General features: G+C 56.7%; 8 protein-coding genes and 1 long non-coding RNA gene across 10 annotated transcripts; 3 read left to right on the forward strand and 6 right to left on the reverse strand.

The window, feature by feature from the left end:
* Positions 1–5,518: 5,518 nt before the first annotated feature.
* LOC131566244 (uncharacterized) lies at positions 5,519–36,020 on the reverse strand. The gene is made up of 3 exons (XR_009275535.1): positions 35,928–36,020; positions 29,283–29,758; positions 5,519–6,192 (listed from the first exon to the last, which is right to left on the reverse strand). It is a non-coding gene; the product is annotated as an uncharacterized LOC131566244 (long non-coding RNA).
* A 13,077-nt stretch (positions 36,021–49,097) lies between these two features.
* Positions 49,098–112,825, reverse strand: SLC39A11 (solute carrier family 39 member 11). The gene is made up of 10 exons (XM_058817534.1): positions 112,600–112,825; positions 111,173–111,300; positions 109,992–110,030; positions 105,562–105,720; positions 92,629–92,779; positions 74,570–74,740; positions 65,694–65,763; positions 52,085–52,183; positions 50,869–51,027; positions 49,098–50,093 (listed from the first exon to the last, which is right to left on the reverse strand). Exons 1-10 carry the CDS (start codon positions 112,823–112,825, stop codon positions 50,015–50,017), a joined length of 1,281 nt encoding a protein of 426 aa, XP_058673517.1. The 3' UTR covers positions 49,098–50,014.
* A 6,208-nt stretch (positions 112,826–119,033) lies between these two features.
* SSTR2 (somatostatin receptor 2) lies at positions 119,034–120,789 on the forward strand. The gene is made up of 2 exons (XM_058817396.1): positions 119,034–119,130; positions 119,562–120,789. Exon 2 carries the CDS (start codon positions 119,619–119,621, stop codon positions 120,726–120,728), a length of 1,110 nt encoding a protein of 369 aa, XP_058673379.1. The 5' UTR covers positions 119,034–119,130; positions 119,562–119,618; the 3' UTR covers positions 120,729–120,789.
* A 5,995-nt stretch (positions 120,790–126,784) lies between these two features.
* Positions 126,785–135,236, forward strand: COG1 (component of oligomeric golgi complex 1). Its single transcript, XM_058817049.1, has 14 exons — positions 126,785–127,156; positions 127,611–127,855; positions 128,468–128,649; positions 129,240–129,410; positions 129,489–129,642; positions 129,799–130,009; positions 130,135–130,890; positions 131,105–131,251; positions 132,061–132,222; positions 132,467–132,594; positions 132,983–133,091; positions 133,618–133,727; positions 133,807–133,882; positions 135,096–135,236. The coding sequence occupies exons 1-14, from the start codon at positions 126,785–126,787 to the stop codon at positions 135,234–135,236; spliced, it is 2,964 nt and encodes a 987-aa protein (XP_058673032.1).
* VCF1 (VCP nuclear cofactor family member 1) lies at positions 133,998–143,695 on the reverse strand. Of its 2 annotated transcripts, XM_058817051.1 has the most exons (4): positions 143,511–143,695; positions 141,660–141,756; positions 137,995–138,057; positions 133,998–136,422 (listed from the first exon to the last, which is right to left on the reverse strand). In XM_058817051.1, the coding sequence occupies exons 1-4, from the start codon at positions 143,555–143,557 to the stop codon at positions 136,180–136,182; spliced, it is 450 nt and encodes a 149-aa protein (XP_058673034.1). In that variant the 5' UTR covers positions 143,558–143,695; the 3' UTR covers positions 133,998–136,179. The 2 variants fall into 2 exon arrangements, with proteins under 2 accessions (XP_058673034.1, XP_058673035.1); XM_058817052.1 differs by lacking the exon at positions 137,995–138,057.
* Positions 143,696–143,818: 123 nt separating this feature from the next.
* Positions 143,819–147,225, forward strand: C19H17orf80 (chromosome 19 C17orf80 homolog). The gene is made up of 4 exons (XM_058817535.1): positions 143,819–145,079; positions 145,324–145,503; positions 145,922–146,038; positions 146,555–147,225. The coding sequence occupies exons 1-4, from the start codon at positions 143,819–143,821 to the stop codon at positions 146,581–146,583; spliced, it is 1,587 nt and encodes a 528-aa protein (XP_058673518.1). The 3' UTR covers positions 146,584–147,225.
* A 224-nt stretch (positions 147,226–147,449) lies between these two features.
* Positions 147,450–150,319, reverse strand: CPSF4L (cleavage and polyadenylation specific factor 4 like). Its single transcript, XM_058817050.1, has 7 exons — positions 150,118–150,319; positions 149,612–149,761; positions 149,249–149,344; positions 148,605–148,698; positions 148,325–148,367; positions 148,058–148,222; positions 147,450–147,726 (listed from the first exon to the last, which is right to left on the reverse strand). The coding sequence occupies exons 1-7, from the start codon at positions 150,218–150,220 to the stop codon at positions 147,658–147,660; spliced, it is 720 nt and encodes a 239-aa protein (XP_058673033.1). The 5' UTR covers positions 150,221–150,319; the 3' UTR covers positions 147,450–147,657.
* Positions 150,320–153,719: 3,400 nt separating this feature from the next.
* Positions 153,720–160,325, reverse strand: CDC42EP4 (CDC42 effector protein 4). The gene is made up of 2 exons (XM_058817391.1): positions 160,282–160,325; positions 153,720–155,489 (listed from the first exon to the last, which is right to left on the reverse strand). Exon 2 carries the CDS (start codon positions 155,385–155,387, stop codon positions 154,467–154,469), a length of 921 nt encoding a protein of 306 aa, XP_058673374.1. The 5' UTR covers positions 155,388–155,489; positions 160,282–160,325; the 3' UTR covers positions 153,720–154,466.
* A 6,088-nt stretch (positions 160,326–166,413) lies between these two features.
* SDK2 (sidekick cell adhesion molecule 2) lies at positions 166,414–215,651 on the reverse strand. Its single transcript, XM_058817309.1, has 46 exons — positions 215,437–215,651; positions 196,038–196,197; positions 187,386–187,492; positions 185,941–186,088; positions 185,174–185,307; positions 183,800–183,911; positions 183,396–183,586; positions 182,897–182,980; positions 182,633–182,827; positions 182,374–182,490; positions 182,125–182,292; positions 181,856–181,958; positions 181,467–181,643; positions 181,253–181,389; positions 180,956–181,103; positions 180,742–180,882; positions 180,478–180,659; positions 180,170–180,285; positions 179,365–179,560; positions 179,143–179,241; positions 178,599–178,790; positions 178,388–178,509; positions 178,201–178,310; positions 177,928–178,078; positions 177,615–177,852; positions 177,381–177,496; positions 177,011–177,200; positions 176,639–176,737; positions 175,821–176,015; positions 175,540–175,741; positions 175,119–175,222; positions 174,944–175,014; positions 174,709–174,835; positions 174,586–174,594; positions 174,074–174,130; positions 173,691–173,792; positions 173,483–173,598; positions 172,215–172,401; positions 171,767–171,904; positions 171,539–171,700; positions 171,319–171,444; positions 170,441–170,605; positions 170,059–170,199; positions 169,368–169,506; positions 168,996–169,122; positions 166,414–166,770 (listed from the first exon to the last, which is right to left on the reverse strand). The coding sequence occupies exons 1-46, from the start codon at positions 215,513–215,515 to the stop codon at positions 166,414–166,416; spliced, it is 6,537 nt and encodes a 2,178-aa protein (XP_058673292.1). The 5' UTR covers positions 215,516–215,651.
* Positions 215,652–258,242: the final 42,591 nt, after the last annotated feature.

The raw sequence follows: 258,242 nt of genomic DNA on the forward strand, positions 1-258,242 counted from the left end.
CCAAACCAGCCTGTCCCAAAAACCCCAAAAAACCCCCAAAAACCCTAATCCAGCCAGTCCCAAAAACCCCCAAAAAAACCCAATCCAGCCTGTCCCAAAAACCCCAAACCAGCCTGTCCCCAAACCCCCAAAAAAACCCCAAAAACCCCAATCCAGCCAGTCCCAAAAACCCCAAACCAGCCTGTCCCCAAACCCCAAAAAAAACCCCAAAAACCCCAATCCAGCCAGTCCCAAAAACCCCAAACCAGCCTGTCCCCAAACCCCCAAAAAAACCCCAAAAACCCCAAGCCAGCCTGTCCCAAAAACCCCCAAAAAAACCCCAAACCAGCCTGTCCCCAAAACCCCAAACCAGCCTGTCCCCAAAACCCCAAAAAAACCCCAAAAACCCCAATCCAGCCTGTCCCAAAAACCCCAAAAAAACCCCAAAAACCCCAATCCAGCCAGTCCCAAAAACCCCAAACCAGCCTGTCCCCAAACCCCCAAAAAACCCCAAAAACCCCAATCCAGCCTGTCCCAAAAACCCCCAAAAAACCCAAACCAGCCTGTCCCAAAAAAAAACCAAAAACCCCAATCCAGCCAGTCCCAAAAACCCCAAACCAGCCTGTCCTCAAACCTCCCCAAAAACCCCAAAAACCCCAATCCAGCCTGTCCCAAAAACCCCCAAAAAAACCCAAATCAGCCTGTCCCAAAAACCCCAAATCAGCCTGTCCCAAAACCCCCCCCCAAAACCCCAATCCAGCCTGTCCCCAACTCCCCCCAAAAAACCCCAAAAACCCCAAACCAGCCTGTCCCCAAAACCCAAAAAAACCCCAAAACCCCAAACCAGCCTGTCCCCAAACCCCCCCACAAAAAAACCCCAAAACCCCAAACCAGCCTGTCCCCAAACCCCCCCACAAAAAAACCCAAAAACTCCAAACCAGCCTGTCCCCAAAACCCAAAAAAAAAACCCAAAACCCCAATCCGGCCTGTCCCCAAACCCCCAAAAAAACCCCCAAACCCCAAACCAGCCTGTCCCAAAAGCCCAAATCTCTCCTCTCCTCTCCTCTCCCACCGTGAGTCACCTCCTGCCGTGGATCAGGAATCTCCAAAAATAACCCAGATAAGGATCTCGGGCACAGCCAGGGCCGAGCCCCACCTGCCACTCAGGGCTCGGGTGTGGGACACAGCCACACAGCCCTGGAGCTCCTGCACGGGAGCTGGGGACAACAAAATAATCCCAAATGGAAGAAAAAATAACCCCCAAAACAAAGTAACCCCAAAAAGAAGAACAAAATAATCCCAAATAGAAGAACAAAATAATCTAAAAAACAAAATAATCCAAAGAAAAATAACAAAATAATCCTAAAAAGAAGAATGAAATAATCCCAAATAGAAGAACAAAATAACCTAAAAAACAAAATAATCCAAAGAAAAATAACAAAATAATCCTAAAAAGAAGAATGAAATAATCCAAAGAACAAAATAACCCCAAGAAGAGGAACAAAATAATCCCAAGAAGAAGAACAAAATAATCCCAAAGAACAAAATAATCCCAAGTAGAAGAACAAAATAACCCCAAACAGAAGAACAAAAACTAAGAGGAAGAACAAAATAATCCAAAGAAAAATAACAAAATAATCCTAAAAAGAAGAATGAAATAATCCAAAGAACAAAATAACCCCAAGAAGAGGAACAAAATAATCCCAAGAAGAAGAACAAAATAATCCCAAAGAACAAAATAACCCCAAACAGAAGAACAAAAACTAAGAGGAAGAACAAAATAATCCCAAGAAAAAGAACAAAATAATTAAAAAAAAATTAAAAAATAATCCAAATAATAAAATCAAAATCATCCCAAGAACAAAATAATCCAAAAAACAATATAATCCCTAGAACAAAATAACCCCAAGAACAATAAAATGATGCCAAGAAAATAATCCCATGAAGAACAACAAAATAGTCCCAAGAACAAAATAATCCCAGGAACAAAATTTGCTGCCCCTCTGCCCTGTCCCGACAGGAATTCTGCGATTAAATCAGATTTTCTGCCCCTGCCCTTTCCCGACAGGAATGGGCAAAGGGAAGGGCTACTCTGGTCACTGGGAGGAGGGAAATCAGGGAATATTCCATTCTCCATTTGGAATAATCCTCCCCGTGAGGGTTTTGGGTACCCCTGGGCATCCCTGGGGCTCCTCTGGGCGATCTCTGATCCGAACCCCTGGAATCACCACCCTTGCCCGGAGCTCTGCTTTAATTAGCAGACACTAATTACCATTTAAATCCCCGCTGGGATGGATTTTTAGCCCAAACCCAGGAGATCCATTTGGGTTTCTTTCAGCACCCGAGCCCCAAAGCCACAACCCCATGAGCACCACAGTAACCACGGGAGAACATTCCAGCACTTCCCACACCCACACCATCCCCGGCAGGGCCAGCCAGAGCCTCCCAATTACAGCAATTAACGTTATTAATAAACCAGCCCGGCTTTCCTAACAGGGAAACCTGCAGGGGCTTGTCGGAGGAATGAGAATTTCGGGAATAATTGGAATTACAGGATGACACCGTGGGGTCTCCAGATGTTTTGGAAACACATCCTGGCGTGGGGAGACCACAAATGTCCCTAAAGTTCCTTCAGAGCTTGGAACCAGGAAGGTGAAGCTCCATTCCCATCCAGGAAGGTGATAACTGCACCTTTATAAATTATAAATATATTACATAAATATATGATATATGTTTATATTTTATATTTTATATATTTGTATAAATATATAAAAGATAAATATATTATATAAATAATATATTTATTATAATTGTATTGATTATAATTATATTTATTATGATTATAATATTATTATTAATAATAATAATAATAATAATAATAATAATAATAATAATAATAATAATTTATTATATTTATTATTATAATCCCCCCTTGTAATTCCTCCATGGAATTATCCAGGGGGATTTCTGTGGGATTTATGGGCCCCCCATTCCCAACATTCCCTGCAGGAATGCACTCCAGGAGGAGAGCAAGGAGACAGAAAATTGAATATTTCCTCCTGGGGGGCCAGCAGCAGCTCCTCACCCTCTCCTTCCAGCCTGGGAAGGTTTATCCCATTTTATGGGATTTATTTTTTAAGGTTCCAAGCCCTGCCCTCCGTCCCCTCTTTCCCAACACCTCAGTGCCTGTTTTCCTTTTCCAAGCACCAGAGAAAACGCTGGGGAGCAAGACCAGACGCAGCGAGAGGAAGCAGCAGCTTCCTTCCCCATCCAAAGCAATTATCCCAGCGTTACTCAGGCTCCATCCCCACCCCAAACCCTGGCCTTGGGATCCTCCACCTCCCCTGGAAATGCCCATCCCAAAGGAGTTTTCACCGGAAAATTCCCTGTAAATCCAGGGATCCCCAGAGTTCCCCTGAGCCCAGGCATTTACATCCCATTTTATATGGAACACACTAAAAAGGGGATCACACCTTTTAAAACAGATATTTCCACCTCGCTGCAGCCCAGGCCCTGCCTCTGGCATCCCCCCCCCCTTCCCACCAGGCCTCGGATTTTAATTGAAAAAACGTGATTTAGGTTAATTGGCTGCAGATGAGTTACGGGGGAACATTTGATGCAGATTTGCAGATTTATGGGACTCGACCATCCCAGGTTTCGCATCCCCCTCACAGCCCCACTGCCAGAACAGCTCAGCTGGCCAGAAAAAAAAAAAAAGAAAAAAAGAAAAAAAAAGTAATTAGTGTTTAATTTCTTAACAATTTTTTTTTACCTTCCTTTTAATTGCTCCACATAAAACTGTCCTAGAATTTTACAGCCTGGCCCAGTCCTCATTGCTGGTTTTAATTAGGCTGAGGCAAGGCTGGCACTTCACTTGGAGAGGGGGAGGACGTTCAGAGCAGGCTTGGGGAAGGTTTGGCCATTCCAAGCACCCAGAAAACATCAGCAGGGAGCAGGGTTCCCAGAGCTGGGGTGTCCCTCTGTCTCATCCTGCTCATGGATCCATGGAATTTCTGATGGAAAGGAGCAGAGCTCTCTGCCAGCAGAATTTCCCCTCCTTGAGGGTGACCAAAGCACATTTTAGAGGGAAAATGAGCTTAGCTTGGGGCAGCTTTGGGATAATTCCCATTCCCAGCCCTTCCTCAGAGAGGGGCTCTGGCACCTCCAGAGATCCCAAACCTCTCCCAGCCTGGAGGAGCAGCCAAGGAATTCCCTGCAGGACACCAGAATTCCTGCCCAGCGAGGGTTAATGTTTGCATTTGGGAAAGCAAACCCATAAACCCATGGATTCCCCCTGCAGGACACCAGAATTGCTGCCCAGCGAGGGTTAATGTTTGCATTTGGGAAAGCAAACCCATAAACCCATGGATTCCCCCTGCAGCCAGGCTGGGTTTCCTTCCAGCTGCTCACCCAGGAAGGTCCCACCTTTCCCTGGCTCTCTTTGCTGGGGGATCCAAAGGGGAACATTTCTTAGGAACCCCAAAAATCCCAAATCCCACACCCCTGGGTCTGCCCTGTGCCCATCTATGCATCCATGCAGGATTTTGTGCTGGAATTGTGTTGGGAAAGGATGGCACAAGGGAGCAGAGCCTCAGTGCTCTGTTTAAAAGAAAAGGTGGGGATCGACCTTGGGAACCTTTCCCAACCTAAATAATCCTGGCAGAAACTTCCAGCCACCCTGGCTGCTCCCAAATCATCACTCTGAACTCATGCTCATCAGGCCAGGAACCCCGAAAATCCCAAATCCCACACGCCTGGGTCTGCCCCGTGCCCATCCACGGATCCATGCAGGATTTTGTGTTGGGAAGAGATGGCACAGGGGGAGCAAGACCTTGGTGTTGTTCTGGTTTAAAGGACAAGGTGGGGATCAGCCACAGCCTGGACTCAACCTTGGGAACCTTTCCCAACCTAAATAATCCTGGCAGAAACTTCCAGCCACCCTGGCTGCTCCCAAATCATCATTCTGAATCCATGCTCATCACTCTGTGCTTTTTATATGACAGGACCCCTTTTTTTGGTTAAATAATGCTCAAAATCCTAGAAAAATAATGATCATAAACTGATATTTCCACTACCTAAATATCCCTTTCATGTTCTGTCCCCACAGGGCACCTGCTGGTGCTCCCAGGGTAGGAGGGAACAGGATCCAGGCACGATTAACAACGGGATTTTAGGGGAAATTTGCATTTCAGTGGCTTTTGGGGCAGGAGGGATGGCAGTGGTGGGCAAAGGCTGGAAAGGGAGGAGGGAAAGGACAGGGGAGAACTTTCCTGCACAATGAAGGTGCTCAACTCCTGGGCTGGCTTTGTTAGCTTGAGTTTCTCATTCTCAAGGTTTCCTGGAGAACCCAAAGCATCCCAAAACCCCCTGGAAATGTGGGAAATCAACATCCAGCACTCACAGAGCCAATGGGGTTTATTAAATTAATTAAATGCGGTTTAATTGTCTCTGAGGGTGACACTCCCCATGCTGGGTTTGGCTTCCCCCCATTCCCGCCCTGGGATCCACTGGGGTGCTCCAGCTGTGGCACCAGGACCCTCCTGAGGCCCCCCAGGCCAGGATGAGCCAGCCTGGAGCCCCAGCTCCAGCTCAGCTCCTGCTCCTCCAAAGGCTCCAGTCCCACCATGGATCCACTGCAGCTCCAGCAGCCTCAGGAAACACCCAAACCCCCAAAAACAGCAAAAATAAAAACCAAAAATATCCACTGGAAAGCAGGCAAGGGCTTGGTCCTTGCCAGAGAAAAGCACTGAGCTCCTGCTCGAGCCAGGAGCTCTTCAGCATCCATCCATGGCCAGGATCCACAAGGAAAATTCCCAAATTCCCAAAGAAATTGCCCCTGAGCGCTGTCAGTGCCACGGGGAGGAGCTCAGCTCCTGCAGGGATGTGCAGCCCAGCACCATCTGTCCTGGCCTTGGGAGATGGTCCTGGCTGTCCTTCTGTCCCTCTGCTCCAGATGCAGTGTCCATCCTGTCCTCAGGAGCTGTCCTGGCTGTCCTGGCTGTCCTTCTGTCCCAGCTGCAGTGTCCATGCTGTCCTCAGGAGCTGTCCTGGCTGTCCTGGCTGTCCTTCTGTCCCTCTGCTCCAGCTGCAGTGTCCATGCTGTCCTCAGGAGCTGTTCTGGCTGTCTGTGTGTCCCAGCTGCAGTGTCCATCCTGTCCTCCTGGCTGTCCTGGCTGTCCCTCTGTCCCTCACCCCGAGCCTCCAGCAGGGACTCTGCAAAGCAAAAGCAGCGTTAATGGAAGGGCCAGGCCGGGCTGATCCTCCCCCAGCACCAACTCCAGGGTTCGCAGGGATGTGGGGAGGAGGAGCCCCAAACCCTTCTCCTCCTTTCCCCCAACCTCTCCTGGGCACTCCCAGAGCTGCTGGGGAGCTGAGAGTGCAAATCCTCCTGCCCCAAGCACCACCATGGAGCCCTGCAGGGCCCTGACCCCAAATCCCCAGGGCTGGGGGACACAGCACAGTGGGATCTGGGATGAGCAGGGAGCTCAAACATCAGTGGTGGCATCCCACAGGCACCCAGTGCCCATTAAGAAGGTCCAGAGGACCCTCATGAGCATCACTGGGATTTTCAGGGCGCCAACCCAAATTTTCCAGGCTCTGGGGACCTGAGCACAGCAAGATGTGCGACAGACAGGGATGGTGGTGACACCCCAGAGGCACCCAGAGCCCCCTAAGAAGGTCCACAGGCACCTCATGAGCATCACCAGGTTTGCAAAGCACCGACCCCCATTCCCAGGCTCTGTGCACAGCGGCATGTGGGACAGGCAGGGACACTGGTGACGCCCCAGGAGCACCCAGAGCCGCAGGAGAACATGCAGAGGGTCCAACCCCTGGGCTGGCAGCTCACAGGGACTCAGGGGCTGCAGGGTGGGTACAGGATGGGTGCCCCCAGCCCGGGGGTGCAGGGTTTGTGCCCCCATCCCAGCCCAGGGTGCAGGATGGGTGCAGGTTTGTGCCCCCAGCCCGGGGATGCAGGGTGGGTTTGGGTGCAGGGTGGGTGCAGGTTTGTGCCCCCAGCCCGGGGATGCAGGGTGGGTGTGGGTGCAGGGTGGGTGCAGGTTTGTGCCCCCAGCCCAGCCCAGCCCAGGGAGTGCCGGGCACAGCCCCGTTTGAAGGCGCCGCGGCCGGGAGCGATCAGAGGCCACGGGCCGATAGCGCAGCCCCGGGGCTGCTCTGATCTTGTGATCTCTTATCTCGGGCTCCGGCGGGGGAACAGCCGCACTTCAAAGCGCTTCCTGCCCTGCCCTGCCCAGCCCAGCCCAGCCCCGAGGGGCCGCGGGCAGCTCGGGATGCGGCCGGGGCTCGGGAGAGCCGGCGCTGCGGGGAGAGAGGCGCTGGAGAGACGTCCCCCGTCCGTCCTGGGGACATCTCGGCACTGGACACACCAGGACCAATGTCCCCTGCCCATCCTGGGCACACCACAGCACTGGGCACACTGGCAGCGATGTCCCCTGCCTGTCCTGGGGACATTAGAGCACTGCGGGGAGAGAGGTACAGGAGAGATGTTCCCTGTCCATCCTGGGGACATCACACACTGGACACACTGGGAGCAATGTCCCCTGCCCATCCTGGGCACATCACAGCACTGGGCACACCAGGAGAGATGTCCCCTGCCCGTCCTGGGCACATCACAGCACTGGGCACACCAGCATTGATGTCCCCTGCCCATCCTGGGCACACCGGCACATCCTGACTGTGTGGATCCAGTCCAGTGCCCAGTTTAACCCACAGGACAGAGCCCTTTCCTCCATCCCAAGGAAAACCCACCCAGCTCCCCCTGCCATACCAATCCCCGCTCCTCCCCAGTGCAGCCCCCAAACCAGGCAGATTCCAGGTGCAATTTTCTCCATTTTCCTGCCCCATTCCCCAGGAGGGCCCATCTGCTTCCCTGGGCCCCAGAGCACAGCCGGGCCACACACTGAGGGCCACCAGCAGCTCCTGGCCACCAGCCCCGGGGTTTTGTCCTCTCCAGGATCCCCCACAACATCCCAGGAGAGCAGGGATGGAACAGCAGCATCCCACAGGGATCCACCCCGAGCCAACAGAGCAGGTGCTGGCTCTGCAGCAGATGGGATTTGCCTCCTGCCCATTTTGGGATGGGATTTGGGGTGGGATTCGCCTCCTGCCCTCCCCTGTTCTCCGGAAGCAGGAATAAAACGGGAGTTTTGGCTGTGGAGGGTGGGAGCATCCACAGACAGAACATGAACTGTGTGGGCAGCAAAGGCAAACAGGAAAGGGATCCAAGAGCAGGAACAGGATTCTGGCAGCTCCCAGCTCCCTGCTGCTCCCTCAGACCCCTGGCCCTGCTCAGACATGTCCCAGTTCCGCTTTCACTGCTGCAGTTCCTCCATCCAAAGGGCTGGATTGACAAAAATGCAGCTGCAGAGCCACGGCCCCACTGCAGGAGCTGCTCCCAGCAGAGCTGCCTCAGCACCCTGGGCCTGCATCCACACCCAGGCTGGGCCCAAAAAACTGGAAAAGGGAAAGTCCTGGCATGGCTGTGTCCATCCCTCCCACCCTGTTTCTATCCTTCTTTCCCTGTGTCCATCCCACTCTCCCTACTTCCATTCCTTTCTCCTTGTTTCCATCTCTCTCTCCCTGTTTCTTTCTCTCCATTTCCATCTTTCCTTGTTTCCATCCCTCTCTCCCGATTTCCATTCCTCTCTCCCTATGTCCATCTCTCTTCCCCTTGTTTCCACCCCTCTCACCCTGTGTTCCTCTCTCTCTCCCTATTTCCATCTTTCTCTCCCCATTTCCACCCCTCTCTCCCTCTGTCCATCCCTCCCTCAGTGTCCCACCTGTCCCATCTCACAGGGGACCCTCCCAGCTCCCTCCTCCCCGCTCCCCACGGGCAGAGCCCCCCAGGCTGGGCCACCTCACATCCCCAGCCCACCCAGGATCCCACCTGGGCTGGGAATTTGGGATCCCGGGGAAGAAATCCTCTCCACGCTGCCTTCTCCACCAGCACTGCAGGTTGTGGAATCATGGAATGGTTTGGGGGGAAAAAGGACCTTAAAATTCACCCAGTGCCACCCCCTGCCATGTCCCACTGTCCCAGGCTGCTCCAAGCTCCATTGAACACCTCAGGGATGGATGGAGCAGCTTCTCTGTGGGTTCCCAGGGCTGGAGCAGTGCAGGAGGATCTGAAGCTGCCCAGAAGGACCAGCCAGGCTCGGGGAGCTCCTCACCACAGCCAGAGCTGCCCCAGCCCCATTCCCAGAGCCCGTCCTAAGGGATTATCCCCAAAGCCAGCCCTGCAGAGGAACCCACAGAGAAGCTGTGTTGCTTTTTGATGTAAGGTGAGGCGACTTGGTTCTGAGGAAACGGCACGGTGACTCAAACTCTCCAGGGTCACTCGGGCTAAGAACACACACAGACACCAGTATGGTGGACGGTTCAAGACTTTTATTGTCCCGTCTCGTCGGGTTTTATACTGGGAAAGCTTTTTTCTCCGTCAGGGGGTCTTACCTTACTGTAATTGATTAGTAAGGAGTCGAAAGTTACTAATGTTAGGGGGGACTACATTCTTGGGAGATCTTTTATCGCTAGGCGTTAGGGGGAGAGGAATTCTACTGCTTTCCGTGACATCCCAAGATTTTCCGAGCACCTGCCCCTATCTACTACAAGCTGCTCCATCCATCCATCCATCCATCCATCCATCCATCCATCCATCCATCCATCCATCCATCCATCCATCCCTGTCCCCAGGCCAGGCTCAGGGATCTCCTCACCACAGCAGCCCCAGCCCCATTCCCAGAGCCTGTCCCGAGGGATTATCACCAAGTTACCCCCAAAGCCGCCCTGCAGGGGTGTGCTCACAGCTCGGTTCCCAGGCCAGCCCTGCTGGGAAGGTGTCAATGAGTAACCGTGACCCAGACAGGCCGTGAGTCACACGGAGCCGCCTCTGACTCACCGGAGCCTGCGGGGGATGCTGAGTGCTGGGCTCAGGCTGGATGAGAGCGCCCAAACTCTGCTTCTTTAACCCCAGAATGTCCCAGGGGGGTGGAGAGCTGCCCTCGGATGTCACCACAGAAACCTCAGAGGTGCAGGAGGACCTGCAGGAAGGAGGGGATGGCCCAGGGGAGATCCAGGGATGCCCCGGCTGTGTCAAATTCACATTTTCTGAAAAATCCCTTCACCAGGATTTCCCTCCCGGGAAGCTGAGAAGCCTCAGAGAAAAAGGAAAACAATAATTATCTGATTGCTTCTCCTGTGTTTTCCTGATTTGGAATGTGGTTGGAGATTGTTTATCAAACATGTGAATTGTTTTAACTTAATGACCAATCAGGGCCAAGCTGTGTCGGGACTCTGGAGAGAGTCACGAATTTTTCATTATTATCTTTTTAGCCTTCTGTAAGTATCCTTTCTGTATTCTTTAGTATAGTTTAGTATAGCATTCTTTAATACAATATAGTATCATAAAATAATAAATTATTATTTATAATTTTATATATAATATAAATATTATGTATCACTTTACAGAATATATAAATATATCATATATTATATTTATTATATTTTAATGAAATATATAATATGTAATTTATAATATATAACTTATAATTTATAATATATAATATAGTATCATAAATAATAAATATTATTTATATATTACATAAATATATAATATGTATTATATTATAATATATAAATATATACTATATATTATATTGTAATATAATACAGTATGTAATATAGTATCATAAAATAATAAATTATTAATTATTATTTAGTACGTCCTTCTCAGAACATGGAGTCAGATTCATCATCTCCTCCCTGCCACGGGGGACCCCGAAAACACCACCCAGAAAATACCCCATGGGTGAGTCCTGGCTCATTCCCAGAGGATGCACTCACAGCATGGCAGCTCCCAGCTCCATCCACAGCTCCCTCCTCAAATTCCAGCCCTGACCAAGCCCCCACACCTGAGCACAGGTGGAAGCCTAAAAATGGAACCCTCACCTTCCCCCCAGGCGCAGCCTGAGGGCTCTCTCACCACACACTCCAACCTGTTCTGCCTCCTGCTCTTTCCAGCAATTTCCCCTCCCTCCCCTCAGCAGGGGCCACCCTGGCCCCGCAGAGCCCCAGAGCTGTCACAGGGCCAGGAATGAGGAAAGTCCCATTCCCCTTCATTCCTGAGAAGGGTGACAAGCACAGGTGACATCAGCCTGGGCCAGCCCACGCTGCCCCAGGTCTCAGGAAGGTTCTGGCACCTGCTGACGGTTCTGGGGCATTTATTCCAGTGACAAACCCCTGGCGGGCTGAGGGATGGCCCTGACCTTGCAGGGACATTTCCTGAGCAGGAGCTCTGCTGATTTCCCAGCATTTCTGCTTTTCCTGCTGGAGCCCCTGGGCAGCTCCCCAAGGTTTCTGCCAGCAGCTCCTGGGGATCCCTGGATGCTCCAAAGGAGCTGGAGGGCTCTGCCCCCTCCTCACCAACAGGAGATTTCCATGTCCTACAGGGGAGGTGATGCCTCAGGTTTAACTTTTCTATGTTCCAGGTTCTGTGCTGCTTCAGTGTGTGGGGCTGGGCTCACATCAGGGCATGCTGAGCTCTGTGCACAGAGCAGGGAGACAAAACAATTCCTGCTCCAGCTGGGCACCAAGGACAAATGATCCAAATCTCAGCCCAGGAGCACAAACACCGTGGGCTGGAGAGAGAAAAACAAGCAGGGTGGGACTGGATGGGCTAAAGCTGGGATGGGACAATGAACTGCAAGGTGCAAATGGAGCAGAGCTGATCCCAGGGAGAGACCCCGTGCCCGGCCGTGCATTTTGGGGCCATTTTGGTTCATTTTGGGACCATTTTGGTTCACCTTGGGTGCAGCCCTGGCTGGGCTCTTGTGCTGCCCAAGGTGGATCCATGGAGGAGATGCTTTGAATAAATCCCTGCTTCATTCTGGAACTCTGCCCCAGCTCCTTCCCAAGGCACCCCAGGGATGCTCTGAGGTACCTCCTGCACCCCCAGAGCTGAGCAGGGATTGGATGCCCAGGATAAAAGGGATTACAGAGGGTCCCCTCCTCATTCCCACATCTCCCATGCCAGTGCACAATAACTGCTCCCATGGTGGGCAGAGCTGCAAATTCCCTGTGTTTGTCCCCAGGGAGGGACAAACAAATGGCTTTGGCTGTGGATCCCAGCCCAGGGACCAGCCCTGCTCCCCACGACCTGGGGGTGCCCCAAACCCAAATCTGTGTACCCCAAATACACACCTGGGGCAAGGTGCTCCCTGGAAAGCTTTGGGTCAGGGAGTGACACCAAGCAAGGGTGCAAAAGCCACACTGGAGTCCTGGCCTGTCCCCGCCCCTGTCCTTGGAGCTGGGAGGGAAGGAAGGAGGAAAACCCATCCGGTGATTTCGCAGCTCTGAGCTGATTTCCAGCCCGGGGATTACCCATTTAAGCAGTGTTTTTTCCTGTGCTGACCCTAAGCTGATTAATTCTCTGTGCCCCCCTCTCTCCCTTCCCTGGAAAGCAAAGTGCAGGAATTGTTTTCCTGCTGCCCCCCAGGTGCAGAGCCCAGAGCTGGGCAATCCCAGGCAGGATTGGGGCTCTCCCTGCTCTTCCCATCAAACAGGACCCGGGGCTGTCCCTGCCACCCCTCTGGGTGTGCCAGGCAGGGAGATCCACCCGGCTGTGCCTGGGATGGCTCCCTGTGCTGATTTCCTGGGATTTCTGGGATTTTTGGGATGCCAGGAGCTCAGCCAGGCTCTCCAGCAGCTGCAGCATCCCTCAGACCCCCCCATGCTCCAGCCCTGGGGCTTTTGGCCAGAAGGGGCTCCTGGGGGTTGCAGAGCAGATGTTCCAGCACCACGAACGTCCCCTCTGTCCTCTCCAGCTTCCTGCCTGGACTGGGGGCTCCAGCTGGAAAAAGCAGCTTGGCTTGGGGGCTGTTCTTATCCTGGAATGCAGAATTCCCTGCTCCAGGGAATTTGGTCCTGGCCCACACAAACAGGGATGAGCCAGAGCATCACCTGCAGGGATGAAATAAGATTATTATCCACACCTCAGCAGTGTGGATAATCCAAGGAAAAAACCCTTGGAAAGGGGCACAGGCATGGACACCACAGCAGGGCAGCCACGAGGATTTAGGAACCACGGGGATGATAAGAAGGAGAAGGGTGCTGAGACAGTGCTGACCTGCTTGCATGAGCACAGGTGGGTTTCCACTTGTGGGAAAACAGGCTGGAAACCACGGGAGAAGCTGTGCAGGGATAAGAGAGCAGAGGATGAGCTCTGGGGGATGCTGAGCTGGGGTCTGCTGCTGCCCTGGATAAACAGCCTGGAAACAACAGGAGAAGCTGTGCAGAGATAGAAGAGCTGTGGTTTGGAGGGAGAAGATGTGCAGGGATGAAAGAAGGGAGGTTAGGAGACATGGTGGGGCTGGGGATGGGTCCTGGGGGATTCTGAGCTGGGATCTGCTCCTGCCCTGAAAAAACAGCCTGGAGAAGCTGTGTAGGGATAAGAGAGCAGAGGTTTGGTGAGGTTTGGGAATGGCCCCAGGGATGCTGAGCTGGGATCTGCTGCTGTACTGGGACAACAGCCTGGAGAAACTGCGTAGGGATAAGAGAAGGGCGGTTTGCAGAGATAGTGGGGCTGGGGATGGACTCTTGGGGATGCTGAGCTGGGATCTGCCCCGGGCCCATCCCGCAGCCATTCCAGCTGTGCTCTCCCATCCTGAGGTTCCCAGAGCCCTCGGGGAGGCACAGAACGATCCTGCCCTGGTGTCAGGCCCTTGGCAAGCGCCTGACAGACACACAGACACATCCTGCCGGGATCCCGCCTGGGAATTCCAGGAACATCTGCAGCCTCCCTCGCCCCAGCCGCGTGTGTGTGTACCTGCAGAGCCCTCACACACCCCGCAGATCCCACAGATTCCATCTTCCACCCCCACAGATCCCATCTGCCAGCCCACATCCTACAGATCCCACATCCTACACACCCCACAGATCCCATCTGCCACCCCACAGATCCCACAGATTCCATCTCCCACCCCCACAGATCCCATCTGCCAGCCCACATCCTACAGATCCCACATCCTGCACACCCCACAGATCCCATCTCCCGCCCCACAAACCCCATCTCCCACATCGCACAGGTTCCATCTCACACCCCACATCTTACAGATCCCACACCCCACAAACCCCATCGCCCACAGATCACACAGATCCCGGGCTCCAGGATCCCCCAGATCCAAGGAAAAGAAAGGAAAGGTTAAACAAGCACAGAGAGCAACGGCAGCTCCATCCAACAGCAACAGCCTCTGGAAAAATTCATAATTCTGCAAAATTTCACCAGCAGGGAAGAGCATGGGGAGAGGGGGAAAAGCAGCCTGGAAATTCAGGAATCCCTTCAAGTTCTCTCCCCAAGCCCAAGCAAGGCTGGGAAAAAGGAGCAACACAACACATTGCTGATGACTTTTCCATTAAAGCCCCACTCTAAACCCCCTCTTTGTGTCCCAACCTTTGCTCACAGCTCAGCAGGCCCCGCTTCTTTATTTATTATCCCTCCCCTCCTCTCCCTCCTTTTTAATAATAATAACAATAATAATAAAAAAAGTTATATGACTTTAATTAAATGCCCTTATTGAAGGCTGGGCTGTGTGCAGGGGCTGGGGTTGTGCTGCAGGCACATTTTGCAGGGAGTGTTTGCATCCGCCCGCCCCGGGCCCTTTTTAATGCCTAAATAAATCCCAAGCCGAGGTGCTGACAGCTCCTCATGCACCCAGGCAGCCAAAAAGCAAACACAGGGCAGGGATTTAACCCTTGTAGGCACAGAAACTGCCCCCAGGTAGGCCGGGCTCAGGGGGGAAGGCCCAGCAGGAAAAGTGTCCCCTCAGTGTCCCCCCAGTCTCATCACAGTGTCCTCTCAGGGTCCCCTCAATGTCCCCCAGTGTCCTCTCAGTGTCCTCTCCCAGTGTCGTCCCAATGTCCCCAGAGTGTCCTCTCAGGGTCCTCCCAGTCACCCACCAGTATCCCCTCTATGTCCCCCCAGTGTCCTCTCAATGTCCTCCCAGTGTCCCTCCCCAGTGTCCTCTGAGTGTCCCCTAAATGTCCCCCCAGTGTCCTCTCAATGTCCTCCCACTGTCTCCCCAGTGTCCTCCCAGTGTCCCTCCTCAGTGTCCTCTCAGTGTGCCCTAAGTGTCCCTCCCAGTGTCCCCATAATGTCCTCCCAGTGTCCTCTCAGTGTGCCCTAAGTGTCCCTCCCAGTGTCCCTGCCAGTGTCCCGCTGGAATGCAGGGCTGGGGAGGTGTCAGGGGATGGAAATCCTCCTCTCCCCCCCGAGGGTTGGGGTTCTGGGGTGCCAGGCTGGGCCTGGCTCCACAACACCCCCCACATCCCCAGGATTTGCATCCCTGTTCCAAACCCAGCCTGGGGTTTGCAAATGTCCCTGGGGGAGCAAAGATGGAGCAGATAATGAGCTCCAAACTCAAACAAACCCAGCAGGGAAGGAGAGGAACCAAAGCTATGAAATGCTGCTTTTTCCCTGGGCAAAAATTGGTGTTCCCGCTCTCCAGTGCTGGACAGGAGTTCCACCAGAGCTGCCACGCTTGGAAACAGCAACTCTGAATTCCAAACGTGTCCAATTCCCAACTCCCAGCGCAATTAACAGCCACTAATTAACTCCGTGTGCTCAGGGCCTGCCAGACCAGGCTGGGCTCCCCTCAGAGCTGCCAAGAGCAGCAGATCCCAAAGCCTGGATGGAGAAACTCCTCCTGAGGATCCCGGGGTGCTGCAGCCCCTCCTGGGCCAAAAACCAGGAGAGGCCAACAGCTCCTGGGGCGGGAATTCTGTGGGAAAAGAAAGGAGGGATGGGATGGGAATGGGATGATGGGAATGGGATGAGATTGGGAGGGGATGAAATGGGGATGGGATTGGGATGGTTGGGATGATGGGATGGGATGATTGGATGAGATTGGGATGGGATGAGAGTGGGACGATTGGGATAGGATACGGATGGGATGATGGCATGGGATGATTGGGATAGGGATAGGATAGGGATGGGATGAAGGGCATAAAATAATTGGGATGGGATAGGATTGGGATGATGGGGATAGGATTGGGATGGCTGGGATGATGGGATGGGATGGGATTGGGATGGCTGAGATGATGGGATGGGATGGGATTGGGATGGCTAGGATGATGGGATGGGATTGGGATGGCTGGGATGATGGGATGGGATGCCATGGGATGTCACTGCTTCCCCTCCTGCAGCACACACAGATCCCTGGGAGCCAGGGAGCCTCACCCCTGCTCCGAAGGGAAAACCTGGGATCCTTTGGGATGTCCTGCAGAGCACCAAGAGCTGGATGCACCTTGTGAACCCCATCCTGCCTGGGATATTCTGGGATGCTCTGGCACCTCCCGTCCCAGCCTCAAGTGGAAACCAGCGGGATCCTCCATCCTGCCAGCAACAACACTCTGCACTGCCATTTTAAAGAACTTCTTATGGAATCTGCAGCAGCCCAGTCCTCAGTGGGTCACTGGGGCAGCGTGTGGCAGGGCTGGGCTCCAGCAGGAGCCTCCCCCTTGTCTGGAAGAATTACAGCCCCAGCAATGCTCCCACATCTGACAAGACGCCGCACGCTCGGCTAATCCTGCTGCAGATTAACTCTGCCCTTGGAATTCCTGCCTCTGCAGCAGGCAACCAGCAGAGCTGCTGCTGGGGGCTCCTCCCTGCCCGAGCTCTTGGCAAGGCCACAACTGTCCCCAGGGCTGGCTCAGGGTGGATCTGGGGTCACTTCCCCTCCCGGAGCCCCCAGGATGTCCCTTGTCCCTGCTGTCACCCCAATGGGGAGAGGAAACGAGAAGATTTGGGATGGATTTGCTGCCAACAGATCCTCACCAAAATCTGCTCCTCCTCCTCTGGTTCAGGAGCCCCCAAAGTGCCACATTTCACCCCAAAATGGCTGAGATCCAACAGGGGTTCCAATAGGGGCACAAAAGGGATCAGCTGCTCCAAGGAATCCCAAAAGGCCTTCAGTCACAAAACAGCAACAATTCAACCTAAACCAAGATTTAAGAGAGGAAATCATTCCAAAAACACGAGGACATGATTTTTTATGGAAGCCCCAGCCTGGTCCCATGCAGATCTCAATCCCACACCCCACAGGCACTCCAGTGACTCCAGCAGCTTGTGGGAAAACCAGGAAAGCATTCCCTGAACAGAGCAAACACAACTCCTACTGTACACTGAGGAAACGGCAAAAAAAAGAGGGAAAAAAGGAGAAAAAAAATGTATCGAGTGCCTGGAGCTGTCAGAAAGATTTCTGCAGCTCTGGCAAGACAGACACAACTAATTTAGCACGGCCTGGCTGAGGAATATTAAGGAATATTAAGCTGTCAGTCTGGATGATAGGAATTTAATCACGGGGAGCAGATCAAAGCTCGGCAGCACCATTGGTGTGGGCTGGACACGCAGGATCAGAGTGGGATGGGCAGGAAAAGCCTGTCCTGCAGGGACAGCCCCCTCCGGGATGTCATTGTCACTTTGGGGTGCTGGGTCCCCCAGCGAATGCCATGGAGAGGGAGGATGAGGCTCAGGATCCCAACAGAAATCCCTCCCCAGAGGGTGGCAAGGCTGGCACAGCTGGGACTGGAAGTGTCCCAGGCCAGGTGGGACTGGGCTGATCCCAAATTCCATCCCCCTGTGCAGGAGGAGCTGCTCAGACAATCCCTGGGATCCCCCAGATCCAACAATGGCACCGCAGAGCCAACGATGGGATCCTGCTATAGGGTTTGTAAATGCTGTAGGATTTGGAAATGCTACAGGATTTTAAATGCTACAGGATTTAAATGCTACAGGATTTGTATCTTGGACTAGACTGCTTAGAGAGAATTGGAATATTCAACAGAGAAGATTTATGGTATTGTAACAGGAAACCTCGCTCTCTTACCCTCTTACACTCATATCCTCTCATCCTCTCTTTCTCATCCTCTTTCCCACTCTCTTCACTGCTCTGAGCTGTGCTGGCAGCTCCCTGCACCTGGCCCTTTGCAATAAATCCCAGATTTCACAGCCTGGCTTCAGAGATCTCTCATCTCCATCCATCCTACCCCCATCAATCCCACGCCAGCTCAGAGCCCCCATCCTGCTCCCCAATTAAGCCCTGCCCGGTTACATAACCCTAATTAGCAGGGCTGCACTTGCAGCAGGGCCACGGGCTCTGCTAATCCAGGATTTGTCCCCCAGGAGGTGACGGGAGCTGGCAGTGCCAGCCAGGCTGCTCACGTGGGCCAGCACAGCACAGGGAGCGGGGCAAAAAACCTCCCAAAGGCTGGGGAGGAAGGTGAGGATGAGGGGAGGAAGGTCAGCCCCAGACAGGTTGGACTGCTCAAAAAAAACCTCCCAAAATCTGGGGAGGAAGGTGAGGATTCGGGGAGGAAGGTCAGCCCCAGACAGGTTGGACTGATGCAAAAATCTTCCCAAAATGTGGGGAGGAAGGTGATGATGAGGGGAGGAAGGTCAGGGTTAGGGGAGGAAGGTCAGCCCCAGACAGGTTGGACTGCTGCAAAAAAAAAAAACAAACCCAAAATCTGGAGAGGAAGGTCAAGATTAGGGGAGGAAGATGAGGATTAGGGGAGGAAGGTCAGCCCCAGACAGGTTGGACTGATGCAAAAAAACCTCACAAAAACTGGGGAGGAAGGTGAGGTTTAGGGGAGGAAGATCAGCCCCAAACAGGAAAGATTGCTCCAAAAAAACCTTCCAAAAAATGGGGAGGAAAATCAGGATAAGGGGAGGAAAATCAGGATTAGGGTGGAGCAAAGCTGGATCCTTCCAAGCTGACCCAGCTCCAACTTTTTGGAGTTTTTTGGGATGGGGGAGAAGCTGCAGCCACCCTGCTGGACCCCAAAATGTGCATCCCCAAAATGTGCATCCCCCAAAACGTGCATCCCCCAAAATGTGCATCCCCCAAAATGTGCATCCCCCAAAACGTGCATCCCCCAAAACGTGCACCCCAGGGAAATCTGGAGTCAGGGAAGTTCCTGTGCTGCCAAGCTGAGCAGAAGCAGCTCTGAATTAAGCTAATCTTAATTAGGGATCTCCAAACCAACCCCACATCAATTGCAGGATTCCCCAGGCACTGCAGGATGGCACCAGCTCGTGGTAATTGGATCACTCAGGATTATTCCCAGTGAAATAAATCCCCAGATCTGGCCACAGAGAAAATTCACATTCTGTTCCTTTTTTTTTTTTTTCTTTCCTTCCTGCCTTTTCAGACTTTGCTATCAAACTCAATTTACAAACAGAAAAGCTGCAAAGTTGCTCAATAAAACAGAAAAACGAGGTTGCAGAGCCCTCAGCTGACGGCAAATCTCAAATTTTAAGCAAAACCATCACCCCACAGCCAGAGGCGATGGTTTTGCTTAAAATTTGAGATCTTTGCTTAAAATTTGAGCCCAGGAGCAGGAGAGGTGCCAGCTCTGGCTGCTCTCACCCAGCCCATCCAGAGGGAGCAAGCAGGGCCCAGCTGGGATGGATTTCATGGATTTTCCTGCTCACACTCCTGCCCTTAGCCGAGTTTATTCCCTGCACTGTGGGGAGGTGAGGCCAGGACAGCACCCAGAGCTCTGGCGGCAGCATTTCCCTACAGCAATCTGAATTTATAACCTGCTCATGGCAGCTTGGAGAAAGGCAGCCACTGGGCTCCTCATCCCTGAAATTAAAGGGGATCCAGAAATCCCAAAATTTGGGAGTTTTCTCCCTCCTGAGCTTCCCACAGGCAACCAAAGGCAACTTTCACACACAGCCTTAAATAAAGATTAAATCCCACACTGACACAGGCTCCGTCATCCCAGAGGATCCCAAAATTCCCTCTGGCAAAGGAAACTCAGAACTCCAGGAATTCCAGGGCAGTTCCAGCCCTCCCTTGGTCCTTAGGGCTGCTCCTGCCTCCAGGTGATGCTTCCAGCTCCCAGCAGATCCTGGAGCAGCCCCGGGGACAGGGAAGGGACCAACCCCAACCTCCACCTTCCCTCAGGTGAGCCCTTATCAAACAGCCCCACCCCCCGCCAGGTGAGCCCTTATCAGCCCGCGGCACCACAAAGGGCCATAAAGGATGGGGAGGTGACAGCTGTGCTCCAGGTGTGCCCCAGGTGGGGCAGGGCCCTTTCATCTCGCCCCAACCAGGAAAAACCCAGAATGATGAGACTGGGGCTCGGGGAGAGTTTGGGAATTTGTTATTGCCAGGAAAAACCCAGCAGGATGGGCTTGGGGAGAGCTTGGGAATTTGTGATTCCCAATAAAACCCAGCAGGATGGGCTTGGGAATTTGTGATTCCCAATAAAACCCAGCAGGATGGGCTTGGGAATTTGTGATTCCCAATAAAACCCAGCAGGATGGGCTCGGGGCTTGGGGAAAGTTTGGGAATTTGTGATTCCCAGGCATCCATCCATTGGGAGCAGCAGGAGCAGGGTTGTGCTGGCACTGCCCCATCCTGAGGGATTTAGGGGGGACATTTCAGCAAGGAGAGCCCCAGTAGCATCCCCAAGGAAAGGATAGGGCTGCGGGGACAGCAAAATCCGGGACAAACAGCAAGTGGGAGCTCATTTGGGATCAGAGCTTTGCTGTGGCCAAACTCCCTGAGGGCACAGCACAGTGGGACTTCGACCACAGTGGGATTTTAACAACAGTGGGGTTTCAATTTTAACCACAGAGGCATTTAAACCACAGTGAGATTTTAACCCCAATGGGAATTTAACCACACTGGGATTTTAACCATAGTGGGATTTCAATTCCAACCCCAGTGGGATTTCAACACCAGTGGGATTTTAATTTTAACAACAGTGGGATTTTAACCCCAGTGAGATTTTAACCACACTGGGATTTTAACTTTAACCCTAGTGGGATTGTAACAACAGTGGTATTTTAATTTTAACCACACTGGGATTCTAACCACAGCAGGATTTCAACCACACTGGGAATTTAACCCCAGTGGGATTTCAACACCAGTGGGATTTTAATTTTAACCCCAGTGAGATTTTAACCATACTGGGATTTTAACTTTAACCTCAGTGGGACTCTAACAGTGGGATTTTAACCACACTGGGAATTTAACCCCAGTGGGATTTTAACCCCAGTGGGATTTTAACCCCAGCGGGATTTCAACCGCAGCCAGGCACATCCCTGGGGCAGAGGCGCCTCCTCCCTTTTCCCTTTCCAGCCCCAGGTGCCAGCCGTGCCCATGGGCAGAGCAGTGCCAGCCCCGCCAGATGTCACCACAGGTGTCACCCCAGGGCTGGGGACCTGTCCTGCCCGGGCAGGGCTGGCCCTGTCCTTGGGCTGGCAGCAAACACGCCTTATCTCCCATCCCTTATCTCCTGGGCAAACAGCGGGGTCGCTCCGTGCCCGGCCCGGACAATGTTCCATTACCCCGGTGTTTAATTACCCTGATCCTCCTCGTGGGAAGGGGCAGCAGAGGGGAGGTGGGAACTGCAGGGGAATTCCACAACGGGAGATGAAACGGAGCTGGGAAAGCAACGGGTAAACAGCCAGGGAACGTCCCAGGAGCTGCTCACCAGCGGGGCAGGCTCACAGCATTCCCAAATTCCTGCCAGGGAATGTCCCAGGAGCTGCTCACCAGCGGGGCAGGCTCACAGCATTCCCAAATTCCTGCCAGGGAACGTCCCAGGAGCTGCTCACCAGCGGGGCAGGCTCACAGCATTCCCAAATTCCTGCCAGGGAACGTCCCAGGAGCTGCTCACCAGCGGGACAGGCTCACAGCATTCCCAAATTCCTGCCAGGGAACGTCCCAGGAGCTGCTCACCAGCGGGACAGGCTCACAGCATTCCCAAATTCCTGCCAGGGAACGTCCCAGGAGCTGCTCACCAGCGGGACAGGCTCACAGCATTCCCAAATTCCTGCCAGGGAACGTCCCAGGAGCTGCTCACCAGCGGGGCAGGCTCACAGCATTCCCAAATTCCTGCCAGGGAACGTCCCAGGAGCTGCTCACCAGCGGGACAGGCTCACAGCATTCCCAAATTCCTGCCAGGGAACGTCCCAGGAGCTGCTCACCAGCGGGGCAGGCTCACAGCATTCCCAAATTCCTGCCAGGGAATGTCTCTGCTCAGCATGAGGGAAGGGCTCATACCAGATCCCAAATTCCAGGCAGGGAAACGTCCCAGGATCTGCTCAGCCTACAGGAAGGGTTCACACCATTCCCAAATTCCATCCAGGAATGTCACGGGATCTGCTCAGCCTACAGGAATGGCTTACACCATTCCCAAATTCCAGCCAGGGAATGTCCCACTGGGATCTGTTTAAACAGCAGGAAAGGGCTCACAATCAGATCCCAAATTCCAGACAGGAAATGTCCTCAGCTCCCAGCAGGACAGGCTCACACCATTCCCAAATTCCCACTGGGATGTGCTCAGCCTGAGGGAAGGGCTCACACCAGATCCCAAATTGCAGCCAGGAAATGTCCCAGTGGGATCTGTTCAGCTACCCGCAGGAAGGGAGCATTCCCGAATTCCAGCCACACCATTCCCATATTCCAGGCAGGGAACGTCCCAGGATCTGCTCAGCCTTAGAGAAGGGCTCACACCACATCCCAAATTCCAGACATGGAATGTCCCACTGGGATCTCCTCATTCCCAAACCCCAGCCAGGCAATGTCCCACTTTCAGGAAGGGCTCACACCACATCCCAAACACCACAAGCCCCAATCCCAGGATGTTTTCCCCCCTGTTGTGTGAGGAGTTCCCTTCTCCTGGAGCTGGGAATTCCCACCTGGAGCAGGGGCTGTTCTAAACCACCTGGATGGATGCAGGAACACCCAGTGCTGGCTCCCCAAATCCCTCCTCACCCCTTTGAGGGGGTTCCTGATCCCACAGCCCCATCCCAGAGCATTCCCAGGGCTCATCCAGAGCCAGGAATCGGGGGCAGGGCAGGGAGCACATCGGGGAAGGTGTTAAAGAGCCGCGAGTTGTTTACAGCCCCGATTACCCCTTAATCCTCTCTGAGCGCCGCTTTACGAGCCCGGCCTCCCGCGGAGCTGCGAAACACCTGGGCCAGGAACCCTGAGCACCAAATCCCCTGTTCTCACCTGCCCAAGAACCCTGGAGCAAAGAAAACCTCATCCTCGCCTGGGCTAAGAACCCTGGAGCACAAAAAACTCCCATCTTCACCTGCCCAAGGAACCCTGGAGCACCAAATTCCCCATCCTCACCTGCCCAAGGAACCCTGGAGAACAAAAAAATCTCATCCTCACCTGAGCAAAAAACCCTGGAGCACAAAAAAACATATCTTCACCTGCCCAAGGAACCCTGGAGAACAAAAATCCCCCATTCACACCTGGGCAAAAAACCCTGGAGCACAAACTCCCATCCTCACCTGCCCAAAAAACCCTGGAGCACAAACTCCCCATCAACATCTGGGCAAGGAACCCTGAAGCACAAAATCCCCCCCGGTCCTCACCTGCCCAAGGAACTCTAGAGCATAAAATCCTCACCAGCCCAAGGAACCCGGGGCAGTTTGAACACAGAGCAGATGTGGAAAGCATCATCCAACACTCCTGCCATGGAAAAGGGGCATTTTCCCAAGGAAAAGAGGCATTTTTCCCCAAGGAAAAGGGGCATTTGTTTTCCCAGGGAATGCAAAAGCAGCACCCACAAAATCCCAGCCTGCAGAGAAGAGCTGAGCAGCAGCTCCAAGAGGACATAAAGTGCCTCCCCTGCGCAGGTGCCCCCCAAAATCCCCCCAAATCTAGAGCTGCTCCTTCCCCTCCCAGATGTGTCCCCACCCAGAGGAAGCTGCTCTCCACCTGCCCACGGATTTGCCTGAACTTTGTTTTCCAAGATTTGCTTATCACCCCCATCCATCCCAGATCTCTCCCACGCACAGGAGGAAAAATATAAAAAAAAAAAAAAAAAAAAAAGAAAAATAAAATAAGAAAAAAAAAGAAAAAAATAATAAGAAAAAAATAAGAAAAAAAAAGAAAAAAAAGAAAAAAAAAGGAAAAAAAAAAGAAAAAATAATAAGAAAAATAATAAGAAAAAAAAAGAAAAATAATAAGAAATAATAATAAGAAATAATAATAAGAAATAATAATAAGAAATAATAATAAGAAATAATAAGAAAAATAATAAGAAAAAATAATAAGAAAAAATAAAAAAGGGAATGACTCAAGGGAAAACTCAGAAGGAGATCTCCATGTGAGGGACAAATTCCATCTCAGACCCATCCCCTGCATTTGGAGCGTTCCCAAATCTGATCCTGCTCTTTTCCCAGAAGGAGGAGATGCTGTGTGGGACAAATTCCATCCCAGACCTATCCCCTGCACCCTTTTACTGCTTTAGAACATTCCCAAATCCGATCCTGCCCTTTCCTCACGAGAAACAGAATCCCTGCACAGCCAGGCCAGGCCAGGCTCCTTACCAAGGGCAGGGAAAAGCCTGGAGAGCTTTTTAATTTTCAAGTTGCTTAAATGTATTTCATTTTAAAGCTCCTGCAAGGACAGCGAAGCCTCCAAGGGAAAAAACAGGAATTTCACAGGATCAGGGAATGGTTTGGCTTGGAAAGGACCTTAAAGATCACCCAGTTCCAAGCCCCTGCCCGGGAAGGAGAACTGGAAACAAAGCAAAAGGGAGAGAGAGGAAGGGAGAAGGTGAAGGGGGTGGACAGAGGGGATGGAAGCAGAGGGAAGCATTTGCTGGGAGCCTGAATCTCGCAGCCTGAATTTGCTGCTCCCGAATCCTGCAGCCCCCGTGCCAGGCACTCCCGAATACTAATCAGAGCTGAAAAAACACCAAACAATTAGGAAGGAAAGTCTGCTGGCAGGGTTTCTCCTGGAGACGTCGGGCTGGTTTTGTTTATGAGCGGGAGGAAGTGGGAACCGCTCCTGTTTGTTCTGCGGGAGAAAAGAGAGAGCTCCAGTGTTTTAATTTCTCCGCTGAAAACCCTGGAGATTTGGCCTGAAACGGAGCAGAGAGGCTGATCCAGATTCACCCGCAGCCTTTTGTTACAAGAAAATATTTGAGTCGGGTTTTTTTCCCCTCCCTCCCCTTCTGCGTGGGCAAAGAAAAGGGGCAGTGGATACAAAGCCGGCATTTTTTGTTCCCAGAAAATATCAATGAAAAGAGCATTCCAGAGGCCAAGGGCACAGCACAGCTCCCAGGGCACTGGAGGTGTCCTGGCTGAGCCCAGGAAAGGCAAAAATATCACCTCAAAAACTCCTTGTTTTGTTAGAAAGGCAGGTGAGCAACGCTTGGGAAGGCTAAATTAAGTTTTTAACCGGGTTTTTGAGGCTGGGAGGGATGAGGTCACACAAACTTCATTTACTCAGAGGTGCAACTTGCAGCTCCTCAGATGCAAAATCAACATTTTCCTTTGGTTTTGACACGGATGGGCCTGAAGTAGCACCTCAAAAAATGAAATCAATCGGGTTTAGTGAGGGCTGTAAGAGCAGGAGGAGCTGGGGAAGGAGCTGAGACAGTTCCTTAAGTTTTCAACCAGGTTTTTGCCTCCCAGGGACACACACACAAGGCTGAGAGAGGATGAGGTCACTTCATTTGCTCAGAGGTGCAACTTGCAGCTCCTCAGATGCAAAATCCCTGGATCGATGTTTGGTTTTCACACAAGAGAGCCTGAAGCAGCGCCTCAAAAAATGAAATAAATCGAGTTTAGTGAGAGCTGTAAGAGCAGGAGGAGCTGGGGAAGGAGCTGGGACAGTTCCTGGGTGAGGAAAAGCAGATCCCAGGACAAATCCCAGCATCCCAGGGCCAGAGGGGACTCCTGGAGCGCAGAGCAGTGTGAGAACTGAGCTCAGGCTGTCCCCAAGGCTCTCAGGGCCCTTTCAAAGCTCTTTTTCCCCCCACAGGGAGCAGCCTGGGGATGGACAAAATGTGCCATTCCCGGCTGAAACCTTCCCAAAAACCCGGCTTTTCACAGCAAACCCCAAATGCCTTCACCATGGAAACCCAGCCCCGGGCTGGTATCGCCGCTGGAATTCGCCCTTGGCTGCAGCTCGGGAGGAGCCCGGACAGGGGAACCTTTGAGCTCGGGACGTGCCAGCCCAGGAGCCTGGGACTGCTCGGGAAGAGCTTCCAGAGCAGCCCCAGACAGGGGGTTATCCCACAATAATTCCCCCCCTCCCAAATATGGGGTTATCCTTCAGTAATTCACCCCCTCCCAAACACGGGGTTATCCCACAATAATTCACCCCCTCACAAATATGAGGTTATCCTTCAGTAATTCACCCCCTCCCAAACACGGGGTTATCCCGCAAGAATTCACCCCCTCCAGACTTGGGGTTGTCTCGCAGTAATTCAGTAATTCACACCTCTCAGACACGGAATTATCCCACAGTAATTCACCTCTCCCAAACACGGGATTATCCCGAAATAATTCACCCCCTTCCAGACTCAGGATTATCCCACAGTAATTCACCCCTTCCCAAACTCGGAGTTACCCCACAGTAATTCACCCCCTCCTAAATACGGGTTATCCCTCAGTAATTCACCTCCTCCACACTCGGGGTTATCCTGCATTAATTCAGCGATTCACCCCTTCCCAAACACGGGGTTATCCCGAAATAATTCACCCCTCCAAGACTCGGGGTTACCCCACAGTAATTCAGTAATTCACCCTCTCCCAAACATGGGATTATTCCACAGTAATTCAGTAATTCACCCCCTCCCAGACTTGGGGTTACCCCACAATAATTCAGTAATTCATCCCCTCCAGACTCGGGGTTATCCCACAGTAATTCACCCTCTCAAACACGGGATTATCCCTCAGTAATTCACCCCCTCCCAAACTTGGGGTTATCCCTCAGTAAGTCACCCCTTCTAGACTCGGGGTCATCCCTCAGTAATTCACCCCTCTCAGAATTATATGGGATTATCCCATATAATTCACCCCTTCCCATGTGCAAGCAGAGCCAGCCCCAGCTCCCAGTCCCGATCCCTCTTCTCCCCGGGGAGCTGGGGAAGGGAGAGGCAGAGCAGGAGCTTTCCAAGCTTTTCTTTGGTAGAAGGGAGCACGTTGAGCCATCCCACGAGGAGCTGGGAATGCTGGAGCCATCCCAAGCAAACCCCCCCAGTGTCCTTCTCCACGCTCCCCAAACCCCACATTCCTGGATCAGCAGCACTCCAGATCAAGTTTAAAAGGTTTCCCAAGTGCCACAGGCAGATCCACAAAAGTCACATTTATCTCCTCAGATCTGCTCCCTCCTCATCCTCATCCCTCTGCTCTGGGGAGCCAAGAACCAAACTGGGCTTCTCCAGAATCCTGGAATACCCAGAGCTGGAAGCCACCCACAGGGAGCAAGTCCAGATCTGGAATAACCGCTGGGGTTGGGGCATCCATGGGCATCCCAGGAGTTGGGAATTGCCCTTCCCGGGGAGCAGCAGCCTCGGAACCCGCAGTGCAGGAGCAAGAGCGGGGGATGGATGCGGGGCATGGAGGCAGCCCCGGGGGAGGGGGACGGAGGCAGTGCCGGGAGCAGGAATGCCGCAGATGATGGGGAATGCCGCGGAGCTCCGCTGCCATCCAGCGGCCGCGGGATGCGGCTCCAGCAGCGCCCGTGGCTTCATTGGAAGCCGCTCTCACTTCTCCTGCGATTTCTGACACAGCCAACACTCCCTGGATGGGTTTTTCCCAATATCCCACCTCTTCTGGAGCGGCCCTGCGGTGTTTAATTGCTGCTCCCAAAGATATTGGTCGCTCCATGAGGTTTTTACACCTTTTTCCAACTTTTTCAGCTCAGAGAGCAAAGGGCTGGAACACCTCAGCTCCAGAGTCAGGATGGGAAAGCTGGGAATGTTCAGCCTCCAGGGAGAATTTACAACCTCTTCCAGAGCCTGAAGAAGCTCCAGAGGAGCTGATGAGGGGATTTGAACAAAGGATGGAGTGACAGGACACAGGGAATGGCTTCCCACTACCAGAGAGCAGGGAGAGATGGGACACTGTGAAGGAATTCTTGGCTGCCCCATCCCTGGAAGTGTCCTAAGCCAGGCTGGATGGGGCTCGGAGCAGCCTGGGATGGTGGAAGGTGTCCCTCTCACGGCAGGGGTGGCACTGGATGGGATTTAGGGTCTGTCCCATCCCATCAATCCCATCCCATCAATCCCATCCCATCAATCCCATCAATCCCATCCCATCAATCCCATCCCATCCCATCAATCCCATCCCATCCCAGCGAACCCCGCGCGCCCCCTGCGGGCCCCGCCGGGCACTGCAGGCGCTGCCGCTGCTGCCGCCAGGGGTCAGCGCGAGCCCGGGAGAGAGACCCCGATCCCACCGGAGCCCCGCTCGGACCCTGCTTGGACCCCCTTGGAACCAACCCCGCATTTCCCACCCGGAATGTGCCCCCAGGCCCCCCTCAGCATCCAGCATCCCATACCTGGGATGTGCCCCCACTTTGGTGGTGCCCAACCCATGGGAAATCCCTCCCAAAGGGAACCTGTGGCACTGGGGACATGGGTCAGCTCCACGGGAAATCCCTTCCAAAGGTTACAGCCTGCGGCAATGGGGACATGGATCGAATGTTGATCCTTGGATCAAGAGCTGCTGCAGCCACTCAGAGCTCCAGGTTTGCATTTCCCCCCCTCTGGGAAGAGCAAACAGCAGACCCTCCTGGGTTTGTGGCCAACAGCAGCTCATTCCCCACCAAGAAATCCCATCCCATCAACAGCAGCTCATTCCCCACCCAAGAAATCCCATCCCATCCTCCCTCTCCCAGGCCAAACCCCCTCAGTCCCCCAGCTGTCCCCAGCAGCCCCTCAGGCATCTGTCCCATGTCACACCCAGGTCACAACACCAGCACAAGTCCCCTCAAAATCCAAAGTCTGGCATCATTTTGTGGCAGGAAAATGGATTTTCCATCCCCAGGAGGTTCACAGCAGCCTCCTCCCAAAGGGAGCCTTCCATCTCCCCTGGAGCCACCAGGAGCCCCTGAGGACATTGTCACACATTGTCCCCAGTGACCCTGACAAGGATCCCCCTGCAGCCACCACTGGCTTGGAGAGTGGAAAACCACCAGGATTCCCCTCCTGAGGGAAAGAAAGCAAAACCTCCTGGGAAGCTGCAGCCTTTAACCTTTTATCCATTTCTCAGCAATAAACTCCAGGAAGAGAATTCCTGTTGGGGATTTCAAGCTGGAACGGCACTAAAAAATTCATGTATTGATTAAAGCAGCCAGTCCAGCTGTCAGAACAAACCTGGCTGCTCTCTCATTCCCTCCCAGCAGCTCCCAGGTTTGGGCAGTTTTTTTCCTCCAGACAGTGAAAATGTAATTTCCAACAAGTCCAACAGGAAGGTGCTTGAAACAGAAACAAAAAAGGAAAAATCCATGTTCTTGACTCACATCAGAGCAGCAGGAATTGTCCTCCAGCAGTGCATGGAATCCTTCCTCCTGCAGAGCCAGCATGCTCAGAGCAGCCCAGAAAAGGAGGGAATTGCAGCCTGCAGGTGCTGCTCGTCCCCATCTGTCCCTCGGAGATTCCCTGTGCCAGAGCCAGTCCCAGCAGGACGATGGAAAAGCAGCCAGAGGCAGTAAATCCACGGGATTTGGGAGGAGCAGGAGGAACAGCCCTGCCGTTCCAGCTGCGGACAGAAGGGAGCATCCAAAGCCCAGGCGAGGCTCAGAGGAACCATCCAGGGACAATCCAGCCTCGGGAGGGGACAGGTGCCACTCCTGCTGTGTGTCCCCATCGAGGGCCACTCCTGCTGCCCCGTGTCCTCACTGAGTGCCACTCCTGCCCCGTGTCCTCACTGCTGGCACAAGGGGGTTCCAGCAGCTCCTGGGGCCCACGGGAGTTGTCCCTGCAGGGATCCCAAAACCTGTGGAGAAACAAAGGTCAGGGTGAGGGACAGAAGTGACCTTGGACACTGCAGCACAACCTCATGTCCAGCCCTTGCTCTGCTCGGGGCACCTGAGCACATCCCACAGAGCAGGGCTGCAAGAGATGCCCAAATTCAGCACCCAGGTGGTGCCAAACTCCAGGAGCCAGATGGATTTCCCTGCTAATGGACTGGTCCCACTGGCTCCTGCAGATGGGATTCCTGCCTGGATCCACCATAGCCCAGGATTGATCAGGATTGATTCCTGTTTGCATCCACAAGAGCCCAGGATTGATCAGGATTGATTCCTGTTTAGATCTACCATAGCTTAGGATTGATTCCTGTTTGCATCCACAAGAGCCCGGGATAGATTCCTCACAGCAAACACCCAGAGGTGACAATTCCCAAGCTGAACTCCCGTGGGGAACAGGAGCTGAGCCCCCCGAGGATCAGGGCAGGGCTGTCCCTTCTCTCTGGTCACAACCCCAGCACGGCAGCAGCTCCTCCCCAAACCGGGAGCAGGGACAGGGGACAGGTAGCAGATTTTTGGGGATGTTTGGAGTCCTTGCCATGTGCCAGGTCCCCCCAGGAACAGGGGACAGCCAGGAGGGACAGCCAGCAGATTTTTGGGGGGGGGTTTGGAGTCCTTGCCATGTGCCAAGTCCGCTGGGGACAGCCAGGAGGGACGGGGGACAGCCAGCAGATATTTTGGGGGGGGGGGGGGGGTTGGAATCTTTGCCATGTGCCAGGGACAGGGGACAGCCAGGAGATATTTTGGGGGGGGGGGGGTTGGAATCTTTGCCATGTGCCAGGGACAGGGGACAGCCAGGAGGGACAGGGGACAGCCAGCAGATATTTTGGGGGGGGGGTTGGAATCTTTGCCATGTGCCAGGGACAGGGGACAGCCAGGAGGGACAGGGGACAGCCAGCAGATATTTTGGGGGGGTCTGGAGTCCCCCCTCACCCCTCACGTGGCCACCCGGGCTCGCAGCAGCCCCGCTCGGGCTCGTTAGGGCGCCGCTGCCGCCGGCACAAAGTCCGTATTTGTTTCCCCGCAGGGGTGGAAAGAAAGGGGGTTTTGTGTTTTCTTCCTCTGCTCTTTGCAGGCTGCGGGGAGTTTATTTGACACTCCAGCACTCTTTGTGAGCTGAGTGGCCCGGGATAAATGCTACCCTTAAGAGTTACTTGGCGTTAGACAGAGGGACCCTCTTCAGAGGAGAATGGGGGCTTGTTGGGATGGGGCACGGGGAGGGGGGCCCGAGGAGAGCCCTCATAGAAGGGTCTCTGTCCTGGCCTCACAATGGAGCGAATTCTTCAAGATACCGGGAGCTGAAAGGAAGGAAGGAACTTTCCTGCTTTTAAAAAGGATTTTCGGGAACAATTGAAGAAGCCATAAAAAGGGGAGCATTATTCCCCATCCAGGCCGCTGGGCCGGGAAGCTTCTCCCTCCCCCTCCGAGCCCTGGGCTGGGCACATCCCACAGATTCCACAGGGCTGGCATGAGGGTCACGGGCACTTTATGGAGGGGACTGTCCAGCAGGAGATGTCCTGGTCCCTTGTCCTCCCTCCCACAGCCAGGTGTCACTTCCACGAGCCACCTTGTCCTGCCTCCACAGGAAAAGGGATTGTCCCAGGAACAGGGATTAAACACCCACAATTAAATACCCATCAACCTGCCAGGGCTGCAGGAATCGCTGTCCCCAGGATCCCTGCAGCCAGAGGGTGGCATTTCCATGGAAAACAGCTGGACAGGGCCCTGCCAGGCACTTCCAGGTGTGCAGCTCCTCCTTCCCTTCTCACAGGGAGTTTTCTGCACACCTTCAGCCTCACACAGCCCAGGAGAGGAGCTCAGCTCCAGCTGGGGAGCTTTACCTCCAGCCTGGCTCCACCACAAATCCCAACCCCCTTTGGGGTGATGGATTCACCTCCCACTCCCTCCCAGTGGCCACTGGTGGCTGTGTGCCCCCAAGCTGGACCCTCCTGTCCCCATCCCACCCCATCCCAGTGCATCATCCCAGAACCCCAGACGGAGCCCCAGAGGATCCCTCCTCTCTTCCCTTCCAGTTGCTCAGGAAATGCTGGAACAAGAACCAAACCAAGCCCAAGGAAGAGCTGGCTGTGAGGAAACCTCCTGGAGCTCATCCCAGCAGGGAAGGGAGCTGCTCTCCAGGCTCTGGAATTCCTGCAGTGCCAGCCTCTTGGTGTCACTGGCAGCCCAGGTGCCAGCAGCTCCTGTCCCTCCAGGGCCACCTTCCCTGGCTCTGGGGCAGTGCCAGCCCTGGGTTTGTGTGCAGGGAACGAGGATGGGCAGGGGCAGCACCACAGGAACCCCCTGAGCTGCCACCCTACACCTCCCAAAGCACCCCTGGCTGCACCTCAGAATTCACAGAATCACAAAATCACCAAGCTGGAAGAGACTTAAAGATCATCCAGTCCAACCCAGCCCCAACACCTCACCCAAACCCTGGCACCCAGTGCCACATCCAGGCTTTGTTAAACGCACCCAGGGATGGGGACTCCACCACCTCCCCAGACCACTCCAGAACTTTATCACCCTTTCTGTAAAAAACTTTTTCCTAATATCCAAACCTCCTGTCTGCCAGCAGGACCCCGCACCCCAAAACCACCTTTTCTCCTACAAACTTAGGAAAAACTTCCTAAACCCCTCGTGCTTTGGCCTGAGAGCGCAGTGTAAAGGAGCAGGAGCTGAAGCAGCTCCAGTGACACCACAGCCACCCTAGACTGGGGACAAGGTGACACTGGGGTCCCAGAGCAGCTTCTACACCCAACCCTGAGCAGGACCAGTTCCAGGAGATCCAAGAGACTCGGGAGACCAGCAGGGTCCAGGAGAACCAAGAGATCCAGGAGCCCAGGTCCAGGGGACCCAGGGAGATCCAGGAGCCCAAGCCCAGATCCAGGAGGATCCAGGGAGATCCAGGAGCCCAGGGCAGACCCTCCGAGCCAGCCTGAAGTTCCTGCAGGGCACAAAACCCCTCTGGCCCTGCTAATCCAGGCTGCCTTAGGCTGAGCTTTACCCAGCAGAGCCCTCGAGAGCTTTTCCTGCAGCTCTGATCCCCTGCCAGGGAATAAAAGCAGGAATAAAACCTGAGGAATCAGTTTAGGAACAGCCCAAGCAAACGATGTTTGCTCCCCATACAAAACCCATTCCGAGATTGACTTTTTTATTTCTTTTAACTCAGGAAAGCTGCACAACCACCCAGGGATCAAACACATTTATTTAAAGGCTTAAGTTTTAGCCCTCAAAAAAAAAAAAAACAAAAAAAAACAAAAAAAAAAAAAAAAAAAAAAAAAACAAAAAAACAAAAACAAAAAAAAAAAAAACAAAAACAAAAAAAAAAAAATCTGCGGCTTGGCAGGAGGAGCAGCCAATTGAATGGGAAAATGTTCTTTTCTGAGGGCACGGCAGCGGCACGGCCCGGGCGAGGCCTTCGCACCTCATCAGCCCGGCCGGAGATCGCACCCAGGAGGGGCCCGAGGTGACAGCGAGCCCCTGCCAGGCCAGCAAAGCTCTGACTGCAATTCCTGCGCTGCCAAAGAGGGGGAAAACACAAAAAAAAAGGGACACAAGGAAGCCTTGGAGCGCTAAAATCAAACTGGGAGCAGGACAGAGGCGCAGAGTCCCCAGGGAGTCATGAGGGGGCAAACCCCAATCCTGCACTGAGAGATTCCCTCAGAAAGGAGCAGCATTTATTAAATAATAAAAGCCTTTCCAGCCGTGTTTACACCAACACAGGGCACTTTTTGGCCTCCTCATTTCAGCTTTAAACCCATCTTTGGTGGGGGAAGCAGCCTGGCTGAACAAGGCCAGGCTTTGTAAAGCGGCTCCAGCTCTGGGCACTGGCAGAGCCCTGTGCTCTCCTCGGCCTCTCTTTTGTTGCTTTTATTTTCTGTTCAAAGTTCAAACAACCCCCAAACCCCCCAGGAAGCTGCATTGTGTTCCTGGCGTGATCCCCCTGCTGTCTGCGGGGCGGGTGTGGCCCTAAACTTTTGATCTCTGAAAATTTAAGGATCATTTCCTTATCCAGGAGAATTCCCAGATGGAGGAGCTTGAGTCCAAAACTGTCCAGATCCGAGCCAGCTGCTGCTACAAATCACCAGGGAGAAGGGATGCTGCTGGATCAAACAGATTTAAAACCAGACAGGAGGGGAATGGAAAAAGCTCAGCCTTGGAAGTGCCAGGTCAGAGCTGGAGGCTTCCAGATGTCACAGGCAGAGCGATCCTAAAAAAGCCAGGTCCAAACATTCCCCAAGCCCTCCTAAAAAAAGCCAGGTTCAAACATTCCCCAAGCCCTCTCTGCACCTGTAACCCTGAGCCCAGCTCAGCCAGGCACAGGTGAGGTGACACCTGAGCTTAGACCCCAAACCCTCCCAAAATCCCAAAATTTAACTCTGTCCCCCAAACGCTGCAGGTGACACCACTCTGCTCATGTGGCCATTCAATGTCCCAGGCTGCTGGGACATTCCTCATTTTCCAGCCCTTCAGGGCTGAACACACCTTCCTAAGGACACTCCTCATTTTCCAGCCCTTCAGGTCCCAGCCATTCCAGAGGGATCTGGAGAATCCTTCAGCCAAGGGGAGCAGCCCCAGATCAGCATCTCCAAACCAGGTCCTGCCAACACCCCAGAGAGTGGGATGAGCCCATCTGGGATCTTTTCCCTGTCTCAGCAGGCAGGAGGATCCTGCTGGACTCCACAGCCCTGAATTCCTGGCTCAGCAGAGTGAGCAGGGACACTCCTGCTCCCAAATCACTTGGGCAGGAGAAACACCTGCAGCTCCTGAGACCAGCACCTGAGCCTGCTTACCCTGCCCAGATCAGCCTTCCCAAAACCCCTTTTCCCTCAGGAGACACCTCAGCCTTCCCAAAACCCCTTTTCCCTCAGGAGACACCACACAGGTGTCACCACTCCTGCCCACGGGGGGATTTTGCCTCCTCGTGACCCCACAAGAAATGGGATTTGGGGTTCATTTCACACAGCTGAGAGCCTTTTCCTAAAGGATTGAGAGCACACAGTGATTGTCTCCATATCAGAGCTCCAACTCCCCTCACACGGCACATCCCACACCTGGGGGCGATGCCTCCAATTTCAGCGTTCATATTTAAAGGGTTGAGGCGAACCAGGAAGATTTCTGCCCCTCAGCTCTACAGGGAAATGAGAAATTCGCCATCCCGACAGCATCACCTGCCAGCAGAGAGGGCCGCTGTCCTTGGGAGCCCCGCTCGTTTCCCAGCCGGGATCTCCCCCCACAACCCCAAACGCAGCCTCTTCCCAAGGCCTGAGCCACCAACGCTGTGCCCCCACCTCCCTCCCGCGGCTGCTGCGCCCGTGATTATTAAAAGATGTCTCAATTAACAAGAGATGAGCAACTCTCGCAGCCTCCAAAGCCTTCGGAGGAAACTCCCAGCAACACCAACAACGTCCGGGCGATAAAACCTCCTCTTGCTCCTACCGGGGTAATCTCAAACATCCTTTCCCCTTCCAAAGCAGCAGCCCCGGCTCTCCGGAGGGATCCCGGGCTGGAGCTGCCCAGGACACTCCATGGAGCGGAGCAGCCAGCGCTAATTTCTGTCTGTGCCGTCGGCTGCAGGTCTAGACTGGTGCGGTCTTTTTGTTGCAGCCAGCAAAAGAAGGGAGTCATTCACATTTTTTTTTTTTTTTTTTCCTCCGGGATTCACACAAAAGTGCTCTTGTGCATCCCCGACCCCGCGATGGGGCTGGGACGGGCTCCGAGGGGCTGCGGGCACTGCCCAAAGCCCCGCCCGAGCACCTGCCCCGGGGCGAGACTTTGGGGGAAGGAATTCCCACGGCAGGGAAGGGAAAATCGCGTGCCAGCCCCTAAAAATAAACCAAAAAAAAAAAAAAAAAAAAAAAAAAAAAAAAAAAAAAAACCTAAAAAAAAAAACGCAGACGGCGAAGGAAAACAGCGGCCACACGCTTTTCCTTGGGGAGAGAGAAGGGGAAAACTCCACCAGGAGCATCCCGAGCCCCGGGCAGGGGAAGGGACACAAAGGGGATGGCACGGGGGAGAAGCGACAGCGGGTGCGGGCACCGAGGGGACCCGCAGTGCCCGGCACAGCCCCCGGTACCGGGCAGCGAGTGCAGGGTACAGGAGCCCCGTGCCGAGCCCCGAACCGAGATCGGCACCCACCTCCATATCCGCATCCTCCTCATCCTCCTTCCGCAGAGCCTCAGCCCGCTCCGAGGGTCCGGGAATATCCCCGGGATCGGGAGCGGCTCCACCGCAGCCAGGGATGGATGCTCCGACTGCGGCTGCCGGGCCATTCCCCCTTTTATAGCCCCGCGGGGCGGCGCGGCTTCACGGGACTTGTAGTTCCTCCCCCCGGCCCGGAGCCGCCTCCTTCTGCCCTTCTGTCCCTCCCTCTCTCCCTGCGTCCTTCTGTCCGTCCGACCGCGGGCGGTTCGGGAGGAACCGAGGGCCGGGGCGGTCCCGCTCCTCACCGGGACCCCGCCGCTCTGCAGGGTGCGGGGCAGGGCAGAGCCGATGGTTTCTCCTGGAAATCTCCGGTTTTCCACGGGACTCCCGGAGCCGCATCCCTGGCACCGCCAGCCCGACGCCCTAAAGTGAATGAGTAACCCCAAAAGCCCGGCACGACCAACGAGCGCTTCAATCGCGCCGGGGATGGGTTGTTGTTTTGTTTAATTATTCTCCCAATTATTAATTTAACTTAATTATTAACCCATCGGAGGAATGAATGAGCAATTAACCTCGCTGTTGGCTTCGGGGCTCATTTAAAGCCCGTTCTCCCCAGCCCTGGGTGCTGGCAGGGTCACCCGTGGGATGGAGCCGTGTCCCACAGGTGCCCTCTGAACCCCACGTGCTGTGGGCGCAGCAGGCACGAGGAGGGGGTGGCACCGTGCCCTGTGTCCCCTCCAGGAGCTGTGACACTGGGGAGGGTGCGGAAGGTGCTGCCCAAGGGGATGATCCTGCACAAACCCGCTCCAGATGGGAAATGTTCCACCCAAACAGGGACAGGGACACGGATCCATCCCCTTCCCGCCTGCACCAGGATGGGATTTACCGTCCCAGAATTGCTGCTGAAGCAAAACCACAGAAGTTTTTCAGGACAAGGGGGGCTGAGGGAGCAAGAGGGAGAGAGGAGGGGAAGGGAAGGGAAAAAATCCCTCCTGGCAGCTTTTCAGGGCCCGGAGCCGGAGTGGAAATGCTTCCCTGCCCGTAATTGCTTCGAGAGCAGATGAATTTCGTCAAGAAACCGCAGCTGAAACGCTGCACAAATCACATTGTTGTGCTTGTGTTGGCTGCCTGCTGAAGGAGGGAAAAGGTCATCGTTTAGGGGATATTAAAAAGGGGGAAAAGCCATATTTTAGTGCTGTGCAGGAGGGGCTGAGCTGCGTTTTCATAGCCACGGTCTGGAAATTCAAACCTGTTTGGCAAGAGGCAGAACGGGGCTCAGAGAGAGGAAAGAGCTGGGAAAAGGCACCAAGGATGGAGCTTATCCTGCCCCTGGATCCCTGGAAATGTCCGAGGCTGGGCTGGATGAGGCTTGGAGCAGCCTGGGACAGTGTCACTGATCCAGCACCACCTGAGCTGGGCGTCCAGAGGGCTCCCGTGGGCTCACAGAGCCGTGGGATTGGATATCTGGGATTTCCAAAGGCAAATTTCCCTTTTTTTTAAATGAATTCCGAACTTTTACTCCCTTTTTCAGTGCCATTTCCTTCAGAGCCATGAGCCCACAGGACACAGAGCTGCGAGATATCATCTCCCAGAAAAAAACCAAGCTGGAGCTCTCCAAGGCTCTGCCACAGCTTTTGTGTCGCCCTGTGATGGTCCAAGGGACCACGACAGCTCCTGGGTGCTGCTCAGAGACCCCAAAGGAGCAGCAATTTCCATGGAAAGCTGCAGGACTCGTTCCCAGAGGAGCCTGACGCTGATTTCTGGGATGCTCCCAGCCCTGGCTGTGCCACCCCGATGCTGGGACGTGTCGGGAAAGGGACCCAGCTGCAGGCGGGGCGGCATTCCCGGCCCTGCAAACACGCTGGCATTGTGGGCAGTGCCAGCCGTGCCCCTTGCCGGCTCCTTGGAGAGCTCAGCATTCCTGCCCCGCATTCCTGAGCCGCGGGGAAAAGCCCTGGAATGCTGCGGCAGGGGAGGAGCAGCATCGCCCTTGTGGGGGTGGGAGGATGGCAGCCAGATGTTCCCAAGGCCTGAAAAATCCTCTGGGAACAGCTGGAATCATCCTTCATCCCTCCCCCAGGGATCTGCAGCTCCGTGGTGGTGCGGGGAGCACAGAACCCCAGGATTATCCAGGCTGGGAAAAACCTCCGAGATCATCGAGTGCACCCTGGAAACATCAAATCCAACGTGGGAATGTGGCCCTGGAGCTGCTGGATCGGAGCTCTGGGGGAGCTCTGAAGGGAGGAAATCCTCAGTGCAAAGGCCAGGGAAAGGGGAAAGGGAAGGGAAGAGGGTTTGGATGGAAAGGCTTTTCCTGGAAAAAGGGTTTTCCTGGGAAGGGATGAAGGTTGCGATGGAAAAGGAGGAGGATTTTCCAGGAAAAAGGGTTTTGTGGGGAAGGGAAGAGGGTTTTGATGGAAAGTTAAGAAGGTTTTCCTAGAAAAAGGGTTTATCTAGGAAGGGAAGAGGGTTTTGATGGAAAAGGAGGAGGCTTTCCCTTGGAAAAAGGTTTTCCTGGGAAGGGAAGAGGGTTTGGATGGAAAGTTAAGAGGGTTTTCCTGGAAAAAGGGTTTTCCTAGGAAGGGAACAGGGTTTTGATGGAAAACAAGGAGGATTTTCCTGGAAAAAGAGGTTTCCTGGGAAGGGAAGAGGGTTTTGATGGAAAAGGAAGAGGGTTTTCCTGGAAAAAGGGTTTTCCTGGTTTCCCTGAGAAGGGAAGTTCTTGTTCCTCACTCCAGGCATGGTTTTGGGCCTCCCAAGGAGAGACCACCAGGAGGATGGGCTGGCTCCTCTCCAGCAGAATATTCCCAAGATATGGAACTCCCCACAGCCAGGAATTGCCAAGGAGGAAGCACTGAGGTGTTGACTCCTCCAGGAAAACAGGGAAAGCTCTGGGGAGCAACAGGAGCTCTGCCCTGGGAGGGGGAGCCAGGAAAACTCTTAATTCTGTCACAGTTATGTTGGTCCCAACGCTCTGTGGAGCAGTTTGGGGTCGCAGCCCGGCTCGTGTTGCTTTTCCCACCCCAGATTGGGAATGGCACATCCATAAATCCACACTGTGGAATTTGTTGCTGGTTTTTCCCAGAGAAACAAGGAAATAAAGTGTTTGGTGATGGGCAGCACTGGGAAAATGCAGAGGCAAGGAAGGGTGAGCTGGGAATGAGTTCCCACAGGATGGCTGCTCCCTGTTCCCAGCACAGTGACCTCTGCAATCCTCTGACCTTCAAATACCCTCCCCGGCCCAGTTAAATCCATATAAATATATGGAAATATGGGAACAAAAAGCTTTTTCTTTCCAGTGCTGAGAGTGCCAAGTGCTGCGGGAGCCAATAAAGAGCTGCTGCTCCAGGGAGCTGTGGCAGGTAAAACACAAACAGCCCCAATCTTCCCCCAAAACTGCAGCCAACCCCCAAATTAAAAAAGAAAAAAAAGAAAAATAAAGCTAGACCCCAGCCCCAAAGCTGAGGTTTGTAAAAGAGGAGGAAAATGTGGTTTTAGCTCTTGCCTGGTGCTGGATCCCAGCCTGGGAAGGAGCACTGGGAATCTTCAGAGGGAGCTGGAGCAGGGATGGGGAACCTTGGGGACGTTCTGGGGACAAAGGGACACAGAGCAATCCCAGCTTGGGACTGTCCCAGGAACATGGGGAGGATCTGCTGCCACCAGCAGCCCCTCAGAGCCTGAGCAGAGCAGGCGAGGCGGGATCAGCTCCCAGGAACAGGGACAGGAACAGCCCCAAGCTGTGCCAGGGAGGCTCCCGGTGGATGTTCCAAAATTCCTGCCCTGCAGGAGCCTCCAGGCACTGCCAGGCGCTGCCCAGGGCACTGGGGGTGTCCCCATCCCTCAGAAAGGAGCACAGGTGGCTCTTCTCCACCAGGTCTGGTTTGGTCCGAGGTTGGACTTGATGCTCCTGGAGTTCTTTCCCAACGTTCTTATGGAGCCACAGGGAGAGGGAGAGCCGCTCCAAGCAGGAGCAGTTTGGTACCTGGGACTCTCTGCCTGCTCCCAAGATCCCAGCCAGGCTCCAGGAGCTTCCCAGCAGCCTGGGGAGGAGCACAAAGGCAGGGCTGAGCTGTGTTTGTGTCACTGTTTGCTCAGTGACACGGGCACTGCAGGGCACAGAGGTTAAAATGCCATGGCCAAGGTCGCACGGGACACCTGGGAGCTTCCAGACCCTGCCCCATCAGCCAGGGAAGGGACACAGCCTCAAACCCCACGGCAAATGTCAGATAAACCCCCCAAAATCACCACAAAGGGGACAGGTAAAATGATGAACGCCAAGAGCCAAACCTCATTGGGACAGAGACAGAAAATCCCAATTCCTGCCCAGCCCATTGGGATGGGCTCAGTTTTTAATACTTGAACCACTTAAAAGGAGCCTTAAAGCTAAAAAGTGCCTAAAAGTGAGCTCCCAACACCACCACAAACCGCCACAAGTAAAATGATGAACCTCAAGGAGCTAAACCTGCTCCTCAATGGGACAAGGAAAATCCCAATTCCTGCCATGCCAGCCTCCGGATGGGCTCAGTGTTTGATCCTTAAAACACTTAAAAGCTAAAAAGTCCCTAAAAATGGGTTCGACTGGGGAGATAAATCCATTTTGTGAACCCACCAAGGTGCCTCAGCCCCCGCCTCTGAGGAAAAGGCAGCAGCAGCCCCGGGCTGAGCTCTGCACTGTGCTCGGAGGAGGAGGAGGGCCGTGATTTAGTGTCTGTCCCTTTCTCTCCCCACACTCCTCGCCTCCCGCACAAGGATCCATTGAGAGGCTGCAGAACAAACGTTCCCTTATGCAGCTCCAAAAACCTCGCGGCTCGGTTTGTGTGAGGCAGCTGCCCCGGAGCTCGCTGTGGTTACTCATTAACCGCGGCTCCCAGGGCACGGGAAGGAGGAATCAACTTAATAGGCACTAAAAAAAAAGCAGGAGGAAAAAAAAAAAAAGAAAACAAACCAGCAATGAAAATAAATACATCAGGTGTCCTGGAAAAGGACGTGGAAAAAACAGGTGGCTCTGGGAGCAGCTCCTGGGCTGGGGTGGGCGGAGGGAGCAGGGGGACAACGGCACCGAGGGAAATGTGTGGGGACAAAAGGGGACGGCTTTAAAGGGAAGGGAAGGGAGGACAGAGGGGACAGAGAGGCGCTTGTGCTCCACAGAGAGGGGTTTCTGTGTCCGGGATCCGCTGCCCACCCCAGCCATTCCCTGCTCCGGAGCATTCCCTGCTCCTGCCCCGGCGTTTCCCCGGAGAATGAGGCGCTGCGGGGGCTGGGGGCGGTTTCCAGGTGTCACTCCCTGTCCCCGGCCAGGAGAGTGACCTAGCCCTGCAGGACAGGGTGGAGCTGCTCGCTGGATCCCCACCCTGCATCCCAAAGGTCAGGAGAGGAGCCTCCTCCAGCCCCAGCGGATTCAGGTGCTGCCCTGGCCATCGCCACGTCCTTCACCTGCTCCTCCACCATCCCTTCCATGGCAAACACATCCCCTGGGTCCTTCATCCCCCACCTTCCCCAGATGTGGATTTGGGGAGAAAGGTGTCCCTGGAATTACGGAAGAGGTTGGAAAAGCCCCCTAAGATCACCCAGTGCAACCTCCCTGAGCACTGCCCATGCCACCACTGCCCCTGTCCCCAAGTGCCACATCCACACGGTTTCCAATCCCCACCACCTGTGCCAGGGCAGGACAGCCCTTCCCATGGAGTCTTTCCCAATATCCAACCTCAAACACCACTGGTGCAACCTGAGGCTGTTTCCCATTGTCCCAGCATTTGTAACCTGGGACAAGAGCCCAACCCCAGCTGGATTTGTGCAGCCCCTGGGCTCACCTGCTCCATGGACAGGGTGGGGTCACAGACACATTTTATGAAAAATCCTTTCCTTAGGATCTTTTCTCCTGAGAAACTGAGAAGCTCCAGCTTCCTCATGTTCTGCTGCCTTGGAATGTGATTTGGAGAACTGTTTACCCAGCACGTGAAGTTGTTTTTACTTGATGACCAACAACAGCCACCTGTGTCGAGGCTGTGAGCAGTCACAAGATTTTATTATCATTCCTTTCCTTTGCAAGCTTTCTGATGAAATCCTTTCTCTTTTCTTTTAGTATAAAAAGAAAGACTCTTCTAAGACTACCAGTCTTAGTATATAATTTTCTTTTAATATAATTTATATCATAAAATAATAAATCATTTATGAAACATGGAGTCAAGATTCTCATCTCTCCCCTCATCCTGGGACCCCTGTGAACACCACCACAAGGTGGGGTCCAGCCTGTCCCCAACCTGTGTCCCCAAGGTGGGATGCACCTCCCTGCCAGCCCAGGGCCCACAGGAGAGGGAATTCCAGACACCTCCATGAGATCCTGGGGGAGAACCACAATTAGAGCTGGAATAAAAAGCTCAGTATTGCTGGGACCAGGATACTGAGCTCCCTGCCAGGCCAGGGAACAGGTACCTGGCGCTGGAGCTTTTGTGGGATGAGGAACATCTGGAGCTCAGAGGCACAAGGCAGCCTTTGTGCAGCTGGGAAAGGCCGTGCCAGAAGGCAGCACTTGTTTGGGACAGCGTCAGGGAGAGGGGGAGGGAAAGGAGAAAAGAGCAGAGGGAAGGAATCTCAGCCTCCCCTGGACAATTCCCACCTCCCTCTGCATCCCCTTCCCCGTGGGAATCCCTGTAAGCAGCACTGGGTGTATTAAATACACCTGTCCTGGCTGTATTAAATAATCAAATCAAATCGTTTGGATTCCTTTTGACTCTGGAAGGGCCACCATCCCCTCCTGGCTGGCGGCATTCCAGATGTTTCCCTGCCGGGATTATCAGATGTCCTGAGCTGAGAAGGGTTGATCAGCTGTAATTCCAAGGCTTGGGATCCATCCCTAAGGAACATCCCAGGCACAGGGAGCTTGGGAAAACCAGAGCTGAGGATTCCCGTGGAGGCTCCCGATGCTTCTCCTCATGGGCTCACATCCTGCTGAGCACAGACAGCCCTGGAAACCGGAATTTGGGAATTTCACACCTCTCTGGAGCCACGGGAGCTCAGGATACCCCACGCAGGTTTTTTTGGGGAAGGTGGCTCTGGTCACCTTCTCAGAAGGAAAAACGTCTCCAATGGAATCGGAATGTTCCGATGGTGGCAGAGGCTGTGGGCTGGGAGCTGGGGTCCATGAGAGAACCGGAGCTCACTGGGAGGACTGGGAGCTCTCCCCATACCTGCCCCAGGGACAGGGACCTCATCCCGGCTCATCCCAGGCTCTGCTCCAGCACAGCCAAATCCCCGAGAGCTCCATGGATCCAAAAAGAGCTGGAGCTGCTGCTGGCTGCACCAGGGGAGGAAAAATCCCCAAAATCTCCCCAAAATCTCCCCAAATCCCTTTGTCTCTTCCACCCACCAGAGCTGCAGAGCAATTACGGAGCCCCCGGGGGTTTCACAGCAATCACAGGGGCCTCTCCTGCTAACACTTAATTTGTTTAATGACTCGGAGGCCCCGGGGGGCTCCTCGGTGTCAGCACTCATCTCCCTGCTCTCCAAAGGATTTTATCTCCACCCAGAACTGCGGGGATTTGGTGAAATCCTCGGCAAGACAAGATTTAAGAGATGTCCCCCAAATTCCCGGGGCTCTCTGACCTCCAGGGACACACCGGCAATGCTGGATTCGGGGAAAGGACCTGCAGATCCTCCTGGATTTGTGTCCATCCTCCAGCAGAGATGAGCTGGGATAAATTATGGCCTGGAATAGGAAAGGAAAAAGCCAAATAAATTGTGAGAGGTGATTTGTGTTTGAAATCCAACCTCACTCCTGCCCCTGCTGCCAGCCTGGCCCGACACATCGGGGTGGGAGGAACTGGGATACCCCAGCCTTCACTGGAGTCTTGGGAAAAAAAGGGGAACAAAAAATTTGGGAATGCTGATGGTGTGTCCTGCACAGAGTGGGGGAGCAGCACTGGAATGGCAGAATGGGGGGGTTCAGTGGGATTGGGATCCTGGAGGAGATGGGGAGTTCAATGGGATTGGGGTCATGGAGGACATGGGGGCTCCAATGGGATTGGGGTCATGGAGGAGATGGGGAGTTCAATGGGATTGGGGTCCAGTAGAAGATTGGGGGCCCAATGGAGGCAGATATCCCAGAGGAGTTGGGATCCTAGAAGAGATGGGATCCTGGAGAAGTTGGAGGTCCTGACAGAGGTGGGATCCTGGAGGAGATGGGAGTTCCAGTGGAATTGGGATCCTGGTGGAAATGAAGGTCCTGGGGGAACTGGGGGTCCCAATGAAGTTGGAATCCTGGAAGAGAAGGGGTTCCTGATGGAAATTGGGGTTCCTGATGGAGGCTGAGGGTCCTGGAGGAGCTGGGGGTCCCCAGGACACCTCAGGCTTTGGGACATCCCCACCCCAGCCGTTACCAGCACCTCCCTCCATTGTTTCCCAACCCGTGTTTTTCCCTATGACCTCATCTTGCCTTGGCTCCTGCAGGTGATTTTATGGCAGGGAAATGATTCTGCAGCCAAAGGAGAGCAGAGCCAGGGCTCTCTGCCCCCCCAGCCCGGGTTTGTTCCTGCTCCAGGCACAGCTCAGGGATCGTGTGAGCCGAGCTGGGAGCTCCGGTCAGGAACGTTTTCCTCGTTCCTGCAGGAACACGAGAGGCACCAGCCAGAGGTTGAAACAATTCCCCCCCAGGAACCAGCCTTGGACACAAAAGCTTTTCAGTTAGCATCAGCATTTTGTAAGATTATGTTAAAATAAACCTTCAGGCTCCATTTCCTGCTCTGGAGATCCCCCTGGTAGGATTATGAGGCACAAGAAACACTTCCCAGAAATCTCCACCAAGGCTGTAGCAGGAATGTGTTCCCCCTGCTCTCACACAAACCCTGCACGCTGTAAAAGCCTCAGAACAAGAAATGAGGCACTAAAATGGGAGCTGGGCCAGCTGCAGATCCTACAGGGGAGGATTTTCCCTCTTTTCCCATTAGGAACAACCCTGTGGGTTGAAGAAGTGGAGTTGAAACAATGGGATTTCATCGTTCCTTCTGGGACTGATGGGATTTCACCTTTCCCACCTCACACAACTCCTAAGGAAGCACATGGAGAACATCCCCCTGAGGTGGCACAGTGAAAATGAAGGATTTTAGGTAAAAGAACCAGGAGAAAGGGAAACAGGAGCTCATCCATGAGCTGCAATCCCAGGAATCCAGCAGGGACACCAGCACGGAGCTGTTCAAGGGCTGGTTGACCAAGCAAGACTAAACAAACCTGCTGAGAGAGAGGCAATAAATACCTGAAAAATAACTGGAATTCAATTGAAAATTTGGATTGTTCAGCCTGGAAAAGAGAAGAGTCTGGAGAGACCTCAGAGCCCCTTGCAGGGCCTGAAGGGGCTCCAGGAGAGCTGGAGAGGGACTGGGGACAAGGGATGGAGGGGCAGGACACAGGGAATGGCCTTAAACTGACAGAGGGCAGGGAGGGATGGGATATTGGGAATTTGGAATTCCTGGCCGTGATGGAATTCTGGAAGTGCCTGGATCCCTGGCAGTGCCCAAGGCCAGGCTGGACAGAGCTTGGAGCACCCTGGGACAGGGGAAGATGTCCCTGCCCATGGCATGGTGGCACCAGATGGGATTTAAAGTCCCTCCCAACCCAAACCATCCCAGGATTCTCCAAAATCTCCTCTCCAAACTCAATAACCCCACACACAACATCTGCCCTGGCAAAGGCTCATCCTGAGCCCAAATCCCCTGCGTTCCCTGCAGTGCCCAGGGCCAGGCTGGGGCTGGAAGGAGGAACCTCCAGGGGGATTTGGGGCACGGGAGGGCTGCGAGGGGCCAGGGGAGCATCGGGAGGCTTCAATTGCGGCACGGCTGCCAAGCCCAACAAAGCTGCACGCGAAGAATGGAAATCATTGATTCCGTGTTCAGCTCGGGATTGCTGCCGTGCTGAGGGAAGGGTGAAGGGTGGGAGGTGAAATCCATCCCTGTGTGCAGGTCGGGGTCGCTGCCTTGCCGAGGGAGGGGTGGTGTCGCAGACATCTTTTATGGAAAATCCGTTCCTTAGGATTTTTCCTCCTGAGGAGCTGGGAGGCCTCAGGAACAAAATGTAAACATTGATTATCTGCTGCTGTGGGATGCAACAGGTGCATCTGGGATTGGTCTCGTGTGGTTGTTTGTAATTAATGGCCAATCACAGTCAGCTGGCTTGGACAGACAGCCAAGCCACAAACCTTTGTTATCATTCTTTCTTTTCTATTCTTCGCCAGCCTTCTGATGAAACATTTTCTGCTATTCTTTTAGTATAGTTTTAATATAATATATATATCATAAAATAATAAATCAAGCCTTCTGAAACACGGAGTCAGATCCTCGTCTCTTCCCCAGCCCAAGAACCCCTGTGAACAACACGGTCACAGGGCGGGAGGTGAAACCCATCCCTGCGTGCGGGTCGGGATCGCTGCCGTGAGGTGAAATCCATCCCTGCGTGCGGGTCGGGATCGCTGCCGTGCCAGGAAAGGGCGGGAGGTGCAATCCAAATCCAATCCACCCCATCCCATCCCGTCCCAGCGGTGACTCAGGTGCCGCGATCCGCCCCGGGCGCGCATCTCGCCCCGTGAGCGGCTCCAGCCGCGCTCGCTCGCCGCGGGGCTCATAATGGGATTATTGTTCCCTTTGCGTGCAAAGCCTCGCTCGGGGTTGCTGTCCCCGCCCTGCCCTGCAAACCGCAGCCGCCTGCGCCTTCCCAGCCCCCGGCACGGCTCGGGCAGCCCGGCCCCGCTCGTTCCTGGCATCCCCGGAGCCGTTCCTGCGCCCTGAGTCACCGCCCGGTGAGGGGAGCACCCGGATAGCTGGGGGGGACACAGGGGACATCCAGACCCACAGGGGTCATCAAAGGGGACATCCAGACCCACAGGGGTCACCAGACCCACAGGGATCATCAGAGGGGCCATCCAACCCTACAGGAATCATCCAGCTCGACAGGGACCATTACAGGGATCATCCAGTCCAACCCCTGCCCAGACACCCCAATAAAGGAAAAAGGAAAGGAGAAAAAGGGGGGAAGGGGGAAAAAAGAAAGGAAAGGAAAGGAAAGGAAAGGAAAGGAAAGGAAAGGAAAGGAAAGGAAAGGAAAGGAAAGGAAAGGAAAGGAAAGGAAAGGAAAGGAAAGGAAAGGAAAGGAAAGGAAAGGAAAGGAAAGGAAAGGAAAGGAAAGGAAAGGAAAGGAAAGGAAAGGAAAGGAAAGGAAAGGAAAGGAAAGGAAAGGAAAAGAAAGGAAAGGAAAGGAAAGCTGGGCATTGCACACCCATGAATCCCTGGATGAACACAGCCCCTGCTCCCAGCTATCAGCACCCTCTCCATCCTTCACTTGGGATCAATTTAAACCAAGCCCAGCTCATCCCTCCTGGCTCCAGAGGAGTTTCCCTGGGGATTTCTCCACCACCTCCTCAGCAGCCACCAATGGTGCCGGTCCCAGGCACAGATCACAAATCACAAATCCTCTGTGATTTGGCCTCTGAAACACCAAAACAAAAACACAAAAAAAAAAAAAAACCAGAATAAAAGCAGGAAAATGCACCCAGCCCTGCATTCCTGGGCTTTTCCACAGCCACGGAGCCTGGCCCAGCCCTGGGAGCAGCAGAGCAGCTCCAGTGCCAAGCACAGCCACCCCCGGGGCTGGGAGGAACTGGGGGATTTCCCATCGTTTCCCCATTATTTTCCCTTTCTCTGGTCACCCTGTTCATCAGCAGGGCTTGGAAAAACCCCAAAACATCCAAAAAACAGCAGCAAAGAGGCTACAGATACAGGCTGGGGGTTGGGGTGGGAAAAGAGAAAAAGGAAAAAGAAAAAAGGGAAAAGAGAAAAGGAAAAAGAAAGGAAAAGTAAAAGAGAGAAAGAGGGAGAGGGAAGGGGAAAGAGAAGGGAAAGAGAAGGGAGAAGAGAAGAGAAGAGAAGAGAAGAGAAGAGAAGAGAAGAGAAGAGAAGAGAAGAGAAGAGAAGAGAAGAGAAGAGAAGAGAAGAGAAGAGAAGAGAAGAGAAGAGAAGAGAAGAGAAGAGAAGAGGAGCCTTTATTTGGGGGGGTTGAAGTTTTAGCTGCAGAGGGATCACAATTTAAGTTTCCCTCCAACTGTTAAAATTTATTTTGGTTTTAAGACCAAACTCAGGAATCTAAAGGTTTTACTGCAAAATTAGGGGGACCTTCCCCTCACACCAAGGAATGGGGAGATCATTTCATTTCCCTCCAAGGGACAAACAGAAAAAAGGGATTTTCCTCTGGGATTTCTGCTTCCCTCCCTTCCCAGGGCTCCATCCCCATCTGGCCTGGCTGCATCCAGGCAGGATTAAATGCTTTTTGTGGCATTATCTCCCAGAAATCTGATTACAAGGCTGCCTCCAACTCTCTAATGTTGGGGTTTTTTTTTGTACCAGTTGGCACCACACACCGGGAATTAAAGCAGGAAACACCCAAAGTCACCTTTCCAAAGAAGGGCCTGACACCCCTGTTTGTCCTGCTAAAGGCTGAAATCCCAAATTTCCCCTGTGCCTGCAGGGACCCAGCTCAGCCCCACAGTGCCAGGGATGCACACCCAGGATGGAACTGCCTTTCCTTGGCTTTTCCCTTCTTTTCCAAATCCCAAGGAAGCTTTTCCAGCCCCAAGGAAGCCTCCCCAGCCAAGAGAGGACCTTGGAAAGCCAGGAACAGTGAGGATGGAGGAGGAAGGAAACCCAGCAGAGTGGAGGGAGGAGGATCCAATCCGTGGATTTATGGCATGGAAACAACCCTGTGCAAACTCCATTTCCCATTTATTGGAAGCAATCACAGTTAAAAGGTCAAATCCATCAGCAAACAGGAGCTTTGGATCATCCAGAGGGACACACAAAGGAAATCCATCCCAAAAACAAGGACTGAACAAAATGGAGAGCTCAGATTACTCCAGCCTGTTCCCTTTGGGGGGACTCAAGGGGGATCCAGGACATCCCAGCCCCAATTCCAGAGGGACTGAGCAGCCAGGTGATCCAAATAATCCCACAGGAGGGTTTAGGGAAGCTCTTTGTGCTGGAGATTGGAGCGAGGGGTTGCCGGGATTTGCAGCATCCCCCAAGGCTGGCACGGGGATGGGCAGGATTCACCCCCCAGCCTGCCCAATCCAGGATTGGGGATCAATCCTCACCTCTCAGGAAGAGCCATTCCACAAGAAATGCTTGGGAAGCAGCAGGAGAAGAGGCAGGAATGTCCATGCATGCTTCTGTCCATGAATGGTTCTGAATTATCTCCAGTGGGATAATTAATCCGTCCTGAGGGATTTATTAATCCATTCATCCCGGAATGCCCCGGTGCTGGCTCTGCTCCTGCCCTTCCTGCAGGTGAGCAGGAGAACCCTGGCTTGGCCCTTCAGGGAGTTCTGATTGCTGGAAGCAGCAGCTGAAATCCAGAATCCCTTGGGCAGCCCAGACAGCTCCACATGGAATGCATGGAAAACACTCAAATCCTCCTTTTTTGGGGTTTTTCCTATAGAAAACCCCAGAACATTGGACACGTTGGAGCAGTGCCCCTCTGAGACACATTCAGGAAAAAATGACATTTCCCTCTTGCAGAGATCCCAAGAAAATTCATCTTTATTTGCCTGGACTATCTCCATGCATCCAAAGCAATCCCTGCAGCGTTCCTGAGGAGCAGCAGGGTGTGGAAGACCTGTGATCCCATGGCTCATCACAGCCCCAATGCCTTCAGCCTTCCCAAAAAAGGGTGCAATTCCACACTCCATAAGGAGATTACTCCATTTCAAGACCCCAGACCAGCCTCCACACAGGGCAGGGAATTCCCAACCTCTGCCAGAACAGAGAGGATCAAAATCCCAAATTCCCTGGAGAAACCAGCCCAGCGTTCATCCAACGCCCCTCCCAAGAGGAAACCCCAACCAGGATCTGGGAGGACCCACCCGTATTTGTGCTTGGAAACCATCGCCAGGAACTCAGAGGGGAGGGGGAGATACAAAATCAGAGGAAATCAACACCAAACCAGATCCCAAAATTCTATGTACAGATCCAGTCCCGGGCCGAGGCGTGCGCGGCTCCGATCCCGCGGCGCGGGGCTCTGCTGTGTCCTCCGGGCAATGCAGCTCTGCCCTAGCCCAGCCCCACGTCCAGGGACATCATCACCACAAAGCCCAGGATGGAGGTCCAGGATGCCAACTTGCCGTTGCCACTGCAGGGAGAGGGGACAGGGGAACGTTGGAGCGGGGAATGTTGGAGCAGGGAATGCTGCTCATGTCCCATGCCAGCCCCGATGATCCCAAACCCTCCTGCCCATGGGGGCCATTCCCTGGCATGGGGAGGGACCTCAGCAATCCCTCGGCTGCATCCTGACCCCCTGGGATCCCAAACCCCATCTCCACGGGATAATTTTCCCCTTTTCTCTCAGCTTGCTGCCTGGAGGATTCCCAGACTCTCCATCCAGCCAAGGAGCAGAACCCATCTCTGTCGCAGACACATTTTATGAAAAATCCTTTCTTTAGGATTTTTCCTCCTGAGAAGCTGAGAGGCCTCAGGAACAAAATGCAAACAATGGTTATCTGCTGCTGTGGAATGCAACAGGTGCATCTGGGATTGGTCTCATGCGCTTGTTTCTAATTAATGGCCAATCACAGTCTGGCTGTGTCAGACTCTCTGGTCAGTCACAAGATTTTATTACCATTCCATTCCTTTCCTTTCAAGCCTTCTGATGAAATCTTTTCTTCTATTATTTTAGTATAGTTTAATATAATATATATAATAAAATAATAAATCAGCTTTCAGAAACATGGAGTCAGATTCTCATCTCTTCCCTCGTCCTGTGGCCCCTGTGAACACCACCACACATCTCCACTTCCCTGCCTTGGCTGGGTGTTTCTATGCCCTCTGCTCCCAAACTCCCCCTTCCCACGGACCCTCCTTGTTCCCAGGGGTAAGTGGGACCTCCCCAGAGGAGAGGGGGGTCTCACCTGGTCTGTGCCTCGGGGATGATGTCGTCCATCACCACGTACACCATGGCTCCAGCAGCAAACCCCAGCGCATAGGGCAGGAGCGGCTCCGCCAGCACCACGGCAAAGGCGCCCAGGAGCCCGGCCAGGGGCTCCACCATCCCGCTCAGCTGCCCATACCTGCCGGACAAACAGCCAGAACAGCCCTGGAGAGCTGGGGCAGGGCTGGCACAGCCATCCCAAAGGGATCAGGGGGCTCAAACCACCCCATTCCCACTGTGTCCCTGTTCCCCGCGCCTCGGAGGAGTCGGACACTGCCACACCTGGATTATGGCGACAGGAAAGGGTTTGACAGAACAATTTTGACATTTTCCCAGCTGAGTTTTTCAGGCAGGATCTAATTCCTGCCCTCAGCAGCTCTGTGTGATTTGGGGATCCAGCTCCCAGGCAGAGGGAACATTTCCAATCAGCACAACTCAGTCCCAGCCTGGCCCCAGCCTCAAGCAGGATAAAGCCACATCCTGCCCAGTCCTTTTCTTTCCCAGCCCTCTGGACCATGGGAATTCCCTTCCCAGCAGCAGCAATCCTGCTGCAAGTCCCAGCACTGAAAGAGGTGGGTGGGAGGAAAGGAAAACAAAACTTTGGAGCAGTTTGGGATCCTTCCCTCCCTCCGTCCATCACCCGGAGCAGGGCAGGGGCAGGAACGCAGCTCCTGCTCCCAGGGTTTGTGCCCTTGGATTTTGCACCTCTGGGAAAAGGGGAAAAAATAGAAGTGGGGTTGAAATGCAGCCTGAAGGGAAATAAAAATGAAGGGACATAAAAAAACATAAATAAATAAAGGCAGTGCAGGATCTGGAGCCCAGCACAGCCCTGAAGAATTGCTGGGATCAGGGATGCATCCCTTGGACCTGGTGATTGCTGGGATCAGGGATTCAGCCCCAGGATGAGGCAATGGTTGGGATCAGGGATTCATCCCTGGGATTGGTGATTGTTGGGATCAGGGATTCATCCCTGGGATGTGATGGTTGATCAGGGATGCATCCCTGGGATCCAGGGTCTGGGATCTGAGCCCGGAGGGTGTGGAAGGAGCAGAACAGTGCTGGAGAGCTGCAGCACCAGAGGGAACACAGCAGACCCAGAGCAATCCCATCCCAAGGGCTCCATCCCATGGATGTGGGGAGGATCAGAGGCAGGAGGGGCTGCTGGAGGAGGCTCCTTTCCCGGGAGCAGAGCTCACCAGAACGCTTTCCAGGTGGAAAATCCCGCGCCACGCAGGGGCAGGCTGACAGCCAGGCCCTCTGGGAAGTTCTGGATGCCAATCCCAATGGCTAAATTCCTAAAAAAAGCACAAATAGATCAATTTATTTATGTTAGGTGCAAAGCTCAGCCTGGGATAAGCTACTGGGAAAAAGGGACACAATTAAAGATTCAGTGGAAATGCTCCCAGCCCCAGTGCCCAGATTTAACAGGATCCCAGCAAATTCCATCCCCCAGAGCTTGTCCTGGGAGGCTCTGGAGGGATTTCAGCCCGAGGATTCCCGGGAGCTGCAACATTCCCTCTCTTTCTGCTTTCCCTCTCTTTCTGCTTTCCCTTTTTTTTGCTCTCCCTCTTTTCCCCCCTCTCACATCCCATGGAAAGGGAACACTTTGGAAATTCCAGCATCAAACTCAGCAGAGGGGAGAGCGGGGCTGTGCATCAGTCAGGGAATCCCAGACTCCTGGAATGCTTTGGGTGAGAAGGGATTTTAAATCCCATCCCATCCCATCCCACCCCTGGCACGGCAGGGACACCTCCAGCTTTGCCAGGCTGCTCCAGCCTGGCCTTGGGCACTGCCAGGGATCCAGGGGCAGCCACAGCTGCTCTGGGAATTCCATCCCAGGGCATCCCCACCCTCTCAGGGAGGGATTTTGTCCTCACAGGGAAAAATTTGGTTTTTGCTGGAGCTGTGCATGGCTGGCACATCCACCTCCCTCCCTTCCACATCTGCAGGAGTTTGGGATTTTGGAGGAACGTTTCAGGCACCAAAAAGGGCTCGCGTTTGTGCCATGGGCTCCCCACACATCTCTGTCCCACCCTGGGAGCCTTTCTCCAATTTCTCCACCTTTGCTGGGCTCCGTTGGTGGCACTGGGGGACACCAAGAGTGGGACCACCCTTGGGGGCTCCAGCAGGGAGGGTTTGGGCTCTGAGTGACCCCCAGAGCCTCTCCCAGCTCAGTCCTGCTCTGCCAACAGCCGCCAGCTCCCTCTTTACACCCCCTCGTTTCCTACGAGTAAAATAAGCCCGGTGAGAAAAAACCTCTCGGGGTTGTTTAAACTTCTCCCAGGGTTTCCAGAGCAGGGGAGGGGAGGGGGAGAGGCTCTGGGCTTTCCCTGGGCAGGACAGGCCATCACAATCACAAACATTATTCCAGCAAAGAGAGGGAGGACGGAGGGGGAAAACCATCCCTGCAGGAAAACACTGCAGCCGCTGTCTGCGCTCTGGGGCTGGGTTTTTCCCCTCCTTCCCTGGCTCAGCACAAAGCAGCTATTGCTGCTCCTGGCCACGAAAAATGAGCAGGGAGGGAGTTGTGAATGGAGGGGTCTGTGTGAGGAGCTCCCCCCATCCCGATCCCAGCGGGAATTGGGACCCCCAGGCTGACCCCCGAGGGGCAGGAGGGAGGGATGGGATGGGGCAGAGCCAGGAGGGACCCATCAGGGGTTGGGTCTGTCCTCTTGTGCTCTTCTTCCCACACATCCCCCAGGACAAGCCATGTGGGCTCCCCAAAACCAGGAATAACCCCAGGACAAGCCATGTGGGCTCCCCAAAACTAGAAACAACCCCAGGACAATCCATGTGGAATCCCAAAACCAGGAACAACCCCAGGACAATCCACTCAGGCTCCTCAAAACCAGAAACAGCCCCAGGACAATCCATGGGGGCTCCCCAAAACCAAGAACTCCCCAAAACCAGGAATAATCCCAGGACAATCTGCCCAGGCTTCCCCAAACCAGGAATAACCCCAAACCAGGGACAACCTCAGAATAATCCATGTGGGCTCCCCAAAACCAGGAATAAGCCCAGGACAATCCATCTGGGCTTCTCAAAACCAAGAACTCCCCAAAACCAGAAAATCCTGGGTTAATAACCCCCAGAAAATCCATATGGGTTTCCCAAAAACCAGGACAACCCCAGGACAATCCATCTGGGCTTTCCAAGACCAAGAATCAGCCCCAGGACAATCCACGTGGGCTCCCCAAAAGCAGTCCCAGCCCTACAGCTGGGGCTGCCATGAATGCCCAGCCCAGGGCAGGATTTTATCCCCATTCCCAGGAAATGTGAGCCCCGCCAAGGACACTGATCCCCTGGGCACGAGGAGAGCTCCGTGCCAAGGGAACACCTGAACATTCCCAATGCTTTCCTAGGGTCACTGCCCCAAGGGAGCCACCCCTGCTCTGGGCAGGAGGCAGAAATGGCATTCACCTCCATGCTGCAAATAAACCCATCCTAAGGGATATCCTGTCCCAAGTCCTGTCCTGAGGGATACTCAGTCCCAAGGGACATCCCATCCTGAGGGATTTCCCATCCCAAGGGACACTCCATCCCGAGGGACATCCCATCCCAAGGGACACTCCATTCTGAGGGATATCCCATCCCAAGGGATATCCCATCCCAAGGGACACTCCATCCCAAGGGATATCCCATCCCAAGGGATATTCCATCCCAAGGGATATTCCATCCCAAGGGACACTCCCATTCTGAGGGATATCCCATCCCAAGGGACATCCCATCCCAAGGGACATCCTATCCTGAGGGATATCCCATCCCAAGGGACACTCCATCCTGAGGGATATCCCATCCCAAGGGACACTCCATGCCAAGGGACACTCCATGCCAAGGGACACTCCATCCCAAGGGACATCCCATCCCAAGGGACACTCCATCCTGAGGGACACTCCATCCAAAGGGATATTCCTATCCCAAAGGACACTCCCGTCCCAAGGGACACTCCCGTCCGAGAATACTCCTGTCCCAAGGGATACTCCATCCCAAGGGATATTTCCATCCCAAAGGACAGCACATCCAAAGGGACAGTCCTGTCCCAAGGGATGTCCTGTCCCAAAGGATACTCCATCCCAAGGGATTCTCCATCTCAAGGGACATCCTATCCCAAGGGATACGTCCACCCCAAGGGATATCCTGTCCCAAAGGACACTCCATCCCAGAGATACTCCATCCCAAGGGATATTTCCATCCCAAAGGACACTCCATCCCAAGGGATATTTCCATCCCAAAGGACACTCCATCCCAAAGGATATCCCCATCTCAAGCAACACTCCATCCCCAGGGCCATCCCCTCCCTCCTTCGTTCCCCCGCGGCAGCCCCGGGGCAGCAGGAGCGATCAAAGCCGCATTGTGTCACTGTGTCATTGTGTCCGGGGAACAAAGGCGCCTTTTGACGGGAATAGGTGCGGACTCTTGGAAGGCTTCCCCCGGCTGCTGCTGCTGCAGCGAGGGAACACATTGATAAAAACAGCACAGGGACACCCGGGTGGCACAGGGACACGGGGACACGGGGGACAGCCATGAGCCACCACGAAAACCCATGGGGTGAAGGGTTTGGGGTCCCAAAGAGAGGAGAAGAAAGGTGGGGAAAGGGGTACAGAGGTGGGGGACTCAGATCCCACCTGGTCGGATTTTTGCCACCCCAAGGATGTGGCACTGGGTGCTCTGGGCTGGTGACAAGGTGGGGACAAGGCACAGGTTGGACCTTGGAGAGCTTTTCCAACCTCGGTGATGCTGGGATTCTGTGCATGGGGCAGGACAACCTGCAGCTCATCCCCAACCTGCAAACCTCAGCTGGTCCCACAGAAACACATCCAGGGAAAATCCCACCAGACTCTGCCTGGGGATGTGCCACAGTGTCCCCAGGCTCTGTCACAGCACAGAAACGTCCCCGGGGTGACTCCTCCACGTGGCTACAACAGCCTCGGTGTCCTTGGAAGCACCAAGGGCCCGACACACACTGGATGTGTTGCCTTTCCCAGCTCTGCCTCAACTTCCCCGTCTGTAAAACCAGGTCAATGACAGCCATGGGACAACCAAATCCCCTAAAACTGCTCCAAACTGGACACAGAACCCCCAGAGCTCTGCCCTGCCCTTGGCCCGTCCTGCCACGCAGCAGAGCCCAGTTTTTGGGGAAGGAAAGGTGAATCCACGCCCTGCTGTTGGGGTTCCCCATGGAACATCCCAGGCTGGAGCTCCTGCCCCCCTCTGCTGCCAACTGCTCCGGCTCCACGCTGAGAAACTCCAAGTTCACTTGCAAAAAAAAAAAAAAAAAAAAAAAAAAAAAAAAAAAAAGTTGGCATCTCTGCATATTTGCAAGGTCAAGGCACAGAAAGCCTTCTATAAGCCTAAAGCCTTGTTTTCAAGGGCCCATTCTTTGAGGGAGTGATTATGAAAGCAGGCTACATATTCTTAACAAGCCCCTTTTCACTCGGGCTTTCAGTTCCCCGCAGTGGAGAATGTGCATGTGTATTCTTGCATGGCAGCCCTTCCATACTGTTGGGATTGTTATCGGTGCCTGAAAGAAGCGATTGTTTGGGGCTGCTGCGATTGCATCACGGCTGCCCCCGGGCCGGCCGCCCGCAGAGGTGTTTGATCAGGGCTGCAGGTGGGAAGGAGCTCACGGGGCCCTTTCCCCGGACCTGCCCTACCTGTTGGACCCTGTTCCAAACAGCTGCTCCTCTGTTAGACCCTGTTCCAAACAGCTGCTTCCCTGTTAGGCCCTGTTCTACACAGCTGGTCCTCTGTTAGACCCTGTTCCTAACAGCTGCTTCCCTGTTAGACCCTGTTCCAAACAGCTGCTCCTCTGTTAGACCCTGTTCCTAACAGCTGCTTCCCTGTTAGACCCTGTTCCAAACAGCTGCTCCTCTGTTAGACCCTGTTCCTAACAGCTGCTTCCCTGTTAGACCCTGTTCCAAACAGCTGCTCCTCTGTTAGACCCTGTTCCTAACAGCTGCTTCCCTGTTAGACCCTGTTCCTAACAGCTGGTCCTCTTAGACCCTGTTCTACACAGCTGTTCCTTCCCTGTTCTCCCCTCTTAAACCCTGTTCCACAGAGCTGCTTCTTCCTTCTGCTCCTCTGTCAGACCCTGTTCCACACAAGTTTAACACCCAGCTTCTCCTTACCTGTTCCCTCTGTTAGACCCTGTTCCAAGCAGCTGCTCCCCAGTTAAACCATGTTCTACACAGCTTCTCCTTCCCTGTTCTCCCCTATTAAACCCTGTTCCACACAGCTGCTCCTTCCCTCTGCTCCCGTGTTAGACCCTGCTCCACACAGGGTTTAACACCCAGCTTCTCCTTCCCTGTTCCCTCTGTTAGACCCTGTTCCAAACAGCTGCTTCCCTGTCAGACCCTGTTAGACCCTGTTCTACACAGCTGCTCCTCTGTTAGACCCTGTTCTACACAGCTTCTCCTTCCCTGTTCCCCCTGTTAGACCCTGTTCCACACAGCTGCTCCTTCCTTCTGCTCCCCTGTTAAACCCTGTTCCAAGCAGCTGCTTCCCTGTTAGACCCTGTTCTACACAGAGTTTACCACACAGCTGCTCCTTCCCTGTTCTCCCCTGTTAGACCCTATTCCACACAGAGTTTAACACCCAGCTTACACCCTGTTCTACACAGAGTTTACCACACAGCTGCTCCTTCCCTGTTCTCCCCTGTTCCACAGAGCTGCTCCCCAGTAAAACCCTGTTCTACACAGCTTCTCCCCTCTTAAACCCTGTCCCACAGAGCTTCTCCTTCCCTGCCTTATCCTTGCCCAGCCCCACAACCAAGGACACCGCTGCAGCTTCAGCCCCAAAAATGCAAACAACAAAAAGGCTCAAAATGGCCCAAAAAGTGCAAACGACAGGGAATTGAGGGGAGCAATCTGTGAGGGTGGGACTGCATCACCTGGAGCTGCAATGGGACAATGAACCCCAATATGGAAATGGAGCAAAACTTATAAAAGTGTGAAAATTCCTGACTCTGAGTCCATTTTGGTTCATCTTGGGTGCAGCCCTGGCCGGGCTCTTGTGCTGCCCAAAGTGGATCCATTGAGGAGATCCTTTTAATAAACCCTTTTAATAAATAAATTTATTCTGTAACTCTGTCCAGCCTCTGCTCCAGCTCAGCCTTTTCAAGGTGAGCCCCGGGTGCTTCACCTGCTCCTCCACCATCCCCTCCATGGAAAACACACCCCCTGGGTGATTCACCCCTCACCTCCCCCAGGGCTGGATTTGGGGTGAAAGCCACCCCAGGAACACAGAATTGCTTTAATTTAAGGAAAAGACCCTGCAGATCACCAGATCCAGCTGTTTTCCCAGCACTGCCAAGGCCACCACGGATGTCCCCAAGTGCCACTTATCTGTTAACCCCTCCAGGGATGGGGACTCCAGCACTGCCCTGGGCTGGACACCCTTTCCAGGCTGGAATTGTCCCAGTGTCCATCCTAAACTTCTCCTGGTGTGACTTGAGGTGATTTCCTGCTGTCCCTTGTCCCTGGGGAGAAGAGCACAACCCAGACCTGCAAAGGTCCCAGCCCGGTCCCAAACCTCCCTGGGTGGGCACAGGGGACCCAAATGGAGCTCAGCCAGGGCAGGGAACCCCGCCAGACCCCACGGATGGACGGGCCCCACTGCTCAGGCCCTGCTGATCCCCTGCCCTCTTCCATCCCTGCCCCTTATCTGCCCATTCCGGGCTCTGTTTGGTTTCTGAGCCAGCCTCAGGGGAAGGTTCAGCTCTGCCCCCGGCTCAGGAGCTCTTCCCTGTGCCCCGAGCAGCCCCAGGATCCTCCAGGAGCAGCCCCAGCGCTGCACATGAGGTTTGCTCACCCACTCATCCTCCTCCCCTGGATTTTATATTGTGAGACATCCAAAACATTCCCTCTGCAAGAGGAAAAATGAAAGGGATCAACAGGAGACATCCCAAATATTCCCAAATATTCCCTTTCTCAGAGGAAAAAGGGATCAACATGAGACATCCCAAATATTCCCAAATATTCCAAAATATTCCCTTTTCCAGAGGAAAAAGGAAAGGGAGCAACGTGAGACATCCCAAATGTTCCCAAGTATTCCAGATGAAAAAGGAAAAGGATCAACGTAAGACATCCTAAATATTCCCAAATATTCCCTTTTCCAGAAGAAAAAGGGATCAACATCAGACATCCCAAATATTCCCAAATATTCCAAAATATTCCCTTTTCCAGAGGAAAAAGGAAAGGGATCAACGTGAGACATCCCAAATGTTCCCAAATATTCCAGATGAAAAAGGAAAAGGATCAATGTAAGACATCCCAAATATTCCCACATATTCCTAAATTTTCCCAAATATTCCCTTTTCCAGAGGAAAAAGGAAAGGGATCAACGTGAGACATCCCAAATATTCCCAAATATTACAGAGGAAAAAGGAAAAGGATCAACATGAGACATCCCAAATATTCCAAAATATTCCAGATGAAAAAGGAAAAGGATCAACGTAAGACATCCTAAATATTCCCAAACATTCCAAAATATTTCAAAATATTCCCAAATATTCCCTTTTCCAGAGGAAAAAGGAAAAGGATCATGAGACATCCCAAATATTCCCAAATATTCCCTTTTCCAGAGGAAAAAGGAAAGGGATCAACATGAGACATCCCAAATATTCCCAAATATTCCCAAATATTCCTAAATATTCCCAAATATTCCCTTTCCCAGCTGGTTGAAGACCAAGGAATGCCCCCAAACTGCTACAAGAGATCTGCACCAACCCTGAAAATCCAAGTCTGTGGGGATGGAGGAGCTCCCCCCTGGCCAGGGCTGATTCCTGACAGGAATTCTCCATTTTCCAGCACAAACCCAAGGCCACCCTTCCCTGGCAGCCTCTCCCAACTCCAGCAGCACCAGGAGGCTCCAGTTAAACCCTCACCCCCCTGTTTTTTAATACTTTAAGATATTTTTAAATATCCAGATCCTTTTAAATACCCAAAATCCTCACGTGAGACCTCATTAATTCTATTTTAAACAGCATCACCCTGCAAATAATTTCAATTTTTTACATATTCATAGCGGGCCAGCCTTAAATAAAATGGGATTTAACGAGGTGGCTGCATTGATGTGGGGTAGGGACATACAGAACTTTATCAAGGTTATTGAAATTTTATATTTTTTTTTATTTAGACACCCACAGAAGCTGGGTGGTCTAAAAGCAAGGCTGGGACTGTGGGGCACCTATAAAAATTCCCAATTAACGTTTATGGCTCCATGCAGAAAACACCAATCCTCTGTTTTTTGTCTGGATATTCCAACTGGGAGCACATTTCAATTAAAAATGGTTTGGTGGGCCTGGAATCCCAGTGGAAGGGGAATGTTGGGGTGGGGTTTCAGGGGTGGATTTTAGGGATTTATTGCCTGGATCCCACATTCCTTACAGGAAATAAAAGGGGAGGAGAATGAGGAGGGTTAACAAATCTGATTTTCCTTCCTGGAAAGAACCCACAGGGAATCAAAGCCCAACTGAACATAGAGAGAAAAACAGGGATGGGGTAAAAATAGGGACGTGTGATAAACCTGGGATATGGGATAAAAAGAGGGGTGTGCAATAAAACCAGAGATTAATGCCAAAATCAGGGATTCAAAATGAGGATTTATCCCTGATAACCCAGAGATGTGTGATAAAATCTGGGATTAATGCCAAAATCAGGGATGTGTGATAAAAACAGGGATGTGTGATAAAAAGAGGGATGTGTGATAACCCAGGGATTAACGCCAAAATCAGGGATGTGCGATAAAACCAGGGATGTGTGATAAATCTGGGATGTGAGATAAATCTGGGATGTGTGGTAAAACCAGAGATCAATGGCAAAACCAGGGATTTAAAATGAGGATTTATCCCTGATAAGCCAGGGATGTGAGATAACACCAGGGATTAATGCCAAAATCAGGGATTTAAAATAAGGAATTATCCCTGATAAACCAGGAATGTGAGATAACACCAGGGATGAACGCCAAAATCAGGGATGTGCGATAAAACCAAGGATGTGTGATAAATCTGGGATGTGTGGTAAAACCAGAGATCAATGCCAAAACCAGGGATTTAAAATGAGGATTTATCCCTGATAAGCCAGGGATGTGAGATAACACCAGGGATTATTGCCAAAATCAGGCATTCAAAATGAGGATTTATGGATTTATCCCCACTCTGGGATGTGATAACCCAAGGACGTGAGGGAAGGTGGGGATTTCAGCTCTGGGGGTTCCCTGGAGCTGTTCCTGGCTCTGGCAGAGGAGGATCCAGCCCCAGCTGAGGATCTTTGGCTCTCTCTGGATCCATCCCCAGCAGAGCCAGACCGGTGAGGGTGAGAGGGAAACCCCACAGTGTCCTGTGCCACAGAGACTCCCACTCATCCCCAGAAAACACAGCAGAACACAGATTTTTGCCTGCTTTCAATCTCCCCATATTAATCAAACCTCTTTTTTTTTTTTCTTTTTTTTTTCCTTTTTTCCCTTTATTTTTTTCTTTTTTTCTTTTCCCCTTTTTTTCCTTTTTTTCTTTTTTTCCCTCTTTTCCTTTTTTCTCCTTTTTCCCCTTTTCCTTTTTTTTTCTTTTTTCCTTTTTTTCCTTTTTTTCCCTTTATTTTTTCTCTTTCTTTTTTTCCTTCTTTTCCCTTTTTTCCTTTATCTTTTTCCTTTTTTCCCCTTTTATCCTTTTTCTTCCTTTTTTCTTTCCCTTTATTTTTTTCCTTTTTTTATTTTTTCTTTTTCCTTTTTTCCTTTATTTTTTCTCTTTTTTCCTTGTTTTCCCTTTTTTCCATTTTTCCTTTATTTTTCCTCTTTATTTTTTTCCCTTTTTCTTCCTTTTTTCCTTTATTTTTTCCTTTTTTTATTTTTTCTTTTTTTTTCTTTTTTCCTTTATTTTTCCTTTTTTTCCCCCTTTATTTTTTCCTTTATTTTCCCCTTTTTTCCCTTTTTTTTTTCCTTTTTTACTTTTTTCCTTTTTATTTTTTTCCTTTTTTCCCTTTAACTTTTTCTTTTTTTTTTTCTTTTTTTTTTTCATTTTTCCCTTTTTTTTTTTTTTTTCTTTTCTCCTTTTTTTTCCCCAGCCTGACAGACCCAGCGCGGGAGGCACAGTCTGTCCCATGCAATAACATTTTCCAAGCCCAGCTCAAAGGCTGCCCTGCGAGGCCGGGGCTCCTCTGCTGGACAGGAAACAAACCCGTGGGCACAGCAGATCCCAGCACTCCCAGCACGAATGGAAACCATTGTGTGGGCTGGAGGAACATCCCCAGCGCATCCAGGGGGGAATAATTCTGTTTCCATCCCTCCCCTGCTCACTCTGCTCCTTTCCCCTCTGTCCCAACAGAGATTTCATGCAGGAAACTGAGCACGGGGGTGCATGGTCCATGGGAACTCCCAAGGTAAATCCGCTCCATCAAAAATCTGAATTTCCCCTGCACCCACAGAGAGCCTGGAGCAAACCTGTTCCCATTGGAAATGTGAAGGATTTTTAGGAAAAAATCCTCAGGAAGCAGCAAAGCTCTTCCTGAGCTTTGAATCTGATTTGGATTCAAATCTGAGTAGGAATCAGATTCGGGGTTCGTGCGCTCGCACAGGGATGGGCTCCTGCAGACAGAAACAGCTCCTGGGGGTGTGGGAGGGGCAGATTTGGGGTTTGGGAGGGGAAGATTTGGGAGATGCTGACTCAGGATTTGGGAGATGGAGATTTGGGGTTTGGGAGATGCTGACTCAGGATTTGGGAGATGGAGATTTGGGGTTTGGGAGATGCAGATTCGGATTTGGGAGGGGAAGATTTGGGGTTTGGGAGATGCAGATTCAGGATTTGGGAGATGCAGATTCAGGATTTGGGAGATGTTGATTTAGGATTTGGGAGATGCAGATTCAGGATTCGGGAGGTGCTGATTTGGGATTTTGGAGATGCCGATTTAGGATTCAGGAGGGGAAGATTTGGGATTTTGGAGATGCCGATTCAGGGGCAGAAATGCCAGGACTCAGGGATATCAGGATGCCAAGAGGACCAGGATCCTTCCCTGCCACCAGTTCCAGAATCCTGTGGATTTGGAAGGTGGAGATTCAGGATTTGGGAGATGCAGTTTCAGGATTTGGGAGATGCAGATTCAGGATTTGGGAGATGCTGATTTGGGGTTTGGGAGATGCAGATTCAGGATTTGGGAGATGCTGATTTGGGGTTTGGGAGATGCAGATTCAGGATCTGGGAGATGCTGATTCAGGATTTGGGAGATGCAGTTTCAGGATTTGGGAGGGGCAGATTCAGGATTTGCCTGTGCCCTGCTTGTCCCCTGTGTGTCCCTTTCCAATCCCGCCCGTGCTGCTCCCAGCAGCTCCAGCTCCATCTGGTTCCCGTTCCCACCCCCGTTCTCATTCCCATCCCCAGGCTCTCCGTGTGTTCTCCCCACGTGTGGAAATCCCTCCCGGGGGCTCTGATCCCGCCGCAGCTCCCGGAGCATCCCGGAGGGTCCCGGGCGCAGGAGCGGAGCCGAACACCCGGTGGCAGCAAAGAAACGCAGAGAATCCCGGCAAGGGCCGGGAGGGGAATCCCGAGATGGCTGGAGAATCCCGGGATGCTGGATGATGGACAGCAGGGGAACCCCGGGGTCCTGGATGAGCTGGGATGATGGGTGGGATGAGAAATCCCAGGATCCTGGGGAGGATGGGGAATCCCAGCACCCTCCCAGATCCCAGGCATTCCCGGGGTGCCTGAGCTGATCCAGCACATCCAAAATCTCCTTTTGCTGCAGCTCTGCTGCCTTTGTGAAGAGCCTTTTATTGCCAGAGCTGAGGGGAGCTGGGGGATCCTGCTCTTTACTCCCGGGGTGTAAAGCTGGAGGATCCTGCTCTCTACCCACAGGGAGTAAAGCTGGAGGATCCTGCTCTTTACTCACAGGGAGTAAAGCTGGAGGATCCTGCTCTCTACCCACAGGGAGTAAAGCTGGAGGATCCTGCTCTCTACCCACAGGGAGTAAAGCTGGAGGATCCTGCTCTCTACCCACAGGGAGTAAAGCTGGAGGATCCTGCTCTTTACTCACAGGGAGTAAAGCTGGAGGATCCTGCTCTCTACCCACAGGGAGTAAAGCTGGAGGATCCTGCTCTTTACTCCCGGGGTGTAAAGCTGGAGGATCCTGCTCTCTACCCACAGGGAGTAAAGCTGGAGGATCCTGCTCTTTACTCCCGGGGTGTAAAGCTGGAGGATCCTGCTCTTTACTCACAGGGAGTAAAGCTGGAGGATCCTGCTCTCTACCCACAGGGAGTAAAGCTGGAGGATCCTGCTCTCTACCCACAGGGAGTAAAGCTGGAGGATCCTGCTCTTTACTCACAGGGAGTAAAGCTGGAGGATCCTGCTCTTTACTCACAGGGAGTAAAGCTGGAGGATCCTGCTCTTTAATCCCAAGGAGTAAAGCTGGAGGACCCTCCTCTTCTCCCTGGGCTCTGGGATGGCACAGGGAATGGGAATGGAAGGTTTGGGATGTGCCTTTGTGGGGCACAGCTTGAGCCTGGACAGAGAAAGGGCTGGACAGCCTGGATGGAGCCAAAATGCACCTGGATAGACCAAAATCCTCCTGGACGGACCCAAAATCTGCCTGGATGGACTCAAAACCTGCCTGGATGGACTCAAAATCAGCTGTGGGACCCCACAGATCCCTCAGCAGGAATCATGGAACGGTTTGGGATGGAAAGGACCTCAAAGATCCACCCAGGGACCCCTCCCAGGTCTGCCCCAGCCTGGTCTGGGACCCTGCAGGGACCCGGCGCCCTCCCCACCCTCACCGGGAGGAATTTCTCCCCAAAGCCGATCCCGTTCTCCTCGGGAGCCAGAAGAGCCTCAAGCGCCAGGGAAAAGCAGAACGCGGGCAGGGCCAGCAGGAGCTGCCGTGAGCAGGGCGGCCACCGAGAGGAGCCAAAGCCTCGGCAGCCCCTGCAGCCCCGCTCCGGGTCGGTCACCCCTTCCTCCCGTTCCTCCCGTTCCATTTCCCCTTCCTCCCATTTCTCCGGGTTCATTATCCCTTCCTCCAGCTTTATTTCCCCTTCCTCCCGTTCCTCCAGGTCCATTTTCCCTTCCTCCCATTTCTCCAGGTTCATTATCCCTTCCTCCAGCTTTATTTCCCCTTCCTCCCGTTTCTCCAGGTCCATTTCCTTTCCTCCAGCTCTGCTTCAGGTTTATCATCCCTTCCTCCCATTTCTCCAGGTTTATTTTCCCTTCCTCCCATTTCTCCAGGTTTATTTTCCCTTCCTCCAGCTTCTCCAGCTCTGCTCCACATTTATTATACTTTCCTCCCATTTCTTCCAGTTCCACTTCAGGTTTATCATCCCTTCCTCTCATTTATCCAGGTTCATTATCCCTTTCTCCCCTTTCTCCAGGTTTATTTTCCCTTCCTCTTGTTTCTCCATCTCTGCTCCAGGATTTTTTTTCCTTTCTTCCCGTTTCTCCAGGTTCATTATCCTCTCCTCCCGTTCCTGCAGCCCAGCTCCGGGTCTGTCACCCCTTCCTCCCATTTCTCCAGGTCCATTTCCCCTTCCTCCCATTTCTCCAGGTTTATTTTCCCTTGCTCCTGTTTCTCCAGCTCTGCTCCAGTTTATCATCCCTTCCTCCCATTTTTTCCAGCTCCACTCCAGGTTTATTAATCCTTTCCTCCCATTTCCCCAGCTCCACTCCAGGTTTATTTTCCCTTCAACGGGAGAAGGGAGGTGATGGACACACCAAAATCCCTGCGTGCCCCTCCTGAGGGCCAGCAGCACCCACGGGGACACTCAGTGCCTCTCCCCAGCGATCCCAGAGAGGCAAAGGAACCCACCAAAAGCAGGATCAGCTCTTACCTGGCACTCTGGAATGTGGCAGACTGCGATTTCCCAACAGCTCCAAAGCCAACTCCCACTGCCAGGCCCTCTGAAACGGCAGGGAAACACCAGTGAGGACCAGTGAGGTGCAGCCCTGTGTGGTGGCGGTGTTTGCAGGGGTCCCAGGATGAGGGAAGAGATGAGAATCTTGAAGGCTCATTTATTATTTTATGATATATATTATATTAAAAGAAAATGATACATTAGAACTATACTAAAAGAATAGAAGAAAGGATTTCATCAGAAGGAGGAAAGGAAAGGAAAGGAAAGGAAAGGAAAGGAAAGGAAAGGAAAGGAAAGGAAAGGAAAGGAAAGGAAAGGAAAGGAAAGGAAAGGAAAGGAAAGGAAAGGAAAGGAAAGGAAAGGAAAGGAAAGGAAAGGAAAGGAAAGGAAAGGAAAGGAAAGGAAAGGAAAGGAAAGGAAAGGAAAGGAAAGGAAAGGAAAGGAAAGGAAAGGAAAGGAAAGGAAAGGGGATAATAAAATCTTGTGTCTCTCAGAGAGTCCGAGCCAGCTGACTGTGACTGGCCGTTAATTAAACACAACCCCACGAGACCAATCACAGATGCCCCTGTTGCATCCCACAGCAGCAGATAATCATTGTTTTTCTTTTCCTCTGAGGCTTCTCAGGAGAATTCCACCCAGCACTGCCCACCCTGGACCCAGCACGGGGAGAAGGTTCTGGATTGATGAGTGCCAAGAAAGGGAAAAGATCCCAATCCCCAATCTCCTGCAGCTGCAATGGGATTTCACCAAGGAGCCAAGCAGCTCCAAAGGGCTCAGGCTCAGCAGAACTTGGTGAATTCCAGCAGAACCAAAGCTCAGTTTGTCCCAGGAACCCCCCAGGAGCTGAAGTGAACCAGGGCCAGGCTCCCAGCTGTGCCCCAAATCCAGCACAGCACTGCAGGGACAGGCTGCACGCACAGGAAACCCAAATTCCATTTGAAAATCCCCGCCCCGCAGATTATTGTGTGTTACAGCTAACCCCATAATTTTAAATACAGTTAATCCCATAATTTTAAATACAGTTAATCCCATAAACCCCAAGGAAAACAGCTGAAAAGCCTTCCCAGAAAAAAAAAAAAAAAAAAAAAAAAAACCAAAAAAAAAAACCAAACTGTTTTTCAGAAAGCACCAAAGCCTTGGTATTTTTTTCACTTTGGTTTAAAATCCTCATTTTTGGGGTTTAAACTCCCCATTTATGGTGTTTAAAATCCCCATTTTTGGGGTTTAAAATCGCCAATTTTGGGGGGCTTTAAAACCCTCATTTGGGGGGTTTAAATCCCTATTTTTGGAGTTTGAAATCTCCATTTTTGGGGTTGAAATCCCTATTTTGGGTGGTTTAAAATCCCCATTTTGGGGTTTAAAATCCCCATTTTTGGGGTGGGGAATTCAGAGGTCAGAACCAAAGCTGGAGGGATTTTCCAGCCTGCAAGGAGGGCTCAGGTGAGCATTCCAGCAGGTGGGAAGGGCACCCTGGGTGTGTCTGTGGCCCTGAGAGTTCCCAGTTGCCTTGGAAACAGCAGGAAAAGCAGCAGAGCCTGGGATAACCACAACATTCCCATCCCTGAGCCACAGCTGAACACTGGCAGCTCCTCAGAGCCAGCCCTAAAACAGGGCAAGGAGATCCCAAAAATCCCAAAACATTGGCCCTAAAATCCCCCAGTGGCAGGGGCTCACAGAACTGGGGCACAGCTCTGGAAAAGATCCTGGATGGACCCAAAATCTGCCTGGATGGAACCAAAATCGGCCTAAATCCTGCTCAGTGATCCCAAATCCTGCAGGACCTGCACATCCCACAGCAAAAACACTTCCCAAATCCTGCCCAGTGATCCCAAATCCTGCAGGATCTGCACATCCCAGAGCACCAACCTCCCAAATCCTGCTCAGTGATCCCAAATCCTGCAGGACCTGCAATCCCACAGCAAAAACATTTCCCAAATCCTGCCCAGTGATCCCAAATCCTGCCCAGCGATCCCAAATCCTGCCCAGTGATCCCAAATCCTGCAGGATCTGCACATCCCAGAGCACCAACCTCCCAAATTCTGCTCAGTGATCCCAAATCCTGCAGGACCTGCATATCCCACAGCACAAAGAGTTCCCAAATCCTGCAGGACCTGCAATCCCATAGCAAAACCACTTCCCAAATCCTGCCCAGTGATCCCAAATCCTGCTCAGCGATCCCAAATTTTGCTCAGTGATCCCAAATCTTGCAGGACCTGCACATCCCAAGGCACCAAGAATTCCCAAATGCTGTTCAGTGATCCCAAATCCTGCAGGACCTGCAATCCCATAGCAAAACCACTTCCCAAATCCTGCCCAGTGATCCCAAATCCTGCAGGACCTGCACATCCCACAGCACCAAGAGTTCCCAAATCTTGCCCAGTGATTCCAAATCCTGCTCAGCGATCCCAAATCCTGCAGGACCTGCCCATCCCACAGCACAAAGAGTTCCCAAACCCTGCTCAGCGATCCCAAACCATGCTCAGCGATCCCAAATCCGGCAGGACCTGCAATCCCACAGCTCAAACACTTCCCAAACCCCTCAGGACCTGCCCATCCCGCATCCCTGTGGCCCCCCAGGCCCTGCCAGAGCTGGGGGTGCCCCCATCCCCTCCCATGGATGCTCTGGAGCTGCTCCCCCTGCCCCAGCCCAGGGAAATTCTCCTTTCTGCTGCCAAGCTCTCATCCATAATTCATCCTGCCCTGGGAAGAGCTGCTCAGCTCCTAGTGGGAAATTAATCCTGCCATAATGAGCTCTGGATTTCTCCAAGAGTTTAAGCTCTGCCACTCAGAGCTGTGTGAAGCCCCAGGGCTCTCCAGGAATCACCATTTTGTCATTATTGCTCCAGGATTAGCAGATCCCAGGGATTCTCCAGGTTTGCGGCAGCACCTGAGGGGTTTGGGGGCGTTCAGGTGGGGTTGGGGAGGCAGGAGGAGATTCCTGCTCATTGCTGATCCTGGTTTAACCCCCTCAGAGCCATCCTCACCCTCAGCCCACCCTCTCCTCTCTTCTCCTCCTCCCACAGAAGCAAATCCTCATTTCAATGCTCAGTTCAATTCCACGGAGCTGCAGCAGCTGAGCAGGAGCTGGCAGCTCAACCTCCACCTGATTTTTAAAGAATTTCACCTGAATTTATAGAACTCCACCTGAATTTCAAATAACTCCACCTGATTTTAAACAACTCCACCTTATTTTTAAAGAATTCCACCTGATTTTATAGAATTACACCTGATTTTTAAAGAACTCCACCTGATTTTAAACTCTACCTGATTTTTAAGGAACTCCACCTGATTTTTAAAGAATTCCACCTGATTTGAAAGAATTCCACCCAATTTTAAAGAATTCCACCTGATTACAGAGAACACCTGATTTTGAAAGAATTCCACTTGATTTTATAGAACTCCATCTGATTTTAAAGAACTTCACCTGATTTTTATAGAACTCCACCTGATTTTAAAGAATTACACCTGATTTTATAGAATTATACCTGGTTTTTAACCACTCCACCTGATTTTAAAGAATTACACTGATTTTATAGAACTCCATCTGATTTTTAAAGAACTCCACCTGATTTTAAGGAACTCCACCTGAATTTAAAGAATTCCACCCGATTTTAGAGAACACCTGATTTTGAAAGAATTCCACTTGATTTTAAAGAACTCCGCCTGATTTTTATAGAATTCCACCTGGATTTAAAGAACTCCACCTGAATTTTAAGGAACACCACCTGATTTGAAAGAAATCCACCTGATTTTACAGAATTCCTGATTTTGAAAGAACTCCACCTGATTTTAAAGAACTCCAGCAACTGCCCAACACCCCCAAGCTCCTCCATCCTGGGAATGCTTCTCTGCAAGCCCAGGACTCTTTCCCAAATTCCCAAATTCCCAGAGCAGACCTGAGCTAAAGCAGGGCCTGGCTCAGCTGGAGCTGAGCTCTCCTGACCCCACAGCACCTGAATCCATCAGAGATATTTAAACTTTCATTCCCAGCACACAAATGCTTTCTCAGGCCACTGCTCAGCGAGTTTAACGTGACAGACCTGAGCTCTGGTGGGGACAAGGCAGGGAAGCAGCTCCCACATGAATATTTCAGTGGAATTTTTCATCCCAGCTGCTGAAAATCCTGCGTTTAATTGTCTTTTGCTGCTGAAAATCCTGGGTTTAATTGCCTTTTGTCACCTTGCTGGCTGTGCTGCTGACAAAACATTGATGTGTTCTCAGTGGCTGCCTCCGGATGAGGTGGTGACAGATGAGCTGGGGACAGGGGGACATCAGAGACACCCCTGTCCCCTTCAACAGCCTGAGGGAAACTGCCCACCATGGAAAATGTGATTTTCCTTCAGCTGCAGAGGGAGCCCTGAGGGAGCTGAGCTGGGACCACAGAGCCAAAAGGAGCCAAAACCAGCCTGGGAGCAGCAGCTGAGAATGTCACCTGTGTCCCTCACCTGAGAATGTCACCTGAGCCCTGACAGTGTCACCTGTGTCCTTCACTGAGAGCATCACCCAAACCTGAGAATGTCACCTGAGCCCTGGGGATGTCACCTGAGAATGTCACCTGCGCCCTTTACTGAGAACATCACCCAAATCTGGGGATGGCACCTTCATTCCTCACCTGAGAATGTCACCTGTTTCCTGAGAATGTCACTTGTGTCCCTCTCTGAATTGCTGCTCCATTCCCTGGAATTCCTGCTCCATTCCCTCAAATCCCACAGAATTTTCCAGCTCCAGGGCTTCACCTTCTGCTTAATTTCCCATTGGAAATCATTTGGTGTGCCGTGAAATCTCCGTGCAAGGGAAACGTTGGGGCGGGGGAATGGTTGAAGGGATGAATTTTGAATTTCAGGGATTTATTGCCTGGATCACAAGTTCCTCACAGGAAATAAAAGTAAGGGGAGGAGGATGACAGCATCCCTTTCCTGCATCCTCCTGGGGATGCCAGGCTGCCTCTTCCTCCTCTTCCTCACCCTGCCAGCAGGGATGGGGTGCTCCAGGAGCAGCAGGGATGCTGGAATTCCAGCAGGGGCATCCCCCAGACGAGGCAGATGGATGGGAGCAGCCAAAGTGGCTCTGCTGAGCCCCAGCAGGCCCCCAAACCCTCATTAAAGGCAACAATTGGAAAACAGCCTCAGTTTCAGCAGCCCCACCAAAGATAATTCCAAATGAGCGTTCCCAGCGTTTTTAATGGGGCTGGGAGAATTTTCATATCAAGGATCAGAGCTGCTGGTAATTGAGATGCAATCTGGCACTCGTTGCCCTTCCCTGGGGAGCCCCAGCCCCGTCCCCATGAGGGGGAATCCAATCAATTTCTGCTAATGACAAAGCAGCAGCCTGGAAATCACCTCCCTTTCCTGCAGGAACTGCAATCTGCCAGCACAGCACGGAGCCTGGGCCTGCTCGGATCCCCCTGCAGCCCCAGAACCCCCTCATTTCATACCCAAACCCAAATCCAGCCCAAGTCTGCTCTACAGCCCCTCCCTGCAGCACAGATCTGCTCCAGAACCCCTCATTTCATCCCTAAACCCCAAATCCAGCCCAAATCTGCTCCACAGCCCCTCCCTGCAGCCCAAAGCTGCTCCAGAACCCCCTCAGTTCATACCCAGCCCCAAATCCAGCCCAAATCTGCTCCAGAACCCCTCAATTCATCCCTAAACCCCAAATCCAGCCCAAATCTGCTCCACAGCCCCAAATGGAGGGGGGCAGGAGCTGCTCCAGAACCCCCTCATTTCACCCCCAGCCCCAAATCCAGCCCAAATCTGCTCCAGAACCTTCTCATTTCATCCCCAACCCCAAATCCAGCCCAGGAGCTGTTCCTGAACCCCCTCATTCCATCCCTAACCCCAAATCCAGCCCAAATCTGCTCCACAGCCCCAAATCTGCTCCAGAATCCCCTCATTCCATCCCCAACCCCAAATGCAGCCCAGAATCTGCTCCACAGCCCCTTCCCTTCACCCCCAGCCCCAAATCCAGCCCAGGATCAGGGGGGCTCCTGCAGCAGCCTGAAACCAGGCAGCAGAGCTGGGAGCAGGGCAGAGCCCCCCAGGAGCACCCCAGGATCCAGCCCTGGTGGCAGGGAGGGTCCTGAGGGGTCCTGGGGGGTCCTGGGTGTTCCCTCCCCTCCCCACACAAAGGCAGAGCTGCTCAGCTCACACCTCACTAATTGTTATTTGTGGTACAGCAGTAACATTTTAATTAATCTGAAGTCTTCGGCTTAACAGCCACCCAAGGTACAAAGCAAAACCAGAATAAACAGGGCTTGATTAAATACATAATTAATGTTCTGCTAAAGCTGGCATCTATGAATATTAATTAGCAGCGAGAGTCTGCAGTTTGGCACCTCCTGTCATTATCAATTTATCCTTTCCATTGGCATTCCCAGCTCTGGAGCAAATGATCCAACCTTTCCCCACAAACACCCAGGGGCTGGGGGTTCCATCCCCTCCCCTCCTCCAGAAGCTGCTCCCAGCCTGAAAACAGAGGCCCAAAACCAGGCTGCAAGTCCCCAAAATAATTCCAATAAAAGGGGAGCTCATCCCCTTTAGGGCTGCAGGTCCCTAAAACAATTCCAGCAAAAGGGGAGCTCATCCCCCTTAGGGAATCTCCAAGTTCCATTAATTCCATTCCAGTGGGATTTAAAGAACCCCACCTAATTTTAAAGAATTCCACCTGAATTGAAAGAACCCCACCTAATTTTAAAGAATTCCACCTGAATTGAAAGAATTCCACCTGGTTTTTAAAGAAATCCACCTGATTTTATAGAACAATTCCAATAGAACAGTTCAAATTGTATAGAAAAATTCCAATAAAAGGGGAGCTCATCCATCTTGGGACTCCAAGTCCCTAAAACAATTCCCTGGCAATAAAGGGGAGCCTCATTCATTTTAGGGAATCTCCAAATCCCCAGAACAATTCCAAAAAAAGGGGAGCTCATCCCCCTCAGGGAATCTCCAGGCCCATAAAACAATTCCAATAGAGGGGAGCTCATCCCCTTTAGGGCTGCAAGTCCCTAAAATAATTCCAATAAAAGGGGAGCTCATCCCCCTTAGGGAATCTCCAAGTTCCATTAATTCCATTCCCATGGAATTTAAAGAACACTACATAATTTTAAAGAATTCCACCTGAATTTAAAGAACTCTGCCTGATTTGAAAGAATTCCACCCAATTTTATAGAATTCCACCTCGTTTTTTAAAAACTCCACCTGATTTTATAGAACTATTCCAATAAAACAATTCCAATTGTATAAAACAATTCCAATTGTATAAAACAGTTCCAATAAAAGGGGAGCTCATCACCTTTCGGGCTCCAAGTCCCCAAAATAATTCCAATAAAAGGGAGTTCATCCCCCTTACGGAAATCTCCAAGTCCCTAAAATGATTCCCTGCTGGCAATAAAGGGGAGCTCATTCATCTTGGGGCTCCAAGTCCCTAAAACAATTCCAATAAAAGGGAACCCATCCCCTTTAGGGCTCCAAGTCCCCAAAACAATTCAAACAAAAGGTTGGTTGGTTTTTTGTTTGTTTGTTTGTTTGGGGTTTTTTTGGTGTGTGGCTCATTTAAAGCTCCTTCCTCACCTTTCCTTGCCAGGCCCCTTCCTCTCCCAGCACCACCTGGAGAGCTGAACTACAGCACCCCAATTATCCCCCTGGAATTAATTAACAAAAAAAAAGAGGCACGAGGAGCATGAGGAGGAGGAGGAGGCAGAAATGTTTTGCTGCTGCTGACAAACTGGAGCGGGTTGATGCCCAGGAACAGCTCGTGCTGGTGATGCAAGGAGAGCAGCAAATCATTAACTCCCAGCTCCTTATCAGGATCAGGCAGCCCCAGGCAGCTGCAGGCCCTGGAAGAGGCAATTCCCACCCAGGAGCAGCAGGAAGGGCTGGAGGAGGGAACAGCCAGGAGATCCCAGTGCGTTCCCTTGGATTCTGTCACTGCCAGGAGCTGGGATTGCTCACAGGACACCCCTGAGGGATGGAGGATGGATAAAGGCACTCAAATGTGGGATGTGTGAGGGTATAATGGAGCCCCGAGCCCAGCAGCTCCACGCTGCCAGTACCCAATGAAACATAGCTCTTCCCAAAATCTTCATGGTTTCTTCCCAAAATTGGGAAATAAACCCCAAAAGCAGATTCTCCTGCAGAGACTGATCACAGAGAGAGAGGAGCAGGGTTTGTCATTTTTCCCAATCCACCCTTGCCTCAGGAAATAAACCCCAAAAGCAGATTCTCCTGCAGAAACTAAGAGAGGCTAAAAGGGAGCAGGGTTTGTCACCTCTCCCAATCCACTTTTGCCTGGGGAAATAAACCCCAACTGCAGAGACTGATCACACAGACAGAGGCTAAAAGGGAGCAGGGTTTGCAGGGTTTGTCACCTTCCCAATCCACCCTTACCTCAGGAAATAAAGAAATCTCTGCAGATTCTCCTGCAGATTCTGATCACAGAGAGGCTAAAAGGGAGCAGGGTTTGTCACCTTCCCAATTCACCCTTTTCTGGGGAAATAAAGAATCTCTGCAGACTCTCCTGCAGAAATTGAGAGGCTAAAAGGGAGCAGGGTTTGTCACCCCTCCCCATCTCTGCAGATTCTGATCACAGAGAAGCTAAAGGGAGCAGGGTTTGCCACCCTCCCCACCCTCGCAGGGAGCTCCAGCTCCCACCCACGCTGGGCTGGCACCAGGCAGGCTGCAGCTGCTCCAGGCCCCCCCCAGCCCCCTCCCCACGAGTTCTGCTGCTGCCAAGGCCTCACGTGGCTCAGCCCCACCAAATGTGGCACAGAAATCCCGGCCAAAGGCGCCCACTCAGCCCGTGCCATCTGCCAGGGGTGCCAGGGAGGAGCGGGATGTGAGCAGGGATGGGCTCACCCGGGATGTTGTGGATGGTGATGGCCAGGATCATCAGCAAAATCCTCCTCCAGCTGCTGCTCCTGGCCAGGGGGGCTCCGTCCTGGGCTGCTGGGAATGCCGGGGGGCTCTCGGGCAAGGGGGACCCCGCTCCTCTCCTCCTCTGGTAGGGCTCCCCGTTCTCAGCCTTGTCTGGGGACAGAGAACAGCAGGGTCAGCCAGGGAGGGGACAGAAAATATCAGGGTCAGCCAGGGAGGGGATAGAGAACATCGGGGTCAGCCAAGGTGGGCATAGAAAACACTGGGGTTAGCCAGGGAGGAGGCAAAAGACACCGGGGTCAGCCAAGGTGGGGACAGAAAATATCAGGGTCAGCCAAGGTGGGGACAGGAAACACTGAGGTCAGCCAAGGTAGGCATAGAAAATATCAGGGTCAGCCAAGGTGGGGACAAAAAACACCAGGGTCAGCCAGGGAGGGGACAGAAAATATCAAGGTCAGCCAAGGAAGGGACAGGAAATTTCAGGGTCAGCCAAGGTGGGGATAGAGAACATCAGGGTCAGCCAAGGTGGGCACAGCTGGGCAGCTCTTGCTTCCCTTCCAGAAGGAAAAAGGAAAGAAAAGGAATAAAACCAATCAGAGCAGGGGGTTCCCCACACCCAGGGCAAGAAATGGGCTCAGCTCCCCCAGCCACAGCTCCCAATCCAGGATCTGACACTCAGACACTGCAATTCTCCATTCTTCCCCTCTGGAATTATCAAATTCTCCCTCCTGCTCCAAGGTTTTTTGTCTGGGAGGTGTCTGAAATTATTCTGGTGGGATGCCAGAGCTGCCCTGGCACATCACCCATCCCAGTGTGTGACCCCAGAGCCAATCAAGGACCTGAGCACCACGGGGATGCTGCAAATGCAGGGATGTCACCTTGGGAAGGCAGAGGTGTCACCAACACTGAGCTGTGACACAAAACCAGGCAGCTGCAGGCTGCCCAAAACAGCAATACAGGGAGCACAGCAAGAACAGAAGCAAGAACTGGAGGTGTTCTCATAAAACAAGAACTGAGGGTGTTTTCATAAATCAAGAACTGGAGGTGTTCTCATAAAACAAGAACTGAGGGTGTTTTCATAAATCAAGAACTGGAGGTGTTCTCACACAGCAACAACTGAAGGTGCTCTAAAAAGAAAGAGCTGAAGGTGTTCTCATAAAGAACTGAAGAACTGAAGGTGTGTTCATAAAGCAAGAACTGAAGGTGCTCTCACAAAACAAGAACTGGAGATGTTCTTATCTAGCAAGAACTGAAGATGTTCTCATAAATCAAGAACTGGAAGTGTTTTCATAAATCAAGAGCTGAAGGTGTTCTCACAGAGCAAGAACTGAAGGTGTTTTCACAAAGCAAAAACTGAAGGTGTTCTTATAAAGCAAGAACTGGAGGTGCTCTCACAAAGCAGGAACGAAAGGTGTTTTCATAAATCAAGAGCTGAAGGTGTTCTCACAAAGCAAGAACTGGAGGTGTTTCACAAAACAAGAACTGAAGGTGCTCTCACACAGCAAGAGGTGAAGATGTTCTCACAAAGCAAGAACTAAAGGCGCTCTCACAAAGCCAGACCTGGAGGTGTTCTCACAGAACCACCCTCCTTGGAAAAGCCCTCCAGGACCATCGAGTCCAACCCCTGACCGGTCCCCACCTCGTCCCCAGAGCTCTGGGAGGTTCCTTGGCCACCCCCAGGGGTGGTGACACCTCCGTGAGCAGCCCCTTCCATCACCTGCCCACCTTTCCCAGGAGGAAATTCCAGCCTGAGCCTCCCCTGGCACAGCTGGGGCCACAGCCCCTGGATTTTGGGGGGAATTCTGGGGGATTTTGGGGGCATTTGGGGGAAATTTTGGGGGGGGATTTTTGGGGAATTTTTAGGGAATTTTGGGGGGGAATTTTGGGGGGAAATTTTTGGGGGAATTTGGGGGGGTTTTTTGGGAAATTTTGGGGGATTTTGGGGGGAATGTTTTTTGAATTTTTAAAGGATTTTGGGGGGATTTGGGAGGGATTTTTGGGGGGATTTTTGGGGGAATTTTGGGGAATTGGGGGGGGGGTTTTGGTGCCACAAAGCAGGTGAGAGCCACACCTCCCCCGGGCAGCAGCAGGTGCATTCCCTGGTGTCACAGGTGACAGCAGCACACCCCTGGCTGGCCCCAGCACAGAGCCACTGCCACCACCCCTCTGCAAACACAGCAAGATGCTGCTGCCCAGGCAAATATTGTCCTTGTCACGGCCACGCTGTCCCCAAAGGCCACCCCCGGGCTGTGACGTTCGGTGGCAGAGCCTCAGCCCGTGGGGACAAGGATAAATATTGAGCTTGAAGCACGACAAGGACAAACAGATGCCAGGCTGGCCAAGGCTCTGTGGGAATGCTGGCAGCCCTGGCACAGGGGCAGCCAAGGCGGTGCCACCTCGGGATGCAATCCCTGCTCCTGGCACGGCGCCGGGGGCATGGAATTGCTTGGCACGTGTGAAAAATGCCTCTTTTGTGATTGGCTTTTTGCAAATATTCAAGTGAATGTTATACGTGTTGTGTTAGAAAGTGATGCTGCATTAATTCTCTCAAGTCCTGTGGTAAATATAGTTTTAGGTTATAAAAAATGTTAAAATAGAAACGATGCTATGTAGGATACTTTTTTTAAAGAAAGGACTGAGATAGCAGCCCCAAGACACCTGAATCTCTCAGAGAAAGAGAATTTATTGCTCTCTTATCAGAAGAAATTAACTTCTTCCTGTGTCCTCAGCCCTGAAGATTTAGAATTATGATTTAGGATTATGAGGAAGAAGCTGACACTGCCCAGACAGAATCCTGTGTTTGAATGGAATTTGTGCGTCATGTATGAGCTGTATGAATATGCAACAGGCTGTTGCTTTTAAGGGTTAATCCTCTGTTAACCTTTTTCGGACTTACTTTGCCCAGAAAAAGGTATCTGGACTGTCCATAACTCTTTGTCTTTATTGTCTCATATTGTCCTAATTCAATTTGTCCACATTATTATTACTCTAATTGTATTGCTATTTTTATAACCATTTTATTACTATAAAACTTTTAAAATTTGAAAAACAAGCAATTGGCGTTTTTCACAGCACACATCCCCTGTCCCCACAAACAGCTCATCCCTGTCCAGGCTGACCCCCAGAAAATGGTTATGGGGTCACCACAGCCCTGTGGGGCTGCAGCCTGGAATGGGGCTGCAGCCAGAGGAATGGCAGATTTGTCTTTACAAACATTGATAAAACCAGCACTGGGAGATAAAAGGAACAATGGGAAGGATTCCACGGATTGATAAATGGAAAATTATACTTGATTTTACAAATAAACTTTAGGTTTGCTGGTAAATGAAATTGGGCATTGAAAGAGCAGGAATCCCCCTCAGGCACCAAAGGGATTCCAGGGAGGGGATAAAGGGATTCGGGGCAGGCAAGGAGTTCCCTGCAAGTGACAAAACCCCAGAAAGCTCCAAGTGTTCCATAAAACACCAAATTTTCATGGAATTCTGGAATGGTTTGGGGGAAGGGACCTCAAAGCCCACCCAGTGTCGCCCCTGCCATGGGGACAGGATGAGCAGCTCAGTTCTGGCTCTCCACAATTCCTCTCATTCTCTCCTCCGGCCATTCCCACCACACAAAGTCACCTGCTGCTCCTTTCATTCCAAAGGTGCCTTCAGCTCAAAAACTCTCCTTGCACATTAATTAAATTAATTTTAAAATAAATTAATAAAAACATTAGAGCCCATAGGTTTAAGCAGAGATGGAAGTGCCCAGGGGAGCAGTGCCCATAATTATGGAATTATTTGGGTGGGAAGGGACCTCAAAGCCCATCCAGTGCCACAGGGACACCTCCTACTGTCCCAGGCTGCTCCAGCCTGGCCTTGGACAATTCCAGGGATGCAGGGGCAGCCACAGCTTCTCTGGGAATTCTTCTCCATCCTCCCCATCCTGCCAGGCAGGAATTCCTTCCCAATATCCCACCTAAACCTCCTCTCTTTCAGCTTTAAACCAACCAAAAAAAACAAAAGCCCAGCCCAGCTCTGTCACTTCACTGCCACCTCCTCAGTTCTATCAGATACCTCATTAATGATTATTTTATATATTATTTTTAATTCGTCTGCATGGTCCTATTAGGGGGAATAATAATATTACTACTAATAATAATAAATAATAATAATATAATAATAAATAATAATAAAGAATTGCCTTTTCCGAGGAGATCTGAACCCCACCATGCCAGTAGCAACAAAGGATGGGGGAGATGCCACAGGGGTGAGGAAAACAGGGAAAACCTGTGGGAATGGAAAAGAATTGGTGCAGCTTTTCCAGGGGAAGTGCTGAGGAGGGCTTGGTGGGCCAGTTTGAACACAAAATCTCCTCTCCTGTAAATGATCCCTGGATTAGCCAGGGATAAAGGCAGCAACACCAAAAGCAGGGAGACAATCCCGGCATCGTTTTCAGTGACACACAGAGCCGGCTCAAGGGATGGGCTCCAAGTGCTGCTGGCACAGAGGATAAAAAGGAAAGGATAATTACAGAGCAGCCACGGCACCGCTGCCAGCTCGGGACAGGCAGGAGCATTCCCAGCTGGAAACGGGGCTGGGGGAACAAAACACTCATTAGGGATAAGCACGGGCTTGGCTGGCAGTCAGCAAAGCCTCAATGGCAAATTGGAGGGGAGATAAGAGCAGAACAAGGGCCGGGCTGTGAGGAAGAGCTGACACCACAGACAGGCTGCTCCCGCAGCCGTGCCAAGACAATTAGGTGGCAAACAACTCCCCGTGCCACAGACATTATTTTAAATCTTGTTCACAAAAAGTCCTTTAGATATTCCACTCGATTTGTCATTATTGAATTTCTCAGTAAAGCTGCGGGGCAAAGATTCTGCCAAAAGTTTAATTACATACCAGCAGCCTGCTGCATTTTTCATATCCTCTGCAGCCAGCGCTGGAGAAAAGATAAATGGCTTTGAGCGTGGCTTAAACTGCTGCTGAAGTGAAAAAAAATCAACTGCCTCCTTATCAGCATGTGAAATGGCTTTTTATTTTTGATTATTCCTTAATGAAAACTGTTTGCATTAGCCCTGAGCTCAGCTTTGGTGCACAAACACACCGAGGCTCTGTTGACTCTGAGCTCCTGCACTGCCTCAGCTCCCAAACCCACATCCATGGAGCTCTCTGGTTCTCCACACCTGCTCCAGAGTCCTTCTCCTCACATTTAGGCCTGGCTTTAACCTCTCCTAGGCCCCAGAGCCCTTCTCCTCACATTTAGGCCTGGCTTTAACCTCTCCTAAGCCCCAGAGCCCTTCTCCTCACATTTAGGCCTGGCTTTAACCTCTCCTAAGCCCTGGAGTTCAGAGTCCTTTTTTTCAAGGATTCCAGCCATATCTCCCCTTAGTTTTTCCTGGTTTTTAAAGGCTTTTATTCAAGAATTACACCCCTGCTTCCCCTCAGCTTTCCCTGTTTTAAAGTTTTTTTTCCAGTGATTCCACCCTTGTCTTCCCTCTGCCTTTCCTGTTTTGTAAAGGCTTTTTCCAATGATTCCACCCTTGTCTTCCCTCTGCCTTTCCTGTTTTGTAAAGGCTTTTTCCAAAGATTCCACTCCTGCCTTCCCTCAGCTTTTCTTGTTTTAAAGGTTTTTTCCAAAGATTCCAGCCCTGTTATCCCTCAGCTTTTCCTGGTTTTTAAAGGCTTTTCCCAAAGACTCCATCATTCCTTCCCCTGGTTTTTAAGGGTTTTTTTTCCAAGGACTCCATCCTTGTCTTCCCTTAACTTTCCCTGCTTTAAATCCTTTTTTTCCAAGGATTCCAGCCATATCTTCCCTTAACTTTCTCTATTTTTAAAGCCTTTTTCCCAAGGAATTCTGGCATCTCCTGGGGCTGAACCCATCAGTGCCACTGCTCTCCAAGTGCCCCTGGGCAGCCAAATCCTTTCCCTGCTGCCATCTCCTCCTCCAAAGCTCCCCATCCTTGTTTTCCCCGTCCTTTCCCCACTGCAGGAGGAATTCCAGGGAGCACAGAAGGGGCTGGGAAGGCGAGGAGCAGATGGGTGTTAGGGAGCATCTGCTGCCACACAGGAAACTGCGCTGCTGCTGCTCTTATCTGCCACCTCCAGAAGAGGTTTTAATTAGTGCCAGTAATTAAGCACAGCATGTCTTGTAGGTACAGGGAGAGCTGCGTCCCACAGGCTCTTCCAAGCAGGTGAAATCCTGGGAACTCCACACCTCCGGCAGGTGGGATCCCACCAAAGCTACAAACCAGGGAAAAGCTGGGAATGAGCCCCCAAACCAAATCCTTGGGAAGGTTGCACTCAGACAACAAAAATGCTGCAAAAGAGGCTCCGTGGAGCTGCCCAACTATGGTCAAAATAAGGATTTCTTTTTAAAAATAGCTTTTATTTACTGCTAGGAAGGCTCAGGGTGCTTGAGCAGAAGAGCACAGGCTTCCCATGCTCCAGAGCCCTGGCATTCAGTGGGAATGGGACACCAGGACCCCCCTGTGCAGGGTGTGACTGCAGACCCAACACGGAAAAAAATCACTTTCCAACATTTTTGGCAGATCAAAGAGGTGCCTGCCTGTGCTGAGGCTTTTAGAGGAATATAAACAAAGAGTCAGGGTTTGTTTGGGGCAGCACAGGAGCTCCCAGAAAAGGATGTACCCTTCAGCAGAACTGACTGCCCTTGTTCCCATGGATTATTCTGGGGTCTGGCTGGAGCCTGCAGGGTGCTGGAGAACCAACACTGGCCCCAAAAGCTCCCTCCTGCCCCAAACTGGGGTCCCAGTCACCAAACACAGGGAGCTCAACACACAAATTCCTCATGAATAGCACCTGGAGCAAATCCCACCACAAAAAAATCACTGAGAGCTCAACACCCAAATCTCACCTCAAATATAAGAGTTTGACCCCCAAATGCCAGCCCAAACATCACCCAAAGCACAAGACTCAAATTCCTCCTAAATGTCACTTGGAGGACAACACCCAAATCCCACCACAGAAAAATCACTGAGAGTTTGACCCCTAAATCCCACTCCAAACATCACCCAGAGCTTGACCCCCAAATTCCTCCTCAAACCTCAGCCAGAGTTCAACACCCAAATTCCTCCTCAAAACATCACTCAGAGTTTGATCCCCAAATCCCACCTCAAACATCACTGAGAGCTCAACCCCCAAATTCCTCCTCAAACATCACCCAGAGCCCAACGCCCAAATTCCTCCTGAATGTCACTTGGAGGACAATTTCCAAATCCCAGCACAAAAAAAAATCACCCAGAGCTCAACCCCCAAACCCCTTCTCAAACATCAACCAGAGCTCAACACCCAAATTGCTCCTCAAAACATCACTCAGAGCTTGACCCCCAAATCCCACCCCAAACATCACCCAGGGAAAAAAAATAACAGGGAAAAAATAACAGGGAAAAAAATAACAGGGAAAATAAAAATAAAGGAAAATCAAAATAAAAAATTCCAAATAACACCAGGGGTGACACAGCACGTGGTGCCAACACGTGGCCCAGCCGAGGTGCTGCTGGCAGCACACAGAGCTAATTCCCAGAGCCTCCCTGACCTGCCAGCTCCCTGTTTGAGGATTAATTCAGGGCCAGGAGCAGCAGCAGCACGCTCGGTGTCATTACATGCACCAGGTCCTGCGAGCAAACGAGCTCCTGCTCCCCTCCCAGAGCTCCTCAAAGAGCTCCCAGCAGATGAAGGGCTCGGCTGAATCATCTGAGGCAGAAATTTTACACATCCCAGTTAATTTAATCAGCTCATTTCCTCGGCTCACATCTCCCAGCCTTGGCAGGGAGCAGCCTCTGATGGGAGAGGGATCAGACACGGAGAGGCTCTGAGGGAAGGCAGGAAAAACCACTCCAAAGCACTTGAAAAGGAGAGTGGGATTTATCAGGGGCTGCTAAGGAACCACGCAGCACCAGGCTGGGGTGATAAGGATGGGGATGGGATGGGATGGGTGCTGCTCCCCCTGAGCAGCCCCAGAGCCTTCTCCTGCCATTCCCAAACGTTCCTGCCACTCCCAAATGCTCCTGCCACTCCCAAATGCTCCTGCCATTCCTAAATGTTCCTGCCATTCCTAAATGTTCCTGCCACTCCCAAATGTTCCTGCCATTCCTAAATGTTCCTGCCATTCCTAAATGTTCCTGCCACTCCCAAATGTTCCTGCCATTCCTAAATGTTCCTGCCATTCCCAAATGTTCCTGCCATTCCCAAACGTTCCTGCCACCATCCCAGCACCCCCAGGAATGCCTGCATCCCCCCAGCTGTGCCCCCTGCCCACCATTTCTCCCCATTGATGGATTTAATCCATTTATTGCCACCTTATCTCACCTTCCCCATGCCCTTCCCTGGTGGTGTTGTTACTTATTATAAAAATAAAAGTAAAAAAAAAAAAGTAAAATAAAAATAAAAGGTGGTTCCCCTGAAGGAACCACACAGCACCAGGCTGGGGTGATAAGGATGGAGCTGGGGATGGGGCAGGTGCTGCTCCCCTTGAGCAGCCCCAGAGCCTTCTCCTGCCATTCCCAAACATTCCTGCCACTCCTAAATGTTCCTGCCACCATCTCAGCACCCCCAGGAACACCTGCAGCCCCCCCTCCAGCTGTGCCCCCTGCCCAGCATTTCTCCCCATTCATGGATTTAATCTCTGGGAATTCTTTTCCATCCTCCCTTCCCAATATCCCACCCAACCCTGCCCCCTGGCAGTTTAAAGCTCCTTCTCCCTGCACACGATTCCTAGAAGGAATTCCTCCAGTCTCAGGCTGCATTTGCTGCTCAGCAGCTCCCATTTATCTCTAGGATAAATCCACATCTGGAGAGGCACAGCTGGATTTGCCACCCTCATCCCAACTTCCCACTCTGGGGCTGGCACGCAGCTGGGACAAGGGGCCCCTCTCAGAGCTGGGGAAATAAAACAAGGAATCGATTTCTGAGGAAAATAAATACAGTGCTCCTTTGTTCTCAGCCCTTGGACTCACAAAATCAATGGCAGCTCCCTGTGGAGGGACAAACATTGGATTTTATTCCTGTTCTCCAGGAATAACCAGAGCACGAGGCCCCTGGAGGAACCACACAGCACCAGGCTGGGAAGATAAGGCTGGAGCTGGGGATGGGGTGGGTGCTGCTGCCCCTGAGCCTTCTCCTGCCATTCCCAAATGTTCCTGCCACCATCCCAGCACCCATTCCAGAATCCATTCCATATAAAGCATGGATCTGAGCCATGCCTGGGGTCTGTGGCAGAAGGAATTGGGTTTTTTCCCCTCCTCAGAATCCCAACGGATGTTCCTGAGCCTGAGGTGGGAATGCAGGCATGACTCAGCTGCTGGGAGCACACACGGAACAGAATCCTCCTCGTTCCATTTCCCTGTGTGTTCCCATAAAGGATCCCTCCAAAAGTGCCTTTCCGTGGAAAAAATCTCCCACTCTGCACCCCAGGCTGCTCCTGCTGCTCCTCTGCTCCCTGCTCAGGGCATGCGACAGCCCCACTGCAGGGAAACACTGACAGGGAGCAGGAAAGGATGGAGATCCTGCAGGGGTTGGGCACCCAGGGCACAGCCAACAGCCCTGAGCCGCCTCAGTGCCCAGGGAAGTGCTGAGATCCACCTGGGAAGGGATGGAATCATGGCATGGGCTGGAGGAGATCTTTAAGTTCATCCAGTTCCAACCCACAGCTGTGGGCAGGGGACTTTTCCCTTTTCCAGCCCCATTTCAAATAAAACTAAAATAACCCTCCAAATTGCCTCTTCCTGGGATGGGACTGCCCCCCTTCCCACCCCAGAGAGGGATTCTGGCTGGGAAAAGCCCCACAACCATTTCCAGGATGGATTTGAAATCCCAGCACCTCCTGTAATCTCCTCCATTCTGGCTGGGAAAAACCCCAAACCATTTCCAGGATGGATTTAAAACCCCAGCACCTCCTGTAATCCTTTCTATTCTGCTGGAAAGAAACCCAGAACCAGGATAAATCTGAAATCCCTGGCTGGGAAAAGCCCCAAACCATTTCCAGGATGGATTTAAAATCCCAGCACCTCCTGTAATCCCTTCCATCCTGGCTGGAAAAAGCCCCACAACATTTCCAGGATATATTTGAAATCCCAGCACCTCCTGTCATTCTAACTGGAAAATGCCCCAGAACCAGGATAAATTTGAAATCCCTGGCTGGGGAAAAGCCCCAGAACCATTTCCAGGATGGATTTAAAATCCCAGCATGCCCTGTAATCCTCTCCATTCTTTCTGAGAAAAGCCCCACAACATTTCCAGGGTAAATCTGAATTCCCAGCCCCTGGGAGCAGGGTAGCACCAGAGCCCAGCCCCTGGTTCAAAGGGAAGTAACGCCGCCCCCTTGGCAGCCAAACAAATAAATAAGCCCCGTTTTAATTACACTTAATTGGCAATTCAGGCCGACTTTCAGGCAGCTCACACCATCTGCTGCCACACATCCACGGCAGCCTTTGAAGGGGAGAAATCCCAGCTCTGCTGCCCCTCTGGGGTTGGGGTTTTATCGCTGAGCATCACCCAGGAGGGTGGAATTGGGGCTGGGGTGAGCCCGGAGCTGCTGCAGCAGCCCCAGATGGGCAGGGTCTGCTCGGCTCTGGGCCCTGCAGATAACGCGGGTTCAGAGATAAGGGGCTTGGCTTGGAGCTGGCAAACAGTTAGAGATGAGAAAAAGCAGCAGGGCGTGGAAAATCGAAATCGAAATAAATCAAAAGTAAAAATAAAAATAAAAGCAAAAAGTAAAAAACGAGTAAAATAAAAATGACAGGGAAAATAACAGGGGAAATAAAAAAAATGAAAGGAAAAGTAAAAGAAAAAATAAAATGAAAAATAACAGGAAAAATTATAGGAAAAGTAACAGGAAAATTAAAAGGAAAATAATAGGAAAAATAATAGGAAAATTAAAAGGAAAAATAAGAGGAAAAAAATAAGAGGAAAAAAATAAGAGGAAAAAATAAGAGGAAAAAAATAAGAGGAAAAAAATAAGAGGAAAAAAATAAGAGGAAAAAAATAAGAGGAAAAAAATAAGAGGAAAAAAATAAGAGAAAAAATAACAGGAAAAAAATAACAGGAAAAAATAACAGGAAAAAAATAACAGGAAAAAAATAACAGGAAAAATAACAATAATGGAAAAATCAAAACAAAAATCTAAATTAAAAAAAAATCAAAATAAAACCCCCCAACCCCATTAAATTAAAGCATAATTAAAGTGAACCCTCCAGCCCCACTGATTTAAAGAGCAGTTTAGCACAAATCCATGAGCCCCACTGAATTAAAGAACAATTAGACTCCAACCCCACCAGCCCCACTGAATTAAACAGCAATTATGGCGCAAACCCCCAGCCCCAGCGATTTAAAGGGCGATCATGATCCAAACACGGCTTTTAGCTCAGCAATCAATATCTGTATCTGGGAGAGCTTCCTGTGGAGGGGGAGGAACTGAACCATTGGCTTTAGGGCAGAGGCGTATTCCAGCATCCTGTGCCATATCCCACGGGCTGGGGCACACAGGGGACGCCTGGCCGTGCACAACGGGCTCAGGACACCCAGAGCTGCCAGGAGAATAAAGGGTGGGAATGGAAAGCACAGCACAGATGTCAGCAGAGCGGCCACTCAGGGAGGGGAAAGCTGCTCCTGCAGGGGGAAAAGGATCCCAGATCCTGCAGGGGGGGAAAGGATCCCAAACTTCTGCAGGGGGGGAAAGGATCCCAGATCCTGCAGATGGAAAAAATATCTCAGATCCTGCAGGGGGGAAAAGGATCCCAGATCCTGCAGATGGAAAAGGATCACAGATCCTGCAGGAGGGAAAGGGATCCCAGATCCTGCAGGAGGGAAAGGGATCCCAGATCCTGCAGGGGGGAAAGGGATCCCAAACTTCTGCAGGGGGGGAAAGGATCCCAGATCCTGCAGTGGGGGAAAGGGATCCCAAACTTCTGCAGGGGGGGAAAGGATCCCAGATCCTGCAGGAGGGAAAGGGATCCCAGATCCTGCAGGGGGGAAAAGGATTCCAGATCCTGCAGGGGGGAAAAGGATTCCAAAATCATGCAGGAGGGAAAAGGATCCCAAACTTCTGCAGGGGGGAAAAGGATCCCAGATCCTGCAGGAGGGAAAAGGGTCCCAGATCCTGCAGGAGGGAAAGGGATCCCAGATCTTGTAGGAGAGAGAAAAGGATCCCAGATCCTGCAGATGCAAAAGGGATCTCTGCTCCTGCAAATGGAAAAATGATCCCAATTCCTACAGATGGAAAAAGGATCCCAGATCCTGCAGGGGGGAAAAGGATCCCAAGATCCTGCAGATGGAAAAAGCCCAGGCTATAAAAGCGAAGCAGGAGCCCAGGCTGCCAGGGATGCTCAATAAACATTTGAAACACTTCAGGAAGGGGCTGGGATGGTTAAAAACTGGGCAACAGCCCCTTTTTAACTCATTTTTAACTCCTTTTTAAGCAGGAGTTTCATGTTATATAAGCTACAAGGGCTTAATGAACCTTTTGGATGCACTCATGAGGCTCTGGCTGAATGACCCCAATCAATCCCCAGGGTTTGGATCCATCATTTCTCCCTCACAGCCTCTGCTTCTGCTCAGGGAAGGAGGAGAAAATCCACAGGCTGAGAGAGCTGGGCAGGGTTTCCCTCAGGGTTTCCCTTCTTTTTTAAAAGAAACAGGGAAGAATGGAATTTTTTTGGCTCTAAGGAGAAGCCCCACTGATGTGCTGCCTCCAGCATCTGTGCCAAGCCCAAAATTCAGCTCCTGCCCTCTCTCTGTGCTGGTTCCCAAGGGTTTTTGGTCTCCTCTCTATCTCCCCAGCTCACTGAGAAAAGCAAATTTTGCATGAGCAGCTTCTGCCTCCCCTCCTGTGCAGCCCCTGGGGCAGCCCTGGTGCATGGAAACCTCCTTTGAAGGGGAAAAAAAAGGAAAAAAAAAGCAAAGAATGAGCCCTGGTGCATGAAACTTCCTTTGGAGGGGAAAAATAAGGAAAAAATAGCAAAGAATGAGCTTAGGAAGGGGTGATGCTGCTGCAAGGGGCCCAAATCCCCACCTGGGCCTCAGATGTGATGCAGCAGCTCCAATTTAAAGAGAAAAAAAAAAACATAATTTCTACGTGATGAGGTTTGTGTGCAGGTCCCCCAGAGCTCCCAGCTCGTTTGAGTAACGAGTTTAACCAAATTTCATTTCTCACAGAGGCTGCTGCCAGCACAGGGAGGTTTCTGCAGCACTGAAATCCATCTGGAGCCGCTCCTGAGCAGCCAGGCAGGGATGCCAGGGCAGCAGCTCCTAAATCACTGCCCAGCAAACACCAAGTGAGTCATTCCAGCAGGGCCTGGCTGTGCCAGCAGTGATTTCACACACTGCTGCAGCCAGAGGCACCACGGGCACCAGGGAAATTAGAAATGATCCAGGGCATCAACACCTCACACCAGCCCAGGGTGCTGCAAGCTGGGAATTCCATCCCAGCCCCTCCCCAGACTCACAGGGATGGATTTTGCCTTCCAAGGGAAGGATTTCACCCTTCTAGGGTTGGGGTTTGCCCTCACAGGAATGGATTTTGTCCTCCCATGGATGGATTTCGTCCTCACAGGGATGGATTTTGCCTTCCCACTGATGGATTTTGTCCTCCCATGGATGGATTTTGTGCTCCAAGTGAAGGATTTTGCCCTCACAGGGACAGATTTTGCCCTCCTAGGGATGGATTTTACCTTCCAAGAGAAGGATTTTGCCCTCTCAGGGAAGGGTTTTCACCTTCCAAGGGACAAATTTTGTCCCCACAGCAACAGATTTTGCCCTCACAGAGAAGGATTTCATCCTCCCAAGGAAGGATTTTGCCTTCCCAGGGATGGATTTTGTCCTCCCAGGGATGGATTTTGCTCTCTCAGGAAAGGATTTCAGCCTTCCAGGGACAGATTTTGGCCTCCCATGGGTGGATTTTGCCTTCAGAGGGAAGGATTTTGTCCTCCCAGGGAAGGATTTCACCCTGTCAGGGATGGATTTTGCCCTTCCAGGAATGGATTTCACCTTCCCAGAGAAGGATTTTGCCCTCCCAGTGATGGATTTCACCCTTCAAGGGATGGATTTTGCCTTTCCAGGGAAGAATTTTGCCCTTCCAGGGATGGATTTTGCCCTCACAGAGACAGATTTTGCCCTCACAGGGAAGGATTTCACCCTCCCAAGGAAGGATTTCTCCTGCACATCAATGCCATCCCACTCCCCATCAGTCTGGAGCTGTTCCTCCCTGTCCTGCCCCTCCAGGCTCCTGTATAATCCCTCTCCAGGATCCAAACTCCCATCCCTGGCCCTGGGCTGGTGCTGACCAGCACAGTTGATGCTTCTCCTGCTGTTCCTCATCCATTCCTTTGGAGCTGAGCAATCCCTGCTGCCCTTCCCTCCCCTCCCTGGGCCCTGAGGCTGCTCCTGCCTGGGCACCAAGGGGGGATTTGGGGTTTTACCCACCCTGCTGTGCCCTGCCAGCTGCAGGGGAGCAGAGCAGGGTTGGGAGCAGCATCTCCCCCTCAGCCCCGGGGCTGGGCCGTGAATCAGCAGCAGGAGCTGTTCCATAGGCAGCTGCCCTGAGGCACAGCTCGGGTTTCCTGGGGCTCTGCTGCCTGGAAATCCTTTCTGGGAACTGCCCCAGAACACAGCAGCGGGGTCAGGCCCGGCCTGCAGCCCTGCCTGACCCTGCCCTGGCATTTCCTCTGCATCCAGCACCTGGGAAGGGCAGCAGCATGGGATGCCCAGGGGGTCCAGGAGCAGCCAGGGCACTCCTGGCACCCCAGAGTGTCACAGACACATTTTACGAAAAATCCTTTTGCCACATTTTATGAAAAATCTCAGGATTTTTCTCCTGAGACGCTGGGAAGCCTCAGAGGAATAGAAAAACAATGATTATCTGCTGCTGTGGGATGCAACAGGTGCATCTGGGATTGGTCCATGTTGGTTGTTTTTAATTAATCACAGTCAGCTGGCTTGGACTCTGAGAGGCACAAGATTCTTTCCTTTCCTTTCCTTTCCTTTCCTTTCCTTTCCTTTCCTTTCCTTTCCTTTCCTTTCCTTTCCTTTCCTTTCCTTTCCTTTCCTTTCCTTTCCTTTCCTTTCCTTTCCTTTCCTTTCCTTTCCTTTCCTTTCCTTTCCTTTCCTCCTTCTGATAAAATCCTTTCTTCTATTTTTTTAGTATAGACTTAGTATATACTCTATTCGTTTCATATAATATATATCATAAAATAATAAATCAGCCTTCTGAAACATGGAGTCAAGATTCTCATCTCTTCCCTCGTCCCGGGACCCCTGTGAACACCAGCACACCAGAGGGTTCCATCCCCACCTGGGAGCAACCCCAGAGCTCCATCCCAGCACAGCCTTTGCCTACCCAGAGCTCTCAGAGACAAGGCTGGATTCTCTCTCCCTTGCAGTAATTAAAGCCTGGTGATTATCCCACTCATCAACCGGTCTAGACAGAGTTTTCAGTGCAATTCAGGGCAAATCCACTCATTCTGCATTTCCCGGGGATGCACACACCTTAATCCAGGCAGCCTCATGGCACGGGCAGCTTTTAGTAACTCTCAAAAAAATCTTTTTTCTATTCAGGACAGGCTGGAGAGGGGCTGGAGCAGAGCCCAGCAAACACAGGTGATGGAAAGCCAAAGGATTTGGGATGAAGGGCTGAAATTTTACTTCACTTTCAATTAAATTTATGATTCCATCCATAAATTTATGAATCCAAATGGATTTAGGAGCTGAACCTTACAGGAAAACTAAAAATTTACCTGAGATACCAGAGATCCATCAGGAAAGTTGGCAGCCCTGTAACCCATCTAGCTCCCACATTTCCCTTTCAGTTATCACATTTCCACCCTGGCTCCCAGATTTCCATCCCAGCTGCCACATTTCCCATCCCAGCTCCCCTATTTCCCTTCCTGGCTCCCACATTTCCAATCTCAACTCCCACATTTCCCTTCTTACCTCTCACATTTCCCATCCCAGCTCCCACATTTCCCTTCTTAACTCTCACATTTCCCATCCTGACTCCCTCATTTCCATCCCAGCTCCCACATTTCCCTTCTTAACTCTCACATTTCCATCCCAGCTCCACATCTCCCATTCCAGCTCTCAAATTTCAATCCCAGCTCCCACATTTCCCTTCTTAACTCTCACATTTCCCATCCCAGCTCCCACATTTCCCATCCTGACTCCCTCATTTCCATCCCAGCTCCCACATTTCCCATTCCAGCTCTCAAATTTTCATCCCAGCTCCCACATTTCCCTTCTTAACTCTCACATTTCCCATCCCAGCTCCCACATTTCCCATTTCCCATCCCTGCTCTCCACCCCATCCCTCCCCAGACAGCACAAGGCAGCTGCTGCTTTGGGGATTTTCCTTTGTTTTCACAGCTTTAGCGATTTAAAAAGATGTAAATATGAAGGAAGGGTCAATGATTCAACAGTGATTAAGCCTGAAATATTCCACTTAGTACCCATTAGACTTTGAAAACACCCATTATGTTCCCAGAGCCTCCCCAGAGCCAGGCCTGCAATAGCCAGCCCTGGGGAAAGCAGCTTTCCTGGAAAGCTGGGGGTGTTTTGTGAAAATACCCAGTTTATTTCACCAGAAAGAAAGGGGAAAAAAAGGAAAAGACAATAAAAGAATTAATGTATTGTCCTTAACACCATTTCTCCCGAGAGAGGGGGAAAAAAAGCAACAAAGCCTAATGGAAATTTTCTATTCCCAAAACCATTTGCACTGTTATTGTCTGCAATAACTAAAAGGAGATGAAAACATAAAAACCTCGAGCTTCTGAGAGCTGCAGGGCTGAGCACTTCTGCTTTGCCTTCCAAATAAAATTAAATTGTGCCTGAGATGGGAAGTTTCCACCTGCCAAAAACACCAAACCCCCTGCAGCTGCCTCCCAAGGACTCAGAGGATGCAAAGCTCAGGAAAAATCCTCCCATCCCTGCATGGAGCAGGAAAAACCCTCCCATCCCTCTGGAAAAAGCCAGGCTGCTGCTGAAACCCCGAGCATTTGCAGCATTTTTAGAAAATGTGTAATTAAGCAATGTGGGTAAATAAAGGAGGCTGATTTAAGAGGGGAGCAGAGCAACTCCTTGCAAAAGGAAAAAAAAAAAAAACAATTTCTGCAAATCAATCTGCTCCCAGTTGCACCCGTGATGCTTTAAAGCACAATCTTGAGCAAATAATTAAGGAGAAATAAAATTAATTGGCTCAATTGCATTTGTGTCTCCTGGAGAGCTGTTGAGGGGAGGAAGAGCCACTTGTGCTGTCTCAGGGGAGCTGTCCCCAGCACCCACCCCTGGGGAAGCCCAAAGAGGCACCCAAATTCATTTCATTCCTTCCTTAAATCTGATTAAGGAGCAAAGAGCTGCGTGTTCCACTCTCTGGAATGAGGGGGGACAGCTGGGCTGGGGGGGGGCCACAGGGACAGAAATGGAAACAACCCCAGGAGTGACAGAAATGGAAACAACCCCAGGGTTTCACTCCTGCAGCACAGCACAGAGAGATCCTGGGAAATAAATAATTCATGGGGCAGACAGTGCAAGAGGGGAAGGAGAGGAAAGGAGAAAGGAAAGGGAGAAAGGAAAGGGAAAGGAAAGAAAAGGAAAAGGAGACAGGAAAAGGAGAGGAAAGGAAAAGGAGAAAGGAAATGAGAAAGGGGAGGAAAAGAAAGAAGAAGGAGAAAGGAAGAAGGAGAAAGGAAGAAGGAGAAAGGAAGAAGGAGAAAGGAAGAAGGAGAAAGGAAGAAGGAGAAAGGAAGAAGGAGAAAGGAAGAAGGAGAAAGGAAGAAGGAGAAAGGAAGAAGGAGAAAGGAAGAAGGAAAGGAAGAAGGAAAGGAAGAAGGAAAGGAAGAAGGAAAGGAAGAAGGAAAGGAAAGGAAAGGAAAGGAAAGGAAAGGAAAGGAAAGGAAAGGAAAGGAAAGGAAAGGAAAGGAAAGGAAAGGAAAGGAAAGGAAAGGAAAGGAAAGGAAAGGAAAGGAAAGGAAAGGAAAGGAAAGGAAAGGAAAGGAAAGGAAAGGGCAGCAGGGGCTCTGTGCCCTCGGGGCTGGGATATGACAGGATGCTTGCCTGGCTGCAGCCCAGCTCTACCTATCCTGATGGCCAGCTCGCTGCTGCTGCTGCTCCCGAGATCCCAGCCAGGGCTCTGCTCCTGCTTCTCCTTCGGGGCTCTGTGCTCGCAGCTCAGGGCCAGGGCGGCGTGGGGAGCGCCAGGGAACCCCTGCAAGGCAACACAGACAGGTCAGCACAGCCCAGAGCTGCCCCAGCCCCGTGCCCAGGGCTTCGGGATGGGCTGGGACTGATGGGCATGGGCCACAGCAGCTCCCACCACTGCTCCAGGCTGGAGAGGGACCTGAAAGTCCACCCAGTGCCACCCCCTGCCACGGCAGGGACACGTTTCACTGCTCAGGGTGCTCCGGGCCCCGTCCAACCCGGCCTGGGACAGTTCCAGGGGTGGGGCAGCCACAGCTCCTGGGGAATCCCATCCCAGTCCCTCCACACACCACAAAACCACCCCAAAGTCAGCCCAAAACCTCAAAGCACACTCCAAAGCCTCAAAGCACACCCTAAAACCTCAAAGCACACCCCACAGCCAGGCTGAAAACACCCCCAGGGAGGGATGTCCACCTGGAATCACCCCTGGGAGCATCCACAGGGAGGGATGTGCGGGTGGGATCCCCTGGGATCACCCCCAGGGAGTGATATCCAGGTGGGATCACCCCCAGGAGCATCCACAGGGAGGAATGTCCAGTTGGAATCACTGCCAGGATCACGCCTATGGAGGGATGTGCAGGTGGGATCACCTGGGATCACCCCAGGAGCACCAGCAGGGAGGGATGTGCAGGTGGGATCACCCCAGGAGCACTGCCAGAGAGGGATGTGCAGGTGGGATCACCTGAAATCACCCCCAGGGAGGGATGTCCACCTGGAATCACCCCCAGGATCATCCACAGGGAGTCATATCCAGGTGGGATCACCTGAAATCACCCCCAGGGAGTGATGTCCACCTGGAATCACCCCCAAGGAGGAATGTCCAGGTGGGATCACCTGGGATCACCCCAGGAACACCCCCAGGTAGGGATGTCCACCTGGAATCCCCCCCAGGATCATCCACAGGGAGTCATAGCCAGGTGGGATCACCTGGAATCACCCCCAGGAGCACCCCCAGGGAGGAAAGTCCAGGTGGGATCACCTCAGGAGCACCCCCAGGTGTGGATATCCATGTGGGATCCCCCAGGTGTGGATATCCATGTGGGATCCCCCAGGTGTGGATATCCATGTGGGATCCCCCAGGCGCCCCCCAGGAGCAGTGAGGGTGCAGCCCTGGTGCCCAGGCCAGCAGCACAAACCATCACCCCGAGGCACAGCAGCAACAGGAGCTCCCTAGAGGGGTCACAGGGACCCAAACAAAGGTTAAAGATGAATAACCCAATCAGCTCCTCTCCCCTCATTTGCATAACGAGTCTGAGCAGGGCCATTAATACCAATGACAGATCTGCATTAGTTCAGCTGGGAGCTCTCACCTCCACCGACCCAGCCTGAGGGGCTGGGACCCAATCCCTCAGACTGGGAGAGGCAGGGGGGAAAAGGAGATTTCCAGCAAATCCTGGATGCTGAGAGACAGGAGAGATAGAGGAAATTTCCAGCAAAGCGTGGAGATGAGAGCCAGGAAAGGGAAAAAGGAGATTTCCCTTTCTGAAATTAGAATAAAACCTCACACAGCATAACTTTCTAACATAACACATATAATAATCATCTGAATATTTGCAAAAAGCCAATAATAAAAAACACATTTTTCACACCCCCCAAAACTGCACAGATCCAGCAATCCCAGCTGGATTGGGGAAGCTCAGCTGGATTTGGTGCCCTCCCTGGGGTTGGGGACAATTTGTGCCAATCTTGGTGACCTCCAGGAATCCCAGCTGGATTTGGGGAAGCTCAGGTGCCCTCCCTGGGGTTGGGGACAATTTGGGACAATTTGTGACAATCTTGGTGACTTTCAGGAATCCCAGCTGGATTTGGGAAGCTCAGCTGGATTTGGTGCCCTTTATTGGGCTGGGGACACTTTGTGCCAATCCTGGTGCCCTCCCTGGGGTTGGGGACAATCTGTGCCAGTCCTGGTGCCCTCCCTGGGGTTGGGGACACTTTGTGCCAATCCTGGTGCCCTCCCTGGGGTTGGGGACAATCTGTGCCCGTCCTGGTGCCCTCCCTGGGGTTGGGGACAATCTGTGCCCGTCCTGGTGCCCTCCCTGGGGTTGGGGACACTTTGTGCCAATCCTGGTGCCCTCCCTGGGGTTGGGGACACTTTGTGCCAATCCTGGTGCCCTCCCTGGGGTTGGGGACAATCTGTGCCAGTCCTGGTGCCCTTGAGGAGAGCTCAGGACGATGCCAGCCCAGGCTGCTCTGAGTCATGCCAGCCCCGAGCCTGCAGGAGCCTTTAATTGGTGTCAGTGCCTTCCCATCACTGCGGGGAGAGCAGGAAAGGCAATGGCATTAATTAGTCGGTGGCAGTAATTAGTGTCTGCTGGAATAACCACGGGGGTTGATTAGTGCAGAAAGGGAGAGGCTTGGACAGGAAGAACTTGGAGGAAAAACAATTTTGGGATGTGGGAGCTCCCAGTGCTGCTGGAGTGGAGTCTGGGGCTGGCCTGAGCCTGGTGGAGAAGAAAATGAGGGGGAAAAATATAATTTATGTAGGAAAAGAGGTGTCCTTTGTGTGGGAAAAAGGTGTCCTTCATGTGGGAAAAAATATGTCCTGTATATGGGAAAAAATATGTTCCTTACATAGGAAAAAAAGGGATCCTTTATATGGGAAAAAAATGTCATTTATATGGGAAAAAGGGATCCTTTATATGGGGAAAAGGGGATCCTTTTTGATATAAAATAGGCATTCTTTTAGATTTAAAAAAACATAATAATAATCCTTTTAGGGAAAGCAAGGGTTTGGGATCACATCCCGCTCCAAAAAGGGATTGCTTTTGGTATTAAATGGGTATTGTTTTAGTTTTTTAAAAAATGTATCCTTTTAGGGAAAGCAGGGATTTGGGATCACATCTCCCTGAAAAAGGGATCCTTTTTGATATAAATGGGTATTCTTTTAGATTTTAAAAAAAGTTATCTTTTTAGGGAAAGCAAGGATTTGGGATCACACCCCCCTCAAAAACTGGATTGTTTTTGATATAAAATGGCTATTCTATTTTTTTTTTTTATTAGTATCCTTTTAGGCAAAGCAAGGATTTGGGATCACATCCCCCTGAACAAAGGGATTCTTTTTGATACAAAATGGGTATTCTTTTAGATTTAAAAAATAATAATAATAATAATCCTTTTAGAGAAAGCAGGGATTTGGGATCACATCCCCCTGAAAAATTGGATCCTTTTTGATATAAAATGGGTATTCTTTTAGGTTTTAAAAACACATAATGATTTTAGGGAAAGCAGGGAATTGGGATCACATCTCCCTGGAAAAAAGGGAACCTTTTTTATAAAAATGGGTATTCTTTTATATTAAAAAAAAATAAAAGTATCCTTTTCGGGAAAGCAAGGATTTGGGATCACATCCCTGAAAACAGGGACCCTTTTTGATACAAAATAGGTAATTTTTTAGATTTTAAAAAATGTATCCTTTTAGGGAAAGCAGGGATTTGGGATCACATCCCCTGAAAAAAAGGGGCACAGGGAACATCAGGGACCATCACTGACACCCAAACCAGGCTTTTGTAACCTCAGCCACACCAAAACAAAAGCACAGCAATGTTTTCCCTTCTCTGGCCAGAAAAAAAAAACAAACAAGAAAACCAAACAAAAGCAAACCAACCCCATCCCTGCAGCACCAGGAGGTTCCTGTCACTGTCACCAACTCCTGCCCGCCAGGAATCCTGGAAAAACCCCAAGCACAACCAGCAAAATTCATTTTTGCAATGGAATAAAATGGGAATTATTGGGAATAATTGCCCCAAGCAGAGAATCTGAGCCCAGCAAAACCAGTCAGGGTGGAGATCACTCCCAGCTTGTGCTGGGAGGAAATTTGCCTGTTCCAGCCACAGCCAGACCTCGAGGGGGATTTTCTGAGTTTTATTTTATTTTCCTCACACCCCCTGCACTCTCAGAGGGGTTTGTGCCCCACAAAGTGAGATTTTAATTGAGATTTTAATAACCAATGTGTGCCGGGAGATTTGCCTGTTCCAGCCACAGCCAAAACTTGAGGGGGATTTTCTGGGGGGGCTTTATTTTATCCTGGGGGGATTTTTATTTTATCCTTGGGAGTTTTTATTTTCCTTACACCCCCTGCACTCTCAGAGGGGTTTGTGCCCCACAAAATGAGATTTTAATTGAGATTTTAATAACCAGTGTGGGCTGGGAGATTTTTTGCCTCTTCCAGCCATAGTCAGACTTGGGGGGGGATTTATTTTATCCTGGGGGATTTTTATTTTCCTTGCACCCCCAGAGAGATTTGTGCCCCACAGAGTGAGATTTTAATTGTGATTTTAATAACCAGTTTATGCTGGGAGGAGATTTGCCTCTTCCAGCCATAGCCAAACCTTGAGGGGGGGGGGGGGGGGGGGTTATTTTATCCTGGGGAATTTTTATTTTATCCTGGGGGAATTTTATTTCATCCTGGGGGAATTTTATTTCATCCTGGGGGAATTTTATTCCTCGCACCACTTGCACCCTCAGAGGGGTTTGTGCCCCACAAAATGAGATTTTAACAGAGATTTTAACAACCAGCTGGGATCACCAGGAGCTGTCCTGCACACATTTGCCAAACCCTGGCCAGCCCCACCCCTTTTCCCACGTGGATTTTCACGGGATTTTTGCCAGGGTGAGAGGGAAAAGCAAACAAACCTTCAATTCCCAGCTCGTCCCTGCCCAGTTTTCCCTCGTGCGGAGGGGAAGGCAGCTCTGGGAGCTCTGGCAGGATGCACAGGGCTCGGGCAGCATCCATCAGCCCCAAATGAAGAGGCAGCAGCGCTAAATTGCATTATTTTAACACACGGCTTCCTCTGGGTGCTCAGGCAGCCCTGCAGACGTGAGGAGAGCGCAGCACAGCCTGGGAGAAATGACCACCGACTCCTCATCAGCCCAGAAAGGTTGGTTAAAAATATACAATCAAAATACAATAAAGAAAAATACAATAAAAATACCAAAAAATACAATAAATATACAAAAAAAAAAAAAAAAAACCACAATAAAAATAATAAAAAAAAATTACAACAAAAATACAATTTAAAAAATACAATAAAAATACCTGGTTACTACTGAGAATTTTGGGTTTTCTGTGCTGCCAGGCACTGACCCCCAAGACAACACTGCATTGACGTGGAGAAGCTTCCAGAATTCAATTCTAAAACTGAAATTATGGAAAGGGGGGAGGGGGTTCATAGAAGTGTGTGACATCAGAGGGTGAAAAACCTCAAAGTTTCAGGGTTTAGAATATAGTACTAAATTATATAGATAGTAATAGAATATATAGTAATAAATTATATATATAGTAATAGAATATATAGTAATAGAATAATAAAGTCATAATATACAGTAGTAAAGCAAGCTGGAGGTTTTAGGGCCAAGGTTGCTCCTTCTTTTTCCCCTTCTCCATGGGTTTGGGTGGTTTTGTGTAATTGGATAACAATCCACATTGTGCGCCACAGGTACTTAGTTAAAGAGTTAAAAATAAAAATAGTTTAGGTGTAATTTCTTAATTAGACAATTTATCTTTAAAAAAAACTTGTAGAAAGAAAGACAGGGCTCCATTTTTAGTCTGTGCTGCAGAACTGAGGGTTTGTGAGATTGTGACAGGGATAAGAACCAATAAGCACCTGAGTCCCAACAAGAAATATCCTCTTGAAATAAAAATAAAAAGCATAAAATGAATAATATGAAAAGAAATAAATAATAAAAAGTATAAAATAAATAAAAATAAAAGTTAAAAATAAAAACATTAAATAAATAATATAAAAAAATAAAATAAAAAGCACAAAATAAAATCTAAAAAAGCATAAAATAAAAAATAAAAATAAGAAGCATAAAATACATAATATAAAAAGAAATAAATCATAAAATAAAAATAACTAAAAAACATACAATAAATAATAAAAGAAAAAATTTAAATAGAAAATTTAATAAATAATAAAAAATAAAATAAAATAATACTAATAAAAATCATAAAATAATTAATAATAATAGTAGCAAATTAAATAAAAATAAATACAAATGAATTTATTAACAAATGAATAAAAATAATTTAAAGAGCAGAAAAATCATGCTTAATAAAAAGCAGAAAAAGCAGCAAAAGCTCCCGGTGAGTCAGAGCTGGGATTCCCCCAGCAGCAGCTCCTGCAGTGACAGAGCCTCCCCTGCTCCTCCTGACACCCTAATGGCAGGTTTGCCTTTCCTGAGGGGGAATTAATTGGGGCTTGTGCTCTGAGCAGCCTCAGACAGGGCTGGGGAGCAGCAGAGCCGGATAAACAGGGGGTGGTGCGGGAGGGATCGTCCCCTGCTCCTCCTGCTCCTGGGAATGCTCCCGGGCCAGGCACAGATGGGGAAAACGCAGGGAGCAAAGGCTGGGCCTGGACGGGGGAAAAACAGGGAATGTCAGGGCCAGGAGGAGGAGGAAAAAGCCCGTGGAATATCAGAGCAGGAGGGAGAAGCCCAGGGAATGTCAGGGCCAGGAGGAGGAGGAAAAAGCCCGTGGAATACCAAAGCAGGAGGGAGAAGCCCAGGGAATGTCAGAGCCAGGAGGAGGCAAAAGCCCAGGGAATGCCAGAGCCAGTGGGGGAGAAAAGCCCATGGAATATATCAGAGCCAAGAGGAGGGAAAAGCTCATGGAATGTCAGACCAGGAGCGGAGAAAAGCCCATGGAATATCAGACAAGGAGGAGGGAAAAATCAGGAAGGGAAAGCCCAGGGAATGTCAGAGCCAGAGGGGGATAAACCCATGGAATAGCAGGGCCAGGAGGAAGGAAAAGCCCACGGAATATATCAGAGTCAGGAGGAGGGAAAAGCCCATGGAATACCAGAGCAGGAGGAGGGAAAAGCCAGGAGGGAAAAGCCCAGGGAATGTCAGACAAGAAGGAGGGAAAAGCCCATGGAATATATCAGAGTCAGGAGGAGGGAAAAGCCCATGGAATACCAGAAACAGGAGGGGAGAAAAGCCCAGGGAATGTCAGAACCAGGAGGAGGGACAAGCCCATGGAACACCAGCAGCCTTGCCAGCAATTCCTGCTCCTGGGAAGGAGGCTCAGGATGGAGAGGGGAAGGATGATGGAGAGGGGAAGGATGATGGAGAGGGGAAGGATGATGGAGAGGGGAAGGATGATGGAGAGGGGAAGGATGATGGAGAGGGGAAGGATGATGGAGAGGGGAAGGATGATGGAGAGGGGAAGGATGATGGAGAGGGGAAGGATGATGGAGAGGGGAAGGATGATGGAGAGGGGAAGGATGATGGAGAGGGGAAGGATGATGGAGAGGGGAAGGATGATGGAGAGGGGAAGGATGATGGAGAGGGGAAGGATGATGGACAGGGGAAGGATGATGGACGGGGGAAGGATGATGGAGAGGGAAGGATGATGGACGGGGGAAAGATGATGGACAGGGGAAGGATGATGGACGGGGGAAGGATGATGGAGAGGGGAAGGATGATGGACGGGGGAAGGATGATGGAGAGGGGAAGGATGATGGACGGGGGAAGGATGATGGACGGGGGAAGGATGATGGACGGGGGAAGGATGATGGACAGGGGAAGGGTGATGGACGGGGGAAGGATGATGGAGAGGGGAAGGATGATGGAGAGGGGAAGGATGATGGACGGGGGAAGGATGATGGAGAGGGGAAGGATGATGGAGAGGGGAAGGGTGATCGACGGGGGAAGGGTGATGGACGGGGGAAGGATGATGGAGAGGGGAAGGATGATGGAGAGGGGAAGGATGATGGACGGGGGAAGGATGATGGAGAGGGGAAGGATGATGGAGAGGGGAAGGGTGATCGACGGGGGAAGGGTGATGGACGGGGGAAGGATGATGGACGGGGGAAGGATGATGGACGGGGGAAGGATGATGGAGAGGGGAAGGATGATGGACGGGGGAAGGATGATGGAGAGGGGAAGGATGATGGAGAGGGGAAGGATGATGGAGAGGGGAAGGATGGAGAGGGGAAGGATGATGGAGAGGGGAAGGATGATGGACGGGGGAAGGGTGATGGACGGGGGAAGGGTGATGGAGAGGGCTCTGTGCAGAGCAGCAGCTCATGGAAGGAAGGATGAAGAATTAAACCAGGATTTCTGTCCCTGTTTCTCCCAGAGGGATTTCCCACCCCACCAAAGTGCCCCAGACCCCACACACCTGAGCAGGGCGGGAGGGACTGAACCCCAAATCCCAGCTCAGAACCAGGAGCTCTGCAGCTCCAGCCCCAAATAAAGCTTTTATCAAATGCCTGACACATAATGAGAGAGAATCCTAATTAAGAGCAGCTGACAAATTGCACTGCGGCAGTAAATAAGCCTTTACCTCCATTAATAAAACAAAATGCTCGGGTAGAAATTAGGATAATTAGCATTTTGTGGGGGTTTTGGCAAATAATTCCAGCCTACCCAGCCACACTGGATCCCGAGCACTAAAGTGCTGCCCAGGGGTGGGAAACAGCCAGGTTTTCATGGATAAAGATGGAAAAATAAAACCTTTTGAGGTTCTGAGTCTTTTACAGGATCCCATGAGTGGGTTTGGTGGTCAGGGATTTTCATGGCAGAAATCACCTGGGACAGGAGACAGGGATCAATCCCTCATGGATCTATAAACATATATATATGTATGTGTATATATATATAAATATAAAATTATAAATGTGTTTATATATAATTATATATTATATCTATATATTTTATATACATTATATATATTTTCTATATGTGTGCATATATATAAAATCGTATATGCGTATATATAATGATATATATTATAAAAATTTATATTATTTATATTTTATATAGATCATATTTATTATGTACACTATATATTATATATGTGTATATATATAATTATATATGTATATATATAATATATATAATTATATATATACACTATATTTTAATATACATTATATATATTTAATATTCATTATATATTTTTATGCATATATGTGTGTATATATATATGTATATATATGTGTATATATGTATATATATGTGTATATATGTGTGTGTGTATATATATATATGTATATGTATGTATATGTATATATAAAACCATATATTATAAATTAATTAAACCCCTGCCCAGGTAACTCTGGGTTATTCAGAGATAAAAGAGAAGGAGGTTTCCCAATGGGAGGCTTTGCTACATTCCCAAAAACCCCAAAGTTTTTCCCTCCCAGAGCCAGATCCCTCCTTGCTCCCCCAGCCTGTGGAAAAGGGCCAGGGCTGCACAAAACCAAACAAACACCGGGGCTGCTGTTTGTTTTGCCCTGAGCAAAGGAAATCTGAGCAAAGTGGGGAATTCCTGCCTGCCCTGGGGCCGAGATCCACCAAAATCCAAATTCCGGGAGCCCCAGGGGCTGCTCTGCACCCAAAGCCACCCTGAGAATGCCCCGGGACGGCTCCTGCGGGCTCACAGAGAGCGGTGACACCACCCGGGGCGGAGAAAAACCCTCTGAGAACCCCCAGGGCCACCCCAGCCACGTCCCCAAGTGCCACAGAGCCTGAAACCCCTCAGGGATGGCGTCTGCAAGCAAGCCAGCCTTATTTTCTGTGAATAAAATCCAACCAAAGCAGGAATTATCTGTGAATTTTCCATGATCACCAACCTCGATCCATAATCATGAAAGATAACTCTGCTGAAATCCTGACAGCAATCCTATTTCGTGTTTCTTTCAGCATGTTTTGATAACATTACTTTTGCCCTTTTATGGCTTCTTGTGGGGCATTTCCTACAATATTTCGTAGGAATATTTTGGATTTCCTACAATATTTTTGTAGGAAAACACTAAATATTTTGTATTTCCTTAATTTCCCCACAGCATTAAATTTAATTTAATCCAATTTAATATTCTGGGGACAAAAGAAGAGTACAAAAATGGACTTTTTTTGGTTGTGTCACTTTATTCTCCATATTTTGGGCCAGCTCCTGGTGCTGCAAATTTGCACCTGGAGATGAAAATCCAGCAGGGAATGCCTGAAACTCAGAGCCAGGGCTGGGGAATCCTCTGGAGCACATCCCAACCCCAATAAACCCCAAACTGTGAACAAGCAGCACATCCCAACCCCCAATAAAACCCCATAAAACCCAATAAAACCCCAAACTCTGAACCAAACCCACCCCAGGCAGCAGAGCTGCACGACAGCTCTGAAGGATGGGAATAATAACACTTAATTCCAGCATTCTTCTGCCTTTCAGCAGACCCAAAATAGCTGCTGAGCCATCAGGGACCTGCTGCAGTCAATTTTTAAAGTAAACTTTCCCTCAGAGAGGTTTTGGCTTTGGCAGGGAAGATGTGCTGAGCCCCAAACCCTTTTTAGGAAAGGCACCAGAGGCTCACCCAGCACCATCAGCACCCAAAAAAAACCCATTTAAAGGAAAAATCAGGTTAAAACTGAGGTTCCATGCCAGGAAATCTGGGGAAATGAATTTTTTCCAAAGCCCTGGGACATGTTTGTGCCCTCCAAGTGCCCCCAAATCCTCTGGGGAGCTTTGCCAACCCCACCAGCATCCCCTGCTCAGCTGGAGGATGAACAAACACCCGGGGGAAAGGCAAATATAAAGATGGGAGAGATGAAATCTGCTTTTTGTGAGGGATGGAACGGCTCCAGCTGCTGGGAGCTTAACCCTTCCCATGCCAGAGCAAACCCCAAACACTGGGGTGCTCCAGGAAAACCCTTCTGGGCTGACAAGGAGTCAGTAAAAGCTTTTAGAGGTGGTTTTTATCCAGCCTGGAGCTGTGCCCAAATTCCCATCCTGCAGTGCAACCTCTGTTCTCTGCCCAAAACATCGCCAAAATATCCCAAATTCCCATCCTGAATGAGAAACATCTGTTCTCTGCCCAAAACACCCCCAAATTCCCATCCTGAAGGTGCAATCTCTGTTCTCTGCCCCAAATATTCCTAAAACATCCCCAGATTCCCATTCTGCAGTGCAATCTCTGCTCTCTGCCCAAAACACCCCCAAAATATCCCAAATTCCCATCCTAAAGGAGAAACATCTGTTCTCTGCCCAAAATATTCCTAAAACATCCCCAAATTCCCACCCTGCAGTGCAGCCTCTGTTCTTTTCAAAATATCCCCAAATTCCCATCCTGAAGGTGCAACCTCTGTTCTCTGCCCCTAAATTCCCATCCTAATTTCAAAAATATAATAATTTGGAAGGAAGGCAGGAAGGAATTTAGGAAGGAAGAAATTTAGGAAGGAAGGAATTTAGGAATTTAGGATGGAATTTAGGAAGTTTCCATTTTCCATTTCAGGGCAGGCTCCTGCCTTCCTCAGCACACACCTGGCTTTCAAACCAGGACAGAGTGACCCCACAACACCCAGCAATTCTCCTCCCAGCTGACTGAGCTGTGACCCCTCTCCAAAACCCAGGGAAAGCAGAAGGTTGGTGCTACAGCCTCCTAAAACCTCCCCCTCCTTCCTCATAACCACAGAGCAGGAAAATCCCACTGAACTCAACATGAAAACTGAAAGGATCTCCTTGGAAATGTGGAAATTCTTCCCTGGCTGCACCATTGTGTCCCTGGCTGCACCATTGTGAAAACTGAAAGGATCTCCTCGGAAATGTGGAAATTCTTCCCTGGCTGCCCCATTCTGGTGCTGGCAGCTGCAGGAATCCAGCAGCTCCCCATTTATTTGTATTTTGAGCAGCAGTGCCGGGGCTGGCAGCTCTGCCAGTGTAGCCCCTGGGACACAGGGAGGTCACACCTGAGCTGTGAGAGAGGAGCTGCCAGCAGGAAGGACAAAGGCACGAGCGTGAAAGGGGAAAAACAGAGAGATTATAAAAATATAACAGAGCTCAGAGAGTCTGAACTGCATCCAGCACTGCCAGAGCCAGGCAGGGCTCAGGGAAATCACAAATTGATTAATCTGGGAGAGAATTCACCATGCCCAGCTACCAGCTGGTGTTCTCTGCAGCTGGAGGAAGGGCAGGAATGCCCAGACTGGGAATTCCCAGTGTCAGCACTGGGATGAACCCCCAAACTGGGAATTCCCAGTGACAGAACTGGGATGAGCCCCCAAACTGGGAATTACCAGTGACAGAACTGGGATGAGCTCCCAAACTGGGAATTACCAGTGACAGAACTGGGATGAGCCCCCAAACTGGGAATTCCCTCTGACAGCACTGGAATAATCCCCCAGCCCCACAATCCCACAAATGAACACTGGGATGATCCCCCAAACTGGGAATTCCCACTGATGAACCCTGGCATAAGCCCCCAGCCTGGAATTTTCACTGATGAACACTGGGATGAGCTCCCAAACTGGGAATTCCCAGTGACCAGGACTGGGATGATCCCCCATCCCACTCACCAGCTCTGGGATGACACCCCAGCCCCCCAATCCCATAAAAGAACACCGGGGTGACCCCCAGCCCCACAATCCTACTGATAAACACCGGGATGACCCCCAGCCCCACAACCTCACTGATGAACATTGGGATGAGCCCCCAGCCCCACTCACCGCTCTGGGATGATCCCCCAGCCCCACAGTCCCACTGATGAACACTGGGATGAGCCCCCAGCCCCACAGTCCCACTGATGAACACTGGGATGATCCCCCAGCCCCACAGTCCCACTGATGAACATTGGGATTAGCCCCCAGCCCCACAGTCCCACTGATGAACACTGGGATGATCCCCCAGCCCCACAGTCCCACTGATGAACATTGGGATTAGCCCCCAGCCCCACAGTCCCACTGATGAACACTGGGATGAGCCCCCAGCCCCACAATGGCACTGATGAACACTGGGATGAGCCCCCAGCCCCACAGTCCCACTGAGGAACACTGGGATGAGCCCCCAGCCCCACTCACCAGCTCTGGCAGCAGCAGGTCGGCCCCGTAGACGAACGCTGCCCCCAGGGCAAAGCCAGCGGCCACGGGGAAGAAGGAGAAGGCCCCAAAGGTGCCGGACTCCTGGGCCAGCTCGATGGCAGGGGCCAGCAGGGACCAGTAGGAGGCTGCCAGCATCACCTGGGGACAGGAGGGGAGCAGTGAGACCCACGGGGCGGGAGGGAAGGGAATCCCAGAGCAGGAACGGTGTGGGATGCAGGGATCAGCAGAGCCCAGAGGGGGCTGGGGAAAGGGACCCCAGCTGTGCCCTGCACCCCAGAACCCCAGGAAATCCCCTGGGCAGGGGGCTCAGAGCCCCACAATGGTGTGGGCTGGAAAAAACCTCAAAGCTCATCCAGTGCCACCACGACAGGGACACTGACACTGTCCCAGGTGCTGCCAGCCCGGTCCAGCCTGGCCTGGGCACTGCCAGGGGCAAGAACAGCTGCTGTGGGCACCTGGAACAGTGTCACAACACCCTCAGTGGGGATTCCTGCCAGTGTCCCAACATCCTCACTGGGAATTCCTTCCCAATTTCCATCCCAAACCTCCTGCCAGTGCCCCAACACCTTCCCACAGAATTCCTCCCCAACTCCCAACCCAAACTTCCTGCCAGTGTCCCAACACCATCCCACAGAATTCCTCCCCAATTTCCAATCCAAACCTCCCGCCAGTGTTCCAACACATTCCCAGTTTTCACCCCAAAGCTCCTGCCAGTGTCCCAACAGCATCCCAGAGAATTCTTTCCCAATTTCCACCCCAAAGCTCCTGCCAGTGTCCCATGAGCTTCCCACAGAATTCCTTCCCAACTCCCAACCCAAACTTCCTGCCAGTGTCCCAACACCATCCCACAGAATTCCTCCCCAATTTCCATCCTAAATGTCCTGCCAGTGTCCCAACACCATCCCAGAGAATTCCTTCCCAATTTCCAATCCAAACCTCCCGCCAGTGTTCCAACACATTCCCAGTTTCCACCCCAAACCTCCTGCCAGTGTCCCAACCTTCCCGATTTCCACCCCAAAGCTCCTGCCAGTGTCCCAACCTTCCCAATCTCCACCTCAAATCTCCTGTCGACATCCCAAGAGCTTCCCAGAGGATTCCTTCCCAACTCCCAAACCTCCTGCCAGTTTTCCAACACCTTCCCGGGGAACTCCTCCCCAGCTCCCACCCCAAACCTCCCCTCCTGCAGCGCCAGCCCAGCCCAGGGCTCAGGGCAGAGCAGGAGGCAGAGCTGCCTGTGTCAATCTCAGCGCTGAGGGTGAGCAAGAGCAGCGGGGCTGTCACGCCAGCCTGCAGCAGGGCTGTCACACCTCATCCTTCAAATGCCACCTCCTGTGACAAACAACCACGCAGCCCAGCGGGAGAGGCTGGGAGGGTGCTGCTGTCAGCTCGTGTGAGCATCTCATCTCGTTCCTGCACAGCAAACAGAGCTCAGCCCCCAGATCTGCCAGGATCCCACAGCTCAGGGCTCCAGGGCAGTGCTGACACAGCTCTGAGCCAGCCGCAGGAAAGGGAATTATTCCATTTATTCCGTTTATTGCGTTGATTCTGGCAGCCCCAGGGGCTGGGAGGGTTTGTCACAGATTTCCAGAGCACCCCGAGGTGCCAGGGAGCCCCTCAGCAGCTTCTCCTCAGCCCAGCCCTGAGCCCAGGGCGGGATTTGGGGATTTAGGAGCTCCCAGGGCTCAGCTGATTTAGGATCCCCTGGAGCTCCTGCCCACCTGCTCGGAATCCCTCCAAACCCAACAGGATTTAATCCCAAACCTCTCCCAGGGCTGGCACCTCCTTCCACAGGGATCCAGTGCAGGGATCCCCCAAATTCTGCCCCCCAAACCCAGGGATCCTGCAGGGCCCCCGTGGCTGGGGAGCCTCGTTTGGAGTGAAAATTCAGAAAGGAAAAAGGAAAAAGGAAAAAAAAGGGGGAAAATGTGGATAAATTGAAGTGGGATGTACATCTCAGTGCATCCCAGTACAATTTATCCACAGAGCCAGGGCTGGGCTGCAATTAAATCCCTGATTAAATCAGGAGGGCCTGGCCTCCCTCCTGTGGGATCCCTGGGATGGGGTGGGGACACCAAGGGACACTGGGGAGCAGGAAATGCTGGAAAAGGAGTGGGAAAGGCAGGTGGAGGATGAAGACATTGGCAGGGCACTTTCCTTGCCAAACTTTTCCACTTGGCTTCATGGAAGCTCCATTAAGCAGAGCTGAGTGAGCTCCTGGAGCTGTTTTAGGGAATGTTTGATCCCAGGGTGCCTGGGGAGGGTTCAGGATGATTTCCTGCTCCATTTGGGACAGGGGAAAAACCAAAGCGCAGCCCAGGCAGAGGGAAAGCTGCAGGTGTTTGTTCCTGGTGGCTGAGCCCAGCCCTGCAGCACCACAGAGAAAAAATAAATTAACAAAAAAATTTTAAAATCTCATTTAAGGATATCAAGATTTAAGAGAAAAAGCAGAATTTGCCATCAGATGCCCCAGCAAGCAAAGCTTTGTCTCTATGGAAACACAAAAGCTCAGAGCTCCTGCCTGCAGAACTGGGATCAGCTGGGACTGCAGAGGGAACTGGGGCAGGGAAAGGCACTCCCAGTACAGCCCAGTACAGCCCAGTTCCATTTATCCACGTGCCCAGGCTCACCCCAGCACACCCAGAGCAGCTGCAGGGAAAAAAGGGGGAAAATGAAAGGGGAAAATGAAAGGGAAAAAAGGGGGAAAATGAAAGGGGAAAATGAAAGGGGAAAAGGGGGGAAAAGGAAGGGGAGAAAAGGGGGGAAAGGAAAAGGAAAAAAGGAGGGAAAGGAAAGGGAAAAAAGGGGAGGGAAAGAAAGGGAAAAAAGAGGAAAAAAGGGGGGAAAGGGAAGGAAAAAAGGGGAAAAAAGGGGGGAAAGGGAAGGAAAAAAGGGGAAAAAAGGGGGGGGGGGGGAAGAAAGGAAGGGAAAAAAGGGGGAAAGGGAAAGGAAAGAAGGAAAAAAAGGGGGGAAAGAAGAAGGAAAAGGGAGGACAAGGAAAGGCTCCTTGTGTTGTTGAACCCTTTTGAGGCAGGGAAAAGGTGCAGACCCAGCTGTTGGCCAAGCAATGGCAACAGTGCCCAGCTGGGAAAACCCAAACTCAGGGGGATCCTGGTGTCCCCAATGTCCCCAATGCCCCCTGGCCCCTCCAGGCACAATCCCCCTCCTGCTCTGGGCGCTGCCAGCTGGCAGAGCTGGGGGCACAGCCAATGTTTGCAGGAGCTCAGCCACACCTGGGCCGGGCAGGGCTGGCTCTGAGCTGTGCCAGGGGCACCTGGTGGCCTCAGCAGCTCCTCATCCTGCTGGGATCCCTGCAGAAACGTCAGCCCAGGGATCCCCCACAGCCTCCAAAGGGGGACAATACCCACCCTGCAGGGAGCACACACAGCCCCTGGCACACAGGTGACACAGGGCACAGCCAGGTGACACAGCCCAGCACACTGGGAGCACTGGGATGGGCTGGGGGCTCTGTGCCTGCCTGGATTTGTGCTTGAAACCCTCAGGAGCAGAGAGAAGGCAGAGCTGCAGCTCTCCATGGAGGCTGCGTGTGCAGTGTGGGGCTCTCTCCTGGAGGATAAACCTGCAACTGTGGGGTTTGGGGAGCTGTGCAGGGCTTTGGGAACTGTGCAGGGGTTGGGGGAGCTGTGCAGGGGCTGGGGGAGCTGTGCAGGGGTTGGGGGGAACTGTGCAGGGGTTGGGGGAACTGTGCAGGGGTTGGGGGAGCTGTGCAGGGGTTTGGGGGAGCTGTGCAGGGGTTTGGGAGCTGTGCAGGGGTTGGGGAATGCGGGGCTGGCACTGCCCAGGTGCTGGGGCCCCACCCAGACTCATTAAATCCCTCGTTAATTATCGAGTCCAGCTGCTCAGCCCCACCCTGCAGGTGCTGGAGGGCGCCTGGATGTGCTCTGGGGGTGGTGCCCCAGCAGCTGGACTCGATAATTAATGAGGGAAACAAAGGGGATTTAATGAGTTGGGTGGGGCCAGTGCCAGCCCCGAATTCCCCAAACCCCTGCACAGCTCCCAAACCCCTGCACAGCTCCCCAAACCCCTGCACAGCTCCCCAAACCCCACAGTTGCAGGTTTATCCTCCAGGAGAGAGCCCCACACTGCACACGCAGCCTCCATGGAGAGCTGCAGCTCTGCCTTCCCTCTGCTCCTGAGGGTTTCAAGCACAAATCCAGGCAGGCACAGAGCCCCCAGCCCATCCCAGTGCTCCCAGTGCCCCCAGGAATTGGGGAACTGAACTGCAGAGAGCCAAGGGGGCCTCGTGCCCATCCTGGTGCCACCTCTACCCTCAGCCCTTCCCTGCCCTCAGGGAATCACCCAAGGGATTTTAGCTCGAGTGGAGAACCAAACCAAGCGTGAAGGGGCTGCAGAGAGCGCGGGGAGGAGGAGGAGGAGGAGGCTGCACTCACCCCTGCAGCAAAGCCCAGGCTCCCATCCAGGATCCGCCTCTGGAAATAAAAGCAAACAACAAAACCACAATGAAACCACCCTGAGCTGGTGTGAGGGCACTGCCCACAGGGCTGGGAGAGGGTGCCCAGGCTGGGGAGGGCTCAGGAGGGGATTTGAGCAGGAATTGTGCCCTGGCATGGCAGGATGGGGTACCCACAGCAGCTGTGGGTGCCCCTGGAGCCCTGGCAGTGCCCCAATCCAGGCTGGCACTGGGGTTTGGGCACACCTGGGGCTGTCCCTGCCCCTCCCAGGGCAGGTTTCACCCCCTCCCCAAGGAAGAAATGCCAAGTGCTGCTCCAAGGGAGCCTCCCTGAGCAGGCAGCTCCTGAATAAAGCATCACAAGACCAAGGCATAAATAATGAATCCATCTCGGGCAATCTGGAGCACCCTGGCCAAGGAGGGCTCTAATTTTGGATCCAGGATGACTTGGAGCTCCTCACTCTGCTCCTTGTGAGCAGGGCCTGACCCAAATCCTGCCCTGGAAACCAGAGCCAGGTTAGAGGCAGGGGAGCTGCAGCTGCCCACAGAGCCCCAGGGGCACATTCACATTCCAGGCTCAGAAATTTGATTGTTGATTTTCCTTCCCCTCCTGGTGATGGCAGAGGAGCTGGGGTTTTGTTCTTCTTGCCCCTCAGAGCTGGGAGCAGGCAGGGAAAGCCGGGCAGGAGCAGGGCACAGCTCAGGTCCTGAGGGGTGCCAGGCCTCAACCGGCCCTGCACCGGGGTCCTGCGGGATCTGTGGGATCCTGGGGCTGAGGGGACGATTCCAGGGGTTCAGAGGCTGATCCCAGGGTCAGGATCTTGTGGGATGTGTGGGATCCCAGGGGCTGATTCCAGGGACTCAGGGGATGATCCCAAGAGCTCACCTGACCTTGGATTGGGATCCTGTGGGATCTGTGGGATCCCAGGGCTCAGGGGCTGGTTCCAGGGGCTCAGGAGACACCCTAGGGTTGGAATCCTGTGGGACCTGTGAGATCCCAGGGCTCACCTGCCCTTGGACTGGGATCCTGTGGGATCTGTGGGATTCCAGGGCTCAGGAGTTGCCCCGTGGTTGGGATCCCGTGGGACCCAAGGCCCAGGGGCTGATTCCAGGGGTTCAGGGGCTGCCCTGGGGCTGGGATCTGTGGGAGCCCAGGCTCACCTGGCCTCTGGAGAACACGAACACCAGCGCTGACCCTGCTGCTGTCAGGGCCCAGGTGAGCAGAGTGCCCAGCAGTGCCTGCAGCCCTGGGCCCAGCCCCGGGATCATCCTGGCCTGGGAGAGAAAAACTGAATTGGGGGAACAGCCAGAGACCCCCAAACCCACCCAGACCCCACCCAGACCCCACAGCCAGCCCAACCATCCCCCCTAAGCTCCCTGTCCCCCTTAGGCCAGGCTTTGCAATCTAAGCTGAGCCCATCAGCAGCCAGCAGATCCCACCTGGAGCAGAACCCCAGCAGGTTTTGGGCTCACACCTCGCCCAGACCCCTTTTTGTGCCCCTGGTTTTCCTGGTGGGGAAGGTGAAACACCTCCCAGCACCTCGGGAAAGGGGAAAGGGGCAACAAATCCCCGGGAAACGGGCAACAAACGCCTGGAAAAGGGCAACAAATCCCCAGGAATGGGCAATAAAAGCCGGGAAACGGGCAGTGAGCACCGGGAATGGCCCAGGGAGCAGCAGTGCCACGGAAATCCAGCCAGGCTGGAAATCCAGATGAATGAATTTATAACATACACCTGCATGGATATGTTTGTGTGCAAATAAATGGAATATACAGGCATTGATAGGTTTATATGTGAATATATATGAAATACACAGGGGTTAATAGGCTCATATATTAAATATACAGGGATTGATAGGTTTATATGTGAATATACACGAAATACACAGGGATTGATAGGTTTATATGGGAATATACATGAAATATACAGGGATTGATAGGTTTCTATGTGAGTATATATGAAATAGACAGGGATTGGTAAATTTAAATGTGAATATTTATGAAATATACACACACCAGTGGCAGCTCCAAAGGCTCTCCCAGCCCCCAGCCCCCTCCCCAAGGCTTTTCCCAGCCCCTGCCCGGCTCAGACCCCGCGGATTTCCCATCTCAGCCCCCCCCCAGGACGATCCCCCCCATTCCTACAGGGGTCCTACAGCCCACCCAGGAGCACCCAAACACCCCCAAGCCCCCTCCCCAACCCAACACCGGCACCCCGGGGCCCTCCAGCCATGGGGCCGGTCCTGGCAGCAGCGAACCCCCAAACCCCGAGCTCCAGCCGGTGCCAGGACCCCCAAACCGGAGCCCCCGGAGCCCCGAGCCCCCAACCCCAAACGCCCCGGGCCAGCCCCAGGACCCCGCACCCCTCAATCCCGCACACCGCTGAGCCGCGGGCTCACCCCGGCACCCCCGAACCCCCCAGCCCCGCAGCCACCGCAAGCCCCGAGCCCCCCGAACGCGGCACCCCCGGTGCCCCGGCCGCTACCGAGACCCCCGCAACTCCCACAGCCGGGGCTGCGGGGCGGTGCCAGAACCGCCCGTCCCCACCCGGATCCGAACCCCGGTCCCTCCCGGTTCCCTCCCGGTACCTCCGCCCGGGCCGGGCCGGTCCCGCCGCCGCTTCCGGGTGCGCACACGTGTCAGCGGGCTGGCCCCGCCCCCCGCGGCTCTCAGCCAATAGCAGCGCGGCGGGGGCGGGGCCCGCCCTCGGCTCTGCGGTTGGCGCGGGCGCGGCGGCCTCAAAGCGAGGCGGGCGGGCGGCGCGGGCGGGCGCGACAAGGCGGCGCTGTCACTGTCGTGTCGCTGTGGTGTCATTGTCACCGCTCCCCCCGCTGCAAAGAGAGCCCCGGACACAGCTTCGCCTTGGCACTACAGTGCCCTGAGAGCCTTCTTCTGATTGCCACCCCCGCAATCAGCTAATTAGCAACCTTAATGAGCTCGCACAGGGGCAAGCAGAGCTGGCTCCGTGGCTGTCACTGTCACTGTCACTCGTGGATGTCACAGAATTACTGAATTACTGACATTTCTGGGGTCACCGAGTGCCACCCTGTCCCCTGGGCAGAGCCACAGTCACCTGTCACTCGTGGGTGTCACAGAATCCCAGAATTAATGACATTTCTGGGGTCACCAAGTGCCACCCTGTCCCCATGGTGCCACCCCCGGGGATGGGCACTGAGCCCTCCCTGGGCAGCTCCTCCCGATGCTTCTCAGCCCTGCCCATGCAGGAATTCCTCCTGACGCCCCCAAATCGCCATCACAGGAGGCAGAGGTGGCATTGTCACCGATTGTCCCCGGTCACAGTGCCCGGTGTCCCCTCCTGTGCCACGCCACACGGAGCAGGGGTGACAGAAGGACAGAAGGACACATCCTGTGCCACAGCCCCTGCCCAGCCCCAGCTGGGAAAGCTCAGGGCTGTTTGAAAGCTCCCTGATTTAGGATTTAATTAGGATTTAATCAATCCGGCCCCGTAATTGCTGCATCCCCCATTAGCTGCAGGGCCAGGCGCCAGCTGGGAGGGACACGGGGACACTTTGGGGATCTGGGGTGACGCTGTGACAGCGTGCTGGCAGGGCTGGGGACAGCTGGGACCTGGCTGGGGACACAGGGACCAAGCAGGGCTGATCCTGGGGACACAGTGACAACGCAAGGCCGGCCCTGGGGACACGGTGACACGACAGGGCCGGCCCTGGGGACACGGGGACACGACAGGGCCGGCCCTGGGGACACGGGGACATGGCAGGGGCCGGCCCTGGGGACACGGGGACACGACAGGGCCGGCCCTGGGGACACAGGGACATGGCAGGGCCGGCCCTGGGGACACGGGGACACACTGCAGCAGGCTGGGGGTGGCTGGCAGCGATGGCCCTGCCTGGGGACGTGTGGGTGGCAATGGGGACAGCTGTGGTGGCTCTGTGCAGGAGCATCAGCAAAATCAACTGCCACCCCCGGACCCCAGAAGTGTCACTTCTGTGTGCGGGGACACTTCAGTGTCACAGCCCTGCCTGTCCCAGCGTCACAGCCCTGGGCCAATGTCACATTCCTGTCTGTACCAGTGTCACATTCCTGCCTGTGTCAGTGTCACATTCCTGCCTGTCCCCTCAGTGTCACAGCCCTGCCCGTCCAGCAGGGAAGGAGCAGACCCAGAGCCCCTGAAATTCACTTTTACCACCCAAAGGGGACAAATCTGCTGCCATGTCCCATCAGGGTGACCGAGACCCCACACGGGGCAGCTCCAGGGAGCGCTGGGGCACCCAAATCCTTTGGGATTTTGTGCCACGAACTGTCTGGGGCAGAGAGGGACATCCTGCAGGGCTGGCACAGGCACTGCCAGCCGGGCATGTCCCTGGAAATGGCCAGAGTGTCCCCGCAGTGTCCCTACAGTGTCCCTGGAAATGGCCAATGTGTCCCTGCAGTGTCCCCAAGAAGGGCTAGCGTGTCCCTGCAGTGTCTGTGTCCCTGCCGTGTCCCTGCCATGTCCCTGCCGTGTCCCTGCCGTGTCCCTGTCCCTGCCATGTCCCTGCCGTGTCCCTGCCGTGTCCCTGTCGTGTCCCTGTCCCTGCCATGTCCCTGCCGTGTCCCTGCCGTGTCCCTGCCGTGTCCCTGCCATGTCCCTGCCGTGTCCCTGCCGTGTCCCTGCCGTGTCCCTGTCCCTGCCGTGTCCGTGTCCCTGTCCCTGCCGTGTCCCTGCCGTGTCCCTGTCCCTGCCGTGTCCCTGCCGTGTCCCTGCCGTGTCCCTGTCCCTGCCGTGTCCGTGTCCCTGCCGTGTCCCTGTCCCTGCCGTGTCTCTGCCGTGTCCCTGCCGTGTCCCCTCCGCACAGCCTGGGCTCACGGCCGGGCTCTTGCCCAACCCGAATCCATCAGTGTCAGCCCGGAGCCAGCCGGGATGGCCAGACAGGCCCTGGGGACACGGGGCTGTCCCCAAGGACGGCACAGGCGGGGTCACGGTCCCGTCCCAGGGCACAGGGGACGCTGCCATCCTCCTCCTCCTCCTCCTCCTCCTCATCCTCCCCCTCCTGCCGGGTCCCCATGCCGGGCCGGGGGCTGTCGGGCTGTCCCCAGCGGTGGCATTGCCAGCTGGAACAGAGCCCGGCTGCCAATGCCAGCCTGCCCAGCCCCGCCTCGGTGCCAGGACCGCCACAGAGCCGGGATCGGCGGCCAAAGGCGGCCAAAGGCGGCCAAAGGCTCCTCGGTGTCAGCGCTCCGAGCCCTGCCCGGCCCCCCCGAGATCCCCCCTACTGAACCAATTAGGGAGGCAATTAACGGCGGGCGAGGAGGGCAGGGAGGGAGGAACCGGCGGCGGGGAGGGCTGGAAGCGGCAGGAGCTGGGATGGGGTGGGGAGGGGAGAGCCCTGGGATGGGGTACAGAGGGGGTGGGGAGGGGAGACCCCCGGGCACAGAGGGGGCTGTGGACACTGCCCTGGATCCCAGGGTTGGACGCTGCTCTGGATCCCAAGAGGTTCCGGATGTTGCCCTGGATCCTCTGGGATCTGGACGCTGTCTTGGATCCTGCCGGGTGTGGATGCTGCCCTGGATCCTGTGTGATCTGGATGCTGTCCCCGATCCCGGCAGCTCTGGATGCTGTCCTGGATCCTGCTCTGGATGCCCCCTGGATGCCCCCTGGATCCTGCCCTGGATCCTGCCCTGGATCCTGCCCTAGATCCTGCCCTAGATCCTGCCCTGGATGCCCCCTGGATCCTGCCCTGGATGCTGCCCTGGATCCCTGCCCTGGATCCTTCCCTGGATCCCTGCCCTGGATCCTTCCCTGGATCCCTGCCCTGGATCCTGCCCTGGATCCTGCCCTGGATCCCTGCCCTGGATCCTGCCCTGGATCCTACCCTGGATCCTGCCCTGGATCCTGCCCTGGATGCCCCCTGGATGCCCCCTGGATCCCTGCCCTGGATCCCTGCCCTGGATCCTGCCCTGGATCCTGCCCTGGATCCCTGCCCTGGATCCCTGCCCTGGATCCTGCCCTGGATGCCCCCTGGATCCCTGCCCTGGATGCCCTGGATCCTGCCCTGGATGCCCCCTGGATGCCCCCTGGATGCCGTCCCCATCCCGGCAGCTCCGAACGCCGCCCCGGGCTCAGGTGGCGGCGCCAGCGCCTCTCCCCCGCCATCCATCAGCGCTGCAGACGCTCCCGATTAGATCTGGCAGGCACCAGCCGGGCCCTGCCGCGCCTCGGGGCGCGGGGACGCGGCCCAGACGGTTTGTCTGGGTAATGAGCAGAGAGAGAGAAAGCTCCCCCAGCCCGGGCATCCCTGAACCGCGGCCAGGCCGCCTCCAGGCACGGATCAGCTCAGCAGCAGAACCCTCCGGGGCTGCTGGAGCTGGGAAAAGGCGGGGAAAGGGCAGTGCCAGCCCTGGGACGGAGCAGCGCGGTCATCCCTGCTGTGCTGGCCTTGTCCCCACGGGGCAGGGACAGCGGGGTCCCTCTGAGGGGGCTCTGGGGTGGCACAGAGCTGTTCAGGGCTGGCTCTGCAAAGAGAGATCATCGAGAGATCCACAGGGCGATCATCGAGAGATCCACAGGGGGATCATCAAGAGATTCACAGGGATGCTCAGGCTGGCTGCATGTGGCAGCAAATCCTTCTATTCCTGGGGGACAGCAGCTGCACCCCATCCCATCCCATCCCATCTCATCCATCCCATCCCATCCCAGTTTAGCCCAGCCCAGCCTCCTTCATTCCATCCCACCCCGGATCCAGGAGAAAGGCCAGCTCACCCTGCCCCTCCGTTGGCATCCCAGCCCAGCTCCTTACAACACTCATTTCCAGGACAGGGGTCGAGGGCTCTGTTTTTCCACAGGGACTCTTGAGGAGCAGCTGGGAGGGGACGGCAGAAAGCTTGGAGAGGTTTTCAAAGCCTCTCTGCGGTCACGTAACCCCCGTGTCCCTCTGCCTGGGTTATTTTGGCCCTGTGGGAAGGGGCTGAGCGTTCCTGCTCTCCCCAGCCCTGCCAGTAAATCGCTGCTCAGCGCTGGGGATGCTTCCCAGGCAAAAGGACAAAGAGGAGTTTATCTGCCAGCACCAAACCAGCTGCTGGTGCAGCGTCCCCCCAAAGCAGGGAGCACCCAGGGCACTCTGCTCTGGGCTTTAACTCAGCCCCAAACCGGGCAGGATGAAAACAAATCCCTTCCAAAGGCTCAGGGATGGCTTCCTGACTGAGGCAGCTGCTGCTGCCCTCCTCCTGCATGGAGATCAGCTCTGATCCGCTCCTCAATACCCACCGGGCCGTCATTTCATTAATTTTATGGGGTTTTTAATGAAGATCGGAGCTGGGTTCAGCCAGGCTGAACTGGCTGAGTTCCCCCGGCTCCTTGGGCCCGGCTTCCAACGAGGTGGAAGAGAAAGAGAGGCAGGGAGGGGATGGAGCCCTGGAGCTCCCCAGGCACCAGGAGCACCCTGAGATCCCTGTGCTCACCCTGTTCCAGCCCTTTGGGCTCTCTGCAGCTGGGAGAAGCCCCTGTTAGCCAGGCTGGGCTGCTCTGGGCGCTTGGTGACCAGGGACATGGCAGTGTCACCTGCTCCGGGCAGAGATTCGGGGAGGCAGCGCTGGGAATACCCCCAGGCACCGGAGCTGGGCACGGGAACCAGCCAGGAGAGGATAAAACAGCTCCGGAAGGGTCACAGGGCACCAAACCCCGGGATCCGATCCCCTTCACCCCCTCCCTCCTCTCCCGCTAGCACCGGGACATTAATTCCCACATCCTCTTCAGCACAAGCAGCTTTTTCCTGCCTCCTAAAGATTAATGAGGCTGATAACGACTCTGCCGGTGCTGCAGGACCTGATGGCTTTAGATCCGCCTTGGGAAGGGGATGGCGAAGCGAAAGCGAGGAGCTCCCTGCCTCGGCGCGGGGCTCTTTGTTCACTCTTAATTTCCTGCTCTCTATTGTCTCCTGGACAAGGGATGGGAAGGGGGGCAGGAATAGAGATAATTTAATTGCTCTCAAGATCGCAAACAAACCGCTGTTAGAGGTTATCTGCTCCAAACCTCTCGTGTTCGGCCCTTCTCCTCCAGGGAGAGGCTGTGGCAGGAGCCAGCGGTGCTGCACATGTCCCCAGAGACCCCAAATGTTTCAGCATCACCTTCCAGCCTCGCCCAGGTGGGAGGACCAGCAAGGACCTGCCTTGGCTGGGCTGTGGAGGCCAGATGCAAACTGCTGGGGCCAAGGAATTCCCAGCGTTCCAGGGACAATTTGGGGCTCTCAGGAGCTTTTTGGGCCACCCTCCATTGGGTCACAGCACGCTGCCATCCCCCTGGGGGCGCTGGAGAAGCTGAGGCCGTGGCTGGAACCAAAATGTTCCAGAGGGACAGTGGGACAGGGCTGGAGGAAGGGTGGGCATGGGAGGGGTGGGCAGAGAAGGGTGGGAAGGACAGGGTGGGCAGCGCAGGGTGGGCACTGGAGGGTGGGCAGGACAGGGTTGGCAGCATAGGGTGGGCAGTGTGGGCAAGGTGGGCAGGGCAGGGTGGGTAGCACGGAGTGGGCAGCGCAGGGTGGGCAGCGCAGGGTAGACAGAGCAGGGTGGGTATGACACGCTGGGTATCACACACTGGGCAGCCCAGGGTGGGTATCACGCTGGGCAGCCCGGGGTGGGTATGACACGCTGGGTATCACACGCTGGGCAGCCCGGGGTGGGTATGACACGCTGGGTATCATGCTGGGCAGCCCGGGGTGGGTATGACACGCTGGGTATCACACGCTGGGCAGCCCGGGGTGGGTATCACACGCTGGGTATCACACTGGGCAGCCCGGGGTGGGTATGACACGCTGGGTATCACACGCTGGGCAGCCCGGGGTGGGTATCACACGCTGGGTATCACACGCTGGGCAGCCCGGGGTGGGTATGACACGCTGGGTATCACGCTGGGCAGCCCGGGGTGGGCAGCGCGGGGCTCTCCGGGCTGTCCCCGCCCCGGCCCCGCAGAGCCGCCCCGCGCGGGGCGGGGCGCAGCCGGTGCGCTGGTCCAGCGGCGGAGCCGCGCCGGGAGCGGGTGCGCGGAGCCGCGCGGAGCCGTGCGGGGCGGAACCGAGCGGAGCCCGGCGGGGCACCCGCGCTGCCGGCGCCTCCCCGGTGCCCGCCGGGCCGGGCCGGGCCGGGCCGAGCCGGGCCGGGAGCAGGTGAGCGGCGGGGCAGCTCCGCCCGGTGCCCTCCGCAGCGCAGACTCGGGGCCGGGGCTGGGGGCTCCCCGCGGCGGGTTCATCGCCCACCGGAGCCGCCCGGGCTGGGAGGGAAGGGGCTGCACCCGCCGGAGGGCCGCGAGAGGAGGAGGAGGCTTTCCCTCGGTGCTCCCGGCATCAGTCGCACCCACCGGGACGCACCGGCCGGATCTGCGGAGTCCTAAAGGCTCCGGGATCGCCAGAGGCAGGAGGAGCCGTGGCGGGCTCGGGAAGGCTGCGCCAGGAGGGGACACGGCCAGGTGGGCTGGGAACCCCCCCTGCAGGGAGCCTTTCTCCCGCTGGGCTCGGCAGCAGGACGGACAGATCCTCCCCAGGAATCCCTTCATTGCCATTGACTCCCTGATTTCTAGAACCTTCTCCTCCCTCCCCAGGGCCAGAGGGAGGATGACATCGGGGCTCCTCTGAGCCAGCAGCGCCCAGGCAGAGCCATGGAGTACGAGCTGCCCAACGCCACCGCCTTCTGGTTCTCCCCGGCCTCCCCCTTGGACAACTTCTCCCTGGAGGCGCCCGCCAACGCCTCCCAGAACGCCACGGGCCAGCACTTCGACCTGACCAGCAACGCCATCCTCACCTTCATCTACTTCGTGGTGTGCATCGTGGGGCTGTGCGGCAACACGCTGGTCATCTACGTCATCCTGCGCTACGCCAAGATGAAAACCATCACCAACATCTACATCCTCAACCTGGCCATCGCCGACGAGCTCTTCATGCTGGGCCTGCCCTTCCTGGCCATGCAGGTGGCCCTGGTGCACTGGCCCTTCGGCAAAGCCCTCTGCAGGATCGTCATGACCGTGGACGGCATCAACCAGTTCACCAGCATCTTCTGCCTGACGGTGATGAGCGTCGACCGCTACCTGGCCGTGGTGCATCCCATCAAATCCGCCAAGTGGAGGCGGCCCAGGACAGCCAAAATGATCAACGTGGCCGTCTGGGGCGTCTCCCTGCTGGTGATCATGCCCATCATGATTTACGCCGGCGTGCAGCACAACCACGGCAGGAGTAGCTGCACCATCATCTGGCCGGGAGAGTCGGGCGCCTGGTACACGGGCTTCATCATCTACGCCTTCATCCTGGGCTTCCTGGTGCCTCTCACCATCATCTGCCTTTGCTACCTGTTCATCATCATCAAAGTCAAGTCCTCGGGCATCAGGGTGGGCTCCTCCAAGAGGAAAAAGTCCGAGAAGAAAGTCACCAGGATGGTGTCCATCGTGGTGGCCGTCTTCATCTTCTGCTGGCTCCCCTTCTACATCTTCAACGTCTCCTCCGTGTCCGTCATGATCGTGCCCACGCCCGTCCTCAAGGGCATGTTCGACTTCGTGGTGGTGCTGAGCTACGCCAACAGCTGTGCCAACCCCATCCTCTACGCCTTCCTGTCCGACAACTTCAAGAAGAGCTTTCAGAACGTGCTGTGCCTGGTCAAGGTCAGCGGCATGGACGAGGCCGACCGCAGCGACAGCAAGCAGGACAAGTCCCGCCTCAACGAGACCACGGAGACGCAGAGGACCCTGCTCAACGGCGACCTGCAGACGAGCATCTGAGCGAGGGATGGCGGGGTTTGTCCTGCCTGCGCCCCTCCCCGGCTGCTGCAGGGGGTGGCACCAGGGCTCAGGGCAGCGATGCCACCTGAGGGGACGGCTGGCAGCGCCCCGTGGCATCGGGGCTCCTCTGCTGGGCTCCTCTCTGCTGGGCTGCATTCCGAGCGCTGGGAAGGATATACGGGTCAGGAGGAGCCGCCTCGCCAGGAAAACAAAGACAACTCGCGGCCACACCAAAGTGCCACCAAAGTGGGCACAGCGGGGTCCCCAGTGCCACCCTCGGGGCCGGCTGGCTTTGGGGCTCTGCCCCTGGACACAGCGTGGGACCTCAGGAGGAGCCGAGGCCACAGGTGTGTGACAGAGTGGGGACGCACCTGCTGGGATCTCCGGGCGAGTGTCCCTCCCGAGGCCACCGGGATGTTCGGGATTGCGTTTTCCCGGGTGAATCCTTGTTCTGCCGCAGCCCTCTGCCCGGAGGGGACACGCCGGCTCGGAGGCGACATCCCCACGGGAAGCAGCCGTGCCCCTCTGACGCCGCCCTGCTGTGCCCCGCTGCTGCCGAGCCCTTTCCCTGGCTGGTCCTGCCGCAGATTTTCTGCTCGGATGGAGAATTTCCCCCTTTGCCCTCCCCGGTGGCCGCTGCCCCTCCTTCCCTCGCTGCCTCCGCCCGCCCCGGCCGGTCCCGGGCGCTCCGGGCACCGAGAGCGCTCCGCTCCCTGCTGGGAAAGCCCTGCAAGTGTTTGGGCGGCGGCGACACCCCGGAGGAGCCTGGCACGGGCACCTGGCACTGCCAGCGGCTCCTGCACCCGGCTCACAGCGGGGTTTGCCCGGCCTCGGCTCCGAGGATCTCCGGGCTGACGCCTCCCTGCTCCTTCCAGGCAAGTCACGCCGGAGGCAGAGGGGATGGAGAGGATGGGGACGGGCACGGGGGGCTGGGGACGCGCTCCCCACCCGTGTCCGAGCCGAAGGGAGCGGGCGGAGCAGGCAACGGGGCTGGCAGCGGCCGGGGATGGTGAAAGGCAGCCGGGGATCCATCTCCTGGATCCTGCGCTGGGAAGGGCAGCATCGATCCATCCTCCGGATCCCGCACCGGGAAGGGCAGCGCGGATCCATCCCCTGGATCCTGCACCGTGTGAGGGGCGGCGGGGCCGGCCCCACATCTGCTCTATTTGCCTTCCCAAGACTGTCCCGAAGCTTTCAGCTCCGTCCCTGTCGTTGTTCCTGGCTGCCCTCCCAGCTCGGGATAAACCCGGGGCTCCGGAGCTCTGACCCCCGCCCAAGCCCCTCCTTGTCCAGGGAAAGCCCAGGGGAGAGGGGGAAGCGGCCGCTTCCTGCCGGAGCAGCACGGAGCTGTGCCAGAGGCCGGATCCGTTCACAGGCCCCTGGCGTGGAGCCGAGCCGTGGGAACGGGGGGTTTGGGCGGGGAGAACAGCCGGAGCTCGGTCACCCTGCCCGTGCCACCCACTGCCACCAGCAGAACGGAGCCCGCACCCCGCAGTACAGGCGTGGGAGGTGAGGCTGCAGCAGGTGCCACCTGCTTTGGGTGCCACCTGCTCGTGCTCCATCCCAAACTTCAGCTCGGGATGAAATTTGCCCATTTGGCCCATCCCAGCCTGGGCCACCCCATCCTGCTGTGCCACCCCTGCCAGCTCCCACAGAGGGCTCAGTGCCAGGCTACCTGCCCCTGGCTCTGCTGGGCGCTGCATTCACTGCAAGACAAAGCAGAGCCATGTGAGCAGTTGTTTGCTTTTAACCCTTTCCTGCTGCTCCGAGGAACGGCGTGCAGGTGCCCGTGTGTGGCACCTCCCTGTCCCTGGCTGAGCACGGGGTGGGAGCGCGGCTGCAGGAATTGCAGCAGCAGCTCCGGGGCACCGGGAGAGCTCCGGGAGGGCCGGGAGCGGGGCTGGGCTCGGTGTCAGCGCCGCAGCGATGCGTCAGTGCCGTGGGCACTCGGAGGGGGCGGCGTGTGCGGGGGGCGGGCGGGCCATGGGGAGGGGATGTGAGAGTGATGGGGAGGGGGCTGTGTGATCTGTGGGGAGGGGGCTGTGTGATGGGGAAGGGGCTGTGTGAGTGATGGGGAGGGGGGTATGCCATGGGGAGGGGATGTGAGATGGGGAGGGGGCTGTGTGAGTGATGGGGAGGGGATATGTGATGGGGAAGGGGCTGTGCAATGGGGAAGGGGCTGTGTGATGGAGAGGGGGCTGTGTGAGTGATGGGGAAGGGGCTGTGTGATGGGGAAGGGGGATATGTCATGGGGAAGGGGCTGTGTGAGTGATGGGGAAGGGGCTGTGTGATGGGGAAGGGGGATATGTCATGGGGAAGGGGCTGTGTGAGTGATGGGGAAGAGGATCTGATGGGGAAGGGGCTGTGTGATGGGCAGGGGGCTGTGTGAGTGATAGGGAAGAGGATCTGTGATGGGGAAGGGCTGTGTGATGGGCAGGGGGCTGTGAGATGGGTAAGGGGATATGTGAGTGATGGGCAGGGGGCTGCGTGAGCGATGGGGATGTGTGGAGCCCCCAGAACTCACCTGCAGCCAGGCCAAACCCCATTTGACCCCATCCCAGCCGTGTCCGTGCAAGCCCCGCCACCAAAATCCGGATGGATGAGGGGGAGACGCCTGTTCCCAGCAGCTGCACCTCCCTCAGCGCTGGTCTGATGTGGAAATGCAGAAATCCTGGGAATTCCCTGCCCAGGTCAGCTTTGTCAGTGACACTTTGGGTGCTCAGAGTGGGATCTGAAACGTGTCCCCGCTTTGCTGGGACGGCATCAGGGGCTGCAGGTGAGGGATGAGGGGTGTGGGGCGCTGCCACCACCATCCCAAAGGCCACCAAGGCAGGATGGAGCAGGGCAGAGGCACCTGGGGGCTGCCACGGCTCTCCTTGGCCACCTCTCCGCAGCTCACTGAGGAAAAAAGGGCAGGAAAGCAGAATGTGCTGGGAGGGAGCTGCAGCCAGGGCCCAGCAGTGCTGTAAAAGCAGCAAAATAAAACCTTCTGCTGTTCATTGCTGACTAATAAACATCAGCCCCGCCGCCGCTGCCGCCGCCGGTAACGAAGTTTTCCTTGCCAGCCACTTGATTTTAGTGGGAACTTGACCTCAGATTGGATCTGCTCTGCTCAGGCTGCTGCTGGCGGGATGAGGAATCTCTGCTGGTGACTGCAGAGCCAAGAGGCTGAGCCTGCAAGAGCTTCACGCCCAGGCTGGGATCAGTGACAGCTCCCGCCTGGAGAGGCAGGGAGGGCGTTTTCCCAAATCCCAGGGGCTGGGAAGCACGGATTGGGGTGTGCCACAAGCTCCCCAGGATGCCTGGAGCAGGGGCTGGATCACTCCTGAACCAATTCCCTTTTCCTCGGTGTGCCACAAGCTCCCCAGGATGCCTGGAGCTGGGTCACTCCTGAAGTTTTCCAGTCCCAGCGAGGCCTCCCCAAAGCCCATGAGAACCAATTCCCTTTCCCTCGTCACCACTGCCTCCCCAGAGAGGCTGGGTGAGGGGTGGCCCCTCAGCTGCCCAGTGCCACGGATCCACCTGCATGGGGACATCCCTGCTGTCCCCTCCGTACCCCCGCGTCCCTCGGAGCCAGCCTGGCTCTGGGCACTGTGCTTTGCTCCAGAGCCAAATCCTGCTCGGGTGGGCAGGAGGGGCTGGGGCTGCACCTGGAGCCTTCCCAGAGCAGCTCTGCAGCTCCTCGTGCTGGCTCCACGCTGCCTTGGAACGAAAGCATCTCCTGAGCCGCACTGCCGTGTGTCTGAGGGTTCCCCGCCCTGCCACGGTGGGAAGAGCTTTGTCTTTGTGGGACACCCCACTGAGGGCCCCAGAACTGCCCCATGCCAGGCAAGGAGAGCCCCCAGTCCAGGCTCAGAACTGCTCCCAGACTGCTCAGGGAGAGCCTCCATCCCCTCCCTGCTGCTGCTCCAAGGGGAATCACCAGCAAAGCACACAGCAGACCCCAGGGCTGCCTCCCTGCTGCTGAGTGTGGAACTGACTGCTGCTGCTGCTGCTGCCCAGGGCAGCCCTGCCATTCCCTTCCCAGCCTGGCACCGGCCCATCCTGAGGGGTTCCAGCTCCCCTCCCTGCCTGCTGCAGGGCCTGTGAAAAGCCAGGAGAGGAGAGCCAGCCTGGGAGGATCCTCCTCTTACACAAACATTTCACACTTCTAAAAATCGAAACTTAAAATTGCAACACTCCTCCAGCTGTGTCCCGAGCAGGAGATGCTGAGGGATGCAAAGCCTGGCCACTCCATCCATCCATCCATCCATCCATCCATCCATGGATTTTATCCCTCCATGGATTCCATCCCTCCATCCCACCCCACTCCGTGTCTGATTGTAAATACATGTAAATTGTATATTCTGGCTGTGCCCAGGGGGGCTTTCTCTTCACTCACACAGCCCCACAGGGCACCCTCCCCGTGTGCCAGGGCGTTGGTGGCACCAGGAGGGACCACAGGGGCTGCTGCCACTCTGCCAGGTGATTTCTGCAGCCCCCAGCAGCCCTGTCCATGCCCTGGCAGTGGCTCTGTGCCCACCAGGACGTGCCCAAGTCATGTCCCTGCTCCCAGCCCTGTTTTCCTCCCTAGTAATCATTCCTCAGTGTCCTGATGTGGGACTGAGCCTCCCTGCAGCAAAGGCTGCTGGCTGCCATGGGGAGGGAAATAAAAGATTTTCCTACAGTTTCTGGTTGTGTGTGTGTGTGTTGGAGCAGCGGGATACGAGCCAGGCTTGGGCACCTCCCTGTGAGAGCATCCCGGGATTGTTCAGGATGGAAAATCCCTCAAATATCACTGAGTCCAACCTTGGCACTGCCCAGGCCACTGTCCCCAAGTGCCACATCCACACACCTTTAAATCCTTTAATTCAGGGATGGGGACTGTCTCCCCCCCAAGTGCCACATCCACACACCTTTAAATCCCTTAATTCAGGGATGGGGACTGTCTCCCCCCCAAGTGCCACATCCACACGGCTTTAAATCCCTTAACCCAGGGATGGGGACTGCCCCACTGCCCTTTCCATGCAGAAATTCCTCCTGATGTCCATCCTGCCCCTGCCCTGGCACAGTTTGAGGCAGTTTCCCCCTGTCCTGTCCCTGGGAGCAGAGTTTATCAACTCCTATGAACAAAAAGTTCAGCTCTGAGCAGCTGTGCAGCCCAGCAGCACCAACACTGCCCACACAAATGAACCAAATCGCTCCAAAACACCTGGGATCCTTTTATTCCCATCTCAATTTCCAACACAAACTGGATTTTAATAAAACACCCGAGCCCACCAGCTCTGCTTGCAGAGCATTCCCGTGGAGCTGGATCCCGCCTGGCTCTGGATCTGCCTCTCCCTTCAGGGCTGGAAGGGACATTAAAGCTCAATCCCATTCCACCCCATCCTGGATGGATTCTGGGGCAATATCCCGCTGCTCAGAGCGGTACTTTTGGAAGGAAAGGATGGGCAAACACCCCCAGCCCTGCTGGAACCAAGCAGCCCAAAGCGCCCTGAGGGCGAAACCTGCCGGCGTGTGTGGAGTGACAGCGGCACCCGCAGGCCGCGGAGCCCGACCCGTTTCCCGGGAAACGGGGAAGAGAAAGAAGACGCAATTAAATAAACAAACAAACTATAACTAAAATAAACAAAGCGGCGTTTGCTCCCTTCTGGCCGCGTCGCTGCGGCAACGCGGCTGTGCCCGACACAAAGATGGCGGCGCTGCCATGGCAACGGCACAGGGGGTGTGGCTGTGCCCGACACAAAGATGGCGGCGCTGCCGTCGACAGCTGGGGCTGGATGTGCCCGACACAATGATGGCTATGCTGCCACCGTAACGGCACCGGGGTGCGGCTGTGCCCGGCACAAATATGGCGGTGCTGCCGTGGCCACATCCCGTGTGCCCGTTACAAAGAGGGCGGTGCTGTCGTGGTCACACTGCCATGTGCCCGTTACAAAGATGGCGGTGCTGCCATGGTCACACTGCCATGTGCCCGTTACAAAGATGGCGGTGCTGCCGTGGTCACACTGCCATGTGCCCGTTACAAAGATGGCGGTGCTGTCGTGGCCGCCCTCCCGGTGCCCGGCACAAAGATGGCGGCGCCGCCCCGCGGTGACGCCCGGAAGCGCCGTCCCCTTCCCGTGCCCAAGATGGCGGCGGCGGCCCCGCCGGTGCGGGCCGGGCCCGGTGCCGGTGTCGTGGCGGCGATGGCGGCGCGCGGTGCCGAGGCCGAGGCGCTGTTCGAGGCGCACACGGCGGCCGAGCTGCGGGCGGTGGAGCGGCGGCTGCGCGCCGGGATCGAGCAGAAGCGGGAGGAGCTGCGGCAGATGGTGGGCGAGCGCTACCGGGACCTCATCGAGGCGGCCGACACCATCGCCGAGATGCGGCGGAGCGCCGAGCGCCTGCTGGGCGCCGTCAGGGGGCTGCAGCGGGGCGGCACCGCCCGGCCCGGCCCCGCCGGCACGGTGAGCGACAGCGGGGCGGCCACGGAACCCCGCGGGGCCTCTTTCCCCCCTGGACCCGCTCTTTTTCCCGCACTCCGTCTCCCTGCCTGGCCCCTTCTCCCGCTCCTTTCCCACGTTCCCATGCCGTATTCTTGCCCCTCTTTTATCCCCCTGTCTATTCCTCCATCCCCTCTTTCCCCCTTGGATCCATTCTTTTCCCCCTACTCCTGCTTGGCCCCTTTCCCCACTCTCACCCCTTTCCCACCTTCTTCTCTCCACTTATCCCGTATTTTTGCCCCTCTTTTATCCCCCTGTCTATTCCTCCATTCCTTTTTTCCCTCTTGGACCCACTCTTTTCCCCCCACTCCATCTCCCTGCCTGCCCCCTTTCCCACCTTATTCTCTCCACCCATCCCATATTTCTGCCCCTCTTTATCCCCTGTCTACCCCCTCATCCCCCCGTGTTCCCCCTCCAGGTTCGCCCACCGGCTCACCAGAGTTTCTACGGGGCTGCAGCCCAGCTGAAGCTGCTGCTGGAGGTTCCCGAGCAGGTCTGGGGGGCGGTGGAGGGCGGCCGGTACCTGCCCGCGGCCCGGCTCCACCTGCTCGGGGCTCACCTGCGCCGCCAGCTGCAGCTCGACACCCCCCGAGCCCGCTCCAGCGCCGTGCTCGCCCGCTTCCCCATCCTGCTGCGGCAGGTGGCGGCGGCCAGCCACCTCCGGTGAGCCGGGAACGGGCACGGAACGGCCGGCTGGGCTGGGAAGGGCTGCGTGAGGAGGGGATGAAGCCCTGGCTCAGGTTACGCAGAGGAGTTTTGGCTGTCCCATCCCTGGGAGTGTCCCAGTGCCCCGTGCTGGGAGCTGGATGAGATTTGCCTGGTTTAGGGATTTGGAAGTGCTGGATGCTAAAGTTCCCTCCCAGCCCAAAGCACTCCCTGTCACTGGCTCAGACACAGCCCAGGGAAGGCAGGACAGAGATCAGCTGCAGCATGGTGGGAGAGTAATGCTTCACCTGTGCCAGGAGGCTCTGTCACCTGGATCCCACAGGAGAGCCCAGGGCAGGTGCCAGGCTGGTGGCACAGTGCCCCAGGGGTGCCCTGCAGAGCTGGCAGGCAGGGACAGAGGGATGTGAGGGAAAATCCCGTGGCCAGCAGCACATCCTGGGGGCTCCATCAGGTAACAGGACAGGACTGATTTAGGGAGATCCTTTCCAACCCAAAATATTCCACTTAAAACATCTCCCCAGCCCTGTATTACCCAGATACCAGTGGGAAGAGTCCCACACAAGCCACGGTGTGGCTCGGGCAGTGACTCGCAGCTGGTTCCCGTGGCAGATCCACCGTCCTGCAGGAGAGCAAGGCCCTGCTGCGCTGCCCCACGGGCTCGGAGCAGGCGGTGGCAGAAGCCCTGTGTGCCATCATGCTGCTGGAGGACAGCTCCCCTCGGCAGGCCCTGGCTGACTTCCTGCTGGCCAGGAAAATGGCCATCCAGCAGCTGCTGAACCAGCCCCACCACGGTCAGTGCCGCCGGGCTGCTCCCCGGGGGCTCGGGGGGAGCCTGCCCCCGCTGCAGGGAGGGGAGAGCCCCAGAAACTGGGGGGATGGTGAATGGGGAGATGGGAGAGTCACATAAATTGAGAAGATGAGAGATTCCCATAAATTGGGAAGATGGTGAATGGGAAGATGGGGGAATCCCCATAAATGGGAAGATGGGAGATTCCCGTAAATGAGAAAATGGTGAATGGGAAGATGAGAGATTCCCATAAATTGGGAAGATGGTGAATAGGAAGATTGGAGATTGCCATAAATTGGGAAGATGGTGAATAGGAAGATTGGAGATTGCCATAAATTGGGAAGATGGTGAATGGGAAGATGGGGGGATCCCCATAAATGGGAAGATGGGAGATTCCCATAAATCTCATGGTGACAGGGACACTGCAAAACAGCACCAAAATTGCCAGTTGTCAGGGGCTTTGGCCAAGCCCACCTGTACTGGGGAGGCAGGTGGGGCATTGAGTCCTTTGCCCTCCAGCCCTCCCTTGAAGGGACCCCCGTGCCTCTGAGCCGTGCTGAGGGGCTGCCCTGGCTCAGAGCCCCCTCTCTGCAGGCGCAGGTATCAAGGCCCAGGTGTGTTCCCTGATGGAGCTGCTCAGCACCACGCTGTTCCAGGCCCACGCTCTGTTCTACACCGTGCCCGAGGGGGTGCCCCCGGAGCCAGCCCTGCCCTGTGGGCTGCTCTTCTCCACCCTGGAGAGCAGCACGGGCCAGAACCCCGCAGGTGAGGCCTGCACCTGCCCAGGTGTGCGGGCAGGAGGGCAGGGTGCCTGTGCTGGGCTGAGCCTGGCTGTGCTTGCAGGGAGAGGAGGGGTGCTGCAGGAGGATCTGAAGCTGAGCAGTTGGTTCAAGTACCTGCCCGAGTCCGTGGTGGAATTCCAGCCGGCCCTGCGGACCCTGGCACACCCCATCAGCCAGGAGTACCTCAGGGAGACCCTGCAGCAGTGGATCAACATGTGAGTGGGACAGGGCGGTCCCAGCCTGGCTGCTTCCTCCTCATCCCCTCATCCTCCTCATCCTCACCCTGACTGAAGCAGCCAGAGGCAGCACGGCACACCCAGCACCCTGTGCCAGGGCCTCACCTGCTCACAGGGGTGAAACTTTGCCTGCAGGTGCAGTGAAGACATCAGGACGGGGGTGAGGACGCTGCTGGTGTACGTGAAGAGCATGAAGGGGCTGGCAGGGATCCGTGATGCCGTGTGGGAGCTGCTGTCCAGCGAGTCCAGCAGCCACAGCTGGGAGGCCGTGTGCCGGCGCCTGCTGGGCAGGCCTGTGTCCTTCTGGGAGGAGCTGCTGCAGGAGCTCTTCCTGGACAGGCTGCAGGTGGGTGCTGAGCCCTGGGGAGCCTTGCTGTGCTCCCCCAGGAGTTGTCTCACCCAGCTCACAGTGCACTCAGCGTGGGTTTTAGTGTCCCATTGAATTTGGTTTTTCTCCTGGTTCCGTTGCAGACTCTGACCAAGGAAGGCTTCGACTCCATTTCCAGCAGCTCCAAGCAGCTGCTGGCTGCAGCCTTGCAGGAGCTGGAAGTGAAAGGTGGCAGCGGTGCCCTGAGCAAGCAGATCCAGCTGGAGCACAACGTGTCCCTGTTCCTGTGGTCGGAGAGCCCCGGGGACCTGCCCGGGGACGCGGCGTGGGTCAGCGTGGGGCAGCGCGGGCCCTTCGCCCGCAGCGGGCTGGCCATGAAGGCACAGGCGCTCACCCCGTGCGTGCAGAGCTTCTGCTCCACGCTGGACTCCAAGCTGAAGGCCAGGCTGGAGGATGTCCTGTCCTACCTCCCCGGGGACGACTCTGTCCCCAAGGAGCCGCCGCACTCTGCCTTCGACCGCTTCGCCGACGCCGGCACCGTGCAGGAGCTGCTGCGTGACAGCTGTGTCGCCTGCATCCAGCACCTCCTGGGCTGCGTCCAGGAGCAGCTCCAGAGTGCCCAGGGCCAGCTGGACCCTCCTGGGGATGCCAGGCTCCACGCGGTGCTCTTCATGGCCAGGCTGTGCCAGGCCCTGCCCGAGCTGTGCCCGCACCTGCAGCGCTGCGTGCTGGGCCGGCCGGGCGGCGCCGAGCCCAAGGAGCCGCGCTCTGCCAAGAAACTGGGCAAGGGCAAGGCCCAGGAGGTGCCCCCCGAGCTGGCCAAGTGGCAGGGGGTGAAGGCAGAGCTCCTGCAGCAGAGCCTGGTGGCTTACCAGCTCTGGAGCTCGGCTGTCACCAAAGTAAGGAGCGGTTTCCCTCCTCAGAGGTGGTTTTGGGGAGGGCTTCATCACTGGGGCTGCCCAGAGCTCCCTGTGCTGCTGCCTGGTCACAGGGTGGCTCCAGGGGCTTGGTGTTCATGAGGGTCACTTTGAGGGGTGCAGCAGGTCACAGGCAGGGTGGCCTTGGCTTTGTTAGAAGTGTCCTGTGATTGGGACTTTCATTGTTGTGCTCCAGGCCCTGGTTCAGTGCTTCACCCACACGTTGCTGCTGGACACAGCTGGCTCTGTCCTGGCCACAGCCACCAACTGGGACGAGATTGAAATCCAGGAGGAGACCGAGTCTGGGAGCAGTGTGACATCCAAGATCCGGCTGCCAGTGCAGGTACGAGGGACAGCCTGAGGGAGGAGCCCAGCGCTGGCTCCAGAACCGCTTGCTGAGTGCTGGGGAGGGTGTTTGGTGTCACCAGCAGGGGACAAACACTCAGTGGTGCTCTCTGAGACACTCACCTCGTGAGGACAGAGGTCAGAGGAAGGAAATAGGTCATTATTGCTGTTTATCTCTACGAGGAAGGTTGGCCCAGATCCTGTAAAACTGAGCCAGAGGAGGACTTAGGCCTGGTTTAAACACAGAGGTTCCATGGAAGCTGGGTGCATTGAAGGACAGGGCTGCAGCAGTGGGACTGTGGAATCCTGAGGGAGCTGAGGCTTCCCAAAGGTGTGGTGGTGGCACAGGAAGGGCCTCACAGGGACAGAGCAGGTGACAGAGGGGAGGAGGGCCAGGCCTGGAGTGAGTTCTGTGTTTGCACAGCATGGGAGGGGCTGGACAGGGAAATGCAGTGAGCCTTCTGCAGTGAATTCTGTTATCTGAGGGGAAAAGCAGCTGGGTGAGAATGCAGGAGGCCCAGGAGGTGAGGGAAGAACACCCCCAGGGAGTGGGTGGGCAGAAGATTAACGGGCAATTCTCTTCTCACTGCACTCAGTGTCGGGTAAAATCTTTTGGGGGCTTTGGGAGCCGCTGTAACCCAAAATCTGGGGTGTCAGTAACCCAGACCCTGTGAGATACCTGAGCCAAGCTGCGGGGCAGAGCTTTGTGGCTGCTCTGAGTGGGACACTCCCACCAGGCAGCAGAAGGGCTGTGGAGGGGAATGGAGTTCACAGAGCAGCTGCAAATAAACTCTGTTCTCTGCCCAGCCCTCGTGGCACGTGCAGTGCCTGCTGTTCAGCCTGTGCCAGGAGGTGAACAGGGTTGGTGGGCACACCCTGCCCAAGGTGACCCTGCAGGAGCTGCTCAGGAGCTGCATGGCAGAGGTGCTGGCTGCCTATGGGAAGCTGGTGGAGCAGAAGCAGGAGAAGGTACCTGGCTGTGGGATGGGAGGGAGAAGGTGGCTGGGAATGCTGGGGCACATCCAGCTCCTGGAACAGAAAAATGACAGCGTTACAATGCCTGTCCTGCCAGCTGGAAAGGGAACACCCTGGAAAGGCAGACACCAGATTTCACACTCTGGTTGTGCCTTGGCCTTGGTGTTCTCAGATGTTGCTCCTTGGGCAGCGTGCCCTGTGCCAGGGAGGAGCCCATTCCTGCCTGTCCTGTTTGCAGAGGCCAGACAGCTTCCCCCTGACCCAGAGCAGAGCCCTGCAGCTACTCTACGACCTGAGGTACCTCAGCATCATCCTGACAGCCAAGAGTGAGGACACAAAACCCAGCAGGATCAAGCAGGACTCCGGGTATGGCACATTCTGGGGTTCACATCCTCCAGCAGGGCTTTGGGGGGCCCTGAACCAGTGCAAGCTCCAAGCTCTGACACTGCACAAACACTGAGCTCATCCTCAAACCAGAGGAGGGTTCTGTGGCCAGGGGCCAGGTGTCCATAGGATACCCTCAGAGGGTGCCCCTGGACAGAGCAGTTGAGCTTCCAGCCAAGAGTCAAAGCCCTGGGAGGTACCACGGGGAGCAGTTTGGGTTGTGTAAGAGCTGGGAACCCTTGGGGCAGCTGCCCTTGTGCTGAGTAATTCCTGCTGTGCTCAGTCACCCCAGACAGGAAATCCCTGGCTGCTCCAGAGCTGGCATCACCAGGATGTCACCCCTGACAGGAGCTCTCTGCTCTGCCTGCAGGATTGACAAGGTCATCGACTTCCTGGAGGGACACATCGATCCCTTTGACCTGGATGTCTTCACCCCACACCTGAACAGCAACCTGAACCGCCTGGTGCAGAGAACCTCGGTAGGGAGCAGGGCTGGACAGCAGGGAACTGCACAGTGCCTTCAGCAGGGCAGCTGGGCTGGCTTTGAGCTGCTCAGTGCCTCAAGATAAGCACTGGCACTTGCCTGCAAAGGGGAAGAGTGCTCAGTGCCAGCTGGAGATAAGAGGAGCTGGCTGAGCTGGCTGCACGGCCCCGCTGCTGTGGGGCTGCCTGAACTTTATCTAACAGGATTCACCGGAGCCTGTGCCACACTAATTGGGTTAAGTGGTGCTGAAACAGGTCTGGGACTCAGCTGTGGGAATGATTAAATACCAGGGTTAAGAGGGGGGAGAGAGGCACTTCCTGTTCACACTCAGTGCTGATGGTGTGCAGTGGATTTACCATGTACTGTGGGGTCAGCTCTGCAGGAACCCCAGATCCACACAGCTCCTGGTGCCTTCCAGCTTCTCTTCCCCAAATCCTGCTGCCTTCCAGCTTCTCCTCCCCAAATCCTGCTGCCTTCCAGCTTCTCCTCCCCAAATCCAAGCCTCTGCTGGTGCCTTGCAGGTTCTCTTTGGGCTGCTGACTGGGACAGAGAACCAGTACACGAGCAGGGGCGGCGCTCTGAGCTCGCAGGAGCTGCACAACATCCTGCCCTTAGCATCCAGCCAGATCAGGTGAGGCACCCAGCTCTTCCAGGCATCCTCCTGCCTCTGGGAAGCTGCTCTGGAACATTTCTTTCTTCCATCTCTTAAGGTTTGGACTCCTGCCACTGAGCATGTCGAGCTCAAGGAAGAGCAAGTCCACTGCCAGGAGCACAGAAAGAGTCCAGGTTGGTGTTTGAAGTGAGTTGTAAAAACAGGAATATTTTCCCAGTGTTCATTGTCCCCCTGACACTGGAGTTTATGGGCAAAGAAGAAAGTAGCCAAACATTATTTCACCTGATTTTTATTTTCAGTAAAAGGAATCATTACGGCAGCACAGCAGGGGATGGGGTGGATTTCTCCAGGACTGTCCAAACCCCACCCAGCCTTTGCCCCTGAGGTTTTGGGGCCACTGCTCTGTGGCAGGCAAAAACCACTGCAGGGGCAGTGAGGGTTGACAAGGATGAGGGCAATGCATCAAAGCTCATTAAAGAGGGCTGCAGGAAAGGCTGAGGGACAGCAGCTAATGCTTGAACTCCTTTGCAGTGGGATGCTGCCCTGTAACCTGAGGAGGCCTGGCCAGGTACCCCAGCCTAGTGAGGCTGTCCTGCTGCTCCCCTGGTGCTGAGCTGTAGAAGCCAATGTTTCTGTTGCTCCATTTCCCCCAGTTTAAAACATCTGCTTTGTTGGAGCTCTGTGTGCTGGGTGAGAGCCAAGGAACACCTCAGTGCTGTGGCAAGCAGCAATTCATGTTTCCTTTACTTATTACCAGCCCAATCTATCCCTGCTGGTCTTGGCAACTGGGACAAGTTGTTGAGTTGGTAAGAGCCAAGACAAAGAGGTCAAGGCCTGGTTTTACCAGTGTCATTTGAGATGATGTTCAATTTCTCAGAGCCCTTAAGGGCCAGACCCAGCAGAAGGGGTGTTTAAAAGCCCAGAACTTCCCAGCAAAGGTGTTCCTTACTTCTCACAGCTCAGCTGGACTAGAGCATAGCAGTGTGCAGTGGTGTCTGCCTCATTCTGTCAGTCCCCTGAGCTCTGTGCTGTGCTCAGCACACCTGTGTCCTGTGCTAGCCACACTTCCCAGCATCCCTGACAGATGCTTGCTCCTCCTTCAATGCTAAAACTCTTCTGGAGAGGTTAAAATCTGCAGTTCTCCAGGAACAGCTCCTGCAGGGGCACCAGCTGTGCTTCTACCACGCTGTGTGAGGGTTTTGCTGAGTGTTCCTTGGGGTTTTATGAGCATTGAGCGACATCTGCCAAGTGCCCGTTGCCAGCAGCAGCGAGGTGTGTGTGTGTGTGTGTCACTCCCCCAACAGTGCCACTGCCCTGTGCTGCTGAGGGGACAGAGGGAGCCCCAGGGCTGCTGTGACAGTCAGAGTCACTTTTGTGTCCCCCAAGGGCCAGGCTGCAGCTGCTGTGCTGCCCAGGGAGGACGAGGCCCGGCCGGGCTCGCTGTTCCGGCAGCTCCTCACCGACGACGAGGACACCGCGGCCCCGTCCCTCTTCAAGCTGGGCTGGCTCTCGGGCATGACCAAGTGAGGCAGCAGCAATAAAACTGCTCTGGCTGTTTGTCTCCACTGAGATGTGCCTGTCTGTCTGTCCCCTCGGTGACACCTGCGGGATTGTCAGGATTCCCCTCCTCAGAGCAGGGCGTGGCACGGGAAGCAGGCACAGCTTGGATTGTCCTTGTCCCCTGGCTGCTGCAGCAGAGGTGGAGCTGCTCTTTCACCTCCTATCCTCACATTGTTACAGTCAAATTAAAGGGGAAAAAAGCCAAAACAACCTACACACTAACAGAAAACAAAACATTTCACAGCTGGGGAAGGGGTGCTGAAGCAGGGTAAGATGCCTGTGTCCTCCAGGCACCACCTCCCTGCTCTGAGAGGCCCCTGCAGCACCTGCCCGACCTGTCCTGCTCTGATTTCACATTTCCCTGCCAGTCCTGCAGCACTGAGGCTCATGAGAGAAACCTCGTCACCCTGAGCTGGGTGGGAGCTCACAGGCCTAAGCACCTGCACTCGCTGGTCCTGTTCTCACTAACTCTAAATGCTCAAATAATTATGTTGCCAAATCATTTTTTAACTAGTTTATTGAAATTAAAAAAAGACTTATAAAACTGAAGAGGAACGCTTAAGAGAACTTTACAGAAAGCAACAACTTGCTAACAAACAGATTAGGCAGTCGATTGGAATTGGACAGTTTGCAATCCTATAACACACATGTGGACTCCTCAGTCTCCTCTTGCCACATACTTTAGAACCACCCCAAAAAGAATCCTATAAAAATTGCTTCAAAGCCCCTTTTGCATTGCAATAGTGCAGCAAACCACAAGTAAACAATCTCCTGTTAACCTGTTATTTCAAATATAGACTGAAAAGGCAACAGGCAATTTTGTGCAATTCCATTTTAACAAACTTTGAAGTTGAAATATCAAATCTACACAGTGCTGTCCCTTCACAGAAGGCAGGGAGCTGCTGGGTCATCATGTAGGGAGGCGTCCCCGGCTCTGTAGGCTGTGGAAGTGGGCTTCCTTCAGGATCTGGTTGATGTGGAAGTAAGGACCTTGGCTTAGTGCAGACTGCTCGTGGAAGGGCTGGGAGGAGACAGGGCTGGATCCTGCAATCCTGGGGTTGAGGCTGGCCTCTGCTCTGTCGGGGCTGTTGATGCTGCTGCTGCTACAGCTGCTGCTGCTGCTGCTGCTGCTGCCGCTGTCACTGCTGGAGGACTGGGACACACAGAGGGTGAACAGCAACATCAGACACTTCCTCCTCACCCCACAAACCTTTAGGATAAACCCCTCCCTTGCACGCTTCCAGCCCCACGGACTGATTAAATCCACCTTGGCACGGAGAGGTTGTTGTTGCCCACAGCAGTGTCACAGAGCTGAAGGGACAAGCCTTCAGCCAGGGTTCAGTGACCTCCAGGGTGTTGGATTTCAATCCTCCCCAGTTAAAGCCCTCAGCTCTGCCCCCAAGCCCACGTTTGCGCTAGTGAAGTTTGCGGGGGTGATCCGAGAATTGGAAAATAAAGAACATTCCCAGGGAGCTGCAGTGCCAGTGCAGGCAGGGCAGGGTTGGCACTAGAGGTTTGAAGGGAGCACCATGCAAAGCTCTTTCCTACAAGGCAACCCCAAAGTGAGATCTGAAGCATCCAAAGCAAGAGCTGTGAGAAACAAATGCACACAAGACCCACTTGAAGTCTTTGAACACCCTACCATCAATACTCTTCTCCCAGTTAAACACTCCATGGCAGAGTTAACTGGAAGTGTTCCACAGCAATTCCACACCAATTTACTGAACATGACAGTGAAAGAGCAACAGGCACTGAGGAATTGCTCATGCAGGAAAAAGAACTCAGCATTTGACTGGGATAAGAGGCCAGGGCTCATTTGCCAGCATTTAGGACAACCACATTTCATGGGCATGGCTGGGAGAGCATTTGCCATCATCATAAGGGATTCAAAGACATAAAACACCATTTAAGGGCTGCTAAGGAAAGGTTCCATTAGTTCCAGTTTTAGTTTGTGTGATCTGCTGGTCAGGACCTGCAAATATCTGGGTGAGTCAATCAGCAAGTGGCTACTCTGCCACCCCATAAATGATTCATCAAAGCAGACAAAGTGACAGCAGCTAAAAAAAAAATCGATATTTTTCTAAGGATGAAGCCACACAAGTCACAGCTTTGTGGCCACATCAGAAGAGGACAAATTTCACTAAATCCTCAGGGATTTACCAGTCAGCACCTCTTCCAGAAGGGCTTCACCAGGAGTAAATCAGGAATGGTGCAAACTGCACCCAGCAGTGTGTGTGTGTAAATCAGGAATGGTGCAAACTGCACCTAGCAGCATGTCTGGAGTAAATCACATACCCAGCAGTGTGTCAGGAGTAAATCACACAGCCAGCAGCGTGTGCAGTGCCCAGGGAGGCACTGTGGATGTTTGGGTAGAACACAACCCTCCCCCCGGCCCTGATCCACCATCGATCCTGACCATCCAACCCTGACAAATTCCTTTGTTGTGCTAAGCACCAAAAACGCTTCAGCTCTGTGGGAGCACAGCAAGCCAAGCCGAGGGCCCCGGGCTGCGAGAGGGGAGAGAAACACAGCGGGGTCATTGCCCAGGGAGCAGAGATGGAACCACGGGAGCCAGCAGCCCCTCTGCCCACACCAGAGAGGGAGAGAGCCCCGGCAGCACAGGGAGGAGCTGGGGTGTGCTGGGCAGCGCAGCTGCTGTTGCAGAGCAGCACAAAGAGTCACACGCGATGCTGAGGGGGCCCAGCAGCCTCGGAGAGAAACCCACCGCACAGGACACTTTGTTTCCTTTTAGTCTGCGCTCCTTAGTGGGCTTCGTTACAGCCACCTTCTGCAAATCAAGGTAAAAATCCAAATGAGAACCTGGCCTGGCGTGCTGCTCACGTTTCACATCGCAACAAACATTTTCCAGCTGTTAGCAGTGAGTGTTGTGTGCACCTCAGAGCTGGCAGCGTGTCCTGGGACGTGCTTCTGACACCTCAGGCTGGTGACAGGGGGGGTTGCTCAGGCCCTCTTTATTTCCAGTTCTCTAAGGCAAAGGTTCACTAGCACTGGCACCCCCCACCACTGCCCACGTCACATGGAGCACCTACCATGTCCCCAGGCTGTGGTGCACACTCTGAAACGCATTTGGACTACAATCAGACAAGAAAAGAATCCTTAAAGTCATCAAGTCAGCAAGACAGGCATCACCAAAGCTTTACAGGGGCAAAGGAAAGCAGCCCAGTGATATTAATGAATACTTTAGCTATCAAATGCAGCCCACTGATATTTATGAATACTTCAGTTATCAAAAGGGCATCTTCAAGGTTTACTGGGCTCATTAACCCTTAACATCACACTTCAAGTTTTAAAACAAACAAATGTCCTGTTAAACGTGCAGATCTGGGACAATCCCTCGGGACAGGAACTGCAGAAAGAGCCACTCGACCCCTGCTGCTCTCAATGCCTTCCAAGAGGAGTTTAACAGAGCCACGGCCTGGTTTTAGTCAGAACTGAAGAGCAGCCCTTCCCTGGATAGTGGAGGACAAGAACTTTGATTTGATCTGTGCCAAGAACCCAGCAGCGTTCACTCCTGCCCAGAACAAAGCGGAACTGTGAGAAATTGGGGTTTGCAGAAGTTGTTCAGGAAGGAAAGGGTCAGCCAGAACACTCAGACTCGCTTCCTTCCCTGGGAAAACCAGAGCAAAGGGTTTGCACTGGGGATTGCCCAGGCTGCAGAGCTCAGCTGGGAACCTCAGCACTGCCCTTGGAGGATCCACTGGAACCCCAGCATTGGAGGATCCACTGGAACCCCAGCTTTGGAGGATCCACTGGAACCCCAGCATTGCCCTATGAGGATCCACTGGAACCCCAGCATTGGAGGATCCACTGGAACCCCAGCTTTGGAGGATCCACTGCAACCCCAGCATTGGAGGATCCACTGCAACCCCAGCATTGCCCTTGGAGGATCCACTGCAACCTCTCCTGGCCTGATCTGGGGACAAGCAATGGATTTCTAACCAAACACAGGGCAAACAACACAGCTGAGCTCCTGGAAAAGGGAGGACAGGCTGAACAGGAAGGGAAATTGCATGGCAAAGGCTCTGCCTTGCTAATGTTTAACCCTGGCTGCAGCTGCAGCCCTGTGGCCATGGACTGAGCCCAGGACAGAGGTTTCTGTCACCTGTGAGAGGCTTCTCCAGGAGCACCAGGAATGGCACATCCTTACAGCAAGTGGCCAAAAAGCAGCACTGCTGGAGATTGAAGAGAATGTGTTTCCATCCTGGGGAAGCTGGAAATGCTGCCTGTCCTGGGTGAAAGGACAATGCAGAGGCAGAAAACAGCAAATCCTCTGGAACTGGATGTGATGAGGATGAGCAAAGTCAGGGACTGAGGGGTAACATCACAGAATTGCCCAACTTTGAACTGCCACTGAGGAAAAACCTCCCTTCACCTCATTCTCCAGAGCAAAATGCGCAAGACAAAAATAATGGGAAGAGATCCTGGCAAAAAACCCTGCCTGACTGCCATCAGGTTTAAAACCCTGCCTGACTGCCCATCCTGAGGCTGTGTTCTCAAAGAGGCCTCACTCTGCAAGAGGGAACAGTCAGTTTGAACCAAAACAGCCCACAGGAATCAGGACTTTGGGTAATGTTTCACAAAAAGCAGCTGTGCAATGCCCTGTGATGAAAAGCAACTCTCCTGTGCTCTTGGAAGTCACAAATTGCTCCCATTCCCCTTTTCCAGGCAATATCCCAAATCCAGGGGGATTTTTAGCCAGCTAGACGTGTCTTTGCACACAACAAGCTAAATGCAAGTGTTGCAAAGTGGCTGAGACTTTCCAAGCTGCACCAATGGGGAGCACTCGTGCACAATGAGCACAAGGATTTCTCCCCTTGGCACAGGAAGTCCTTAACCAAATGTTGGAATAACACAGATTTAATCTCGTGGCTTGAATTTCTGGGCATGCTCAGCTGAGGGATCTGACAAGAAAAACAAGCCAAAAAAACAAAAACAAAAAAAAAAAAAACAAAAAAAACCCACAAAAACAAAAACAAAAAGCAAAAAAAGCTCCATTCATCAGGAGAAAACATTGGGAATTCTGTTCAGTGCTGTTTGAGAAGCTGTGCCCACATTCCTCAGCAGGGAGAGCTCCTCCCTGCCTCACACCAGGGTTTAATGAGTGAAAACCAGGCTTTACCAGGCAAGTGCATGCAAGAAGCAGGGTCTGTGTTAGGCTGAGCTGTTCCAGGGCTGCTGTCACCCCTGGTGTGTGGCACTGCCAGCCCTGCCCCATCACCAGGTGCTCACACTGCAAGCAAAGGTGCTGCTTCTGGCACTCACCATTTCCTGATATCCTTAATTTCATTAGTGCCACACTAAATCCGTGCCAAAGCTGCTTTGGCTTTACCTACCCTACACACACCGAGGGCTCTGACCTGTGGGACAAGTGATCCAGGGTCAGCTGGCACAAAGCAGGCTGCTGCTCCCAAAAAACCCCAAAATGCAGAGTTTCCCCCCTGAACACACAGCAGCTTCCATCCCAGGGGATTCCTCTGTGATGGAGAGCAGCTCTTAGGGCATTTCCAGCATTCCTGTCACTTAATCTACTTGTCCGGGTTAACAAGAGAGTTTCCCTCACAACAGGAATGTAGAAATATCCATTTCCAGATTGTAAAAGAGCTCCAAGTTACACAGCAACTAAATGTTTTCTGTTTTTCAATTAACAGTTGAATAATTGAGATAATTCTGTAATAATTCAGACTGTAATTGCTCATTACAATCCACCTTCAAAGTGAGGAGGCTCTAAAAAACTGAGGATATGTCCAAAACCTTCAAAGAAATTAATTTCATTAACTTCAGAGTGCTCTGCACCCTTTTTCCATTAATGTTTTACAACACAAGGACGTGGCTCACAGTGAATTTTCAGGTGATTCACCCAGGTGACATCTGGCAGCAGTTGGGAAATCAGCAATTTATTTTTTTTAAGACAAGAAATCTCAAATTACACTGAGAAAACACATGTCTTGCTTAAACTGAGCAGCTCTACCAGAGCATTTTTTGCACATCAGATAAGGCCTGTCTGGAATGTGTTTTGTCTTTCTCCCACAAACAATCACCTCCCTGTGAGCAAAGGCAAAGCTGATGGTCAGGCACAGTGAGCACAGGGACACATCCCCCCAGCTCTGGGCACAGCTCAGCCCAAACCAAAACCAAAACCCTGGAAATTCTTTCCCTGGGTGCTGCAAGGCAGGATTTGAAATTTCCTCCCAGAAATATTCAGGCCAGGCATAACCAGGCTCACTGGAAATGCTGATTTCCAAACTGATTTCAATCTCTGATGTCACCAAGCCAAACCTCACGCCCTCAAACACAAAGCTATGAAATAAAAATGGAAATAAATGCACAGATATTGAAATGCAGCCTGGCTTTGGCTGGGAAGGCTCTCACCTCAGTGTCCCACGAGTCCTGCAGGACAGAGCTCCTGGTGCTACGTTTGCTCTGGGGAACGTGACCATCCTCTTCAGTGCCATTCCTCCTCCTCTTCCTGCAGGGAGAGGAAATGATCAGTGAAAGAAAGCTCACTGAAAGCTCAAGAAACAGCTCATTAATCCATGTCCTCTGAAGGCACCCAAAAATGCAGGGATAAATGAATGCAGGGTGTCCCCAGCCCCCTGAGGTGCTGTGGGCCCCCACATTTCCCAGAGAAAAGGATCCTGCTCCTCACAAGATGTTTCCTATCGGTGTAAGGGACCTGGATTAAAACCATCCTCATTTAACAACTGCCAGCCTTGCAGATGTAGAAATAATCCCTGGGCTCAGAGTGACACCTGACAGGCTGGGGACAGCCCTGGGACGAGTGGCACTGAGCACATCTCCAATGATTCACCTGCTCTCACCACCCCACAAGGACTCTTCGGCCTCTCCCCTCTGTCTGGAGTCACATTCCAAAGCAACCACATTTCCCAAATGAGGTTTTGTCAGGAAACATCTTGTGCAAAACAAACTCTTCCCTGTCTCTGATGCATTTCCCATCCTCTCATGGCACCTTGCACTGTCTGGCATGGTGGGTGCAGGTTTTAACCCCACTTTTATCCAGATCTTTGCAGGCATCGAGGCAAAGCAGAGTTGGGAGGAGCACAGTGCTGATGTTCCCAGATTGCAGGAGATAAAGGGAACACCTCAACCACCAGGCTGGACAGGAGCTGGGGACAAGCTGGGGCAGTGGGAGGTGGCACTGGATGGCACTGAAGGTCACTGCCAGCCCACGATTGGTGATTCTGTGCCACCAACACAGCAGCAGCTGCTCCCCAGCAGCCTCCCAGAATTCCCACACAAACATCAAACGATTCCTCCCCGCCCCACAAACACGACGAGTCAGCCAGGATCCAAAAAAACACGGGATGGAGCCGTTCTGGTGTGCCTAAAATTAACCCGTGCTCGGATGAGTCAAAACACACTCGAGGGAGGCATTCGTAGGTATTTATAACCGGCTCCTCTCTGTGCAGCAGGCTCTGGCCCACGCCTACAGCCCGGAGCTGCCTCGCTGCTCCGCATCCCTCAAAGGCAGGCACTGAACGCTGTCCGTCTGTCCGGGATCGCTCTCTGGGGAAGGGATTCTCCTCGGGAGCCTCTGGCTCCTTCCTTCCCCAACCCCTGCAGTGACCTCGGGGCTTGGGGCACCCTGGGTGTTTGTGCCCATGGCAGGGGGAGCACGGGATGGGGTTTGGGGTTCCTTGAACCCCATTCCCCAACTCCACAATCCCCCACGATCCCTCATCTTCTCCCCCACATCCCGTGGTAGGGGGAACACGGGACAGGCTTTAGGGTCCCTTCTACCCCATTCTCCGACCCCACGATCCCTCACAACAACTTCCCAGTGCCCACCTGCTCCGCAATCCCTCAGATTTCTCCCCCACATCCCATGGCAGGGGTGGCGCAGGATGGGCTTTGGAGTTCCTTTCACCCCATCCCTTGACTCATGATCCCCCCTCAGCCTCTCAGCTCCCACCTGCCCCACGATCCCTCAGCTTCTCCCCCACATCCCGTGGCAAGGGTGGCATAGGACGGGCTTTAGGGTTTTCCACCCCATTCTCCGACTCCACGATCCCCCTCAGCCCCTCAGTGCCCACGATCCCTCAGCTTCATCCCCCGCATCCCCTCACCCTCCGGAGCGCCCCCAGCCTGCCCGACCCCCGCAGCCCCACTGAACCCTCCGAGCGCTCGGTGTCCGCTCTCCCCTTCCCCTGAGCGCGGCCGCTCCTTCCCCCCGCTCCCTCAGGCCTCGCCGCCCTCACGCACCTCTGTCTCGCTCCCCGCTCGCTCGGCAGCGGCTGCCGGCAGCTCATGGCGGGCGGGAGCGCGGCGGGGCGGGCGGAGGGGCCGCGCTGAGCGGGACAGGCCGCGCCGAGGAGCGGAGGCCGCGCTGAGGGGCGGCAGCGCGGCCCTGCCCGGCCCCGAGCGCCGCTTCCGCCGCGTCCGCCGCTTCCGCCGCCTCGCCCCGCGACGTCACGGCGTGCGCCGGGGCGGGGGGCCGGGACATTGTGACGTCACAGCGCCGCCGCGCGGGCGGGCTTTGTGACGTCAGCGGGGCGGTTCCGGTACCGGTGATGGCGGCGGGGACGGAGCTGTGCCCGCACTGCGGGCGGCCCTTCAAGCGGCTCCGCGCGCACCTCCCGCACTGCAAGGCAGCACCGGCAGCACCGGCAGCGAGCCCCGGGCCGGGCACCGGCAGCGCCGCGCGGCCCGTCCCGAGCAGTGCCCGAGGTGCCCGCCCGAGCCCCGGCAGCGCACCGGGAGCGGCGCCGGGATCGAGCCCTCAGCCCTCCGCCGCCAGCGGCAGCGCCCCGGAGCCGAGCCCAGCGCCGCGTCCTCACCCGGCCCCCGGTACCGGCCCTGCCGCCCCCGGTTCCGGCCCCGGCGCGGTGCAGGACGTGGCCCGCAGCCTGGACCTGCACCCCGAGGAGGTGGAGGATGTGCCCCGGAGGCTGCGGGAAGGGGTGAAGGTGGTGATCGAGAAGCACCGAGCCAGGGTGGTGCGGGAGAAGGAGCCGCGGAGCCGCGGGGAACGGACGGAGCCCGGCCCCGCTCCCCGCAAATGTGCCCCGAAATGGCGGAGCAAGGAGGCGCCGAGCCAGGGAGCGGCGGGGAGCGGGAGCTCCAAGGGAGGGAAAAGCGGCTTAAAGGCGACAAAGACACCGCGAGAGCCCGCGGAGAGCAGCGACAGCCCCGGTGACCTCGTCCAGAAGAAGGGAAGAGACAAACCCCGGGCAGGAGGGGAGCGGGTGCAGATGGAAGCTGGGGAGCGATCTGAACCCCCCGTGTGTGCTCTGCACCCCCGGAGCCTCCGGCTGGCACCGGCGGAGCCCATCGGGGCTCACGGCCGGGGGACAGCCGGGAACGAGCTGGGGCTGCGGGGGGAGGCAGTGCTCGAGCCCACCGTGAGCACAGCCCCGGGGCTGGCATTGCAAACCCGGCCCCTTCCGAGCCCGGGCACTGCCCCGGGGCTGGCATTGCAAACCCGGCCCCTTCTGAGCCCGGGCACTGCCCCGGGGCTGGCATTGCAAACCCGGCCCCTTCCGAGCCCGGGCACTGCCTCGGGGCTGGCATTGCAAACCCGGCCCCTTCCGAGCCCGGGCACTGCCCCGGGGCTGGCTCTGCCCCACACACCCCAAACCCAGCCCAGCCTGAGCCCAGCTCTGCCCCACACACCCCAAACCCAGCCCCCCTGCTCAGCCCGGGGCTTGGAGTGGTTTCCAGAATTGTATCCCGAGTCAGGAGGGCTGAGGATGTTTCCAGGGAGTCGTTTCCACGAGGATGTGAGGATCACGGTGGAGACAGCCAGGGGTGGATTGGCACCGGGGCAGCAAGGTAATGAAAACCTCCCTGCTGGGATGTGCTGGAATGGCAGAGGGAATGGGAGAGGAGGGGTAGGGAACGGGAAAGGAAGGGCAGGGAATGCTGGGCTTGCCCAGGGAAGGATCCAGGAGAATCCAAGGAGCTTTACCTGGGCCTCCTCCAGCCTGCAACACCAATGGGTGATGTTTTTATGGAGTCTTGGACTGATATGGAGCCCAAACTGTGTGTGAGGGGTGACTCCCTCTCCTTTTCCCAGCCCAAAAGGCACATCCCATGCCATGCCAGCACAGAGCCCTCGTGGCTGTGACCAGGCTGTGTCACCCTGCAGGTCCCCTCGCCGACAGGCCCCTGATGGAGGTGAGGCTGGGCGAGCTGCACACCTGGATCGGCACCTGCAGCTTCTCTGCCCAGGGGCTGCTGGGAGCAGTGCAGAGAGGTGAGAACTCCTGGCTTTTGGGGCACATCCATCCCACTTCCCTGGTTTACTTTGTTCAAATAGCCAGCCTGGATCTTTGCAAAGCACAAATCATGGAGTGCTGGAAGGGACCAGAAGGATGATCCAGTGCCATCCCCTGCCTTCCACTGTCCCAGGTGGCTCCAAACCCCATCCAGCCTGGCCTGGGGCACTGCCAGGGATCCAGGGGCAGCCATTGCTCCTCTGGGCACCCTGTGCCAGGGCCTCACCCCTCACAAGGAACAATTCCTTCCCATCCATCATCCCAGCAATCCCTGCCCTCTGGCACTGGGAATAAACAAACAAACCTCCCCAACACTTTGGCTGTGTAAAGTCACAGGGAAGCAGTGAATTCCCAAGAGCAGCCCATGATTTACCCCTCTCCTTTCTCTCCCAACAGCCTGGGGCAGTTACTGTGCCAAGTACATCCACGTGAAGCAGGGGGGACCTGCTGGAATCTCCATGCTCCTGGCTGGCTACTGCCTGCTCAGCTATGGCTGGAACTATCAGCACTTCAGTAAGGCTTCCTGTTTCAGGAATTCTTCCTCTTGCAGCACTTGGAAAGTCTGTTTAGCACTCCTGTTAATTAAAGCTCTGGATCAGTAAAGGCTTCCTATTTCAGGAATTCTTCCTTTTGCAGCACTTGGAAAGTCTGTTTAGCATCCCTGTTAATTAAAGCTCTGAAATAATTGAAATAATTAAATTGTTTAAACACTCCCCATTTAATCCCAGAGCTCAGAGAGCAGGATTCTCTAGGTGGGCAGAGGAATTTGCTTAATAAAAGTGCTGATAGCAGCTGCTGACTCACAGCTTCTCCCTGGAGAGCACCAGGATTGTCAGGAGCACTTGGAAAAGCCCACACGGGGCAGAGGGAGGAGATGTTCCAACAAGAGCTGCATTTCCTGACAGATTACAAGGAATGTGGTGGTGTTTGGGTGGTTCCAAACACAAAAACAGAAGCTGCACTTGGGCTGGAGCCCCCAGACAAATCCCTGTGCTGACCCTGGAATTTTTTCCCTCCGTGTTCTTCCAGAGCGGCACCGCTGGAGAAAATACCACTGAAGGAGCTGGAGCAGCAGCCAGGGAACAGCCCCAGCTTTGGGGAGGCAGCAGAGCAGCCAGGAGCAGCATCCCAGCAGGAATTCCCAGCAGCAGGGGCCTGGCTGGGGCTGCAGCTGAGGAGGAGCTGCTTTGCAGGTCGGCTGGTGTGGCACAGAGGTGACAGGGACAGCCTGTGCTCACCCCTCCGTGGTCAGGCAGCTTTAATAGTGAAGTGAGAAAGCTTTAGAGGGATCTGTGGGGGCAGGAGAGCTCCTGGAGCCTGTAGAGTCCCAGATCCCCTGTTTGGGACAGGGGACAACACCTTGTCCTGAGCTGTCATTAGAGATTATGTGACAATTCTGCTGTAGCTGAGTGCACTTCAACCCCAGGAGCCATTCCCTTCAAATTCAGAGCTGTGCCTGGCCCAGCCCAGTTTGTACTGGTGGGACTGGCCAGGACCTGTGTGAAGGCACTGGAGCAGCAGCTCAGACCCAACACCCCAGTTCTGGGGAACAAAACTCCACGGGATGAGCTGCTGTGCCCAAAGGGCAAACCAGGACAGTCAGCAGTGCTAGTTGGAGCCTGCCATCCCCAGACATGTCTGGGAAAGGGTTGTTCGTGTTCCAGGCATGAAGGGCAAAAAAAAAAAAAAAAAAAAAAAAAGCCAAGAATTAAAAGTTTGAGCTCTTTATTCTGCAGAGTGCAGTAGTGCCGTGACAGAGGTGCTGCACCAAAAACTCTCTCACCAGCAATAAAATCTGTGTGGATTTTCCTTTCCTGCTTGGCTTGTGATCTCACACGTGGTGCTTTGTGCCCCTTTCCCAAGGGATGAGGGCATCCCCACCCTCCTTGTGCCCAAAATCCTGGCCCCAGCCAGTTCTGCACCCTTCACACCTTGGCAGTGCTGCTGCTGCCCTCAGCCAGCTGTGCCAGGGGAGCAGCCAGCTGTGCCAGGCCCTGATTTCCATTGCAAGCAGCGATTTCTGTGCTGTGAGCTGTGCTGGGCAGACCCTGCTGGCTGTCCCAGTGCTGTGTCCATGCTGTGTGTCCTCCTCATCCTCCTCCTCCTCTCCTGAACTGTGTGGAGCACTGCAGTCACTTTCCCAGCAGCATTTCCAGCTGAGTCCTCCTGCTCTGGCTGGCACAGGGTCTGGCTGATCCTCTCTGGGGGCACAGGGAAGGGGTTTGTGCTGGATCAGCCCTTGCCACATCCCCATGTGTTCATTTCCACAGGAATGGGATCATGGAACAGCACCCTGAGAGTTCCAACTACACCAAACCTCGGGGGATTTGTTGTTCCCAGGGTTCTCACCACTCAAATCCCTTCCCCTGCTGGTTCCCACCCCAGCTCCAAACACCACAAGGAAAACACACATTTCCAGTCCAAGAGGCTGTTTGGGAGCACCCTGAGCATCCCCACAGCACCTGCTGCCCCCCTCCTCCCCCCAAGGTGACACCACTGCTCCAAGCCCTCCCATTGCCCAAATTCTCTCACCTTGGAGCAGGTGCCTCCCTCCAGCAGGCTCTGGGGGCAGCCCCTGGTGTCCCACAGCTGCTGGGTGCCACGTGCAGGTGGCTCCTTGGCTGGCACATGCTCACCTCCCCTGTCCTGTGCAGCAGCCAGATCCCTCTGTACCAGCCCCCACGGGCATCCAGCTCCCTGGGGAAAGGGGGCAGAGGGGGCAGTTGGCATCTGCTGCCCCACAGGAGCTGGGGGGCACCTGGGGCATCACCCCCATGGGCACAAGGACAGCAGCTTCACCTTGGATGGGTCCGTGCTGCTCGGCATCAGCCCGGCCTTGAGGCTGGAGGGGACACAGAGGACAGGCAGTTACTGCTTGGGGTGTCCCCAAACCCCCCTGAGGCTCCCCCAGCCCCTCAGGGGTGTCCCCTGCCCCTGCTGTCAGCAGCACAGCTCGGGTGTGGGGTTTGGTTCATTCAGACCCTTTGTGTCCTTGTCCCTGGCCCTGCAAGGGCCACAGCCATCTCAGAGAGTGGATTTCACAGCCCCCAAACCACACACCAGCCCCCCCAGTACGTACTGCACGAATTTGCACTTGGGTCCCTCGGGGCAGAAGCCCACCAGGTAGTTGGCACACATCACCCTCCTCGTGTGCTTGTACTGGCACAGGGGACCTGCCGGGCACAGGGGACACTCACAGGGACACGGAATTGTGAGAGCTCTGCTTTCCCTGCAGTCCTGAGCCCAAATCCACCCCCTCGGGTCATCGGGCACCCCCTGCCCCATAGCCATGATATTTTCTGAAAAATACTTTTCTTGGGATGTTTCCTCCTGAGAAGCTGACAGGCCTCAGGAACAAAAGGTAAACATTGATTATCTGCTGCTGGGGAATGCAACAGGTGCATCTGGGATTGGTCTCATCTGGTTGTTTCTGATTAATGGCCAATCACAGTCAGCTGGCTCAGACAGAGCCCGAGCCACAAACCTTTGTTATCATTCTTTCTTTTTCTATTCTTAGCTAGCCTTCTGATGAAATCCTTTCTGCTATTCTTTTAGTATAGTTTTAATGTAATATATATCATAAAATAATAAATCAAGCTTTCTGAAACATGGAGTCAGATCCTCATCTCTTCCCTCATCCTGGGACCCCTGTGAACAGCATCACACTGCCCCATCCCCTCTGGGCACCCCCTGCCCACCCTGCCCTGCCCATCCCCAGCTCACCGTGCCAGCAGAAGCCTCGGTCGTACCAGGGACAGCGCCCGGTGCTGGCGGTGGCACCGGCGTGCAGGAAGGGACAGTCCTCGCTGCTGCACTCCCCTGTGGGGACAAGGCATGGAACACTCGGGACAACGCACAGGGAATGAATCGCGCCAGGATGGGCTGGATCAGAGGAATTGTGGTGCCCTGGGACAGCTCGGTTTGGCTGGGATGAGATGGGGATGGGGGGACAGCGACCCGGGCTGTGTGACAGTGGCACTTCTCCCCGCAGGCAGGAGGTGGCATGAGCCGCTCGCTCCAGGCCAGCCCCGAGGGATGGGACAGGGATGGGAAGGGTCTCCCCGGGATGCCCAGCCCCGCACCTACCGAACCTGGAGTAGAAATAGCACTCGGGCAACCGGCTGGCATCGTAGCCGTGCAGGAAATCGCAGCCATCGCCCCTCTTGCAGAGCCCTCGCAGCCAATGCTTGCACACGGTGGCCTTGGTCCTGCCGGGCCGGGGGTGGCCCTGGACAGCTGGGACAGCTCTGTCACTGCCAGCGGGTCCCCAGTGTCCAGCCCAGCCTGTCCCCATTGTCCCAGCATACCTGGGACAGCTCTGTCACTGCCAGCGGGTCCCCAATGTCCCTGCTCACCTGGGACAGCTCTGTCACTGCCAGCGGGTCCCCAGTGCCCAGCCCTGTCACTGCCAGCCTGTCCCCAGTGTCCCTGCTCAGCTGGGACATCCCTGTCACTACCAGCCTGTCCCCAGCAATGCCAGAGCCAGGACAAAAACCAGCCAGGTTTTGCAGGAAGGCAGCAAGAGGAGAACCCCAAAAGCTCCCACGGCCCCAGCACCCCCCAAAAACGCCACAGCCCTGTCCCCAACTTACTGTCCACCCCCGGGAAGGGCAGGGGCTGAGCTCTGAGCTGCTCCACATCAGCCTCCGAGTCAAGGCTGATCCTCTCCACACCAGCCACCAGCTCCTGCATCATCCCTGCTGCAGGGAGAGCCCAGCAGGGGAAGGGGAAGAGAAAAGGGAAGAGGAAAGGGCACTCCCCAGGGAAAACACAGCTCTCCAAAGGGAGCACCACGCTCTGCAGGTCCCTGCAGCCTCCCCAGGCCCCAGCAAAACCCTCCTCCTCCTCTTCCTCCTCCTCCTCCTCCCCAGGCAGAGAAGAACCAGCCGCAGCAGCCCTGCAGCGCTGCATTTACAGGGGGGAGCTGCCCACATCTGATCCCAATTTGCAGCCCTGATTGCCTGCTGCCCCAGCTGGGGAGCTCAGCCCCCTCCCCTCTCAGCCTCCCCACTCCCACATCTGCTTCTCCTCCAGGAAAGGGGCTGGGGCTGCCTGGGGGCTGGGTTAACCCCTCACTTCGAGGCCTTGCATGGAGACAAACACGGCTAGAGTGCTGGGATGGAGCGTTCCAGCAGCACGGAGTGGGTGCTGGGTGTGTTTGGGGTGCTCTGGGCACAGCAGCACCAGCCCCTGCCCTGCTCTCCAGTGCCTGGCATGACAGAGCCACAGCCCTGGGCTCCTGGAAGGGGCCACACCTTTGCATCCTAACAAATCATGGAGTGGTTTCTTGTGGAATGCTCCTCAGAGACCTCCTTGCTCCATCCACAGGCAGGGAACTTCCATCCCTGAGTGCACTTGAACACCAAGAACCATTCCCTTTAAATTCCCTTAAATCCCTGTGCTCACCCCTCCGTGGTCAGGCAGCTTTAATAGTGAAGTGAGAAAGCTTTAGAGGGATCTGTGGGGGCAGGAGAGCTCCTGCAGCCTGCAGAGTCCCAGATCCCCTGTTTGGGACAGGGGACAACACCTTGTCCTGAGCTGTCATTAGAGATTATGTGACAATTCTGCTGTAGCTGAGTGCACTTCAACCCCAGGAACCATTCCCTTCAAATTCAGAGCTGTGCCTGGCCCAGCCCAGTTTGTACTGGTGGGACTGGCCAGGACCTGTGTGAAGGCACTGGAGCAGCAGCTCAGACCACAACACCCCAGTTCTGGGGAACAAAACTCCACGGGATGAGCTGCTGTGCCCAAAGGGCAAAAACCCTTTGGCATGAAATCTATGGGGTTTTCACGGCTGCCAGGCTCCAGTGGCACATTCTGGGCACGACCAGGGCTCTGTGGGTTTGCTGGAGCCCACCTGGAGCAGGATTTATCCCTGGATTTATCCCAGAGCTCCATCCCAAAGCTCCATCCTTGCTCAGCCCTGGGGCTGCCACGGCCTGTGGAGCCCTGCTCCCATTCTGTCACTTGCCATCAGAGCACTGGACCAGCACTGCCACACTCTGCCCGTGGGTGCTGCAGGGTGCTGGGCACCCACTGCCCACCGTATGGGACACCCTGGTGCCACCCTAGAAGTGTGACCATGTTCACAGGGGTCCCAGGATGAGGGAAGAGATGTAGATCTGACTCCATGTTTCAGAAGGCTTGATTTATTATTTTATGCTATATATTATATTAAAACTATACTGAAAGAATAGAAGAAAGGATTTCATCAGAAGGCTGGCTTTAGAATAGAATAGAATAGAATAGAATAGAATAGAATAGAATAGAATAGAATAGAATAGAATAGAATAGAATAGAATAGAATAGAATGATAACAAAGGTTTGTGGCTCGGACAGAGAATCCAAGCCAGCTGACTGTGATTGGCCATTAATTAGAAACAGCCACATGAGACCAGTCACAGATGCACCTGTTGCATCCCACAGCAGCAGATAACCATTGTTTACATTTTGTTCCTGAGGCCTCTCAGCCTCTCAGGAGGAAAAATCCTAAGGAAAGGATTTTCCATAAAAGATGTCTGTGACAGGAGGGTGTAACAAACGGCACTGTGCCCATCCCGGGGGTGTGACAAACATCACTGTGCCCACCCAGGGCTTTGGGGATGCTGGGGGTGCCTGGCTGTCGGTGCTGGCCGGGCACTGGCGGTGCTGGTGTCACTGCCCCCAGCCCAGCACACGCGGCACTGTCGCTGTCCCCGCTGTCGCTGTCCCCATGTCCCGGCCGTGCTCACGCTCTGCAGCCCCGCTCGCACTTTCTGCCCCATCACCTCGCGGCACCGCGGCGCTGCCGAGCCCCAGCCCCGAGCCGACAGGCGTCACAAAGATCAGGGCGGCCGAGTGACAGTGACAGTGACAGGCGGCCCGTGAAGTGCCACCGCAGGGCTGCTGCCCGCCCCACAGCCCCGGGGAGCACAGCCCAGCCCAGGGACCAAACCGCGCTGCTTTGTGCCACAGCATCCCTAAGGGACAAGAGGAGTGACCCCCCAGGTGACAGTGACCAGGGGGCATTGGCTCAGGGGATGGGACAGGGGACCCTGGCACAGTGACCAGGGTCAGGGGATGGGACAGGGGACCCTGGCACAGTGACCAGAGTGATTGGCTCAGAGGATGGGACAGGGGACCCTGGCACAGTGACCAGGGGGCATTGGCTCAGAGGATGGGACAGGGGACCCTGGCACAGTGACCAGGAGCAGGGGATGGGACAGGGGACCCTGGCACAGTGACCAGGGGCATTGGCTCAGGGGATGGGACAGGGGACCCTGGCACAGTGACCAGGGGCAGAGGATGGGACAGGGGACCCTGGCACAGTGACCAGGGCAGAGCAGCTTGCTGAGCTCAGAGCCTCCAGCTGCAGCTGCTGTTGTTCTCCCTGTCCCGGACAATGGCCCAATGTCCCCTGGCCGGGGTGACAGGACAGGACCCCATTGTGTCCCCACAGCGTTTGCTCGCTCCCCTGGCTGCTCCAGGGAGAACCATTTGGGTGGGCAGGGGCATCCAGCGCCTCCCAAAGCTGTTTGGGGGCATAAATCATTCCCTCTCTGCAGTGAGGAGGATGGTGCTCAGGGAAAGGCTGTGGGGCCATTCCTGGCACTTTGCCCCCTCTCAGCCCAGCTCCATCCAAGGGGTGGAATGGAGAATCACTCCCAGCACTGGCAGAGCCCCATTTTCCCTGTGGGAAGCTGGCTGTGGGATCACAGTGACTCCTGCTCGCTCTGCTGGGATCATCCAGGGCCAGGGCAGCCCCACAGGGCCGGGAACCCCCAGGAGGGACCCCTTGGCCCCCAGCCCGTGGGAGCAGGGACGGCCAGTCCAGTCCTGTCCCCACAGCACTGTCCCCTCCTCCCCGGCCGCAGGGAGCGGGGCTGGGGAGGACAGGGCAGCGCTGGCAGAGCCAGCCCTTGGCAGGAGCTGCCTGGCCCCAGGGTCCCAGCCCCGAGCCAGATCCGGCCAGCGGGGGCTCTGCTGCTTCCTCAGGACACGGCAGAGAGAGCTCGGCCCGGCAGGTGCCCACACTGCGGCCAGGGATGGCAGGGATGGGGCAGCACGGGGACACTGGAACTGCTGGGGCAGCAGGTCCCCCCTCAGTGTCACCCCTCAGGAACTCAGGCCACTGCGGTCACTACCATTTCCTTTTATTCCTTGCATTTGTACATACACGGTATAAAAGCTCCTGTTCCAGCCGCCTGCTCCCGCCACTGCCCGGCCCCATCGGGATCCCGGTGCCTTCCAGGAGCTCCTCCCACAGGGGACAGACCCACACTTCCATCAGTGTCCCTGGAGCCGGCTGGGAGCACCCCTGTGACCCCTGGAGAGTCAAACATCTGGGATGGAACCATCCATCCATATATCCATCCATCCATCCATCCATCCATCCATCCGAGGGATGGGGAGCGAGCACCTGCCACGGCACTGGGAGAATCTTTGTCTGCAGAAAAAAAGTTTTTCTGTCCCCAAAAATCCCAGGAAGCTGGAGCTGCCCATAGTCCCAGGCCACCTCTGAGCTCCAGAGCCAAGTTCTTCCTCACAGGAAAATCTTCCCTCAGTTAAAACCAAAAGAGAGTAGAGAAAGGTAAGTACAAATCAGAAAACAGTAAAAACTGTACGGTGGAAAATATATATATATTACTAAAAGGGCCAAAACTCCAAAGGCTCGTCTTGTTGGATCCTAAATCGCTTTACACAGGCAGGGGGGCAGGAGAAAGGAGCTAATATCCAAAGTCCAACAGAAAGAACCGAAATCGAGTCTGCTTCCCCTCCCAGGAGTGCTGGAGCTGCCTGGGGCTGTCAGGAACAGCCTGGCCCCGGGAGCAGAGCTCTGTCCTGCCACAGCCCATGAGGGAACCAGGCTGGAGCCAAATCCTCCCCAGTGCCACCTCTTGGCGTGTCCAGCCCTGTGTCCAAGCAAGCTCAGTGAGAACCAGACCCTGGCCTCGGCCCTCCTCTATACCCGGATCTCATCCTCATCCTCATCGGCGAACGAGAACTCCTTGTCGGGGCGTTTCGGGGCCGCTCCCCGCTGGCTCGGCGGCCTGGGCACAGGGCTGCGCTCCGAGGGGCAGCTGGACACCGGGCTGCTGTCCCTGGGGCTGCGGCCACCGGCACCACGGGCCGGGCTCTGGCTCGGCGGGGCCGCCAGCGGGGAGCCAGGCGGGGCGGCCTCCCCTTCCTCCTCCTCCTCCTCCTCTTCCACCTCGGCGTCTTCGTCCTGCTCCCACTGATCCTTATCCATGATGCTCAGCACGTCGCCGAGCATGGAGGGCCCCAGGTCGATGTGGAAGGACATGATGGACTCGGCGTGCTTCAAGCCCGCGCCGCCCTTGGCCAGCCCCACGGGCAGGTCCGTGATGTCCCCGAAGTCGCGCTCGTCCAGGCCGGGGCTCCGCGGCCCCGCGGCCGCTCCGTTGGGGCGCTGCTGCTCCTCGGGGCTCCCCTCCTCGGGCAGCTTCTTCACGGGGCTGGACGAGAGGCTCTTGGGCAGCTGCCCCGCGCTCCTGTCCACGTCCTTCTCGTTGAGCTGCGGCAGGGACACGGCGTTCTTGACGAAGAGCGCCGAGTCGCGCAGCGAGCCCAGCATGTCCCGCCGGTCGCCGCGCGTCACCGACTGCGAGCGCTTGCTGCTGCGGAAGCGCCGCGACAGCAGGCCCGGCTTGGAGGCTCCGGGCTCCTCTCCCGCCTCCGGCGCCGGCTCCCCGGCCTTGCTGGTGAGGAAGGAGGTGTCCCCGAAGGCGTCCCCGGCGCGCCCCACGTGCATGGTGTGGCGGAAATCGCCCAGGGGAGCGCTGATCATCTCGGCCGTCAGGTCGGCGCGCGAGCGGCGCTTGGAGTGCGCCGAGTTGGACACGAGCTGCTTGAGGATGGGCATGGTGGCGCCCAGGGGAGGCTGTGCCACGCTGGGTCCCGTGTACGGTGCTCACAGATGGGGCTGCGCAGCTGGGATGTCACCGGTGTCACCGATGGGTCACTCCTAGGGGAGAGGAGGGAGGGACACGGTCAGGATTCAAGGATGTGGGTAGGGCACCAGATTTCATCCCACCAAGCTGCAAAATGTGATCCTGTGCCCATCAGCTGCTTGGTTCTCCCAAGTATTGGCTCCATGCAGGGCATCATTCCACATCCCCAGACCCTTCTGAGCTCCTCACACCCCCAGACCCACCCTGGAGCAGAGAGACCCTCAGGAGAAAGACCTGGGCACAGAAATCCCTCAGGATAACCCCTGACCCTGTGCCCCCCATGAATGGGCACCACGGGCACCCTCTGCCCCTCCCCGTGCAGCCCCAGCCCCCTCAAGCAGGGCACAGCAGCTCCAGGCTCTGCGAGCAGCACGCTGAGAAGATGCCTGGGATTTTTTTTTTTTTTTTCCTAATTGGAAGAAAGCGGGAGGAGCAGACGCCAGGAGGAATTGGAAACAGACGGCAGGAAGTGTGTGAGGAGGGCGTAGAGCCCCCGGGAGGCACCGCCAGCCGAGCAGGGGGACGGGGGGACCACGATGGGGACCCCTCCATGCTCGGCAGCACGGGGACATGGGGACACTGCTTTGCTGCCGCCCTGGAGCCCCCCAAAACCCTCGGAGTGTGACCGTCCCCACCCTCCCCAGCGGTCTCGTGGTCACCGCTGTGACTCAGAGGTGACACAAATGACGAGGGCTCTGCCCGACCACAATGGCAACGGGCACAAGCGGGCACGTTCCTCCTTCCCTCGCCCACCTCGGTGCCACCAGCCCAGGCAGGCAATGAGGGGACAAGGACAGCGAGCGTGTGGCCGCATCCCGCGGCGCCAGGCGGCCCCAGGTGGTCCGGGAGAAGCAGCCGGGGAGGAAGGGCCCGTGGCCGCCCTCTTCCTCCCTGCGGGCACCGCCGGCGACACCGCGCCCCGTGACACGCACGGGAAGGGACACGGACGTGTGGCTTTGGAAGGAACCGGGGAACGGGGCCACGTCCCCGGGGCACAGCCGGCATCGATGGTCCCAGCACAGCCCGGTCCTGCCCGGCTGGGCACCGCCACCAGCACCCACCCCAGGGGTGCCAGCAGGGCCAGGGGACACCTCCATTCCCTCCTGTCCCCAGAGTCAGCCTGTGACACCCCGCTGTCCCCTGGAGGAGCAGCAGGAGCGCAGGCAGGGCAGGATGGACTCTGGCCCCACGCTGGGGCAAAGTCCTTTGCCCAACCCTCCCGTGCCTGGCTCCCGGATGGGCCTGGCCAGGCCAGGAGTGCCCCGTGGCATGGCACTGGTGGCACAGGGCCACACTGCCTGACCAGCCCGGGGAGGCACAGCCTGAGCCCCCACGGGGATGATGGCACATGGGAAGCCCCCAATTCACCCCCAGCAGCAGGAGAAGCCACCCAGCAGCCACACCTCCTTCCCTGCACCTCAAACCAGGAGCCGGGGGAATTCCTTCCCCCCCAGCCCATCCCAGCAGAGAGGAGCAGCTCTCTGGGATCTCCGCTGCCTCTCTGGGATCTCCCTCACGCGCGTGCATGGCACCAACGCTTTCCCCTTCCAAGGTCTCCTTCCAGGCCAGCATTCCTGCAGCCTCTGCTTTCCCATAAAACAAACACTCCCGGCTGAGAGCTCCCCAGCTGGGCCAGGCAACCGTGCTGCTGATTTAGGCCATCTGGGGACTGTCCATCCCTTGTATTTAGATTTCGGGGCCGAGTTCAGCATTTGTGAGATACTTTGCAAAGGGGCCACCGGGAGGTTGGAGCGGTCCCAGCCGGGCCAGCAGCGCTCCATCACCCTCACAGCCTGCACAGGGACAGTGTGGCCCCCTCCCCTAAACTCTGCAGCCTTCACAGCAGCCAAAATCTGCCCCCATCCCTCGACGCCTCGCTCCCGGCTCGCCCCGAGAGGCGGCGGCAGCACAGATGGACAGTGCTGCCCACACAGCCCGGCCTGGGGAGCTGGACACAGAGCCCTTTTCTCCTCCTGTCGCTCGGGGAGAGCAGATCCTGTGACATTCCCGCTGCTGCTGGTGCCTTCACAAAGGAAACCAGGCCAGGGAGGCATCGCTGCCGTTCCAGCCACCTACCAGGGGAAGCTGCTGGTAACCCGAGAGACTTCACAGGCACCTGGCAGCGCTGCCCATAGCACAGCCAAGCCCCAGCAGGGCTTTGGGGCAAGGGGAGGGGACAGGACCTGCACACACGGCTCGAGGACAAGAGGGATAACTGGTGCTGACAGCCCTGTGCTGCCTCCCACCTGCCCTGTGAGCCCTGTGGCTCTGGGGACTGAGAACCTGAGGCGCCCGGGGACACAATTGTCCCTGTAAATGACTGTCTGCTTGTAGGACAGCACAGAACTGGGACAGCCCTGGCCAGGCCCACGTGCCCTGATGGTGCAGGCGTCCCACGAGACCCCCGCTCCATCCTCTCCATCTCATCCTGCCCTGCATCAGTCACCCGTGGGGACCAGAGTGAAAGTGGCTCAGGGAAGGAGGCCAGTGAGTGAGAGCACGCAGGAGAAACGCCAAGTCCAGCCACATTCCCGTGCATCCTGCCCCCAGCTCTTCCCGCTCACAGCCTGGGAAAGCCGAGCTGGGAGAGCCGAGCTGGGAAAGCCGAGCTGGAAAAGCCAAGCTGGAAAAGCCTCCTGGCCGGCCCAGCCGGCTCCAAACGAGCTCCCCAGCTTCCCCAAGCAGAGCCCCCCGGGCAGCACCCCGAGATCAGAGCGTGCTCTCCCCGCCCTGCCAGCAATGGGGCAGGGGCTGTGCCGGACCGGTCGGGTCCCCCACAGTGCCCAGGGCCAGGGAGAGCCCCACACATGGGCCAGGGCCACCCCGCCCGCTCAGCCCCGCTCTGGGGTGCGCTGCCCCTCGGGGATCCTTTGATCCTTTGATGCTGGAGCCGGGCAGGCGGCAGCCGGAGACAGGGCACGGCTCACAGCCCGCCACCGCCGGCCCAGGAGGGGACACAGCGCTGTCACACCCTCGCTTCGGCTCCGCAGCGACTCTTCCCAGGGCCCGGGGGCAGGCGGTGCTGGCGGTGACAGGTCTGGTCCTGTCCCTGGCACCGCTGCTGCAGCAACCCCGGGATGCTCCGAGCGGCCTCTGGAAGTGGAAAAGGCCCCGGCAGCGAGCTGCAGAGCCGGGGATGGAGAGGTGGCACCCGGGGAGGGAGGAGAAGCTTGGCTCCCACCGGCACACGGATCAGCACCAGGCTGGGAACTCAGCGCCGGTGCCAAAAGCAGAGAAGCGCTCCCGGAGGGGACTGCCAGGAGCCGGGAGGTAGCCAGAGTTCAGCGAGGAACCGCTGGCAGGACACGCCAGAACACGCACAGGGCCATAAATCCTCCAGCTCCGGGGCCACGAACCGGCCCGCGGCTCTGCAGGGCCAGGAGGGGACTTTTCCAGGGGTAAAGGTTATCTCATCTCCTCGCTGGCCTGGCTCCGGGTCTGTGCAACAGGGTCTGCCACAGGGTGCCGGGGCTGAACAGACCTCCCGACCCGCGCCGGGCTCCGGATTCCTGCGGTTTTCTGGGCTGGACGGGAAGTTCGCAGGCAGCCATCCCACGGCTCCCTACCTGCCGGGGGCCCGGAGCCGGCTCGGGGGGCCCTGCGCGGCTCTTCCTGCCCGGGACAAAACGCAGCGAACAAAGGCAGCGAGCGGCACGGTCAGCACAACGCCGGCAGCGGCGGGGCTGGAGCGGGGGCCGGGGATGGAGCCCCGCGGCCCTCACGGAGCCGGGATCGGCGATCGGGGTTCGGGCAGGCTCGCTCTGCACCCCCAAGCACGCTGAGCCTCCGGTGCTAAAGCTCAGCTGGAGTCGCTCCACGGTTTCCGAGGGAGCTGCGGCCAACACAGATTTGTTTACTGCGTGCCCGGGCTGGGAACGAGCCCTGTCCTGGCTGCAGAGATGGCACGCTGTGCCTCAGTTTCCCCTCAGAGCCCGTTAACGATCCCTTTGGAACAGCTCCCCTGCTCTATAGATCCCAGCTCCCTTTGGAACAGCCTCCCTGATCCATAGATTCGGCGCTTGGAAACATCCATACTCCACACCGCTGCTGCTGCTGCCAGAGCGGGGTCAAACCGGGCCGGCGTGGGACGAGTCCAGCGCTCGCTGCCCACGGATCCACGGTTCCGCGGGCACCGGAGCGGCTCCGGGAGCCAGCCCCGTGCCCGGCGCCGGTAGAACCGGGCACTGCCTCTCTCCGGGCACCCATGGCAGCGGTGTGGGACGGGCGGCAGGGCGGAGGGCAGGCTGCGGCCAGCCGGGACCCCTGTCCGCGAACACCGGGGGATGAACGGGACGGGGATTTCGGGCGGCTCTGACTCAGCACCCGCCGGCGCCCAGCCCCGGGTGCCGCTGGAGCCGCTCCAGCCGCCGAGGATCCGATTCCCGACCCGGGCCGCGGGCAGCCACCGCCCCGGTCCCACCGCCGCCACCCCCGCGCGGGGCTCGGCGGAGCGAACGGGCGCCCATGGCCGGTGGGGCGGGGTGCGCTGAGCCGGGCCGGTGCCCCGCGCTGGGCAAACAGCGCTCCGCATCCTGTTAACCCCTTCACCCACCCGCGCCGCGCTCCGGCCCCACGGCGCGGCGGGGAATGAGGCCGGGGGTCCCGGCCGCCCCTCCGCCCGGTACCGGAGCGCGGCAGCGCCGGGGACCCCGCCCGCCCGCCGGACAATAGCCGAGCTGAGCGCGCCGGGATCCCGCCACGCCGGGACGAGCCGGGCCGGGCCGGACCCGGCCAAGCGGGGCCGAGTCTGGCCGGGCCGCCGCGACCCGCGGAGCCCCCGGTGTGTCCCGTCCCTCCCTCCCGTACCTGCTCGCCCGGGCCCCGCCGCCGCCGCCGCCGGTCCATGGCCGCGCCGCGCCGGAACGGAGCGCCCCCCCCTCCCGGCGATGACATCATCGCCCCGCCCGGACCAATGGCACCGCGCCACGTCACGGGGCGGTCCCACGCTCTCCATTCAAACGCGAGTGGGGCGGGGGGGGCGGAACCCTGGGCCCCGCCCGGGGCGTCCCGGGGAGGGGGGACCGGGACCGGGACCGGAGAGGGGTCAGGGTCAGGGGTGGGGGCTCGGCACCCCCGGCGCATGGAGGGGCCGGCCGGGCCGGGGGCTCACCGGTCTCTCCCCACCGGGAGTCACGAGTGGGATCCCCGAGGCAGAGCTCAGAGCTGGCCGCACCCCTGGCAGAGCGGCGGGGCTGAGGCGCTGCTGGGTGACCGACTCTAATTAATTACGGGGAATTAAGAACCGCGCTGAGGTGCCAGGAGGAGGCGGCTTCACCCGCAGGGCAGCGGCGATGTCCCCGTTCCACTCGTGACCGTGACACCCACGAGGCTGCACCCACATCCCCGCACTGCCCCAGCCAGTCCCACTGCTCGATCCACTTGGGGGGGCCCTGGGGTCCCTCCAGTCCGTGGGTGGGGGGGGGGACGATGGCAGCGAGTCTGGGGTCACCCAAGGAGCCCAGCGTGGGTGCTGATGCGGGGCTCCACATCCCCCGGGACGGGCTCCACGAACCCCGGGATGGATTCTACATCCCCCGGGATGGGTTCCACGGTCCCCAGGATGGATTCCACGGTCCCCAGGATGGGCTCCACAGCCCCCGGGATGGATTCCACATCCCCCGGGATGGGTTCCACGGTCCCCAGGATGGATTCCACGGTCCCCAGGATGGATTCCACATCCCCCGGGATGGATTCCACATCCCCGGGGTGGATTCCACGGCCACCGCGGCCCCCCCGGCCCTGGCGGCGAATCCCGAGCTGATCCCAGCCCCACTGCCAGGGAGAGCGCTGCGCTCGCAGCCGCTGCTCGCTCGCTCGCTCGCTCGCTGGAGGGGATTAAGAGCAGACCTTTGTGGGAGAAAAGGGGCGGGAGAGCCCAGATTATCCCGAACCTGCCTAATGCAGCGTTTCTTGGCTATTCCGGAGGCGTCTCCGCGGAGGGAGAGAGGGGGCGGCGAGCGGGTGCTGGGATGCTCTGGCCACGCCACTCGTGGGGTCTCGGGCGCTGCGGGGTCCGGAGGTTTCTCGTGTCACCGGTGCCGTTGTGGCAGCGCCGGGTGGGCAGCGCCGGGCACTGGGACGGCTCGGGTGGGGCTGACACTTCCCTCAGTCGGAAGGAAGCGGTGTCGCCATGGAGCCGGGCAGCGAGGCACGGCGAGATGCCGGGACTGGCACAGCTCTGCCCCCAGCCCGGCTGTCCAGCTCACATCTGTGTCTCCATCCTGGGCCGTGCTGCTTCCTCCAGTGCCGTTTTCATGGCCCATTTTATTGAAAAATTTTATTTTCCTTGCCCTCCGAGCAGAAAAGCAAAGGAGGCACTTGAAGAGGGAGCCACCTCCGCATGCAGCAGCGAGGTTTTTGGCAGGCGAGGAAGAGGAGGAGGGCTTGCCCCAGCCCCCAGGGCATCCCGACCCTCTCCCGTGAGACAAAGCGGGTCCTGGCGCGGAGCTGGGAGCCCGTGCAGCGCTGCTCGCCTCACCTGCCGTGTCACGGGAGCGTGGAGATGGCTGAGACAGCGCAGTCGGCGGGGATTAGCATCACCCGGCTGGTGGGAGCCGCCGGGAGGGCTCCCGCGGGCTGCCCTGGGAAGAGCAGGCACTCACTCGACTTGAAAGACTGCCTGGGACGGACAGACAGACAAACAGACAGACAGAGACAGACAGACCCCCTCCGCGGGGGTGCCAGCCCCGGGGATCGCTCCCGCCCTTCCTCAGCCACCGCCGGCTCCTTTTGCTGCCTCTCAGCAGCTTTTGAAAGCAGAGAATAAAAAAGAAAAGGCTTGAAAAGCACTTTGGAAAGCAGGGCAGGGAGAAGCGCCCGGGCAGCCCCATCCCCTCCTCCCGTTCCCAGCTCCTGCCAGCTCTGTGTGCCAGCGGGGAGCTCCCCCCGAGCTGGGGATCACTGGCCGGACACCCCGGGGCGCCAGGACAAAGCACTGCCCCCACAGCCCCCCCTAAATCCATCCATCCCCGGGCTGCTGCCAGAAACACCCCCAGGAACCCCACAGACACCCCCCCAGTAACCCCACAGCCACCCTCCAATAACCCCACAGACACCCCCAATAACCCCACAGACACCCACCCAGTAACCCCACAAACACCCCCTCAGTAACCCCAAAAACATCCCCCAGTAACCCCACAGACACCCCCAGGAACCCCACAGACACCCACCCAGTAACCCCACAAACACCCCCTCAGTAACCCCACAGACACCCCCAGGAACCCCACAGCCACCCTCCAATAACCCCACAGACACCCCCAATAACCCCACAGACACCCACCCAGTAACCCCACAAACACCCCCTCAGTAACCCCACAGACACCCCCAGGAACCCCACAGACACCCACCCAGTAACCCCACAAACACCCCCTCAGTAACCCCACAGACACCCCCAGGAACCCCACAGCCACCCTCCAATAACCCCACAGACACCCCCAATAACCCCACAGACACCCACCCAGTAACCCCACAAACACCCCCTCAGTAACCCCACAGACACCCCCAGTAACCCCACAGCCACCCTCCAATAACCCCACAGACACCCCCCAGTAACCCCAAAAACATCCCCCAGTAACCCCACAGACACCCCCAGGAACCCCAAAAACATCCCCCAGTAACCCCAAAAACATCCCCCAGTAACCCCACAGACACCCCCTCAGTAACCCCACAGCCATCCTCCAATAACCCCACAGACACCCCCAGTAACCCCACAGACACCCCCAGAGCCAGGGGGGTCCCGCCCCTTCCCCACAGCGTTCATGCAGGGCTGAGCAGGCACCCGGAGGCTCCTGGCAGGATACTCTGCCCCTCCCTGCTGGCACCTGGGCCAGGTGGGCACCGTGGGCAGCAGGTTCTCCCTGCAGCCTCTCTCCTTTCCCAGCTGGAGCCCTCTCCTGGCTGGCAGTGCCAGGGAATGGGGATGGTTTCCCCCGGAATCCATTCCCTGGCAGGGCTGCAGCTGCTTTTCCAGCCTGGAACTCGATGATATTCACAGCCCCTTCCAACCCAAACCTTTCCCTGGTCCCACCTGGAGCGTGGCTCCTGCAGCGCCCATGGAAAGCCCTGCCCTGGCACAGGGACCCCTCCAGGGGGGTGCCCCGGGCACAGGACAGGGCAGGGGGCGCAGACCTGGCTCCGTGCTCTGCTCTCCTCTGCTGCCAGCCTGGCACGGAGCAGTGCCCAGGGCACCGGTGTGTCAGGAGGGGCCGTCCCTGTCCCCAAGGCAAGGGAAAGGTGGGGACGTGACACACTTGGCTCTGTCCCAGGAGCCGGCAGGGAACCGGAGCTATCAGGAGCGCAGGGAGAGCCCAGGCTGCAGGGCTGCTTTTAAAATGAATGAATTAAAACAAATCTCAGATTTCAGCCCGGCTTTATCGCTCACAACCTTGATTTTGGGAACATCAGCCTGGAGAAGGGAGCAGCTCCTGCTGCGGCGCTGCCCCGTCCATCTGGGGCACCTGGGGCTGCCTGGTGTCCCCTGTGCCCCCTTGGCCCTGCCCTGCTCTGCCTTCGGCAGAGCCACAAGGCAGGAGCGGCGCTCAGGGAGAAACGTCAGGGATGGTTTGGTCCGTGGGGAGGGATCGGGGCTGACAGCTCAGATCAGGGAACGGGAACACCGGGAATGGGAGTGGGAACAGGAACAGGAGTGGGAAAGGGAATGGGAATGGGAGTGAGAGTGGGAATGGGGATAGGAATAGGAATAGGAACGAGAGTGGGAATGGGAACGGGAGTGGGAATGGGAATGGGAACAGGAGTGGGAATGGGAACAGGAGTGGGAACAGGAGTGGGAATGGGAATGGGAATGGGAATGGGAATGGGAATGGGAATGGGAATGGGAACAGGAGTGGAAATGGGAGTGGGAACAGGAGTGGGAATGGCAACACTGGGAATGGGAATGGGAACAGGAGTGGGAATGGGAATGGGAACAGGAGTGGGAATGGCAACACTGGAAATGGGAATGAGAACAGGAGTGGGAATGGGAACAGGAGTGGGAATGGGAACAGGAGTGGGAATGGCAACACTGGGAATGGGAATGGGAACTGCTGCACTCCCCCAGCCCGTGCCTGTGGGAGGAAGGTCCCTCTTGCACAAGCCAGGACACCCAGGGCTGGAGCTGGGCTGCACACGAGGAGCAGGCACAGAACCCCCCCTGTGCCACGTCACTGTGCCCACAAGGGGGGTGCCAGGGCTCCCTGCACTGCCCAGGAGGGCACGGGCACCCCTGGGGGCTGTGTTCCCTGGGTACCAGCTCCGAGCAGGCCAGAGCAGCCACCCCCAGCAATGCCAGCTGCTCTGGGGACACCGTGAGCCAGTGTGGGGACAGACGGTGACCGTGGCTCAGCAGCCAGCCCAGTTCTCCCAGTGCAAGGAGGGGCTGCAGCTCCGGGTGCCCAATGCAGCTCTGGGTGCCCAGTGCAGCTCCGGGTGCCCAATGCAGCTCCGGGTGCCCAGTGCAGCTCTGGGTGCCCAATGCAGCTCCGGGTGCCCTGGCAGCCCCTGCCCACGCCAGGGTGAGGGTCCCAGGGGCTCCCAGGTGCTGTGGCAGGGACTGTGCATCCCTGGCAGCCCTGGCATGGATCTGGCACTTTGAGAGCCCTCCCCACCCCCAGCCCTGCTGGTGAAACCTGAACACCTCACCTGGATTTTCCTGCCGGGCCTGAAGGGCGGCTGTGAACAGCCCAGGAGCCGTGCCCAGTGCCAGGGCTGCCCTGGCAGTGCCCAGAGCACGCTGCACTGGGGTCTCCTGTCCCACCACCCCATTTCCCCACAGCTCCAGACCGCACTGCTATGGGGCCATGCAGGACACGGCCACCACAGCTCCCTGCACCCTTCTGGGCTGTGCCCAGCACCTCTGGCACCCCTTGCCCAGCTCCTCCCTGGTGCCACTGGGCTGCCTCGGGCCCAGAGGGACAGCAGGACACACGGACACGTGGCACTGTGCCTTTCATGGCAGAGCAAGGTGACAGAGAGGGGACACGCTTGTCCTCAGGCTGTTTATTGGCATCTCCCTCGGCTCAGGGTGCCCTGGCCCTGCCAGGCTGCTGCTGGCTCACCCATAGGCACTGCAGGGGCTGGGCTGGGCTGTGCAGACACCCCCAAAACAGCCACAGACCCCCCCCCCCGGGCATCAACACCCCCCAACGCCCTCAGATCCTGCACAAAACCCCGTTAAAAAGCCCCAAACCACCCGAAACGCCACGGGGAGGCTCCAGCTGCCCCATCCGAGTCCTCCCCAGGGCCCCGAGGTGCAGAATTGGGGGATGAGCACCACGTGCACCCCTCTGGGGCTGTCCTGGGGTTCCAGTCCTGGCTCCTCCTGCTCTGGGGGCTGCGCTGGGCTGGGCACCAGGGAGGGCACCAATGAAACGTCCCCTGGCACCAATGAATCATCCCCTGGCATCCTTCTGCAGGGGTCCACAGTGGGGGGCTCAAGTCCAGAGGTTTAAGAGCAGCAGAGCTCCTCTGTCTCTGTGTCCCTGCTTGTCCCCACGTCCTGGGGGAGCCCCGGGTGGAGGGGCTGGGGGGTTTGGCACGGCAGGAGCCCCTTCCCCAGCCCCAGCACCCACTGGGGCCCAGCAGCAGCTCCAGGGGTGCCAGGGGTGATGTGGGGGCACCAGGGGCGATGTGGGTGCACCAAGGACGATGTGGGTGCCCCCCGAGCCCCCTGCCCCACCTCCACAGAGGAGTCTGTGACCCACAAGCTTTGGCCAAGGAGGGGCCCTGGGTTCGCTCCCCAGCCCCAGGGACGGCGCTTGGCATCAGCAGAAACCCCTGGAGCTGCTCCCCTTCCTCCTCCTCCTCCTCCTCTTCTTCCTTTTCTCTTAATTCTTGGGGCTTTTCTTTAAAATTTTTTTTTCCTTTTTTCCTAATTTTTTTCCCCCGCCTCTCCCGTTTTGTTCCTCTTTTTTTTTTTTTTCTTCTTCTTTTTCTGTCGAAGCGTCAAACGAAGGAGGAGAAGCCCGCGATGGGGGCCCTGGAGCCGGGGGCCAGGCTGCTGGGCGGGCGGTACAGGGTGCCGGGCTGGCTGCTGGGGGCCGTGCCGGGGGTCTGGGGGGTGGGAGTCCTGCTGCCCTTGGGGCGGAACAGGCTGCCCTGCTGCGTGGAGGTGCTGTTGGACAGCGGCGTGTGCTCGGGCTCGCCCGAGTCGCTCTCGGTGTAGCTGTAAGCCTGGGCACGGGAGATGCCCTTCTGCTGCCGCCGCCAGGAGTTGCAGTAGGTGGGGTCGCTGATGTAGTGGTTGACGAAGGAATGCGCCTTCTGGTGCGCGGGGTCCACCTCGTACTCGCTGTCGCTGCCCTGGAAAACAGCACGGAAAAGGTGGTCAGGGGTCACAGACGTCTTTTCACCAAAATCCTTTCCTTGGGATTTTTCCTTCTCCTCGGGTCGGCGCTCTGTCCCTGCCCCGAGATGTGCAGGGTGTCTCTGCTTTGGCCCACGCTCTGAAGAATGAGTCTGGACTCTTTGCTTTTTCCATCTTCGGGTTGTTTATTATTTCTTATCTACAAAATTTTCTTTCTGCCCAGTGGAGATCCGCTCAGCAGGGCAGCCACAGGCACTCTGTGTCGTCCTTTTATGCTGCAAACTACTTATATTATATTTACTCTTAATTCCCAATACCCATCACCTGTGTTAGACAGTGCACCTCTACTCCAAACCAATCCCAACATCACTGCAGAAAATGGAGAACAAGAGGAAGAAAGAAGGACTAGACAAGCCCTGATTACTCCATCTTGTCCCCATACCAAAAATCCTAAAACCTACATTTTCACCCTGGGAACACCTTGTTTTTACACCATTCGAACCTGTGTGGTTTCCACATCCCCATGTGTCCTACAGTGACAGGGGACAGCTCCCAACAGCCCCAAAATTCAATGGGGTCGGGCTCTGCTCCCTGAAATGAGAGGGAATGGCCCCAATATAAAGAAAATGCATTCAAGCTGCAGGAAGAAGAGCAGGATCAGCCTGTGCCCTGTCATGGGGGCACAAAGTGCTGGCACTGCCCAGCTCTGAGCCCTCTCTGTCCCTCCCTGTCCCAGCCCTGCCCCTCTGCCAGCACTCTGAGTGTCACAGTGGCTGCAGGGGCACTCCTCAGCTCAGCCCAAGGGCCCCAATTCCTTACATCCTAATTTCTTAAACCTTAAAGAGAAGAAATCCTAACTTCTTAAACCTTAAAGAGAAGAAATCCTAAATTCTTAAACCTTGAAAAGAAGAAATCCTAATTTCCTAAACCTTAAATCCCTGGGAATCCTGATTTCCAAGATCTCTTAGAAAAGATGGCTTTACTTGGCCATCGCAACTGAATGAACCGAGCTGTGCCAGAGGATTTCAGGAGGAATTTCCACATGGAAAGGGTGGCCTGGCATTGGCAGGGGCTGCCCAGGGGGTTTGGAGTGCCCAAGGAAGGGCTGGAGGTGGCACTGAGAGCTCTGGGCTGGGGACAAGGTGGGGAATGGGGCACATCTGGGGCTCGGTGATCTCAGAGGTCTTTCCCAGCCTGAATAATTCTGTGATTTCCAGAGCTTTCCTGGTGCTTTCCCAGCGCTCTTTTGGGAATGCTGGCCAGCACATCCCGAAAGTATTTACATCCCGAAAGGTTTTAAAGGCTGGGACGGCTGCAGCATCGAGCACATCCCCAAAGTATTTGCATCCCCAAAGTATTTGCATCCCGAAAGTATTTACATCCCGAAAGTATTTACATCCCGAAAGTATTTAAGGGCTGGGACGGCTGCAGCATCGCTGAGGGCTTTCTGCCTCTTGCGAAAACAAAACAAAACCTCACACAAAAGGTTCCTGAGCGCTGCCGAGGCCGCGCTGCCCCCGGGGCTGGCGGGGACGCTGTTTTTGGCCTCTGCCGGTAATTGGATTCAGCTTCTCCGGCGGCGCACAAAGAGCCCATTGAGGGCGGTGGGAACTGCCCCGCGCCAGCGCCAGCTCCCGCAGCTCTTCACAGCTCCTCAAAAGCCACTCGAGCCCCGCTCGGGCCGCAGAGAGAGGAGCCGGCATCTGCCAAGGAACAGCCGGTGCGGGCAGGGACGGGGGGGCACGCTGGGCACGGTCCCTCCTGCTCGGGGACAGCCTGGGCACGGTCCCCTCCTGCTCGGGGACAGCCCTAGGGACACACAGGACCCTTCCCCGGGTGTCAGCCCCTCGGGGTCCATCCTGGGGGTGACGGTCCCTTGGCTCCACAGCTGCCCGTGGCCCCGGGGCGAGACAAAGGTGGCATTTTGTGGAGTTGGCAGAGCCGCGGGCGTTGCCACCGGCGACCGGGCAGCGGGACAGCCCCCGGTGACCTGCCGTGCCCTGTGGCCTGTCCCCAGCAGCGTCACATCCCCAGCAGAGGGGCCGGGGGCTGTGCCAGCTTCCCTCGGGCGCTGTGCCACCGGGATGCGGGGATGGGGCGGGAGCAGCAGGAACAGCTCCCAAACCGGGCACAGGAACAGGCTGGCGCTCAGGGAGGGCTCCCAGCACCCTCCCCATCATCCCCCCGAGTCCCTGTCCCCGTGTGCGGCCCCGGGGCTCACCTGGGAGTCGGAGACCTCGGAGGGTTTCTCGGTCAGGCTGCTGCTCTCGGCGGGGATCAGGTCGTTGTACTTGGTCACGTCCTCGTCCGAGTAGTGCAGGCTGCCGGGGCTGGGCCGGGGCGGGGACCTTGGGGACACACAGAGGGGTGTCAGTGTGTGTCACCTCCGCTCGGGGCTGGGCCGCTTGGGGACAACCCCGGGGATCCATAGGGATCACCCTCAGCTGTGCCAAGCTCTCCCAAAAACCCCAATGGACTTTCAGGGGGGACATAGAGCAGATCATGGGATCCAAGCCCTCCTCACCCCATGACAGAGCAGGGATGACCAAAGACGTTCCCCCTGCCCGGGGAGGGGGCTCTGGCGGGTCCCTACCGGGTGTAGATGCCGTTCTTCCTGCAGAAGGAGTTCTTGACCGAGAGGCGGCGGTTGTTGAGCTCCAGGGCGGGGAAGCTGCCCTCGTCCAGGCTCACCATCTCGCCGTGGCTCAGGGCGGCCGCCTTGGAGCTGTTCCCTGCGGGATGGGATGCTCAGCCTCCCCCAGGCCCCGGGCAGGCAGCACAGCACGGCCCCGGGGATGGGGATGGCCCCGGGGATGGGGATGGCACCAGGGATGGGGATGGCCCAAGGCTGGGGTTGTGCAGGCTCCAGAGTCACCCAGGGCTCTCCTGGGGACAGCCAGGAGGTGCCAGCCCTGCCCTGCCCCAGTGCCCCCAGCTCCCCACTCTGGGCTGTTTGCTTAACGAGGAGCTCTGGATTTTCCCCACAATTTGAGCCCTTGACAGAGCTAAGAAAACAGAGCTGTGTTTGGCTAATCCCAGTGACCTCGGCGAGCCCCCGGGCTGTTCTGCCTGCACAGCTGTCTGTGGGACAAACCCTTCATTTCATCCCGGGCTCTCAGTGCTCTCTGGGACACCACAGCCCCGCTATGGGGTGGCTCTGGGGCTCTGCAGGAGCTGCTCCCAAGGAGGGGTCTCCACACAGACCCCAAAGGCAGGGAGAGACCCCAAGAGGCTCCCACAGGAGCAGGAGGGTCCTGTCCCCCACAGCACACTCCCTCACCCACCTGAGTCTGACTTCTTGGAGTATTTCTTGCTCTGGCCGCGGATGATGAGCACGAAGACGAGGAGGAGGATGAAGATGAGTCCCACCAGGGCGATGACCACCAGGAACCACCACTCCTCATAGAACGGGTTGGTTTTCTGGGCTGGGGCACAGCAGGGAGGGTCAGAGGGGGACAGAGACGTGGGGACAGCCCTCTGCAGAGCACAGGGTCGCTTGGGGAACTTTGTGAGGCTTGGATCCCCAAAAAGGGACGGGGACTTGGAAAGGGGGTGCTGGTGGTGGGACTGGGGCTCTGTAGGAGCCAGGGGTGGGTTCAGCGATGGCCACAAGAGCAGAGCAACAGCAGGACCCTCCCTCTGGCCCAGGGGGGCCCTGGAACCCACCTGACACGGAGGGGGAAGGGGTGCTGGGGGTCCCGTAGCCGTAGTCATTGACAGCAATGACTCGGAAGTCGTAGCTGACCCCCTGCTTGAGGATGTCCATGCTGAAGGTGTAGGAGGTCACCTCCTTGGGGATGTCTTTGATGAGGATGTCCCAGAGCCCCTCATCTGGAAGAGAAAACGAGGCCGGGGTTTTAGGGCTGGGGTTTTAGGGCTGGGATTTTGGGGCTGGGATTTTGGGGCTGGCTCTGCAGGACACCCCAGGGCCAGGGGTGCTGTCCCTCCATCCACCAGCCCTGCAGGTGCTGCCCTTGCCATCAGCCTCACTCAGCAGCATTTTCTTCACAGACACTGCGTTCTAACGCCCAACCCAGGTCAGCACTCCCTGCCTCAGTTTCCCCTCTCCTGACTGTCGCCATCATATTTTATAGAAAAATCCCTTCACCAGGATTTTTCTCCTGGGAAGTTGAGAAGCCTCAGAGAAAAAGGAAAACAATAAATATCTCATTTGCCTCTTCTGTGTTTTGCTGCTTTGGAATGTGGTTTGGAGATTGTTTATCCAACAGGCGGCTGTTTGATTGGTTTCATGTGAATTGTTTTGAGTTAATGACCAATCACAGTCAGGCTGTGTCAAGACTCCTTCCAGAGTCACGAGTTTTCCTTATCATTCTTTGTAGCCTTCTGTCTGTATCCTTCATTCTTTAGTATAGATTTAATATAGCATTCTTTAATATCATACAGATCATAAAACAATAAATCAGCCTTCTAAGAAGGTGGAGTCAGATTCATCAATTCCTCCTTCGTCCTGGGGACCCAGCACACAGCACACCTGAGCCCACCTGAGCAAACACCACCCATCCCCACCTGAGACGCAGTGGTACCTGAGGGCCGGGCCTCGATGACGTATCTGGTGATGGGACCCTGGCCAGGGTCCCCACTGGACCAGTGGATGGTGATGGCCGAGCCATAGCGGGAGATGAAGGGTTCTCCAGGGGGGCCAGGGGCACCTGGGGACCAGAGCACAGCTGGAGGCAGGGCCACAAACTGGCCCAGACCCCGCTCCATCTCCTCGCCCTGCGTGTCCCCAGTTGTCCCCCGTACCTTCCCCGGGCCCCGTGGTGATGTTGGCCTCGACATCCGGCCCGTAGGCGAAGGTTTTGGCGCGGACTCGGAAGCGGTAGGTGACGCCCTCGGCCAGGTCCTTGACCTTCATCCACAGCGGGCTGCTCCCCTTCACATCCACGGTCACGATCTTGCTGACACCTGCAGGGACAGGGGCTGAGCCGGGTCCCCCCCAGCCCTGCCCGCTGCCCCCGGCCCTGCCCTCACCATCCACGGGCGTGCAGGGCTCATAGACCAGCCTGTAGCCCTCGAGGATGCCGTTGGGCAGCGCTGGTGGCTCCCAGGACACGTTCACTGAGGTGGTGGTCAGCTCGCTGAAGCGGATGGAGCCGGGAGCGCTGGGGGCTGCCAGGGGGACAGGGGGACAGGGCCAGCTCAGCGCTCCAGGGGACACCTCCAGCACCAGCCAGCCCCTGTCCCTGCCTCCACCCTGATGCTGAAGGGTTCCACGGGGCAATGAGTCTCCTTGCGTCCTCCCAAAACCCTCATCATCCTCAAGCTTAAACATTCACCTGCATGCAACCCCACCCCACAAAACCACTGGATGCTCTGCTCGGGATTGCAGCATGAATCCCTGGAGCAGGACCCATGGAGACACGTCCCCAGGGAGCCCAGGGGCAGGAGGGTGCCAGGGGAGCCGTGCCACGGGCCCCACCTGCCTGCTGTGTCCGTGCCCTCACGGGCACGCTGCGGGGCCCGTCGCCCGCGGCGTTGAAGGCGGCCACGCTGACCCAGTAGGAGGTGTAGCCCGTCAGGTTCTTCAGCTTCACGCCGGTCTCGGGCAGGAAAAGGGTCTTGACCTTCGCGCTCTGGTTCTGCCGCTGCTCCTCCCAGAAGTGGATCTGCAGGATAAGAGTGGGGAGCTGGATGAGGAACGGGTCTGACGCAGCTCGGCTTCCCTGAGCCCCCAAATGGCCCTGCCCAGGCTCCTGAGCCTCTGTCCCAGCCTGGTGGCTCCAAATGTGCCCAAAGGAATGGAACAGCCCCTCCTCCAGGCTGCGCTGGGCATCAGGCAGGGCTGGCATTGCCAGGGTGTGCTGAGATCACCTTCGAGCCATGCCTGATTCCCGCGGGATGGGGACAAGCAGGAGGAATCACAACGGATGGGGACCGGGAGGTGTCTGGAGCATGGGCTGGGTACAACGGCTGCATCCTAATGAACACCAACTGCACCTGGGCTGCATCTTGACACATCCCTGTGCATCCCAACTGCACCTGGGCTGCATCCCAACACATCCCTGTGCATCCCAACTGCACCTGGGCTGCATCCCGACACATCCCTGTGCATCCCAACACATCCCTGTGCATCCCGACACATCCTGGCTCTATCCCAGCACATCCCTGTGCATCCCAACACATCCCTGTGCATCCCGACACATCCTGGCTCTATCCCAGCACATCCCTGTGCATCCCAGCACATCCCTGTGCATCCCAACACATCCCTGTGCATCCCGACACATCCTGGCTCTATCCCAGCACATCCCTGTGCATCCCAGCACATCCCTGTGCATCCCAACTGCACCTGGGCTGCATCCCAACACATCCCTGTGCATCCCAACACATCCCTGTGCATCCCGACACATCCTGGCTCTATCCCAACACATCCCGACACATCCCTGCTCTATCCCGATGCATCCCTGTGCATCCCGACACATCAAGGCTCTATCCCGGTGCATCCCAATACAGGAGCAGGAGGGTCCTGTCCCGACAATTTCTGGCTGTATCCCGACACATCCCGGTCGCATTCCAGGGCCGACGGCGCCATCTGCTGCTCCTCCGCCGCTCGGCACCGGGATGGGCCCCCCGGCATCCTCCCAGAGCCCCTTCCCCAAAACCACCCACAGCATCCGCACCCTGCGCCCCCCAGGGGTTCAGCCCAGAGCCCCCCCGGGCGGGCGGCAGCCCCCAGGGCACCGGAGGTACCTTGTAGCCCTGGATGTCGCCGTTCTGGCTCTCCACGGGCGGCGGCTCCCAGGTGACATCCAGCTGCGTGGCCGTCACCGCCTGCACGGCCACGTTGCGGGGCGCTGCGGTGGGCACTGTGCCGAGGAGGGGACGCGGTCACTGCGCTGATTGGGGTCCCAGCACAGCCGAGCCCCTTCCTGCAGCCCCCAGCCGTGCCAGGACTCACCTGCTTCCCCCACAAACACCTCCTGGGGGGGGCTGGGGGGCCCCTCGCCCACGGCGTTGTAGACGCTCATCCGGATCTCGTAGCGCCGGTGCTTGCTCAGGTCTGGGGGACAAAGGGAGAGTGGGACCCTCCCCGGGATGGGGCAGCCCCCGGGGGACCTGGCAGAGCCCCCCTGGGTGGGCAGAAGGGGGTGTCCCCAAGGAGCAGCTGGATGGGGCACAGGGGTTCCAGCTGGCCCTGCAGTGCAGGGACACACAGGGGTGGCACTGGGGACACACAGGGGTGACAGTGAGGGACACACAAGGGTGGCACTGGGGACACACAGAGGGAGGTGGGGGACACACAGGGGTGGCACTGGGGGACACACAGGGGTGGCCACTTACTGTCCAGCTCGTACTGGGTGAGGGACACCTCGCTGAGGTTGTGCACGGCATAGACAGCTGGGCAGGAGAACAGGGGGGGTTAGTGCAGGGCAGGGGGGGCTCCTGCCTCTGAGCCCCCACCCCACCATGGGCCAGGGGTCCCCAGAAATGGCCTGGCACCCCCAGGCGCCAACAGGGCTGTGACAGCACTGAGGAGCATTTCCAACCTCCAGCCCCATCCCCTGAGTGCCACCAGCCGGGTTTGGGCATTGGGGTCCCCACAGAGGACAGGGCCAGGCCCTGCCTTGGGCTCTGCCCTTGTCACTCGTGTCCCTGCTGCCAGCAGAGGGGATGTGACCCTGTTGCCTGCAGGGGCTGGGGACACCCAGCAGGATGTCACACAGAGGATGTCACACAGCCAGTGTTAGGTGCAGACACCCCTGTGAGGTTCAGATTTGTGGACGCAGTGGGACAGAGCCAGTAACAACACCAAAGGACATTTAGGGACCACAGCCCTGGTGGCACAAGGGAACAGGTGACAGCTCCAGGGGCACAGCCTGACCCTGGTACCGGGGAGATGCTGTGGGTGCTGCACTGCTCAGATCCCAGCTGCCACCCCAGGCCAGCCCAGCCCCTGTCCCGGGGTCCCTGTGGGCACTCACGGGTGGCGCTGGGGTGGCCGAGGCCGCGCAGGGCGAAGCCCCTCAGGCTGTCGTGCAGCAGCTCCCGGTAGCGCAGCCGGAACCCCAGCAGGATCCCGTTGATCTTGTCCTCAGCCGGGGGCTGCAGGGCGGGCAGGGAGGGCAGTCAGGGGCCGCTCTGCTCCAGGGCTCCCTGGCACCCTGGTGCCACCTCGGTGCCACTCCCCGGGCAGGGCAGAGGGGACGGTACCTGCCAGCGGATGAGCACCGACGTGGTGGTGTGGGGGGTGATGGAGAGGATGGTGGGCGCCTCCTCGGGGGCTGTGGGGGAGAGGAGGGTGGTGAGGCTCCGGAGACGCCCAGGACAAAGGAGGATTTGTTCCCTCGGCCACGGAGCCGCTGTCCCTGCCCCGGGAGGTGCTGACCCGCCTGCAGGGTGGTCAGGGACTCCGACTCCTCGCTGTACTCGCTGTCCCCGATGTCGTTCGTCGCCTTCACACGGAACTTGTAGGAGGTGAAGGGTTTCAGCCTGCAGGGAGCAGAGCGGGATGGGGACGGGGCAGCCAGGGGGTCACCCCCGAGCCACCTCCCTCCCACCTCGCCATCGCTCCCCAGCGCTTCTCACGCCGTGGGGAAACTGAGGCACGGGGAACGCACCCGGAGCATCCCCAGCCACTCCCCAGCGCTTCTCACGCCGTGGGGAAACTGAGGCACGGGGAAACCACCCTGATCATCACCCCCCACGGCATCCCCAGCCCCTCACCAGCACTTCTCACGCCGTGGGGAAACTGAGGCACGGGGAAAGCACCCGTAGCATCATCCCCCACGGCATCCCCAGCCGCTCACCTGTCCACGACGAAGGCGGTGGCGTTGTGGCTGACGGGGGCGGAGTGCAGAGCCCACTGTCCGTCGGGCAGCTCGCGGCTCTGCACGGTGTAGTAGCGCACGGGGGACAGCCCGTCGCTGCCCGGCTCCCAGGACAGCAGCACGCTGCGCGCCCGCACCTCCTCCTGCTGCGCCAGCGGCTTCCCGGGGGGCTGCGGCCGGGCTGGGGGAGGCGAGGGGCTGCGAGCGCTGCGGGGGCACCGCCAGCCGCCCCCCGCCCCGGCCCGGAGCCCCGTCCTTACCTCGCTTCTCGGTGGTGACCACCAGCGCCTCGGCCGGCTCGCCCCAGCCCTTGCGGCTCTGCGCGGCGACACGGAACAGGTAGGTGGCCTCGGGCTGCAGGCCGGTGGCCGTGAACTGCCGGGCGCCGGCGTCCAGCACCTCCACGGCGGCCGCGGGCAGCGCCGAGGTGTTGAGGCGGTGGCTGACCCGGTAGGCTGCGGGGAGGGAGCGCAGTGGGGACGCCGGGGAGGGGACACCAGCCTGGAGCCACCCCGTCCATCCCAACCTGCTCGCACCCAGCCCGGGACCAGCATCCGAGCAGGGAATTTCACCCCTGAGGGTACCGAGATGCTCAGGAAGCTGGTCCCTGACAATCCCTGTCCCCACAGGACCTCTGTATCCCTCTGCAGAGCATCCCAGTGTGGCTCCCTGTCGCAGACATCTTTTTATGAAAAATCCTTTCCTTAAGATTTTTTCCTCCTGAGAAGCTGACGGGCCTCAGGAACAAATGTAAGCATTGGTTATCTGCTGCTGTGGAATACAACAGGTGCATCTGTGATTGGTCTCATGTGGATCTTTATAATTAATGGCCAATCACAGTCAGCTGGCTTGGACAGAGAGTGTGGGACAGCTGCCTTTGTTATCATTCTTTTCTATTCTTAGCCAGCCTTCTGATGAGAACTTTTTCTTCTATTCTTTTAGTATAGTTTTAATGTAATATATATCATAAAATAATAAATCCGGCCTCCTGAAATGTGGAGTCAGATCCTCATCTCTTCCCTCATCCTGGGACCCCTGTGAACACGGTCACAGCCCACCCCAGGCGCTCCCCACCTACCCAGGATGACGCCGTTGGGGGCTGCTGGAGGCTGCCAGATGAGCCTCACCAAGGTGGTCCTCACCTCAGGAAAGAGGAGCCCCACGGGGGGCCCGGGCACTGCAGGGGGACAGATTGGAGTCACTGGGGAGTGGGGAAAAGATCCCAACCCCTGGGAGCCCTGGGTGTGCTGGGCAGGGCGAGAGGGATCGCCCCAGAGAACAGGGATGGGATGGGATCAATCACCCAGGGATGGGATCAATCACAGAGGGATGGGAGGGGATCAATCACCCAGGGATGGGATGGGATCAATCACCCATGGACTGGATGGGATCAATCAGCCAGGGATAGGGTGGGATCAATCACCCAGCCCACCCAGGTGCTGCCACCCACCATCATCCAGCGTCCTCTCGAGGACAGGAGGCCGGCTGGGGACACCGTCGCCCATCCTGGTGAAGGCCAGCACCCGGATCTCGTACAGGGTGTACTTGGCCAGCCCGGTGAGCTGGGCACTGTGGGAGGCATTGCCCTCTGCCAGCCAGAACCGGGCACGGGCCTCCGAGCCTTTCTCCTTGTACAGGACCTGGAACACAGCCCGTGTGACACGGCCAGTGTGACATGGCCAGCGTGACACGGCCAGTGTGACATGGCCCGTGTGACACAGCTGGGCCACCAGCTCCTTGGGGGTGGCACATTTAGGAACCCCACACCTGCAGGGTGATTCCCCCAGGGAAAGCTGTGCTGCCCACGGGCAGGAGCTCACCTTGTAGCCCAGGATGAGCCCGTTGCAGTCAGCCTCAGGAATGTCACCCCATCGGACCAGCAGGCTGCTGGAGGAGGTGGCCACTGCTGACACATTGCTGGGGCCGGAGGAGGGCACTGGAGGGGGCAGCAGAGAGGGTCAGTGGCCAGATTGGCCCAGGTGGGTGCCCAGTGCCCAGTGGGCAGCGGTACCTGGCCACATTGGCCCAGGTGGGTGCCCAGGCGGGCTCAGTACCTGACTCCCGCGTGCGCCCCAGCACCGGGGGGCTCCAGGGCCCGGGCCCGATGGCATTGAAGGCCTGGACCTGCACCCGGTACTCGGTCCACTCCTGCAGGTCCTCGATGGTGAACTCCCTCTCGACGCGGTCACGGATCAGCTGCAGCGCCGGCTGCCCCCGCCCGTCCGCCCGGGCGTACCGGATCCTGTAGCCCACCGAGTCGGGGCTCCCGTTGTACTCCTGCTCCAGGAGGGGCTGCCAGGGACAGCCGCTGTCACTGCTGATGTCCCCTCCAGCTCCATCCCCCTTCAGACCCCCAGACCCCCTCACCATCCAGCGCAGCCACAGGCTGGTCTCGCTGGCCGTCCTCAGGGTGACATTGGCAGGGGCCATGTCCGGGGGGGCCTGCAGGGTCTGGATCCTCCTGGAGGGCAGGCTGGGTGGGCTGGTGCCCACGATGTTCACCTGCCGCATGCGGAAACTGAGGGACGAGAGGAGAGGGGGTCACGGTGTGGGCTGAGAGGGCTCCAGTCCCCTGGGGAGGACAATGGGGTCACAGTGAGGGAGCCAGGGATGGCAGCATGGCACCAGCCTGGCACTTGCCTGTAGTAGGTGTAGGGCTTCAGGTTGGGCACCTCCATGGAGCGCGTGTCGGGCTCATTGGCCAGCTGGTGCACGAGCCCCCACTCGCCAGCCTCGCCATTCTGGCCCACCTGTGGGGCGGCAGTGGGGTCAGTGGGGTGAGCTGCCCCCAAACACCTCCTGAGCCCCTTCCCGAGCCCCCCTGTACCTGTGCCTCCACCTGCCAGCGGGAGATGGAGGTTTTGCCATCGTAACCTGGGCGGAACTGGATGGTGACGGAGCGGGGGCCGATGTTGGAGATGCCCAGGTTGGTGGGGGCACCGGGGAGCTCTGTGGGGACAGGGCAGGGTGGGTGACACCGGCCGCTTGTCCCCAACACTGTGCACGGCCCTCCAGCACCCCAAGAGCACAGGGCTCACCTGGGGGGACCCCCGAGGAGATGGTGGAGGAGGAGAGCTGTCCCTGTCCCTTGGAGGTCATGGCGGCCACCTCGATGGTGTAGGTGGTGAGGGCGGTGAGGCCGGTGACGCGGTACTCCAGGGTGACGTTAGGCAGGTAGTGCGTCACCCGCGTGTTGGTGCGGTTGTACTCCTCCCAGGAGATCCGGTACCCTGGAATGCACCCCTGCATTGCCTACCCCTGCAGTGTCACCTTTGCATTGTCACCCTTGCATTGCCCACCCCTGCAGCGTCACATCTGCATTGTCACCCCTGCATTGCCCACCCCTGCAGCGCCCACCCCACAGGCTGTGTGGGGACAGGGGTGGGACAGGGCAGGTGGGACAGGGCAGGACAAAGGGGAGATGCTGTGGGAGAGAAAAAGGACACATGAATGTGACCACAGGGCGGCAATGGGACACAGGGGACACTGCTGCAGAGCAGGAATGGGACAAGAAAAAAGGGAAGTGTTGCGGGGTGGGAAAGACAGCAATGCCAGAGCCAGCACCTGCTGCCGCTCCCTTACCCGTCAGGATCCCGTTCTTCTCCAGCGGCTCCTGCCAGCTGACCTTCAGGGACGTATCCAGGATGTCACTGAAGCTCAGGTGCCCCACGGGGCCAGGCACTGCCCAAAAACACCCAAACACTCAACGCCCAAGCACAGAATCCCTCGGCACCCACGGGACCCCCTTGGATGGAGCCGGGGCGCGGGCAGGGTCCGTCCCGAGGGGTGGGAGCCTCCCCGTACCGTCCTCGTGGGTGCGCACCAGCTGCGGGGGGCTGCGCGGGCCGTCGCCGGGCGTGGTGAAGCACAGCACCGAGGTCAGGTACTCGGCGAACTTGCGCAGCCCCGGCACGTAGCCCACGTGCACGCTGTCCTGGAAGTTGGGCCGCACCGTCACCACCGTGGCCTCGTCCTCGTGCTCCGGCTCCCAGGCGATGAGCTGAAGGGGAAAGGAGATGCCATGAAGGTTCTCCGTGCCAAAAACACCACCTCCGGCCGCCTCTTATTAATTAGGCGTTGATTAACGATCAATTAAACAGCGCCGGCACCCAGCGCTCCCCGCACCGTTACGGAGCTGTGATTAACTCCATCGATAACGGGATCCCCCCCTTGCCCGCATCCTGGGCATTTAATTGGTGTTGTGCAAGATAGCCTCTAGCAACTTAATTAAACACTAATTAGGCCCTAAAAATACTAATCAAAAATACTAAGTGGCGTTTAATAGGAATGTTAAATATCCTGCTCACGCTGGTTATCTCATTGAGCGGCAATTAAATTCCCGAACTTCTTTCGAGTGGATTAAAACACAAGTTTAATGTTTTAATTCTATTTCATTAATGTAAATTTGAATTAATTGCAATTTGGAGTTAATTACAGAGCATGGGAGACTCCGAGCCCACGCAAGTGTTAAATAACAGTAAATATTATTTTAGCAGTCAGAAGAGAGCCAATTAAAATCGGGGATTTCAGCGAGGAGGAGCCAAGACAGTTTGTGAAGGCTGACCAAGTTTTCCCCACAGGCTGCTCTGGTTTTGGGAATCACCCTCACCTTGTAGCCCTGGTTGATGCCGTTGATGAACTGGGGACTGGGGGGGTTCCAGGTGAAGCGGATGGTGGTGGAGTTGGTGGCCTCAGCCTGCACATTCCCTGGAGGCACCGTGGGCACTGCCAGGATGAAGGGACAGCTCACAGGGACAGCTCCATGAGGTCCCCTCCATCAGCTGGGTGCCCACTCCAGGTCATCCTTGCCCAGCACCTCCACACCCATCCTCCTGCCTCCCATCCCATCCCATCCCATCCCACCAATGGCACCCCACTGATGCTGTCGGGGTGCCCACCCTGACTGCCCCTGCCTACCTCCCTGCAGCGTCCACTCTGTGACCTTCATGCTGTAGACCCCCAGACCAGCACTGTTGTAGGCGGCCACCTCAATCTCGTAGTTGGTCCAGATGATGAGGTCCTCCAGCAGGAGGTTGTTGACCTCGGCGTTGGTGATGTTCTTGAACTGGTACCCCACGGGCAGCCCGGCCAGGCAGTACCTGGGCACCAGGAGCCGTCAGAGCTGCCACTGTCCCCACCAACACAAGGTCTGGATCCCTGGGCACCCCAGCTGGCACCTACCGGATGATGTAGCCCTTGAGGACCCCGTTCTGGTGGCTCTCGGGGGGCGGCTGCCACTGGATCATGATGGACTGGTTGGTGCGGCCGCTGGCGATGACGTTCTGGGGGGGCGCCGAGGGCGGCTCCTCGGGCAGGGACACCCTGCAGGGACAGGGCAGGGTGAGCATCGGGGTCACCAGCCAGCCCCCCAGGACCCCCCCAGGCCGGGCCTCACCTCTCCGTGTCCTTGCTGAACTGTCCCCTGCCCACGTCGTTCACGGCACACAGGCGGAACTGGTAGGAGCGAGCGGGCACCAAGCCCCGCACTGTCACCGATGTCACCTCGGGGTCCACGCTGGCCAGCAGCACGGTCCAGGGCGCATCTGTGGGGAGAGGGGACAGCAGGGTGGGGACCTGGCCTGCAGGACACTGAGGTCACCCGCCTGGCTGACCCATCCCGGGGTCCCCGAGCAGCGTCCCCTGCAGCAGGGTGACACTGGGGACCTCTCAGGGGGTGGCAGCAGCCCCTTACTGTTCTCGGAGACCTCCACGACGTAGCGGAGCAGGGGGCTGTTGCCGTCGAAGGGCTTGGCCCAGGTGAGGTTGATGGCCCGTTTCTCCTGCGGGCTCAGGGCGGCCGCGGGGCTCTCGGGGGCGTGGGGGAGCTGCCTGGACAGGGGGGTTAGGAGGGAAGGAGGGACGGGGGGCACAGCCCCGGGGTGCTGGCAGGGTGAGGGGGGTCTCACCGGACTCGGAGGTGGGCGCTGCGCGAGTCGTTGCCCCCGGCCGAGATCACCTTGCAGGTGTAGGTGCCGATGTCACCCGACCAGGTCTGGGAGATGTGCAGGGTGCCCACCTCGTCCAGCCGCACCCGGGGGCCGCTCTCGGGGCCCAGCGGAGCCCCGTCCTTCTCCCACACGTACCTGTGCCAGGGGGAGCCAGGTGTGCTGGTGCCCCACAGCCCCCAGCGAGCACAGGGGACAGGGGCTCGCTGTCACAGGGCACCAGGGGGCACTGCAGGACCACCAGCGCGGGTTCTGAGGAAGGAGACCCCCATCTCCCTCCCCAGGACAGCACTGACAGCAGCCAGGTGAGCATCCTGGGGGTGCCTGGAATCCCCAAACCTCTCCCTCACCTGACGTCCACGCTGGGGTCATGGGTGACCCCGCAGCTCATGACAGCCTTGGTGCCTTTGATGACACTCTGGTCCTGTGGCGGGTCTGTGATACGTGTCCTTGCTGTGGGGGGACACAATGACCCACCAGCACTGCAGGGGTGGCACCAGCAGGGACAGCCCCAAAACCCAGCACCCATCCCCAGAGAGCTCCATCCCACAGCACCGGGGCGGTCCCACAGCCATTGGGGCGGGTCCCTCCCTTCCCTGGCCCACCGTGAGCCCCTTACCCCAGACCACCAGGTCTGCAGAGGCCTCGTCCACGCCGCGGGAGTTGGTGGCCAGGCAGGTGTAGGTGCCAGCGTCAGACAGGTGCGCGGGGCTCACCAGGAGGCTGCCCGACTCCAGCAGGGTGAAACGGGGCAGCTGCACCGAGCCGCTGGCCAGGACCCGCTCCCCTGGGGACACGGTGGGGACCGTCAGCGCCACGGCCACCGGGGCAGCGAGGACAGGCTCCAGGCCCCTCCCCAGCCCTGTACCTTTCTGCCAGGTGATGGCCGGGCGTGGCGCCCCCGAGGTCTCGCAGTTGAGGATGACGGCCATGCCGTCGATCACCGTGCTGTCCTGGGGACCCCGCGTGATGTTGGGGGCGATGCCTGCGGGGCACAGAGGTGCACAGCCCCCCTGAATCCCCTCTCTGTGCTGTGCCCAGCCTGGATCTCTGACCCAGAAGAGTTTCCTGGGCTCTCTGAGCTGTCTGTGGCCCACCACCCAGGGCAAAGGGGAGGTGGCACCTACTGGTCACGGCCAGGTACGTGGTGGTCTGCACCTCGCCGGCCGCGTTGCGGGCGAAGCACTGGAACATTCCGGTGTCGTCGGGGAGCAGCCCGCTGATCTGCAGGCTGCCGTCCTCCAGCAGCTGGAAACGGGGCAGCTTCTCCAGCTGCAGCAGGGCAGCGTCCTTGTACCAGGCCATCTCGGGAGGGGGGACACCTGCAGGGGGACGGGCACGTCAGGCACGGGCTGGTGGTGGCGCATGGAGGGTGCCGGGGAGCAGCTCACCCTTGGCCTGGCAGGGGATGGCCACCACCTTCTCCATCTCGGCCGTGATGTGCCTCTCCGGCTCCCTGATGAACTGAGGGGGCTCTGCAGAGGGAAGGAGGAAATGGGAACGGGGGCAGAGCCTCTCCCCAGGGTCCTTGGGATGACCCGTGTCACTCCTGTCACCTCCCAGCCCTGCCCTGGGGCTGAGCCCGCCCCAGATCATGGCCTGCGTGGTCTGATCGTGGGCAGGAGATCGTCCAGCACAGACACAGGGAGGTGCCAATGGACAGGAGCTGACCCAGCAGGGGCAGAAGCTCACCCAGCATGGACAGGGAGGTGCCCATGGGCAGGAGATGACCCAACATGGACAGGAGCTCACCCAGCACAGACAGGAAGGTGCCCAAGGGCGGGAGATAACCCGACATAGACAGGGAGGTGCCAATGGACAGGATCTCACCCAGCACGGACAGGGAGGTGCCCAGGGACAGGAGCTGACCCAGCAGGGGCAGGAGCTCACCCAGCACGGACAGGAAGGCCCCGGCAGTGACAGCAGGGACGCTGCTGCTGCGCAGCACAGCCTGGCACTCGTAGAAGCCGCTGTCGCTCAGGGTGGGGTGCAGGATGGTCAGCCGCCGGCTGTAGTCGCTGATCCCGCTGGACACGGGCTCCCCGTCCTTCTTCCAGACGATGTGCAGCTTCATCAGTGGCCTGGGGGCCAGGGAGTGTCAAGAACCAGCTCCAGCTTCCCTGGAGGATCCCACCCCGCTCCAGCTCACAGGACTCCGGTGGGAAGGGACCTCCCTGCATCCCACATGTCCCAGGAGTGTAGTGGGAAGGGGTTTAGGAGCACCCAGCCCCTAAATCCCCCTTGGGCAATGCCAACAGGGAGATTCCCCATCCTCATCCCCACCCCAGGCTCACCTGGCGTTGGCCACACACTCCATGGTCACCTCCGAGGTCCCGGCCACCACGCTGGTGTTCTTGGGAGGGACAATGATGGTGGGAGCGATGGGATCAGCTGGGCCACCCACATCTGGGGAGAGGGAGGACAGAGGGACAGCCATGAGCACCCTCTGCCACCCTGGGCTGTCCCCAGAGACGGCACCCAAATCCTCAGCTTGGAGGAGACAAAGGTGGCAGGGACCTGGTGGCTTTCCCAGCTGTCCCTAAGCTGTGTCCCCCCATGGGAGCCCTGGCACGCCACCGGGGCCACCAGGCTGGTGGCAGCGGGGAGGAGGGAGCAGGGAGTCCATAAAGCAAAATGATGGTGACAATAAAAAACCCTCATGTAGGCGCTGTAAAACTGCGATGGGCTCGAAAGCTGCTGATAGAGCTGAATCCATAAACAGGGCCTGGGATGTTTATGGAGCTCCAGGACGCCGAGGGGCGGGAGAACAGATTGATGGGGATGGGAGACAGACACACAGACAGGGATAACCTGTCCTAACCCTGTGGAGCAGCAGGAGGGGAGATGAGGAGAGCGTGACTGGACTGATGTCACCTCAGGGCATGTCCCATGGTGTCACAGGCATCTTTTATGGAAAACCCTTTCCTTAGGATTTTTCCTCCTGAGAAGCTGACAGGCCTCAGGAACAAAATGCAAACAATGATTATCTGCTGCTGTGGAATGCAACAGGTGCATCTGTGATTGGTCTCATGTGGCTGTTTCTAATTAATGGCCAATCACAGCCCAGCTGGCTTGGACAGAGAGTCTGAGCCACAAACCTTTGTTGTCATTCTTTCTTTTTTTATTCTTAGCCAGCCTTCTGATGAAATCCTATTATTTTAGTATAGTTTTAATGTAATATATATCATAAAATAATAAATCAAGCCTTCTGAAACATGGAGTCAGATGCCCGTCTCTTCCCTCATCCTCAGACCCCTGTGAACACTGTCACACCATGGGATGGACTGTCACCACCCAGAGGGGCTGGGGGACCCCTGGAATTCCTGGGGGGCCCAAAGGGACTGGGGGGACAAAACCACAGGGGTGTCCCCCAGGCAGGGGCTCCTCCAGAGCACCAGGAGCTGACAGGGGACACTGACAGGGGTGTGGGGTGTCCATGGGGTGACCCTGCAGCCCCCATTCCACAGCCCATCCCAGGGCATGGCAGGATGATGCTCTGCCTGTGACACAGCAGCGCCTGTAGCACAGCCATGAGCACCTAAATAATTTCCGAGCCAGCTGAAGTGCTAAGTCAGCAAAAACCGGAGCCTCCGAGGAGATTTACTGCAAATTAAACCTGGGGGCGAGGCAGGGGCTGGGGGGAGGGATCCAGTGCCCCCCGCACTCACTGGCCACCGTCAGGGTGATGGGCTGGCTCGTCTTGTTGTCCCCGTTCTTGTCATTGACTGCCTGCACGTAGTAACGCCCCGCGTCCGGCGCCACCGTGGACAGGATCACCAGCGTGTTCTCCAGCGTGATGGCCCTGGGAGGAGAGCAAGGTGAGGGTGAACCCATTGATCTGGGACCCTCACAGCCCACCCAGCACCCACACAGGACCCCCAGCCTCCCCCCAGGATGGGGGAACCAAGCCCTGCACCCCTCTGTCCAAGCAGAGCCCATGGGACAATGAAGATTCTGAGGACTTCTCCTTTTTTATTCCTTTTTTACTTATTGGAACAATCTAATCTGCTGGAAACATAAAATGCTGTGGGGAATATGGTTTTTTTTTTACCGTTAAATATGAGATAAAAAGGAGTTTTATCTCCTCAATCCCGCTTTGCAAATCGAAAGGAGACCAGTACAATTCCTGCATAATGGGGGTTACAAATTCAGTTCCTGCCCAGGGCTCTGGCAGCACCGGGATCTGCCACAGCTCTGTGGGGACACCTGTGTGCCGTGTTTGGCTCTACCCCACCCTCTCCCCCGCCTTCCTCCCTCCTGCTTTCATTTTTTGTGAAGAAATCCCTTCTCTGGTGACAAACAGAGCCATTAGTCACCGGGCCTGTCCCTGGGCTCTGGCACGATGTTGGTTAAACATCCTTAGTGTGGGAAATGCAGCCCCTGGGATGCTGGGGACGTTCCAGGGGGGTTCCAGGGGGGTTCTGGGGGTGCTCACACGCGGCTGCTGGGGGAGATCTTCCGTCCGTCGCGGAACCAGGTGACCTGGGGCTGGGGGAAGCTGGCGATGCGCGGCGCGGGGATGACGGCCGCCTCGCCGTGGGACACGCTCTGCTGCGTCTCGCCGTCCTCGAAGCTCCCCATGTCTGCAGAACGGGGCAGGGAATGTGCCAGGCATGGGGGGAGCCCAGGGGTGCAGAGCCAGGGCTGGGTGGGCAGCAGGGTGGGGTTTGTGGGATGGGCTCCCATGGGATGGTGCTGAGGGGTGGCCCCCAGTCCCCTCCGAGGGTGGCTCAGGGTGGGGGATGGCTCAGATGCCACGGGCTGCTCCTGGTGATCCATCCCTCATCCATCCATTCCTCCATCATCCATGGATTCCATCCATGCCTCATCCATCTATCCATCCATCCATCCATCCATCCATCCATCCATCCATCCCTCCATCCCCCCTGTGCTGGGTCAGGGACCCCATCCAAGTGTCCCCACCACAGCCAGGCTGCAGCCACAGCAGGGAGGGCCCAGTCCTGGGGCTCCCCAGCTTCTCCTGCTCCCTGTTGGTTGTTTCTAATTAATGGCCAATCACAGCCCAGCCGGCTCAGACAGAGAGTCTGAGCCACAAACCTTTGTTATCATTGCTTCTTTTTCTATTCTTAGCCAGCCTTCTGATGAAATCCATTCTTCTATTCTTTTAGTATAGTTTTAATTTAATATATATCATAAAATAATAAATCAGCCTTCTGAAACATAGAGTCAGATCCTCATCTCTTCCCTCATCCTCAGACCCCCGTGGACACCATCACCTGTCCCAGTGCCAGCAGCATCCCAGCATGGCCCTGGCTGCAGGGACAAGGTGTGGCACAGCTCCTCCATCCCCCTGCCATTCCCAGCCTGGAATCAAGCAGCAGTTGAGGGAGACTGAGGGAAGCAGGGGGCATGGAGGAGGGGGTGGGACAGGGGATTTTTATTGACTTCCTTAATTGCTGTAATTAAAAACATGTAAAGAATCCCTTTTTAACGACTTTGCCATTATCATTAGTTGTTAGCACAGCTGCCTTATTAATCTCTCATTATCCTCCTGATTTGTCACTGCTCCTCTGGAGGGGTTTGAGGGGATGGGAGTGGGGATATCCCAGAGGCAAGGGGTGACAGAGAGGGGCAGGTCCCATCGGGGGACAGAGCCACCATCCCAGGCCTCAGCACTGCCATCTCCTCCTTAAATCTCACCAGCATCACCCCAGGGGCACTCTGGATGTCACCCCAGGGTTCCTCCAATGTCCATGACCAGCACCACCCCAGGGACGCTCCGATGTCCCTGTCCCTGTCACCCCAGGGATGCTGCAGGCTCTCACGTGCTGGCCACCATTGGCACCCACCCCGGAGCTGCCCCCCGCCGCCGGGATCTGTGTCCCCGTGCGGTCCCCGCGGGGCAGGACTGTCACTTACAGGCCACCTGCACCTCGGTCTGGCGCTGCAGCAGCGCGCCCATGCGGTTGCGGACGATGCAGCGGTAGAAGCCGGCGTGGGTGCGGTCCAGCGAGGTGATCATGTACCTGCGGGAGGGGAACCAGCCGTGAGGGGACACCCGTGTCATTGTCACAGGCCCCCGGTGACAGCCCGGTGACTGTCACCCTCCCGGTCCGGGGGCTGGATGTGACCCATCGCCACAAGCTGGGTCCCACTGTCCTGAGCCCTGCCCCAGCCCCAGCAGTGACACTGCGCTCTGTTGGTGTCACCCAATCTGGATCTGAGAGCGTCCAAGTCCGGCACTGCTCCGATAAATCCTGGCTGACCCCCTTATCACCCCCCCCCCCCCGCTCTTATCAGCGGCCAGCGCCGGCGAGGAGATAAAGGAAATCACCACATCTCCTCTCCACCGGGTCCCAAGGCGGACCCCGCTGCCACCAGCGCGTCCCCAGCCCTGCAGCTCCGGTTTGATCCCCCTGGAGCACCGGGGGAGCCTCCGGGGGCCGGGCAGGAGCTGCAGCCCCGCTGCGCCCGGCGGGGAGCGCCGCGAGATAAAGCAGAGAGGGAATAAATAAATAAAGCCAGCTCAGCCCTCCTCCCTGCCCAAAAATCTAATCTCGCGTTAAAACCCGCCGCGGGCTCCTTCGGCACAGCTTTGTTTGCTCTTCTGAGAGCCGAGCGTAAATTAAACTTTCATCAGACCTGAGGAGCGCGTTCCCTGCGCACGGCAGAGGGTGGCAGGGACACAGGGCTGTGCCCTGGCCCGGCGGGACTGTCACCAAGCCGCGGTGACACCAGGCAGCCGCACACCCACACAGGGGTCACCCGTCCCCGCGGGACGAGGAGGAGGAGGAGGGACGGTGCCCTTTGGGAACGAGACCTTGAGTGTCACGGCTGATATTTAAAAACGCTCCCCAGAGGCTTTAAATAAGATATTTCAATTGCACGGAGCTGTCAGCAAGGGCTGCAGCCGCCAGGAGTAATGGGCCCGCTCTCCTTGCCGTGTCCTCGCTAATAAATCACACCGTGACTCCCCAGCGCACGCACGCCCACGGACGGACGGACGGACGGACGGATGGATGGATGGACACACAGCAGCACAGAGACACGTGTGTCCCCAAACAGATCCATGTCCTCGCTGGTGTGTCCCCCCATGGGGACAATCCAAAGCCACCAGTGCTGGCACAGCCCAAGGGACACAAACAGAGTCACAGGGAGCACCTTCAGCACAGGCCTGGCAGTGCGGTGTCCCCAAGGGCAGGACACTCCATGGGCACTCCATGGGCACTCCATGGGCACAGGGAGCCGTGTCCCCAGCCATGGACACTCCATGGGAGCTGTGTCCCCAGCCATGGGCACTCCATGGGCACTCCACGGGCACAAGGAGCCGTGTCCCCAGCCCAGGACACTCCATGGGCACAGGGAGCTGTGTCCCCAGCCCAGGACACTCCATGGGAGCTGTGTCCCCAGCCATGGACACTCCATGGGCACAGGGAGCCGTGTCCCCAGCCATGGACACTCCATGGGCACAAGGAACCGTGTCCCCAGCCCAGGACACTCCATGGGAGCTGTGTCCCCAGCCCAGGACACTCCATGGGCACAAGAAGCCGTGTCCCCAGCCATGGGCACTCCATGGGCACAAGAAGCCGTGTGCCCAGCCCAGGACACCCCAGCAGATCCAATTCCGGGGCCTGGTCCCCACACACGGGAGCTGGAGGAGTTATTGAAGCACAGCACTCGCACACACACCTCAGCAGCTGAAAATAGCCCGGAGAAAGGAAATCAATTCCCGGCTCAGCCCAGCCCGCAGTCATCAACCAAACCCGCACAGACTTTGTTCTCCCCGCTCGCCTTGCACCGAGGCTTTCATCCAAGAGCGCTCAGGTTCGGTTTCCTTCCCCCACCGCTCCTGGCTGGGAGGGGACGGGGATTGATTCCACCCCCAGTGTCACCCCCGTGTCACCCCTCCCAGGGGATGCGCTGCAGGCAGGAGCGGGGGATGCCATCCCATCCCCAGTCTGTGTCACAGCTTCGTGGCCTTTGTTCCACGCGAGGAAGGAGCTGCTCCAGCTGGGGCCGCTCCCGGTGCCTCTGTCCCCCCGGCCGGGTGGCTTTGGCTTTGTCCCCCGCCCCCGCTGCAGCCGGACCGAGGTGAAGCTGGCCCGGCTCCCGGCGCAGCCCTCGCTGCTGACTCCGCTGTTCCAGGGCTTTGTTTGGCTTCTCTGTGAACACGGAGCTTGACAGGGCACGGTCCGTGGGGAGAGGCGAGCGCTGACCGCCCTGGCCCGGCAGGAAGCGGCTCCGTCCCGCTCAGCTCCGGGGTCAGGAGGGAGCCCCGGGTGTGCAGCGGCAGCTTTGGCACCGGATCTGTCTGACAGACGGATGGCTGCACGCTGGGAATGACAACCTGTCCGTCTGTCCGTCCGTTCATCCCCGGTCCCTCAGCCGGGCAGGGCACAGCAGCGTGCCCAGCTCCTCACCATGCCCAGCTCCTGTGGCTCCCTTATTGTAGGGTTGTCCATCTGTCTGTCCGTCCATTCATCCCCAGTCCCTCTGACCCAGCCGTGTCCCAGCGGCTCTGTTATTGTAGGGTTGTCCGTCCGTCCGTCCATCCATCCATCCATCCATCCATCCATCCATCCATCCATCCATCCATCCATCCATCCATCCCAGCCGTGCTGTGGCTGCCGCCGTGCCTCTGTTATTGTAGGGTTGCCGAGGAGCGCGGGGCTGACGCTGCCGAATTATTCTTAGATTGAGGGGGTGGAGAAGGGCCGAGAAAAGCGGCAGCCAAAGGATTTGATCCATCAAATTGAAATCTGTGAGGTTCTTCCAACGCCGCCCGGGAACAGCAACAGCTGGATCGGATTTGGGGCGGGAGCAGCACCGGCACAGTCCCCTTTGATTAATATCCTGCATAACGACTAATTAATTCTGGAGGGGCCGCGTGTTTGAATGGTTACTGTGGGATAATGAAATGTCAAGCGAGCATTAAAACACACTTAGCCGAGGTTTAACGACTCGGAGCATCCGAGCAGTGTCCCGGCCCCTGCTCCGGGCCAGCGCTCGATGAGGCTGCGAGGCGCCCCTGGAGCTCCATCAGCCGCGCTTAACCGCGCTATTGGATCGCAATTAGCTCCCGATTGGAACGGGTTCTCTCTGGATCCACGTGGCCGCTGCCCCTGCCCCTGCCCGGGAGCGCTTTCCCTCCCTCGGCCGTGGGAATTGGCAGCGCCGTAAATCGCTGCCTCAATTGGCCCTGCCAGAACAATGAACCATTTAATAATTAATGCCCGTGTATTAATCAGCCTCCTTCCTGCAGAGCGGGGACGGGGCGAGCCTCGATCCGTGTTGCGGCATCCGGAGGGCTCTGGTGCATTGCTGGGCACGGGCTTGGCCAACTCCCAGCTCCGGGGGCATCTCCTGCTCCGGCAGTCCCTGTCCTCTCCCTTTAGGATCCCAGCAGGGAGATTCCCCCCTGTGCCATCCCCAGCAAGGAGATTCCCTCCTGTGCCATCCCCAGCGTGTGCCTCCTGCCAGCCCTGACACTGCTGTGGTTCACTGGCACCGCTGCCCTGTGCCCACAGCGCCTCATGCCAAAGTTTGTGTCCCCAAAGTCCCAAACAAGGCACAGAGACGGGCAGGAGCCTCCCCAGCCCAAACATTCCCAGGAAAATCCTCCCCCGTGCTGCCCACGCTCCTCACCAGCATTCCTGGGGCTCTGCCACCTGTAGTGACACCAAAAGTGGCACCAAAAGTGACGCAGGCCAGGCTGGAGCCACAAGAACCAGGAAAGCCCTGCAGGGCGCCCACCCAGCCTGGCTGCAACCCTTCCAATGTTCTTCAGTGCCGTTAATTAACTCATTGCATGGTAATTAGCCCCCCAAGGCAGAGGGATGGGCGTCACACCTGGGCTGGCAGAGAGCTGGGCCCACAGAGCAGGGATGAGCTCCCAGCAGGAATCTGGGGGTGATTCATCCTGTTTGCCCCAGGCCTGGGGTTTTCAGAGGCTCCTGGCTCTGTATTTCACATAATTTGGTGACAAACTCTGGGCATCAAACATTTGGGATCCTCATCAAACATTTGGGACCCTCACCAGGCCATAAAGGCACATCAGAGTCCTGTGTGCACAGCCAGTTGTGTCCCTGCACCCCCAGGGGACTCCCCAAAACAGCCCAAGGGAGGAGTAGGGCTTGGAAGAGCCCCAAATCTGCCCCAAATCCGGGTGAGCCCACACAGAAAGGAGATGGAGCTGGATCAGAGGCACCACGCGCTGGAAAACCCACCCCAGGGCTGGCATGGGATGGCACGGGGAGGCTCAGCTGTGCCAGCCCTGCTTGGCAGAGGGGAGCTGGGGCAAAGCCAGAGATGGAATGACACTGCTCCAAGCTCCACAAAGGGGAGCTGGGCTCCTGAGAGCAGGCAGGGAATCCTTCAGTGGCTGCTGGGCTCCTGCACCAGCTGTGCAGGCCATGAGCGGAGGCACGAGCGCTGATTTAGGAGCCAGAGGATGCATCTCCACGGATGGGAGTCTGTCCAGAGGTAATCTATGTGTAAGGTAATTTCCAAAGGCAGCAGGACTCGATGCAGCCCTTAATAGGACAATCTCATGTGATAAATTACCAGCCCCAACTAATCTGCATGTTAAATTTCTTGTGTGAGAAATAAATATCCTCAATTCACCAGAGAAGCGCTTTCCCTTCCGAGGATTTCATTAAAGACATCAAGCTGCCTGATTTGCATGTCGTGATTCCTCATCCCAGCAGCTCCGGAGAGCCCAGCACGGGAGGGATCCTGGAGGCACAGCCAGGGCTGGGCCGGGGCACCCAGCTGAGTGCGGGGGCACCCAGGCTGCTGGCACAGAGTGGGCACCAGAGGGGGGTCCCTGGGGGGCACCCAGAGCAGGGATCCCATGGGGAATGGCCTTGTGCACCCCATGGCAGCGGCAGGGAATGGAGGGAGGGGAGGGCAGGTGACCCCTGATCCCATCCCACACACCAGGAATGTTCTTGGGATCACAGATCCGTGGGCACGCAGAGCCAGGCTGATCCTGAGCCCCCCAAAGCCCCAGGGATGCTCCTAAGGGAGGATGGCCCCACACATACACACACAGGCAGAGCCAGGTGATTCCTGAGCCCCCCACAGCCCCAGGGATGCTTCTGGGGGGTGGCACACAGAACCAGGCTGATCCTGAGCCCCCCACAGCCCCAGGATGCTCCCAGGGGAGGATGGCTCCACACACACACACACACACAGAGCCAGGCTGCTGCTCAGTCCCTTGGGGTCCCTCCTGCTCCATCCCCCAGCATCCTCCTGAGGGAAGAAGCTCAGCATGCTCCTGGACCCAAGCTGGGATGCTCCATCCCCAGGGATGCTCCGGGGGATGAGCCCGTGGTCACACACAGAGCCAGGCTGGTGCCCAATCCCCCAGGGCTGGCTCCACAAGCACACGGCCCCGGGCTGCTCCCCAGGCCTTCTGGAGTCCCTCATGGCACCGGATCCCCCGGGATGCTCCTCGGGGAGGTTGGCTGGGGATGCTCAGAGAGCCGAGCGCTCCCCGGGGATGCTCCCGAGGGATCAGCTCCAGGCACGGGCACCGCTGCTGCCCTGCCCGGGGCACGGACAGACCCGGCCCGGTGCCCACCTGGCCCCGGTGAGCGCCGAGAGCCGCTCCGGTGGCGGCGGAACCGCTGCGGGAAGGAAAGGGCGGTCGCCATGGAAACGCTGCCAAACTGGGATGAGCGGCTCCTTCCCTGGAAACGCGGCCACCCTGAGCTCCTGCGACCACCGTGAGCTCCCCCGGCCACCCTGAGCTCCTCCAAACCACCCTGAGCTCCCCCAAACCACCCTGAGCTCCCCCAAACCACCCTGAGCTCCCCCGACCACCCTGAGCTCCCCCGACCACCCTGAGCTCCTCCAAACCACCCTGAGCACCCCGAGCAGGGCGGCTCCATGGGCACAGGGGGACAGCCAGCCCCTGCCCACAGCCCCCCAGTGGGAAATGCACGAATGGCACTGCAGCCAGAGGGATGCCCTGCTCGGGAGAGGGGCTGGGGAGCAGCAGTGAGGATGATGAGGGTGGAATGCTTGGAGACTCAGCCCTGGCTGGGAAACACGAGGTGAAGCCACCAAGCCTGGCTGGGAACCATCAGTGATGCCACCAAGCCCAGCCAGCCCCCACAGCACACTGTCCCCTCCAAACCCTTCCTCATGGGCACAGCCAGACTCCGGGAATGTCCTCCTGTCCTCATGGGCACAGCCAGACCCTTGGAATGTCCTCCTGTCCTCATGGGCACAGCCAGACCCTTGGAATGTCCTCCTGTCCTCATGGGCACAGCCAGACTCCGGGAATGTCCTCCTGTCCCTGGACTGACGGACACACACCAGCACCGAGCTGGGAGGGACTGGTGCACCCCAAACCCAGAGCCATCCCCAGCCCCACATGGCCAATGCCATCCCTGAGCCTCCCTGGCCATCAGCAGCAGTCCTCCCCTCTCCAAGGATTTCTCTGTTTCTAAACTCGTTAACTTTTAATTACAACCTTCCCACTGCCTGAGCGGGCTGGCTCCGTGCCACCGACAGCTCTATTAAAATTCAATTTCTGCCCATCATAACTAATTTTGGTCCTTCTCCTCCTCACCAGCAGCCTCCAGTGCCAGGCACGACAGCCAAGCCCTCGTCCCCACTCTCCAAATCCCCACGGAGCCGCGGGCAGAGCCAAGGGATGCTGGCAGGGTCCAGGGGAGCCCGGCAGGGATCTGGGATTTGCCCGGTGCCTTCTCTGCTCCGTTGGCTGAGCTGGGTTTGTTTGGGTTTTGGGTTTTCCCCACGTGTTTGTTTGCTTTGGTTCTCACTTCCTGCCTTAATCCTTTCTGCCTGAGTGCTGGAGCTGTGGGGTCCAGGGCAGGGGAGGCACCTTGGAGCAGGGATGGGCGGATTTGGGGATGGAGGGATGCAGGGATATGGGGATGCAGGGATATGGGGATGCAGGGATACAGGGATGCAGGGATATGGGGATGCAGGGATGCAGGGATACAGGGATTTAGAAATGCTGGGATGGTGGGAAACAGGAATGGAGGGATGCAGGGATAGAGGGATGTGGGAATGTAGGGATGCAGGAACTCAGGGATGCAGGGATTCAGAAATGCAGGGATGCAGGAATGGAGGGATGCAGGGTACAAGGATGCAGGGATGTGGGGGATGCAGGCATGCAGGAGTGCAGGAATGCATGGACTCAAGGATGTGGGCTGCAGGGATGCAGGAATGCAGGAATGCATGGATTCAGGTATGCAGGAATGTGGAGATGCAGGGTACAGGGATGCAGGGAAGTGGGGATTTGGGGATGCAGGAATGCATGGATTCAGAAATGCAGGGATGCAGGAATGGAGGGATGCAGGGTACAAGGATGCAGGCATGCAGGAATGCAGGGATTCAGAAATGCATGGATGGAGTGATGCAGGCATGCAGGAATGCAGGGATTCAGAAATGCACGGATGCAGGGATGTGGAGCTGCCTGGCACCCCGGAGCACAGACACCACTGCTGGGCCCTTTCCTACTGAAGGGCCAACTGAGGCACGGATCAAACCCAGGAGAAACTCAGCAAAAGGAGGCAGAACGTGAGGTGTTACATTTTAACACCACATACCTTTTAAATAAAATGTGACACCACAAGAACGCCCACTCTGGGTTGGGAGGTGACCCCCAGGCATCCCAACCCACTCGCAGGGCAGAGCAGGTCCTGACTCCTTTCTCCTGCCCGGGAAAGAGCTGCATCCCCAACGGGGAATTGAGGGGCTCACAGGTCCCTGCACCTCCACACCAGGACAAGGGCCAAGAGTGTCCCACAGGCAGGGACTCAGGGCGCTGCAGAGCTGCAGCAGCACGCTCAGGAGGGGACAGTCCCCAGGGAGGGCCCAGGCTGCAGGATCCCAGCAGGGCACAGCCGTCCCCAGCCACGCTCGGCGCCTTCCCGGCATCCCGGAGCAGCCCCAGCGTTGCTACAGCAACACGAAGCCTCTGGATTCGATGCTGGGAAGGGGGAACGGCTCGTCTCAGGCTGAATTATTGATTAAAACAGAGAGGATGACACACACACACTCGCAGGAGACGGCCAGAGGTGCCCGCCTTGATTTAAAGGCCATCTCCAAGGGGCTGGAGCCGCTCCGTGCCAGGAGCAGTTGGCACAGGGGGCTGGAGCCGGGCACTCTCCCACAGGGAGCCCCGGGGGCTGTGATGCACAGCCCGGTGTTGAGGTGTTAATCCGCTTGTGCAAACACCTCCTCCCCGCTGCTGACCTGCTTAAAGTCCCGTTTGCTCTGCAAACAGAGCCTCGGCTCCGGGGCTGCCAAGAGCAGCCTCTGTGGCACCTCCCAGGATGGCAGCCCTGGCACTGGCACCTGCCAGGAAGCAGCATGACGGGCAGGATTTGCCACGGATGCTCGGGAACGCTCAGAATCCAGAGTCACTGAGGCCGGAAAACACCTGCAAGGTCATCGTGTCGCAGCTGTGCCCCATCCCCACCTTGTCCCCAGCCCAGAGCTGGGTGCCAGCTCCAGTTCTCCCCTAGGGATGGGCACTCCAAACCTGCCTGGGCAGCCCTGCTGATGGCTGGCCGCCCCCTCCAGACTCACCTGTACTCCAGGGAGAACTTGGTGAGCTCCTGGCCGTTGTGCAGCCACTTGAACTCCAGGGGCCAGCTGCCCTCGGCCATGCAGGTGAGCACCAGCCTGTTCCCCTCCAGGTGCACCTGGCTCCGCACCGGCTCCGTCTTGAAGTACGGGGACACATCATCTGTGGGGAGAGAGGGACAGGGATCAGGGCCCCACACCCCCATGGAGCACTCGGCACTGCTGCCCCTGGCAGAACAAAATGATTTGGGGTCCTTTCCAGCCTAAAACATTCCGTGATTCCTTTGGCATCACCCCGCTGCCCCCTCCCCGCCCCAGCCCCCTTCCCTGTCCCTTGTCCCCCCCTGAGCCGTTCCAGCAGCCCATCCTCAAGGGCTCAGCCCGCTGCAGGTTTATCTGAGCTGTGCTTTGCTTTATTCCCAGCTCCCTTTGTAGCATCTCGGAGCTTTTAACTCGGGGGGCGAAGGGGCGGAGGGGCTGCGAGCCGAGCGAGGCGCAGCCACTTACTCCTCTCCTGTTTTATTTGCTAAGTAAAACTATAAATCGAACCACACAGCTCCATTTTCTGCTTAACAAATGGAAGCCCTTTTACTTCAAAGGCACATTCATATTCCCCAGCAGCTTTCAAGTGCACGTTCAATCACAGCTCTGGGTTTTTTCTTTGGGGTAGGGCTCTGCTTTCTTGTCTGCTCGAGCTGGATTGCTGCCGTGGATCCCTGGGAGCGGCACCAAGGCAGTGCCCAGCACCCTGGGGGTGTGACAGGAGTTTGTGGGAGCCAGAGCTGCACTGGGGGCGCCTCTCCTGCACACCCGCATGGAGATGCCCAGGGGATTTGCACCGCCCTGCCTGGCAAAGGGCAGGGCACAGCGGTGCTGGGTGCCAGGCGAGTCATTAGGAAGGGAAGGAGCAGCTCGTGGCTCCTTAATTCAATCTTCCTCTCTGACCTTCCAGCAGCAGCTGGAAGGGGCAGCCCTCACTACTCTTGATGTCCCTGCCTTGGATCCAGGATGGATTCAGACATTGGGGCATCAGGGAATGGCAGCCCAGCACATCCTGGGTGGCACAGGGGCAGAGGGGTTTGGCACCACTGCTGTGAGCCCAACCCGTGGCCATGCTGTTCCCTGGCCCGGTGGGCTCAGGGCAGCCCTGCCACCCTCAGCATGCCCAGGAGTGGGGACAGAGATGCCACGGAGGTCACAGGAATGCCCCAGAGCAGGACCTGTGCCACCTGTGCACGCCACATGTCCCCACACCACGGCAGGGCTTGACCTGCAAGGCCGGGGCATCGCCCACGCCACCCCTTGGGAGACTTTGGGATTATGGCAGTGCCCAGATGGGGACGTGGCACAGCCAGATGGCAGCTCTGGATCCAAACACCTCCTGCATGGAACCAGTCAATGAGCCATGCGCCAGGCTGGCATCCACTGGGCACCACGCAGCTGCAGGGAGCATCCAGGCATAGCACAAGGGGCTGGAACCCAGGGAATGCTGATCCTCAGGGAATCCTGATTCCCAGGGAACTCTGGTCCTCAGGAAATGCTGATTCCCTCAGGACCACCGGGCTGTGCTGGAATTCTGATCCCTCAGGACCACCAGGCTGTGCTGGCAGTGCCCAACTGAGCACTCCAAGGGCACAGTGGGACTGAGACTTGGCACGCCCAGTGCGCCCCCTGCACCCAGCACCTGGGAGGCACCTGGGAGGTGTCCTGGAGGCGCTTGGGAAGCGTTTGGGATCAGGGTGCCGCTGCTGCACCTTTCCCTGGGCCCGCCCGCCACTCGCATCCATCCTAATTTGATTTTAAGCAGCTAAGGCTCATCACGCTTTGAAGCGCCCGAGCCATCTGTTCTGCATTAAGGGGTGAAAAACGGCGCAGAGGAGGAGAGGCGGCTCCTAATTCCGCACGGGTGGGATGGGATGGGATGGGATGGGATGGGATGGGATGGGATGGGATGGGATGGGATGGGATGGGATGGGATGGGATGGGATGGGATGGGATGGGATGGGATCGTTCCGGGCTGACCCGCCCGCCAAGGGCACGGCCCGGCCCCCGCCGTGCCCCCAGGAACGCAAACCCAGCCTAAGAGTGAGGGTAGGGGTCCTGTGGGTCCCCTGTGAGGGGCGAACGTGGCACTGAACTCGATGGGATCCTCCTCATCCTCCTCATCCTCCTGGGAGCCCAACCCAGTGCCAGGGGTGGCTGGAGGAGAGGGGAGATCCAGGGAGAGAAGGTGGCTCCTTAATTCCAGGTGTCCAAAGAGGCCTCCAAGGACAAGACCAGGTGTTCCAGGTGTTCCTGGTGGTCCTGTTGCCCCCAAGGGGTGCTCACACCAATTCTTGGACAGGAGAAGAGTGAGGAGCCCCAATGCTGAGCAGGGCTGCCCCCTCATCACCAGCCCCTTCTGCAGCCCCCCAGCCTCAGTTTCCCTCTCCAGCTGCACCAGCCATCCCAGCTCTGCTCCCTGGGGACACCAGCACCCCTGGCAGGCCCTGGCACCACCAAATCCGGGCTCGTGGAGCTCTCACGGTGCCACCATGGACGGGAGATGCCATTCCCCCTGCCCTGGGGAAGGGTTGGCGGTGGATGACAGCCACGTCCCCCCCACAAACGAAGGGTCATTACTGCTCATTCCGCCTCTCCCCCATCTGTTGTGACTGTTTACACTCCGCTTGCTAATTAGAGGCTAATTAGTTGGTGCAGAAATTCATCACTTTCCAAACACAGGCGGCAGCGAGGGGCGGCTCCGGCAACATCTGCACATCTGCCGGCGGGCACGGGGACACTGAACAACTCCTGTGCCACCCCGTGCCACCCCTGCCATGCCAGCAGTGTCCCCTCCGCAGAGAAAGGTGCCACCAAACCCCCGTGTCCCCATCCTGCCCTCGGGGCTGGGCTGGCAGCAGGGAGGGGGACAGGGACAGGGAATGGGGACAAGAACAGGGACAGGGACATGGACAGAGACATTCCCGGCTCTCTCCCTCCCCTGCCGATGACAATTTAATGCCAGGCCCTGGCACGGCACTAATCCCGCCTAATGGGATCGCAGCCCTGGCCCCCGCGCTTTAGTTACATCAGGGCCGGGGGCTTTGGGGCCGGGATGTAGGGCAGGGCTCCCTAAGAGCCCTAATGGATCCTAATTCCCGGCCCTAATGGGCCAGCCGGGCACTAAGCTGCCCTCTGTCCGCCTCCAAATCCCTCCCGAAGGGAAGGACAGGGAGGGCTAAGCCGGGAGAGATGCCGAGGGGGGCTCTGGGGATGGGGGTGCAGCCCCCGCCTGTTCCTGTCCCTCTCAGGGGCAGGGTGGGGATGGGGGCAGCAGATCCGATCCCTCAGGCCACCCCCGAGGCTTGTGGGACAGCCGGGTCCCCTCCTGCCTGGCGCCACCACCCAGGGGACAGCACAGTCCCCATGTGTGTGTTCAGAGCCCCTGGGGTGACATCCAGTCCCAGCACTGCAAGGGGACCAGCCCGGTCCTGCTGATCACCACAATTCGGGAATCCCAATGGGGCTGGTGCCCACCAGGACCTGGGGGATGTCCTGGACCCATCCCACCCTCACCTGCGGGCTCCGGGTACCCATCCAACCCCAGGGACCAGCACCTGCCTCAGGGAAAACAGCTCCATCCTTCTCCTCCTTCCCAAGAACCCTCTTCTGGTGCCACCAGGATGCAGCCCTGGAAGTGCCACTGCAGTGCCCACACCCTGCCTGGAGCACAGAGAGGGGACACAGCCAGGTCCCTGCAGCTCCCACGGCTTCCCAGGGGCTCCCCATCCTTCCTGGGGCATCACCACCCAACAATGAGGATGCCGGCCTGGAAAGGAGGATGCCAGCACAGTAAAGAAGGTGCCAGGAGTGGTGGCACAGCCACCAAGGAGCTCCCACCACAGCTCCCCCAGCACGGGGAGATGGAGCTTTCCTGGGCATCACCACACAAAAAGGAGGATGCCAGCCTGGAAAGAAAGATGCCAGCCCAGTAAAGAACGTGCCAACCCCTCCAGGAGCTGTGGCACAGCCACCTGGCACTGCCACCAAGCAGCTCCCACCATGCCCCCCCCCCAGCACAGGGAGATAGAGCTTCCCAGGACACCACTACCCAAAAAGGAGGATGCCGGCCTGGAAATGAGGATGCCAACCCAGTAAAGAAGGTGCCATGAGTGGTGGCACCGTCACCAAGCAGCTCCCACCATGACCCCCCCCCCAGTATGGATAGATGGAGCTTCCTAGGACCCCCCATCCTTCCCAGGACATCACCACCCAAAAATGAGGATGCCAGCCTGGAAAGGAGGATGCCAGCCCAGTAAAGAAGGTGCCAGGAGTGGTGGCACTGCCACCAAGCAGCTCCCACCACAGCCCCCCCAGCACGGGGAGATGGAGCTAAATCTCCTCGGCATCAGGCTCTCGCTGGCTCCGCAGCACGAAGAGATTAAAAAACAATAAAGAGAAAGCGAAACCCTCCGCTATAATTACCAGCCTTTAGCCGCCAGCGGAGGCAGGAGGGAGGGAGGCAAGGAGAAAAGGGGGGGGAAAAGAAACAGAGGAGAAGAAGAAATCCACTAAAATTTTAATAGGAACCACTGCATTTAATTTAACGACACATTTTTTCAATTACCAGAATAATTGTTTTATTCATAAAACGAGTTTCAATAAGAGGGTAATTTTCCTTTGTTTTTATTATTCATTTGTGGAACATATTCTCCACACGGGTCCTCGGCGCCGACACAGCTGGGGGGGCTGGGGAAGGGGGGAGCATCACCCAGAGCCCCCAGAAACAGCAAAACAGCACCCATAGGGACCAGTGTCCCCAAGCACCCCAAGGGTGTCACAGGCTCAGGTGGCCCCAGGGGATCCTTCATGGCCATCCCAGGGGTGACAGGGACGTGGTGGCCCTGGGGACAGGTGGATCCCTGCCCACACAGCCACGGCTACATCCCATTCCTGGCTTGTCAGGTGCCAGGTGAGCTGGGGAAGCATCAATTTGTCAGGGGGTGCTGGCAAAGCCACCAGGGGGATTTGATGGCCCTGGTGTCCCCAAGGGCACAGAGCCACCACCCTGTGGTGCTCCTGGTGGCCCTGGTGACACCTCCCGGGGTCCCTGGTGGTGGTGGCAGTGCAGGGGGGGTTGGAGGCTCTCTCCAGCGCTGCCAGAGCCATTAGTATTCCTGAGACACAGCTCCAGCCCCTTCATAAAAAGCAAACACGGAATTGAAATGCCGAGCGCCGCCGGCACCTGGGGAGCCACGGAGCGCGACGGTGCTGCCAGAGGGGACCGAGGGGACCGAGGGGCTGGGGGAGCCGAGGATGGAGCCGGGAATGAGTCAGCGTGGTTTGGGAACCTTGGCTGGGCCCTGCTCGCCCTCCTCCCAACACCTGGGCCGGGGCAGAGCAGCCTGAGCCACACCCTGCAGGGCAGGAGGGCTCCATCCTCCTCCTCATCCCTGCTCCATCCTCCTCATCCCTGCTCCATCCTCCTCCTCATCCCAGCTCCATCCTCCTCATCCCAGCTCCATCCTCCTCCTCATCCCAGCTCCATCCTCCTCATCCCAGCTCCATCCTCCTCATCCCAGCTCCATCCTCCTCATCCCTGCTCCATCCTCCTCATCCCTGCTCCATCCTCCTCATCCCTGCTCCATCCTCCTCATCCCTGCTCCATCCTCCTCCTCATCCCAGCTCCATCCTCCTCCTCATCCCAGCTCCATCCTCCTCATCCCAGTACCACCACAGCCAAAACCACAGTCACCCAATGCCAGAGTGGTTTGGTTGGGGAAGTGCTCAGAATCCATCCATCCATCCATCCATCCATCCATCCATCCATCCATCCATCCATCCATCCTCTTCATCCCAGCACCACCACAGCCAAAACCACAGAGTCACCCCATGCCAGAGTGGTTTGTGTTGGGGAAGTGCTCAGAATCCATCCAGTGCCACCCCTGCCATGGCAGGGACACCTCCCACCATCCCCTGTCCAGCCAGGCCTTGGGCACTGCCAGGGATCCAGGGGCAGCCACAGCTGCTCTGGGCACCCTCACAAATAAATAATTTCTTCCAAGAGATCCCTCCCAGCGTTGGCTCTCGGTGCTGAGCCCAGCAGAGCTACAGGGACACCCAGCTGTCCCCTGCTGTCCCCCCAGGCTGGGATGGAGCAGTGCCAAAGGCACCTGGCACGGTCCCACCCATGCCACCCCATCCCATCCCATCCCATCCCATCCCATCCCATCCCATCCCATCCCCAGGGACCAGCCGGCTGCCCCACACACCCCCAACCCACAGCGTGTTTTTTGATGTGCCTTTTTTTGCCCTTTTCACTAAGAAAAAGACTTATAATTGCAGATGTGACCATTAATCCTCCCAACTTACTTTGTTCCCTTCCTTTCCCGCTCTCCCCTCCCTCCCTTTCTCCCCCCACTGAGACCAAGAGCTTTAAAACTCTCCTTCTGGCTATTAATTAAAAGCAACCTCTCCACTGCCGTGAGTGTACTTGCCATAAATTAATAGCAGCCTTCTTAATCAAATCTTATCTCCTCTCGGAGCGCGGGGCCGGGCGGGTATCCCAGCCTGCCCAGCCATGAAATGCAATTCCCGATGCTCCAGTGGCCTCGGCTCCTCAGCTCCATCCCCTCCTCCGTGGCTCGGGTACCTGGGCCGGCCCGGAGCCCCCACCTGGGCCGGGAGGAGGAGAGGGGGCCCGGCCACCGTGCGCGGAGGTGGCTCCCGGAGGACACGCTCCATTTCTCAGCCATTTACCGCGTTTATCCGCAGCCCCTGCGGACGCCGCTCGGCTTCCTGAATTATTTACGAGGGGGGTTCGGTGCTGCCGAGGCGGCGGCAGAGCCGGGCTGGGGGGTTCTGCTGCCGGAGATGGGGGTGGGAGGCGGTGGGGACACGGCGCGGATTTTGGGGGGTCGGTTCCTGGGCTGGTGAGCTCACGGTGCTCCGGTTCCCGCAGAATATCGGAGAGCATCATGCTTCCGTTCTCCCATCCCTGTCCCACCAGGTTTTCCTTCTCCCCACCCCATCCCCAGCCCTTCCTTGAGGTGCTGATTCCTCAACCCCACAGAATTCCCAGAGCAGGACCTGGACATGGTGTCCTGCAGCTTCTGGGGCTGCTGCTCCAGCCCTCTCCTTTGCAATGTGGAAAACACCATTGGAGATTATTTTCCTTCTGATCTCCCACTAAAAGGAGCTAAGGGGGTTTTCAGCCAAGGCTCACAATATTCTGGTTCCCATAGACTATTGGAGAGCACCATGCTCCCATTCTCCCATCCCTGTCCCAGGTTTTTTCCTTTCCCCACCCAATCCCCAGCCCTTCCTCTGAGGTGCTGATTCCTCAACCCCACAGAATTCCCAGAGAATTCCCAGAGAATCCCTAGAGGGACAGAGGGGACCTGGATGTGGTGTCCTGCACTTCTGGGGCTGCTTTCCAGCCCTCTCCTTTGCCGTGTGGAAAACAGAGCAGTTCCTGGCTCAGGTCACAGCTCCTGCCCAGCTGGAGATGGGGAGCTCCTCTCCATCCAGCCCCCTGTGCACTTGTGCAGCTGCTTGGGCACCTCCTGACACAAGAAAAAGGAATTTTGGGTCACAGGGAGCTCTGGGGATGTGGGGACACCCATAAGGTGCCCGTGACCCCAGAAGGGCTGGCCGAGGGAGCTGGAGCTGCCCTCACCAGCCCAGAGAGGAGCTGGGCTGAGCCCAGAGCTCCAGCCCTGCTGGGCCGCTCCCTGCGCTCCCTCGGAGGGGATTTGGGGTTCCCTACATGCCCTAAGCCGATTGCAGAGTGTGGTAACGGGATTAAGGGGAGGCTGAGCAAAGGCAGACCTGGAGGAGCTGCTCAGCAGAGCTCCCGCCCGTGTGACACCGCAGGATTTGCAGAGCTGCAGCTTAAATTGATTTCCTTCCCCTAAGCCCCTGGAAAGGTGAAGCTGCCAGAGGGACGTGGGCTCTGCCCCCTCCTCACCCCACAGAAACCCCAAAGGGCCCCAGGATGGGCTGGCAGAGGGGTCATGTCCCCATGGTGACATCCCACAGCCACCCACGTCCTCACTCAGGCACTGGGTGACATCCCCACGTCGGTCACCACAGCCACCCCAACCTGTGGCACTGGGTCACATCCCCACCTTGCTCCCTACAGCCACCCCTGCCCATGACACTCTGTGACATCCCATAGCCATCCCTGTTTGTGACACTGGGTCACATCCCACAGCCCATGGCACTGAGACCTCCAGGTGACCCCTCAGTGCCTGGGGGAGCAGCACAGTGACCACAGTGACCCCAAACCCCCAGAGGGCCTCTCAGCACCCAGCAGCCACCCCTGGTGACAATCCCTGCTGGCAGCAGCCACTGCCCGGGGCACTCGGTGACATCCCTGTGGGTGACAGCCCTGCGGGTGACATCCCTGGGGGTGACATCCCTGTGGCTAATCCAAACTGACCACTGCAGGGCACGGCCAGGGAGGCCACGGCCTCAGCACCCCCTCCCTGGCAGCAGCCAGTGCTCCCCAGATCCTGCACACATTCTTATCGTGGGGTACAGGTGACACTGGTGGGGACCACCGTCCCTGCACAGGGATGCAGAGCAGCCCACAGGCGATGCCCCCAGCGCTGTCCCCTCCTCCTGCTGTCCCCAGCGTGGCACTGGTGTCACCTGCGGGCTGCAGGTGTCACACCTCATCCATCTCTGCTGCAGATCTGTCCTGGCATTCCTGCTCCCAGTGTGGGGGTGATTCCTGGAGCTGGCAGCGCTCAGGGAAAGCCCAGGCAGAGACCACGAGCCCAGCCAAGGTGGCCCTGGCAAGTGGAACGTGGCCAGATCTGTCCTGGCACTGCCAGCAAGAGCCACCTGCACTCAGTGGCTCTGAATGCCCACCCGGAGCATGGCAGACCCCAGGATGGATGGATGGATGGATGGATGGATGGATGATGGATGGATGGATGGATGGATGGATGGATGGATGGATGGATGGATGATGGATGGATGGATGGATGGATGGATGGATGGATGGATGGATGATGGAAGGATGGATGGATGATGGATGGATGGATGGATGGATGGATGGATGGATGGATGGATGGATGATGGATGGATGATGGAAGGATGGATGGATGATGGATGGATGATGGATGGATGGATGGATGATGGATGGATGGATGGATGGATGGATGGATGGATGGATGGATGGATGATGGATGGATGATGGATGGATGATGGAAGGATGGATGGATGATGGATGGATGGATGATGGATGGATGGATGGATGGATGGATGGATGGATGGATGGATGATGGATGGATGGATGATGGATGGATGATGGATGGATGGATGATGGATGGATGGATGGATGGATGGATGGATGGATGGATGGATGGATGATGGATGGATGATGGATGGATGGATGGATGGATGGATGATGGATGGATGGATGGATGGATGGATGGATGGATGGATGGATGATGGATGGATGGATGGATGGATGGATGGATGGATGATGGATGGATGGATGGATGGATGGATGGATGATGGATGGATGGATGGATGGATGGACGGATGATGGATGGATGGATGGATGATGGATGGATGGATGGATGGATGGATGGACGGATGATGGATGGATGGATGGATGGATGATGGATGGATGGATGGATGATGGAAGGATGGATGGATGGATGGATGGATGGATGGATGGATGGATGATGGATGGATGGATGGATGGATGGATGGACGGATGATGGATGGATGGATGATGGAAGGATGGGTGCATGGATGGATGGATGGACAGACAGATGAACAGATGGATGTCCTCCTCCCTCCCTGCATCCCACCAGGCCACTGGGACACCCCGACCACGCTGCCATCTCCCCTTCCTCCTCCCACATCTGTCTCCAGGCCCATACTTATTTATTTATTTGTTAATTAACTGCTGTTTCCATAACAAACGCTCCGGCTTCTCCCAGCTTCCAACAGCCCTGGGGCTGGATTGTTAACTAGGATTTTAATTTGTTAATTAAAAGCAGGATGGCTCCATAACAAGCTCCTCTTCCACAGCCGGGGCTCTGGCAGGCTCAGGGGGCCACGGGCAGCCTCACCATGCCCAGGTGAGCCCCTCCAGGGATGGGGGACGTGGGAAGGGAGCAGCCAAGCTCCCCCAGGACCAGGGGGGCTGCAAAAAGGCTCAGGATCTCCTGGTGCTGGAGATTAATCCCCTTCCCCTGCAGTCTCATCCTGGCAATCCCCTCCCCACCACCTCAGCAGCTCCCAGCCCTTGTCCCAGGCCATCAGGGTCCCAAAGCTGGTGACATCAGGGTGCCAAAGCTGGTGACAAACCCTCCTCTGCCCCCTGCAGCAGAGCCAGGGCCGTTCCAGCACCATCCCCTAAGGATTCCCATGGACCACAGCCCGGGACAGCCCTCAGTGCCCACCCTGTGGCACTGGGGACACAGCCAGGTGACAACGTGCGTAAGGTAAGGCTCATACTGCTCCCAGAGCCAAGGGGGAAACATCAGCCCTGGCCGGGAAACAGGGATTGATTCACCCCCAGGGCTGGGAACAGAGCGGGGCTGTGTGCTGCCCATCCCTGCCGCTGGAAAAACCAACATTTCCCTCCCGGGAAACCCCAAACAGTCACAGACACACAGACACACACAGACACACAGACACACAGACACACACAGACACACACACACGGCTGCCTTGTGCCTGCCCAGCCCCGAGCCCGGGGGGCACAAGAGGAGCTTTGTGCTCCAATCCCAACCCTGGCCCCATGGCACGGAGCTGCAAACCAAACACGTGGGGCGGCCAGGAGCTGGAAGGGACAAGGGACAGGAGCCACCCGTAACCCAGGGGGACAAGGGACAGGAGCCCCCTCAGCCAGGGGACACAAGGGACAGGAGCCACATCCAGCCAAGAGGACACAAGGGACAGGAGCCACATCCAGCCAAGAGGACACAAGGGACAGGAGCCACATCCAGCCAAGAGGACACAAGGGACAGGAGCCACATCCAGCCAAGAGGACACAAGGGACAGGAGCCCCCTCAGCCAGGGGACGCAAGGGACAGGAGCCACATCCAGCCAAGAGGACACAAGGGACAGGAGCCCCCTCAGCCAGGGGACACAAGGGACAGGAGCCCCCTCAGCCAGGGGACACAAGGGACAGGAGCCACATCCAGCCAAGAGGACACAAGGGACAGGAGCCACATCCAGCCAAGAGGACACAAGGGATAGCATCTCATCGAGCTCAGGGGGGACAAGGGACAGGAGCCCCCCCAGACCTGGGGACACCCCCAGGGCTGCCCTGCTGCGGGTGGCACGGACAGACATTGTCCTGCCGAGCCTGTCCCCATGCAGGACACAGCCCGATCTCCAGCTGGGGATGTTGAACGAGCTCCAGGCTCCGGACTAAACTCCTTCCCCAGCAAACTCCTCGGGACGGCAGAAACGCTCCGTGATTACGCAGCTCCGCCGTATCTGGGTCACTGCTGTGAGTCACGGACACCCGGAGAGTGACTCAACGCTATTAGAGGGGCCGGATCCTGCGGCCGATCCTGCCGGGAGGGGCTCCAGAGCACGGAGGAAGGGAAGGATGGACGGACATCCCCTCCAAACCCCCCCCAGCAGGCAGCGGCCGGGGCAGGAAAGGGTTAAAGTGCATCCCCCGTCCTGCCCTTCAGCCCTTCCCAGCCGAGTTTGGAGCTTCCCCACATGGATTTGGCAGGAACAGCTCCACACCCAGCTGCCGAACGAGGCGGAGGTCCCAAAAGCCCGGATCCTGTCCCCCGTGTCACCCACCCCAGGGAGTGACACACAAGCCGGGTTTGGCCACATGGAACGCGCTGAGCGCATCCTCGAGGAATTCCTGGAAGGACAGACAGACACCACAGCCCTGAGGGCTGGGAAAGCAAAGCCACCACAGGCCAGCCCTGCCGGAGCCACAGCCGCACCTGAGATGTCCCTCCTGGCAGGGACACCCGTGTCCCACCCCCGACCAGGACAGGACGCTGAGCAGACACACAGACACACAGACACACAGACACACAGACACACAGACACACAGACACACAGACACACAGACACACAGCAGCCACTTCCCGGCCTGGCCCCGAGAATCCCAACGAGGCCCAACCCAAAGAACGGCGGGGGAAGAAAAGCAGAGGAGGGAAACCACAAGAAAAGCCCCGCTCAGCCCTTCCCGGGGCACTGACGCAATGGAGTCCCTTTTTTCCATCCCTTTTCGAGCCCCGCAGGATGGAGAAGGCTCTGCCAGCCCCTCCTGCCCGTGCCAGGCGGGATGAAGGCTCTGAGGCCGGAGTCCTCCTCCCTGTAGCACGGACAGTGTGCCCCGAACACTCGCCCATTTCCTGGGGAGCTGCCCAGCCATCCTTTTCCCTAAGTATTAATTAGTCCTTGCATTGCTCACTCGGAACAGAAATAGCTGCAGCATGACGGCGAGCGCGAGTTTTCCTTGGAAAAGCTCATTTTACTCCAAAGCTTTCCCTCCCCAGCCAGCCCTGTTGGCGGGGTGGGGGAAGGACAGACAGCCTGGCATCCCTCCCCACGGACAGCCCTGAATTTCCAGCGCAGCGCAGCAAACTCCGGTCGTGGCATTTATTCACACACTTGTGGCTCTCGCAGCCAGAGGGGCTTTTCCAGCCCGAGCCAGCGATTCCAGCCTGACGTGAAGCTTATGGGGAGAAGCCAAGCGAGCGAGACTCCCCCGGGGAAGGGCTCCGGCAGCTCCGTGCCCCGCACGCCTCTCGCTTCCATCCACCGCCAGGAAAACCGGGACAAGGAGGCGATGAAGGCGCCCATTCTCTACCTCGCCGGGTGCCGAGCGCTTCCAGGTGCCCCCGACGGCGGCAGAGCTCGGAGTGAACCCTCCCACCGTAATGAGTTGATTTTATTAGTTTGCGAGCGCATCGAGAACTCATTATCAGGGTAAACATCAGCTCACTCCAGCGAGCACGGCAGCGCCGCAGCTGCGGCCGCGCCCCGGGACAGCCCGCGGGGTCCCGGTACCGACCGGGGGGGCCGGGACGGAGGTGCCCACCCTGCCCAAGCCCTCCGTGCCCTCGGTTCGCATCTCCCTGGCACTGCGGGGCGCCGGGTGCTCGCTGGGGTGGGACAGCTCTGAGCTTCGGTCATCCCAACAGTTCCCCTGGGAGATGCTCGGTGCTGGAGCGGCTCTGGACCCCCCGGGACTCTGTGCTGGAGCTCAGGAGGGTCGGAAGGTGCCCCCGGGCACAGCCAGGGCAGGGCTGTGGTGGGACACAGCGGGGCACAGCGGGAGCATTGTCCGGCTCGGCAGGACGCGCTCGCTCGCTGTGGCAGCAGCAGCTAATCCCATTTCATCCGCCGGCACGGCCATCAGCTGTTTTTCAGGCATGCAGGGAGGCGGGGTGCTGAAAGCAGAGCTATTGTGTCCTCCGGTCCCAGCCCCCTCCATCCGTCCGTCCGTCCATCCATCCATCCATCCATCCATCCATCCATCCATCCATCCATCCACCCCAGCCCCATGTGGGCCCAGCTGGCATCGTGCCCCCGTCCTGCTCCGTGCCCAGCCAGCCCTTCACGCTCTGCCAGACCCGTGCAGGACCCAGCACCGAGCTCTGAGCCTGACCCTTGATAAACCCAGGCAGGGAGGAAGAGGAGGATGAGGAGGGGAAGCACCGAGTGTCCCACCCTGCAGAGACCCATGGGCTCACCCTCAGTTCCTCCCTACAGGAGGACACAGCTCCTGGAAGGAGCACAAATGTCCCCACAAACCCCCAGCACTGCCCAGGTTCCAATCCAAGAGCTGGGACGTGCTGGGGGTGGCCCTGCAGGATGGGGACATGGGGACAGGCGCCCCAGGCCATCCTGGAAAGAACTCTGTCCCCGCAGCCAGGAGCAGGGAGCACAGCGTCCCCAGCCTCACTCTTGCCCTGGGGAAATGGGAAAAGGGAAAAGGGGCTCCAAACCCAGCATTTCTCTTCACCAAGCTGAAGGAGTCTCATCCCTGGGCGTCCTCACCTCACGGCCACCCCTGACAGCAAAATCCTGTCACATTACATGTCCCTGTGCCACACAAGGCACAAGGGACACTGCTCCAAGCTACAGCAGGACCCGGCCAGGCCCCCAACCCCTCCCAGCTTTGTGCACCCCAATGCCCCAGAGAAACCCCTCCAGGGGCCACAGAAGGATCCCCATCCATCCCTCTCCCTGCCCTGGCAAGGGCACGGGGCTGGGAGGGCTCAAGGTTACAGCCGAGGGCTGGCAGGCTGTGGGCTCACCCAGCAGTGCAGAAAGCAATTAGCTACCAGGGCTAAAATTAGCTCAGCGGCTTCTTCTGCTAATGGCCAAAGTCATCGAGGCTTCCCTGCACCCGGGGCTTCCTCACGGACAGGCAGGGAGGGAGGGACGGGAGCCACAGGAGCAGCTCACGTGTGCCAGGGTGCCCTTCCTGCCGTCCCCAGCGCCACCAGGCAGCAGGACAGCAGCCAGCGCCATTGTCCCCACCACCACCCCTGCCCCGTGCCTCAGTTTCCCTGCGCCGCCCAGGCTGGAGGGAAGCTCCTGGAATGTCAGGGTGGGTAATGGGGACAATGAGGGCTGGCAGGGAGGGAGGGACAGGGGAGCCCAGCATTCCTGGGATGGCCCCCGAGCCATGCCCGCGGCCAGCCGGGATGCCCAGCTGCTGGCACGCAGCAGCAGCTGCTCCTGGGGCCTTCAGAGCGTCATGGGATGGCTCGGACAGGTCTGAAAGCTCCTCTTGTCCCACGCCTGCCATGGGCAGGGACACCTTGAGGTTCCTCCAAGCTGGCCCTGGTCCCCGTGCCCAGCCCGTGGTGGTGACACTGATCCACGCGGGGAGGTGACACCCCAGAGCATCCCCAGTGTTCTGCTCAAACCAGAGCCCCCAGCCCCAAATCTCCGTTCCTAGGGGCCCCATCGGAGCAGAGAGACAAAGGGGGCCGGGGAGGACCAGCTGCGGCCCGGGAATGTCCCCTGCCCTCGGCCCCCGCTCCCAGGGATCAGGTTTCCCAGTTCCCAGGCAACCCGAGCCCGGCATGGCTGTCCGGGCAGGCATTCCTGCACCCCCGGGGCTGGGGGCGACGCGAGGGTGGGGCGGGGGCCGCCAAGGGGGCACGGCCTGCCCGGGGCACAGGCAGGTGCTGGGAGTGGGGCTGGGGAGGGGGGCTGCAAGGTGAGGCAGGGCACAGCCCCAAAGCTGGGAAATGAACCCCCAAAACTGGGAAATGCAACCCCAAAACTGGGGAATGTACCCCCAAAATTGGGAAATGCATCCCCAAAATTGGGAAATGCACCCACAAGAGCTGGGAAATGCAACCCCAAAATTGGGAAATGCACCCACAAGAACTGGGAAATGCAACCCCAAAATTGGGAAATGCACCCCCAAAACTGGGACATGTAACCCCAAAGCTGGGAAATGCGCCCCCCAAAACTGGGACATGCGCCTCCAAAGCTGGGAAATGCATCTCCAAGAGCTGGTCCGCAAAGCCACGGAGGGTGCTGAGGGCAGTGCCCACTCCAGTGGCATCACCAGCATGCCCGGGGTGTGAGGGATGCCAAAGGGGCAGGAGGGATGCCAAGGGAGTGTGAGGGATGCCAAGGGGGATGTGTGAGGGATGCCAAGGGGGATGTGTGAGGGATGCCAAGCATGGCCAGCACAGCAGGGAGCTGCTCCAGCACATTCCTCCCTGCTGGCCAGGCAGTGATAGGAACACATCCTGAGGCTGGATCCACCCCCATGGAGGGGGGAACCCCAACTCAAAGCAGCAGCCGTGGGGATGAGGGTGGTCCCTGGCATCACCACCACACCTGAGTGGTCCTGGCACCATGGCCTTTCCAGCAGCTCCATGCCATGCTCCACTGCACTGGCACAGCAGCTCCCAGGGCACCCCAATGCCCCGGTGCCCCCCACCCTGAGCCATCCCTGCTCTCCAGGATCCCCTTGGCTGCTCTGGAAGCCCAAGGCCCAGTGCCAGGAGGAGCCACCAGCCCTGGCACAGCCGCGGGCACGGCGGGGGCTCAGCTCTCCCTTCGTTAGCACAATCACATCACCACTGACAGCAGCAGATTTCTGCCCGCCCGTTTCTCACCCAGCCACACGCCAGCCACTCGTTAATGAGCTTGGGGCAATAACGAGGGCCCAGAGGGGAGGGCACCCCCCACCACCCACCCAGCACCCAGCGGGTTCTGCTCCCACATGGCGCTGCCCCACGGGGCCGTTTCACCCCAAGCACCGCCTGTGCTGCTGCTGCTGCAACCAGCACGCCCCAAACCAGTTTGTGTAGGGCCTACAGGGATGAGAGCGTGGCTGGAGCTCATCCCCAGGCAGGAACCAGCCACAGGCACGGGCTGGGGACAAGGACACGGCCGGCGGAGTGGCAGAGGCAGGGTCACCCCTCTTGCAGCCTCCCTTCTCGCGGTTTAATTATCGGCGCTTTCCCAGGTGCTCCAGCAGCCAAGGATCCGCCTGCTCGCTCCTTGCCGCTCTCCTGGAGCTCCTGCTGAGCGGAAATGCCACCGCAGCGCTGTCCCCGTCACCGAGGGACGAGCAGCACTTGACGTTGTCACTCACCCGGGCCAGGAGCTGCTCAGCCACCGCCGGCTCTCCCTGCCCACCAGCGGAGGGGGGTACGAGCTCCTATTTCCATGCCAGCCCTCATCCTGCCTGTTCTGCCCCTCAGCTGGCACCCCAAAGCTTTGGGGACAGCGCGGTGACAGCACAGTGACACAGCCTGCCCGGGACAGGAGCGTATCCCCCTCCCTCACGGTGATCAGGTCATCAAAATTTCATCATCGCCGTGCCCAGGCACTAATGGCTTCCCAAGCAGCATCAAATTTTAATCTCCCTTTCCTCCTCTCCCCTAAAAGCCACTCTGCTTCCCGAGAGCCGGTGCCTTGCGCGAGGCCACCAGCGAACGTGGCAGCGCTGGCAGGGACAGCAGAGCCAGGGCTGCCCCTCCTGCCCTGATGGCACCAGCACAGAGGAACCGGCAGCAGTTCCTCTGTGAATATCAGTATTACATCCCCAGGAAGGGCAGGGGCTGGTCCTTGCCCCCCTCCTGCCCAGCCCGGTGTGTGCAGACGTGCCCAGGCTCCACGCACGGGGACAGAAGATGCTGGAACTCCCCTGCTGCCACCTCTAATAAGCCTCTTTGGTGGAAGCTGCCCATGGCAGGCCCCTGCCCCAAATCCCGTCTGGAACCTTAAGCTGCCCAAATCCCTCCTGGGACTGGCCACGGCCTCTTCAATCCCATTAGAGGCGCTGTGCCCACACGGGGGGTCCCGGGCCGTGCCCCCAGCACTCCCTGTGGGGAAACTGCATCTCACAAAGAGTGAGCAGCAAAGGCCTGGGGACCCCCAGGCTACCCCAGCTCTTGGGGATCCCTTCATTGCCCTGTTCATCAGCCCAAGGGGTGATGGCGGGGTGCCCCCAGGCCTGGCACAGCCCCCAGGCCCAGCACAGGTCGCACTGCGACAGCTCCAGCCCGGGCAGCGCTGCCGGCTGAGCCTTCCCCCAGCTCCGCATTGGGCTCCGGGTAATTAGCGCCAGGCCCCTAATCAATAAGTTATTTTTTGCCACGGGTAATTAATAATTACACAGCGCAGACGGGCTGTAATTAAACTTCCCTCCTGTCTCTCACGGGCACCAAGGGGCCTGTTTTAAGCAAGCACAGGTATGGAAGTGCCTCACCCCGTGGCCGGGCAGCCCCTGCGCCCCGGCCGGGGAGCTCTCGCTCCGTCGCCTCCTCCTTCCCTCCCCGATTGATCCCGTTTTCCTTGGCGGCCAGAATCGATAGCCCTGGCACAAAGCTCTGCCAGCCCTGCCTGCCCCACCGCAGAGGGACAAAGCAGAGCCTGGAGGATCCCTGTGCCAGGCTGTTCCCAGCTCCATGCCAGCGGAGAGTGCTTGCACCCCATGGGCACAGCGGGCAGGAGGTGACCCTGCTGGCGTGTCCCCAGTGCCACCCGCGGCAGGGCACGTGCCAGGCTTTGGGAATGATCCCTCCAGCACGCCCAGCTCGCTGGTGGCCGCTGCCACGCCGGGCACAATGTCACAGCGCCCGCGAGGACGTGACACGCGCCGCAGAGAGCCAGAGCCGCAAAGCTCGGCTCCTGCACCAGGAGAGCGGAGAGAAACCCCTTCCCCACCCCAGCAGAGCACATCTCCCACCCCACAGCCCCTCGGATAAACGGGAGGAGGTTGGGTGACCCCAGGAGCCCGTCCCGAGGGCACGGAACAAACGTGCAGGATGGCAGGGGACTCGGCAGCCGGAGCCGCCAGGCAGGAGAAGAGAAACTCGGCAAGGGAGTGAATCAATCAAAGAGACCTTCAGAGCTCCCCACACAGGGCCTGCCCGGATAATATACTACCGCTTTAGATGTTATGTTCTGAACTTAATTACTGAGAAATTATAGCAGCGCTGGGGGAGGCTCAGGGGGAGCGGGAGCACGGCAGCGCTCAGGGACTCCTGGCTCCACTTGCTGCCACAAACAAGGGCAAGAAATGTCGTGGGTGAGGACCCCCGGCGCTGCGCTCAGCCGTGCCCCCCCGTTTCCCGTCTGGATCTGCTCAGCCCAAGCGCAGGGACGGAGGCAGCCACGCCGCAGCCCTGCCAGCCGGGATCCTCCTCTCTGGGCCCGCAGGGAAGGGGAGCACAGGGTCCCCCCGGCCCCTCTGAACCCCAGCTGCACCCCGAAGGGCCACAAACTGATTTTATATCCCTGTGGGCTAGCGAAGCAGCTGAAAGCAGCCTGGGCTGTGCCCGAGCCCCAAAGGAGAGCAGCGGAGAGGGGCTCACCCTGCCCTGCAGCCCCCAGGGGTTGTTGGGGTGCAGTGGGAGCCCCAGGCACCCACAGGGGCTCGGGGGTGCAGATCCCCCCAGCCCCCCGGCATTTCGTACCAGCGGCTGGAAGTCAACAGGACCAACATCAGGATATGAGCTGCTCCCTGGGAACCCCCCAGACTCGCACCCCGGGGTTTGTGCTACAACGGGGGTACCCTTGGGGCAGGGTGGGGGTTATGGGCGATGCTCACCCCTCGGGTTGCCCACTCTACCGAAGGTGATCCGGCACAGGCTCTCCCTCATGCTCAGAGCAACACGTTCCCCCCATCCCCAGCCTGAGGGCAGTTGTGGGAAGGGGGAGCAGAGCAGAGCCATGCCGCTCGTCCCCCTGAGCCACCACGGTCACCGCGCTGCACCCGGCACCGGCGGGCCCCGAGTGCTGGCTCCGGGGAGGCTTCGCGAATATCACGGATGCCGCTCTTCCCCCGGTAGGAGCTCCGGAGCCGCCTCGCTCCCATCCCCCGGCTGGCGCACCGATCTCCCGGCCCGGGGCGGCAATAGGCTCGGTTGAGGGGTGCAGCGCGGGGTCCCCCAATCTCCCGCCGCCCCCCGCATCCCCTTACCTTGGGCGCCGGCTCCCGGGGGGCCGGGCAGGGCGAGCACGGCGAAGCAGAGCAGCCCCCAGCTCCGGAGCCGGGCCATGGCTCTGCCGAGACAAGCTGGGGGGGTTGCGGGGGGAGAACTTCCCCGACTTTATAATCCGGGCGGCTCCGGCGCAGGGATCCCCGCAGCAGCGCCGCTCAGGGGGAGGCGAAGGCGCCGGGGTGAAGGGCTGCTCGTGGGGCTGGGGGCGGTCCGCAGGCAGCTCCCCACCATCGGCGGCTTCCCCAGGGACGTGCGGAGCCGGGACCACCAAATCCGGAGCGGAGCCGGCAGCCGAGCCCCTCCCCGAGCGCTGCGCCCCGCGTCAGGGAAGGGGACGGGAAGCGCAGGGCGCCGCGCCCCCGGCCCCTCCTGCCCGCCCGGGCTCCATGGGGGCCGGCTCCCCAACGCTCCGGGGCCGAGCGAAAAGTTTGGGGGCGGGGGGCGGCCCCTCCCCGGCGCTCAGCTCTTGCCGAGGGACATCCCCTCCTAGGCGGCTCCGGGCGGCAGAGAGAGGATCCGTCCCCGGCGGGCAGCGGGGGAAAGTGCGGCGGCGGCGGGCGGCGGCGCGGGGTCCCGCTCGTAGCCGCCGGCGGCGGGCGGGCTGGCGGCGCCGCGCCGATCCCTCCCGGCGCTCCGGCCGCTGCTGCTGCTCCTCCTGCGCTGTGCGGCGGCGGAGTGAGCGGCGGAGCCGGGGGCAGCCCGAGCCGGGGAGGCGGGGAGACGGCGCGGCCCCGAGCGCTACCCAGCGGCCGCGGAGGGAGCGGGCGCGTCCCCACCGGCCGCCCCCCGTTCGTGAGGAGCGGGCGGGTCCCCCCCCCCCCGATCTCTCGGTGCCCCCGCTGTGGGAACAGCGGCTGCTGTCTGCAGCTCCCACCCTAACCCGCCCCTCGCTGCCCCAGTCCCTCCGACAGCGCTCAGAGAATCAGCACTCGAACCCTGAGGAGGGGACACAGCGCATCCCTCAGGTAGCTCTAAGGCAGAACTCAATGACACAGGATTACCAGAGCAAACGTTTTAAGGTTCTCAAAAACAAACCCCAAAAAAGCCAACAAAACCTTTAACCCCAGAGATGACCCAGCAGCACCTCCCTGCCAAGACGCCACCTCGTCAGGCCTGATCCCGCAATTCCTCAAGCCCAGAGCTCCCAACAGGATCACACTGCGCTTCGAAGATGTCTGTGCTTTCTGCTAGCACAGTGCCTTGCATTAGGTGGGGGAAAGCAGCTCAGTCACGGCTGCTACCGAGCATTAACACCCAAGGACCTGCACCATCTGCACAGGAGGAAATATCCATCCGGAATTCTAGATCAGCCTCCTGAGCGCACACACGGCCCCTCTGAGCCAAGGGACCTGCGAGGATCAGGGTGAAACGAAAGCATGAGCAGATTAGCCTGGAGACAGCCCCGGCAGCGCCGGGTCACACCAGGGCAGGACGGAGGGAACGCTCTCCCACAGGCACTGACAGAACTGCGTGTGCTGTCCCCGGTGTGCATCTCCCCTGCAATGGAACCCTCACGTGGAAATCCTGCTCAGCCCTTGGGGGGGACGACGCCTGCGAGCACGTTGCGTATTTGGAGAGCTACTGCCAAATTTCCCATCGACCTCTTGAAGAGAGACTGAACAATAACCCAGCTCTTGCCCACCCCGGCATTAATCAGCTCCGTGGCTGGCATTCTCAGCCGAGATGACGGGATCAATGTGCTGTGGGAGGCAGCAATCCTGGCTCACCCCTCAGGGAGGTGTTTCCCGATGCTGGAGGGAGCACAGGGAGAGGCTGCCCTGCCAGGGCTGAGCTCAGCCCCCATCGGGGTTCAGCCCCGTTCCCCAGGCACCCCCACACACGCTGCAGCCACAATAACACCCAGCACGCTCCCAGGCCCCTGCAGGATCGGGGCTTTGTTCCATGAAGAACAGGAATTCCTGTCTCCAGGGCCATAAATCCGGCTCTGACCCTGGTGCCAGCGCTGATTTATGGTTATTACCATTCATCTTGCTGAGCTGTGAGTGGTTTATTACCCGCTTGCACAGGTACCTGCTTCCCCACGGTCACCCAGCCTGATTGAGTCTGGATCTCACATCAGCGCCCCACCAGAGCCCATCCCTCCCTCCCTGTCCTGCTCTGTGCCAGCTCTCCTCTGCCCAAAGCCCTCCCAGCAGGAGCAAGTTCCAGCAGGCAGCGCCACACCTGTACCTGTCTCCGGGAGCGTGTGGAGGAGCCTGGAGCTGCTGGCACATCCCAGGGATCACAGAGGGCAGCGTGGCCCCGCATTGCCACCCACCCATGACCCCACACTGCCACCCACCCGTGTCCCTGAGGATGATGCCCAGGTGATATTTGGGTGTCCTCCCTGTGCTGCTGGGTCACCCCTGCCCCACACAGGGCGTTCCTCCATCTCCCACGAGTTTTGTCCCCCTCCTCCGCCAGCATTTCAGAGAATCCCAACTTAACCTACAATTTGGGGCAGCACCACTCGTAATTACACCAGCAATCGCGACAGCACATCCCCACAGACCACCGTGAGCCGCATCACAGGACTCCTGCCTCTCCAGGACTCCTCTGAAGGGGTTTTTGAGCCCCTCTCTCATCGCTGGGCCCTGCCCGGGGGTCTCCAGCCCGCACCGGCGGCTCTGCAGCCCCGAGCTGCGGTCGGAGCCCGGCCAAGGCGGGGCCGGTCCCGGGGCCGCGGGCAGCAGGAGCCCGCCCGGGGCTATTTGCGGATGCGAACGCTGTTATTTTGCCTCCTGCTCGAAGAGGGCGCATCAAAGTCAAAACCCAAAATACGGCGCTGGGCTTGAATTAAAAAACTCTTGTCTGAAACCGAGGCAAGTTCCAAAAAAAGATCAAGGCTTTGTTTGAAATGGGAAAAAGTCTTTGCCGGGCTGTCAGGAGCTTTGGGGACCGTCAGCACTATCCAGAGGCTGCAGGACAACAGCCAAGAGCTCCGGCTGTCCTCAGCATCCCTCGCCGACTCCCGCAGCATCCCCGGAGCGGAGCGGCAGCCGGGGAAGGGCGGGGAGAGGACGGGAGCGCTGCCTGTGAGTGAGCGAGAGGCTCCAGGAGCTCAGTCCTTCTCGGCTATCAAAGGGCACAGGAGATGGATGGAGGCACGGGCTGTCAGCACCGGCGCAGGGAAGAGAAATTGGATGCGGGAGGCTGGGCAGCCCCGCGGGCTGCGGGGTAACGAGCTCCCGCAGGCAGGAGGAGAAGCCAGAACCGTCCAGAGCAACAATAACGCGCAGGTTTCTAAGAGGGAGGATAACCCCAGCTGCAGCAAGGCTCCCTGACACCTTCTCGGGTTTGTAATTAAGATTGAAAGGGCCTTTTTTCTCCAGCTCTGCTGGAAGAGTCCACCCAGGGTAGCGCTGCAGGCCGGAGCAGCCTCTGCAATCATTTAATGCTCGCTTCAAACCTGGGCTTAGCACAAGTCCCTTCTCCCCAGAGCTGCAGCCTGGGGTGAGTCACAGCCACCTCATCACTTCCTGGGCCCTCAGGGCCCTGCCCAGCCCTGCAAGGCCACGCACAGCCAAACATCCCAATTCTGGCAGGGCTGAAGCTGCCTCTCCTTGAAGGGCATCAATCAGGGCTCCACTCTGCCCTCGGGTGCTGTGCAAGGAGCCTCCAAAGCGGCTCAGAACAGAAACACCTTAAATCTTTGATGAGTTAAAGAAGCACCGAGGATGGGAGCAGTGCCCTCTCCCTCCTGCCAGGGCTGCTCCCCATCCCAGCCCCGGGGCTGTCTCCCAGCATCAGCTGCTCGGGGCATCTCAGCCCAATTAAATCTTCCTCCGAGGTGCTGAGGGGGCTCAGAGCTGGCAGAGGGCAGAGCAGCATCTCCAGCCCTGGGGCAGGACTCCCACGGCTGGGCAGGAGCTGGCTCTGTCCTTGGGGAGATTTGGGAATGAACCACCAAGGGGGTCAGGGTGACCTGGCTGTGGCTGCCAGCCCTCTGTGCCCATCAGATGGGCCCGAGTAACCCACAAACCACTGCAATGGAGGGGTTAAGGGTCTCACCCCTCCAGGAGGGATGTGGAAAGTGTGGGACCCCCACCCAGCCCAACCAGCCCTGGGTCCCCTTCAGACACGAGGGTTTGGCACCACCAGGGCACCTAAACCCACCCTGGGGCTGGCACTGAGGTTCCTTCTGCTCTGAACCCTCTAATTGAGCACCCCAGGACACCATTGAGGTACTGAACCCCTCTAATTGAGCACCCCAGGACAGCACTGAGATTGTGAACCCCTTTAATTGAGCACCCCAGGTCAGCATTGAGGCTCCTTCTCCTTCTCCGAGCCCCCCTAACTGGGCACCCCAGGACAGCCCCTCAGCCCCAGCCACACAAACTGCTCCTCCACTGCCCTTCAAATCCAAGTTTTCCTTTTCCTACGGGCTGGAAAGGGTCGGGAGAAGCCCCAGGATGGGGAAAAGATGGCTCCACTCAGCAGCAGGAGGGCAGAGGTGCAGCCCCCACTGCAGAGCTGACCCCACACTCCAGGACCACCAGCACAGAGACACCCAGCGAGCAGCGGCAGCCCCCAGCAGCAGCCCAGACCTCGGGGCTGGGTTTTTAAATCAGGAGATTAAAAATTTAAACGAAGGCTCTGGCTCATTTTAACATAATTTCTTAACATTTAAAGGGCACCTCCGGAGCGCTCCTCGGGAGCAGCAGCTGGGGAGCAGCCAGGTTTGCTGGGGGCTGCGTCCAAGGCTCGCACTTCATCACACGCTCCAGAAGCTGAGGGGTCTGAGGCACTCACTGCTGACCCCCCTCAGCAGCCAGGGCCAGGCTGGGGGTGCCAGAGCCCCCCAAACCCTCTCCCCTCAGCCAAAGTGCCTGTAGTGACCCCATCGCTGATTCCCACACCCAAAGCTCAGAGAAGTGGGGGTTTTGGAAAATCCAGACCCAAAAAGACTTGGGGAGGACACCAGAGCAGTTTCTAGGAGATGTCATGTGTGCTCTCACTCTCCCAGCATCCCTGGCCTTGCCATCACCACCCCAAGCCCCCACACATCTGTGGGTGCCCACAGCAGCCCTGGGCTCTTTTCACAGCCCATAATTTGGGGTTCCTGCCAGCAGAACCCTACAAAAGCAACAGAACCCAAACCCGCCTTACCAGTCCCCAATGGGCATCACTCATGGCTCATCCCTCCTGGAAAGGAGCAGCTCCAGCACTGCACAGGGTGGGCACCCCAGGGCAGCTGCACTGAGCCCACAGCCCCACTCTGCTCTGCACTGGGGCACGAGATTTAACCCAGAGCAGGTGAAATCCTCCAGATGTGCTCAGGGAGGAAATTTAACTCAGAGCAGGTGAAATCCTCCAGGTGTGCTCAGGGAGGAGATTTAACCCAGAGCTCCTGAAAATCCTCCAGGTGTGCTCAGGGAGGAGATTTAACCCAGAGCTCCTGAAAATCCTCCAGGTGTGCTCAGGGAGATTTAACCCACCTGCAGCTCCTCCAGGTGGGCTCAGTGAGGAGATTTAACCCAGAAAAGCTGAAATTTCCCCAGGTGTGCTCAGGGAGGAGATTTAACCCACCTGCAGCTAAACCTCCTCCAGGTGTGTTCAGGGGTTCCTGGGCCCCCATCCTGCAGCTTCCCAGCTCCCTCCTCTTGCCAAGGGAAGGGGGGAGCCCTGTCCCTGACAGGATCCTGCCTGGGGGCTGGAGCCCTGCCTGCAGGTGATAAATAATGAGTGAAAATCGGGGAAATAGTAAATAATATATTTACAGGCCTGCATAATGGATGACACCGAGCTCAGGCTGCAGTGAGAGACCTCTGCTTGGCAGAGGGATGAGGACACGGTGAGGGGGACACGTGGCTCTGACAGGCTCCCCAAGCCTGTCCCCCCATAAAAATCAGCCTTTCCCTTCCCCACGTGTGCTCCCACAAAGCCCCAGGGGCCTTTTAGGGAGATGTAATTACCAGCTCCTCAATCAATCCCGTCAGCAGCAGCCAAACCTCAAAGTGAATTATCCCATAATTGGGTTGGGACGGGGCTGTGGGGGCACTGGGCAGGAGGGGAAGGGAGGGGAGGGTCCCAGCCCCTCCCCACACCCAGCCCACCCATCCTGCAGGATTTGCCATCCCACCCAGCTCAGCTCAGCTTGGCTCTGTTACCCCTGGGTCTCTGGGTGTTCCTGGGGTCACCCCATCCCAAACATGGCCCTGTGTTACCCCAGGGAGTGTGGAGACGCTCAGGAAATGGATTCTGGCCGGCTCCCACCGAGGAATTCTGTTTCCAAGGGGCCCTGGGTGGGATTTGCTGTCCCTGGTCACCCCTGAGAGCTGTTGGCTCATTAAGCATTGGCGGAGGACGAGGTTTGGGCTGGGGGTGAAGGGGCAGCTCCGAGACCTGGCCCTGCTCTCCCAGCACATTCCATCCCTGTGGGATGCAGCGGGGAAGGCCCAACAGCTGGAGCAAATCCCCAGCACAACCCCACAGACAGGACTTGGGAGAACCACACTGGTGTGCCTCAGTTTCCCTGGATGAGCTCCAGCCTGGCCATACCATGGGTGAGATGGGGACAGGGATGACACAGAGCCCTTCCCAACCGGTTGGTGCCACCACCTTGCTGGGAGGGAGGCTGGGAAAGATCCATCTCGCTGCCCTCTGGATGAAACAGCTACATTTCAGATAATTCCAGATAGTAAATTTTTTGAGTCCCTATAAGCTAAAATCAATATTGGCACAACTGTGCGTCATTAAAAACTAAATGAACATGACAAAGCCAAACTGCTGCCTATTAAACAAATGAGTTTCTATCCACACAGGCACAGCAGGTTCTGAAATCCTTTATTCCGGGAGCAGAGCTTTTATCCGAGGGGTGGGAAGGGGCGGGAGCAGGGCTGGTGTGTGCCTGCCCTTCCCGGGACACGCTGTACCGGAGCTCAGCTGTACCGGGACACCCAGACACGCTGTACTGGGAGCTCAGCTACACCAGGACACGCTGTACCGGAGCTCAGCTACACCAGGACATGCTGTACCGGAGCTCAGCTACACCGGGACACCAGGACACACTGTACTGGGAGCTCAGCTACACCGGGACATGCTGTACCGGAGCTCAGCTACACCGGGACACCGGGACATGCTTTACCGGGAGCTCAGCTACACCGGGATACGCTGTACCGGAGCTCAGCTACACCGGGACACCGGGACACACTGTACTGGGAGCTCAGCTACACCAGGACATGCTGTACCGGGAGCTCAGCTACACCGGGATACGCTGTACTGGAGCTCAGCTACACCGGGACACACTGTACCGGAGCTCAGGTACACCAGGACATGCTGTACCGGAGCTCAGCTACACCGGGACACACTGTACCGGAGCTCAGCTGCACCAGGACATGCTGTACCGGAGCTCAGCTGTACCGGGACACCGTAACAAACCAGACGGTTCTGGGGATGTGGAACAAGAGAGGGACAGGAGAGGGAGGGTCCTGTGTGCTCCAGGGATGGTGTAACAGTGCAGAGGTGACACAATGGTGACACAATGGCAACGAAATGGTGACACAACCTCAATGTCATGGCAATGACACGGTGACAGGATGGAGACACAGTGGGAATACAATGGTGACACAATGGTGACACAATGGCAATGAAATGGTAACACAACAGTGACACAACAATGGCAACACAAAAGTGCAACAGTGACAAAATGGGACTTCAAAGGTGGCACAACAGTGACACAATGGTGGTGCAGTGGTGACAATGTCAATGTCGCGGTAATGCCATGGTGACACAATGGCAATGCAACAGCGGCACAACAGTGACACAACAATGGCAACACAACAGTGCAACAGTGACAAAATGGGACTGCAATGGTGACACAATGGCAGTGCAGTGGTGACGCAATGGCACTGCAACGGTGGCACAATGGTGGCACAATGGCACTGGAATAGTGACACAACAACAATGTCACAGTAATGCTGTGGTGACACAATGACAACGCAACAGTGACACAACAGTGGCAACACAACAGTGCAACGGTGACAAAATGGCACTGCAACAGTGGCACAATGGCAACACAACCACAATGTCATGGCAATGACACGGTGACAAAATGGTCACACAATGGCACTGCAACGGTGGCACAATGGTGGCACAATGGCACTGGAATAGTGACACAACAACAATGTCACAGTAATGCTGTGGTGACACAATGACAACGCAACAGTGACACAACAGTGGCAACACAACAGTGCAACGGTGACAAAATGGCACTGCAACAGTGGCACAATGGCAACACAACCACAATGTCATGGCAATGACACGGTGACAAAATGGTCACACAATGGCACTGCAATGGTGACACAAGGGTGGCACAAAAGGCAGCAGTGTGACAATGGCAGTGCCATGGCAATGCAAGAGCTGCTCCCCACGCCCAGCACTGCCTGATCCTCCTGGAACTGTGGCAGGACCCTGCCCCAAACCCTCCCACCCCAAATCCTGGCAGTCCTGGCCGTGTCCCCTCCCCTCCAGGGACTGGGAGGGCTGACCCTGCCTGTCACCTGTCACATCACTGCTGGGGACACTGCCAGCCGCCCACGGCCTGTCCCCGCGCTGCCATCGCCGCGTCCTGATTGTGTCCTGGCTGTCTCCGCGCAGGTTCCCGTGCGAGGAGGGGCTGGCAGGGGGAAGGGGCCGGTTCTGCCGCCTCCCCCCGGCCCCAGCGCCCCCGGCAGCCGCAGCAGAGCCGGGCAGGCCGGGAAAGGTCAGACCGCTGAGCCGTGAGTGCCGGAGGGCGGCTGAGCCGCTCCCACCCGTGCCAAGGGCTCCGGGGGCGCCGGGAAGGGCTCTCTGTCACCTCCATCCGCATCCCCGCAGGCTGTGCCAGGCTCTGTGCCCGCCCATGGCTCCTGGTGGCACTGGTGACCTGCTCCATCCCCCTGCCCTGCCCTCCCTGGGGACATCTCCCCATCCTTCCCCCACCAGAACCTTCCTTTCATTGCTTCTCCTCTATTTAACATTTCCAATTTATTCTCCGTACTCCTCATCTTTTCCATTATGGTTCCCATTTCCTTTTTTTAAAGCTTTCCGACATGGAAATATTTTATTTTTGGGAGCTCGGGGAAGGCCTTGTTTGGCACAGGTTCCTGGACATCCTCTGCTCAGGCCAGTTTGGGGGAGGTGATCCATGGAGGTCCCTTCCAACTGGAAATATTCCGTTCCTTTCCATCCAGAAGTGCTCTATTTCTGGAGTCTGCTTGGGATTTGGGGGAATGAAGGGAAAAATGGGGAGTTGGGAGATTCTGATTGGGATTTGGGTGAGCAGAGCCCCCTGTCCCTTTGTCTGGAGGATTCCAGAGCCTTGCTGGACTTTGGGGGTAATGAATTGTGTCCACACATGGAATTTTGGCTTCCTGGAGCCACCAGCTGCCCATGGTGCAGGGTGATGGATTGTCCCTCTGGGGACAGTGTGGAGCATCCCAGCTCCTGCCTTGGTGGCACTGAGGGCTGTCACTTGTCAGCAGAGTGTGAAGTTCACCTCTGTGACAAGGAAAAGTGATGGGAATGGAAAACTGAGGCTTGGGGGGGATTTTCCCAAGGAAAATGTGCAGGACTCAGCCATGGCCTCCATGCCCATCCTGCCTGGTGCTCCAGCAGAGGGATGGATGGCAAGGCGGCTGCATCCCTGATCTGGAATTACTCCCAGAAGGAGCTGGGGAGAAGCTGCACCCCCAGGAATGCCAGACACAGGCAGAGGAGTTGATCCCATCCCTACAGAACCGGGGCCTGGGAGCTGCTGGGGGAAGTTTTATGGTGCTCGAATCAATCAGTGGGAATCCCATAAAAGTCAGTGGGTATAAATGGGTTCCTGGGATAGGTTTTGACATCCAATTGTCTTTTCCATTTCAGTTGTCATAAAGCTCTGCACACCCAGATATACAGCCCGAGCTGGGGCGCACACCAGGAAACGCTGATGTGCAGCCACGTGTGCCACAAGCCCTGGCACACGTGCACAGAGAGGCTCTGGACACACTCAGGGAGGAGCCCCAACCCCTCCCGAGGACCCAGGGATCCATTTCCCTGCCGCTACCCACGGCAGGAGCAGAGCATGGGTGACAGGGGATCGATCTGAGAGGCTGCTCCGAAAAAAAACCTCATTTAAAGGGAAACTTAGATGAGCAAGCAAGTCGTACATCATCTCCCTGTGAATGGTTTGTCGGGCTCGGGGAGCTGAGACAGGGCTGGCTTGGCAGAGAGGGGAGGGAGGAGGGCCCTGGTTGTGATCCCATTGCTGAGGCTGAGCACTGGATATGGGGGGCCTGAAAGTGGGCTCTCCTCCTTCCCCAGCCCCCCACCCTGGAGCTGGAATCACCAGGAGAAGGTGACTCTGCCCCGCTGTAGCACTTCCAGATAAAGAATTATGGATAATTTCTTTCTGCCCATCTGGCACGCAGGGAAGGGACGTGCAGGAACAAAACCCCTGGCTCCAGTCTCCTTTTCCTCCTCCTCCCTCATCTTGGCCTGTTTGGAAAGGAGAGTTAAAGAAGCTGGAAGGGAGGAAGAGGAGGGACGGTGTGGTGCAAAGATCTCACACAGGACCCTTGGAATCTCTGGGCTTCCACAGTGGAGAGCAGCATCCCTGGGTGTTGTGATGGAATCCTGTCATCCCTGGGGTCCCACACCAGAGTCCTGTTATTCCTGACAGCCCAGACTGGTGTACCATCATCCCTGATGTCCCAGATGGGAGTGCCACCATCCCTGATGTCCCAGACTGGAGTGCCACCATCCCAGACATCCCAGACTGGAGTGCCACCATCCCTGATGTCCTAGACTGAAATGCCACCATCTCTGACATCCCAGAGTGCAGTGCCATCACCCTTGGAGTCCCCTGCCAGCTGGCACCAGAGCTCCTCAGCCAATAACTCACACCAAGCCTCTGCCTCCGTTCCAAATCCATCTCTCCGGAGAGCAGGAACGTGCCGCCCGGGATTTATCCCCTCCCCGGGGCGGGTGGCTCGGTGCAGCAGATGCCACTTTGTGTCACAGCCTGATTTCTCTCCCCTCGATTCGCAGCTCATCATCAGCTCCTGCGGTGACCGCTCCCCTAAATCACCGCCTGCTCTTTCTGGCATTGATGCCGCGATTTTTCTCCTCTCCAAAGAGGCTCTCGCTGGCTGCGGCTCCGCGGGGACAGAGGGGCTCCGAGCTCGGCCCCAATCCATGGGGCACCGGGGGCTGGAGAAGGGGGTGCCCAGCACGCACACCCCGCACCAAGGCTGCTCCCCGCGTTCTGCTCGGCAGGGAGGGCTCCCCGGACCAGCCGGGGCTCGTTCCGGGCACAGCTCCCCGGCTTGGCAGCGGCTGCAGCCCCGCGGCCCTGCCAGCGCTGCCTGCCCGGCAAACAGCGGCTTCCTGCTGGCTGCCGGCACGGCTGGAACTCCAGAGAGGATCCAGGCAGGGCTGGGAGCTCCAGAGAGCATCCTGGCTGAGAATTCCAGAGAGCATCCCGGTTTCTGGCACGGCTGGGAGCTCCAGGGAGCATCCTGACTAAGAATTCCAGAGAATATCCCGGCTGCTGGCAGGGCTGGGAGCTCCAGAGAGCATCCTGGCTGGGAATTTCAGAGAGCATCCCTGCTGAGAGCTCCAGAGAGCATCCCAGCTGCCGGCAGCGCCGCCGGGAGCTCCTTTGTCAGAAGGGCCCCAGACGCTCCCCTGGGTGTCCCCTGGGGCCGGGAAGGGCGGTGGATGTCCCCGCGGGGTGGCCGGGTGTGGGTGCCCGGCCCCGGGCAGGTTTGGCGGTGGATGGTGCTCGGCACAGACCACGTTCCTGTGGGATTTTGCGGCTGAGTGATCAGGCAGAGGACAGCGCCGTCCCACGGGGCTCAGCCAGGTGTGCTCCAGCCCCGCGGAGCTGCAGGGAGGGAAAGGAGAGATGGAGGGATGCTGCGCCAGGATGCCTGGATCCCTGCTCCAGCCCGAGCCTGGGCTGCGGCCAGAGGAGGCTGGGGGTGGATAAAGCTCATCTCCTCCAGCATATGGAGCTCGGAGCGAGCTGTCCCCAGGCAGCGGCGGGGCGGGCACGGGGAGCGGCCCCTGAGCCCGCGGCCCCTGCCAGAGCCTGCCCACATCCACACGCTGCTGTCCCCCGTCCCCTGTCCCCTGCCAGGATCCGTCACCGCCGGCTGCCCGGGGAGGGACGCGGGCACTGATCCGTGCTGGCCTCGGCTCCTGGCACAGGGACGTGGCACAGCCCCACGGCCGGGGGAGGGAGCGCTGGCTGCCGTGCAGGATGCTGCCTGAGGGCTCCGTGACCTCAGAAGGGAGGAGCGGACCCTTCGAGCCCCCGGCTGGGGGCAGCAGGGACAGGCAGCTGGTGCCCCTTGTCCCCCGTGCCACACTCACGTGGCCAGGCCGTGGGGACACACGTCCCTGGGCACTGGGGACAGTGGGACTGATTTAAATCCATTTTAAGCGCCAGTCCCCCTCTGTGAGTCCCCATCTCCGTGACATTAGAGTGTGGCACCACCAGGGCTGGGTCCACAGGGTCCTAACTGAGCAGAATGAGACCCTGGGCCATGTCCAGCCTCGGGAATCAGGCTGAGCACTGGAAAGTTCGAGTCCATCTGCATCTCCTGAGGTGCCAATGAATCCCTCCCAGTGCCACCAGCCCCTGTGTGTCCCCAACCCAGGTAGCTGTGGCCCCCAACACCCCCACAGCACCCCAGGACCCTCAGCCACCCCCTGCCAGAGCCAGGGCCGTGCTGCACCGGGGTCCCCAGTGCAATGGCAGTAACAAGCTTCTGTTAAATAATTGAATTCCTCAAATTGTTCCCTTTTCCCTCCGGTTTTGGTACACATTTGTCACCGTGCCATTAGGCAGACGCTTTGCTCGCACTTCATTTATTCATAAGCGCAGCCGTGACAATGACAGCGGAGCTGAGCACAACTGCTGGCGCGGGGCACGGCTGCCCTGGCACTGCCAGGTCTCACAGTGGCACCAGAGCAGTGACAACACCGGGGTCACAGTGAGGATGGGGCTCTGTGCATCCTGCTTGTCACAGCTTCCCCGTTTTGGGGGACAGATGGGGACAATCAGCTCTGTGCCCACTGCACCCCATCTCCTGCAGTGGCTCTGGGTGGTGGCACTGCTGAGCGGTGCGAGAACCACCCCAGGAGCTCAGGAGTGCCCAGAGCTGGAGCTGCCTCTGCTGGGAAGGGATTAAAGGTGAGCCTGGCCTTGCTCCTGCTCAGCAGAGCCACCAAGGGCTCCTGCACCAGGTGGAAAATCCATTAAAGGCCATGAGGGAACAGCAATCCCTGGTGCTGGATGTCACCAATGTCACCTGCAGCCAGGGACCAGCACCGTGGATTGCCACAGGACATCAGGATGTGCCCATCCCGTGGCAAACTGCCCAAACTGGGCATGTCCAGGGCAGCTCTGGATGGGCACAGAGCCACAGCAAACTGCCCATGCTGGGCACAGCCAGAGCAGCTCTGGGTGCCCACAGACCCACACCCCCAACCCTGGCTCCTGCCAGAGTCCCCGAGGGATTGAGCACCCTGAGGGTGCCACGCTGGCACTCCTTGGCCCAGGTGGCAGCACCCACAGGTCCATCTGTGCCAGGGACGTGCCTCGCCTTGCACGAGCTCGGCTCAGCTAATTGCAGTAATTAGCCCGTAATGAAGCAATTATTTGAGGACGTGGTTCCACGTGTTCCTGCAGGGGGGCAGGACGAGGGGGGACGCGGTCTCAGCAGGCACAGGGGACAAGGACATTGCCCGTCCCCCGAGGGCACGGTGGGGACACGGTGGGGACACAGTGGGGACAGGGTGTTTTATCCATTTTCTCCGGGTTTTTGCCTGGGATTCCCCTTCCCCCGTGACTCTGGTGAATGGCAGAGGGCAGAGCCAGGCTGGGACCCCGCTGGGGTGGCGGGGATGGATGGATGGATGGATGGATGGATGGATGGACGGACGGACGGACGGATGGATGGGATGGGTGGGATAGGATGGGATGGGATGGGATGGGATGGGATGGGATGGGATGGGATGGGATGGGATGGGATGGGATGGGATGGGATGGGTGGGGTGGGATGGGATGGGATGGGATGGGATGGGATGGGATGGGATGGGATGGGATGGATGGGGTGGGATGGGATGGGATGGGATGGGATGGGATGGGATGGGATGGGATGGAGCTGCGCTGGCGGGAGCTGCACGGACACGCTGCTCCCGAGCTCTGTGCTGCAGCCGGAGCCAGGGAGAGCCGGAGCCAGGCGAGGAGAGGCCGCCAGCTGGCCGGCTCCGCTCTGGAGCATTGCCCGGCTGTCTCTGCCTGCGTGGACGTGGCCAAGTTAAACCCCCACGCATGGAGAGGGGCCGGGAGCTGCGGAGCAAAGGCAGCTCCAGCCCTGGGGTCCTGCCCAGTGACACCCTGAGGGCAAACCCTGCTGTCCCAGAGCGCAGAACCAGGGAATCACCCCTCTGCGGGGCTCCTGGAGCGGTGGGAACATCAGGGTTCTCCTTGGGGTCTGCTGTCTCCCAACCTTCACTGACACCAGAATTCTCTAATTTCAACCCACACTGGACAAATAAGGCTCGTCCCGGCTCTGGTGAGGGAAATGATGAGCCTCCCACGGCATCACATCCACCTGAGCACCGGGACCCCCGCAGCCCCTCCGCGGCCCCGGGAGCATCACCGGGAGTGCCGGGGCTGGCACGGGCAGCAGAGCCCCCGGCGCGGAGCGGAGCGGAGCGTGCCTGACAGGAACCGAGCCTCGGCGGGGAGGGAGCAGACGGGAGGGAAATAAAAGCAAATTACATCAGTGCTGGCATGGGCAGCCATCCCGGAGAGCTATTTCGGGAAGGGCCAGGCCGGCTGCGGGGATAAGCGCTTGCAGATGTTGCTTGGAGCGCCTCGCCGGGGCTGCGGGAGGGGACAGTTCCAGCGTGGGGACACGGCCCAGGACGGGATGGGGACCCTTCTCCTTCCAGCCCCACAGCGAGGGGACCCCTGGGTGCTGCTGATGCCCGGATCCATCCTTGGGCCGCAGTGGGGATCCCCAGCACTGCCACATGCACAGGACAGCTCGGGGACACTGCACAGGGGGGACACGAGGGGCCCGCTTGGTGGCCGGGACGCGGTGGCATCTCAAGGTGATTGGCAAGGGCAAGGGAAGAGAAACCTGGCCGTTGCCATGGTTACCACCTAACATCCTCCAGCACGGGCTCCGAGCAGCAATAGCGGTGCTGCATCGCCGGGATGGGCTGCGGAGGGGAAGGAGGGATGGATGGCTCCCGGCTGTGCCGTTCGGTTCGGGAGGAACCGAGGAGAACTGAGAGCTCAGCCAGGCTCGGATGAGGGGGGGATCAATGCACAATCACCCCCCAAACGCTCCCAAATCCTGCTCAGGCTCCCAGCCCACGCAGGGATCCGGCCTTGGCTCCGGCTGCTGCGGGCTGAGCCCGGCTCAGGGCCGGGATCCCATCCCAGCTCTGCGTTCCCCTCAAACCAAACAGCAGCTCGGGGTGGAACGGAGTCAAAGCAGAGACGTGGCAGATGTTTCTGCTCTGCCCAGCTCCCCGTTTGCTGCGGTGCTGATGGCTCCCGGTGCCCGCTGCCCCCTGTGCCAGCCGGTGGCACGGGATGACGGGCGCCGAGGTGACAGGTGGCATTTGCCAGCTGCCCCGGAACCGGCAGTGCCACCGCGGCAGGAGGGAGCAGCCCTTTTGTGAGCCGCTGCCAGATGTTCCTCTGCAAAATAATTTGATGGAAAAACGGGGAAGGGAGAGCATTTTTCCAGCAACATCTTGCTTTAATATTAGGGGGAAAAAAAAAACCCAAACCCAACAGGAAATAATGTTGGAGGAAGGAAAGCAGTGCCCAAATTTATCCCCCTCCCGTGCACATACAGGGTGTGTGATGCTGGGATCATCCCAGAGGGAATCCAGCTCCCACAGCTCCAAGGACCATCCCAGCACCCTGAGGAGCCTGAGGGCACTGGGCCAGGCGCTGTGTGGGCTGGTGACACTGCAGTCACAGCCACGCGGATGTGACAGACTGACCCCCACGGCTGACACACGGATTTACTGCCTGCAGAGGCAGCCAAGGACAGCCCGGTCCCTGTGTCACCCCAGACATCCCCGTGTCTCTCCAGCTCCTGGCTCCTGCCCAGGGACGTGGTGCCCATGTCCCGATAGCCCCAGGGGACACCAACCCCCATGGGGACCTCTGTGTCCCCCCACCAGCCCCACATCACCTCGGGGAAGTCCAGGGAAGGCAGAAAGCCCAAAAATCAGACCAAGGGGAGGAGGAGGGGCTTTTCCACAGGGCTTGGTGTTCCCAGGCACATCCCTGCCTCAGTGCAGCCAGATCAGAGGGGATGGAGTGGGAAACAGAGCAAGTCGTAACACAGGTGAGGAGTAGGCCCAGCCACAGGGACATTGGCATGTTCCAAATCCCCATCTCTGTTCCTTTTCCCATCCCTACCTACATTCCCATGCCCCTCCCCATCCCATTTTCCTTCCCCAACCCCATTCTCTCCCTCAGGCCCATTCTCCATCATCTTCCCATGCCCTTTTCCCTTCCCCATCCCTTATCACACTTCTCTCCCCGTTCCATCCTCATCTCCATCTCCATCTCCATCTCCATCTCCATCTCCATCTCCATCTCCATCTCCATCTCCATCTCCATCTCCATCCCATCTCATCTTCATCTCCACCCCATCCCAATGGATCATCCCCACCACAATCCAGGCTCACTGCCACATTGCTCCCACCATCCAGCAGCCCCAAACTGGGACCAGGTAACTCAGGCTGAGCCAGGGCATGGGCACCAAAAGCCATCATGGTCCCCAGGAAGAAAAATAAGATCCCCTGGGAGAGGAGGGGGAAGGAGAAGAAAAGGGGGAAAAAAAAGTTCAATCAGCTTTGTAAAGGGCACAATTTGCAAAATCCATTCCATATTTTACTAGGCTGGGATTTAGGGATTAGTCTGTAATACTTAGGTGGCTTTTTGTAATAAAACCCTGAGCTGCAGAGCCTTGGGAAAGGAGAAGGTGGCAGGAGTCTCCTCTCCATCCCGCGCTCATTTTCCCAGAGTTTCCTCCTTGTTTCTTTCTTTTTTTCTCTCTTTTTCTGATCTCGGCAGCCCCGTTAATCTGGGCTTTATCTGCCTATGGAGGAGGCCTGAGCTCTTTATTGGATTTTTGGCAAGAATAAATGATTTCGTTTGGGATATTACGGAGACGATTCCGTGGGATTACGGCACCTCATAAATGGAGCAGCGGGGATCAATTCCTCGCCGTGGGAATGCACCTGTGCCTACGTGCTGCTGCTTCAGGGGGTGGGGACGGCAGCTATGGCACAGGTGTGGCATGGGTAATGTGGCTATGGCACAGGTAGGGTGGCTATGGCACAGGTAGGGTGGCTATGGCATGGGTAGGGTGGCTATGGCACAGACAGGGTGGCTATGGCATGGATAGGGTGGCTATGGCACAGGTAGGGTGGCTATGGCATGGTTAGGGTGGCTCTGGCATGGGTAGGGTGGCTATGGCACAGACAGGGTGGCTATGGCATGGATAGGGTGGCTATGGCATGGTTAGGGTGGCTATGGCATGGTTAGGGTGGCTCTGGCATGGGTAGGGTGGCTATGGCACAGACAGGGTGGCTATGGCATGGATAGGGTGGCTATGGCACAGGTAGGGTGGCTATGGCATGGGTAGGGTGGCTCTGGCATGGATAGGGTGGCTATGGCACAGGTAGGGTGGCTATGGCAGGGGTAAGGTGACTGCGGCATGGTTAGGGTGGCTATGGCATGGTTAGGGTGGCTATGGCACAGGTGTGGTGGCTGTGGCATGGATAGGGTGACTGTGGTACAGACGGGGTGGTTATGGCACAGGTGTAGTGGCTGTGGCATGGTTAGGGTGGCTGTGGCATTGTTATGGTGGCTATGGCACAGATCTGACACAGATCTGGCACAGATATGGCCGTCATGTCCAGCCTCGACCCTAGAATCAAACCAAACCCACCTAGACGTGCCAGGGAGGATGCTGGCACAAGGCCACCGAGCAGGAACACCCACCCTGGCCATGGGGTGGGAGGTGACAGGGCGTTCCCCTCTCAGGAGGATCCTAAACCCACACCAAAGTTCATCTCCAGCCTCTTGTCCCAGCTCAGCCCCCCCCTGGCGCTGGGTTCAGGGTCCCCGTCCCCTGCCCAGCGCGCTGCTGGTGCCACCACGGTGTCCCCTCAGTGCTGTGGCAGGGGGTGGGCAGAGCTTTGAAGCCCGGGGATGAGTGGGTGAGGAGCCAGCGTCGCTGTCAATTCTCCTAATTAAGGAAATCCTTTAGGGAACGCAGATCCCTCGGTGCCGGGGCTGTGTGGGAGCACAGCCAAGCCAAGCACCTCGGGGACGGGGGTTTCATTGGGAATCCACCCCTGTCCCTGTCCCCACACCTGTCCCAGGCCCACCAGGGATGCAGGCAGGGCTCTGCAGCCCCCAGCCCACCCTGCAGGTGGGACACCCGGCTGTTCCTTGGCATTCCATCTCTCCTCCATCGTGCCATAGCCAGACACGGATCTCACCAATCCAAAGGAAAAGCGAGGCAGGAGAGCCCATAAGTCATGGGTGCCTTGAGAAGCTCATCAATAATGCACAAACTCAGGGCTGGGGAGGCATTTCCCAGTGAATTCCACGCACGGGGAGCGCCCGTGGCCACAGCAGCACAGCTGCCTGCTCCCAGGGAACTCCTGCCTGCAGGACTGACACATTTATCAGCTCTCCCATAATTGTGTTTTTGTGAGCGTGTGGCAGGAACTCCCCGGGAGCCACGGCCCCACTCGGGGCTCGCAGGCAGGAGCTGGCTCTGGAACGCTGACAGAGAGGATTTGCTGGGGAAAGTGGGTCAGGACGGCACCTGTGGCCTCGGTGCTGCAGCCCAGAGCTGGGGTTCACACAGCAGCTGCACCGTGCCCTGGGGTGGGGATGGGGTGGGGATGGGGATGGGACAAGGATGGGATGAGATGGGGATGGGAAAGGGAATGGGAAAGGTGTTGGAATGGGGATAGGAACACGGGTAGGATGGAGATAAGAATGGGAAAGGATGGGGAAGGGATGAAGACAATATGGAAATGGGATAGGATGGGATGGGAATGAAACTAGGGAGAGGCTGGAGATAGGAATGGGAAAGGACATGGGGTTGGGATGAAGAGAGTGTGGAGATGGGATTGGGATGGAATGGGATGGGAACAGAGAGAGGATGGGGATAGGAATGGGAAAGGATGGGATTGGGGTGAAGACAGTGTGGGGATGGGGTTGGAATGGGAATGGGAACAGGGAGAGGATGAAATAGGAATGGACAAGGACATGGAGTTGGGATGAAAGTGTGGGGATGGAATGGGGTTGGAATGGGATGGGATGTGGATGGCATTAGATGGGAACAGGTTTGGAGTGGGATGGGGTGGGGATGGGATGAGATGGGAGCAGGTTTGAGGTGGGGATGGGATGGCAGTGAGGACGAGGACTGGCTGTCCCGGGGCTGGGCACAGGGACAGAGGGGACAGGGGTGGCACAGGGGTGGCACAGGGCAGCGTGTGCCGTGTGCGGCTGTCGGAGGCGCGGTCCCAGAGCCGCGGGATAATTGCGGCGCTGCCGCCCGGAGCCGAGCGGATGAGCCGGGCGACAGCTCCCAATTATTGCAGCGCAGCGGGAGAAAGGGAAAGAAAGGAGGAGAAGAAAAGCACAATTATCGGGGCCTCGGCGGCGGCGCCGATTTCCAGGCACAGCCCCGCTCCCGGCGCGTGACGCTTCCATTGATTTTCAAACGGGCACTTTTCCATCCCTGCCTCCCCTCCTTCATCCCCCAGACCCCAGGACGGGCTCCCGAATCCCCCCGGCGCTCCCTGAGCATCCCAGCCCTCGGTGGACACCCCAACATCGCCCGTCTGTGTGGAGCCCCGATGCTCCCCCCATTTCCATCTCACTCTCCCACCTTTCCTTTCCCTCCCAGAGCAGCTCCCGGCCCCGGAGCCGCAGCCCTGTATATTAAAAAAGGTCAGGTTTCAGCTCTGGCGAGGAGGCAGAGAGCAGAGCAGCGTGAAGAGCCGCAGCTCCCGCTTCTTGTGGGATCGGGGATTGGGGGCACGGGGGGGTCCCGGCGCTGGATCCGCTCCCTGCTGCTGCTGCGGGGGCTGGGCGGGCTGGTGCCGATCCCACATCGTCGCTCCGTAATTGACAATTAAATTTAATTACGGCTCTGAGAAATAACAGCGTGCGCTGGGTTAATGGGGCTGTCTGGAGCGGGGCGGGTCCCTCCCACTCCGAGGTGGAGCAGGGGTGACATCCGCGACGTGGTGACACCTTTGCCACGGTGGGGTGGCAGCAATGCTGGCCTCGGCATGGGGACCTGCTCCTTCGCCAGAACAAACCCATCCAGGGCACATCCTGCACTCTTTTCCTGGGAATCCAGCAGCATCCAGAGGGAACAGCCCCACTGGCACCGTGCAGCTCCGTGCTGGAGGTGCTGGAGGTGCCCCAGCATGAGTGAATTATTTATTTCCATGAAAACACAGAGCGTGGAGCTGCCAGGCCTTTACCTGTTCACGTCCCCGCTCTTTTTCCCTTTTTTTTTTTTCCTTTAATTTTCTTTGAAGCAGCATCACAGCTGCCTCCCAGATTTGCTTGCTGCTTTACGAACCTTTGGATGCAGCCGTTGGTGGCTCTCAAGGTTTCTGCTGCAATTAGAGAGATTTTCCAGAGCCAGGATCAGGTGCTCAGCAGGAGCTGGGGTGGTTGAGGGCTCAGCAATCGCAGACTCCACATTTGGGATAAGCAGCTCCCACCTCCCTGGCAGCCCCCCCAGCCCCATCCCTTCACACCTCTCTCTAATTAACCACGGTCGCCTGCAATTCCATAATTAGTTGGTTGATTTTTGCCCTCTGGTCCCGTTCTTATTTCATTCCCTTGGGATGGGATGAGCTGGGAGCATCAGCACCCAGGAGCAGCTGCACCCACATTTGGGGTCGCACAGCAGCCAGGTTGGGCGCCCAACCCTCCAGGTCCCCTCTGCACCCACATTTGGTGTCACAGAGCACCCAGGTGTCCCCAGGCAGGGACAGGTTGGGTGGCCAACCTTCCCCATCCCCTCTGCACCCACATTTGGCGTCACAGAGCACCCAGGTGTCCCCAGGCAGGGACAGGCTGCGTGGCCAACCCTCCCCATCCCCTCTGAACCCACATTTGGGGTCACAGAGCACCCAGGTGTCCCCAGGCAGGGACAGGTTGGGTGGCCAACCTTCCCCATCCCCTCTGCACCCACATTTGGGGTCACACAGCACCCAGGTGTCCCCAGACAGGGACAGGTTGGGTGGCCAACCCTCCCCATCCCCTCTGCACCCACATTTGGGGTCGCACAGCACCCAGGTGTCCCCAGGCAGGGACAGGCTGCGTGGCCAACCCTCCAGGTCCCCTCTGCACCCAGGTGCTCACAGACACCACCCCAGAGTGGGCCTCAGGGGGACAGGAGTGTCCTGGTCCCCTCTGCCTGCCTGGGGAGCCACATGAGGCACAGTGGTGGCATCTCCTCATGGCAGAGGCTCCTCCTGGAGGTGCCCAGTGCTGCTGAGTGACACCAGACTGTGCAGGGACATCCACAGCAGATTCCTGCAGCACTTCCTGGGACTGTGACCCCCATTGTGGCACCGTGCCATGGTGGCCCTGCTCTAAGAGGTGGCAGGGTCACAGCAGGGCTGGGGATGGGTGACCCTGCCTGCTGGACACGGAGCACGGCAGGGAACGAGGCCAAAGCGCCGCTCTCTCCCTCCCAGTGATCATCGCCCTCATTAAAAGCCAGCTAATTATTATTCGGGCTCATTAGCAATTATAAACTCCTGCGCTGGCACTTCATTAAAAAAATGACAACTTCGCACTTAATTGCGTTCCCCGGCTGCCCAACGGGTGGGAGAGCTCGGCCTCCTGACCCTGCCCGTGCCAGTGCCAGCAATGGTACCAGAGCAGTGCCAGTGCCCAAACTGGTACCCACAGCACTGCCACAACCAGTGCCAGTCCCCAAACCAACACCAGCAGCCACAGCAGTGCCAGCATGCTGCATCCTGGCACTGGGCAGCTTCTCCAGAGCGGCACACGGCACACAGGATACAGCACACAGGACATGGCACACAGCACATGGCACACAGCACATGGCACGCAGCACATGGCACCCAGAGCTGGCAGCAGCACCTTCCCATTCCCTGGTGGATAATTGGCCACTAAATCCCTCTGGGGGAGAAATGGTTGGGAAAAAAAATTACAGCTGCGGAACCAGCTCTCCAAAATTATATCACCTCGTCTGACAGGATAATTGCTCCTTTTCCCCGAGATTTAGCACGGATCTCACATCCTTAAACACTCGGGTGTTATTTTAAGGGCTCCCAGCGTTGCTCCCTCCTCTCCCAGGTACCAGGGAGGGGTGGGAGGTGGGGACACCTGTCCCGGGAGGTGACAGAGAGGAGGACACACCTGTGGCACGGCAGAGAGGTGGGGATGATCCCTCCACGGGTGGCACTGGTGCTGTGCCTTGTTGTCCCCGCGCTTTAATGGCCACATCAATATTATCCCGGCCTGTGACAGGTGAATTAATGACACCCAGCCAGGCGGGGACACGAGGGGACACACAGGCAGGGTCCGCTCAGGACGGGCACAGCCCACCCACCCCGGGGGTATTTGAGGGGACAAAGCCCTTGGCCAGAGCCCGGACTCAGATCTGGGCATGAGGAGCCCTTCCCCGGGCGCCCCACGGATATTTTGGGGTGCTGACTGCCAGGGTCGCACCCTCTCCCTCCCGCTGGCTCCCACCCAGGCCCATCTGGGGCAGCGATAAATCACCAGAGCCCTCGGTGTCACCGGCGCTGCCACCGGCCCAGCCCCATCCATCATCCCCGTCCCGCTCCCGCCTGCCACCTGCGCCCCGCGACCCTCACCGAGGATGCTCCGGGGGACCCCAGCAGTGCCAGCACAGCTCGGGCTGCTCATTAGAGCCCCCAGGCCAGCCCCGTGCCACCGCCAGAGCCACAGCACCGGTGACATCCCGCAGCAGCTGGTGGCCGGCGCTCGGCGGCAGCTGGGGAGCGTGCCCGGCAGCAGATCCCGGGAATCTCCATCCTCCGGCACCCCGCAGCTGCCGCCAGCCCGCTGCCAGCCGGGGGACCCCCGGTGCCACCCTGCTGTCCCCCGGCACCGCGCCCGTGCCAGCCGTCCTTGTCACGGCGCGCATCGCTGGGAAAACAAACCCCTATTAAAGCGCTCGGGGATTACAGCCAAGCAAGATCGAGTTCGTCAGGAGCCAGGGAGCGTGAAAAGACGGCTCAGCCCGAGGATTTCTGCCTGCCAGCACTGCTCTGAGCATCGCTCTGGGAGCCGCTGCCCTGTGCCGTGCCCGTGTCACCCAGCGCGGGGACTGGCACCCTCCGGCAGAGTTTGGCTGTGCCGAGCTGCACCGGGCACCTGCAGTGCCACGGGGACATCCCTGCCACCCCCAGCGCTGCGAGTGTGTAAATATATTATTTATTCTCTCTATTACCCTCCTCCATTATTCATTGTTTAATCCGCTGCTATTCTATTATTAACTCTCCCAAGCGCTCCGGCGCTGGTCTGACACGAGAGAGGCACCGCGAAATTCCGCATCCACATCCCGCCCTCCCCTCGCTGGGACAGGAGAGGGACCTGGAGCTTCCTCAGCCAACATCCCGCTGGTTTTCCTCCTGTTTGGAGCACGGCCCTGCCCAAAAACCCCTCACCTCCCACAGGGATGGATGGATGGATGGCGGATGGATGGATGGATGATGGATGGATGGATGGATGGATGGATGGATGGATGGATGATGGATGGATGGATGGATGGATGATGGATGGATGATGGATGGATGGATGGATGGATGGATGGATGGATGGATGGGGGATGGATGAATGGATGGATGATGGATGGATGGATGGATGGATGAATGGATGGATGGATGGATGATGGATGGATGGATGGATGATGGATGGATGGATGGATGATGGATGGATGGATGGATGGATGGATGGGGGATGGATGAATGGATGGATGATGGATGGATGGATGGATGAATGGATGGATGGATGGATGATGGATGGATGGATGGATGATGGATGGATGGATGGATGGATGGATGGATGGATGGATGGATGATGGATGGATGGATGAATGGATGGATGGATGGGGGATGGATGGATGGATGGATGATGGATGGATGGATGGATGGATGGATGGATGGATGGATGATGGATGGATGGATGGATGGATGGATGGATGGATGGATGGATGGGGGATGGATGGATGGATGGATGGATGGATGATGGATGATGGATGGATGATGGATGGATGGATGGATGGATGGGGGATGGATGAATGGATGGATGATGGATGGATGGATGAATGGATGGATGGATGGATGATGGATGGATGGATGGATGATGGATGGATGGATGAATGGATGGATGGATGGGGGATGGATGGATGGATGGATGATGGATGGATGGATGGATGGATGGATGGATGGATGATGGATGGATGGATGGATGGATGGATGGATGGATGGATGATGGATGGATGGATGGATGATGGATGATGGATGAATGGATGGATGGATGGATGGATGGATGGATGGATGGATGGATGATGGAAGGATGGATCGATGGGGGATGGATGGATGGATGGATGGATGAATGGATGGATGGATGGATGGATGGATGGATGGATGATGGAAGGATGGATGGATGGATGGATGGATGATGGATGGATGGATGGATGATGGATGGATGATGGATGGATGGATGGATGATGGATGGATGGATGGATGGATGGATGGATGGATGGATGGATGATGGATGGATGGATGGATGGATGGATGGATGGATGGATGATGGATGGATGGATGGATGGATGGATGAATGGGGGATGGATGGATGGATGGATGGATGGATGGATGGATGGATGGGGGATGGATGATGGATGGATGATGGATGGATGGATGGATGGATGGATGGATGGATGGATGGATGGATGGGGGATGGATGGATGGATGGATGGATGGATGGATGGATGGATGGATGGATGATGGATGGATGGGGGATGGATGATGGATGGATGGATGGGGAATGGATGGAGCAGCAAGAGGTCCCCATTCTAGTGGGGAATTTGGGGTTCTGGGGAGCAGGGCAGAGTGGGGTGAGGATTTCCCACATTCCTGGTTGAAATGTCTCCAGTTAAATCATGCAGCAGGGTTTTAAGGAGCTGCTTGGGCTCAGAGGGAGCTGGTGGGGTTTTGTGGCAGCTCCTGGTGCCCAGCTCGGCCTCTGAGGTTTCATTCCAGGGTGATCAGAGGGCTCCAAATTCCTCCCATTTTGAGATGCAGGAAGCACCTCCTGCCCTGGCACCTGGGCACTGTGGTGCCCAGCAGAGCAGGCTGCAGCCCTGGTGCCTCATTCCTCCTTGGATTCGGTTTTGGGGTGATTTTCAATGAAGGCAGTGAGGGTGAGGAGGATCCCGAGTCTGCTGTCAGCATGGATTTACACCAAGAGCCAGGGAAAAGGGGATGCTCATTAATTTGGGATGATCCCAGTGAGAATTGGGATCTGCAGGGCCAGGAGCCAGCCCTGGGAATGTCCCCAGACCCCCCAGGCCCTGGGGCCGTGTCCCAGAGCCCTCCTCCTGTCACACCTCCCGGAGTCACCCGGTGTCACCCGGTGTCACCACAGCTGCCCCCAGCGCCGCGCCCCCGGAGGGAGGGAGAGGAGGCACTTCCATCTCAATCAATTAAAAACAAGGCAGCCTTAACGACAGGGCAATAAAAGAACACTTTAATTTTAGAGCTAATTAAATATCAACAATTGGAATGCAGCAACAGACAGTTAACCTGGAGTATCCCATTATTTATAAGGAATATAATGCATCGACTGGAGGGGGGGTGAAGTGAGTTGTAGTCATTTTAATATCAGCTGTCACAGTCTAACTGTTCTCTTTTGTCTCACTCCAGCACAATCATCTCCCCGGCTTCCTCCGGGACCATTCCCACTTCTGTGCTCGACAGCAGATTAATTAAGCCCGGGTCCCTGCAGAGCCCGGGTGTGTGTGCTCCTGGCCCCGCTCGTGAGCCCGGCTCGCTCCGGGGCTCCGCGGGGCCTCCAGCCCCGGGGCTCGCTGTGACTGTCACCCCCGGCCGGGTGACAGCGCTCCGGAGCTGGGACTTATTGATGGGGGACATCCAAAGCTCTGCCAGGCCCGGGTGGGACAGAGCCATGGTCCCAATGGGGGCAGCTGCCACCCCAGCACCCCAAAAGCTGCAGGGAGTCACTCCCACATTCCCCACGAGTGCCAGAACCCCACTGCAGGCAGAGGAGCCTCTGGATGTGCGGGAACCCGCTGGGGCACCCCAGAACTCCTCCAGGGCTCTGAGTCCCTCTCCGAGCCGGGACAGGATGCTGAGCCCCAAAGTGGGGATACCCAGCCCCAAAACGGGGGTTCACATCCTCCCCAGAGCCCCGGGGGCTGCACATCCTTGCCAGGGCTCCGGCAGAGCCTCGTGCAAGGGCTCGGGTTAATTTTGCACATTTGGGGGATTTTTAATGCCTCCAGCAGCGGGGACCAGGCGGGTGCTGCCACCCCCGGATCCTGGAATGCTGGGGGTCCCCAGCAGGGATTTATTCCCATCTTTAGGCAGTGGTGACTTTCCATTTTCCAGGCTGCTGGTCTGGCTCTGGCCTCGCTGCTCCCTGAAGGAGCCCTGGGGCTGCAAACAGCAGTGAGGAGCAGCTCCAGAGGGAAGGGATCCATGGGGATCAGCAAGTTCAACCCTTGGGTCTGCCCCTCATTGCCCTGAGACCCCAATCCTTGGGAGGAAAAGAGGGATTCAGCAGTGGAAGGGAGCGGCACCAAGGCAGGGAAAATGTTTTGATTCCCAATCTCCAGGTTTTTGTCACAGGTTGGAGCTCCTGGATTTCAAAGCAAAATGCCAGCGTGCGACAAGGAGCCGGGGAATTTTCTCTGGGAAATGTCAAAGCCAAAACACTTCCAGAGGGAAATGTCTCAGTGTCCCCATCCCCAGAGCCTCCCTGCTGCTGGCAGTGCCACCCGAGGGGGCTGGGGAAGGGCAGGGGAAGGAGGGAGGGAGGACAAAGCCCCCATGGCTTCACCCGCAGCGTTTCCATGGGAGCTTCACCACCCTCATTACTGGCAAAATAATCCCGAGCCCTTTCCCCCCTGCCAGGGAGGGAGAGGGGCTGCTGTGAGGGGGAAGTTCCGTGGGATTTCATTAGGGTTATTATCGTTATTATTTAATTCTCAAGGTCACGGGATTCGGGCCTGAGCTTACTTATTATCCAAGCCCACCAAATAAATGATGGATTCCCGTTCCTGCCTCCAGCCGTGGCTATTACGGCTGCTGGAAACGTTTTCTGCTCATAAAAAAAATAAAGGGAGAGGAAAGAAAGAAAGAAAAAAAAAGGGGGGGAAGAGAAAGAGCGAAAGGAAAACTGCAATAGGAGCCAGGGAAATGATGGATTGCAGGAGATAATCCATCTTGTCAGCCCAGGACTACATAACCTTGATGTCAGCGGGTATTTTTCTCTGCCTGAGTCTCCGGCTGCGTGCGGGAGGGAGAGGAGCAGGGATGCTCCAGCCACACCTCGGGAGAACTGATGGGATTTGGGGCTTTGCCCTCATTCCCAGGTGGGGAGGGAATGTGAATACCCAGCGCTGGGTATTCAGTGGACACATGGGGACAGCGGGGACAGCAGGGCACCGTCCCCAGGCGGGCCCTGGCAGCAGAATTTCCCTCCCCTCCCCTCCCTCAGCCGGTTTTTGTCACCAGCCGGTCCCTCCTGTCCCCAGCACTTTTCTCCCCCCGCCCGTCACTCCCCCTTCCCGCCGTCTCTGCCATTTTTATCCGACGCTGCCCGTGAAAATTGGTGTGAAATAAAAAAAGGCCTCTGTGCCCAGAGATGAAATCAATTGATTTGGCAGGGTCGCCTGTGGACACCTCCGAGCAGCTCTTCCAATTTGCAGGACGGGCTCTGGCGCAGGGCAGCTCCTTCCCTTTCTTCTCCTCCATCTCCCATTCCTCCGCCCCGCTTTTTGTTGTTTTTTTTTTTTTTTTTTTTTCCTTTTCTTTTCCTTTTTTTTTCTTCTGTCTTTCCAATTTCCCTTTGATGTTCCCCTTATTTCTGCTTTCCACTTAATGGAAATCAGCCCTGGGTATGTGAGGCAGCCGTGGAGGCGGCTCGGGATGTGCTGGGTCTCGGAGTTCCCGGGGATCTGGGGGGATCTGGAGGACCCCAAAGGGCTGGGCAGGAGCATCCCAGGGCTGTGGGCTCCTGCTCTGGTTCCACAGGTGGGTTTGGAGCTGGGGAGGGTCCCCTGAGCTCACAGCAGCCTCACACATGGCGGGGAGCAGGACCAGGAGCTGCTGCACCTGGAGCCAACCCTGTGCTGGGCTCTGCTCCGTCCCTCCTCTGCCTCCTTCCTTCCTTCCTCCACCCACATCTCCTCTGTCTCCATCTCCTCATCCCCTCTCCATCCCTCCACCTCCATCTCCCTGCCCTCACCTCGATCCCATCCCACCCAAGAACACCAGAACTGGAGCCAGAGGGGTTCCAAACCAGCTCTTCCAGCCCCTGGATGAATGTTCAGCCCCAAACCAGCCCCAGGCACCCCAAATCCCAGGGAAAATCCCAGTGTGGGGAGAGCCGCTGCCAACAGGGAAGCACCTGGGCTGCTCTGAGCCTTTTTGGGGTGATTCTTCCTTGTTTGGTGGATCTCCCTGACCTTGGGCATTTCCAATCCTTTTTTTGGGGTAATTGTCCCTTGTTTGATGGATCTTCCTGACCTTGGGCAGCTCCAATCCTTATTTGGGGTGTTCTCCCTTGTTTGATGGATCTCCTGACCTCAAGCAGCTCCAATCCTTTTTTGGGGTGGTTCTCCCTTTTTTAATGGATCTCCCTGACCTCGGGCACCTCCAGGGTGGGCACAGAGGTGCCAATACCTGGAGAAACTTGATGGATCCTCGCTGGAAGTGCTGGGAAGGGTTTGGGTTGCCCCAACCCCGCTGCCAGCAGCCCAGCTCTGCCCAAAATCCGCCCCTGCCACAAGTTCCCTTCATTAGAGCTTCAAGGCAGATGCGACTCTAATCAGGAAAACCTTGATATTCTGCAGGAGCCTTAAGCCCTGAAAGGGAAGGGGAAAAAAATCCCACGCTCGCTTTGCAGCGCTTTCAGTGCGCTTTGAGGTTAATGGAAGGCTAATTTGAAAGGACTCGGTTAATGAGAAAGCTAAAAATATTCCTCCCCTCCACTGCAGCCCCTTCTCCCGGAGCCAGAGGCTGCCGTGGTGCTCTGTGAGCCCAGGGACGCCGTGTCCCTCACCTGACCCTGTCCCCACCCCTGGGGACATCACCATGGAGGGTTTGGTGGCGTCTCCAGCGGGGACGTGTCCCTGGATTGCAAATCAAAGGTGACTCTGGGGACAGTCATGGGGAGAAGGGGAGAGAATGGTGAGGATGCCATGGATATCAGAAGGCTAATTGATTATTATACTATACTGTATACAGTATATATAGTGTAGCATAATATAGTAATTATATAAATAATTAATAAATCATTATATTAGTTATTTAATATTCATTATTATATTAATTAGTGCACATAATTAATTTTATTATATATAAATATAATATAATATAGTATATAGTATATAGTATATTATATATAGTATATAATGTATATTATATTATATTATATTATATTATATTATATTATAATATATATAATATATAATATATAATATATAATATATAATATATAATATATTATATATTATATATTATATATTATATATTATATATTATATATTATATATTATATTTGGTATTAAATTCTATATAAAATAGTATTAATTATTATATAAATAATTACTAAATTATTATATTTATTATTTTGTAATTTATAAATTACTAAATATATATAGCATGATAAAACAATTATTGCACACACCCTTACAGGCCAAGGAAACAAAACGTCCTCACTCTGGATAAACAATCTCCACATTGCATTCTGCTTTGGCACAACACAGGCACAGCAAGTGATACGAATTGTGTTTTCCCTTTCTCTGAGGTTCAGAGAATGTGGATTTCAGAAATCCTTGGGAAGAATTGTGCCTTGGTTTCTCTGTGAAATGTGGCAGCATCCCTGCACTGCTGAGGTGTGACCCCTTGGGAAGGGATGGGTGGGAGTGGGAGGCTCCTGTGGGGTTCTGACATTCCCAGGGCTGTGGGTGGGACAGATGGGGACATGTGGGGCTGGCAGCCACATCTTCAGCTCCCAGGAAGGAGCAGGGCTAAGGAAGCTCCTCCATCTTCCAGGGGCCTGGCTGGACTCATCCCTCTTCCTGAACATCCACCCATTCCCAGGGTGGATCCACACAGCCCAGAGCAGCCCCTGATGCTCCTGCAGGAAGGGACTGGGTTTAAAGGCAGAGATCGGAACTCGAAGGGATTTTCCAGCTGTGGAAGGGTCAGAGCTAGTTTTGCTCCATCCCTGCCTCTTCCTCTCGTGGCAGCTGCATTCCAGTTTTCCATCAGTGAGGCTGGAGCAGCTCCAGACTTGGCAGGGCCCACGGGGGGCTGGTGGGGGCACATCCCACACCCCAGGAGCTCCCAGCTCACAGCAGCCTCTCGGGATGTGCTTTAATTAGGGAATGATCTGCATGGAAAATCACTCACTGCAGCACCTCCCATCCCAGGCTCGTGGCTCTGCTCCAAACCAGCAGAAAATCACCCAGCTCTGAGGACAGCTCCTGCAGGTTTTCCACAGCTGCTGGGTGGGATCGGCAGCCGATGCTGGGATGTGCCCAGAGATGCTGGGATGTGCCAGGAGATGCTCAGAGATCCAGAGACGCTGGGATGTGCTGGGATGTGCCAGGAGAAGCCCAGAGAAGCTGGGAAATGCTGTGTCATGCCAGGACAACTGAGGACATGCCAGGAATTCCCCATCCATGGGCAGCAGCAGTGGGTGGCTGTGCCCACACCCCTGGAATTCTCCTCTCCAGAGCCCCCCCAAAGGTTTCATCACAAAACCAGGATCGGGAGGGCAGGGTTGGGTTATCCCTCTGGAATAATCCAGGAGATTTTCATTCCCTTTCCACAGAGCCACATGAAAGGGTTTGTGCTCTCCTCCCTGCAGAGAGGCTGGCACTGCCCATCTCCCTTCCCTGCTCCTCCTGACACAGATCCCACATTTCCCCCCTTCCTGGGCAATTAGGGAAAATTCCAGGGGTGGCACGGGGAGATCCAGGGAGGGGAAGGCACTGGGCCTCCCCAGTGCCATGGATGGGTTAAATTTCCCTGGGAGAAGTGGAGCAGCAGAGAATTGTGGCAGAAGGGGCTGAGCAGGGACGGCTCAGGGAGGGCTCCTGTGCCAGCCCTTCCCCAGGGACCCATTATGGAAATTTCTCCTCTCACTGGGAGATTGCAGAATAAGTCGGGATGAGAACCAGCAGAGCCAGGCAGGAATTTGTGGTTTAATCCAAGTCCTGGGCCCTGGTGTCCCTGAGCCCTGTCCTGTGAAGTCCCCAAGTTCTGTGCCACAATGTCTCCAAGTTCTGTGCCACAATGTCCTCAAGATCAGCTCCAAGATGTCCCTAAGATCAAATTGAAGATGTCCCCAAGCCCTGTGCCACAGTGCCAGTTCCTGTGCCATGATGTCCCCAAGTTCTGTCCCTCAATGTCCCCAAGCCCTGTGCCACAACATTCCCAAGCCCTGTCCCTCAGTGTCCCCAAGCCCTGTGCCAGCCCCACCCAGTCCATCCAGAGCTGTGACCATCCCACTCCCCAAAACCCAGCTGCTGCCACCCCTAGGTCCTGGCAGGGCTATAAAAACCCAGCTGCTGCCACCCCAAGGTCCTGGCAGGGCTATAAACAGCTGCCTTGGGTCCAGTTTGAAGGTTGGATTAAAAATAAAATAAAGAGTGGAAAAAAACATCCCTGTGACCAGCACCACCTCTGTGGGGTCACAGTGTCCCAGGTGACCAGGACAGTGACCTGTCCCCATCCCTGCTCCAATCTGGAGCCTAATTAGGATCAAACAAAGCCTCCCCCCACAGAGGGCTGTCCCCAGGTGAGCAATGCAGGGACACCCAAATTAAGTTATTTTTCTTGCCCTGTTTTATTCCAGTTTTTAATTAGGTGGCTGCTGAGATGTGACGTGGCCCCGTGTAATGGTGTCACCGTGATTTATTAGGGCTGGAGTCACTGTCACCCTCCAGCCTCCCTGTCTCTGGTCACTGATGGGGTCCCTGTCCCCATCCCACTGATGGGGACACCTCCTGCCACCTTCACAGGGAAGGAAAACCTGACACAAACAGAGTTATTAAAAATACCCCCAAAAAGAGCTGAAAATATTCTGTGCCTTCTTATTAAATAGTTAAAATATATTAAGGGAAGGGAAGGGAAGGGAAGGGAAGGGAAGGGAAGGGAAGGGAAGGGAAGGGAAGGGAAGGGAAGGGAAGGGAAGGGAAGGGAAGGGAAGGGAAGGGAAGGGAAGGGAAGGGAAGGGAAGGGAAGGGAAGGGAAGGGAAGGGAAGGGAAGGGAAGGGAAGGGAAGGGAAGGGAAGGGAAGGGAAGGGAAGGGAAGGGAAGGGAAGGGAAGGGAAGGGAAGGGAAGGGAAGGGAAGGGAAGGGAAGGGAAGGGAAGGGAAGGGAAGGGAAGGGAAGGGAAGGGAAGGGAAGGGAAGGGAAGGGAAGGGAAGGGAAGGGAAGGGAAGGGAAGGGAAGGGAAGGGAAGGGAAGGGAAGGGAAGGGAAGGGAAGGGAAGGGAAGGGAAGGGAAGGGAAGGGAAGGGAAGGGAAGGGAAGGGAAGGGAAGGGAAGGGAAGGGAAGGGAAGGGAAGGGAAGGGACTCCCAATGCTCCATTCAAGTTCATTCCCTGGCTGTGATCCCTGAATTTTAGCAGCTCAGGAAAGACAACATGATAAGAAAATTATATTTTTTTAATTGCCAGATTCTCTTTAATTTTGCAATGAAATGAGTTGGAGTGTGAGGAATGGCACAATAATTCATGCTGAGGATGTTGGGCACTGTGCCAGGAGGATCCTCTTCCTGCAGTGAGGAAATCTCATTTAAAAATTATTTCTTTTACCTTTTTCTTTTTTCAACAGTTGTTATTTTAACTCCAGGGCTGTAAAATTCTGAGCAGTGAAAGCCTCTCCAAACTTCCCACCACATGAACTCCTTTCCAATGACCAGGCAAACACTTGACCCTACACTTCCTTTTCCCTTTCTGATATTTCATTTATTAACAGTTATAAGTATCATTAGGTAGAAAGATGTGGTAAAATATAGATTAGAGCGGGAAGAGCGCAGGATCCGAGTGCCATTTTTCCTGTTCAGCGTTGTCATTACACATCCCGGCGTGCCGGATCACAGCCATGATTAGTGGCATCAAATGACTCCTGAAAAATGATTATGTGCCATTAAAGCCATCAGTCTGCCTGAAAGCAGCACAAACAAATGGCCGTGCCGGGCATGAGGCAGCAGCTCGGGGCTGGGATGTGACGGGAATCCCGGAGCCATGGGGATGGGATGGGATGGGATGGGGTGGGATGGGATGGGATGGGATGGATGGGATGGATGGGATGGGATGGGATGGGATGGGATGGGATGGGATGGGATGGGATGGGATGGGATGGGATGGGATGGGGTGGGATGGGATGGGATGGATGGGGTGGGATGGGATGGGATGGGATGGGATGGGATGGGATGGGATGGGATGGGATGGGATGGATGGGGTGGGATGGGATGGGATGGGATGGGATGGGATGGGATGGGATGGGATGGGATGGATGGGGTGGGATGGGATGGGATAGGATGGGATGAGGTGGGATGGGATGGGATGGGATGGGATGGGATGGGATGGGATGGGATGGGGCTCACTCTGGGCTGGGGGGCACTGAGGGAGGGGCAGGCAGGGGTCCTGGGAGGATCCTTGGGGGTGGTAGGGTGGGATCTGGTGGGAAATGGCTCCCAGCACTGCATGCTGGGGTTGTGGGGTGCCCCTGTTCCCCATTCCTTTTTCCCTTTCAGCAGTTCCACAATGTGGCACAGGCACCACCGTCACCCTGGAAAAGAGCTCCCTGCAAGGGCTGTGGCATCAGCTCCAGCACCCCAAACCAGCCCCCCAAACCATCATCCCAGCCCATTGCCCCCAAATCCCCAGCACCCAACACATCACCCCAGATCCATCACCCCAACTCCATAACCCCAACCCATGACCCCAATCATTCATCCCAACCCATCATCCCAAATCCATAACCCCAAACCCACCATCCCCAACCCCCCACCCCATCTCCATAACCCCAACCAATGACTCCAAACCCATCATCCCAACCCATCATCCCCAATCCACCACCCCAAACCCATCATCCCGAACTCACCATCCCAAATCCACCACCCCAAATCTACCATTCCAATTCCATCACCCCATCTCCATAACCCCAACCCATGACCCCAATTCTTCATCCCAACCCATCATCCCAGCTCCATAACCCCAAACCCATCATCCCCAATCCACCACCCCAACCAATGACCCCAAACCCACCACCCCTAACCCATCATCTCAAACCCACCACCCCAAGCCCATCATCTCAGATCCACCGTCCTAAACCCATCATTCCAAATCTACCTCCCCAAACCCATCATCCCATTTCCATCACCCCAAAACCACCACCCCCATCTCCATAACCCCAACCAGTGACCCCAAATCCACCACCCCAAACCCACCACCCCATCTCCAGAACCCCAAACCCATCACCCCAAACCTATCCCCCCAAATCCACCACCCCAAACCCACCACCCCATCTCCAGAACCCCAGCCCATGACCCCAAACCCATCACCCCAAACCCACCACCCCAAACCCATCACCCCAAACCCACCACCCCAAACCCATCACCCCAAACCTATCCCCCCAAACCCATCACCCCAAACCCACCACCCCAAACCCATCACCCCAAACCTATCCCCCCAAATCCACCACCCCAAACCCACCACCCCATCTCCAGAACCCCAGCCCATGACCCCAAGCCATCACCCCAGCCCAGCCCTGTGCCCAGGCCGTGGCAGCCGCTTGCAGCCCTCACTCCCTGCTGCTCCCAGGCCATCAGTCCCGCGAGCCTGTCCGGGCAGTGAAACCCAAATGTCACATCTGCCAGACGGCTCAATCGAGGCTATCGATTGTCACCGAGAATATTCGCACTTCATTCACCTACTTAGTCCCTTCCCCCAGGCACACAGGAATTCATCAAACCTTGTCACGCCACATAATAATTCTTGTTCCCAGGTGTTGTCGCGGCAGCTCAGACTTTCCCCAGCCTTCCTGGGCAAGCAGGAATTTAGGGAAGAAAGGATTCTCCAGCAGAATCAATGTGACGGTGCTGAGACGTGAATTAACCCTGTGGCAGCCCAGGGAGGGCTCGGCCCCCTCCCTTGCCCATGCAGAGGCTGCTCAGGCTTTGTTTCCACCTCCTCGGGGTTTTTGGTGACTGGAATGAAATTAAATTGGGGAGAAAAGACATTTTCCCATTGTTTGGAGCCTTTTACTGACGTGTTTGCGCTGCCTTTGAACCTTTTGGAGCAGAGCAGGGACGTGGCTGCGCCCCTTCTCCAGAGGGGAGGGAAACACAGCTGGGAAGGAGATTGGGAGGAGCAGGGAAGGATGGATGGGGAGAGGGGCTCAGGGTGGTCCCTGCAGGGCTGTGGGGAAGACAGAACCTGATTGGGGTGAGCAGGGTGCTGGAGGGCCCCAAAAGGGCCCCGCAGAAAGGGGCAGGGTCACGGTGGCACATCTGTCACTGTCCCCAACCCGAGTGCCCTCTGTCCCATGTAGGGGGTGGCAGTCACCAGCCCTCCCTCCCTCCCGGCTGAGACAAACGGGAAGCAGGAGCTGCTGCCCCCGAGCCACGTTTATTATTCATATTATTTGCGCGCTGATCTGACTCCGTGTAATGATTTAATCTGCTAATGGCCCCTGATTCAAGCGCTCCTCTCCCGTTAATCTCCTCTCGCCATTTGCACCTGATTTCCTGATTTTTCTGACGCCGTTCTGGCAGCTGAGGGTCGGGTTTGCAGCTTTCCACGGGCACGGTGCCACGGCAGGTCACGCAGGGGCTGGGACAGGATGCTGCAGAGCCGTGGATGGGAGAGGGAGGAAGAGGAGGAGGAGGCAGCAGATCCCTCCCAAGGGAAACCTCTTGAGGGGATCCAGAGGGCCTCAGGAGAGGTCCCAGGTCCAGCACAATCCCTGGACACAAAGGTGCTTCAGCTGTAGGTGCTGGGTGGGAGAAGCTGTTCTCGTCCTGGGAAAGCTCCTGGCATGCCAGCGTGCATCCCGACCCAGGGACAGAGCGGTCCCTGTGTCCTGTCCCAGTGACAGAATGGTCTCTGCATCCCGACCCAGGGACAGGGTGGTCCCTGTGTCCTGTCCCAGTGGCAGAATGGTCTCTGCATCCCATCCCAGTGACAGAGCGATCCCTGTGTCCTGTCCCAGTGACAGAGTGGTCCTTGCATCCCGACCCAGGGACAGAGTGGTCCTGGTCCTTGTGTCCCAATCCAGGGACAGAGTGATCCCTACGTCTCATGGGTGATGCTGGTCCCTGAATCCCATTCCAGTGATAGAGTAGTCTCTGCATCCCACCCCAGTGACAGGGTGGTCCCTGCATCCCACCCCAGTGACAGGGTGGTCCCTGAATTACGTCCCAGTGACAGGGTGATCCTGTTTCCTGTGTCCCACCGCAATGACAGAGTGATCCCTACATCCCACCCCAGTGACAGGGTGATCCTGGTCCCTGTACCCCATCCCAGTGACAGGGTGGTCCTGGTCTCTGTGTCCTGTCCCAGTGACAGAATAATCTTGGTCTCTGTGTCCCACCCCAGTGACAGAGTGATCCCGGCCCCCGTGTCTCCCCCAGCGGCACGGCCGTGCTCGTCCCCTGCCCGTGCCATTTTGCCATTTTGCCATTTTGCCAATTTGCCATTTTGCCATTTTGCCATTTGCCATTTTGCCATTCCCCCCTCGCTCCGCCGGCCTCCGGCGCTGATTTATGGAAGCCCGAGGCTGCAATCAAGGCCGCGGCCCCCGAGGACGCTCGGAGCGGCAGCGGCGGCGGCTGAATGCCAATGGGGGCAGGAGGGAAGATGGATCTGTGCACCTGAGGATGCTCCAGCAGGGCTGCGGGACGCGCTCCTGCTGACGGGCACGAGGTGTCAGCAGAGGGGACGCGGCGCATCCCTAACGCGGTGACAAATGCCATCCCTCGGGAAGGAGCCCCCGAGGCAGAGCAAATATGGCAAATATCTCCCTGAAAGACAACAGCAGGGTGGCGAGCGACAGGGTTTGTCACCAGCTCCTGGGAAGGCGCCGGAGCCGCGGAGTCCTCGGATCTGGGGGAGCCCCGGGGTGGGATCTGGGGGAGCCCCGGGGTGGGATCTGGGGGAGCCCCGGGCACCCAATTCTGCCCTGGAGGATCTGGGGGAGCCCCGGGCACCCCGAATCCCTGGGATCTGGGGGAGCCCCGGGCAGCCCGATCTGCTCTGGGATCTGGGGAGCCCCGGGCACCCCGCTCTATCCTGGGGAGCCCCGGGCACCCCGCTCTGCCTTTGCCTTTGGGGAGCCCCGGGCACCCCGCTCTGCCCCCGGATCCCCACACCCATCCCCGCTCTGCCGTCCCCGCTCCGTGCTGGCTCCTCCGGCCTGACGTGAGCTGATTTTGGGAGGCAGAGGGTGCCGAGGGAGTACAGCTGCCGCTAAGTTATCCAAACGATTTATCTTAAGATTCATCCAGAATTCATGGCGCGGGAGCCCGGGCCGTGTCCGCCGTTAATATTCATGCGGATTTGGAGCGGCGTTAATCACCGCCGCTGACAATTGGCACTTCCCTTAATTGCCCGTGCAGCCGGCTCTGCCCGCCTGTCCCTCCCCTCCGCGATGGCTGCGGGGTCCCTGAATGTCCCCGCATGGATTTTTGTCCCCGTTTTGGTGCGACACGGGGGCTGCTCCTCAATTCCCTGCTTGGAGCATCCCCGGGCTGGGCATCGCTGCACCCGGGGGTGTCGCATCCCCGGGGGACGTCGCTGTCCTTCAGTGCCACATCCCAGCGCGGGGACAGCGCGGATCTGGGTCCCGCTGGGGCTGGGACATCGCTGCACCCACAGCGAGCCCCGGGGGCTGTCGCATCCTCGGGGGACGTCGCTGTCCTCCAGTGCCACATCCCAGCGCGGGGACACCGCGGATCTGGGTCCCGCTGGGGCCGTGCCCGTGGCTGGGGGAGCCTGCCCAGGGTGACATCGCTGCGGAGCTCCGGGGGGTGGATGGATACCGGGACATCCCCTCGAGGCTCTCCCCATCCTGCCGTGCCCTATTCCAGGGTGGGCGCTCGGGGCTGATGCCAGCAGAGCTCTGTCCCCGCTGTGCCCATGGCTGCTGGAGCATCCCCAGCACTCCGGAGCAGCTCGACCCACCCTGAGCCGCTCCCACCCATCCTGAGCATCCTTCCCGGTGCTCCCCCGGCACATCCCGGCCTGGAGAGGCGGATCCGAGCCCGGCGGGGCCGTGGCCCGGCTGGCGAGCCGCTGTCGCCGTGGCTGGCGTTACCTGTCACCGCTGTCACTCCGCTGCCATCCCGCCAGCTGCCGCGGCGCGCCCGCGGAATTCCAATGAGGAGCCGGGAGCTGCGGCACCCCCGGGGCTGGGGGACAGCGTGTGACACGGGCAGGGCTGGCAGCTGTCCCCAGAGAGGCGCTGAGAGCCCTGCGGGTCGTGGCAGCCAGCGAGGTGGGACACAGGGGTGACACCAGAATGTGCAGGACACAGCCGTGAGGTGACTCTTGGGACTGTGCGCCCCAAAAACAACGCCGGGAATCAGCACAAGGGGCTGGGACCCCATGATCCCATCCATCCCCCTGCAGAGCCAAAGTAATCCCAAAAATTCCCCAAATCCCCCCTCCCCAAACCCTGGTCCCCCCCAGGTCCCACACTGTACCACATTGTGGCAGCAGGTCCCACATTGTGCCACCAGGTCCCAAGTTGTGTCACCAGGTCACTTTTGGGGCTGTGCACCCCAAAACCAACGCCGGGAAGCAGCACAAGGGGCTGGGACCCCATGAACCCATCTATCCCCCTTCAGAGACAAAGTAACCCCAAAAAATCCCTCAACCCCCTGTCCCCCCAAACCCTGGTGCTCCCCAGGTCCCACATTGCGCCACCAGGTCCCAAATTGTGTCACCAGGTCACTTTTGGGGCTGTGCACCCCAAAAACAACGCTGACAAGCAGCGCAAGGGGCTGGGACTCCACGATCTCATCCATCCACCTGCAGAGCCAAAAGTAATCCCAAAAGAATCCCCCAAACCCCGGTGTCCCCTCTGTCCCCGCGGCTCCGGGCGGGCCCCAGCTGTCCCCGCCCGTAATTGCCCTAATTAGATGGGCAGATTGGGATGAAGGTTTCACGAGGAAGCGGGAGCGGGAGGCAGGAGGAGATAATGGAATCGCAGATGACATTCCCATCACCCAGCCTCTCCCAGCGCCGCAGCCCGGTCGGAAAATTATGCGGAAGGGGGGAGTAAAATTTCCATAATCTTCCTCTGCAGGATGAGAGCGAGCTGGGCTGGAGCCGAGAGGGGGGACAGGGAGGGCTCTGTCCCCAGCCGGCAGTGCCACCACCGCGGTGTCACCCACCCTGCGCTGTGTCCCCACCGTGGGTGGGGTGTCCCTGCATCCCGTCAGGTCCTGGATGTCCCGCCTGGGTCGCCACTGGGGTTTGGGGACATCGTGGGGACAAGGATTCATCCTGGAGGTGACAGGTGTCACCCCTGGGCCACCACTGGGGTTTGGGGACTTCGTGGGGACAAGGATTCGTGATGGATTTTGCACAGCGTGTTTTGCACAGGTTGATGAAGAATATTGTTATTTACATCTCTGATTGTTTGCCAATGAAATGATCATTGAAAAGATGTGTGTACATGCATGTAGGAGCCTTTTCTAGGGTATGGACCAAAACTGGGACACTGTGCCCCGCCACCTCCCAACAGAACTGCAGTGTACCCTCCTTTGCTGCTGTGTCTCTACCTTAAATTCACATGTGGAAATATAAAATTGAGAAACTGATGGAAACAAGACACTCAGTGAGTATGCACTGCTCTCCTAGGAGCAGACAAGTGGGGGACACACAGGGACAAACACAGCTGGCCTGCGTTCCCAGCAAGGGCAGAACCCCTCTGAGGGGACAGAGGGGGACATTGGGGTGTCACTGGGGTGTTTTAGCCCCTCAGAGCCCCCAGAACCATCTGGGGCAGAGCTGGAGCTGCTCCCCATGAGGACGCTGCCCCTGGCTCCATCTGGGTGCTCTGCCCGGGCAGGATCCAGCCCATCCCTAATTATAAAAATTATCTTTCTTCCAGAGCTTCCCACCGTGCCCGGTGCCTGCAGGAAACTTCCAGCCTGGTTTCCTTCTCCTCCCTGACCTCACCTTCCTTCCCAGACCCTTCCCCAGCCCCGTGCTCCCCATTCCCCAAATTTGCTGCCTCATTTCCGGGGCATTTCCATGAAAACGGGCGCTTTGTTCCCTGGGATTCAGCTCTGCCCGCTCCCCCCTCAGCCTTTGTCCTCCACAAATGTGGAACAAAACGGGGAAGGGGCAGGAAAACCCCACGGGGTTTGGGCCCCAAATTTCCCCTGGAGCTGCTCGGGGCTGGGCTGATGGATGCATCAGGAGCTGCACCAGGAGCCCAGCACGCAGGAAAATGAGAGAGAAAAGGGAAAAAAGAGGGAAACAGGGAGAGATTGCTGTCCCTGCCGGTGATAAATGCTGCCAGCACACGGCACAGAGGGCGATCCGCCTTGCTGCGCTGTGCTGGGGGGAGAGATTCTGCCAAACTCGGGGAGAAATCCATTCCTGCTGCGGTTGGTGCCCTGCATCTGCAGGGAACGTGTCCCCCAATGTGCCACCAGGTCCCTGGGGTCCCAAATTGTGTCAGCAGGCCCTACTTTGTGCCACCAGGTCCTCCAATGTGCCATCAGGTCCTACACTGTGCCACCAGGTCCCCAATGTGCCACCAGGTCCCCAAAGTCCCAAACTGTGCCACCAGGTCCCCAATGTGCCACCAGGTTCCTCATTGTGCCACATTCTGCTGCCAGGTCCCCGAGGCCCCCCAATGTGCCGCCAGGTCCCCAAGGTCCCACACTGTGTCACCAGGTCCCACATTGAGCCACCAGGTCCCACACTGTGCCATCAGGTCCCCAGGTTCCCAATGTGCCACCAGGTCCCTGAGGTCCCAAACTGTGTCACCAGGTCCTACACTGTGTCACCAAGTCCCCCAGGGCCCAGGTGGCCCCGCAGCTCCTGCAGGGGTGCTGGGAACGATGGAACACCTCGGGGTGGCTTTGGGATCTCATTTTCCCTCCAAGGACTCCCTTTGGAGCTGCTGCAGAGGAGGAGGAGGAGGAGGAAGGAGGAGGGTCCCACCGACCCCCCAAACCGCACACACCAAGGGGTTCAGGGCACCCCCAAACCCCGAGGTTCGATCCCCAATCCTTCCACGGCGCTTCCCCAGCACAATCCGGGCATTTTCCACCTCAGCTCTCGCAGGGTGAATTAAGGCCGTTAATTGAATTTCCTCCGGCGGCAGAGCCGGGCCGGGCCGGGGGAGGCGGCAGGAAACGCATTTGATGTCTCAGAAAAGCTGCGGATCCCGAACGTGCTGGGCTTTGGGGCTGGCTGGTTTTAATTTTTTTTTTTTTTTTTTTTTAATTTAAAGTCGGTCGTAAAAAGAGCCTGACTTGGAGGAGCTAACGACTCTCATGAATTATTTTTGTTGATTTAGGCTCTCACTTGGCTTTAAATATGAATTAATATTATTATTTATAATATTTATATAATTATTTATATAACTATATATAACTATAACTAATTATATATACTTATAATATTGATATATAATAGACTTCTATAATAATATATAATTTTATATATTTATTATAATTATACATAATATATATTTTATAATTATATAATTATAATATATAACTAATTATTTATATATTGACATATAGATATAAAATTACATATTTATATATAATATATCATAATCATAACACATATCTTTATATATTTCTAGTATTTATGTATTATATATATTTTTATATAATATATATTATAATGACAATATATAATTAATTATTTATACATTTATATATAATATATTTTATATTATATATAACAGTTATAATACATAAATAATTATTTATATATTTATAATATGTATGTATCATGTATATTTCATATAGTATATTATAATTATAATATATAATTATATATATTATGTTTTATATAATAGATGCATTTTTATATAACATATAATAATTATTATATATAAAACTTATTTATAGTTATTATTAATAAAAGTTGAAGTGCTGCCTTTCCCTGGGGAGGGTGGCAATGACGCTGCCCCAGGGGTGCAGGGCAGGGGGGGACAGTCACCAGCCCCTTCCCCTGCCCCTCAATGGGGCCAAGCTGCATTTTGGGACACAAACGGGGACATTGGCGATGGAGAAGGAGCTGCTGGGAATGTCCCCTCCCCTCCAGAGGGACAATGGCTCTGGGTGCTGGTGGCCCTCAGGGTCCTTGCTGGGACCAGGGTTCCTTCACATCTTCATTAATGACCCAGAAATGGAATGGTTTGTGTGGGAAGAGAGCCCAAACTCATCCCATTCCTCTCCTAACACCTTCCACCAT

Source organism: Ammospiza caudacuta, chromosome 19 (genome assembly GCF_027887145.1).
Source record: "Ammospiza caudacuta isolate bAmmCau1 chromosome 19, bAmmCau1.pri, whole genome shotgun sequence".
Lineage (NCBI taxonomy): Eukaryota > Metazoa > Chordata > Aves > Passeriformes > Passerellidae > Ammospiza > Ammospiza caudacuta.

What these genes read in the sequence shown, in the direction of transcription:
- SLC39A11 (XM_058817534.1), bottom strand. Translation starts at nt 112,825, where the DNA reads ATGACACCACAGCGACACGACAGTGACAGCGCCGCCTTGTCGCGCCCG. An exon ending in TCGTGTTCTCCAGAGGCCAG is followed by an intron (nt 110,031 to 111,172) that starts GTGAGCCTGGGC and finishes TTTTATTTCCAG; the next exon opens with AGGCGGATCCTGGATGGGAG. An exon ending in TCCACCTGGAAAGCGTTCTG is followed by an intron (nt 51,028 to 52,084) that starts GTGAGCTCTGCT and finishes TTTGTCCGGCAG; the next exon opens with GTATGGGCAGCTGAGCGGGA.
- SSTR2 (XM_058817396.1), top strand. Translation starts at nt 119,619, where the DNA reads ATGGAGTACGAGCTGCCCAACGCCACCGCCTTCTGGTTCTCCCCGGCC.
- COG1 (XM_058817049.1), top strand. Translation starts at nt 126,785, where the DNA reads ATGGCGGCGCCGCCCCGCGGTGACGCCCGGAAGCGCCGTCCCCTTCCC. An exon ending in GGAGCTCGGCTGTCACCAAA is followed by an intron (nt 130,891 to 131,104) that starts GTAAGGAGCGGT and finishes GTTGTGCTCCAG; the next exon opens with GCCCTGGTTCAGTGCTTCAC. An exon ending in AGGATCAAGCAGGACTCCGG is followed by an intron (nt 132,595 to 132,982) that starts GTATGGCACATT and finishes CTCTGCCTGCAG; the next exon opens with GATTGACAAGGTCATCGACT.
- VCF1 (XM_058817051.1), bottom strand. Translation starts at nt 143,557, where the DNA reads ATGAGCTGCCGGCAGCCGCTGCCGAGCGAGCGGGGAGCGAGACAGAG. An exon ending in GAGCGGGGAGCGAGACAGAG is followed by an intron (nt 141,757 to 143,510) that starts GTGCGTGAGGGC and finishes CTCTCCCTGCAG; the next exon opens with GAAGAGGAGGAGGAATGGCA. An exon ending in AGGACTCGTGGGACACTGAG is followed by an intron (nt 138,058 to 141,659) that starts GTGAGAGCCTTC and finishes CTTGATTTGCAG; the next exon opens with AAGGTGGCTGTAACGAAGCC.
- C19H17orf80 (XM_058817535.1), top strand. Translation starts at nt 143,819, where the DNA reads ATGGCGGCGGGGACGGAGCTGTGCCCGCACTGCGGGCGGCCCTTCAAG. An exon ending in ATTGGCACCGGGGCAGCAAG is followed by an intron (nt 145,080 to 145,323) that starts GTAATGAAAACC and finishes TCCTTTTCCCAG; the next exon opens with CCCAAAAGGCACATCCCATG. An exon ending in GCTGGGAGCAGTGCAGAGAG is followed by an intron (nt 145,504 to 145,921) that starts GTGAGAACTCCT and finishes CTCTCCCAACAG; the next exon opens with CCTGGGGCAGTTACTGTGCC.
- CPSF4L (XM_058817050.1), bottom strand. Translation starts at nt 150,220, where the DNA reads ATGATGCAGGAGCTGGTGGCTGGTGTGGAGAGGATCAGCCTTGACTCG. An exon ending in CTATTTCTACTCCAGGTTCG is followed by an intron (nt 149,345 to 149,611) that starts GTAGGTGCGGGG and finishes TTGTCCCCACAG; the next exon opens with GGGAGTGCAGCAGCGAGGAC. An exon ending in GCAGCACGGACCCATCCAAG is followed by an intron (nt 148,223 to 148,324) that starts GTGAAGCTGCTG and finishes CCCTTTCCCCAG; the next exon opens with GGAGCTGGATGCCCGTGGGG.
- CDC42EP4 (XM_058817391.1), bottom strand. Translation starts at nt 155,387, where the DNA reads ATGCCCATCCTCAAGCAGCTCGTGTCCAACTCGGCGCACTCCAAGCGC.
- SDK2 (XM_058817309.1), bottom strand. Translation starts at nt 215,515, where the DNA reads ATGGCCCGGCTCCGGAGCTGGGGGCTGCTCTGCTTCGCCGTGCTCGCC. An exon ending in GACCCCAGCGTGGACGTCAG is followed by an intron (nt 181,644 to 181,855) that starts GTGAGGGAGAGG and finishes CCCCTGGCACAG; the next exon opens with GTACGTGTGGGAGAAGGACG. An exon ending in GGTGTTTGTGGGGGAAGCAG is followed by an intron (nt 173,599 to 173,690) that starts GTGAGTCCTGGC and finishes TCCTCGGCACAG; the next exon opens with TGCCCACCGCAGCGCCCCGC.